At 39.1% G+C, this 288,358-nt stretch overlaps 9 protein-coding genes across 15 annotated transcripts in view; 5 read left to right on the forward strand and 4 right to left on the reverse strand.

The window, feature by feature from the left end:
* Window positions 1–2,113: 2,113 nt before the first annotated feature.
* On the reverse strand, window positions 2,114–29,866 carry LOC134538285 (glutaryl-CoA dehydrogenase, mitochondrial). Of its 2 annotated transcripts, none has more exons than XM_063379458.1 (9): window positions 29,523–29,866; window positions 16,651–16,683; window positions 15,159–15,293; window positions 13,271–13,504; window positions 11,812–11,941; window positions 9,882–10,101; window positions 7,710–7,939; window positions 6,210–6,370; window positions 2,114–2,444 (listed from the first exon to the last, which is right to left on the reverse strand). In XM_063379458.1, the coding sequence occupies exons 1-9, from the start codon at window positions 29,569–29,571 to the stop codon at window positions 2,380–2,382; spliced, it is 1,257 nt and encodes a 418-aa protein (XP_063235528.1). In that variant the 5' UTR covers window positions 29,572–29,866; the 3' UTR covers window positions 2,114–2,379. The 2 variants fall into 2 exon arrangements, with proteins under 2 accessions (XP_063235528.1, XP_063235529.1); XM_063379459.1 differs by having other exon boundaries at window positions 7,736–7,939; window positions 29,523–29,842.
* Window positions 29,867–30,438: 572 nt separating this feature from the next.
* Window positions 30,439–34,407, forward strand: LOC134538287 (2-(3-amino-3-carboxypropyl)histidine synthase subunit 1). Its single transcript, XM_063379462.1, has 3 exons — window positions 30,439–31,233; window positions 32,590–32,755; window positions 33,739–34,407. The coding sequence occupies exons 1-3, from the start codon at window positions 30,473–30,475 to the stop codon at window positions 34,063–34,065; spliced, it is 1,254 nt and encodes a 417-aa protein (XP_063235532.1). The 5' UTR covers window positions 30,439–30,472; the 3' UTR covers window positions 34,066–34,407.
* An 819-nt stretch (window positions 34,408–35,226) lies between these two features.
* On the reverse strand, window positions 35,227–63,388 carry LOC134538286 (lipase member H-A-like). Of its 2 annotated transcripts, XM_063379460.1 has the most exons (7): window positions 63,280–63,388; window positions 58,412–58,550; window positions 57,189–57,325; window positions 48,750–48,998; window positions 38,494–38,682; window positions 36,401–36,554; window positions 35,227–35,515 (listed from the first exon to the last, which is right to left on the reverse strand). In XM_063379460.1, the coding sequence occupies exons 1-7, from the start codon at window positions 63,323–63,325 to the stop codon at window positions 35,458–35,460; spliced, it is 972 nt and encodes a 323-aa protein (XP_063235530.1). In that variant the 5' UTR covers window positions 63,326–63,388; the 3' UTR covers window positions 35,227–35,457. The 2 variants fall into 2 exon arrangements, with proteins under 2 accessions (XP_063235530.1, XP_063235531.1); XM_063379461.1 differs by lacking the exon at window positions 35,227–35,515 and having other exon boundaries at window positions 36,410–36,554; window positions 38,486–38,682.
* Window positions 63,389–71,317: 7,929 nt separating this feature from the next.
* LOC134538288 (purine nucleoside phosphorylase) lies at window positions 71,318–137,755 on the forward strand. Of its 2 annotated transcripts, none has more exons than XM_063379464.1 (6): window positions 71,318–71,517; window positions 109,618–109,712; window positions 119,790–119,968; window positions 123,356–123,531; window positions 125,338–125,528; window positions 134,700–137,755. In XM_063379464.1, the coding sequence occupies exons 1-6, from the start codon at window positions 71,444–71,446 to the stop codon at window positions 134,957–134,959; spliced, it is 975 nt and encodes a 324-aa protein (XP_063235534.1). In that variant the 5' UTR covers window positions 71,318–71,443; the 3' UTR covers window positions 134,960–137,755. The 2 variants fall into 2 exon arrangements, with proteins under 2 accessions (XP_063235534.1, XP_063235535.1); XM_063379465.1 differs by having other exon boundaries at window positions 71,375–71,517; window positions 119,790–119,863.
* Window positions 137,756–148,908: 11,153 nt separating this feature from the next.
* LOC134538603 (odorant receptor Or2-like) lies at window positions 148,909–162,000 on the forward strand. Its single transcript, XM_063380031.1, has 7 exons — window positions 148,909–149,232; window positions 150,702–151,031; window positions 153,413–153,645; window positions 157,642–157,741; window positions 158,446–158,550; window positions 161,566–161,721; window positions 161,847–162,000. Exons 1-7 carry the CDS (start codon window positions 148,909–148,911, stop codon window positions 161,898–161,900), a joined length of 1,302 nt encoding a protein of 433 aa, XP_063236101.1. The 3' UTR covers window positions 161,901–162,000.
* An 8,553-nt stretch (window positions 162,001–170,553) lies between these two features.
* On the forward strand, window positions 170,554–174,670 carry LOC134538291 (small ribosomal subunit protein mS34). Its single transcript, XM_063379470.1, has 3 exons — window positions 170,554–170,781; window positions 170,856–171,062; window positions 173,698–174,670. Exons 1-3 carry the CDS (start codon window positions 170,608–170,610, stop codon window positions 173,872–173,874), a joined length of 558 nt encoding a protein of 185 aa, XP_063235540.1. The 5' UTR covers window positions 170,554–170,607; the 3' UTR covers window positions 173,875–174,670.
* Window positions 174,671–180,882: 6,212 nt separating this feature from the next.
* Window positions 180,883–189,420, reverse strand: LOC134538290 (DNA fragmentation factor subunit beta). Of its 2 annotated transcripts, none has more exons than XM_063379469.1 (7): window positions 189,284–189,420; window positions 187,213–187,308; window positions 186,058–186,187; window positions 185,158–185,349; window positions 184,238–184,365; window positions 183,477–183,703; window positions 180,883–181,865 (listed from the first exon to the last, which is right to left on the reverse strand). In XM_063379469.1, the coding sequence occupies exons 1-7, from the start codon at window positions 189,296–189,298 to the stop codon at window positions 181,670–181,672; spliced, it is 984 nt and encodes a 327-aa protein (XP_063235539.1). In that variant the 5' UTR covers window positions 189,299–189,420; the 3' UTR covers window positions 180,883–181,669. The 2 variants fall into 2 exon arrangements, with proteins under 2 accessions (XP_063235539.1, XP_063235538.1); XM_063379468.1 differs by having other exon boundaries at window positions 181,670–181,865; window positions 183,477–183,754; window positions 189,284–189,412.
* Window positions 189,421–189,756: 336 nt separating this feature from the next.
* Window positions 189,757–241,399, forward strand: LOC134538289 (DNA topoisomerase 3-alpha). 2 transcript variants are annotated; one of them, XM_063379466.1, is made up of 19 exons: window positions 189,757–190,192; window positions 194,054–194,263; window positions 196,757–196,890; window positions 197,383–197,501; window positions 199,860–200,030; window positions 203,219–203,394; window positions 207,021–207,201; window positions 209,076–209,183; window positions 210,455–210,564; window positions 215,339–215,543; window positions 216,321–216,592; window positions 222,098–222,361; window positions 223,934–224,084; window positions 228,135–228,425; window positions 234,471–234,671; window positions 235,426–235,477; window positions 236,202–236,380; window positions 239,737–239,808; window positions 241,213–241,399. In XM_063379466.1, exons 1-19 carry the CDS (start codon window positions 190,007–190,009, stop codon window positions 241,248–241,250), a joined length of 3,120 nt encoding a protein of 1,039 aa, XP_063235536.1. In that variant the 5' UTR covers window positions 189,757–190,006; the 3' UTR covers window positions 241,251–241,399. The 2 variants fall into 2 exon arrangements, with proteins under 2 accessions (XP_063235536.1, XP_063235537.1); XM_063379467.1 differs by having other exon boundaries at window positions 235,429–235,477.
* Window positions 241,400–284,652: 43,253 nt separating this feature from the next.
* Window positions 284,653–288,358, reverse strand: part of LOC134538292 (uncharacterized) — a 182,340-nt gene continuing 178,634 nt past the window's right edge. For both annotated transcript variants that reach the window (XM_063379471.1, XM_063379473.1), the window contains one exon: window positions 284,653–288,358. This exon is cut by the window's right edge and continues 1,102 nt beyond it. The gene's annotated coding sequence lies outside the window, so the exon portion shown is untranslated.

Here is a 288,358-nt window from a genome sequence, read left to right on the forward strand (position 1 = left end):
GTTGTTTACACTTTTAAGCGCGCATGTCGTGATAAACATGGATGGAAAGAAGTGGACTAGTGACCAACTTCTCGTTTTAATAAATGCATACAAAGAAGAGCCTTGTTTGTATGCAGTAAAAAATGTGAATTATCATAATAAAAATTTGTTGTGGAGAATATTCTCTTAACAAAACTAGTAAGGCAGCTAGAATCGTGTGCAGCAGAAACTTGAAGCGCGCCTAGTGTTTCAGCTAGTAGCCTACACAGTACAGAAACCAGTAAGCATTCTAGTAAGCAAACTAGTAGAAAAAATTGTACCGTGTGCGGTGGGCTTTAGTTGACGGATACTAGTCGGTGTGTGTGCCCAACATAAACCAAACATAGTTGGCACACTGGCTTTCTGCATCCTGACATGTTTTCCAATTATTCTATAAAAGGGTGTTGTGATTACTTAAATAGTTTTACCATTTTAACAAGTGGTTAGATTAGGTACATTTAAAAAAATACTGTCAAATTGTGGGAACAGAAGGTTAGATTACATCAGCCATATTAATAATGCTGTAATATTTGTAAACGGTTGGTTAGGTTGGATTACTGACATTAAATATACTTCGAAATTGTGACTGCAAATGAATGGTTTTGTTAGGGTAAGTTAGCTACATCTTTAAATTACTCACATTACTTTATGGTAATTTTAATGTAGCTAACCACACGTAATCAATTGTTCCCTCTATTTTAAAGTATTTTAGTGTAGTTAACCTACATCAACCACCTATTCTCACAATATCACAGTATTTTTAATCCATAGCCGTAACCTAACCACTCATTTAAAAGGTAAACTACTGGCAAAACTACTTGAAGTATCTTAGAGAATAATGGAATAACATGTCAGCAAGTAAAAAAAAAATGTAACATTAATTTTTATTTTAGGAAAATGGCTTTCCTTCAGAATTACCAAAGGTAGCATCAAAGTTTAATTTTTAGTTAGTTCTTTTTGTTTATGTGGCTGAAAATCAGAGATAGTTCATACGACATAAGTACATTTAATATGTTGGTGATATTTATCAGATGTTTGATTGATAATCGAACAATGTAATTGTGGCCTTTCGCAAATGACACATTCATAAGCTGACAGTAGTTTTTTTTTTATCTCTGTCAGATTTATCATCTTATTTGCACTTTATCCAACAGCTTCTATAAGAGGAGGTTCTTCATTAGCCTCGTACAAGAATCAACAAAGCATTTGCATGGTTCTGACAGATAGCATGTGAATGCACAAAACCAAGTAGCTTTTTTAAAAATATTATATATCCAGGGAAAACTCATTATAACATCACTCGGTTTAACGACAAACTCCTTAAAACGTCCAAATTGCTTGACTTTGGTTAGTTTACCTTGTTTTCTATACAATAATACACTCTATATAGCGTCACGCTCACTCTATTTAACGACAACAATACGGCATTATAAATCATTAAGCAGTACTTTCTAAGTTGCCGAAGTTGAAAAGAACTGCAGCTGTATACATTCTTTTGTTTGCTGTTTTGTTGTTGTATTATCTAGCACGTGTTTACTTCGACTGACGTACCGGAGATTCCAAGAAATTTGTGTTTTGTTTTTGTATGATGAACTTGCACATGTTTACCTCGATCACTAGACTTTTGTCAAGTTGTTACACTTTATCATTATCGCAGTTGCTTACAGACTTTCTAACTGTAAACATGGCGAGTAAACGAAAAAGTTTTATGAATATGCTCAATAGAGGCGGGAGAAAAAATCAATGATGTTGGAAGAGGCTTTGAATTTAGCCGCTCTACAAAGAAAAAATAACAGACTATACGCAACAGGTGTTCTTATTTGTATGAATATTAATGTTTGTGTGTAAAATGTGTACTATATTAGTAAATACATATTATTATAGAATAGTAAAATGATATCTTTTATTTCTCTCCATTTAACGACCACTTTCTATAACGCCGAAAAATGCTAAGTCTGTTAAGTGTCGTTATATAGATTTTACTGAGTGTGTGTGAGTGTGAGTGTGTGTTTGTGAGTGAGTGAGAGAGAGAGAGAGAGAGAGAGAGTGTGTGTGTGTGTATAGTTTTTTTTTTTTAGATAATAAAATAATGTAGTTTTATTTGTACAATTAGTAAAAATAAATTTTATCAATACATAGATCATACAGCAAGTGGAGAACATTGGCCATAACAATTTTTAACTTCAATAACAATTCAAAACAAAGTAAAGTGTAGCTATTCATATAAAATCACCTTGCGCTGTTCAAGTACCAGCAACAAGAATTTAATAAAATACAAATTTAAACATCATACCAAACCCATTTTGTGTGTAAAAGATCTTACTTACAAACACCACGTAGCATTGCACATATGTTCTCGTGTCATTTAAATGCTGCAATTCCAGTAATAGCTCTTCCCAAGATGAGTGCGTGTATGTCATGAGTACCTGCAACACAGATGATGATAGATAGATAGATAGATAGATAGATAGATAGATAGATAGATAGATAGATAGATAGATAGATAGATAGATAGATAGGTAGTGCTATGCAAATTACAGAGCAGGCCCAAGTAAAGGGCTTACATTAACATACTATCGTATTGTAAATTCTGCATTTAGGAGAAATTTTCGCATGATATATGTAAAATAAGATTTAGTGCTGCACTTACACAGCAAAATTTATATAATCCGGAACATTGGGAAACACAGGTGTGCTGGATTAGCGATTTTTCCCATTACAGAATTGTCTTCTTCCTGAGGGGGATGGATTAATTAATTTCACCTGGCAAATCTAAATTCTCAAATTTGTTACGATTTTGACAGCAAAGAAACATTAAATGAGTTCTTGTGATAGAAATGCTAACCATATCATGAAGTAGCCAGTGGCATTGCAGTTAATTCTAAAAAGTTTCAGTTCTGCAATAAATTAAATTCTCCTTATTTGCACAACCAAAAAACGCTTAAAAATGTAACTTTGGCAGCTAATTATGCAAAAAAAGTATGCGCTGTATGTATTTTTAATTTCGTGAAAGTTAAAGCAATTGAAAAAGTCTAAAAGTTGATCAGTGATTAATGTAAATATAAAATCATGACCTGAAATGGGAGGCACCCCCTTAAAGGAGACAGCCTTCTTTTAATGCTGCCCCGCCACAGGGCAGCCGGGAGGCAGGGACCGGTGTGCTCGGTCCGATGGCAAGCCGTGCTGCCGAATACAGCGTGGCGCTGATGTCCCGTCATCCAGGTGGCAGGGCCAGGCTCCGAGGGCTTCCCGCTGCTTTAACCCTGTTCTCTAGGGCGGGGCAGGGGCGAGGAAGAAGGAGGTAAGAAATGAGGCTGTGGATACCGACGCCTGGCCGACCAGGCCCACGGCATGCTGTGGTGGCGTTCCCGGCCGACCACCCACGCTCAGTTGTGACTGTTCTCCCGGCACGGTGCTTCCAGTCCTGCCCTAGTGCTCAGGGAAGCTGCAGCTACGGATGGCGGATCCGCAGTGAGTTGTTTACCGGCAGACCGATTTCTGCAGGGGTACTCCAGCCACCACGAATCGCACCAAGGTCACAGCTGTGTCGGCAGGGAGCGAGGGCCTAGCTCAGGTCACCAAGCTGTGATGCCTGTACCCTTTCCTCAGGGTCGGCAGGAGAAAGACAAGTCTGCAGTTAGGCAGAGAGAGCGAGAGAGAACAGAGGAAGGTGTGAAGTCTTGAGGCGAAGGGGTTTGTTGCAGTACAATACCACACATGCCCCCCTGGTTTTTCTAGGAGGCTTGCCCTGTGCTGCCACACTGCCCTATCTCTCGACCGAAGCAGTGGCAACGTCAGAGCGTGGGCAACGAAGGCTCAGGAGGCTCAAGCTCACGGCCGGAGGCAGGTACACGGGGCGAGTGCGAAGGAGGGATGAAGGCACACTTCGGCAAGGCTCGGACCACCCCTCCCTCCACGACATAAGTGGGGGGAGGGTAGCTGGTTGCCGGACTCCAGGAGCTGACGCAGGGCGTTGCAGCACGGGAACTGACAACGGTGCCCTTTTATTGTGGCACGGTCACATGACGGAATGTCAACACAGTCTTAACAGGAATACCAAGAAAATTAACAAAAAAATCTACAAAGTTAATGGCAACGATTGTGCACACTCATGTTACAATTCTTTTTTTTTTTGGGTGAATTCGGGCAGTTGTTGATCTAGACCAAGTTGTTGGTTTGAATATAAAAAAAAAATTTTCAGTAACACTCATCTGTATATTTTATTTTGTGTAGATAAGCATATTGCAACTTGTTTTAAATATCATCGTATTGTATACCTATTTTACTTTGGTTTTCCTGTTAAAAATTTAATGATGTTTGATAATACTGAAAAATCGCTAATCTGAAATGGCCATGGTTACGAATACTGTATTTACCCAAAATTAATGCAACTCTGCATTTAATGCGACCCCAATGAGTTTATGGGAAATACTTAATGGGGTAAAAATCACAATTTAAACACACAGAAAGTAAAAATTACTTAAATCTATACTAATATTATTAAGCTGAAGAGTTTGTTTGTTTGAACACGCTAATCTCAGGAACCACTGGTCAGATTTGAAAAATCTTTAAGTGTTGGATAGTACATTTATCGAGGAAGGCTATAGGCTATATTATATTATCAATATCATTAGGGATCCTTACTAAAAGTCCAATTTAGAATCAAATGCGTTGGAGGGGGTTAGATAAAACATGCAGTACACGTACGAAGTGTGTGTTGACAATGCCGCAGGCACTAGAAGTTTATTTCCTATTGGCTATTAACATTGTTGCCATGCACTAGATGCCTTATCATTCTTAATTTCCCATACAAGTAAAAAACACCCGTGTGATATTAACAACGAAGCAATCAGTACCCTCATAAAAGTTCAATTAGTATTTAAATACTTTTTATCACTTTAAATCGCAAACCTAAACTATTTTTTTTTTCCTCTCTCTGTGTTTAATTTGTTTTTTTTTATTGCCCTTTTTTTCAAGTATATATATTTTACAGACTTGAAACTTCACAGTAATGTTCCTTATGTTACGCAGGATGACATTTTCCGAAAATTAGATCCCATGGGTGGTTAAAACCAGGCAACAGTGGGTACTTTGTCTGCATGAGAACAGGATTTTGCATTGTTCATGCCTTCTGCATCTCCATGGCAACGGGCATCGCGCGACAGTGGCGTACCCACAAGGAGGGGGCATGTATAATGAGCGGCGCAAGAGTGATCTGCCTGTAGACTGCCATAGCGAAGTACGAGTACATCAGTTGTACGTTGCGTGCACAAGTCGGGAAACCATTGGTGCTATTCATTTTCTCTCCAGTACATTATACAGCATTGTAATAAATTTTCACTGAATTTTTTTTTATTTACCATTACTGTAAATGGGAGATGTGGCTTAATTTTTTTCCATTAGTATAGCCGTGCGAAGCCGGGTCGGGCAGCTAGTTAGTAATATGTGCCGTATTTATTAGTAGCTTTTCTGGTGTTAATTTCTGTCCGTAGAGAGAATTACATGGTATTTCTTGAAATAGCAAGTGGCAAATATAAGGAAAAGTTTTTTATGGCTGTGGGACATAAGCCATTCCTCAGCGAGCAAATAATTCTATGTATGATACACAGTAGTCGCGAGAGGAGGGGGAGGGAGTGTCTTGGCTCGCAGCCACATTAAAAAGTGGTTATCTCGTCATGCCTGCTCCGCCCCCCCTTCTCAAGGTTCAGAAAGCCATGAACAATAGTGGGACTAAAGTGGCATAAGTGATACAGTTCACAGGTACATCGTGTAGTTTTTCAACTGAGCAGAGATTCAGAAGCAGTATAAAGTGGCTCAAGTGACGCGATTACAAGGCAGGGAGTTTGGTTTTTCGATTAAGCTGTTCCCGTCGCTGTAAATTCACATCTTCCAACCGCAAGATACAAGTTTGCGCGACTCTTTCTTTTAGGTTTATAAGTTTTGATAAAAACCATCGCATTATATTTAGGTAAATACAGTACATCAGATTCAAGAGCCTACACTTCACAGCTGAAAAAGGCTTTAGGAAAATTTGATGTACCCGTATCATACACACTCATTATTGAAGGTAGAATTAAAAAAAAAAAGTAAAACTACACTTACTTGACAAGTACCTGCCCTGAAAACCTTTCAAAACCCCACACATGAACATTCAAGCACAGCACGCTGCCGCACAGAAACCTCGAGCTCACCTTCGTACGTGTTGACGGACTCGAGATTCATGACGTGCCGGATGACGTGGTACTCGTCCGAGATGCCGTTGCCCCCTAGCATGTCCCGGGCCACGCGCGCGATGTCCAGCGCCTTGCCCGCCGAGTTGCGCTTCACCAGGGACACCATTTCCGGCGGGGCCCTGTCGGCACGCGCGCGCTCGCAACACTGACGGTCAACGCAGCAACTGATTACAATGTGATAACCCAAAAGTTACTTCTCTGTGACAAATTATCATTTTCAAGGGTTACAAAACTGCTGTTTCTTTTAACATATTTTTTTTTGTTCTGTGCACTGACACATACTTATGACTTAGTTAACACTAATATTAAAAAAAATAAGAACAGTTCACACAGCTAACTACAGTAGGTACTCTTCTAAGTTTTCAAATGTACTCCTACAACAAGTATTTTTTTCTTACAGCATATAATTATAGGGACTATCATAGACTTGAACAATAAAGAAGGATGTAAGTGCTACAAGGTGATGCAAAAGCTTTTAAAACTATAATCCAACTAATGGTAGTTAATTTACTGCTCAAAAATATGTACAAGTAAAAAAAAGAAGGAAAAAAAGATAGTAATTATGTTTGAAAACACACCCTTAAAAATAATTTATGGCCCACATGAATAAAAAGAGGGCTTAGAAAATAACAACTTATAAATAACCAAGAGATTTCTATACAAAACCAGACATTGCGAGACTAATAAAAAATAGAAGATTACTCTGGGCTGGATACGTTCCCAGAGGATATTAGAACTAGAAGTGTTGCAGATGAAACCCCTCCAAGGCAAAAAAATACCAATGGGGTGACTCTGACCTGTGCTGGAAGGAGCAGTCTTAAAGATCCTAATCGGATGGGCGTAGATACGGCTGAGCTACTGAGACAAATGGCGGCAAATCGTTGACGAGGCCAAAAACATTCTTAGGTTTGAATAATCATTTAGATACAGCCCTTTCTCCCCCAATATGGGATACCTACAAATACCTAAAGAACCAAAATTATTTTTCAGTAAAATTTTGTTAAATTTCTTTTATTTCAAGGGATGGAGATGTCTATGTATGTGTATAAGTAAAAAAAAACTAAATGTAACATGAAATAGATCTGCTATTTGGCAGAAACGGATACATGTTTAAGTTAGCTAGCGAACACCACCATTTCAGAGATAATATCCATATTATTTAAGTGAACAGTCATCAACTATTTATTTTAATGCGAGATGTGGAAAAAAAAAAACCAAATGTAAATTAACAAAATGCCGAAGGAAATGAAAGTTTGGGTTACTTCAAGCACGTTAACTTTTCATTTACTGTACACACAGTTTTCGTGAGATTTCGTTCAGTTCCGTATTTTGTTTGCGTTCGCGAGCTTGAATGCTTGGCTCGTGCTGGGACACTGCGTGTTTTATCGAGGTGAAACTTATCGACAGCCGACAGGGGTAGGTCGAGGAACTGTGTGAACCCTGAAGCGCGTCACTCACAGGCCCTTGTCCTTGAGCCGGCCCACCTGCAGGCAGGCCTGCAGGCCGACGCCGATCTCCGTCGCCATGTCCGCCAGCTTCTTCTGCACCAGCTGGTTGGCGGCGAGCGGGCGGCCGAACTGCACCCGGTCCAGGGTGTAGGTCCGAGCGGCGGCCAGGCAGGCCTCCGCCGCGCCCAGCGCCCCCCACGCGATGCCGTACCGCGCGTTGTTCAGGCAGCCGAAGGGCCCCTGCGACCGCGGCCTCGATACCTCAGCGGCACTCGCACAGAGTCCGACAAGCATTGGCGTAGCTGTGTTCATAAAGTTGGGAGGGGGGGACAAAATAATGATTTCGATGTCATGTAAACCCATTCCCCTCCTACTAAGACGGCGGGGGGGGGGGGGGGGGGGGGGGGGGGGGGTCCTTCATGGGAAAATTTTTAATTTTAAAAGTGCAAAATAGTGCTTTTTAAGCAGTTTTTGTATCGAACCATTGGATACATCGATGTTAAAATTATTATTTTTTCCTTAAGAAGATAAAATTTGATGAGTGAAGAAATTACAAATAAAGTTTTGGGCAGAATAATATTATAAATTAAAAAATATCACGGTCTAGAAAGTTGGGGGAGGGGGGGACAGTCCCCTCCACACGAAAAGGTTCAGGGGGACACGTCCCCCCCAGTCATCCCCCCCCTCCCCCCGGTTCCTACGCCCCTGCCCAATAAGTGATTCATGCAAGGGGGAAATTTGAATTTAACGCAACTTCTTGGACACACGCCATTGCAGTTTTGCACTGTTTAGTCCTGGAAAATGTCTAAAATCCTTCCACTTAATTCTTGTGCTGCCTGACATTTAAGTTTGAACGTGTTTGTCTGTGCTGTTGTCGTCGTGTTGTCCATAATACCTGTTTAGGTTCATCGTTGGGTCCATCTGTTTGGCATCAGCTGATCTACGCTTGTTCTCTGCGAGTTTATATTTTCATTTTTATTTCTTGATTTTCGTTCTTGAATTCTTTCCATGTCCAATAGCGCAAAACTGCAATGGCGTATGTACTGTATCAAACAGAAGTCCAAGTTACGTCTGCACACAATACAGCGCTATGCTTGTGGTGTTTGTGAATGCAGCCTGGCCCTTCATTTTGGCTCAACATGGCATACAACCTAGCTTCGAGCACTTAATAAAGACAACGTTTGTGTAATTATTTGGAAATTTGTATTCTCCCGCGTAAAATATTCAGATATTTCCTCTCAGTGGTTACAGACTGGAGCCTGTAAATCAACATACAATTTTAACCAGGTATAAAAGCTTGGGAAGATTCGACTCGTGCATTGTCACACCAAAAATTCGTCTAAATATCTCAAACTTGAAATTAAAGCAAAAAAAAAAAATTGTAAACACCACAATGGCAGGGACTTAGCCTGTCTACACTGAGAACGTTGGAGCGAAACGAAGGGTCAAGGCAGAACAATTTGGCGGGTGGAATGGGACTACGTTGAAAAAACACGCGGCTCAATCCAATGTTTTGCCGCTTTCCCTACCAGCCAAAAATGTGCTTTTTGACCCTTAAGACAAGTGTACGTGCATCACCTAGCAGGACAGCTTAGCTGCCCACCCGACCTTTGTGACCCTTAGCCGTTGTCGAGTTTACAATAATATACTATCCCTGCCCACGCATCACTGCATCCTGTGTGCTCTGAAACTATGGTGAAGAAAAATTGCTCAAAACAAAATCATTAAAATATAATTATTACAATGCCACAACAATACTAGCAAGCACTAAGAAGACCACTCTGGCAAAAAAAAAAAATTCTTTCTGTTCAACATTAAGAAACTTAAAAATGGTATACATGATGAGAATCAAGCAATTGTAATAAAAAAAAACATAGTACCTCACAGTTAGTTACAAGCATTGTTGGACAGAATTTCTAAACAATAGAGAGAATATACAACCTGTTATAGCAACGTACTTCAAAGCCCAATCATACAGGAACAGTCAATAGAAATGATTTCAGCCATAGTTCAGCTGTCATGAGGGATGTACAAAAAAAAAAAAGACACAGAAGCTCTTTCCAAAGCAACATTTGACTGAAATGATCCTCCATTTTCACTGAACTACTTATGATAATCAGCAATTCAAACTCTGTGACGTGATTTCAAACACTGAAAAAGATGGACTCGGGAACGTACGTACCTTCAGTCCCGAAACGTTCGGCAGCAAGGCACTCTCCGGGACTCGGACCTCGTCCAGCAACACCATGCCTGTTTCCGAGGCACGCAGCGAGAACTTGCCCTGAATCTTGGGAGTGGACAAGCCCTTCGCCTCGGCCCTGTCCACCAGGAAGCCTCGTATCTTCCCGTCCTCGCACTTTGCCCACAGCACGATCACGTCTGCAATCGGCGCGTTCGTGATCCTGCGCAAACAATTTATCGTAAACACGGTTCAAGAAATTCAACTCTCCTACATTGTAAAAATTCATTATTCTCAAAACAAAAATGACTCATCTGGAATTTTTGTATGCTCGAAACGAGCTGATTTAAATTTAGGTCATTCTAGGCTAAAAGAAAAATTTAGAATATCGCCCAAAAACTTAATACGTAAAAACAATTCGAAGTTGGGATTTATTAACCTAAGGAATCCCTTTCACAATTACTCCTTCAATAAAGTAAGCATTGAGTAAAAATTACTTTGGAGTAATCTACAAATACATGATACATAACTGCAATGGCGTATACAATATAGTTTTAACGGGAATAACAAACAAAAATTAATCAAGCATAATGATATGTTCACAAGTTGTAAAATGCTGCTCTATTGCACAAATAAATAAACAGAGCAAAATAACAGTGTGGACAGCGCAGTGGCACCACTTGGCTGACAACATTAACAAACTACCAAATTCCCCCAAAAATCTGAAACAAGAGCAGCTTGATTGCTGAACCAAAGGATGCCGGATTAAAGAGCGTTGACTGTACACTATGTAAATTGTAGAATTATAATATATTACATATATTACACATTGCCACTATATGTTATGCTATTATACTTTGAAATTTTATGTTAACACTTGCATATAGAATTACAAAAATAATAAGAACTCATAAAAAAAGATAGGCGGTATTCATAGTTTTGATGTGTGTTTCGTTGTCTCATTAATCAATGTACGAAATTGGACAATATGTGTTTATTTTACTTTATTTTTTATTTTATTTTATTTTAAGGATATATCTGTACAGCAGGTTTTGTTTTTAACAAGTTCTATATAATACACAGCCTAAGCTGCTTATTCCAAAGGATGTAAAACTATAAATATTTCAAATATAGAACATCAAAATGTACATCCCAGCAGTTTTCACATGCTACTACCTCCTGACTGCTTCCCTAGCGATGCGGCCAGCTAAGAGGAGTTGGTTTCAGTCGACCGTCGGTCAGCCAGGGCCAGACGTGGGGATGCGCTGGGAAGTAGGGGAGGTGGGAATCGTGGGGGAACACACTGCACTCGGCAACGTTGTAATACAGGCACCCCAGCTTATTTCACGTCCATGACTATGCGCAGCTAACTTAGGACTCCAACTCATTCACCACATAATAAATCACCATTCTATATTTGGCATCTCTTACAAACAAAAATAAGAAAAACTGATTTCCAGTGCTTAAAAAAAACTAAGTTTTAAATTTGAAAACATCTTCAACTCAATGTTATAGGTCAATTACAGCCATCATTTAGTTGTAAGTGTTCCATAAAATTCAAGTCTTTAAGTAAAAGACATTCAACATGCAGAATCAATTTCAAAAAGTCATATAAATTGGATAAATGTAAAATTCTGGGGGTGCTAGGGAGGGGCGGAGGGCATCTCCCCTGGAATTTTCAAGCCCCTTACTGATGGGTCTTACTTGGGCTCACAAAATCTAACTTTCAAACGGGAACGATAAACATAATCCCGCAAGCGCGCCCCCTCCCATCCTCACGGGAATCCTACAGATTTTGGCCCCGGTTGAACGGTATTGGCACACACATATTTGCAATACCTACTAGCTTTCGGTGTGATCCAGAGGAAAATAATGGTAAGTTAAATACTGTGCTGTTTGTGACGGGATCGTGCGTACATCAGGATTCCCTCACCAAGTTTTACTGCCATTGAGAGTGTAGGTCTTGGTTGAAGACGAATACTTGGCCGTGGTCTCCATGCCCTGTGGGTCGCTGCCGTGATTGGGCTCTGTGAGAGCGAAACAACCAATCATATCTCCTCGAGCTGGAACAAAAAATACAATTGGAGCTGTCTTTAAAGAGGCCCATAACATTTGAAATGTTAGTTTTTGGCCTAAATATTAATATTTCTTGAATTTATTACATATTTTAAAAAAAAATTTGTGCCATAAATTAATTTTTCAGGTTGATAAAATACAAATAATTACAAAATTAAAAAATACAGATAAAAAATTACATACAAATTTACCTCTCACTATCTTGTTTCGAACATTCACTCTGAATCCACCTACAGACCTATCTGATTCTTCCTGGCTAGTAAAGAAGCACTAGTTTAAATTGGAAAATGCCAACTGAAAGAGTAAGGGCTACAACACACTCAGTTAAGTTTGATGAATCTGTACCATCACAAATTTGCTACCATCCATAAAGTATGTGGCACATCAGACTAAAAATGTTTGATAGGATTTTATGTAGTATGGACTATGGATACGCATAGAGGCTAATGGTACTTCCAAGATTATAGTGGGCTCCGAAATACTTGGCTGTCGTAGATGTAGGGTGATGGGAACAAAACACACAACTCTCAACTCGAGTCAGCGATCATGGCCACTGAGAACTCTTACACAACGGACTGAATCAAAGGAACAGGAGCTGAGAAACATTAGCAGAGCTGAGTAACAAGAACTGAGTAACAGGAGTTGAGAGATTGATCTAAGTAACATTGGCAGAGCTGAGTAACATGACCTGATAACATTAGAGAGCTGAGTAACATGACCTGATAACATTACAGAACTGAGCAACATGACAGAGCAGAGTAACATGACCTAATAACATTACAGAGCTGAGTAACATGACCTGAGTAACATTTACAGAGCTGAGTAACATGACCTGATAACATTACACAGCTGAGTAACATGACCTGATAACATTACAGGGCTGAGTAACATTATCAGAGCTGAGTAACATGACCTGATAACATTACACAGCTGAGTAACATGACCTGATAACATTACAGAGCTGAGTAACATTATCAGAGCTGAGTAACATGACCTGATAACATTACAGAGCTAACATGACCTGATAACATTACAGAGCTGAGTAACATGACCTGATAACATTACATAGCTGAGTAACATGACCTGGTAACATTACACAGCTGAGTAACATGACCTGATAACATTACACAGCTGAGTAACATGACCTGATAACATTACAGAGATGAGTAACATGACCTGAGTAACATTTACAGAGCTGAGTAACATGACCTGACAACATGACAGAGCTGAGTAACATGACAGAGCTGAGTAACATGTTCTGATAACATGACAGAGCTGAGCAACAGGTGCTGAGCTGAGCTGGGCAAGGGGAGCACCTAGCTGTGGCAGGTAGCGGCTCCTCTGCTCCTCCGTGCCGTAGGCGTGGATGGCGTGCATGACGAGCGAGGACTGGACGCTGAGCGCCGAGCGGTAGGCGCTGTCCACCCGCTCCACCTCGCGCGCCAGCAGGCCGTACGCCACGCTCGAGGCCCCAGCACAGCCGTAGCCCTGGATGGTGCAGCCCAGGGCCCCCACGGCTCCCAGCTCGCGCATGATGTCCCTGTCGAACACTGCCGAGAGACCATCACTGCGGCCGTCAGCTCTACGATTAACTCCTCTGCAACGCTACACGGCAAGGAGGGGTGGAGGCGACCATCACTTCCGGGGTTAGGCACTTGTTTCATTTTTGCAATAGAGTTAAAAAAAATAGCTGAAAAACAGTTTTTGACGTGACGTCTAATAAATCGAAGAACGCCGGCTGCACGCACGAAAAAGTGTCCCGTTATGCGGTGTCCCGTTACGCTCATTTTATATTGCTCTTTGCAAACCTGAACCTCCTAGCATTGCGACCGAGTCCGTGGCGTAATTTTGTTTTCATGCATTTCAATGTAACATTTTCATTGCTCTTTGCTAACCCGTTCCTCCTAGCATTGCTGCAGAGTTCGTGGTGCAAATATATTATTTTTGACTGCATCTTGGTGTTGGGTAAGCCATTTTCCTTCACATCATCCTTGAAACACTCCCATTCGTTTCCTAATTTTCCTATCATCGTCCTATCCTTAATATAAAAACACAGATTGGAAGAAGTTAAATAGCAAACATGTATAAAAGTTATAGTTAAAATAAAATCTTCGTTAAAGTAATAAACATATTTGAATTAATGAGTGCAAATAAAAGTAAATTTATCAATTAAATTGTAGATTTCATTTCACTCCTTCTTTGTATCCATACAAAATAGTGATAATTCAATAAAAATGATTCAATTTTATTCATAAAAGTATGCAATCATTTCATCAATGTTTTGTTATGACGTTGTCACAAACTATCGTCCGTAAACCGACTTTTCAGACAACCAATTTTTTTTTATTCTTTCATAGATGTTGAAGACTTTATAAAAATAAAAAAATAATAGCAAAGATTTTATAGGGTAATTTCAATCCCACTTGTAATTTATGCTATTAGGCCTACTATCTTTATTGCATTACAAATTATGTGTTATATGTTCTGTTTCACTTTCAATTATACTTTCAGTAGTTTCACATGCTGTAATTAATAACTTATAAGTACAATTTAATTGTATATTTTGTGTTTTTTTTGTGAAATTGTATATTTTGTGTTTTTGTTTTTTTGTGAAATTGTATATTTTGTGCTTTTGTTTTTTGTGAAATTGCATATTTTGTTTTTTGTGAAACTTTATATGTATATATATATATTTTTTTTTTTCCTATATGTACTTGACGTGTATCATACACCAGGAATGGGGTCAAAGGATATGAAAATAAATAAATTAAAAAAATTAATAGGTCCACGTACAGAACATTTTATCTCTGTGCGGTGAAGAATCGGAAGTGCGAAAGACTTGAAAGGAAACAAAACGAAAGTCTGTACTGTGTCGGTGCTGCTTCCGTTCGTCTCCTTATTACATTTTGGAAATTTGATGGTACGTAAATTAATTACTATTCCTCGGTAATAGATTTTTAATTAGTAATTCACTTTTTTTTTTTGCTTACTAACACATTTTGTAGTTCACTAACAGACAATTGAAACTAATTTCTATAAAAAAATGTTGTCGAGATGTTGACTTATTAAAAATTTTTTGCTGAATCTGTAATACAAAATTTCAGGCAATTAACCTAAAAAAAAAAAAAAAAAAAAAATTACAATGGCACTAGAATCATAACAGCTAATCATTACTAGGAAAAATTTTTTTTTGAGAGATATTACCTTCATTTCTGTTGGCAGCGACGATCCTCGGCAAAAGCTTTTCCGAGCAATAACTGCGAAAAGAATTGCGCATCATCACTTCATCCTCCGTCAGCTGCAACTCCAGGTTCAAGGGATCTTGCCATGAAAATTCCACTACATCAAAAATATTAAATAATTTTAGAATTATTGTTAAAAAATATTTTGTGCAATATTCTACATTCAGTGCAAAGTAAGTCATAGGCATAATTATTAAAATATAAAAGGGCCTTTCATAGAGCAGAAATAAGGATTAAAATGACCACCAAACAATGAAATAATTGTACGAATTAGCTGACAGTATAATTTTGTAAATTAATCACAAACTTACTAGCAAGAATAATGCTGTTATAAACAAATTGCACTAAGTCATTAACCCACATCTTTAATTTTATTTACCATCTAGCAAAGTTCTTTAACTATACCTCATGTATGCAGTATTTATAATATCCCTCTTTGCTAACAGCTTGTTAGGAATATAATTGAAAAATCCATATAAAACTAAATGTTTACGTGGAATATTCAAGTTAACGCTGCATACACGTAAAGCGAAGTGTGCAGAAATAAAAGGGCGCTTCCTGTAGGAATGACATAACTTATGTATACAAAAATTATTCTAAATGTTACTTTATTATTACTGTGCTAAATTTCATTAAAATCCAATTGACAGTTTTTATCTAGTTCTGTAAAATATTAACACACAGAAATACACTTTTTTTTTTTAAATTGTAGTTTTTATCTCCATATCACTTCTTGTTACCTAATATAACACTAAAGCTTATAGGTAGGGCTATGCATAAATGCTTTAGGGGCCCGCCTAGTCAGGGGTGTATTTGTGTTAATGAGGTGAAATTATAATCGGAACAATCGATGATGCTTCTAGCGCGGTGTTGCGGCTGTGGACTAGCGTGCAGTCTTCTCGTGCATAGGAAAACTATGAGGTATGAGTGTTAACCATAACACATGGTGGAGAAACGAAGATAAAGGTGTAATGCAAGTCCCTTGAGTACTTTCAAGAATATGTACCAGAAATGTCATGCCAAAAGATTATTCTGATAACACAGCTGTTAGCCATTATCACTCTTCTAAAAATACAGTTCAAAAACTAAATACGGAAACTGAACTACTCATCCTCCCTCAACATATTCTTAAATGCTTTTCGTAAACGGACACCAGTCGGATATCTTGGGCAGTTTTCCAATTGCATAGTTTTTTCAGAAGCTCTTCCCATGAAGTAAGTGTGCCCGGGAAGGTAGGGGCCTTAATGCGATGGGACTTCAAAAACCTTAAAACCTCTTGTTTACTGACTCAGGCACATATATATGAATACTGCCAGGGTTCGGTGCTTACGGCCTCCAAAGACTCCCAAGAGGAAGATAAAAAAAAAGGCACATTACACTAAAAATTAAAACCTCTTAATATGGTTTGAGAAAACATGCATAGGTACTTTATTGAAGAAAATGTTCATACTCACCAGCAGATTTCGAAGAGCTGTAAGAACGCCATACTGAAAATAAATAAATACATTATAAATTATTTCTACTGTTATACAATAACAAAAAAATTACAGAATCTTTTTTTACGAATTAGCACTTTGAATGCACTGAAATATTTATGTACGCTTAACACAAGTTACATGTAAACTAGAGCTCTGAGGGTGTTGAATAAATATTTCTGGTTTAACCAAACATTGGTCAACCTGTGAGCATTTGTTTCACGCTAAAAAATTTATGATTTTATTTTTGAAGATGAGTCGGAGCAGCCTTGTCCTCTCGTCTAGCAGAGTTCTCAACTTTCATTGGCCAAAACTCAAATTGGTTGCAATGAATTATGCATTGTAGACCTTAATTATGACATGCGTAGTATGTAAGAACTTTTTTGATCGCACAACCGGTCACGTTTGTGAAATCGAAGGTGATTGTTTTGAATATTTTAACTTCAGGTGAAAGTGCATTTTCAGTTGTTTTTTTTTTGTAGGGATGCTGGACCATATTTCCTTAAAATGAGATTTGTTATTTTATTCTAAAAAAAAAAAAAAGTTAACTACAAATTTGTGCTCAAGATGTAAGGCACCCATCTGCCCAGAAGTTTGTACTTTCACATGCCCAACCTGCAGAATAAAAATTATTTATGTTAAAAGTTTCACTCTTAATCATACTTAATTTTGTTTAGCCTAAAGTTTTTTTTTCACAGGCTTAATTCAATACTTAGGCATCATTCTGAATAGTTTAAATGAAACTATTTATACTTAAATAGGGTTTGTTGTTTTTAAATACTTATGTTAGTGTATATGCAATATCATATTATTTTTTGAGAACTAAATATGGAGAATAAATAACAAAGGAGTCAATATGTATTTATTATTTATTTAGATATGTTTTTATAACGAAAGAAGAGAGAGTGAGAAAATTCACACAGGCAACCAATGATGTCACATAACATGTGACCAATGATGGGTTAAGGCATAATGGCACAATTTGATAAATTTTGTAAAATGAAAGGAACATGAGGTTTTTCTAATAAAGACTAGTTTTTGGTGTCATTGTACTATCTGTACACAAGTTATTTGTTTTATATTAAGCTTTATATCTCGCTGACAAGGTCATTGGAGATAGGAACGCAGGACAACAATAATTATCAGATATATTGCATAAGTATGTAATTAACCATGACCTTGAGTACGAAACTAGCGCTACATTTACTTGGAATAAATTAGGAACGCCATGGAAAACCAAACTCTAGATAGCCCGACCGAAATTAGAACCCAAGCCCTCTGTGTCCACATGAGAGAGATCCAAACTGCACTTATGAGCAAACAGTAACTGTCAGTGCCGTCGCTAATAATACTGACGGGCACCCTCCCCATTACTTAGTGTACAATTATTCAAACCCCAAATTAAAAAAAAAATACTAAACGTTACCATACCATAACTGTAAAGGTGATCTGCGTGTATTGCATAACTTAAAAGGTTTGCAATGGATTTTATTGGGCTCCTTTCACACTATCCGGTTTGTTTGCTGTCCGGGAAATGGACCGCAATACTGCCGGACAAAGAACTTTATTTTCCTTCACACTACACCATATTCGTCTGGGATTTCATCGGTTTTTGCAGCCATGGGCAGGAGACAGAAATTATGCGCTGTGCTAAGTTTGGTTCAAAGACGTAATACAAGCAAAATCAAATGTTTTGAGTACATCCAATTTTATTGAGAAGGGATTAAAATTGTTTACTCTATTTCAAGATGACGAGAAAGATTTTAATTATTTTTGTATTTAAGTGATAACATTCAATGAGCTTCATGGTGTTCTCAGAGTTCATTTGCAACGCCAAAACCATCATTGTATACAACTCTGGAATGACACTTCATTCGTGTTGACCGCTGGACGAACTGCCTGGTAAACTGTCGGAAAGTGTTAAAGCACCAATACTGCGCAGTATACTACTAAGAAACTATCCAGCTATTTCGCCGTCCAGCTACCTGTCCATCGCTGGACAGGTAGCTGGACGGAGAAACTGCCAGGTGTTTGTAGTTTGAATGCGCTCATGCCCCTTAATGTATCTTGCTGCGGTCCGGATCTAGGACAGCAAAAAAAACCTGGATAGTGTGAAAGGAGTCTTACAATAGACTTGTAATTTTTGTCCTATTAGGATAAACACATGCATTTAAAAAATATTTGTAAACTTAACCAAGGCCCTCCCCAGGCCTCAAAGATTCTGCCCCCCTTTTCTCATCTCTTTTGACGGTCTTGTTAACTGTGACACCTGCAACAAGAATAGTTCACTAGTGCTCATTGTTCTCTCTGCATAGCTGGTTCACAAACTGAGCTATAGAAATAAATATTACCATACATCTCTCTACATCTTCCTGTGTATACACAGACATCTTTAGTTCCCTTTTGGCCCTATATCTATAAATCTCATTTCATTCATGATAATTTTTCTATATGCTCAATAAAACCTTTCCTTTATTTTATGTACATTGGTAAATAAAATTATTTTTTTTTTGTTAATATTTAGAGTGGCCATACACATAAATATTAAAAATGCTTTAAAAATAAAATGATTCATAATAGTGTGTACTAGAATACAATTTAAAAAAAAATTATTTTATAGCTTCACGGTCCTATTACTAAGAAACAACCTAGTTTTCTTCATTGTATTTAAAAATGGTATGTTATGGTTCTGTCTTGAATTATTAATATTTTAAATATAATAATTATGAATGATATATGATAAATAATATAATTGAAACAACAGTTTTTAAGAAAAATGACACAGTAAGTCAAATGGAAAGTAGCACCTTTGGTTACAGTTGTTACACACACGTGTATTTATCTACTATCACAAACAAAACGTCACTGCAGTCCTTGTTTGGCTAAAGAGCCCTCGGATGGACATTACACAGCTCAGCTTTTCAGTTTTCAGTTCCATCAACAAGCTCGTCTTATCAGAAGCTTCACTCAAGGAGCTTCATTGAGTAACGCCCAACATGTTGTTTTCCCCACCTCCCGCAAGGTCAACGCCAACGAGATAAGTGGAGGCTGGCACTCTGTGTAGCAGGCAGACCCTACACGGGGAACGGCAGATGTAGCAGTAGGGGAGGCCAGTGGTGGGGGAAGCAAGAAGTGCTTTATTCGTGCTTTATTCCATTACGCTAGCTTGCAGTGCAAGCGATCTCATAAGCACTGGGCTGTCATTAAATTTTCATGTCACCATCAAACATTTCCTGCTCCACAAGCAGTGTAGATGGAAGTGTTAAAGATGGAGATACAAATTTGCTTGCCATGTCTCCATGCGACACAAATAAAACATTTTCTAATATTTTTACAGAACATACCATTACTGTTCTACTTCCTTCCTTAGGTAGGTGGATGTAGTACGTATTTTATTTCTTTATTGCATTGAGCCCTGGATCATGGTAGGTACCATATAACTATGGAACATGTCATTTTCGCATGAATCATTCTAATACTCAAAATTTTACTTATGCAAACATTCACTAAAATCAAAGTGAGACATTGATAACTGAAATAAACATTTACAATAAAATAATACGTACATATATTAAAAAGATAACAAGTTTCAGAATCTTTTTTTCATTTAGTTTGTACAGATTTAAAAAATTAATTTGGATACACACATCAGATATAAATTTGTGCATGCTGAACACTAACAGAATGTATACACTATAGACTATATATGTATGTGTGTGTGTATATGTGTGTGTGTGTGTGTGTGTGTGTGTGTGTGTGTGTGTGTGTGTGTATAGTTGTCCCAGTTGGTTCTCAGCATATAACATTCTGCTTTTTGCACCCACGTTGAGCCAGAAAAGTTATAACATCAAATAACTCAAGTCCAGCAAACTTGCAACTGCGACTTAACCACAGAAAGGGTACTTCCCCATAGGATTCTCCATAGAATGGGTGTTTCTCATAGAACTGGGATTTCCCACAGAATAAGGATTAACTATTAAGTATTTAATTTTAGAAGCGTATTTAGCTGGGTAAGTATACTTTACAACTTGGTCAGATAATTTAAATGATAAAGTTGTTACGAACGCAGACAGGACTGTGACGCGCGCCAGGTTCGGAGCTGGGTGGCGGCCACGCACGGTCACTGACGTCACGCACCGTCCACTGACGTAAGGCATGCCACATGATCCTCGCTAGATTACAAGGGTCCTCGCTACCCCCTTCCCCCTTACGCACCCCTCGCACCATCCTGCCTCAGACTATTGTCGATGACCCTTTTAGTGTCCTGGGAATTCTGCGGGTTTTCCGAGGCTGCCGCACGGAGTGGCTCAAATAACCACCGCCTTTCTGGAATTTTTTGGGCGTCGGGTCGGCCCAAGGTGACGCGACACTTCCAACCACCCCAGTCGGTTCCAGAAAGTCTGCCAAGAGTATAAAAGCAGCGACGCCGGCCTTCACAAGAGTTACGAGCAAAGAGCGAAGCGCGTAGCAGTGGAGAGAGTTTCCCCCTCGTGGAGTGATACTGGCTTGCGATCAGCAAAGGGTGAAGAGGGCAAGAGGGCAAGTGGCCCTTGGTGAGCGAACCGGACCTATCGGGAGGCGATACCTGCGAGAAGGGCTGGCGAACCTGTTGGGTGCAACGAGAGATAGTTGGGGACTGTACTGCGGCGCGGTGTGGGTGAGTGTGCGGAGGAAGCGGACAGAAGAGCGAGCCACTGTCGATCCAAGCTCCAGTGGGAAGTGATAATGTTTCAATGACCAGTGTAACACTAATTATTGTGGACAGAGATCATGACTTCATTAATTAAATTTATGGTGTAGACATTAGTAATAAATAAAACTGAGGCAAATTAATTGGGCTATAACTTACGAAACCAGTTTTATCCCCACATTATACTCGTAACAATATCTTGATAGTACATAATTTTTTGTTCCTGTAAATCACAAGAAACATTTTGAGCAAACTTTTGTTGTTATTAGAGTGGAACTAGACCTTTCATTAAAAAAAAAATTAAAATATTCCATTTGAAAAATACATTATTTTACAAATCCATTTGGATTTTTATTTAAACCACAATGGTTTAAACTACTGTGGTTAAAATCAGCCAACCCTGGTGGGGAGTGTATGACAAAACACGTGTGCGCAAAGCCAAAACGAACAGGTGAAACCCAGCGAAAAGGTCGCCATGCCGATGAAGGTATGTTCTGTGGGATGTAAAAAGGTTTGGAAGCAGGATTTCCACTGCTAGTACTCTCATACTAGATCTAGTACTTGTCACAGATTTTTAGTGTTTTAGTAAGAGTACCCGGACGGTTTAAAAAAAAAATTCTAAATGCTGTAGGAGATCCTGTCTCCTCTTTTAGCAACATTACTATAGCAACTGAAAGAACATTTCAGAACTGACATTAACAAACAAGAGTAGTTAAATAAACAATTTACCAACTCCTTTCATTAAATGCACTTCTTTTAATAAAAAAAATGGAAATATTCATCAGCTACCTCGAGATTTTACTGCTTCAGAAGAACATACTAATCTATCAAGCTGTTATAAAAAAATGTATTCTTTTCCTAATCAGTTAGAACCCTGTGTAAATACAATATTAAATAATTGATGTTTTAATGTACCTATAACTATTTAAATGCCATAAAAGTATATTACTTCAAGTACTAAACAAAAAATAGTAGGTAATGAAATTAACATGTCAAGTGTAAGAAATACAATTCTGACAGCTATGTTCAAGACTAACACAGGAGACCTAAAAATCATAGATATTTACACCCAATTAAGTAGAATTATGCCAAATGTTTTTATTTTAATATTTGTCGTTAGTTCAGTGACTTTATATCTTGAGTTTATTTATGAAAGATATCAGTATTGAAAAAGAAATGACTAAATAGTGTAAAATAACAGAAAATAACAATCTAGTATATGGGTTGATGTCTGGAAACTGGTGAAAATGGTGTCCCAACAGTTTTAAAAAAAAATCAAGTTAATTCACAAAACTTATTTTAATAAGTTTAATTAACTATGGTAACATGCTACTATTTAAAATATGATTTTTTTCTCCTAACTTTGTTTTAATAAATGAAATATTAAGGTTTTGTTCTAATAAGTCATTCCTCTGGGTTGTCCCTGTCTACATGTGTCATGAGAAAACATTCTGATTGTACACTTAAATCAAAATTCTAATTATTGTGTTACCGTGTTCATTAAAAAGTCATTTTATGAGACATGATAAACAAAAAAATTATCCTTAAAAATTACAACATTTAGTTTAAAGTTATATTCAGTTGTGTCCTCTGTATTACTTACTAATTCCTCTGTTCAATAAACTATTGAAATAATAATTAAATGGTTGCTTACAACACAGATTTGCTGAAGGGAAATTTTGTTCTTTTCAAATGCAACACTGTGCTACAAACAGTTTCCCTCCATTTTATATGTTGTGGGATTTGTTTTCATGAGATGGCTAAAATTTATGGATGTCACACTTCATAGCATCATTCCTCTGGTAAGTGAAATTTTGTTGTTATATTCACTTTAAATGTATATTAGCTGCTTAGGACAATCTTTTAAAAGAACTGTTTTTCCACTATGTGGACTTAAATAGTTTGTGACAGACTGACACATGCATTTTTAATACATAACCTCAACTTTCATCATTCCTCTGGAGTCATTCCTCTGGCTTATAAATGACAGAGGAATGAGCTACGTTCCAGAGGAATGACTTTTATAGAATAATTATACTTAAAGTCATTGTTAATTGTACTAAAAGTCTCTAACCCTAATTTTTTTAAATAATAGTTTATTGTCAGCATAGAAACAGATTTGAACAACAGAACTTTTCTTACTCCTGCTGAACCAGATCAATATATGTATTGTTCACAAAAGGAAGGAATCTGACAATTAAGTATTTAATTATGTAAAAATATATTGAAGATTCAAAAAAGCAAATAACTTTTAAAATATATGTTGACTAAATGGTACAGTGAGAGTCTTAAAATATTTCATAGTTGTAATGTACGTCCGGTAATGTTTAATGATATAATGATCCTTTGTCTGATACATGTGCAATTACTAAGATTAGTAACAATTTACTCTATTGTTACAGGTGTATTAATCATGAAGGTCAAAGGAACTAAAATTACAGTACGTGAGGAGAAATTGAAGAAAAAGAGAGAAGCAGAAAGGAGAAGATATGAGCAACTCAAGCAAGATCCTGTAGGAAGGCAAAAACTCAAAGAAAAAGAAAGAATTCAATATCTCAAGAAAAAACAAAGTAAAACTGTCAAACCTATACAAGAAATGTCACCACGTGAACAGCGGAAAAAGCGCAAGCAATGGAAGTTAAATTCTAAGCGTTATAGACAGAAGAAAAAAAATATAGAAGAAGAAAACACTCTCATTAAAAAGGCGTCACCTCAAGCTGAAAAAAACGATAGCCCGCATGCACGTCCAATAGTATTAGGAAAGAAGCGAGCAGCGAGAAACAGAAAGAGACGAAGTAGGGAACTAGAAAAGAAGAACAAAATGATACAGATACTGCAAAGGAAAGCTGAAAAATACAAAAAAAAATTTCAAAGATTTAAACGTAAATATGAAGAAAATGTCCCTCCCACACCCAACACACGAGCAAAACAGATGTTGCAAGAAAAGGACAAATCAAAAGTAATGAAGAAACTTCTCTTTGCAGAAGTTGCAGCAGAACAAATGCGGGAGAATTACAAAACCTTGAAATCTGAAAAAGAAAAGCAGGTTTTTAAAAAAGTGTTATCAGGCAAAATTATTAAGAAGTATCATCTTCTTAATTACTGCAAGCATGTGCTGAAATGTGGTCGTGGAATTTCTCAAGCACAAGGAATTTCAATTCTGGAGTACAAAAGGAAATCGAGCTGTACAAAAATGAATCAAGCAAGTCATGAAATTAAAAATTTTTTGGAGTTGGACATCAACTCGCGCATTTGTTCAGGACGAAAAGACTATGTTACAAGACACAAAGTCACGAAACAAAAGAGATATCTTTGCAATACTTTGAAGAATTTACATCAGGCATTTTTGAAAACCTTTCCTCAACTACCAGTTAGCTATGAATTTTTCTGTAGGAGAAAACCATTCTGGATTAAGAAAATGAAAGCTTCAGAACGTGACACATGCTTGTGTGTAACCTGTGCCAACATGGAACTCCTCGTTTTAGCTCTTAAACGACTTGAAATTACAACTTCACTTGAAGCTGTTGTGAAAGATTTATGCTGTGAAGAGAAAACACAGGATTGCCTTCTGCGTATATGCGATAGTTGCAAGTCCTTTCAAATGAGCTATGCCGGTAAAGATTTATCTATGTTAACATACTGGTACAAGTGGATTAGTAAAAGGGAAACATTTGTTGACAAGAAATCAGAAAATGAAAAAACTGTAACAAAAAAAGCCAAAGAAAAGTTAGTCGGCAAGGTAGAAGATTTGATACAGGAGTTTGAAGCAAGTATTGGCAAATACCTTCAACATCAGGGAAGGAAGCTTCACCAGTACAAAGCAATCACAGCATTGAAAAAAAATATGAAAGAAAATGAAGTAGTGATCCATATGGATTTTAGTGAGAACTACAGCTTTAAATATGCTGAAGAGACACAGTCATTTCACTTTGGGGGATCACGCCAACAAATTACATTACATACTGTGGTAGTTTATAGTAAAGTAAATGATACAGTGAAAAGTGAAAGTTTCTGTACTGTGTCTGAATCATTGCGCCATGATGTGCCTGCTATCTGGGCTCACTTACATCCGGTATTAGCTCACATTGAAGATACCTGTGGTGCTGACACACTACACTTTGTCAGTGACAGCCCTTCCACACAGTACAGAAATAAAACCATGTTTTATACTTTAGCTACTAAACTACAAGAGATATACCCAAATCTCAAACATTTCACTTGGAATTATTTAGAGTCTGGTCATGGAAAAGGTGCACCAGATGGCATAGGTGGGGTATGCAAAAGAACAGCAGATAGACTTGTTGCTGAGGGGAAAGATGTCGCAAATTTGGAGTGTTTTGTTAAAGGAATTATAGAAAATGTAAAAGCAGTAAGAATCTTTGAAGTAACCGAGATGTCAATTGAAGAGTTCTCTGCTAAAATTGACCAAACACAAATTCAACTTTTCCCTGGGACAATGCAAGTGCATCAAGTAAAAAATGAACGCCACAATAGTGTACTGCTTTTTCGGAAGCTTAGTTCCTTCATGGACGAATGTGTTAAATATGACATGGGAACGCTAAGCTACTTAAAAGATGACAAAAATAGTTCTTCTGAGGATGAGCCTGGTTATTCTGGTATGAGTGATTTGAAAAACTCAGTGAACAAAGTACAGTACGCGGATGTTTACACAGATGATGAAATTGAAACGGACAGAGACCAGACAAAAGACTTCTGTGCTATTAACATTATAAGTGGAACTTACATACTAGTTGAAGTAAAAGGAGCCAGCAGCATGGGGAGAAAGAAATATCATGTGCCATATCGTTATGTAGCTGTAACGCAAGATACTATGGATGATGATGGTGAAGTGAGTGTGACATTTATGCGAGAGTGCAAGTTACAAGGTATCAGACAAGTGTTTAAACTAGATGAAAATGATGTTTCACATGTGAATTTTGAACAAATTGTTTCCATATTACCAGCACCAACAATAGTGTTGCGCGGTAATAGAGTGTATTACCAGTTTAGTTCTGTAGTAGATGTATTTGAACATGTTTGAACTATAAATTTTCCGCATTTGGGACGTTCTCCAATAAGTATGACTTTTAGCTGGTGAAATACTGATTTCCAAAAGTTTTTTTTTTGCTATATTTTATTGTATCTGAACTTAGATATTACAGAAAAGGAATCAGCAGTTTTTAGAAGTAAAGACTGGATTTTATTGTTCCTAGTAGTGTGAGTGTGTTTGTGTAATTTATAAGATTTTTCATCATTCCTCTGGTTTTTACATCATTCCTCTGGGTTCTAGTTTTTCAAAAAACCACAATAAAACCATTAAAACTGAAAAAATGTACTGATCCTTTGTTGTATCATATGCTAGAAGTACATTCAATTAAATTTACATGAATTCAACCTCTTTATTATTTATTTTTTTCTCAGCCACTTATGAAGTCCAAAATGAACAGTTTGCAGACATTTACCCATATTTTCTTTAGATATAGTACCTTTTCCCTGCCAAAGTTGGGGAAATATTTTTGCACGGTAGACACCCTGTTTGGAAGAAGCAGCCGGGACTTCAGTGCTATGGCTGTGGCTGTGGGGAATGTTTCCACACGGCGTCAAGGTAAGTAAGACTGCGTACTAGCGGCTTGGAGAGGATGAGGCACAGTGGAAACGTAGTGAATGTACTGGAAAGAAGTTAGACGGGGAGGAGACAAAAAATGTAAATGTAAAGGGAAAGGACAAGGGAGAAGGAAATAAGGGAACAGTGAGTGAGTCAAAGGGGAAGTTGGTGATAATCAAGGTTCGGAGGGGAAGTGGATGTCAGAAGGGCTGGAGATACAGGGTTGGCTAAAGGAAATTCTGCATGGGAAAATTGAAGGGGGGCATGCCGAGAGTGGAGCATATGGAAGGGGTCGAAAGGGAAGTAGTAAGCTGGGACTTAGATATTTGTACGCCAGGAGTCAGTCGGGAAGGAAGACACGAGAGACGACGGCATACATCCGACACTACGAAGAAGTTGTCGAGGTTCCTGACAAAAGTGGTCAAGAAAGGGCTCTGGCAGGACTGGTGGACGCAGTGGTAAGCAGTACGGTCATGGGCGGAGAAGGAAACACCGAAGAAAGTGGTGAAAGTGTGGGGTAGAGCGGATAAAGTTTATGACATAGTATGGAAGGGGGACAGGGACTGGACGACAAATGGGTTATTGAGAAAAATATTGGAGCAGGCAGTGATGTTTATCGTGCCTGTAAGGAGGGTAGGAAAAAGGACTGGACCTTCCCTACTACAGGAGAAAGAGAAGGGTTTTGAAGCGTAAGTGCAGAAGAGAGAGGAACAATATCTAGTGAAGTATGGTATGGAGCAAAATAAGAGAAGCCACAGAGAAGGAAAGACTTGATAAGGGAGGTGGGGAGGCTGAATGGGAGGAAGGAGCAGGGCCTGATAGTACTGGAAATGGCCACCTCAAGCTAGGGGGCAAGGAGGTATGCAAAGATTTGAAGTTGCTGCTGTTTGCACAGTCACTGGTTTCCAAGATGGTGGAATGAGGCAGTGGTGATGCCTATCTTATAGGAGGTGACAAAACAAACCTTGCAAGCAACTGGACACCTAATGAAAAAATAAATAAAATAAAGTAAAAAATGGTGGCAATTTATGTAGTGGGTGAAATAGATGTATTGGGTTGGATGGATGAGAGACAATGGGGTTTCTCTTGTGAGAGACAGATAGCTGGTCTAATGGAGGGAAGCAGTGCATGGAGGGAAAGGGGTAGATTAAATATTTATAGATTGTGAGAAGACATTGGACAAGGTTTCTTGCAGGAGGCTGATGGATAAGATACTGCAAGCTGGTAAATTGGACAAGAGACTTCCTTTGTAACAGGAAACAAGAAGAGTGGGAAAGGAAGAATGGGAATGACATCACAGGGTACGTATTGGTGAGATAATGGGATGTAAGCTGCGGATGTTTGCGAACGACTGTATGGTGTAAGAATCAGTTAGGGAAGGAGGGAAAACCGACAAGATGATCTGAACACGATAGAGCACTGTTAATGAAGATGTTAAACACGACAAAAGTGGTTAGGTTTACAAGGTGGAGAATAGTGTTAAGGGAAGTTTATTGCTGGAAGTTGCAAGAGATACAGGAGGCAGAGGATCACAAGTACCTGGATAACCATACAGAACAACCTGGGATGGGGGAAGCAGTTCCACCGGGTGGTAAAAAAGGAGAGGAGGGTGCTGTGGCTGATTGGCAGGGCTTTGAAGGGAACAGGAAGAAAGGTAAAGGTAAAGGGCATTCCACATTCATCAGGACGACAAAGTACGCAGTGGGGATTTGTGACCTATACCTGATGATGGAGATAATAGAGCTAGAGAAGATGCAGTGCAGGGCAGCGAGATGGGTCATGGGTATGTGGAGGAGAAAGGAAGGGAAGGTGGGGTCAAAGAGCTGGAGTGGAACACTACAGGGGAGGGGGAGGGTATAAAGGCTGGTAAGGCTATTCAAGGTGGTCAAAGGGAGAAGCTGAAAGATAGTTTTCACAGAGGTGGATACAGAGGGAGTGAAAGCAAACAGAATGAGGGAAGCACTCATAACTAGTGAGGGCAGGGTGGGAGTGTAACTGGCTTGAGGGGAAGGAAATGGAAGTGAGAGGTGAACATATGACAAAAGCTCAAGGGAATGTGTTACTAGGCAGAAGCCCAATTGCAGGTGTAATTCTAATAATAATTGTTTCACAACAAAAATATGGATAGTTCGCTTGAGTGTCTAAGTTTATCTCATAAAAAAGTTTAAAAATTAAAACACACATTTTTTAAATCACTTGCAATTGGGCTTTCAGCTATGTAGTGGCAATTAGTAACTCTTACTCTTGAATGAATTAATTAAATTTTGTCTCAACATTAAACAGGGCAAGAACGAAACCCAAACCATCTAGTGGGAGGTGAGTAATTTTAACACTTGTCTAAGTTAGCCCCCTCATATTATTACCCAGTCCTCAATGCTACTAAGTTGGCTTAACAAGTGTATTTATAATACAACACTTAAAAGGTCAAAAAATCTTCTAGGTTATGTTTGTAAGGATACACAGCCTAACTTTATACAATAAACCCACAAAAAAAATCTGGTCGCTAATCATTCTAGTTTTCCCAAATATACTAAAAAAAAATTGTAAGTACTTTACATTTGGGCCACTTCTTGTGCCACGAACGTCTTAAAGCCACGGTACACATTACTATTCCACTGTAGAACTATCGCCTTGAACTCCTCGGCGTAAAGTTAAATTAACTTCCTGAACAAAGTTCAGGTTTCTGACGTCGCTTAAAACATTGAATAACGAAATTATATTTGTTTTCACATAAATTAACGGCCGATATTTTTAATTCACTACAACTATCAAGTGTTCTACGCCAGTTTATCTCACTCCCACCAAATTTGTTATATAATATTATTGTAATAATATTGTTTAAGGTTAGTTCGAGCATAACCATCACAGAAGACATATTTTTGTTTACCTTTCGTAATTATGATCGTTCGCGTAACTTGTCCTTTTTGAAATATTTGTCACTAGTAATTTAGCGTTTTTTACACTGGGAATGTGTTGAAACTAATAACATTTGAATGCACAGAAAACGTTTTTATATGCAATTTAGAACGTCGCAGTCGCATCCAATTAATACCACAATTTTATATTTATTTTGTATCTGTGAATTTAAATGTTCGACTTATAGCATTCACATGACGGATAGAAAAGTTCTACGTGTAACATTATTACCCTTCGCGGCTTTGCAGAACTGGTCCGTCATTAAAGCATATAAGAGTGCGAAATTCGGTAGCTATGAAACCAGTCTTCATGGAATGTAGTAGTCCAAGTTTAGTACTTTTATTGAAATATGCTTTTGGGTCTCAAGGGGGTGGCATGTTCTCGATCAGGTTCTGTCACTTAAAGTGTGGCCTAGAAATTCTATCTCGACCACACTTTGGTGAGGGATGTTTGCAATCTCATTATGAATACTTGCAGTTGCAATAAATATTTTTTTTTGTGATGCAGCGCCGAGGTGAAATGTTGTTGTTACTCCTTTTACTAATTTATCTATGGTTAAGAGGCTGTGGGAAAAAAAGTAAACAAATACCATGCAACCAAACATGTCATCCCAGGAAGGTTCCGCGTGTGCTGGGGAAGTAGTCGTGGTAACTGCAGCAGAAAAACGTAAAGTTTTCAAACCATCGTACGTTAACAAAATACCAGAAGATATCTTGCAAAATGTCAACTTACAAAATGCAATCAGGGCTTTGCCTGATAACTACAATTTCGAAATACACAAAACAATCTGGCGAGTCAGACAACTTGCGGCGAAAAGAGTCGCCTTGCAAATGCCGGAAGGACTGGTCATGTTTGCAACGACTATTTGCGACATAATCGAAGAATTCACTGAAGCTGACACAGTGATCATGGGAGATGTGACGTACGGAGCATGTTGCATTGATGACTTCACTGCAAGGGCGTTAAATGTGGATCTTCTTGTTCATTACGGACACAGTTGCCTTATTCCAATTGATAGGACAGCAGGCATTAAAATGCTGTACGTTTTTGTGGACGTTAAGATTGACGCACTACATTTCCTGGACACGGTCAGGCTAAATTTTCCTTCACATATGAGGTTAGGTTTGGTCAGCACCATTCAGTTCGCTGCCACTTTGCACACTGTCGCTGCAGAGTTGGAACAGGAAGGGTACAAGGTGGTAGTTCCACAGTCCCGCCCGTTGTCTCCAGGCGAAATACTGGGGTGTACTGCACCAATCATTGCCGATGTAGATTTGTTCATTTACTTGGGGGATGGGCGTTTCCACTTGGAAGCTGCCATGATTGCAAATCCTCAGCTGCGGGCTTTCAGGTACGTAAGTCAAATTTACCTATTTTAGTTTATCGGGTAAAGGTTTTGTGTCATGTATCAAAGTCTATCCGTTGATCCTAATGGCATAATCCTGAATGCATTGATCCTGTGGTACATGATGCTGTTTTAATTTAGTACATCAAAAGATCCTGAATAAAACAAAAATTGAGATGTAACAGATAGCATTTTCAAATCAAATAAAAATCCTAAAATATTTTTTTTTTTTTCGCTTCCTAACATTGTTTGTATTGTAATATTTATTTTATGTCCAGGATCTTTTGACTTACCATACTAAATTAAAACAGCAAGTATGTACCACAGGATCAATCATACAGGATAATGCCATGATGATCAAGGGAGCTCTGTTACTTAAAATAATGAGGCAGCTTATAAATAGTTTGTAGTGTGCTTCATAAATTGGTAGGCCTTTTTGTTCTTGTAAGTAAAATAAAATCTTCTATGTGTAAAATTTTGAAATCTATAGTTACATTTTGGAAATGCATCACTGGAGTTTGGTGATTTTTAATTTTAGAAAGCTATGACTAGAAAAAAAAAGAAATTCAGTAAAGTGGAAATTTTTGGTCTTATTTATTTGCCAGTGAAGTTTTAGTATTCACACAATCCAAGAAATTTACAGTGTGAAAAGTGCATAGAAGAGAAGAGTACGATTGTAAATTTTCAAATTGACATAGACATTTTCTAAACTTTTTTTTTTTTTTTTAATATTTAATGATATGCTGTATATAGTGAACGCTTTCTTGATGAGTAAGTTAACGAGGCTTGATTGAAAAGTAATGCCTCCATGGCCATAATTTTTTAATTTGTTACCAGCTTTTCCAAATTCTTGTTGTACCTGAAAACCGCATGTGTCCTCTATGCATGGTCGTGCTGCGTCTGGAAGGATTTGGACCCTTTTCTGCTGCAAGACAACACATGCCTGTTCACACGAGTGGGGATGGAACGCCTGCAGAATGTTCTACAGTTCCGACCTTGCGACTTGCGACTTGCGACTTGCAAATTTCACCTCTTCCCAAAGATGAAAAAGCGCCTTAAGGGACCTCACTTTCATTCTGACGATGAGGTGAAAGCCGCCATCCAGGCCTGGTGTTGACGACAACCACCGGAATTCTCCGAGCAGTTTGCCCAGCTAGTCACACATTGGTGCTAGTGCTTGGAAAGGCATGGGGACTATGCCAAAAAGTGAACAATGCATTACTTAGAGGACACATGAAGCTTTTAGGTACTGCAAATAAAAGGTGAAAATTTTAACAAATAAAAAAGTTATGACAGTGGATTGATTTTTAATCAACCTTCATACAGTGACGTATGCAGCAGGGGGTAGCATGCGGCTTCCAGGTACGACCCGTACGCAAAGAAGTTCACGGAAGAGTTCTACGACCACGAGGCGATGAGGAGCGCCAGGAAGCAGGCAGTGGTGACTGCGTCCGCTGCGAAGCGGTACGGCCTCATCTTGGGGACGCTCGGCAGGCAAGGGAGCCCGAAGGTCATGGAGCACTTCCAGGTACAGCGTGTTTACCACAACTGTTTTAAGAGGTGTGGGAGATATGTATGTATGTATGTAAGATTGTATGTATGTGTGTATGATTGTATGTATGTATATATATATATAAATAATATATATTTTTTTAAAAATAATGATTTTAGTAATCTAACAAGAATAGAAACTACGCATGTAGATTATTACACACGAAAAACCACTTTGCATTTCCGTTAGATATGTCAGGCTGCTAAGCCTGAAAATGGACGTTTCTTTATTTAATAAAAGGTATGAAATTACTTTTACTGTCTCAACAGTGATTGGGGAAACAGGCCGACTTTTCAATGTACAGGTGGTAGGCAGGAACAACATCCTACTGGATAACTAAAGAAGCTCCTGACAATGAAATTATTGGTGTGGTTATCTTGTGTATCAGTGTTTCAGGTGGCAAAATTGAGAACCGTATCATGTAGAAAGGAGTATTTTAAAATCCTTCATAATTTTGTACATTAGTGACTTGCCGGGAAAAAAATTTCTATATTTCTAATTATTTTCAAGGTTGTGTAAGTATTTGATGATTTCAGTAACTCTTAAGTTCTTGATAGGTTTATTTCTTCATGCAAACGTGAAAATTTCGAGAGCGAAGGGTTGGTTAGGTTGGATTAGATTAGGAGCATTTAAAGTACTGTTAAATCAGCTTCAATATTTAACTATTTCAGAATCTAGTTGGAATTTTTAATATGTATATATATGTATATGTGTGTGTGTGTATTAGAGTCTACTTTTTTAAAAAGGAAAAATCTGTAATTTTTTTTGTAACCTAATAAATATAAAATACACATCTACATATATACATATATACATATATACATATATAGTTGTTAAGGAAAGTAAAGGATATATATTAGTTACAAAAAAAAACAATTTACAGATTTGTCTTTATAAACAAAAGTGGAGTAGGAAATGTGAAGCCAGTTGGCTTGTGGACGACTGTCGCACTGTCGCAGGAGCTGCTGTCGGAGCTGTCGAGGGACAGCGTGACGGTGCTGCTCTCGGAGATATTCCCCGACAAGCTGCGCCTGTTCCCCGACGTGGACGCCTGGGTGCAGGTGGCGTGCCCCCGCCTGTCCATCGACTGGGGCCGGGCCTTCCCCGCGCCCCTGCTCACGCCCTACGAGGCGGCGGTGGCTCTCGGCGAGGCCGGGTGGCTGCGAGGGGGCTACCCCATGGACTTCTACGCCAGCGGCAGTCTCGGCCCGTGGACCCCCAACCACAAGCCCGGCGGCGACAAGTCCAGAGGCTCCAGTAAGGGCACCTGTGTTAACTGTGCCTGACGTCTTTTTAACCATTACTGGATATAAAGGCCCTTGTTAGTGGTGCTTGCAAAAAAAAATATATTAGAAGCATATTTTGCTACTTTTTGATATTATATTTAACGCTGAGGAAAATAAAAATTGTTTTATATTTATTGTTATAGTGATTCTTATCTGTTTTATTATATGCACAGAAAATATTGTTTAATTAAGTTTGTAATTTCATTGTCATGATGTGCTACTTTAAAAATCCTCTCATGTTATGCTGGTTATTTTAATTCAAACTGACCATTTTATATTTGTATTCTCCCTTCTGTCATAAATGTAAATATATTTTTGTAGTTTTTTTTTTTAACGTTGTAAGTTTTTGGTTTGATTAATCTTTTTTTTATTTTTTATTTTATTTTGAATATCGTTAGTTCTATAAAGCAAAGAGAGTTGTTTGGCCCTTCATTTAAAAGATAATTTCATAAAGGTTCTTTGAAATTACAAATAATCTGGTTAATGGGCTTGTTTATTTGGCACGGAATGACCCATAAGTGTCAATTTCAAAGAGAAAGAATTTGTGGGAGGGAATAACAAAAATTTTAACATCTGGATTTGTTAAGACAAACAGGTTTCTTAATTTGATTTTTACACTTAAAGGCCCATAAATGTCACCATTGGAGCCTATAAAAAAATCCTATTAAACATGTAATTCCAGTCGCATAACATTTAATACCCCACTGTTTTATATTTTTTTATTATTTTGTTTTGGACTATGGCAGCAAAGCAGTTTTTTATGTGTTTCACGATGATTTTTAGCTCCTCAAACACTCTTTGTGCCTGTGTTTATCTTGTAAATGATGAAGCAGCTGATTTCCCCCCCTCCATCCACCCGCATAGTAATAGTTTCACGTATGGTCAACTACGAGTTTAAAATAAATCATTTGATATCCATGTATATCTAAAGACATTTAATTTCTTAAAGGGCTCCTTAAAAACCCCTTAATTATTGTTACCATTCAGAAGCATGATGGAAATGACCTGATGTGAGGGAATGAAGAAATGGTGATGTAGGAGTACAGGAACTAAAGTTTTGAGAATTAGATGGTTTAGAAGATGTGGGCATGTCAAGAGATTGGAGTGTAATGTATCTTTTGGCACTCTTCATAAATTTCCTTAAGAAAAATGTTTTACCAGTTATTAATTAATTTTTTTTTAATAGGTTAGCGCGACAACAGTCTTACACAGCACCATGTTTCTTTATTTTATCACTCGTCCCAGCTTCCATATACCAGTGAAAATCTGTGGAATAAGGTTCACTTTCTTAAACCTTTATGATGTAATTTATTATAATTTTATGGTGTTATTTGTTATAAGGTTAATTTATTTTAGTCATCACAAACCCCACATATTTACTTCATTTATTATTCATCCTTGTGCGTATGGAGGGATTTCGTTTGTTGACAGAAAATATTTTCCTCGAATGCTGAAATAAGAAAAAACAAGTTATATTATCCTGAAGATGTTATAGAGTATACACCTAATTTAATTTACTGTATTCAAAAAACTAAAGAAAACCCTTTCTATAAAACTTGTTTGAAATTATCAGTACGTATCTGCACTCTCTTTGCTATATGTTTCTACTTTGCTATTTTACATACATCTAATTTGTCTCTTCACTTATTGAGCAGGTAAATAAATTTTTTTAGATTACATTTAGTTAACTGCCGAAGTAAAGTTTAAAAGAACTCTAATACTTATATTTGGAGTTAAATACGTATGACCTATATCTAATTTTTTGTAAATGAATATTTTACCAATACCATGTACATAGGCCTAATTTTCTTAAGTTAATTTTTTAATGTAATGGAATTGTGAAAGATCACAATTATTGCCTTAAATAAAAAATTAATTATAAAAAAACTGTAAAATTAATTATTAAATGTATCTTCATCATAATATGTATGGGTTCTGCACTTTTGTCACTATTGCATAGCAATTTCAATTGTTCATCTGAAGTACACTACATATCTACGAGAAAATAATGTGATAATTTTTACAACAAAATAAAAACTATTAAAACTTAAAATTTGGAGGGGGAGGGAGGTGGTGTTAAATATTCTCACAACTATGTATGAATTATTATTTAATTATTTTTCCATTGCTTGTTATATTGAAATTTATTGTACCTGTACAATTTTGATTTTGTTAAATGTCACCTTTATTTCTTTTGTTTAAAAACAACTGACTGAGAGCAGGGAGCAACCAAAAGGATTCTTAGTAACTTAAAAATAGTAATATATCTTAATTAATATAGTAATATCTGAATTATTTCCACCGAGAATTGAAATCTGTAATTGCTTCTTGTTACCTTGCGGGAGTTTGAGGGCCGAAGATGGTTCTGTGGTTAAACAGACAATCCCCTGATTGATACTTCTTAATGTCAGAGCACTGGGTCGCGATGAAGGGGATTTTGTCCTTCACAGACTCGGCGTAGTATTCTGTGGCTCTGAGATGTGAGCAGGCTGCAAGAAAACAATTCATACACACTCACAATATTAACTCAAATGTTTTGATCCCTTTTTAGCAAAAACCACGCAATTAATCCACATAAATTTTGTATCATTTGTAGATTTTATCACTGAGTTAAAAATACTTTGAATTAAAAATGTATATTTTTTAATTATTTTTTAAATTTAATTTTTGTATTATGATTATTATTGAATAATTTTCTGTTTTTTTTTTTTTTTTTTCAATTATCGCACGTAAACTACTGGACTGATTTTGATGAAACTTTTTGTGTTTAAAAGATTATGATTAGACTTAAAGCTGGTATATATTTTATCTCGCTACATCAATGGGAGCCGGAGATATAGCATTAAAACCACTTTTTTTTTCCCCTTCACAATCAAGTGCAACCAATATGAGATGAGCTCCCATCATTACCAACATCCACTTTTGCCAATACTACTATGTACCAAATACATAGGTAATCCAATTTATTTATTCACAATCAATAACTATTTCACATGTGATGATACCTTTTTTATTTTTTATTACTTGATGTGATAATAAATAAAACAATATCACAGTGTGATTATTAGCACTGGGACACACAGCAGTGTGTGTGTGTGTGTGTGTGTGTGTGTGTGTGTGTGTGTGTGTGTGTGTGCGTGCGTGCATGCGTGCGTGCGTGCGTGGAAAGAGACAGGAGAGATAGTGAATGAGTGAGAGAGCAAGATGGATCGCAAGAGAGAAAGAGATAGTGCATGAGAAAGTGAGTGCTGAAATACATATTGTTGTAAACTAATAAATGATCCATGTACGTACTTGAAATTTCATGTGACAATAATTAATTGCTTGATTAAATAACCTATTCCCTCACAACACTACACTAATTGTAAAGAAAAAATTTTAAGTTTAAATGTAGAGGAACCATTGTCATATTTACCATTTCAATTTTTCATAATAATTGTCTTACTACTGCATACTACTATTAAATTGAAAGGTTTTATTTTTCTCATACAAAGGCACCTAAAAGCTAACAATAAAAATTATAAACCGAAATATCTACTGCCTGACAGCATTCCTTACTTGTCAAAGTATTGACACATTTTATTACAGTACCTTTTAAATGGCTCATTTTACTTTACATAATATTGTGCCCAATATTGATATTCATATAGTCTGATCAAATATTTTTAACTGGTCTACCATTCAGTGCCAGCAAAGTTTTATTGTAATGGGAATTATGAGGCAATTTCGAAAAAATTTTCATGTTACGTATGTACCTGCTTTCACTACTTTCACGGGGTTCCAGTATAAGCATTATACCATATTTTACAAATAAGGATCATTTATAATGGAATTTTAAAAGAAAATTGTTTGTGACACTAAAATCTCAGGGGTTAGCAGACTCTAACATCCACACATAAAATTTTTAAGTAATGATTTTGATTGAGAAAGAGAAAATTGGTTCTCATGTATTTTGTTTATTTTTATTTAATTACTTTAAAGTTTAAAACTTTGTTCTTAAGTCCATTCATTAAGACAAGGCATATATATATATATAAAATCTGTGTGTGTGTGTGTGTGTTAATAAATACATGAAACACACATAAGTTTGTATGAAAGACATACTTGCATATTTACACATGTGCAAACTGGTATGAAATATAGACTGTACTTGGAAACACTTCTGTGGAGAGCTGTAATATGGAGGACTCTATGGAGTGCAATAATATTTCCCAAATTACATCATAGTAACCTTAAGAAACTAAATTGCTGTAATTTTTTTAATTCTGTTTGCGCTTTTTTTCTCTCTTTAAAATTCGCTGAAGGAAGAGATTCGGCCCGGGACCTGCTCCCCGTGGCTACGCCCCTGGTGCCTCTCTGTCATGTGCTTGGTTCTCAAACGCTCCTCCAGTCCGACCCCAGCTCTGGTGCTGAAACTAACTGCCTCACGTGTGAACAGCTTGCAGCCGGGCTGTGGCTCGGTGCCTCCGTTGAAGTAGAAGTCCGCGTGCCCCAAGTCGCCGTTGTAGCCGATGGTGTTGGCGGTGGTGTGCACGACCTGCACGAAGGTCGCGTCGGAACGGTCCAGCTTCTTCATTTTGCTCTTCGAGTAGTAGAAGACCCCGGCGGGGTCCAGACCTGCACATCGTTTAAAAAGGTCTCACAAGTCGTGCCCAGCTTAAAGGCCCGTCCACAACAGCCCGAACCCGTGGGCAGTCCGTTTCCTTGATCCTGATGTCAGGTGACGTCACAACGTCGCACGAAAATCACCCCTGTCTACAGCCATGCAGTGTCCGATGTCCATCATTAAGTAAACTATAGAACATTTATCAATTTATTGTAAATTTTCTAAAAATTATCAGAAACTTTGATCTCAAACAATTATTGATACGAAGAACCATTAAGCAAGGGGTTGGAAAAAAACAAGGGTGGGAACAAAATTATACATAAAACTTCCGTTACTTGTTCGCTATTGAATCCGTTCCCATTTATTTTAACTTCCTAAATTTTTGTCTAAAACTTTCGTCTAAAGTAAAATTTTATGTAACCAACTGCAAGGGGTGGAAAAAACAAGGGTTATAAGACATAAAATAACACAAATTTAATAGGTGTACTATAAAATCCATTATATTTTATTGTAAAAAGTCTAAACATTATCTTAAACTATTGGTTCAAACAATTTTTGATGAAACAAACTATTACATTAAAAACAGAGGGAGTTGTAGTTAAAAATATTATTAAAACTTCCTTACTATCAAATTTGTTTGAATTTATTTTAAATTGTTCTAGTATTATCCCAAAACTTGGTCTAAAGCAAATGTTTATACGACCATGTATTAGGACAAGGGATAAAAAATAGTGTTTAATAATAAAAAAAAATCACTACTACCTCAGTACCTACGCATCATACAAAAAATTGTTTCAAGCTTTTTAATGCTGGATTCATTGAGTTCAAAACATTAAAAATATTTTTGCTACAGGGAAAATGAAAAAAAAAGTACATTCATTTTTTTTATGTTCTACAAGTTTATGGAAGTTTCCAGAACAATTCCAGAATAAGTGTATACTTCGAAATCCACCTACACCTGTAGGCTGTGCCGAAAGGGATTTTTATTATTGTCATCATCAGTTTGTGAACCTTTGAATTGTCTTTGGAAATGAGTGATTTGGCTTTACCGCCACTCGCAGGGGTTATTCCTTGCTCATCATCTGGAGCAAAATAAGGCATATAAATGTTTCGCAATATTCACGGATTTATTCAGCAGATTGGAAACGCATTACACTGAACAGCTTATTGTGTGTGAGGATGGATGAAGGACAATGTTATAAAAAAACACTATTAGTGTGTACCATGCACACCGCTATAAAAATGGAAGTTGGCAGCTATGCAGAACGGTGTACCTAAGCATGCGACCAAGTGTATGAAAATGAACGGTAAACATATTTAAATATTATTTTGTGCTGCTAGCTATAAGCTAACTGCTATTGCACCACAGTTGTGCGCCAGTTTAATATGTACCCTACCTACTAGGTCTCACTATTGTTAGTCGGTTTATATTGTGTGCAGCTACTAGCTTAACTGCTATTGCTATTTACTTGTATTGACACATAGATAGGTATACACAGTTGATAATAGGTATATTACAATGTTATAAAAACACAATGGTAATTTTAATTATTTATTAATGAAATTCAAAGTATCTCAGGTTTATATTAAAAGTAAAACTATTATTGCTTTAAAAATTTTAACAATTGTTGGCACTGCAGAACACATATATATGGGAAAATGTCTGTAGTGACGATACACACATTTACTAAATAATCAAATGTCTCTTTTGTTCGGGTTCAAAATCTAATACACAGATTCAATATATATTTATGATTTACATATGTCTTTATCTCGGCTAGATCAAAATATTTTAAGTTGGTAGAGCTTTGATGCTCTCTCTCCCAGACCACTGGGTAATTAAGGTTGTGTGTTAAATCGAGTGTCAAATTAAATTCACGTAGTTAATATTACAATATTTAAGTTTCTCAATGTCTTTCTTGAAATTAGGCCGCAAAATAACTAAGCATGGATGTGATACGTGTTTCGTATCTAACGAAATGGAGTAACAGACACAGTCATTTCTTACTCACGTATTTATACACTCCTAGAATCTTTATCCTTTTGGATAAAGCCCTATTAAATTCATTAATAGTCCATTACATTCTTTTTTAAAACCTTAATTTAAGTAATTTAACAATGCGTGCCACATTTGAAATACGGCTCCTGATTGGCCGAGAACTAATGGTAGTTACAAATATTTTAAATAAAATGCATTAATTCCGCGCGCAACACAAAATCTCAAATGAAATTTAAAATAAAAAGATGTAGTAATAAAAATTTACATTAATAAATACGGTGTCAAATTAGCAATTTACCGTCTAAATTTGAATTGCTCCAAGAGGGGTCCTTGCAATTGCTAGTCTCAAACGTTCGTTTCAGTCATAGAGTTTCAATTACGTAGATATACATATCCAAACCAAAGAGTTTTTCAAATAATAAAATATATACATGGAACGAAGAAATATAAATTAAAATAAATTATTGACTTAATCTGGACTGGAAATATACATAGTTGCAGTACAATTTATTAAACTTTTTACACACAATTGTAACGCGAGACTGTAAACAATAGCCTACGGTATGATTGAGCTATTTATCGCATTTGTTGTTCTTTTTTAATGTATCGATTTACTCTATAAGTATTGGGAACAGGGCCGACGTTAGTACAATATGGCATATTTAACTCTGAATGATCCAGGAACAAGCCCTGGGAGTGGTGGTGATTCCTCGTGAACAATCCTGTACAAGTGCACACCCTGTCCCGAGCCAGATTATTTTCATAATAATGCCACTTATTAACCACGACGTCATACAACCATGGCCAGTAACAAAATAACAGGGGCATCCAGAACCGTCGGTCGCTCGTGGTAGCTATCGGAACGCACTTGGCCAAGATCAAAACAGCTGAGTCCAACACTCGAACTGTGTTCTTTTGGACTTTAAGCCATGAAGGGTTAATCATGTTGTTATATTTTACAGCTATCCAATACGGACTACAAAATATTTTACTAGTATAGTGTCCGCCACTTTCTGTGCCGAGTGAGCGGGAGTGTCGCTCAAGACCTTGGCTGGACGGGTCTCGCAGTGCTGCTGCTTTACTTTCATGAGCCTCATTCTCTCTTGTGTTTAATCATTCAGGTGTGCAATATCTTTTATAATTTGGTTCCAATCGAGTTCACGGTACGGACGCTTGCCTGCTGTATCATTTGGTATCAACTGGAACAATATGCTGTTGTGATATGATCTTTAATTACTCATTTACTCGTATAAAATCCTTCTGTCCCGGTAAGTATTCCAGTTAAGGGTGCTATTCTGGCAGGGGCGTGTCCAAGGGCCGGATCATGTGGCCAACTAGCGCGGGTAAGCTGCATGGGACGGAACCTGCCTCCCTGCAGGAGGCTGCTCTTCCCGACAGAGCTGGCGCCGGGCAACGACAACAATCGGCATCGCTACCGGTAGACGTCCGCCATGTCTCCACACTCCCTGCGGATGCGGGCCTGTATCAACTTGCCGTCGTCCGGGGTCTCGGGCTCGAGTCCCGGTGTGGCTCCTAGTGGGAAAAGGCGGTTCTTGCTACGTATTGTCCGGGTGGGCGCCAGACTAGCTCGGTTCTAGTCGTGAGTTTGGGGGTCGTGGATGTATGTGCCCCTGCGTGGCCCACTAGGGCCGGCGGCGGTGTTGCGTGAGATGATTTTAAATAAGAGGCGTGGAGTTAAGGTGGTGGTGTCGTACCTTTTATTCATAGGAACGAGTCGTACACAATACAACACTCTACAGAGGTCCCCGGGGGGGGTTTACTCGTTATTCCGTGGCGCCGTATGGTTTGTGTTCCGCGTTACGTGGCCTCGGACGCTGCTACGTCTCATACGTCTCACTGGTTACACGGGTAACGTAATTTCGTAACACAAAGGCGGGACACAAAATACACTGAATTAAGGGGGTGCGCACAAGTTACGTGGCACTCGTTACTCGGGTAACATAAGTTAGCAATACAAAGTACGGGACACAAAAATACACTGAATTAAGGGGGCGCGCACAAATTACGTGGCACTCGTTACTCGGGTAACGTAAGTTAGCAATACAAAGTACGAGACACAAAAATACACTGAATTAAGGGGGTGGACGATTGGAGACGGCCAATCCCGTATGCAAATGTCTCGGCGCGGGTGTTGTGCCCACTGTGGTGAAACACGCACCGCAATTAAGTTTGTCCAAGTTCCCTTGCGGGTTTGTGGTCAGCGCCGTGCGCGTGACCTTAAATAAAGTTCTGTAAGTTGCGGGAGGCGGCCCGTGCCGTATACTGAAGAGCAGCCCCGCTGACCAAGTGTGGTGCGGGGTGTCTTTAAATTGATGCGGCCGGATTAGGTCCTGGACCGAAAAAAGGGACCGGGTACTCACGGAGAGGTTAAGTAATAAAAGGGGTTCTGTTAATTAGTGACTATATTTACCGGACGTTACTTTCGATGTAGACAAAGGATGTTGCCTCTCCGTGGGACGTAGGTCCGCCCCGGTCCGTGAGCTGCGCTGAACTGCCGAACTGGCATGGCGTCCGAGGGAGGCTCGGCCTCTCTCGCGCCAGGCGTGACCTCATTACGCTAGACTCCAAACGGGTGTGTCTGGAAGAGATTTTATTGTCGCTAAAATCCTAATTTAATGTTTTAGGAGGAATGGGTACGGTTCTTCTCTTGTCTACTCAGGTTTCCGCGGCTTTGTCTTTGATTGCTGTTCGGGTCGCCTGACTCGGGTGGGCCATGGCCAGGGGTGTGTTCCGTTAGCGGGAGCGTATACTGGCGGGTGCAGGTCGGGCTCTGGGGTGGTCGTCGGCCAGACGACGTCAAACGCCCCCCCCCTGTGAAGCCCGACCTTGCGCCGCTTATGGTCCCGCTAACATGGGGCCACCCCTAGCTCCGGCCACTCCATCCCGGCGTGGTTCGCGGCTCAGCAGCTGGTTGGCTCCGCGTACTGGACCTGGTGATCAAGGCCGACTGGGCCAGCGTGCGCGCCGCCCCGGTTGCCGTCGTGGCAGGCGTGCCGGGGGCGGCGTCGTGGCGCCTGGGCGGGGTCAGCGGCTGATAGGGTCAGCGCACTGGACCTGGTGATTGTGGCCGACTGGGCCAACGTGCGCGCCGCCCCGGTTGCCGTCGTGGCAGGCGTGCCGGGGGCGGCGTCGTGGCGCCTGGGCGGGGTCAGCGGCTGATAGGGTCAGCGCACTGGACCTGGTGAACGTGGCCGACTGGGCCAGCGTGCGCGCCGCCCCGGTTGCCGTCGTGGCAGGCGTGCCGGGGGCGGCGTCGTGGCGCCTCCTAGCTCCGGCAACAGCTCCACCCGGGTGGCGCTCTCGGTGGCCGCAGTTGGTAGGGCCCGAGCACCTGTCCCGGGTCGTCCCACGCCGAACATCCGGGTGCTGGCCTGTTGACGTTGGCCCTCAGCGTCTGGTACGGCGTGGATGGGTACAGCCTCCTCTCCCGTTCCGGTGTACCGGGCGGGTTTGGAGTAGAGGCCTCCTCGTCCCCGTCGTCCAGTTCCATCATCATGAGGGTGGTGTCGGCGTGGTCGTTGTGCGGTTGTGCCCTAAGCACCTCCCCGGACTCGTTCTCGGGGGGTGACAGTGGTTCCGAGTGTGGCTGCGGTGTCTCGCAGCGTGCAGCGGTGCGGTGGTGGCCAGGGTGCCGGCCGGCAGGGGCGGCGGCGACCAAGGTCAGGTGGCTCTCGGTAGGCGGGCTGCAAGCGCGGGCGGCGCTCGGCACGGCCCGGCTCAGCCTTGCCGACATGCGGGCGTTTCGCGGCCCGTCGTGCCAGACGGATGACAGGTGTCATCGGCCGAGTGGCGGTCACGTGCGGTGGGGGGGCGGTCGGGCGTCCAGGTGCCGTGGCGTCGACCTGCATTGCGTCAGGCAGATGCAGGGAGCTCAGGCGACCCGGTAGCCGCGGTGACGTCACGGTGTGGCGTCGTGGCGCCTCTTGAGGGTGGAGCGCGCGTCGCCTCGGCAGCTGCTGTGGCAGGCCGGCCGAGGGGCGGCGTCGTGGCGCCTCTTGAGGGCAGAGTGCGCGTCGCCTCGGTGGCTGCTGTGGCAGACTGTCCGAGGGGCGGTGTCCTGGCGCCTCTTGAGGGCAGAGTGCGCGTCGCCTCGGTGGCTGCTGTGGCAGGCTGTCCGAGGGGCGGCGTCGTGGCGCCTCTTGAGGGCAGAGTGCGCGTCGCCTCGGTGGCTGCTGTGGCAGGCTGTCCGAGGGGCGGCGTCGTGGCGCCTCTTGAGGGCAGAGTGCGCGTCGCCTCGGTGGCTGCTGTGGCAGGCTGTCCGAGGGGCGGCGTCGTGGCGCCTCTTGAGGGCAGAGTGCGCGTCGCCTCGGTGGCTGCTGTGGCAGGCTGTCCGAGGGGCGGCGTCGTGGTGCCTCTTGAGGGCAGAGTGCGCGTCGCCTCGGTGGCTGCTGTGGCAGGCTGTCCGAGGGGCGGCGTCGTGGCGCCTCTTGAGGGCAGAGTGCGCGTCGCCTCGGTGGCTGCTGTGGCAGGCTGTCCGAGGGGCGGCGTCGTGGCGCCTCTAGCGTTTTTGATGTTTCAGGCGGTGCCGAAGACGGCGTCGACGTCGATGTCGTGCGCGTCTGTCTCGTTTTGGTGGGCTCCATCCCCTGTGCCTCGAAGCCAGGCGGGCACCGCGGGGCGAGTCCCGGTGGCGGGGCCTCGCACAGGCGTCTCGGCGTCGTGGCCCTGGGCATTCCGTTTTCCAGCGTCCCTTTTGAGACCGCGCACTCATGTGGCAGTGACGACGGCTGCATGTAATTGAAGCTAGGCGGTGGCGACGGTGTGGCGCGACGTGTCGGTGCCGAGTCTGGTGGCGTCCCGGATGAGGCGTGTGTCGTAGACGACGCGGGTTGCGTCGGAACGGTCCTTCGCGGCACTGTGACAGTGGTCAGGTGCGGTGGCGAGGCCATCCCGGCGTCGTGAGGTGTCTCCGACACGCTGCGGATTCGGGTCGTCGTGGCAGACTGCGGTGGGACGGTCGGCGTCGTGCGTCGTTCGGTCGGCTTTGGCGGGTCAAGCGTCGTCGCAGTCATGTTGAGTGGCGTCAGGTCTGCGAGGGGTGTTGAGGCTGGTGGCGTTGGGCCCGGAGGCGGAGGGAGCAGGATTGGCGGCGAGAGGGTGACGAGCGTCGGCGTCGGGACGGAAGGCGTCCTTGGTGAGGCGTAGTGCGTCGGCGTGAGTGGCGTCAGGTTGATGTAGCGTGGTCTCGCTGGTGACGGTGTTTCCGGACTTGGGTCGGGAGGCGTCAGGTCTACGAGGGATGCCGAGGTTGGTGGCTCCGGGACAGGAGGCGACGGGAGCGGGATTGTTGGCGGCATGATGAAGGTCGTCGGCGTCGGGACGGTTGTACGTGACGGTGCGGATGTCGTCGGGGCATGAGTTCGTGATACGTCTTGCGTCTGCGTGAGTGTCGGTGTCGGGACGGTTGTACGTGACGGTGCGGATGTCGTCGGGGCGTGAGTTCGTGATACGTCTTGCGTCTGCGTGAGTGGCGTCTCGATGTCGTGAATTGTCGCGGCGTATCGTAGGGGAGGAATTAGTAGCGCTGCTCCCGAATACTGCACTTGGGTGGCTCGTCCTGCGGTACATCGCGCGCACGTGAACGTGAAGGACTCGCGCCTCAAAGTACCTTCACGCTCGTTGGTGCAGTCACGATGCCATAGGTCGGTACACTCGTCGCAGTGGTAGCCCATGCTACTTCCTCCAGGACACGACCGGCTTCCACACATCGTCATCCCGTATGTGCGATACTCTTGACAATAGCCACACTCGTACCCCGCGGCGATCCTGCCGTTTAAGTACCATCTCGGGTAGAGGTGGTAACACCCACTGCATTCGTCTGCATCCATCTCTTGTTATCGTGCGTGTTCAGCTGTGTCGAGTCGTGTTTTTCACTCGTGGCTCTGTGCGCGCTGTGCAGGTCTGCGCGCGGGGTCGCGCTCGCCGGCTAGGCAGGTGCCCGGACAGCCGCACAAAACAGAGGCCGAGAATGGCCGCGGCATGGGCGGGGGTGCGGATGGGCGTGTGAGGCGATGGCCGAGAGCGCCCGGACAGCCGCACAAAGAGGAGGCGAAAACGGTCCGCGCGGGGTGGGGGTGGTGACGTCGCTCCGTTGCTCGCCTCGCCGTGATGACGTGTGGAGGTGGGGGTGGTTGGAGTGTCCTTTGTCCGCTCGCCTCGTCGCGCCGGTCTGTCTGGCCTTCGACCCTTCCTGTGTCCAAAATGGCCGTTTCGTGTCTCCGCTGTCGCCTGTTGGTGAATTTATCTCGAAAATGTCCAGGAGGTGGAGAAAAAAAAATTTTCACGTTATTTTCTGCCCCACGCAGCGGGCGCCAAATGCCGTCGTCCGGGGTCTCGGGCTCGAGTCCCGGTGTGGCTCCTAGTGGGAAAAGGCGGTTCTTGCTACGTATTGTCCGGGTGGGCGCCAGACTAGCTCGGTTCTAGTCGTGAGTTTGGGGGTCGTGGATGTATGTGCCCCTGCGTGGCCCACTAGGGCCGGCGGCGGTGTTGCGTGAGATGATTTTAAATAAGAGGCGTGGAGTTAAGGTGGTAGTGTCGTACCTTTTATTCATAGGAACGAGTCGTACACAATACAACACTCTACAGAGGTCCCCGGGGGGGGTTTACTCGTTATTCCGTGGCGCCGTATGGTTTGTGTTCCACGTTACGTGGCCTCGGACGCTGCTACGTCTCATACGTCTCACTGGTTACACGGGTAACGTAATTTCGTAACACAAAGGCGGGACACAAAATACACTGAATTAAGGGGGTGCGCACAAGTTACGTGGCACTCGTTACTCGGGTAACATAAGTTAGCAATACAAAGTACGGGACACAAAAATACACTGAATTAAGGGGGCGCGCACAAATTACGTGGCACTCGTTACTCGGGTAACGTAAGTTAGCAATACAAAGTACGAGACACAAAAATACACTGAATTAAGGGGGTGGACGATTGGAGACGGCCAATCCCGTATGCAAATGTCTCGGCGCGGGTGTTGTGCCCACTGTGGTGAAACACGCACCGCAATTAAGTTTGTCCAAGTTCCCTTGCGGGTTTGTGGTCAGCGCCGTGCGCGTGACCTTAAATAAAGTTCTGTAAGTTGCGGGAGGCGGCCCGTGCCGTATACTGAAGAGCAGCCCCGCTGACCAAGTGTGGTGCGGGGTGTCTTTAAATTGATGCGGCCGGATTAGGTCCTGGACCGAAAAAAGGGACCGGGTACTCACGGAGAGGTTAAGTAATAAAAGGGGTTCTGTTAATTAGTGACTATATTTACCGGACGTTACTTTCGATGTAGACAAAGGATGTTGCCTCTCCGTGGGACGTAGGTCCGCCCCGGTCCGTGAGCTGCGCTGAACTGCCGAACTGGCATGGCGTCCGAGGGAGGCTCGGCCTCTCTCGCGCCAGGCGTGACCTCATTACGCTAGACTCCAAACGGGTGTGTCTGGAAGAGATTTTATTGTCGCTAAAATCCTAATTTAATGTTTTAGGAGGAATGGGTACGGTTCTTCTCTTGTCTACTCAGGTTTCCGCGGCTTTGTCTTTGATTGCTGTTCGGGTCGCCTGACTCGGGTGGGCCATGGCCAGGGGTGTGTTCCGTTAGCGGGAGCGTATACTGGCGGGTGCAGGTCGGGCTCTGGGGTGGTCGTCGGCCAGACGACGTCAAACTAGCTTACAATGATCTAAGCTAAGTTCGATTTATGGCCTTTAAATATGCTAAATTATAGAGTACATACCCTTCTTGTTACCAACATGTATTAAGCATGTAATGAAGATATCTAACATTCATAATTGGCCATTTTTATCTTAGAATTTGTGGTAAAAAACACTTAAGGTTTTTCGAGCATTATCTGTAAGAAAAATTCTCGGGGAAGGCCTAGGGCTCCACACTTACTGTGGGGAGGCATATACTCAAACCTACCATAAATAGGTCTATCCAAAATAAATATTACTTATATAACTACTATATTCGCCCTCCTCCTCTTCCTCATCCACAAATCCTGACCATGTCTATGATCCAGTTTATCCAGAACAGAACAAGCAGAGGAACCCTGTTCAACACATCGATGCACGCTCACCCACGATCTTGCCTACCGACACGCTGTTCACCCGGTAGGCGGTCAAGCCGGCGATGTGCGCGCCTATGCTGAAGCCGACCAGTGTGAGGCGCCGCGGGTCCAGGCCACGGGTCGCCAGGAAGTGGATGAGGCGGGTCGTCGTCGCGGCCACTGCTTCTGAGCCCTCGATGGCGCGCAGCAGGCTGGTGGTCGCCAGCGCGGTCCAGTTCACCACGATCACATTCATGTTCTCTTGCAGACCTAGGTAGGCTGTGCCAAGCAAACCACTGTGTTATATAGGAATATAAGGTTGCCATCTTGGTTTCAACAACCTGGGTAGTCTGTGGCAACCAGCCAATATTGTTGAAGAGGAGAGATAGGGACCTATAGACGCCATCTATGTTTCAACAGACCTAGGCAGGCAGGCAGGCTGTGACCACCTAAGTTGTTGGAGAGATGATATAGGAACCTACCGACGCCATCTTGGTTTCAAGAGACCTAGGGCAACCATTTTGTCGAAGAGGTGAGATATGAACCAAACAGATTCCCTCTTGGTTTCACAATATATTGTTGTGTTATGGCAATCAACCATTTTGTTGAAGAGTAGAGATAGGAACCTACAGACGCCATCTCTGTTTCAACAAACACAGGTAGGCTGTGACAACTAACCATTTTGTTGAAGAGGTGAGTTAGGAACCTACAGACGCCATCTTGGTTTCAACAGACCTAGGTCAACCATTTTGTCGAAGAGGAGAGATATGAACCAAACAGATGCCCTCTTGGTTTCAAAATATCTTGTTGGATTATGGCTAGACTGGAGTTTATCCCATACGTCCTAGACTTCCTAAAAACAGTTACCAACCTCCATCAAATTTTGGCTACGCCCACGCATGCTTGCCTGATTACTTTTCTTCTTCTTTTACATACCTATAGCATAATACATTTAAAATACATCTGATGTAAAATCTTAAGAAGTAATGGACTATGCTTACTAGTCAAATGTAGGTAGACATTGCAATGCAACATAAATATCAACGTGAAAAGTCCAGTTTTAAATCGCGCATTTAATATTATAGTATGAACTAGATACCTGTGTCATTCAGTTGTGCTTGATTCACGCAAATACAGCATGGCTGTACTAGTTTTAACTTTTCAGTGTTTATAAGTGTTTCTTAAATCGTTTAAATGGACTCTTATAGGGCTATTAGCTGTGTTATTTTATTAGTACTTATTTGTTTAAGATACCAAGCTACAAAACTTAAAAAAATATTTTTTAAAATAATATTGTTTAAGCCTCCAAACCACATTTCACTCAATAATTTGTGTCACACAAGAGTTCTGGAGACAAGACCATGACATTCGTTGCAGGAACGTGAAACGTTTAGCGCTCACATCTGAAGATCTGTCTTCACGATAAATTCCAAGTAAGTGCTGCAGGAGGAAAATAAGCAACAAGATAATGTAAAGTGATGTCAGAAACCCCCCATACAGCACACAATGTTTCAGTAACATGTCTGTGATATTGCAGTAACATTACTATGTTTCGAATAGATTACATTTCATCTGTCATGTTTCTGGAATATTTCATAAACATTTCATTGGACACATAGTACTCATGTCTATAAATGAAGTTTCAGATACATTTCAGCAAGATTCGTTTGGCAATATTACATTGCGGTTGATTCTGAAATGTATCTGAGACATTATATTGAAACTTCCCATCATGCTTGTTGGCACTGAAGTTTAGAAATCTTTGTCTTTGTGTATTATTTATTGTTTTGGCGCAGTATTTTGGTACTTGGATTTTTATATGTGGTGAATAAATTGTAAGTTTTAACATTATTTATTTCATGTTAGTTTACTTTTTTTTTTGTTTTTACTTTCGCACTTAAGCAAGTACCGGTATAGAAACATTCTTTTATGCGTCTTCGAAATGTGTAAAGCTGTAGGTTAAGGAATGTCTTTTTTTGTCGGTATGCTAATTATGCTCAAACATTCCCGTGCCATATTTATATGTGCGCTGTTTTCAGTCTGATTTTTTAATTTATGTGATGCATTAACAGGATATTCGCGATTTAATAAAATTGCGAAAGCATCTAACAAGTTTTCTACTTACTGTAGCTATATATGGTCGTTGACTGTAGAACACGAATGCTAATGTATGGGTTATTTATTATCTTTAGTTAAAAATCACACAAATATAGGCTTATAGGTTCCTAAATATTTTGGTTTTAATAGCATTTGATTAAACCAATTTATTTTATTCAGTTATCACCTTCGGGCTTTTATAATATACTTAAGTAAATATATTTCATAACCTATAATATGTAGTTAAGGGTAATTAATGTTTATTTACTGTGCACAACACATAAATTAATTATGTTGTGTTTATTTTAATATAAATATTGAAGTGTTTGATTTGAAATAATTTACAATTCTACCGGTTAAGTAATTTTTTTTTATTATGTTATGTTCTGCACTCTGTAGTACTTACATCGTATGTTGTAGGCCTACGTATTACTATTAACGGAAATTTAATAAAGCCTGCTATTATATCTGGCTTGTCATAAATGTAATTTATTGTAAGTGAATGCACTAGGCCTACACATATAATTAGACAGCGGTTTCATTAATTGCCATTTCGCTTAACAAAGTTATTTCTGCAATCTGGCCTTCATTTTATTGGTGGGCTGGAATTGCAGCGCAAAATAATTGAAATAAATTTTGTCCTTTACCGCAGAGAAGGTACAAGTCTTCGAGTTGTGTTGTACTAAGCATAAGCATCATTGGTTTTTTTATTTAAATTAGTTTTTCTTATGCTAAATTATGGTAGTAACCAAGTATGTTTGATTTGGAGAGTTTGACAAAACCTAATTCCATCCATTATATGACAATAAAGGAAACACATTAAATGATGATTTATTAGATTACATGTGTATATAGTTATGTAGTGGTAGCAATTTAAATAATGAAAATAAACATTAAATGTGCACTACAAAGGATAATATTGAGAATCTGCTCGAAAAATTACTAGAAATTTTAGAGTATTATTGCACAAAAACATGGGCTGAATTGTAATGATGTAACATCACAGGCACTGTTCACACAGACACTTATTAGGAAATCATTAGGATTTAAATTTAAGTTTTCTTTTAAAACTTTGCTTAAAATGTGTTATTATACAATGTCATGGGCCTCTTTGCATTAACCAGACACCATTAAATTGATTATTAGGAATGTAAATAGCATGTTAAGAAATTCCCAGTGAAGAAGTATTCCTGCTTAATAAGTTTGAAAAAAATGCATAGGTTGCAATACCAATTTGTCCCTTTTAAGATGCTTTCAGTTTTTAAATTTATCATTGGCATCAGAAACTTTTTTTTTCTGTTTGCATGGTAATTTAAAAATAAATAATGTAACAACTTAGTGTCTACATGTTTAAAAATCTCACATACATGTCATAATTGACCTGAAACAAGTTAAAAATAATTGTTTTTTCTTCTTCTTTTTTTCAGCAAAAATCTCCAAGAACATCTGCATAGAGAGTCAGTTAAAAGTTTCATGTATTGTATATATTATTTATATATATATATATATATATATATATAGTTTTTTTTATTAAAGTCTACTTCTCAGACTACATTGTTATTTGTTATTGAAAATACCCCTTTGCATCTTTGCCTCTATTGTTAAGTATTCAAATGGAAAGAACCTGGTTTGACCTGGTGTGGCTTTCTGATTATGGTTATACATGGTTCTTAACTTACTTCAGGTGCATTCTTGGCTGGTTTCATAACATAGATCATAGAAGTTACAATCCAAAACCCTATTGTCTGTTTGAATAAGTTTCTCTATCTCTAATGACTTCATTGTTGACGAGTTAGGCCAAACTAGCTAGGTACCTTCTATTTTGTACAAAGTATAACTCGCCATTCATATTATTTTAAAATTTTGTACTGCATATTACGAAATTATTTATATTATTTGTTTACAATAAATTTGTGATCTCATTTGAATATAGTTTGTGTGGAAGTACTGTTGTGTTAATATTATTTTGTGTATTTACTTTGAAAATTTGGATTTTAGAGACCCTATACACTATTGCCATATTGTATTTGTTGTTTTATCCTTAGGCTATTTAGTTAATTTTGTAGTATTAAAATACAAATATAAAACCTAGCTTAATCCACGAACTTTAGGTAGATTAACATGCTATCTATAGAAAAAATTAAGGAAACCAGATTTTTTATGGACTGCCACTATTGTATCTTCAGCAAGTCACTGGCCACTCAATGTTAGGGAAGCTGGATCAATTTGAGCTCTTGTCTGATACAATAAGTCTTTCAATTAGGGAAAGTGACATTGCAATGTTAAAGAGTATTTCTCATTGCACATTTGTTTCATTCCCATTTATATTCCACTACTACACCACCATCTCACTTCATTTAGGCTGGTCAGACAAGTTTTTTGTTTAGTGAGGACAGCCGATTCTAGTCCAGTCTCATTTATGTTGAGCTTGTGTGAAATGGAAAACAATATGTCGATTATAAAGCTATATGATGAAATTGTATTAAGACTGCATTGTTTCATATTTAGACCCTCTGTAAATTAGTATATGTGTGTTTAAGAAGAAAAAGACATTAATTATAACATAAAATTGTTACATGTCTTTTGAGGGTTTTCAAGCGCACATTTTTTTCTTGCAAATGTCCAAAAAACAAGCACCAGCCATATATACTTACTATAGCATTAAATAAGGAGAAAAGTACATCACAATACGAGCACAGGTCAAGTCTCATGGCTGTTCATTATGTTAATACCGGTTTCCTGTGCAACATACAAGTAGGAATTTTCTATTATAATATGTTAGTGTATTGTATATAGGTATATTATTTTTTTATTTCTATAACATTTGTTTGAGGTTGAATGCGATTTTTTTTCTTGTGTGTATCAAGTATTTTAAGTTAATGTAATACCACATGATTATCTAGACCACTGATACCGTACACAATAACAGTGTCGTGATTTTTGAGAATGTCAACATCTGGAATGCAATAGAAAACCATACCCAAATTCTCAAGACATTGTTCAAATACAGATAAAGACATCGATGGACAAGTGCTCATTTATGATACTCAAAAACAAACTTGAAGTGGCCATAACACATTGGGTTGTGAAAATTATATTTTAAAATGCTCATTAATCATGTCTCCTATGCAAGTGGGGTTTGGTTGTTATGGATTAAGTAAATATTAGCATACTTTCTGTGCTGAGCATAAGGAGATCACATCCAGATAGCTTGGGGAGCCTCAATTTAATTTATTCATTACAAGATGACATTGTCATTGTATTTAATAATGGAACCTTTGTGCATTAGCTTGTCCCTTTTTCCCCATGTACTGATGTAGATGCATGCCTGCCTGCCACTATATCACATTCAAATTCCCCATTAAAATAAAATGCAATGGACAGGAACCATGGACACCAATGCTGGGCTACCTATTACATTCATGTAAGTTTCATTCACTTTGCAAGCATACTGAAGACTTATTTAAATTTTACTTTTATAACCATAATTTTTTTTTAGTATAATAAAATAGTTTGTAAAATTAATGTTAGGCAAGTCTGGTACGCTGACCTGGGAAAACATCTGATGTCTTTATTAATTAAATTATTTCTTTAACTTGGTTCATATATATATATATATATATAAATTATAAATTAATCTGAGTAGGGTGGAGAATATGGTTTCATTAATTTACCTGAATTGTTGGATTTTGTCGGCAGGCCTTTTTAATCTTACATTAGAAATTATAAGTAAATTTTTAATTATTGTACAAGCCAAATTATAAAGTAATATAATCAATTATCATTACATTAAAAACGACAAAAATTCACATTCTATGCCCTACCAGAGCACATCTTTAAAATAATTTCAAACAAAATAATATTACAATATCTATTTTTTTATATAATCAAAAAATTGACACATTACTATGGACAAGCAAAACTTGACGAAAACAAGAAGATACGAACAAGATCATATCAATCCACCGATTAACACTTTCTAAGGGTGTGGTCAAGAGGCATTATGCAAAAAGTGATCAAGAGGAAGTGTACGAGGGAATGCTGTGATGAATTGGAACACAGTCACTGCACTTCACTGCAACTAGCTGACCAATGCAGCTGTAACATTATGGTATCTGTTAAAGTGCAATACTCTTTTAAATTATAAATATACCCTCAGTCATCCTAATTTCCAGAGGTATTTTGGGTCACATGATACATTTTATATGTATTTCAGAACATTTATGGAAATATTTCGGTTAAATGTTTCAGAAATATTGATGGGACATTAGTGGAAACATTTCAGAAACATTACCATTTGATGTTGCAGGGAGGTTTCATTGAAAAATTTCAGAAACATTACCATTTGATGTTGCAGGGAGGTTTCATTGAAATATTTCACAGGGCGGACATTTCGACGTTTCTGAAATATATCCGAGATGTTTCAGGTAGGTTGCGAAATGTTTCAAACATGTTACAATGTTTCAAAAGTTATATTTCTGAAACATATCTGTAACATTTTGTGCTGTATGGGCCTTGATTTACTGAAATGATATTTGGCACAAAGGTGATACGCTGGACTCGCATTCGTGAGAATCCGGGTTCACCGAAGACATCTAATCACAACAGAAACGTTATTCTTGCCTTTTCAGTTCCTAAAATGAAGAGTATCTAGGATCAATACCCTATTTAATTAATCGCTTTGTTACTAGTTAGTTACATGCTACAGTAACATGCAGACATACATTAATTAATTCGACTATTTAACTTACACACACGGTCGTCGAGAGAAACTGATGGCTTGGGGGGGAAATGGTATTGTCGTGCTCCCTGCCTACCCGGGTACACACCATTGTGTACAGCTTTAGAAAAATAAAATCCATATGAGATAAAAAAAAAAAAAAACTACTCAATACATCACAGTCGTGACTGTTTGTGAAATGAATTTAAGAATGCGCTGAAGGCGGATAACTAGTTCTGCTTCCGTATTTCGTTTTTAAACTGTATTTTTAGAAGAGTGAAAATGACTAAAACGAGTGTTTTCAGAGTAATCTTTAGGCATGAAACATCCGGTAAAGATTCTTGAAAGCACACAAGAAACATATTTTTACGCCTTTCTCATAATTTGTCCACCATATAATGTTATGGTTACCTACCGCATGAATCTCATAGTCGTTCAATGCACGACGAGAAGACTTCAGTTCGCAGCCTTGCACTTAAAGATAATACCGAGCTAAAAACACTAGCGAGTGTCACGCTTATTATCCTGCCTCACAAATACTAATACATACACCTAACTATGTTTTCAAACACCACAATATTTAAAAAAAAAAATGGTTGTCTGTAAAGTTGGTTTACGGACGATAGTTTAACGTGACAACGTCATAACAAAACATTGATGAAATGATTGCATTCCTTTATGAATAAAATTGAATCATTTTTATTTTAATAATAAAATAATAAATACTTGAAATTATACTAGTAATCAGATTTTTAAAATTCAAGAATAATTAACCTTTATTGCCGAAATTGTTGTTGTAATAAGCATTGAAAACCACATTAACGTTTTACATCACTTTATAAACAGTCGACGAAACAGTTCACGTGTAGATGACTTGTAATTAATTTTAAAAACTCGGGTTTAGCTACAAAGTTTAAAAATAATTATGAACAAGTTTTCATATGAATAAAGTGTAATCAAATATCTATCATCAATTATATGAATCACCATAATTTTTTAGTCAATTGTAACATAACCTACTATTACTGCACTTGCCGACAGATGCTATTTTTTTTAATAATAAAAGTAATCAGATTTTTAAAATGCAAGAATAATTAACCTTTTTTGCCGAAATTGTTGTAATAAGCAATGAAAACCACATTAACTTTTTACTTCACTTTATGAACAGTCGACGAAACAGTTCACGTGTAGATGTAAGTTGTGTGCTGCCGCTGTCTTTCTTCTCCTCGGACGCATAGGCCAATCGAGTGGTACAATGAGCGTAACGGGACACAGCGAAACGGAACAATGTGCGTAACGGGACACTTTTTCGTGCGTGCAGCCGGCGTTCATCGATTTATTAGACGTTGTCACGTCAATAAAAATCCACCAACTGTAAACGTTACCGGCCATAACGGTAAATGAGATCTGTACGTATCACGTAACTGGTAAAAGTTCCCAAAGAATTAATTACGTTGGCAATAGTCTTTTAATTTCGTTCTACTACCAAAGTAAACTCGCGCATTAAAAAAAAAAATCTCGAAACTTAATTGTTTGGGGCCTTCTGAGGCTTATTCAGCAAAGTATTAGAATGATGTCGTGAATGGCGCAGTCCAACCCGTTGTTTTGATGAAAGGACCAGGTGCGTGGACAGCAATCGTATGTACCAGTACCTTCTGCGATGGGCATCACGGTTCTCTGGTTCGACTGGAACCCGTGTATCACCATGACCGTCGGGAACGCCGCGTCGAAGTGACCGAGTGACGATGCATCTCCATTCCTCAGAACACTGGGCAGCACCGGGTTCACTCTTCAAACAAAATAAACACAAAAACGAAACAATAATTAGATTTAATAATTAGGTACAGGTACTTGTAATGTATCAAGTTCTCATAAATGTGCTGCGGGTCGTTGGTAACATTCAGTGGCGTAGCCAGGATTTGTGTATGGGGGGTGTTAAAAAGCATGCCCCCCCCCCCCCCTTGTATTAAAGCGGTGGGTCCGGTGGTCCTCCCCCGGGAAAATTTGGATTTTAAGGTGTAAAATAGTGCTATTTTAGCAGTTTTCGGTACTTAAATTTAAATATTGTAATGGTAAAAATTGTATTAATTTTAATATGAAATTTGTTTGAGTGATGAATAAGAATTTAATTAAAGATTTGGTGCTAAGGGGGGGGGGGGTCGAACCCCTAACCCCCCCCCCCCCTCCTGGCTAAGCCCCTGGAACATTACAATTTAAAAAAATTACATACATCAAATCATTTACGAAATAAAATCACCAGGGTGTACTGAAAGCACAAAACTTAACCTAAAAACCTTCTTCACGTTAATTTTATCAGTCACTTATAAGTAGAGACCGGAAAAATTCGCAAATTCATTTCGCGATAGGCTAAAATACAAATAGTTATACCTCAGTGCTGCCTCTGCTATTGGCTCACAACTCACCTGGGTGACTCTGGGCCAATGAGAAACGCCCGACCAAAGCTTTATCGAATCACAGGCTGCTACGTTGGGACGTCTCACAAGACAGCAGCCAATGAGTGGGTGACATTTGACCGAGTGTACGTAGAACTATGGAGTTCATCCGGCAGGTCATTGAACCCGCGAATTTTTCCGGTCCCTACTTATAAGTCAGTGTAAGCCACATAAGCGCCCTAAAAGCGTCTTTTTTAACGACTTGATTACAAAACATTGTAATCTCTCTACTATCTCTTAACTTAATATTAATCTGTTGTACACACAGGACTTTCGGAAGAAATTCTCTGAATTTTGTTGAAAACCGCATCAGAATTAATTGCGTGGTTTAGAAGAAGTAAGCGAATAAACAAACAGACGCGGATAGCACATTAGTAAAATGCTATTTAGAGGAGAAGAAAAACCAATTGGTAATTGCTTACTTTGTGAACAACAAGTACTGGATATCTGACTCAGCGAAGAGTTCCTGAGTGTTTTCCTGAGTGTGTGCGCTGGAGTTTACCAGCGGGACGTCATCTGATTGTCTGCACGAAATAGCCACAATTTGGGTGATCAATTCAACTGAAAAAAAAAAAAAAAAAAAAATTCACACAAGGATGAGAAAACTTCGCAGAAAAATAAATAAAAAATACATATTTTATTTAAGGACTAGAACACATAAAAAAATATATATTTTATACGACAAAAATATTCATTTTCTTCGACAAAATATTGTGGTGGCCAAACCAAATAAGAAGAGCTAAAACATTGGTTTTGTAAATTTGAAGAAATATACATTTGAGTGAATGGAATAATTTTTTTTCTCATGTCGACATAATATTTTATACTGCGAAATATTTGTTTTAATTAATTTAATGTATTTATATCATCTAGTAAAAAATATTTCGTAGTTGCAGAAAAAAAAATTCCTCTCAGTGAAGAATATGAAGGTTCAGTAACCTACACTGTAATATATATATTGTTTTGTAAATGGAATAGAAACGTTTATGTTAAATTAAAGATATTTGTACATTTTTACATTTAATTGAAACCACTGTATCACTAAAAATAGTGTTCGCGGTAATACTGGGTTCTGATTCTTACACCGGGCATTTATGCTTTGCGTTGTCCTCCAATAGTTTAAGTTATTTGGAAACCGTTTCCTGAATAACTTTCCAGCATTAACAACACATATTAGTAAGCATAATGAAACAAAATAAACTTTAATTGAATGTTTGATTAACTTTCCCGTGATTTAAAAATGTATATACTTGAAAGAAATATAAAATTATACGCTAATTTGCGTAAGGAATACTTAGCATTATCTCGAAAAAACGTATTTCCTACATGCAAAAATAACCATAGCCATGTGTTGTACAAAGCTACAAAATATTTCTTGTAGCATTACAATCTATTTCTTGGCAACTGGTTTCCAAAATAATCTTCTGTTAAAGTAAAGGTAATTTTTTTTTTCTCCTGTTTACAGGATGGACTTCTTAGTCCTTACATAACCTATCTGCTCTCTGGCCGGTTACTTACGCCTCTGGCCGTGACCCAGTTCAGGCAACTTTCACAACTATTCACATACTTGCGATACCGCTGAATTCACTTGCCCTTGTAATGGAACGTTTCGGACTGATAAAAGTTTGTGACCTACAAATGGTTGCTATTAACCGTCTACGCAAATTGGTAAGGGCCCCCGCCTACACTACACCTTTATCTGCTTTTCTCCGCCATTTAATTTTACGGTCACCGCTCAAATTTCATAGTTGTCCTGTGACGACGAGAAGACTGCGCGCCTGTTCATCGCCTTGCGCTTAGAGGCGACACCGCGCTATACAAACACCAGAGAGCGTCGCACTTATCATCCCGCCTCGCCAACACAAATACACCTCTGACTAGGCGTGCCCCTTATCATTTATTTATTTTTTTAATTAAATAAAATAAGACCGTGTCCGAACTCAAGTACGCGGTATTGCACTTGTGACAAATGGCGTACGTGCGCAGACAAGATCCTAATAATAATTATAATTCCCACCAAGAAACTGAAAGAATTTGAAAGCAAACAACGGGTAAAGACGTTCTAAACACACACAACTCTTCCCCCCCCCCCCTTACTTTCTCTTTCCCCCATTCACCTTCCCCATGTAAACGAAATACTGATTACGCTCCTGCTTGCGAGCTTACGTACTTAGTTTGCCCTGTTGGCGTATTTGACGAATACGGACGGGTTCAGGGTTGGGCCTCTGCTAACGCCATTGGCCAGCCGAGCAGGTTGTTTGAACGGTTTTTTTTCCCCAACAAATAAATTTTATTGGAAAAAAAAAATAATGATCCACTTAAGTTAGTAATTTTTAATCCAGAATTTAGCGTCACTTGAATTTACGTTAAGTTCGCTTTATAATTCTACCGTTGTTTAGTAGTAACTATCGGTAGGCTATGTATGTGCATGCATTTGTAGAGACTTCAGTATAAAGTGAAAATGATTTTGTGAGTCATTCAATTACTTAAACGCTACATCTAGCGTAATCAACAATTTTTTTTTTTTTTTTTTCAAAATTGTGTTTGTTCAACTAGATGTACGCGAGAAGTACACATTTTACAGTTAAAAGAACAAAGGCCTACAAGTATATACTTCAGGCGGATTCGCACACGGCCTGAGTTTCATGTTGTTCTGCAGTTTGTATTTTACTGACGCAGAACACGTACACTCAAACTGCAGACCAGTTATAGAAACAGCAGGGAACGGTATTCTTCGAAGGCCGTTTTCCGTGTCCGTTCCAGAAGAACGTTTGAAGGCCCTGGTTACACTGTCAAATTTTTGCTTCCAACACATTCCAATATGTTTTGTCAAAGTTTTGGAGGGTTACGACGTCACGGAAAACTTCGCTAAAGCAGCCAAATTTGTTTGACAAGTTGGATGACTCGAGTTTCCATAAAATATATTGCATATAGGATAGGTTATAAAATATGTTGTATGTTGGATGCAATCAGCCAATCAAAATCCTGCCTATGACATCCTTTTCCGTCATAACGAATCTTTAAAATGGCGAAGAACAAATGGATATTTAAAGAGGTTATAAAAGTAAAATAACTAAAATAACGATAGTATGAATGTCATATGCGAAATAGTGTTATGTGTGAAAAGGAAATCATGTTTCTATAACTTAAAAAAAAAATCAATGAACATTTATTTTTATTATATGACGAATATTATTGTGGGTTAAATTTATGTATGTTTAAAAAAAATTATAAATGTAAAAAAATTGCATAGCAAGTTCAAAAATTCAATCCAGCACGAAGATTTATTTCATTTTAATATATTAAAAGTACATTTAATTTAATTTCAAAGTAAGATTCAAACTGGAAAGTTTGTGATAGCTCAGGCCAAAAATAAACTTTCGATGGTGTGATATTATTAAAAACATATTTGAGGTTTTTTTTCCAAAATTTATTTCCTGTAGAAAATTGGAAGCCATTTCCGTCCAGTTCCACCTAACAAACTCTGTTGTCAAATGTAGTTGGAGACAAGTATTTAACCGTGAGACAGGATCCCTATTCCCCACCCCTCATGGTGCTCGGACCGTGTGATTAATGGGCGTCAAGTTAAGCTCAAGTGAATTTTCAAGCACAACAATAAACTGATTGGGATCAGCTACAGCACCACGATATTTCTCACCTTACGTCACCTATGCAAATGTGAAAACACTGCTGAGCTGCACCGGGGGAATATACTTATAGATGGAGGTGATGACATTTTGTTTATTCTGAACGTTTAAAAATAACGTGACTCGACACCTGCTGGAAGTATAGTCTAAGTGTTGCACGTTGCTACCTGTACCTATATCAAGTTCTGTAATTAACGATAGATTTAGTAGATACCACTTAAGGAAAATCATCAAGAACTGTTGCAGTTGTTTACCATGTTATTATTTTTTTTTTTGTAATTTTATTTTTCCTAGAGACTTGAATCCATATGAATATAATTTCCCCGCTGTCATCGAGTAAACGTTAACTAGGCCTTCGGTTGCACTGTAATAACTACCTAATTTCTAGATGCTGGCACGCTGGTCAAAATAATTAGGGGATCAGACGTAAGTGATTAGAGGGTTGATATCAGATCATTGCTGGGTTGTTTCGTGTTACACGTTCCCGGAAGATGAAAACACATCGATTATCAGGTCAATGCAGTAGCCAGGTGTGTGGTGAAGGGGGGGGGGAGCCCTGTGGGGTCCGGACCCCTCCCTTTAAGGATTTATATACATACACACACACACACACACACACACACACATATATATATATATATATATATATATATATATATATATATATTGAAAACAGAATAAGAAAAGTTACAGCCACTTAACAAAATAATATTACAGAGAGTTTTGTTTGTATGTATTATTGTAATCAATATATGTAGTGGACCACAATAAATGCATTTCCTCTCACATCCAGCCGAATATGCCTCATACACACAAGAGAGGCAGGATTTGTGTTTGCAAAAAGTCTTACTTAATGCCGGTTTGTACACGTGTGAGTTGTAAGCATGGAGTTCATACAAACTTGACATGTGGGTTTAATGTACTCTATATATATATATATATATATATATATATATATATATATATATATGACTTGTTTTGACGAAAGCATAAAACAAATGACTAAAGATGTTCAGTTTTCTTTTCTCAAGCAAAATCATTAGTTTAATTTCTATGTGTGAAGAACGTTTGACTTCTAAAAGTCTACTGTTCCCTGAGATTTTATGTAACTATTTTCTTTTAAAACTTAATTGAAAAGTAAACTTGCTAGTAAAAATTGAAATTTGGCCCGGGCAATTCAGGGCGCGTTTGCTTCCGCGCACGACAGCGCCGTGGTCCGTGTGCATACAGGGGGCACGTGACTGAGAGAAACTACACCAATAACGAAGCACAGAAATGCTACAGTATGTTAACACACAACTTTGCCACACAAAAAAAAGGGTGCTCCTACAAAAAAAAACGCAGCGCGTATACGAATGCTTCGTTGTGTCAAAATTATAAAGCAATTGGCAAAGAACTTTCTGAGATTTTAAATTTTGAACAAACGAACCATTAAATTTTTTATTTATAAAGATACGCCATTTTCCGTGACAAATTCTCAGAATTAACTCAGAAAAAAAAGAAGGTATTTGAAACATGCAAAAAAAACCATAGCCAAGTTCCTCGTAGCATTACAAACAACTGTTTCGTTGGCAAAAGGATTCCAAAAGAATGTTTTGTAAAAGAAAAGAACATTTAATTTTTTTTTCTGTGCGGTTGCCTACCTGCCAGACAAGCGGCGCGCGCGAGCCTCGCTTCCCTCCGGCCCATCGCGTGCGACTGGCGGGGCGAGTTACTCCAGGACTCGCCGCCCGGGGCCCGACTCGCCCGCCTTCAGCGCTATCTACCGCAGATACCGCCGCGACCCAAACAGGAGCTGTACAGCGCTGGCCGAAAGTCTTTCGGAGCCGTCGGCGCGGTCAGAAGTTGTCCTACAGCGCGGGCCGAAAGTCTCACGGAGCCGTCGGCACATCGGCACGTGGAAGTTAGGGCCGATTCCATGGTGACGCGGAAACCTAACAAATGGCGAACAATTAAATTTAAATTTCACGGTTACAAAAAAAAAATATTTTAATTGTAAAATACGAGGGTAGGTTTTTTTTTTTCAACTTCCGTTCGGGCTATAAAAATAAGACAAGTTTACACAACATAATAATTTTAATCACCATTTGCACACATGGGCCTTACTTATTAATCGCCAAAACGATCGAGGAATTTGTCATACCGTAACACAAGCTTCTCGATGCCTTCTAAGAAGTCAGCCGCCAGTGAATAGAGATACAGGGCCAGCGCCTGGGTCTCCCTCTCCCTCACGACGCCAATGTGAGGCGGGTGGACTAATAGTGTGGCGCAATGGCTCCCGCATCAACGATTACCGAAGGAGATGCGATTAGTGGGGCAGATTTAGCCGCGTTGGGCGATTTTTGGTAGGGGCAAAACTTATGGGTTCGCGTCACCGACATGCTAGTGACGTGTTGCGCCAGACTGGCGAATCGCAGCGGCTTGTGTACATGTATACGCATATATACACTAATACCTACATTGTATATACTCGACTGTATCATGTGCGTGTTGGACTCTTTTTGGATGGGTAAAATCTATTGAGTTCGCATCACCGACATGCTGTAGTAGCAGTAAGTGAAGTTAATTTGACTACGTGAATACATGACCTAGGTCTGGCATCACTGGTAAGTCATAGCTAGGTAATGAAATTTTACGTAATTTTGACATACCACTGACATCTGTTGTGACTAAAAAAATGATATAAGGATAAATTATATCATGCTGACATCGTACTGATATAATACCAAAATAATTTTCTTACGTACATTTGACGTAGAAATGATGTCATATCACTAGAGACCTGCAAAATTCGCGGATTCGATGACCTCCAGGATAGACCCTACTACACTCTACACACTCGGGCAAATGCCACCTGCTGACTTGTGGGTCGTCTCGACCGAGTGTCTGTGATTCGACACTTCTTTGAGTGAGGGACTCTAATTGGCCCTCATTACTCCAGATTAACAGTGGACCAGTGGTAGAAGCAGTGCTAAGGTATAATTATTTGAATTGTAGCATATCACGAAATGAATCCGCGAATTTTGCAGGTCTCTATATTACACATTTAGAAAACATGTTTTATGTTTTTACTTCTGTGGACAGTTCCCGTGACTGGCTATTTTTTTTTGTATTGCATTTACTGCGGTGCGTGGTTCGCGACTTCAACTTTCTTTCGTCCGACGTCGTGCAAACGAGCGACGAGCGACATCGTGGTTTTGTGGGAACCCATCGGTCAGGAAGCGGTGACTGACATCTCGCTGGTGTCGACGTGGCTCTTCCTGTTCGACAGGGGTCTTCCCTGGTGTGGCCGCGTTTCCCGTGGGACACGACGGCACAGCCGAGACCAGGGCGACCCGCCAGACTGTCCATCCGCATTTTTTGTTCGTTCACTGCTACAGTCTGTCTCACGCTTGGATCGCAGTAAAAAAGTAAATCACGACCGCTGTTGTCAGATCGACGCTACCCAGCCTGTTAACATCAATTTTTTTTGACGTGACAACGTCTAATAGATCGATGAACGCCGGCTGCACGCACGAAAAAGTGTCCCGTTACGCACATTTTCCCGTTACGCACATTTTCCCGTTACTCCGTGTCCCGTTACGCTCATTGTACGCTTGCGCCGCATCTATCTCTCTTCCACTCAATTGGAACAACCATAGATTTTGACTTTTTCGAGGCACGTTAAACTTGAAACGCACTCCCATTCGTTTCCTACTTTTCCTATCTTCGCCCTAACCTTAACAGAATAACACAGATTGGAAGAAGTTAAATAGCCAACGTGTAGAAAAGTTATAGTTAAAATAATCTGTTCGTTAAAGTAATAAACATATTTGAATTAATGAGTGCAAATAAAAGTAAATTCATCAATTAAATTGTAGATTTCATTTCACTCCTTCTTTGTATCCATACAAAATAGTGATAATTCAATAAAAGTGATTCAATTTTATTCATAAAAGTATGCAATCATTTCGTCAATTTTTTGTTATGACGTTGTCACGTTAAACTATCGTCCGTAAACCGACTTTACAGACAAACATTTTTTTTGTTTATCATCTTTAATTACAGTAAATTTTACTGTTTTTTTTATATTTTTATACTTTAAATTAGTGTTTTTTTTACAGTATTATCACAGTTGTAGTCATTCTGGCAAAATAAAATTATTCATTCACCAATTATTCTTTCACAGGAAAAACTATTTTCGGCAGTACATCACTATAAATACCAAGTTATTCCACAAAAATTATGATTTGTGCTCAAAAGAGACATTTTTTCTTTCAAATTTTAAATGATACCAAATATGTTTGAAAAAAAAAAAAAGGTTGAAAACAAAATGGCAACTTTAAAATCCCACTTCTTATAAATAACGAATATTATCAAATGATGCTCGCGACGAAGCATTACAGGAAAATGTATATCCAAAGTTCTCATTCCAAATTTTACTTTACAAAATACAATATTTCAGATAGATTTTAAAAAAAAATCCTTGCATTACCAAGATGTGTCTGAATAGTTTGCGCTCTCCGGTGTAGATCTGGAAAAAAAAAAAAAGAGAGATCACCGAAACACGGACAGAGATAATGGCAGATTTCGTGCATTGAAATGATACGGTAAATGCCCATTTAAATGCATTAAATGCACACTGCTATCTAAGGATAAGACGGGCTATATCTGATGTACCCGTGCTTTGCCACGGCAGTCTATAGGCTGTCACACTGCTCATTACACATTCCACAGGGGAGCGAATTTGTAGCATTCGCAAGGGTGGCCCAGGAAGTTTCATGTTTTTTTTTGTTGGGGGGGGGGGGGGAGGGGCTGGGTGTTTTGCTCGTGCGATTAACCAACAAGTCATCTCTGGATACGGTACTTGTTGCATACTGTCCATATTTTGGCCTACGTGCGTGCAATGAGCAGAAAACCTAAAAACATACATGCAGTTTTCCATAAGGCATACTTTTAACTTCTAACCGGTTTCACAGGTAGGCCCCCATTAGTGAGGGGCTTCTCTGCACCGTCCGCATCCTATTAGAGTTTGATATCATTACACAACGAAAACGTTGAAAAGTGCTGACTGACAGCGGAGTGAGTGGTCAGTGCAACCACTCACCACCAGGGGCGCTGGCGTCCCTGGTCACTAAATCCAGTACTGGAAAAATAGCAAAGCGGACCACGAGTCCAAGTGCCCAACCCCCGCATGGTAGACTCTTTTCTACTCTGTCCAATACTTCATCCAGACCATCCTCTGTCACCTGTATTCTTCGCACCCCGCATGAATGTGTCCAGGGTTTTCCCTGAGTCTATGCAGGTTTTACCTGGGCCCAACCTATCTCTAGTTATAGTCTAGATTTAAGAGTGAGGGGAGTTAGTCATGGCGCCAATCGTTGCCATGGCTGGCCAATCCCCTCCTAGCACACGATGCATGCACCCTCTCCCGCATGGCTAATCCCAGCATGACTAGGCGTATAGGCTTCGGCCTGAGACGCATCTAGGTTCCTCCCCTAACCCGGACCCCTCCCAAAAACACTTAGTTTTAGTTAGGTTAAGGAAAAAAAATTGTTGCATTAAATTTCGGCCTTGAAATTTAATTCCCATCGCACCCAAAGAAGTTTCACTTCAAAAAATTACAGTGTATGTACATTTAAACAATTTTTGAAATCGGTCCGGTAGTTTAAGAATTTAACTTCGTACAAACACACTGTCTGTACAGTGTCAGACGTAGGTATAGACGACAGTGTTGCGTAGATTACTATTTTTACTTTCAATAATGCGAACGCGACGATGCTAACCGGGCTTACAGGTATTTCTTTCTTTTTTTTTTTTTTTTCAATCCTCGCGCGTCGGTGATTGAGTAATAACCCCCCATGTTACCTGTTCGACGGGACTTCAACTGCTGCAGTGTGTTTTAGTAAGAGGGGCGGTTCGCGGCCCTAAGGCAAGTACCGTCTGACGTCTGTCTGACGTGCACACGGCGTGCTGTGACGCAAGCGACCGGTTGCATGATGGGCGGAGCGACAGTTAAGATTCATTGACTTCCAATCAGAACGACCGTCCAATCGGCCTTCGTGCATCTTCGGATTTTTTTTTTTTTTCATTGGCGTAGCTGTGTTCATAAAGTTTGGGGGGGGGGGGGGGGGGACAAATAATTATTTTGATGTCATGTAAACCCATTCCCCTGTTACTAAGACGGGGGGTCCGGGGGTCCTCCACGGGAAAATTTTGATTTTAAAAGTGCAAAATAGCGGTTTTTAAGCCGTTTTTGTATCCAACCATTGGATACATCGATGTTAAAACTATTATTGTTTCTTTAAGATAGAATTTGATGAGTGAAGAAATTACAAATAAAGTTGGGCAGAATAATATTATAAAATAAAAATATCACGGTCTAGAAAGTTTAAGGGGGGGGGGGCAGTCTCCTCCACCCAAAAAGTTAAGGGGGACACGTCCCCCCTGTCCCCCCCCCCCCCCCCGGTTCCTACGCCCTTGATTTTTTTTTATTTTTAAGCGAAACTTCTCTACAGCCGAAAGATCAAGTAGAAGCGATGACGTCAGAGAGTAACGAAAACGTATCGGAAAGTGCAACTATCAGGAACGGGGCGATTAGGTAGTTTGCAGCCAGGCGTGGGGCGCCCGATGACATTATTTCCGTTGTTGCACACTTGACGTACTCGCAGCACAATTGTCGTACGTAAGCTCTTTCGCATACTTGGCACACTCGCACATTATGGCACACCTTCCAGTCCGTTGTTAGGCCCGTTCTGCAATGGCACGGCTGACGGAGACGGATCTCCAGAAACACGTCGCTATTGCGTCTGCTGCTTACACAGTGCACGGAAACGTAACGAATGGCAACCAATGAGAATTTCAAGGCTAAAAAATATTAATATGTGCTAAGAGATCATAGAACGGGCATAATCTTTATATATATAAATTCAATGTCCTGATGTTTGTTTCCAGTGAACTCTTCACCAAGTCAACCGATTTCGATGAAAATTGGCATTTATGTGTAATTTTTTTCCAACTTGAGAGATAGGATAGTTTTTATTTCAATTAACGGTCTTAATAATTTATAATTAATAATAAACTGATTATCAATGTTGATTGGTGTTTAAGCCCGGGAAACAGTGGTACTTCGTCTCCATGACAACGTTGCGTGCTCGAGAGTCGGGAAACCATCGGTGCTATTCGTTTTTTATTCGGTACATTACAAAGCATTGTATTAAGTTTTTGTCAAAATTAGTTAATTTTTATTTTATTTCATTTATTATAACTGTAAATAAGAGATTTGGTCTCATTCCCCCCCCCCCCCCCCCCCCCCATTAATACAACCGTGCGAAGCCGGGTCGGGCAGCTAGTTTACATATATGTAAAGGAAGTAATAATGGAACACTATATATTCTTGCTTTTGAAACAATATTTAGCTTATTTAGAACATAAACAAACATGGCTACCACCGTAGCTAGGTACTACGTTTCTATTTGTCGCCACGGAGCAACATAAACGGAAGAGCTCAGCATTACCGAACTAATCCGTACGGGCCGTCTCGCGTCTGCATGCTGTGGTACAAACCCTGTTCCGTGAGATCCATATCCGCTTACGTGATCCGTCGGCGTTTACGTGTCATTGTAGGTTGGGACTTGCATACTTCTATCTGTGAAGTTTCGCTTCTAAAGCGCGTGGTGGCCAAACACCGATGTGATTTTTTTTTTTTTTTTTTCAGTTGTTAAAGTAAGTTTGTGTTTTTAATTTGATTGCTGTTGCTGCTACCTGGTTGAAAGCAGTCCACCCTTCTTCCTTTTTATTTTACCCGCCTCCTGAACTGTACCTACCACATTCCTACATTACTTGTTAACACACATTCCTCGTCCAACTGTCACATTCTTTAACCTCAAAACCAGCGAGATATTTTACCCCTTTAATTTCTCGGCCCCTTTATCTAGGTTATATCTGTTTCGTAAATAAAATTTCCGCAAAAATTGTTATTTATTTTTATTAAATAATGTAGAAGGCAAAACAGGAAACTTAAGCCCGTTAGCATGGGTGAGACACGAGAAACATTACCACAGCGCTCCTAGCGGCGTGAGCTAAAAACTATACGCGCGAAATTCAAATTTTTTACGTATGAGTCTACCCTTGCCACCTCAGCTGGAATTCGGGAAGCCTTTACTTCACCAAATATTGTAGTGGAAGCCTTAAAGAACGCAACTTATTGTAGCCAAATTCCACACACTTCTAATGTATTTTTACAACCCATTTACGCATTAGATAGCAATCAAAGTGAAATATAAAAACAAAAATTTCGTACTAACAACATTGTTTACAACGCTAGTTACAGTTTCTGCCGCCAGGATCGCTGTGCATCACTTGTCTCGCGGATATTGTTTTTATTTATTCCGTTGAGCCGCTAATTATGATGGGAGGGGGTATCGTAAGGATATGGAACATGTAATTTGTATTTAATCATTGATATTTACAATATACACATCAAAAAGTACACATAAGTCAAAGTGAGACATTTATGAACTGAAATATACTTTTGCAACAAAATAATATGTACATTCCAAAGATTAGGAAAGGATCCAGATGAAGAATAAAGTCCGTTTATGAGTGGAGGGCAGTAGCGGATCCAGAGAGGGGGCTAAGGGGCTCAAGCCCCCTCCAAAAGCACCTGGGTCCACTATTGTTTTAGTGTTTGCCTTGATAAAGCCTAGCCTCAGCTGGGTCAAACCCCTCCCAAACCAAAATCCTGGATCCGCCACTGGTGGAGGGGGGTTGGGGGTTGCACAAAAGCGAAGGGGGAAATCACTCTACTATACATACTAATATGGTGGCCGTTTGTTTAGAAATTGTACCAGTTGTAACTTGTATTTGAGATTAAAACACTAAAAAGAGTTCTGCGAAATTGATGGAATCTAAGAAACTTTCATGTTGTTTAAAAACTAATTACTTCAGAAAGTTGTATTTATGGAACAATAATTATGCTAAAGTCTACATATATCAAAATGACTTAAATATATATTTTATGTCGTCCAGCCGTATCATATTAATGCATTCAATTACGCAAAGAAGAGACTAAGCAGAACCTCAAAATACTGGGGAAAGTTTTCCACAAGTAATAAAATGTTTTACAAATCTCTAAAACGAAATAGAGTTCTGTAATTATTTCGAACAAATTTCAGAAACAATGAGCTGTCTAAACGTTGCAATGATAAATTGTAAAGATTGCTCAAAAGATTTGGACCCGTTTTTAAATGTTAAAAAATTCGGTGAAAAAAATACATTATGGATTTTTAATTTTAGTGCAGTAAAGTAACAATTTTATTATTTTTATTTAATAGGTAAAAATTAATTTCGAAAAGATTATGCTAATTTTTCTGTGTCTTTTTCATGTTTCTTTCCTTATCGTATTTTATGTTTGCGTTGTCCTGTGTTCATTATTGTGATTGTCTCTGTTCTTCGTGTATTACTGGTTAAGTGCATGCTCCTTAAAGGCTATGACAGTTGGCAGGCACTCGGAATATTAATAAGTGAATAAATTATTACGACCCAGTGCTGCTCGGGCGAGCGGCGAACTTCGTGAATGTTCGGAACTGATCGGGGACGAATCAACGCCAAGGCTTCCCCGCGGGAGACCGGTCGCAAGATGGCGGAAGGGGTTTGGATTGAGGGCGGTTGAGTTGTCGTCGAAGAAGTGATGAAGGAGTGGGGGGTAGAGGAAGGGGTGTCGCACATGCGCGCATGCGCGGCGCGGCTCCAGGCGGGGGGAAGTTAAAAGCGGCACCGAACAGTCACGTATTCAAACGCACGGAAGACGCAGTAAAGAGATAAAGGATGAGCGCCAAGCAAGCCAACGGTCACCACAGCAACGGGCTGGGCCACGCTGGCCAAGACACAGACGTCGACATGTGAGTCATCTAACTCCTTAATATATTAATATTGGCGATTTAACGTCTCTGTGCTCACGTCACAGTCTTGGCATCCGATCAAAATAAAAATCGTGAACTTTAAATAACCATGCATAAAACCAAAAAAAATTACTGCATCTCGCCTTTGTGACATGATCGACACAAACAGTATACCAAAACATATACTTTTATAAATATTTTATTAAAATACTTCCGTTCTCTAAATTCACAGATAGTAACCAAGTAATCTGTGTGTGAGAGTGTGAATTACAGTATTAATATAAAAATTTAAATTTTAATTATATTCTATCTATATTTAAAACAATATTTATTATGGTTTGTGCTAATAATAAAGTTGAACGTTATTTGGTAGATGATTCATAAGTAAATTTCAATTTGTTTGCATTTAATTTCATGTTTGATTGCTAAATATTACGTATTATGCGTGTTTATTTTTTATTTTTTAATGTCGCATGGTTTCGTGTAAGAGAAGGCGTACAAAAGTATCTGTCCCAAACGAAGTCAAATAAATAAATATCGTGGCCGTATACTGACCCGTATTCTGCATATTCAGCTACAAAATTGCTGTGAGCAACGAATACAAATGTGTTTGTTATCTGTTGCTGTTTCCAAGGCTGTCAGACGATAATAAGAGCCAGTGGGCTAGTAATTTGTTTGGGCTCCTTTCTCGTTATTTAATGCACAACTACCGTAGCCATAACTGTAAATATGATCTGAGCGCATCGAATAATTTTAAGGGTTTCCAATGAATTATTGGCAATAGAATAGACTTATAGTTAATCATTGTAAGCTCATGCGTAAAAAAAAAACATACCACGAATCTTATCTCGACCTCCCCCAGTTTTTTTACCGTCCTATTTTGGTGCCTGGTCCGTAGTTTATGAACGGGTATTTGAAAAAGAATTTTTTTTTTTTTTTTTTTTGCGTTTCTTGCGTATAGTTTATTGGCCCGGTCTTATCCGTACCTTGCGATCTAGTTTGTATGCACATTACCACTATTATTATTTTTTCTTAAGTTCTGAATCATTGTTTGTCTTTTTAAGTAGGTATCTAGTTATATAAGCACTAACAAGCCATTATTTATTTAAAATATACATTACTTGCCGAATAATGAGACAGAATGAATAAGAAAATCTCAGACTTGGGAGTGAAAAATCACAAGTAATTTATGAATGTCATGAGACGGAACACAGTCTAACGATCGTGAAAAAAAAAAATATACATGTACTGTGTTTGGGTTATAAATTTTAGCTTCTCTGGAAACATAATAATAACAACTGCAGTTAAACCCGTCAAATAAATAACTTCAGTAAAATGCCAATGTTGTGTTAGAAGTAGAGCAGAATGTAGCATAACTAAAGTAACCTGCTGGGGGGTTATATATATATATATATATATATACATATATATATATATACACATACACACACACACATATATATATACACCACCCAGCAAAAAAAAAAATCAGGTTCTTCTTAATTACATATTTTTTACGACCACGGTAGATATATTAATGCTTCACCATGGCAAGTCCAACAATTATTAAAATTAATTTATTAAATACTTTATAGACGTATTCATTCATGGCCTTGGTAATTGATTATGAGACCGCAGGGGAAATAAAATCCTCATAAGTTACGTGAATGTTTCGTATATAGCTCTCAGCAAATATCGTATTCAAGAAACCTGTTCTGCAACTTAATATTAAACAAGGGGGAAAAAAAATTAAGAAACGTGAAGTTTGAGTTCGTGTCGTATATTTCTGGAGAAAACGTCGGGATTTCATTTCCTCTTTGACACCGCCGTAGCTCTCGTATTCGATCGGCACTGGAAATTTTTGTAGGCTTTTTGGATTTCTTTCGACGCTAGCTGTCCTCTTGACTTGCGTTTTCTGTAATTCCGACCACCTTAGCGAGTCACATGAGATAACATATTTAATTGTTTTGTAATTTTCAATACAATTTATTGTCTTTGGGTCCTAGTAGTGGTCCGCAAGTTCTTCATAATGTCACCCGAATCAATGTCCTAACCCCAAATATTTTCCACTCAACACCAATTTTTAACTTCACACAAAGTTAATTCGTAAAAAAAATAAAATAAAGGAGGTGGTCTATAAAATCGGTTTACGGACGAAATTTTTACGTGATAACGTCGTAAGATTAAATTGCTGCTTTTAAAAAGCCCGCCTTAACCTGTTTGATATTATAGATTTTCTCGCACGGTGGTTGGCCGGTTTCTTGCACGCTCGGCTCAGGTGGAACGTGACAATGAGTCATGCTTTTTTTCGTGCGTGCAGCCGGCGTTCATAGATTTATAAGACGTTATAATGTCAAAAAAAAAAACAGCGCATATATCCGTTGTGGACTCAACCATTGTTGATGAATTGTTAGTGTTACGAACGCAAGAGAAAGGACCTCGACGCGCGCCAGGTTCGGAACGGGTTGGCGGCCTCGCACGGCCACTGACGTCACGCGCCGTCCATTGACGTAAGGCATGCCGCGCGTGCCCGGCCGGAATACAAGGGTCGTCCACTACATTCCTCCCCCCAAGCACCGTCCCGCCTCGGGCTATTATCACCTTTAGCGGCCTGTGAATTCCAGGCTTACAGAGGCCGCCGCGTGGAGTGGCGTGAATAACCGTCGCCATTCTCGATGTTTTCGGGCGTCGGGGTCGTCCCGGGATGACGCGACTCGTCACAGCCGCTCTCGTCGGTTCGAAGAAAAGTGCGCCACAGGTATTTAAGCCGCGAGTTCCGAGAGTTCGGAGAGTTCCGCGAGTGAAGGGAAGTGCGACATCGACGAAGAGGGCGAGAGACCCCCCCCATGAGAGTGGCGTGACGCGGAGCGAAGGGATCGAGAAGGTGCGACCGAGTGGCACGAGACTGTGTGTGTGGACAGGCGTGACAGTCATTAAATGACTTGTGAATAAACATTTTTTAAGTGCCAGTGATTGGTTATCGGACATTTTTAAGTACAATTATCTATTAGTAATATAATTATTAGTAATTAATAAATCTGTAACAAAACTTAATTGGGCTATCCATTGGGAACCCAGTTCTTTTCCGCATTAAATCATGACATTAGCCTCGTGGTTACTAACGATTCAAGTCTGACGGTATTTTGTCACACAAGAAAGCTCTACCGACCATCACTGTAACGAGCGAGTTATATGTCATCACGAAAAAAAAATTATATTGTTAGAATGAGTTATGATTGAAAGTTTCTGAGAACTTGTTGTTTGTGCCCGGCGCTACTTGCGTGGTTTATCGGGCCGGACTGGATGGCGTCAAAGATAAGTGCATATGTCCCGTTCCAGGTCATTATTTCATATTTTATGTTCCACGCGGTTGAACTAGCCGGCTTTTCCAGTAGCTGCACTTTCACAAAAAGGAACAAAAATACATAATTTTGCATACATTTTCTGCGTCATGAACTAGCAAAGTTGCATTTTTTAAACGTATTTGTGCAGAATGGATAAGGAGATAGAAATGGAGTATAAAACTTGAGCTTTTTCGGTTTAAAAGTAAATTTTACTGGTTTATATGCGATATGGTTTAATTTATTTTCAGAAAAAAAAATACTAATAATTTTACCTGTTTTCTTTAATCATCACAATTGTTATGATTGATTTTAAAATTAATATAATTTTCTGAATGAATTAGAAAAAAATTAAAGTTATTTGTTCCATTTGGTTGTTCTTATCCTACCGCACAGAAATATTAAAAATTCAACTTTGCCAGCTGATTATGCCAAAGGTATGCTATATATATATATATATATATATATATATATATATATATATATATATATATATATAGCAGCAAGAGCAACATGCTATATACGTTGCTGGGCTCGGAATTATAGCTATAGCTTCGGTGTTTTACAATATTATTAGGAAATGTCTTGGTTCTCACTCACACTCTCTCTCTCTCTCTCTCTCTCTCTCTCTCTCTCTCTTCCTTTTTAACCCTTACTATATACCAACGAGGTTTAGTTGCCAAAGAATTTTCACTTCAATCACGTGTTCTAAGTTACAAACTATATTATTTTTAAAATTTTGTTGATTCATAAATATAGTATATTATTAAAACAAATATGACACGTGATTTCAGCAGTTATGTATTGTACTTTTACAGTATACTTATTTTAATAAACATGTTAAAACTATTTCACAACTCGGAACAATAAAAAAAATGTGTGCGTGTACTTAGGTATGCGCGTGAGAAGTTATACTTCTTTGGCATCATTAAATAATAGTTTTTAATTGCATGCAAAAATAGTGCGTGGAGTCCCTCCGCGCGGAAGAAATGAAACTTCGTAATGTGGAAATGAAAATTGAAGGGGTAGAAATTTATTTTTAGTGAAATCATATTGTATCAAATCAAACTAAAAAAAATTAAGGAAATAAATTTGTAACGATTCATAGATTGATTTTCAGAGAGAGAGAGACCTATTGAATGTCTATAAAACTAACTTTTTTATGAGAGCAGATTTTCATGAAATAAATCATGAAATAATTCAACGATAAAAGCTGTTTATTTAATTAAGCGGACGGGTTCGCCCCAAGGAGAAAATTGAAGCGGCGAGACCTCGTGGACATAGAGAAATGACACACACTCACTATTTATGTGTCTATGAAACGTGATTTTTTTTCTGCAATTTAAATTGTAATATACAAAAAGGGTATTGAAAATTGAAACAAATATTACGACACTACAAACTGTCAGGATCTTTATTTTTTTCTTACTCTCTACTTAGTTCCTTACAATAGCATAGCATTCACTCTCGCGTTCTCTCTTTCTATTCCCCCTCCCCAGGAGCGTTAAACGTTTAACGCAACCTTGTTGGAAGTCGCATTAGAAGTATAACTTAAAAAAAAGAGGCTGGCAAGTATTGGTCTGTTTGGAAAAAGACGCCAATGCCATAAAGTAAAAATGAGATAGGCCTACTGATAGCAGTTTCAACAGCCAATACGGAGCCCCTAGAACCGCCTTCGAGTTACGCCATCTTTTAACTGCTGCGCACAACTACATTAACTTTATCTGAAATGTCTTTGCAGTGAGTTCACCGACACGTCAGCGAGCAACAGAATTACATACATTCTTTTAAGTGCACAGCTCCTTTTTTTTTTTACGATCGATAGAATATTTTGTTTTACGAGCAGCGATAATGAAGCAACTTGATACGGTCGCTTTTCCACGACGACGAAAAAAAAAAAAAAAAAAAAAATCTGCATTCTTTTTCTTACGTGTGGAGTGCGTCTCGTCGGACTACAATAAAAGCAGGACTGACCTACATCGAGAACAGCGCCTCCCCGTGGCTGGGCTAAAACTGTCTCGGCTGCTTTTCGGGCAGTTACGGAACACTCGACGTGCAGCTGTCCACACTGGGAGGAGCTTCCGCGAATAAGGATTCTTTGGAGAACATATGCTAGAATCACAATAGCTTGACATGTGTATCAAAAAATGACGTATATCTCATTAAGCTGGACTCAACAATGATCCGTCCGTTATCCTTCCGTCAACAAACCGTCGTCATAATATTTTTTTTCCAGTTGGGTGCTGCCAACAACTATTAAAGCTTATATATTTGAGGTAAACTCTCTTTCAAAGGTTTACCAGCTGGACGATCGTGTAAGCCAAGCAATATTGTAAATGATCAAAATAACTCGGAAAATATAATTTCTAGTTATAGGCTAATGCATTACTAATTATTTTTGTATCTCAGACAATTTTTTGGTTTCAAATATCAAACTCGAAACGTGTTTACAAGCATGTTAAAAACGTAATTCTGAAGCAGCTTCGTCAGTAAACAAACTAAAAAAAAAAAAAACCAAAGCTTTTTAAAATAAAGACAGTGACTTTCAGAAAATTTTTGAGGTTGTAATTTCATCAGTCTGGCCGTTTAAAGTTAAAAGCTTGTTAAAGTTTTGAAGGGCGGATGGATCGAATTTTTCGGGCCATCTGATTGGCTGAATGTCGCGTGATTGATGGACGGACGAGACGGATCATTGGGAGTCCAGCTTTACACTCTGTATCCGACACGGCGATTTCTATCAGCGGAATGCTAGTCAATTAAAATCTTACGCAGACGCGATGACAGCAAAAATAAATCTGTAGCATAAACAACCACCATTTATTAGAGACAACAAGATCTTTCTGTCACTAATTAGCTATTTAGGCGGTTTCACACTATACTTTTCTCCCGCTGTGGCTGAAACTTCCGCACAGTTTTTTTACAATATTATTATTTTGACAGCTTTTTTTTTTAATGCGCGGTGTATGGCTTCCAAGAATTCTCTTAACAAAGTTATCTGAAACAAGAACAGTTAATAATAATTGATATTGAAGAAAACACCGAGTGTAAAATATGACAACATCACGAACTCATTTATTGACTTGCGAAGATGTCGTTACGTTTGTCCAATCGCGACCTTTCGCACAGGTTTTCCCATCTCTTTCCCTGTCCTTTGTTGGTTTTCCTGTGCCCTTCGGCGTGACTCTTCCTACTTCGGGGTGTGCCCACGGCCTCGACTTCAGCCACGGCACCGAACCCCCCCCCCCCCCCCCCCCCCTACTGCTGACAGCCGCTATGCGTGAAACCTTTTAACAATGGAAATCCCGACCTAGAGCGTGTAGGGCCTGCCCTGAAACCGCACCTAGCTGCTGCTAGCATGCACGCCGGCTGCACTCTGCTGGCTCTATGATACATGCCTAGAGACAGGAAAAATTCGCGGATTCATTCGGCGATAGGCTAGAAGTCAAATACATATACCTTTTAGATGATTCTGCTATGGGCTTACTGTCCATCTGGACGAATCTCAACCAATTAAAAAAAACCTCCAACCGAAGAAGGATCGAATCACAGACAAACCAGCTGAGACGACTTACAAGTCAGCAGCAGCCAATGAACTGGCGTTATTTGGCCGAGTGTACAGGGAAATGTGCAGTCTATCCTGAAGGCCATTGAAACCGCGAAATTTTCCGGTCTCTATACATGCCATGCATCACGGTTGAGGGTGGCCTTCAATTTGTCGGAGCCGCATGGAAGTTGCTGATGATGTGCCTCAAGAGGACTCCAGCTGCTGTTGTTGGTGAACCACTGGGGAATGAAGATGGGCCCCTTTCTGTCCGGTTCCTGGCTGCTGCAGAAAGAAGAAAGAAGACTATTAGACTGTTGTGTTGTGAGTGTCCTCTGTCGTGGTAACACCTATGTGAAGGGCCTCACGTCGGCGTAGCGGGATTCGGAGGCTCGCCAGAAGAAAAAAAAACCGCATACATAGAGTGACACCGGCCTAAGTAAGCGTTACTGGCTACACAGCAGGAACTGACGCCAAAAAGGGAGTTATGTCTCTGCTTACTTACTCTGTTGGCCCAGGTCACGTCACGAGAACTGACGGTACCACCGAAAAGGAAAACGGCGAGGTACACACTGCTATCGGCTATGGTTAGGGATGTGGGGTGGGTAGAAAATATGTTTGATCTTTTTTTTCTTCCTAGCCTGAGTTAATGCACGGGTGTTAACAGGAAAGTACCCAAACGTGTCTCGTGTTTAAAGCTCATACGCCTTAATGGCCCCTACCACCCTGACCAACATACGGTGTTTGAAGATCTCCAGAAGAGAAGAAAAACACGCAAGTGGTGTCTGTTTAAGGAAAGGCATTTAAGGTTAGGTAGAGGATGGATGCATTTAACTCTAACGCTGAATTTTTAGAAGAGTGAAAATGGCTAGAACACGGGTTTTCAGTCATGGAAACATCTGGTGCAGATTCTTGAAAGCACTTGGAAGGGACTGTCTTCACGCATTTACCTTCATTTCACTGCTATGTGATGTTACGGTTACAACTTAGATCTCGTGGTTGTGCTGTGTGACACCCAAGGCGACACCGCGCTAGAAACACCGCGGAGTTTGGGTCTTCATCATCCCCCCCCCCCCCCCCGGATAGGCGGGAGAGGTCAAGTGCATCTTGCGGTACGGAAGATTTTCGGCCGGTCATGGCAGAAATTGACGCCGTGGCTGACGCCTCTTTGCTCGCCCCAGCCGAAGCTAGCTAACGTGGCATGAATCAGTACGAATCATCATGGAGAAAAATCATGGAAACAGGGAAAACACCTGGGCACGGACATGCGGGGGATCAATTAACATGTAGGTATTATGAAAACAATGTTAGGTCACTACTTGTGAGGGGGGAGGGGTGTGAGTTACAGACAAGAAGAGTTCGGAGAGGGACAAAAAAAAGCTGCCACGCAAGGGGTCGGGTACTTTGGCCTTTTCGGCCCGCATTAATTTTGTTGGCGCAGAGAAGATGGTAAGACTGTTCAAGATTGGTCAAAAGAGGTAGGAAGGGGAGTAGAGAGGGGAAAACTCGGAAACTTGTTGCACAGAGGGGGGTATGAAATTCTCTTGAGAGGAAGGTATTGGCAGTGAGAGGAGTTTAAGACTCGAGAATGAATTAGGGGGAAAACACCTTGTTCCTGTTGGGACGACCACACTAATATATATATATATATTTATATATTTATATAATTTTCATAGCAGCAGTGCCTCCACAGATTTTAGTGTAACGGCCTCGTAAAATCGTGAGAGCTGTTGGTGTATGTTTACCACAACTGCCAGTTAACTTTACTGCATCGTTTGAGTAAATTTACAACAGTGAATATGCTAATCTGAACTTCCAAAAATATTTCATTTTTTTTAGTTTTTAATGAATAATTTGTATTTTAGAGCATTTGTTTTAAATTTAATTTTAAATGTCAATCTGAACTAATTAGAGGAGTTGTGAGCTCACGACCTTTTTGTTAATGAGCTGCCGTCTGAACCACGTTACCATCGTGCGCTCTAACACAGTCTGAAGTAATGCGAACACCACTCTCGTAACCTAATGTTAATTAATTGGGGTTTTGGTCAAATTGCTGACAATCTATGACGTAAGTGTGTACCTACAAGTGCAGTGTATACTGACATAAAAAAAATGATACTGATCAATTTGACACTTGATGTAGCCTATGTGTAATTTAATTTATACATCCCCATGTGTAATTTAACACGTCAGTTATTGTAATAAAACATGAGCATTCACGTTTTTTTTTTTTTTTTTTTTTCCACCGAAGCTTGAAGTAAAATTTAGCTTTCTAGAAACATTCGAGTAATATTGCACAAACTGTACGATTATTTTTTTTTTTTGGAGTTGCTTGGCTTTCGGGTTGTAGCCGCGTCGAAGGCGAAGGTATCACTGACGTCTCGGTCGACGTTGCAGTCGCCATCATCAGGGAGTGTGTGCTATCCTGCCGGACTACAGCTGAACAGGAGCGGAAGCCTAAGATGTACGTCAAGTTCTGTCCCTGCCCGAACACGCCCGAATATTCACCTTCGGCCAACCTCGGGTTTATTTATATATATATTTATATTTCTCTGTTTATTTTAATGTAGCTATGCTAACCTAACTAACCGTCCATGGTGTTTTGAAGTGTTTTAATGTAGCTAACCTTATTGACCACTTTTAATATTTGAATTCATTTTTCCTGCGCACAAATAAAACAAAATCTCGAGGTTGGCCGAAGGTGAATATTCGGGCGTGTTCGGGCAGGGACAGAACTTGATGTACATCTTAGGCTTCTCAAACAGGAGGGGCGTACCACTCGTGTGCACGCGACCCTCTTCCTCTTCCGCCAGCTGGCTCCACGGTAGCAGGTCTCTTCTCGCGTCACAGTCCACATGGCGTCACCCGTCTCGAGATGGCCTGATCTCAAGAGTGGTACAATTTCCCAAATGCCACTTGCGAAGCGATACGACGTAACACTATTGATTATCACCTTACAGTTACTTACAAACATTCAAACAAATGTCGACCGAGCAATACAAAAAAAAACAGTGCTTTCTGAACCATCTACTGCACTTTCTTGAACCCCGAAAAAGGCGAAACCCACCAGACCAAAAACGGGCACGCACACAAGAAGGTAAACAGGAAAAAAACCCAGAGTAACTAGTAGGAACCCCAAGAAATACAAAACCCACACGACCTTGCAGGCAGCATCCCCCTCAAACCAAATTATATTAGGCATTAGGCTTCCTGTGTAGGTATAAATGTAAATACAAGAAACAAAAATTTATCATCAAATAACTGGACAATGTTTCACAATACTGCATGAATGTTAAATCTAAATGTCGGTTCATTTACAACTGACGTGACGACGAACATGGTTATTCGGTTGACCTGCAGGAACAACAACGCAAATTTCAGTTTTGGCGCCAGCTGCGTCGGCGTGTCTTCGAGGGGCTTGTTCCCTCTGCCTGGGCCCTTTCATGTGCACCGGTACTGGCACACACTGCAGCAGTGTTTGGCAGCACGCGAGCTCAGTGGTGACGGCGCGGCTACGACCCGGAAGCCAAGCAACTCCAATACAGAAGTCAAGCAAATCCAACTCAGAAGCCAAGCAACTTCAACCCAGAAGTCAAGCAACTACAACCCAGAAGCCAAGCAACTACAACCCAGAAACCGAATAACTCCGAACAACTCTAAACACAGACAATGAGTTGTTAAATAATTGGTGCGTAAAAAAGTCGCGCAAGTACTTAGTGAACAGCTGATGAAAATCTTCGTAACGGAACAACAAATGCAAGGGATGTATCGTGTTAAAAATTTCAGTGTTAGGACTCAAAGGATAGCAATGACGAGAAAATTATATATATACGTTGCGTGTGTGCCCGAGACTTAACAACGAGCGCCTCGTACAAGCGTCCTCAGCTACCTCGCTGAGTATTCTGTAAACTGTGATGGTTGTCGCCCTATAGTCTTGTGTGTCTCGTAACTTATCTCGAATTTGACGGTCCTCAAAAACAGTACCAGTGATCTCCGTACCATTTCTTGGCGCTGTGGTTCTGTCGAGAGTGCTCGCGAACGTCATCGCGGGGGGTTGCCGGTGTTGATGGTGAACAAGCAGCGACAAGTCGGAAAATTTGTGCCGCTGGCGTTGTACTATGCACCTTTCAGGACCGTCTTAACTTGATGGGAGCTGCACAACACGGACTGTACCTCCGGAATGCCGGGCATCAGGTCGGGTGTCATGTTGGCTCGGAGCCAGATGTTACATCGGAGGTCCCGTCAACTCGAGATTTCCTGCGCATGGCCGTCTGACATAATACATGTTACTCCGACGTCGTATTTTCCATAGACTTGTTAACAGTGGTGTAGTCTCTCTCTCTCTCTCTCTCTCTCTCTCTCTCTCTATATATATATATATATATATATATATATCTTTATATATATATTTCTTGTGTGCGTGTGTATGTCACTGAACTCCTCCTAGACGGCTGGACCGATTTTGATGAAATTTTTTTTGTGAGTTCACGGGGATTCGAGGATGGTTTAGATTCACAATTGGATATTTTATCTCGATTCTGAGTTAAGAAAAAACTAAAAAAACACGCTTTAAAAGCAAAAAAGCTAAGCATTGTTGATAATTATCCTCCATGGCAACGGGCTTTTGCATTGTTGTTGCCTTCTGCATAAACATGGGAAAAGTTTTTGGTAACGGCAGTGGCGTGCCCAAGAGGAGGGGTATGTATAATGAGAAGATACAAAATGTCCAGCGTAGAAATACTTACCGCCATATGTACATTTGGCCAGGACAATGTCTGTCGGGTCCGCTAGAAAGATATATAGAGATATATATGTAGAAAGATATATAGAGATCGAGATATAAATAGAAAGATAGAGAGAGTTATAGAGATGTACATAGAGAGATAGAGAATTAGAGAGATAAAGAGAGATGCTTAGTATACGTTTAAAAAATTGATTGAGGCATTGCAACGCATGCCGGGCATTATCTAGTACATATATATATATATATATATATATATATATATATACACACACATATATATACAGACACCAATGTATGTGTATGTACATCCAGTTTTCAAGAAATAGTTTTGTAATACTACAAGAAATATATTTTAACTCTGAACAACACAAAGCTATGGTTATTTTTCCATACATGAAAATAAAACTGAGTAGGTATTCATTATGAATGTTGGCTCATAATTTTACATTTTAAACGATGTTTCATTCAAAAATATTTTATTTCTAAACCATGTAAAAATAAACGAATATTAATAGTTGGACTTTTATTTTGTTTTTTATTATGCTTATAAACGTGAGCAGTTAATACTGGGCTAGTGTCTTGGCAAGCCGAAACGTCGGTTGCGTCATTATTTCCTCAGACACGGTCTCAACCAAAAGTAGGAGTAGTATGAAAAAAAAAAAACTGGCCATGAAAGCTTACAATGCTTTAAACAACAAGAAAATTTTTTTTTTTTTGTTTATCGCCGTAGGACCTATGTATCTTTGCTTGTGGATTTTAAAACTAGCAATGTTTATCGGCCCGAAAAAAAAATGATTACTTTTATTTAACCTGTTATAAAAAAAAATTTAAAAATTTGAATTATCGCCTTTGGGATTTTCCTTTGATTATAATGAAATATTTACGCCTTACTTGTGGACCATTGGCTCAGCTCATGACTAAAAATGATGCGCTACGCTAGCGACGATGAAGTGAACGCAACATCTCGGATGAATGCTGCATCCACTTTTCTCTGTTATCCCAACTGTCGGTGAGAGCTTACCGTTAAGCGAAGTCCTGACACAGGCGGGACCATTAAAACTACATAATTACAGCTATTTATTTGAGGCTGTTTTTTCCCTTGCGACACAGATTCGGTGGAATAAAACAGCAGCGAAATCCTTGACGCAGGAGGACTACTCCTTGATTTCACCCTGAACGCAGACTTGCTGGGAGAGTTACGGGATGACGGGTTCTAACGTAATGCCCATTAGTAGGGCCATGCGTATTTCGCGAAAAGATTCCGAGACCAGCTGAAAGTCAAAACACTGTAGCATCGTCTGTGTTTCGTGATTGGGTGAGTTTCCTTCAGGTACGTGTATACTGCCGAGAAACACTAATCATAGTAGTTCAGCGCGGAAGCAAACGCGTCCTGAGTGGCTCGGTCAAACAAGGCAACGACTTTCCCCGCAGACGGCCGCCAATCACATGGAGGAAACCGCTTTTGCGGGTATACATTGTTGCAGTCTAACATGCGTTCAATTTTTTTTTCGCGAAAAATGCCTGCCCCCTACCCATTAGGTCGCTTGGCTCGTTGGTTCCAGCAGAATCTGGTGACACCTCCTTCAGAAACCTCCGGAATTGAGCTCTGCGTTCAGCAAAAGACAAGATCGCCTCCTACTGACCACACGACCCAGCCAACCAGAAGAGAAGAAGCCACCGATTGGCCATCAAATCACACAAGCTAATCTATGATTGGCCGAACCATCCAGCCAACCAAGAAGGAAATAAGACTCTTGATTGGCCCACGACCGCAGTCGGTCAGGAAACACCCGCTTTTCCGGTGAGAATATTTCAAGGCAAGAGAACTTCACACAGAAAAATCACCCCGCCATTGATCCTACAAAAATGTAGGGTGAAACTTGAAATGCAGTGCATAGAGTTCAGTTTCTAGTTGCACCACACTAATATTCCTCGGATGGCAATAATATGGATCGGCGGCGGCAATACCCACCGAAGGATTTCGCTACTCCTAAGATGGCAACTGTCATGTTGACCGAAACGTCGGGGAACCTTTCTCCTTCGAAGTGACTAGAACGCACAAGCAAATAATCGCAGATAATGGCTGCGAAAGCCTGCGATACCCACTTAATAATGCCTATAAGATCGCTGTCTTAGGTTTACCACAAGAGCAGTTAGAGCCCTTAGCCTTAGTATTATTTTTCGTATTGTGTTTGAGGTTTGATCTAATTGACTAAGAAAACTTCTGTGATTGTTTAAACTCCAGCTTTGTACTCTTTGTAGTATATACTAATTTTGTTGGCGTTATCTGTTCAGGAATAAACGTAAAAGTATTCAGGTGGATCTATTTTTGAGTCTGAAATTTGTAGTTCTGTAGTTTTAATCACAATAGTATCTGCTGTTTTTGAGAAGGAATTTACAAGTACAAGAATTAAATATTTTAAAATGGTTTGTGCACACGTTAATGCATCGAAAATGGGAGTTGGACATTTAAAAAAATCAGTTCATTCCATTGACAGGCTACCAATTACTATACTTGTGTTGTCGATGCTTGGTAATAAGCAGTCTTATGTTCACTCACACGATGCTGTGAAGTTGGCAAAAACTCTTAACGACATACTGGTACATGCTATTTTACAAACAACGATAGAAGCTGTATGGGAGTAGTAACAAAGTTTCATTGTGCTGTAACATAACTGTGGGTGACAGGCGTGTCTATTGGCGTGTGGCTACTGCGTTGTCACATATATCTATTCAGGTGACCATTCCACACACAGCCCATCACTAATTTGTAACGCCATGCCGAAGATTGTTTAGGGGTCAGTATCTTTATCTTCATTTCTCCGCTATATAATGTTGCGGTCACCGCTCAAATTTCACAGTTGTCCTGTGACGACGAGAAGACCGACTGCGCGTCAGCTCAGAGCCTTGCGCTTAGAGGCTATACCGCGCTAGAAATACCATCGAGCATCGCTCTTATCATCCTGCCTCACTGATACAGATACACCCCTGCAAGTCATGTCAACTATTTCCTGTATACTTTTCTTTTTGTTTACTACAATTTTAATTTGAAGGGGGGGAAATTTTTGTGTGTTATTCGCATAGCATCACAGCAGTAGTTTAGCAGGAGTATTTGAGAAAACTGCTTTCCCGCCGCCAAGTGCGATAGCCGGACATGCTGAAGAAACAAATTTTCGCGATTTTTCTTTCTTTCTGATTTTGAAAAAATGTGAACAACACTAAATTGTTGTGTCGCGTCTGTGCGACAGCTGCGAGTTGCGAAACGGATCTCCTCAACCTCGCCGTCTGACGACAGAGCAGAGAATTATTTCATCATTGTTTGTCCGGAAACGTTAAACAAAACAATAATGAAAAGAAAAAATATATATATTCCAAGCGCTGCTCGTTAGTCGCTGTATACGTGTTTTTCTTGCGGTGTTCAATAATAACTAAACCACGACCGCTCATGACATTTGTGTGTGTGCGCGCGCTGATAAAACGACTTCGCCATCCACGAGCCTCGCTTGTTTTTGACTTGACTCCTCTGACCTCAAGGGGGTTTCGACATCGCGGGGGGCCCCCGGCTGTTATCACGCCACTCTTCACTTCGTTGCCACACCCGCTGATTACACTTGAACCCCGGGCGAACTCCGGTCACCTCATTACTTATGGTGCAGCTCATTAAGTTGCTGGTCCGGACGTCTCGATTACAACAAACACCGACGATACACCGACGACGCTCTTTTCTGTCGCGAAATGGGGGACCTTCTGGTAGGAGCAATCTCCCGAATGGAACGGAAATGTTGTAACCACGGTGCTGCCATCTGTGGCGGATGGCGCGCACAAAAGTGTCCACAGAGCCAAAGGGATACTTTATTGTATCATCTGTTTTATAGATATTTTTTTTTAACAAGATGGGCAGTATTTTAATAAAATTCCTCATCGGTAATCAGGTCCAAAGCCGGGGTTTAGTTAGTTTTTTTTTCGAGTCTTTTTCAGCTTTTATCGGAGCCATTTCGTTATTTAGTTTAAATTTTTGCACTGCTAAATAAATGATTCAATAGTTGACGTAGCTGCTTCAGCAACGAATTCTAGTGGCGAGATATATATATTTTTTTCCATTTTGTGAAAGTTCAGCGACTGAAAACGTTATCAAGTTCGACAGTGTGGAACGTAACTGTTAAATAATAACCTGGAATTGTACATACCCCATTTAAGTCGTACGAAGGTATTTCTTAGTCGATAAACGCGCACAGTTCCTGCTGAAAAAAATTTTACTGGCCGGCCGTAAACCATTAGCATATCTGCCATCTTTGCGAATGTGAAGGCTGCCGTGCTACAGCTGTTCGTCAAACCTGTTGTCTCAGCACTGTGTTCGCCAACAGTCAACACTGCGCTAGCAGTCCAGGGCCCAAACGTGTAGACGTATCGCAACCGACCATCAACTGTGCTGTGCACCAGACTGCTGGTTGCTGGTGCGTGTTGAGAGTGATGTTCTGTATTGCAATATATTTTTAAGATGCCGAAAACTGCTACTGTTTCATATTTTTGTGTGAGAATAAATAACGGCAGGAACAATGTAAAAACAATTAATAAATAGAACTGTACCGATTCACAATTTTTTTTTCCGATATGCCGATACAACTGTTGCGATTCACCGATTCCGAACCGATACAGGAGAAAACATATTTTGTTAAAAAAAATTTCATAAAGTTACTAGATTACCCAAAATAACTCATTCTAAGGAAATGTTGCAATGCAAAGGCACGTGTGTTTTAGTTTACAAACGGAACATAACCTCTCTTTTTTCCCCTCGTATATTTAGCTTGTTTTCCTTTGTTTGTTCACGATCGTTAGTTAATTATTTATACATGAATTACTAGCTACCTGCCTCCACATAGTTTCCGACGATGTTCTTTTGCTCTTATCATCAGACCCTCAAAAGTTCGTTTACTGAAGCAAAAAGGGAAATTTTTATTACAGTGCCCTCTGGCGGGTTAACACCATAACAACTATCTAAGAACCATCGCCGATGAATCACAAACCTTTTACAGAAAACTGTATCTGAATCCGCCAAACCGTTTTGGAGATAAATGGGAACATTCGTTTGTTGCACACACAAACGACCTCTCACCTTAGACTCATACATCTTCTCCGTTGCGTCGTAGGGGAAAAAAAAACTTTATTTATGTAGTGTCAGAAAATCTATTCTTGTGTGAACTCTGCATAAAATGAAACCAAAATGAGCAATGATACAAAAAACGGTTCTTGCAGCTTTAAAACTTTTAAATTCAAAATGGCCTCCACCTCACAGGTGGATGTACCTCTTCGGCATGGTTGCCAATGGGAAGCCTAAGACTCACCGAACCACGATCAGCGTCGAACATATCTTGTAGGTGCACCGTTCGCTCATGCATATTTCGCGGGCTGAAGGAATAAATAAATAAATAAATAAATAAATAAAGTTTTTGAAGCTATACTTTTTTAGACGCGTTATGAAAAAATTATGAAGTGAATTTTTACGTTGCGCGCGCTCAATGAAACGAAATTTTTAGAGAATGAAAAAAAAAAAGCTACATACAAAAAAATTCTAGATGTAAATAAAAATTATATATGTGCACTTAAATTACACTTTAGTGAGTGAACTTAAATACTGGTTGGTTCATATAATTTAAAATGGGCGCGTGTCCTTATGTACGCGCGTTAGAAGTTTATCTCACTTGGCATAATAAAAAAAATAACTTAAAATTTGCATGCAAATGATTAATAGAAAGTAAAATAATAAAATTACTGGAGTGATATTATAATTACGGTTGATAAAGTATAAATTAAATCAAATTAAAAAAAATACTAAAATACTCAGTATTCAATATTCATATAAATACGTGTATAAAATTAGTTATTTATTTCAGTAAAATAATCGAGTAAATTGTAATTAATAAAAGAAAATCAGTTAATATTCTGCATGTTTATTAGTTCATTAATTTTAATTATTTATTAAAAAATAATGTAATCTATAATTTATAATGAAAATAAATTAGACATACGGGAACATAACCTCACGTATGTAAAATCATTCTAAAATGTTTATAAATATAATTTCTATCACTAACATTCACATAAAAATTTTTGTTCGAGAACTCATACATTTCCACGATTAAAGAGAGTTTTAAAATTTCGCTGGTCTAATCCAACCAACATTTCAGGACCATAATTAGTTAGCGGCTATTATTTGATCATCATATTTCCTTAATTTGAATATTTATATATCTCTCGTGGGGTGTATGGGGGGGGGGGGGGCTAGAATTAAGAAGTTCCTACTATGGGGGCCCGCTAAATAGCTTTCGCTTGCGAAATTGTGTATATGTAAAAGGGGTTGATAAACATAATAATTTGTGTGTATGTATATATATATATATATATATATATATATATGGTAAACCTTTCGTAATGTTTTAAATTTTTTGTCGGGCCGTCTATATATATAATATTAATTTGTAGAGAAAAAAAACATGGCACAGCTTGTAATTTTTAAAATTAATTTTATTATCTATTAAATTAAAATTTTTGTCATACAATCAGGGTAAACACAAGTATTTATATATATCGGAACTCAACCGGGCTCCCTTTGGTTCTAAGGTCCCTGTCGTGATTTTGACCCCCCCCCCCCCCCCCCCCCCCCCCCCCCATTTCCCCTCCTTGTCTCACCCGGGGGCCTTATACGACGACCACCCTCCCGAGAATATAGCATAAACATGCCTTTTTATTTAACAGCAGCAAAAAAAATAATAATAATAATCAAGTTGGACGATGCACGAACAGGTGTTATTCTATCCTCTGACTCGGGGTCTGTGAATCTCGAGTTGGCTCGCGCCTTTATGGAACACGTCTCGCATGAGCTGCCATCTCGCCCGACCAGTCCGGGAGCAGGTTATGCTTAATGTCCTGCCCCGGCAAGGATCTGCCACCACACCCACCCTCCCGCCCCCGTGTACCTGGAAGGACACGCCTTCAACACGGCGTGGGAAAGGACTCGTTATAAATCTGAAAGCAGTCTGAAGCAATCCACCTGTTTTTTTTTTTTTACTCGCCTGGCACGTTTGAAACTGGCCGTTGCAGAAGAATTGCAGACTTGCAGCTGCTGCTTGCTAAGGTTTTAACATACAAGAAGCAGGACTCGCATCAAAAGACATGCAACTAACAGAAAATAGATTGTAAAGAAAACTATCCAGATTTTTATATCGCAGATATTAGTCGATTTCAACAACAAACTTTTCCAGAAAACATTTTTTTAAAATTAAATTAACAATTATTTTGTTAAATTAGAAAAAGTGTTGAAGCTTAAGGGGCCAAATATTACACTATACCTTATATAATCAATAAAAAAACTACTAGAAAAAACACATGAGAAGTAAAAGTGGATAAGTCTAAAATTACGGTTTTTTTTTCACAACCGATTTTTTTTAATATTTCTAATGGTAATGCGCATTGAGAATTTTTTTGTTTGCTATGTTTTGTAGCATTAGTAACTTATTATTTCAGCATGTACACGATTTTTAGTTCCAAGTTGTAATTTGTACGTATTCGACGAAATTAACAATTCTGGACTTTCTTCTGCTTATGTGTTTTTTTACACCATTAATTTTTTTTATCACATCTTCAGAAATGCAATTTAAAGGACAAGCCTAGTAATATAAGTTACCTTCAGATGGTTAAGGATGTGGAGAAGAAAGTAAAAGCAGGAACCCAGAAGCCTGATGTTGTAATGGCAGGCAGTTACGGTTGCAAAGGGGGGGGGGGGGATAAGGTTTTATTACCACTCCCCCCCCCCCTCACATTCCTTTTACAGAAATTATGACAGTAGTGAAGACAGAGTTTTATTTTGGGTGTTGCAAGGTGAGTTATTACAACACCTGCAATCAAAACTGTGAGATAAGTCACGTTGCCTGAACCTGCTACTGTAGACCCATGTGTCCGTGTGTTAGTTTCAAATTAATGTAAGTTTTGTTTAACGTGTACAATATTTTTTTTTCAAGTATTTTTTAAATCCTGGTATTCTAAATTTTGATTTCTGAACATTTTTTTTGCGTCTTGCGTTTCTTGCGTATTTTATAAACCCGGCCTTAGAAAAGTCACGTGGCAATGCGTCGCGCTGTTCAATGCCGAGCGTGATAAAGTGAAGTAGGCCTACCTACATTTATAGACGCAAATCCCATACGTACTTTCCGCACCCGCCGCTAGAAATCGCTGCCTGAATTGTAGACATGGCTTGTCACCGTCACGCGCAGATAGCAGCACTTTCGCTACGTCTACTATCCAAACATCCGCTTAGAAGACGGACATTTCGAACTATCAGAAACGGCTCCGATAAAAGCGAAAAATACTTGAAAAAAATATCAAACCCAAGCTTCGGACCTAATTCACGGCAAAATTTTACTGCCCATCTTGTTACAGTTCGCTGAACAGTAAATACTAGTAAGTTTTCCTTTGGCTTTGTGATCTGTTGTTCGCGATGTCCGCCATAGATATCAGCACTGTCTGTTACACATTTCCGTCCCTTTACTTCCGTCGAATTCACGAAATTACTCCAATCAAATGCCGTACACCGAGATCTAAGATGTTACAACTAAAAGAAAGAATTCATTGTGTGCGTTCCCCCCCCCCCCCTCCACCCCTTTCCCCTTCTAAGTTTATTATTACTGTTCAAATTTCTGGCAAAACCGACATCGGTGCAAGCGGTTCTGGGTGTCGAATCACAACGTATGTCTTGGAGAAATATGTGGGTTTTCAAGCTAAAATTATATAGTTAAGCGTGTTAGCCTACCCGTTCCCCCCACCCCCACGATTTGTCACCTGTAATCTACTGTAGTGAGAAAGTAAGGATAGATCAGCGTTGTAACTTAAACTTCACAAACCGTCGGTAACTGCGCTGCAGTGATCGCTGCTACTGCCACCTGTATTTTCGGCAAGTAGGCTAACTGGTAAGCTAAAATATGTTATATCATAAATTCCCGTTTCAAGAGGCTTCAGTGTTAATAATACTACAGTGCTATGTTTTTTTTTTTTAATTTTATAAAAATACCGAACATTCAGTTTCTGTGAGTCCTAAGAGGCTTCAGAATGTGTAGAATGTGCATTTGACGCATCCGAATTATTATTTGTTTAAATTTGATAAATATTTTTAAGATAGTGGACATAACGAAAAGTGTATATTTTAGGAGTCGGGTGTTTGGTCATGAAATAATTGTATTTTTTTTGTTAAAATTGTATTAAATAATATTTTTATAAATTTTAATATGTTTCCCGATTTTATAGGTTAATTATTGCTTATTTTTTAAGATTGTGGAAGTGACGTCATAATTCAAAATAGAGTAATGTTCTTAAAAAGAATGTTCCAGATAGCAAAAATGTCGGAATCTAAAATGGCTGCCGGAAGTGAGGTAAACCAAAATTGCCAACCGGGGTCAAGAGGTCAAGGTCATCCAATATGGCAGCTGTGACGTTATATTCCAATATGGCGGAATCAAGATGGCCGCCGTGGATCCCGAGCTTAGAGCCGGCGTCCCCATACAAACCAAATACAATACAATTTATCAAATTTCTTGGTGTCGCCATAGAGGTAGAAGTGGAACAAACATGGCGCCAAATATCAATGCAGTTACACCACTCTCTTCCCGAACGTTACACTTTTATTTTAATTACGCTCTTAATTCTAATGACGTCATTGCTTGGACCTACCCGGTCCGGTTGTAGAGTAAAGTGAGGATTCTGTCGACTAACCGACCCACAGAACACACTTATCAGTTACATGGTCCGGGGTGATAATAACCTTTACGCCCCCTGAGCTCGACAATTTACAGAAAGCACTGAAATTCAACAGGAGATCCTAAAAAGATACAAAGTTCAGTTTTATTTTTTATTCATACATCTATCCATCGCCGACCAACAGACTTAGTCTACAATAGGCTGGCACTATACAGGTATAAAACAAATACAAATACAAACAACATACATATAGAAAATAAATAAGGGAAAAAAATCAAATGTGAAGTGTAACGCGTATATCCAAGCAATCATACACAACTCATTGAAAAATGAAATAATTCAATATGAAATAACAAACAATAAAAAAAAGTGCGTGTAACATAATACACGTCATAAAAGTAAAACTTCTTTGGCAATTAAAACAGTGTTATGTTACTGTTTCTTCAAACGATTACGCCATTTGGAACACGCCATATCTCTGAACGAAATATGAAATACATAACAGGTAGCGCTATCTATGCGGGAAATGCAGGGACTGTATCAACAGCGCTCTCTACGCTGCTGGTCGAACAAGGAGGAACGCGAGCGCGCTGGTAGCAAATATAAAATTCAAGGCACTCACAGCTGACTGTATAGGATACCTGTATCTATTTTCGGAAATAAGCGCATGCGCACACTCTCTGTCTTATTATTTCATTCATATATATCTCTCGGTTCTATTTTTTTTTTGGAGGGGAGGGGGCGGAGGACGAATCATCGCACAAATAATATAATGCAAACGAATCCAGCAACATATGTATCATAGTGCTCTCTTTATCTATTCTCTGTCCTTTCCGTGTCAGAAACGTTTCACAACAATGGTTCACTAAAAAATTGTATTAAAATTTGGCTTTGAAATTTCACTCATCGTGCTCAATGAAGTTTCTCTGAAAAAAATACAGATACTAAAAAAAATTAACTTAATAAATAAAATTAATAAATTAAAATAAAAATTCGTAATATTTATTGATTTTCAATACTAATTAAATTTTATCTCAATCATTTTACTAAATTAAAAAAATAATTTTACACGCGTGTTTATATGAATATCAAATACTGAGTATTTATTTACCTTTTTTTTAATTTGTTCGAATTTATACCTTACGAACCGTAAATAATATCACTCCAGTCCTTTAATTATTTTATTTATATTAATTATTGCATGCAAAATTAAAGTTGGCTTTTCATAACGTCATGTAAAGTGTTAACTTCTAACGCGCGTACATGTAAGTACACGCGCCCGTTTTTATTTTCCTTCCAGAATGCATACATCTGTAATAGTACTGTCGAAAGTAACTATTTCATGGTATTAGGAAAAATAAAAAAAACAAGTGCAATTTAAACTCATCGTAATTGAAGACGGCATAAGTTTGGCAAGCCGGGCAGTGACAATGTGGCAACAATGTACTGGCTCTGTACTAAGCGTGAAGCGGACTGTAGTCCTGACTTGCGTTACCACGAGGTCTGCAATGGCTAGGATGGCAGTACAGTTCGCGACACCCCCCCCCCCCCCCCCCCTTTTTTTTTTCCCCGTTGAACAGTGTTGTTGTTTCGAGCAACTGGCCTGAGCTCAGCTTGTTTGTGTCACAGTTCTCCAAGGTTTCGCAATAATTCCCGCGAACTTTGGCTCTAACTTACCCCCCCCCCCCTCCCTCCTTTTTACTTAAGAGCTTCAATGAGAAGCACGAGTGCAGATACAGAATTAGCGCGAGCTCTTGATAAACAGATGTCTCCCCCTCCCTTCTCCACACGATTGCAAAACATCTGCCACCCGGCAACCGAACAGTTGCTCCCCAAGATTGTTCAACACTTCCAATTATGTCACCACATGTGCAAATATCGCTTGTGACAGACTACGGTTTGTTTTTAAAGTAGCTTCACTTGAAAAAATTATTCCCCCTTTGGTATTGTGATTCCAAATAATGCCTTCCGTTACGAAATTGTGGACGTCCCGTAAACATTCGTGTGTCAACATGACATTTAAAAAAAAATTAGTCAAGATTTCTGAAACATTTCTGCTTACGAATACGATTTCACCCTCCTAAACAATATTCTTTCTTTCTTTTTTTTGTTTTCAGTGTGATTTTTTTTTTTTTTTGGTACGTAGCGTAAAAGGGCTCAGGAAACCGTGATATTTTAAATTCTTATATTATAATTTTATTAATTTTTTTATATTTATAATATTAAATTATTATATATCATTAAAAACCGCGATAAAATCTTATGGCCTTCCTCAGTTCCTAGTCGAACATCAACTACTTTAAAGATTGCAGACACTAGTTCACTTCATTGCCCTTGAGGGCGAACGCACAACTTGATGTACGAGCCAGTGTCGTCCTTAAGGATAATTAATTTTATTTGTTTGAATTTAATTAACATTTAAAAATTCTCTACTTTATGCGGATTTCGACAGGTAAGTAAAATAAAATAACTGGTTCTGAATGTAATCAAAATCATATCATAAATGAACTCATGGCATTCATTGCCTTTAAAACTAAAAAGTTTCAGTGTACTAATTCATTTGAACTCCTCGTTTATAATACCTAAAGTCGTAAAAAATCTATATTGGATTTTTCCAGTCGTTTTTGCTATAATTTCACTTTCTTTTTAAAATATTTATCCAAATTTTAGGCTTGTCTACACATTTATCCAATATCACCAAGCTTTCATCAAGCTATGTGTAATAGACTAATGATATAGAACCGAATTCAAATAAAAATTTTTACTCAGATCACCACAAAAATTGTATTAATTAACATCTAAAATTCAATGAATATCTTTCGTTTTTAATCAGTGGATTGTGAAAAAAAAAATTGTTCCCTGATTGATAACAGACCTCACGGAATCTTGTGTTAAGTGTATGCACTTTAAATACAAAAAAAAAAATGCTTGCTGGCTATCTAGCGAAAAAGGGGGGGGGGGGGGGTGGGAAGCCAACACGGAAGCTGACTTGAAAGCTGTGGCAATGATATATATTTGAAATGTAATATGGCGGGGACTAAACTCACCATTTACGCTCCGGTGCTTCTGAAACCCGGAGAGACACGTCGTGGTGGCCAAGTTGGTAAGAGTGTCGGGTGAACCGCGTCCCGCGTGGGAAGCCTACAACTCACGTAGTTTCGGTTCCCTACCACGTTCGTGCAACTTCGGATTTCTCTCAAAAATTGAAATTTAAAAAAAAAATATCGAAGGGTCAGGTCAGGTTAGGTCAGTCAAAACATGCTTGTTTTCATTGGAAACTTCTGATTTAGCGGCTGAAGTGACGTTGATACCAAAATGCAAAACTTCGGAAATCTTTCGGAAATTAATTCTTGCAGGGAACCGAAACTACGTGAGTTGTGGGCTTCCCGTCTGGCGTTCGGCCGATGCATAGATTATATATATATATATATATATTGAATGGCCGAAGAGGGAGTCCTGTTCTCGCTGTCCGTGCGTGCAGGAACAGGAGCCAACCCGGGTCGACGGCAACACCAGTTACCGCAGTTGGTAACACTACACCTCCCGTCGCGCCATGACCGCCTGATACCGCAGCGCCGCAGGTCCTGGCTACGGCGGTTTTCCGAGGTTGCGCGCTGCGTGCGTGGCCTGTTCCTTACATGCGATGCGCTTTTTTTTTAGACACGCATTCCTCGACAGGAATATTATATATAGTGCCTAACAAAAGTTTAAGACCTGTAACTTTAGTTTTTTTTGTTACTGAGAACAACATAATTTTAGTATTTATACAATAATTGCTTAAATTGTATATATAAATGTAATTTAACTATTCGAATATACATCTATTATTTTCGAAACAATCAACAGCTAATATTTTGACTTTTTACCCGTTACATGCAATAAGAGTTTAAATTGAAAAAATTTGGTAAAAGAAAAATTAAAAATTAAATCACACACTTGAAATGTTGCCTATATATAATCCATACGAATAATATAATTTAATACATTAAAAATATTACTTATAGTATTTATACAGATTTTGAGGGAACATTAGTAAAATATACGGAGTTAACATAAAATTGGCTAAGGGAATTAAAATTCTCATGTCATTTGCTACAACTTAAACAAAATTAAATTGTCACTGAGGTATTACTGTATCGTCTATTTAATAATCAACAGGACCTCCCTTGTTTTTGAAGCACGCGCGCATACTCACACACACACACACACAAAATATATATATATATATGAATGGTGTCTTTTCGGCTCAGTATTCCTTACAGCTTGATAAATGAAATAAATTTGTTTGCTTGAGCCTCCGGACCAGCTAGCTCTCTATTGAGTGCCTGCTGCCCAGAGACTGTTGTTGCAATTTTGTTATGGGGTACCTTGATCCATAAGAACCTTTCTTTTACCTCCTCCTGCCTGTTTCTACCTGTTCTTAGTAATAATGACTTATGTCTTCTTGTGTATCCTTACAGTTCAAAAACTCGTTGAAGTACATAAATATATCGTACTTAGTAGAGCAAACTTTTTGCTCGTGGTCGTTACGCATGACTCGCTCCTGTTAACGTTTTCAGCGATGACGACATAATGAGCGTTGGTGGGGAGTGTCGAAAACAGAATGAAGTGAGTGAGAGCTGTGACTCCGGGGAGTAATAGACCGATTTGCGTGATTTGAACTTTCAAATCGCTCGTGAGTGAGAACTGAGTGATGCTAGATGAGAGGAATAACTATAAAGTTACTAGCTTCGCAAAATGCCTAAGTGAAAACGGGCTACGTTGGAGAAAAGAAAGGAAACAAATCAAATCACCCGAGCAGAAGCAATAATTGAACAAGGCGCGAGCGAGCCTCAGCCGTCCACCTCGCGAGAAGCGACGGGGAATGCAGGACATTGTTGCTCTCTGATGATTCTGATGTTAATCGAATTCACGTCGAAAAATAAAGCAACATCAATTTTTTTTAATAATTTTATTTATTTTTTACATATCATTAATGATCAAACAAGCACCTGGCGGCTGTAGTCTATAATAAAGCCTACCCAGAATACTTTGTATTATAAATACGGTTGGTAAATTATAAATTCAATCAAATATTTTTTTATAAATATATACTCAGTACTTAAACATTGATATAAACAGGTGTATAAAAAATATTTAGTTTAGTAAAATAATCGAGATAAATTTTAATAATCAATGAATATGTTAAACTGCTATTATAAATGATTAATTTTAATTATCTTTTATATAAGAATGTTTTAATTTATAATGCGAATAAATTATAAGTACATACTGAAACATAATCTCACTTATATAAACACATTTGAAAATACACATGAAAAAGTTTATAAACACAATTTTTAAATTATATGTACCAGTATTGAATATAAATTACAAAATTAGTAAAGCAGTATATGTTTTAGAAGCACATATATAATTTTTATTTGTATGTAGCTTTTTTATCCTGTCAATAATTTGTTGCGTTTTCAAGCGCGGCTCCAGAGGAAGGGCGCAGGTGGCGATAGCCCCTTCCCAGCCCAAATTTTACTTCTTATTTCTTTGTAGGGAATATTAATGTTAACTTAAATACTTTCGTTAATGTGCTCAACTCTTCTTTCAATCAAAATGTGTACGATACTACTAAATTTCAGTATTTGAGACCATATATTTTGTGGATATCCCAAGGGCAATGTCATGATTATTAACTGCATCCTCCTGTGTGTGAGAGCCCTGCACGAGAGGTCTTTCTGGAGCCGCCATTGTGCATTTTGCGCGCGCTTCAAAAAAAATTCACTCATAATATTTTTCGTAACGCCCCTTAAGAAGTTTAACTTATAAAACTTGTACTTTTGTCCTGAGCTCGGACCAAGGGAACGCCTCGGGGAATAAAAGCAAACTAGTAATTACTAAGAGAAAACCTCGTGGCAACCATGTTATTAACGCCACCAAAAAATAGCAAGACGTCACCACGGCATGTCCAACAGCCTGACTCCTAGTAGAGTACCGCGAGGGAAAAAATAATATATAATTGAGATGAAGTTTTAAGTGTTCGTCACGACAGCAAAGCAACAAGCTGACGCAACGTTGTCTTCGGAAATCACGCAGCTTCCAATGGGCCTAACCTGTCTGTCGCGCCAAATTGCATGTCGAGATCTTCAGAAGATTACGCGCGTTTTAAAAAAAAAAAAAAAAAAAAAAAAAAAAAAAAAAAAAAAAAAACGAGATACCCGACTGGCGTCTGTTAAAAAAAAAAAGAGCATTCAAGGAAAAAGTTTATCATAATGGCAGTTCAATTCTCCTGTCACATTAATTTTACAGATAAAAAAAAAATGACAAGAGCGGGTTCTTCAGAATAGGAAGGTTAAAATTGCATCACCAAATATTGACAGCAACATGGGGACCAGCATTCCAACTTTATCTCAATCTTAATTGCAACTACAGAGAATGTTGTCATTACCAACGTGGTGATGTGTAAAGTAATTTTACCCTTTTTTTTATGTGTGTAACAGCTCAGCTCCCGATACACACCATTTGGTAGGAGTGATTTCGCGAATGGCACAGAAGTCGCATGGAACATAAATGTGTAATCACGGTTCTGCCATCAGTGACGGATGGGGTGAACCAAAGTTCACAAATCCAAAGGGAATATTTATAGTATTAACTTTTAAATGAAAGATGGGCAGTGTTTTTATAAAAACACCTTGTCGAAAATCAGGCCCAAAAGCCGGAGTTCAGTATTTTTTTAAAGTCATTTTTCCACTTTTATCGGAGCCGTTTCATTATATAACTTCACCTGCTCGCTCTACAAATGATGGAATGACTCTATAGACGTCGTTAGCTGCTCCAGCAACGAATTCTAGCGGTGGTACCAGAAACTACGTGTGATTTCGCGTCAAGAAATGTAGTTGAACAACACAATCGGCATTATTTCAAACAATTAGGCTATATACGTGAAATGTCGTATCCGAGTTTCGTATTATAAGTGTACTTGCAACACGAGAACGTGTGAATTTGTTCGTTACCGAGGTTAGACATCTCTGGCGAGTACTGAAGACTCACTCGCATGTTTTTTTGACGTGATAACGTCTAATAAATCGATGAACGCCGGCTGCACGCACGGAAAAGTGTCCCGTTACGCACATTGTTCCGTTTCGCTGTGTCCCGTTACTCTCATTGTTCCGTTACGCTGTGATCCGTTACGCTGTCGGCGAGTGCAGCAATAATAGGTTATGTTACAATTGACTAAAAAATTATGGTGATTCATATAATTGATGATACATATTTGATTACAGTTTATTTATATGAAAACTTGTTCATAATTATATTTAAACTTTATAGCTAAACGCCAGTTTTTAAAAATTAATTACAAGTCATCTACACGTGAACCGTTTCGTCGACTGTTTATAAAGTGAAGTGAAAACGTTAATGTGGTTTTCATTGCTCTATAACAACAACAACATTTTAGGCAATAAAGGTTAATTATTCTTGCATTTTTAAAATCTGATTACCTACTAGTATAATTTCAAGTATTCATTCTTTTATTATCGAAATAAAATATAAAAAAAATGATTCAATTTTATTCATAAAAGTATGCAATCGTTTCATCTATGTTTTTTTTGTGATGACGTTTGTCACGTTGAAACTATCGTCCGTAAAAACCGACTATACAGAACAACCAATTTTTTTTTTACAGCGATGATGCTTTTTTTTTTTTTTTTTTTTTTAATGCGCACGCGCCGGAGGAAAGCAAACGGGACGTCAACTGGCCAGTTGACCTTCACCCCCCGTGCGGATTGACACCGCCCGTTGCAGGTCGACCTGGCCAATTGCCTCGAGGCGCCTCGACCGATCGAAGGACGTCACTCTCGCTCAAGACCGAGGTCGGACTCGACATGCGGCGAAAGGACGCGTGTAAAATATCCATAACTAGAGAGACCTTCAAAATTCGCGGATTCATTCGGCGACAGGCTAGAATTCAAACACATTTACCTCTTAGATAATTTTTGCTATTGGCTTACTGCTCATCTGGGACGAATCTCAACCAGTTTATAAACCCTCAACCAAAGAAGGATCGAATCACAGACAAACCAGCTGAGACGACTTACAAGTCGGCAGCCAATGAGGTTGCGTTATTTGCCACAGTGTACAGGGGGTATGTGCAGTCTATCCTGAAGGCCATCGAAACCGCGAATTTTTCAGGTCTCTATCCATAACTTACGTTTGTGTCTACAGCATGGGAATCGCAAGGATATATTATTTTTGAGGGGGGGGGGACTTCAATTGATTTAGTTGTTTGAGGAATATCCATCCCCTGGAGGAAAAAAAAACCGGAGGGTCCGGGGGTCCCTCCCCCGGCGAAAATTTGGGGTTTGAAGGTGCAAAAAGGTGCTTTTTAGGCATTTTTCTTTCCTAAATATTCTAATTATAGTTGGTTGTAATATATAATTTATTTTTTTATAAAAAAAATATTTTCAGAGAACAAATTTGTAAAAAAAACACAGTTAACATAAAACTGCTGGTGCTATATCCACACAAAATCATTAAATTTAAACATCAGGAGAAACTACGAAACTACGAAACTAAATATATTATTGGAAAGGGACGAAATTGAAGACTTTTATTATTGGGAGGGACGTGTCCCCCTTGTCCCCCCCCCGGTTGCGACGCCCATGGTCTACAGTACCACATAAATAAACAAAAGATCTGAAAAAAAAATCCCACGGAAAATATTGTTTACGAGTGAGGGAAACAATTCCTGAAAGGATATCCCCAAATTAAGTAATTGGAGTTCATTTATTAACTAGGTAGTTAATATTCGCTACCATTTCCCGAATGTCTTGAAATAGTGACCCAAGTAAGTGGCGTTTATGTAGCAGGAGGTGCCTGTTAAGGTCGACGTTATGAAACTTTTCTCGTAGCCAGCACGTGTAGACATGCTTCTCGTTTACGGAGCTGCTGATGGAAATGGGACGTCCTTCTCAAGGATTGCACAGAGAGCGACACCCTATCATATGGCAACCTCTGCACACCATGCTGGTTCCTGTGGACCGACGGTTGAAGGAGACAGCAAGTTTGGAGACGGACGGCGCCAACACCAGGGTCGGGAGAATGTTGTGTTCAGCGACGAGTGGGGAACGGCACCGAGAACCACTTCACTCGCTCCTCGCACAAACACTTTCCAGAGAACTGTCGTGCGAGGTGTTTGCTGGGATGTTTGATGCTTCCGTTCAATTCGCAGAGACTGCGGGCCGTGGGTCCTGCAGCATGGAGACGGTATCTTGTGCTACTAGCAACGCATCGATAGTTCCGTAAATACAGTGTCCATAAAAGAATGTCGCCGTTCCAGTGGTATATTATAGCTAGGGACACCTGTATTTCGCGAATACATTTCGTGTCAAGGTATTTCACAAAAATACTGTAGCTTTTCTCCTGTGGTTATTGGCTGAGGTCGGGGAGAGGTGTCGTCCCGCTCTTGACGGGGCCAATGGGAATGTGGTCACCGTACTGCTGCACCCTCACAATTTGCCATGACTAGAGACCGGAAAAATTCGCGAATTCATTTCGCGATAGGTTAAAACACAAATCGTTATACCTCAGTGCTGCCTCTGCTATTGGCTGACAACTCACCTGGATGACTCTGGGCCAATGAGAAACACCCAACCAAAGCTTTATCGAATCACAGGCTGCTACGCTGGAACGTCTCACAAGACAGCAGCCAATTAGTGGGTGGCATTTGACCGAGTGTACGTAGAACTATGGAGTTCATCCTACAGGTCATTGAACCCGCGAATTTTTCCGGTCCCTAGCATGACTCTTAGAAAAAGCTACAGTGTTTTGTGAAATACCTTGACATGAAATTAAATCGCGAAATACAGATGTCCCTAATTATAGCAGTTTAATTTAGACTATTTACAACAAATCATACATAAAATTGAAGGTAAACTAATCTAGTTTTTTTTCTCACAAATGTTAAGTAAGTGCACCTTTAGTTATACGGCACACATCCAACCCGAAGTACAATTCTTCCCACACTTTGGCCAACACGTCCGGAGTAATGGAAGCAATAGCTTCCTCAATTCTTTGCCTCAGCTCTGGAAAATAATTAGGTAGCAGCGGAACGTAGACTCGGATCTTTTATAAAGCCCCAAACGAAAAAAAAAAAAATGGAGTGGCGTTATGTCAGGTGAACGTGGAGGCCAGCGAAAAAGAGCTCTGTCATGGCGACCATTACGACCAAGCCAACAGTCAGGGACTTGGACGTTCAACCACTCTCGTACAAAGACAATCTAATTGGGAGTGGCTCCATCCTGTTGCCAGATAAAGTTTGCAGGTTCACCCTCTACTAATTGGGGAAAGAGCCATTATTTCGCGTTGCAAGCGAGAAAACAACAAAGCAGTATTCGCGCATTCGCATATCTAAAACTGTTTGAGTTACTTTTTATTTATGACCTTGAACTAACAGTCTACAACGCTTACATATGATACTATTCAATTTTATAACTGGGCTATTCTTGTATGGGCGTGCTTCATCGAGCTGTGGAGACATTTTTGTGAAATAAGTTATTTCTATAAAGAAAGATTATTAACACGTTACTGCTGATGACCAACTTGACTGGCGTCACTCACAAGTATTATAACCAAGTGTCTCAAACGATATCTACTACTTATTTTTATCATCGAACACTCAATGACAGCTTGTCATATTACAGCATTTCAAAAGGCATCTTTCATGTGTTTGAAATTTTCTTGCAAACAGCGTGAGATAGGAACAATAAACACAAGATCTTTATTTAAATTGTGGCACAGAAATTAGTGTCCCACAATTTGAGTGGCAGTAATTAACTAACAAATCAAGATAGAAACATATATTTTTCTCTTGTATAGATTTATGTTTTGAGTAATCATCTATTTCGTGCATTAGGTATTGTTTTCAGTGGTTTTAGTTTTATTATTTATTATTATTATTTTTTTTAAGTACCTCCAAAGGCGCATACTTCACTTAACAATCAATGCCCATGATTAGAAGCAACACCTGCTTACGTAGAGTTGTGCGTGTTGCCTAGGTGCCAGGCGTTGCAGTTTTACGTTCTAAATTTTATACCTACTAGTATTTATCGAAAATGGTAGGGTTTAATGAAGTGACAAAAGGCAAATATGTTCGTTATTTTTGACATGAATATTAATAACCCACCTTAAAAATCCACATTATTCTTTCACGTCACAAACATGTATGGTATATACATAATGGCGTCACCCCTGATTATTAAAATGAACGTTTCGTACATCAGCAACAAGTTTTGAAGTTATTGTAGAACTGTATCCAATTAAATTAGCCAGTTAATGCGTGTCCTCTCTTCAATACTTTCTCTTCTATTTACAATAAACTATCGGTTCAGCTTCAACTTCAGAGGAGTGACCATACATATTTTATAAAATATTTTATATTAGTTTCCTAGTACTGAGGTAAAAATGGAATCAATGTTTCAAATTAAACATGAGGTATCGTATTTCAGCCGTCTTCAAGATCAAGGGTCAAAATATAAGATCAGCAACTTGAATTTATTTATTTATTTTGTTTCCTTTTTTTTTAAGTTAAAGCCTCTAAGGATACATTTTAAGCCCCGACATTTTTAGGGAACGAATAGGAAAATTTTCCTTTAAAACGGGTGGTATCACCTCAAAATAGAGAAATGTTGTGTCGTTTACTTGATTTTTAAAGAACTTTTGAGGAGACCGTGAGTCATAAATTTTCAACTTATTTTTTTTTTTGTGATGAACCTCCATCTGAAGTTTATTCCCAAGGATTGTATAAGCATACGAAGTTAGAGCGGAACTTTTTTTTATGTAAAATAATACAAGAAAGTATTTTTTTGTATGGAAGACTGAAAATATAATGATAATGTTTTATTGAACATATTTCTACGAATTTGTGCTCACGCCATTATTCTTCCATAAATTTTCCAGGCGTGTCGTTATCAAATATAATTCGAAGTGATAGTTTTATTATAGCGTCAAATTTGGCGATTTTTCATCTTAATAAATTATTATCTATTATTTGTAATAAAAAATTGATTGTCTGTAAAGTCGGTTTACGGACGATAGTTTAACGTGACGTCATAACAAAACATTGATGAAATGATTGCATACTTTTATGAATAAAATTGAATCATTTTTATTAAATTATCACTATTTTGTATGGATACAAAGGAGTGAAATGCAATCTACAATTTAATTGATAAATTTACTTTTATTTGCAGTCATTAATTCAAATATGTTTATTACTTTAACGAAGAGATTATTTTAACTATAACTTTTATACATGTTTGCTATTTTACTTCTTCCAATCTGTGTTATTCTGTTAAGGATAGGACGATGATAGGAAAAGTAGGAAACGAATGGGAGTGTTTCAAGTTTAATGTGCCTCGAAAAAGTCAAATCGATGGTTGTTCCAATCGAGTGGAAGAGAGATAGACGCGGCGCAAGCGTACAATGAGCGTAACGGGACAATTTGCGTAACGGGACACTTTTTCGTACGTGCGTTGTCACGTCAAAAAAGTTATTTAGATTCAACTTCAAAGAGATAAAACAGTTTCGGGAAGCTGTTAGAGCATAAGTGGTATACGTGTTTGCAATTTTTTCCTCCCTCCCGTGATGAACCTACGTCCAGAGTTTGTCTGTCGAATTCCAAACCACCCTGTACACAGTGACCTGACGCACCTCCGACCATCGCTTCTGAGTGTACTGACTTCGAAACCGGTTCTTCTACCGGTCGCGATCCTTCGTGCGTCACGCGAGCACGCGAGGCGACACGTGGCCCTAGGCTAGCCAATAGGGAGGTGTCTGCCATGCCCCCCTCCCCCCCCCCCCCACTTCCTCCATGTCACCCCAACCCACCGCCCGGGAGGGGGTGTTTCTTTTTTTATACCCGTCGTTGAATTATTTCTCACGAGGAATTTACGTCAAGAACCCGGTGAGCTACTACAACGCTTAGTTACGCAACCATGTTCAGTATGCATGAAATAAAATTTCCATACAACTATTCCTGTGCCGGTATACATATAACATACACATATAGACTGTGGTTAATTAAATGCGCTCATTCAAAAAATAAATAAAAAGGTATGATTGCATATCAACAAACTTATTGGTAGAGACCGGAAAAATTCTCGAATTCATTTCGCGATAGGCTAAAATACAAATCGTTATACCTCAGTGCTGCCTCTGCTATTGGTTCACTACTCACCAGGATGACTCTGGGCCAATGAGAAACACCCAACCAAAGCTTTATCGAATCACAGGCTGCTACGCTGGAACGTCTCACAAGACAGCAGCCAATGAGTGGGTGAGATTTGACCGGGTGTACGTAGAACTATGGAGCTCATCCTACGGGTCATTGAACCCGCGAATTTTTCCGGTCCCTACTTATTGTTGTGTAACATCTTAGCTCACTGTGTTTACGGCATTTAGTAGGAATAATTTCGTTAATGGGACAGAAGTCTCATGGAACGGAAATGTGTAACCACGGTGCTGCTATCTGTATCGGATCGCGCAAACCAAAGTTCACAAAACCAACGAGAAACACTATTTTATTAACTGTTAACTGAATTTTAACCAAATAGTTCTCTGTCTAAAACAGGTCAAAAGCTGTGGATCAGTATTTTTTTCAATTTTTTCTCTCTTTTATTGGAGTAGTTTCATTATAAAATTTAATGTTTCGGTCCACAAATAGAATGATTCGATAGTCGACGTAGCTGCTCCAAGCAAAAATTTCTAGCGGCGGGTGCCGAAACTACGTGTGATTAGCGTCAAGATATCTAGTCGCGAACACAATAATTTACATTCGTATTTATCACGCTCGGCCTTATTTTAAACAATTCTACGTCAAAAATCGTATCTTGAGTTTATAATTACTTATAAGTGCATTGGCAACATGAGAACACGTGAATTTTCTCGTTACCGAGGTTAGATGTTAAACATCTCTGACGAGTACTGAAGGACTCGCTCACGTGTTTTTTTTTACTTTGGTTTAAACATATAAATCATTTAAAATCGTTGGCTAACCGTTTTAGTTGCGGAACGCCGACGCACGAAACGCGGAGTTGCAAACATGTGTTTGTAGGGGCACACAGTTCCCGCAGGAAGGGACTCTCGACGGCATATCCCGGTTTTTGACTTGACAACGTCTAATAAATGGACGATGAACGCCGGATGCACGCACGAAAAAGTGTCCCGTTACGCACATTGTCCCGTTACGCTGTGTCCCGTTACGCTCATTGTACGCTTGCGCCGTATCTATCTCTCTTCCACTCGATTGGAACAACCATCGATTTTACTTTTCCGAGGCACATTAAACTTGAAACACTCCCATTCGTTTCCTACTTTTCCTATAATCGTCCTATCCTTATCAGAATAACACATATTGGAAGAAGTTAAATAGCAAACATGTATAAAAGGTATAGTTAAAATTGTCTCTTCGTTAAAGTAATAAACATATTAGAATTAATGAGTACAAAAAAGTAATTTTATCAATTAAATTGTAGATTTCATTTCACTCCTTCTTTTGTGTCCATACAAAATATTGATAATTCAATAAAAATGATTCAATTTTATTCATAAAAGTATGCAATCATTTCATCAATGTTTTGTTATGACGTTGTCACGTTAAACTATCGCCCGTAAACCGACTTTACAGACAGCCAATTATTTTTTCATAACTATGAATATTCTAGTTCATACTTACTAACCATCATCAGATGTACTCAAGCACCATTTCTTTGCAATGTTTCGGGTGGATGTACAATATGGTGGTGGCGAGGTTAAAAATTGGGGCTTCACCCACGTCTCCTGACAATTCCTGAAGGTGGGTTAACGATTGAAAATTATGAATTAAGACTTAAGACTTAGTCGTGTACTTACCATATGACTCTATGTAAACTAGTGGAATGGTTTATGATTGTCGTGTGTGAATTTTGACGGGTCGTGTGCGAACCATATGATGACTTAAGATTTAACAGAAATGGTTATATTTTATATTTTTCGTTAAGACTTAAGGGAAGCGACCAATCACAACAAACCGGAACCTTTCAACCGGAAGTTTATGTCATATTATTGGACCGAGCGAGGCAGTATTTTGGGTTAGAATTCGTATATTTGTCATTTGTAATCATCATCCATTTCGAAAAATAGATATCCCATTCGTCAATAACCTATTTCAAACCTGCTTCTCCGTTTCGAACAATGGCCGACCATGTGTTTTGTGCTGTGGTTGGTTAGAATTAACGACTTCTATGTCAATCATAAACTGGAAAATGTAGTTTTGACTTAATCGTGTGCTCGATGTTAAGTTATAATTCTTAAGGAAATCAATCGTAAATCCAGCTTGACTCCGTGCCGGTAACCAAAGACCCCCGCTGACGTGCATCTCGGGCCATCGACGGTCGTTCGGATCGCGATTCGCTCGGGCTCGTGGCGACCGGTTCCCTCGGCAGGTTCCAGCAGGAATGCCGGGGGTCTTACATAACCCGGCCCAACACTCCAGGGACTGATCCGTGTGTCCGATAACACACCGGCACACCACGCCATTGTCAGTGGACGCGATAATTTTGAACGCACGTGCATGTGTTCCAATGTTGCAAATAACACTTATGATTACGAGACCTTGGGCACGAACTTTTAACGTAGAATTCTTCAAAATAATGCCGAGCGTGATAAATAGGTACATACGCAAATAGTTTTTTTTTCAACTACATTTCTGGACGCTAATCAAACGTAGTTACCAACAGCCGCCGGCGCCGATAGAATTCGCACCCGGAGCAGCTACGTCGACTAATGAATAATTTGAATTTGCAAACCGAAATTTTAAATTATATATTGAAAATGCACCAATTAAAGCGATTTTTTTTAAAAATTCCAAACCCCGGCTTTGGAGTTGATTTTCTACAGCGAATTTCATTAAAAAAAACTGCCCATATTGTTAAAATTAATAAAAGAGTTAATGCTATAAGGTTTCCCTTTGGTTTTGTGAACTTAGGTTCGCGCCATCCGCCACAGATGGCAGCGCCGTGGTTACACATTTCCGTTCCATACGACTTCCGTTCCATTCGCAATATTCTAACCACCAAATGCCGTAATGCGAGAGCTAGGATGTTACACATAAAAAAAAGAGTGTTTTCCGTTCACACGGTGGAAACTAACTTAATGACACACTGTTAATATATATATATATATATATATATATATATATATATATATATATATATATATATATATATATATATATAGTAAATTCATTACGTCGCTGCTCCAAATCCCATCTCGCTTCACTCATCCTTCAGGCTGCGGCTGGCTGAAACAAGTCTGTACCCCGGGTAGGGCAGCCAGCTCCTTTGAGTGACAGCTCCAATTCATCCATGTCGACCCTGCCACTCTTTTATCTGGTAATAAATAAAAATTTAAGTAGGTTTTTCATGGATGTAATTCGGGTGATTCTATGAAAAAATTATTGCGTATCAGTTAAAAATTTTTTTTAAACAATCCAAACAATAAGATTATTGAAATTGTTTGAGCTTTTAAATCGCATATAAAAATTAACTATTTTAAATTACAACGAAGTGGTTAATATTACGTTAATGATTTCCCCTATGTAAATTTACTCAGTTGAATGTGAACTAACATACAAGTTAATAATACACGTATTTATTTTTGACGTATATATAAATATTTTTAAATTGATAATTTTCTTTCTTTTTCAGTTATACATACGAAGTCGTGGAAAAAATCGCTCAGTACCTATTGAGCAAGACATGCATCAGGCCGAAGATAGGAATCATATGTGGATCTGGTATAGGTAAGTGTGTATTTTATTTTCAGCCTCGAAATAAATTTTATCTATGCATTTTTTTCAATAATTGACGTGCCATATACAGGTCGCAAAATTATTTTCCTTTCGCAGCTTGCTGTAACGGAGTCTAAATGTAAAATATTTTGTTGAAGCTGTAAATATAACAATTATTTTCTTAATTGAAAATTAATCCAAAATGTTCATTAAACTATCAATAAATATCTTGTGTTTAATTTATTATTTTATTTTTTATTTTTTATAAGTTTTGGTACTATTTCGTTTTTTTTTTCCTGTTTAAATCCACATTCACTTCCGTGAACATGTTGTAACTATTTTTCTTATATCAGGTGAGACTGAGTTCTACAAACCATCTTAGACTGCACGTTCATTATGGGGAGAGAAAAAAAAGTTGAAAACATATTTGGCCTACGATGTGCGGTATAAAATTCTTCCCAAGGTTGGAGCTAAGAAGATACAAATAATATTTAAGGTGGAAAACCAAACGTATGAATAAAGTTGACAGCGAGGTTAGAGCACAGAAAGTGACACAGAACAGCAAGCACGTACGCAGAGTTACGTTTACGTTTCGTGGACTTCTATACTTCGTTGGAATTTTAACCTCTCGTGTCTAACGCGAGGGGCACAAGGGATGAAATGGAAAACAGAGGTGTGCAGTGTGTTAGACATTTATTCATCCAGAAACACATACCCTTAATGACATCAGATTAAATACACAATATTATAACGAAGTACATTTGATTTCAGAGCCTTGGCTCCTAACAGAAGATGGTAGAATCCATTGTCTTGAAATCACGCTTTCTCACTTGGTCCCCCTGTTTACCGTATATGCCGTCCAAGTCCAATCAAAAGTTATATTTAAAAAAAAATCCCTGAGTTGCTATACCTCATAATGTAAGCTTATCCTTCATATTCTGCTTGTGCATTACCAAGAAAAGTGCAAACGTCTTTTGACTCGCTAAAGGCATTTAGATACTAGTAGTGTATCAAAATTTCAACAAATTCAGATTTAGTTAAGTAGAACCTATTATCATTCACCTGTAATGCGCCTAGTGAGTGATAGATAGAGACCTGCAATATTCGCGGTTTCGATGGCCTTCAGGATAGACTGCACATACCCCTGTACACTCGGGCAAATAACGCAAGTTCATTGGCTGCCGACTTGTAAGTCGTCTCAGCTGGTTTGTCTGTGATTCGATCCTTCTTTGGTTGAGGGTTTATAACTGGTTGAGATTCGTCCAGATGAACAGTAAGCCAATAGCAAAATTATCTAAGAGGTACATGTGTTTGAATTTTAACCTATCACCGAATGAATCCGCGAATTTTGCAGGTCTCTATTGATAGAATCATTCTAAATGCGACGGTATCGTCTCGGGTTTCGTAGATTTGAATCATGCCATGTTGTTGGATTCGAACCCACGACACTCACGTGAGCGCGCCCCGGTAGCGATCTCTAGCCGCAGGCGACAAAAGAACGGAGCGCCACATCGCTCCAATACAACAACACTACTAAATAAGATGTATCATTTCTCTCGGCACGTCATTAGCTAATGTTCTGGGCCCGGTGGGAAGGGGGGAGGGGTGATGATAATCGCTGATGATGAAGAATTATGACTAGAGACCGGAAAAATTCACGGTTTCATTTCGCAATAGGCCAGAATCCAAATGTGTTTAACCTTTTGCTGCTTCAGTGATTGGACCACAGGTTGTCAGAAGGAATCGGAGCCGATGAATAATCCTCAACGAAAGAAGTAACTAATCAAAAGCATTCTAGTTAATAGTTGTCTCGAGTCAGTAGCCAATGAGCAGATGCAATTTGTCCGAGTGCAGAGAGGATCTTTGAGTCTATCCTGTAGGTCATTGAATTCGCGAATTTTTCCGGTCCCTAATTATGACTTAAGGGCCCCGCCTACCCGGGCACACACGTGATGTTCAGAGCTTCAGAAGATGCCAAGTGATTTGTAACTAGAATCCAACTAGAAGAGCAACATTAACCGAGTCCATGTATACTACTAGTCACAGTAATCGCTATCTGGCATGGTTAGTGCTACTAGAGACGGTAACATGGCCTGGGATATTTTGAACGAGGGGGGTCTAGTATAACCGTTATGTAATTTTTTTATGAGTAAACTTTCTGTATGGTTGAATTTTAAAAGTAAATCGACTGTAACACTAAAATATCAGAAAATATTTGATTTTTAGACATAGATATCTGAGTGGCGTCTGTTAAAATCATTTAAGAATGCGCTCAGGGTGGTTGTGCGGTTCTCATTCCATATTTCGATTTTAAACTGTAGTTTTTAGGAGACTGAAAAACGGTCTAAAACGCGTGTTTTCAGAGTTGATTTCAGACATGAAACGCTCGGTGCAGGAGTGACTTGATTAACACGTTTTAAGTGTCAGTGATTTGCGTTTAGTGTAAATATGAGTAATCAATAACACTGTAATAAATCTTAATTGGTCTATCCATTACGAACCCAGTTATAAATCGTAACAATATTATATTTGGAGATATAATTAATTATATGAAAAAGGTATTAACCAATTTTTCATCCTCTTAGGAGTGAAATGCTAAAAAAAAATGGTAAATTTGTGTTGGTATTTTTCGTATGTTTATTATTGCTACCCAATATCTTTAATAGTGTTTGATTAAATTCGGATTTATAATTTTTTAATTTAATTAATTAAAATAATTAATTTGCTTGAAAGCACCCGAGTGCCTTGCATGACACCATTGTCTTAATTTCTCCGCCGTTTAAAGTTATGGATGCCGCTCATATTTTTTGTAGTTGCTCTATGCACGACGGGAAGACTGCGCGCCAGTTTGTACCTAGAGGCGATAACGGTAGTTCCTCGAAAGAAATCCCGACCGGCTCTCAGGCAACGTACTGTTCGTTTGTCGTTTCTCCACTCGCGAATAATCCGTGTCCTGCAACGGTCTTGTTCTTGGCCTCTCGACCCAATGGCGGTTCCAGGAAGACCTCTCGTGCAGGGCTCTCACACACAGGAGGATGCAGTTAATAATCATGACATTGCCCTTGGGATATTCCACAAAATATATGGTCTCAAATACTGAAATTTAGTATTTTCGTACAAATTTTGATTGAAAGAAGAGTTCAGCACATTAACGAAAGTATTTAAGTTAACATTAATATTTCCTACAAAGAAATAAGAAGTGAAATTTGGGCTCGCAAGGGGCTATCGTCCCCTGCGCCCTTCCTCTGGAGCCGCGCTTGTCTCGACCTCGAGTCGGGATGGCAACGATATATCTCTATCAAAAATATCGGGTTACCGAACTCGATATCTTGGTGTTGATACTTTTTCACTTCGATGTTTTGTTTTAATGATATATATATTTTTAGGAAAAAATCAATACAGATTTAAAAAAAAAAACGAAAGATCACCCAGTTAAATTTTATTTTTGCTATTTAAATCTAAACTAGTTTCAAGAAATCTCATTATAAAGACTTAGTTTTATCATGAACTCTTAATTATAATTTTATAATGAGTAAAACCAGAGTAAAAGCAGGGGTGGCCACGTCTGTACGATTGCACGCTAACTGTTTAAAGTATTTTCCCCCCTTCACATTTAATTGTTGCGCCATATTGGCAAGACGCCCAAAACATCGGCTGAAGTGTAGTTAGTGTTGCTGCTTTGTAAAAAAAAAACAGCAGTTTTAAATTAATTTTCTTTATGAACGTGACTTGTTTTTAACGACGGACATTCTGATTAAAACTTACCAACCATCATCCGACATGCATCTCCACGATGTTTTGGGCGGAACAATATGGCGATGGCGATGGTTGGAAAGTGACTTCAAATACGTCACAGCACACCGTCTCCTGGAATTCCATGGTAGAAAATCTTTTCCGGTAGCTCCCTCGCGGTTTCCTGTAGAACAGGCATAAAGCCGGTGTTCAAAGACACAAGAATAAGGGTTTAGGTGTTGAATATGCTTATCATTGTACCCTAACAGTATTCCTAGTGGTTGGTAAGACACGGCCTCTCCTTTTTTTTTGTGTCCTATCCGTTGCCGATATGTTTCGCGAATTCCGCGCATGCGCAGAGCTCACTTCTTTTTCGTTGGTTTCCTCCATATGTCGGACCCGCGTCTGACGCCATTAACTCGTACCTGTTCAATTTCCTAAATATCGGGGGACGTACCAAGCATATCGGTGAGCTTAACGAAACTTTACGGTAGCGCAACTATTACGTAATATTTTTTTGTACACACTGATGGTCGTGAAAAGAAACAATCGCGACACATAAAAAATTGCATCTAGTACAAGAATATCTAGTTTTATATTATTACTTAGTCGTTTATGTTTTTTATATAAGTAAATTACGCCCGTGCCATGATCAGGAACCAAGATTTTTAAAAATTAAATTAATGCTTCACAATCTTGGGATGCATCCTCATTGGTTACCATTCGTTACGTTTCCGTGCATTGTGGAAGCAGCGGACGCGATAGTGAAATGTTCCGGGAGATCCGTCTTCGTTTCCGCGCCATTGCAGAATGGCCCTTAAGGCCCCCGCCTACACGGGCACACACACGGTGCGCAGAGCTTCAGGGAAAAACAACGCGATTTCAAAACTACTCGAGATATCCGAGTGGTGTCTGCTTACGAAAAGCATTTAAGAGTTCGCTGAGGGCCGAAAAATATTTTTTGATTCCGGATTAAGTTTTTAAACTGTATTTTTATAAGAGTTAAAATGGCTCAAAATCAGGGGCGTTGCCAGGGGGGGGTTTAGGGGTTCAAACCCCCCCCCCCCCCCCTTAGCACCAAATCTTTAATTAATTTCTTATTCATCACTCAAACCAATTTCATATTAAAATTAATAAAATTTTTACCATTACAATATTTAAATTTAAGTACCAAAAATTGCTAAAATAGCACTATTTTACACCTTAAAATCCAAATTTTCCCGGGGGAGGACCCCCGGACCCCCGCTTTAATACAGGGGGGGGGGGGGCACATGCCTCTTAACACCCCCCATACACAAATCCTGGCTACGCTACTGCTCAAAATTCATGTTTTCAGAGTAATTTTTAAGGCATAAAACAAACAGTACAGTTTCTTGAAAGCACTTAAGGGACTTGTATTACAGCTTTATCTTCACATGCACCCCTGACGAGGCGGGCCCCTTAACTGGTCCCAAACGGTGAGTGCGCTGAGCCTCCAAGGCAGAAGCAGGTCGGCTCGCGTCGAAGGCCACAGACCGTCTTGTCTGAGAGAGTAAATACCACTCAACGAGTCAGGAGAGGGACGCCGTAATAAGAGTGGCACCGCAAGGGAATTCGCGCCCCCAAGTTGCGCAGTTATCCAGCTACCTATCCATTTACATATCTATCTATACATGATGAGTAGGGCCATGCATTTTACGCGAAAAGATTCCGAGACCAGCTGAAAGTCAAAACACTGTATCATCGTCTGTGTTTCGTGATTGGGGTACCTTCAGGTACAGGTACACGTCTACTGCCGAGAAACACTAATCACAGTAATTCAGCGCGGAAGAAAACGCGTCCTGAGTGGCTCGGTCAAACAAGGCAACGACTTCTCCCGCAGACGGCCGCCAATCACAAGGAGGAAACCGCTTTTGCGGGTATACATTGTTGCAGTCTAACATGCGTTCAAATTTCGGCTGCAGGTTCATCACGATCAATTAAGTTTTAAAAAAAACCTTAACGTAAACTAGGAGTTTGTAAGGCGCCCAGCGGGTTGATTATGAACACCAGCGAGAACTTTCGTTATTTTTCACGCGCTAACGGAACACGTACCGCAAACGGTGAGTATGAACCACCTTGCGATACGTGTTTCGTTATCTTCCGTGTTATCTCTTAGTTGCGGTACGAATCCATGACATCAGAGGACAAGCAACATTTGAAAAATTAACATGTTTCTTTAAGAGTCTGTTTAGTCAGTCAAATATATATATTTAGTTGCAAAGAGTATAAATTGACTTTTTTTCAATTTCCTAAATTCTTAAATTAAGCATTTTAAATTTAGATTTTCGCGTTTCTTAGTGGTTTTTATTAAAGACGTGGTTAAATATTTCGCGCAAGTGCTGTGGCAAGTCCTGCGTGTTGCCATGCAAACACCACTGTAGATCGTTAAAAATAATGTCCATGTGCTAAACTAATAAACAGAAACGGCGTTAACGTTCACGTGATAAAAATAATCACAATAACTCTAACCTTACATTAGTGTTTTATGTTTAATTTTACGGCTTTATATCATTCTCGACTCTATTTTAAATTATATTGTGCCACTATAATTTTGATTTTCAGATACCATAAGGAACTTTAAATAATAATGATATCACATACCTTCGTCGTTGCGTTTCACCAACAGCAATACTCGTGGAATATAACGAAGCTACGTTGCGATAAATACCGCCTTAAATGTGTGCTCGTACTCAAAAGTTGCGGTATATATCGTCACAACGTCATCAATATTCGGTGTTTAACGAAAAATGATGTGTTCGTATTCACGTTGCTTCTTCTTGCGTTATTCTCCACAACCTTCGTTGTTTACCGCAATTTATAACGCAAAGTGTGTGCTCGTAATCAACCCGCAGGGCACCCGTTAGGTGAAAAACATTTTCTGTTGTATATGAACCGATAAAAAATTATTTGACAAAAAAATTATATATATAAATAAATTTCATCTTTGCTGTTTATTGATAATTTTAGCTGAAACAAATTAAGAGACCACAAAAGAAAAATATAGTATTAAAATTCAAAAGGGCGTAACTACAAAAAAAATCTGCCAATAAGTCTTAGTGTTTAAGTTAGTTAAATATTTAACTCATAAAACTTTCATCAAAATTCGAAAAAAAGTTTTTTTTATTGATGCCGGCACAAACAAATAAACAGACTACAATTTAATTAAAATATAATATTTTTTTTAGATCCTAAGATTGTAGATGGCCTTTTTCCAATTATTTTATATATTTTAATTTCACCCCAAACAGTTTTATTTTAAGTAGGTAGGTTATATGTTGAAGCACTGACAGCAGAAATTGTAAATGAAATGTCTCTGTATACTGTTATATTAGAAACTCTTTATTATATCAACAATGTTATTTCACCAAGAACACGATTCGCCTATATTTGATAGATAATTACAAATATTAATTATTAAGTACTAATACGAGTGGAGAAATGCTGGGTCAAAGTTCGGGTGCATTGTTGGAAATGTGAATTTCATTGCCCGCCACTAGATGGCATTTATGATTAATAGCGAATAAGATAAATTTATTGCAACGATTTGCTGAGTGTTACATGCAAACTCTTTGATGTAATTTTTTTTAGTCCGATTTAGATCATATGTGATACGCAAATAGTTACTGTGCTGCAGATGCTGTAAATATGAATCTTTTAAATAACATGTACAAGGCGTTATTGCCGCATTGTTGTACATATTACCAAGGTTATAAAATTTATTTACCCCACGTTGGGCGCCAATAATTTTCTGTGAAGAGTTTTTAGTGTCTTAGATAAACTCTAAGACTAATAGAAATTATGAGATGAACTGTGGAAGCAAATATTGTAGAAGAAAAATATAGGAAACTCAGGCCATTTAACATGGCGAGCACTGGTGACACATGACTGCAGCGATCCTAGCGGCTTTTCCTGCAGAACGCCCGTGAAATTCAAATTTCCATGTATTATAATGGGCGATTTCGGCACATTTTTTCTCTCGTCTTTTGAAAACTTGTTGTCATAGCGAAATGAATTTACCATCCTTGTATTTGTATTAAAACAGTGTTTCATAACCAGAACACGTTTATTACAATCTACAAAGATTTATTGACTATAAGATATGAAAAAACGATGTCATTTCAAACATAACGGACAAACTAAAGGACACAGATGAGACAGCATTTAACAATTAAATATACACTATATCGTTTATTTCGTAAATATTCCGCGAAAAAATTAAAAACAGGTAATTTCCTACGGAAGAGTTCATCTGGGAAAAAAATCTAAAATATACAAAAAATAATAATAGATACTTGTTCCAAAAACAAAAGTGAGAATTCTCAATATCGCTAGTTTTATCTAACTATTTACAAAAATTAAAGTAACTTAAATGTAGCTAACACAATGTAAGAAACTGTTCAAAAAAATTTACAGTACAATAAATGTAGCTAACCTAACCAACTATTTTAGTTTTTTAATGTAGCAAACAAAATTTTCACAACTATTGAAATAAGTAAATACTGATGAACTCTTGAAATATAGCAGTTACGTACAGTTAAGTCATTAAATAGAATGAGAGGAACTAAATAAATACTATTTTTTATTTTTTTTTTTAAATTTTTTTTTCAAATAAGCATCTACTTAAAAAAACATAAAATATCTTAAAATTATTTTAAAATTGGTTTACATTGCAGCAAAAAAAAATTGGTTGTCTGTAAAGTCGGTTTACGGACGATAGTTTAACGTGACAACGTCATAACAAAACATTGATGAAATGATTGATCCAGAAAAAAATGAAATATATTCGGCCTGAGACTGAGCCGTTATAGGTTTTTGCAACCAAATCATTTAGGCATTAAAAATATTATATTCTTTGAGGAAGAATTTTTTTTCTATTTTTCTATTTTTTGTATGATAAAATCTACCTCTGCATACTTTTATGAATAAAATTGAATCACTTTTATTGAATTATCACTATTTTGTATGGATACAAAGAAGGAGTGAAATGAAATCTACAATTTAATTGATCAATTTACTATTATTTGCATTCATTAATTCAAATATATTTATTACTTTTGTAGTGTCGCGCGCGCCGTATTTATTTTTACAAAAAAAAAAAAAATACTGCGGCCGGGATTCGATCCGTCAATCTTTGGATTGGTAGTGAGCGATGCCAACCGCACGGCCACGAGGCCATATTAATAACAATTGTTTCAGATGCTATATAAATATTTATAAAAAATTTGTTTTGTGTTGTGGAAATTTTAAAAACGTATGTAGTACGCCCGTTTTTATAACACGATTTTATAACAAATACGCATCACAAATATACCAAACTTATTTATAATGTGTTACAATATTTTTTTAAAACATTGTGCAAATGATACCGGGTGTAATTTGAATTATTATGTGTGACTGTAAAACACCATTGTTCGTTAAAAAACGTATTTGAATATTCAACATGACTTTTAAATAACCGTACCGATTGTGCTCAAAATCGGTGGACGATCGTTAAAAAACATAATATTAATAATTACGAAAATATGATTGAAAAGTCAAATCGATGGTTGTTCCAATCGAGTGGAAGAGAGATGCCACGCATGCGTACAATGAGCTTAACAGGACACATCCGTAGTGGGACATCCGTAGTGGGACAATGTGCGTTACGGGACACTTTATCGTGCGTGCAGCCGGCGTTCATCGATTTATTAGACGTTGTCACGTCAAAAAAGTACTTGAGAAAATTAGAATAAACAAATTTAACTCGTGTGACGGTGTTGCTATCTCCAGGATTTTTTTACCGTAACCATTGCATCGAATGTCCGCTATAATGCGTTGGAACCAGTTTCTAGCCTCGCGCAAACAGTTGCTTTTTTCTGTTTCCTTACTGGTATTCGGTTTGAATTCAAAATTCACAATTCAAAAGTCTTTACTGATTCCCATTACGTACAATACACACATTTTGGTACGGTGGCACGCCAGCACCCCGTGCTCTTTTGCCGTTGGAATACAGGAGCAAGTCGCTTGACACGTTTTAACAAATGCATACAATACAACTATTACTAACTATAACATGATGGTACAAAAAAAACATCGGCATAGTATTCGGTTTGGACACGTTCTGGAATTATGGCCCGTGAGTCAGGTTACGGTCGTGTCCCCGACACGTCGGTGCTTATTCACCACCTCGCCCGAACGTTCTGGAACACGCTGGACTTCGCCCGAACGTTCTGCAACACGCTGGACTTCACCCGAACTGTTTGGAACACGCTGGTCTTCACCCGAACGTCCTGGAACACGCTGGACTTCACCCGAACGTTCTGGAACACGGTGGGGGGGTCTTTCTTTCCCCTGCAGGATCGCTGGCGGACTCGCTGGAGGACAGGCAGAGCTTCTCGTACGGCAGCATCCCCGACTTCCCCGTGTCGACGGTGAGTGGCCACGACGGACACTTGGTGTTCGGCCGGCTGGACGGCGTCGAGGTGCTCTGCATGCAAGGGCGCTTCCACTACTACGAGGGCTACCCCGTCTGGAAGGTGACGCCGCAACTCTGCTCTCCGCATCTCAGCTCTCTTTGGCGGTGCTGCCATCTGTGGTGGATGGCGCGAACCAAAAGTTCACAAAGCCAAAGGTTTTTTTTTCACTTTTATCGGAGCTGTTTCTTTATATAATTTCATCTTTCGCTCTACAGATCTAATGATTAGATGGTTGACTAGGCTGCTCCGGCAACGAATTCTAGCGGTGGGTTCGGAAACTACGTGTGGTTCTCGTCAAGAAATGTAGTTTAAAACACCGTTTGTGGATATATTTATCACGTGTTATAGACGAAACCATGTAACTAAACTTGAAAAGGCATGTGTATTTGCTTTTAAATGCTATTCCACACTTCATGATAATTTTTTTTCTTTTATTCGTCATTACTTTTATCCAAAGACTATTTCAAAAATTTTGACTCGATACCTCCCTGATATTTGTTTTTCTGCCACAAATATTTTCAACAGATATCGTCATAGTGCAATATCACGGGTGTATAAAGACGTGCAAGTGATGACAATATACGAAATATTTGCGCACCTTTTTTTACATCCATGATGTTATACTAAGACAATATCTGTTGAAGATATTTTAGGGCAGAACAAAATATGCAAGGGAGATATGGAGTTAAAACTTCAGAAATAGCACTTAGGAATAAAAGCGTGCTAGTCTTCCATTACTTGCCGAAGATGTTTAACATCTAACCTCAGTAACGAGCAAATTCATGTGTCCTCGTGTTGCAAATATACTTAAAATACGAATCGTGGTCACGAAATTCAACGCAGAATTCTTTAAAATAATGCAGAGCGTGTTAAATACACGAAAATTGTGTTTTCAACAAAATTCCTGTGCGAGGATCACACGTAGTTTCCGCACCCGCCGCTAGAATTCGTTGCAGGAGCAGCTACGTCAACTATTGGATCAGTTTATTACCAGTCCAAAATTTTAATTATATAATGAAACGTCTCCGATAAAAGTCAAATATAATAGCACAAATACTAAAGCCCAGCTTTGGACAATATTTTTTTTATTTAAAATACTGCCCATCTTATTCAAATTCATTAAAAATTAAATATTATAAGGTTTCTCTTTGTCTTTATGAAATTTAGTTCGTGCCATCCGCAACAGTTGGCAGTGTTTACACATTCACAAAATTACTGCCGTATGCGAGCTAAGATGTTACACATCAAAGTTTTTATATCCTATAGCAGATTCTCTACGCTGTCGGAACAATCCTTCAGAAGAATGACACAATAGTTTAATTCTGTTTTAATGTTTCCTCGACTGGTAGACAACTCTTATCAGGAGAGGGGAGTGTTTGTCGAGCCGGAAGAGGGGAGTGTTTGCCCAGCCGGGAGAGGGGAGTGTTTGCTGAGCGTGGAGAGAGGGGAGTGTTTGCCCAGCCAGGAGAGGGGAGTGTTTGTCGAGCCGGAAGAGGGGAGTGTTTGCTGATCCGGTAGAGGGGAGTGTTTGCTTAATGTAGAGAGAGGGGAGTGTTTGCCAAGCTGGGAGAGGGGAGTGTTTGCCCAGCCGGGAGAGGGGAGTGTTTGTTGAGCCGGGAGAGGGGAATGTTTACTGAGCGCGGAGAGAGGGGAATGTTTACTGAGCGCGGAGAGAGATGAGTGTTTGCCAAGCCGGGAGAGGGGAGTGTTTGTCGAGCTAGAAGGGGGAATGTTTGTCGAGCCGGGAGAGGGGAGTGTTTGCCCAGCCGGGAGAAGGGAGTGTTTGCTTAACTTGAAGAGAGGGGAGTGTTTGCTGAGCGTGGAGAGAGGGGAGTGTTTGTTGAGCCGGGAGAGGGGAGTGTTTGCCCAACCGGGAGAGGGGAGTGTTTGCTTAACGTGAAGAGAGGGGAGTGTTTGCCCAGACGGGAGAGGGGAGTGTTTGTCGAGCCGGAAGAGGGGAATGTTTGTTGAGCCGGGAGAGGGGAGTGTTTGCTGATCCGGGAGAGGGGAGTGTTTGCTTAACGTAGAGAGAGGGGGGAGTTTTGCCAAGCCGGGTGAGGGGAGTGTTTATCAAGCCGGAAGAGGGGAGTGTTTGCCCAGCCGGGAGAGGGGAATGTTTACTGAGCGCGGAGAGAGGGGAGTGCTTGCCAAGCCGGGAGAGGGGAGTGTTTGTCGAGCCGGAAGAGGGGAATGTTTGTCGAGCCGGAAGAGGGGAGTGTTTGACCAGCCTGAGAGGGGAGTGTTTGCCGAGCCGGGACAGGGGAGTGTTTGCCCAGCCGGGATAGGGGAGTGTTTGCCGAGCCGGGAGAGAGGAGTGTTTGTCGAGCCGGAAGAGGGGAATGTTTGTCGAGCCGGAAGAGGGGAATGTTTGCTGAGCCGGGAGAGGGGAGTGTTTGCCCAGCCGGGAGAGGGGAGTGTTTGCCGAGCCGGGAGAGAGGAGTGTTTGTCGAGCCGGAAGAGGGGAATGTTTGTCGAGCCGGAAGAGGAGAATGTTTGCTGAGCCGGGAGAGGGGAGTGTTTGCCCAGCCGGGAGAGGGGAGTGTTTGCCGAGCCGGGAGAGAGGAGTGTTTGTCGAGCCGGAAGAGGGGAATGTTTGTCGAGCCGGAAGAGGGGAATGTTTTCTGAGCCGGGAGAGGGGAGTGTTTTCCCAGCCGGGAGAGGGGTATGTTTGTTGAGAAGGGAGAGAGGGGAGTGTTTGCTTAACGTGGAGAGAAGGGAGTGTTTTCCAAGCCGGGAGTGGGGAGTGTTTGCCCAGCCGGGAGAGAGGAGTGTTTGCCAAGCCGGGAGAGGGGAGTGTTTGCCCAGACGGGAGAGGGGCGTGTTTGCTGAGCGTGGAGAGAGGTGAGTGTTTGCCAAGCCGGGAGAGGGGAGTGTTTGCCCAGCCGGGAGAGGGGAGTGTTTGCCCAGCCGGGAGAGGGGAGTGTTTGCCAAGCCGGGAGAGGGGAGTGTTTGCCCAGCCGGGAGAGGGGAATGTTTGTTGAGAAGGGAGAGAGGGGAGTGTTTGCTTAAGGTGGAGAGAGGGGAATGTTTGTTGAGAAGGGAGAGAGGGGAGTGTTCGCTTAACGTGGAGAGAGGGGAGTGTTTGTCGAGCCGGGAGAGGGGAGTGTTTGCCTAGCCCGGAGAGGGGCGTGTTTGCTGAGCGTGGAGAGAGGTGAGTGTTTGCCAAGCCGGGAGAGGGGAGTGTTTGCCCAGCCGGGAGAGGGGAATGTTTGTTGAGAAGGGAGAGAGGGGAGTGTTTGCTTAAGGTGGAGAGAGGGGAATGTTTGTTGAGAAGGGAGAGAGGGGAGTGTTCGCTTAACGTGGAGAGAGGGGAGTGTTTGTCGAGCCGGGAGAGGGGAGTGTTTGCCTAGCCCGGAGAGGGGCGTGTTTGCTGAGCGTGGAGAGAGGGTAGTGTTTGCCAAGCCGGGAGAGGGGAGTGTTTGCTGAGCCGGCGACGAATACCCGCAGTGCGCCATGCCGGTACGGGTCATGAAGCTGGCCGGGGTGACGCACCTGGTCGTCACCAATGCGGCGGGAGGCCTGGGCGACGGCTACAAGGTGGGCGACATCATGATCATCAAGGACCACATCAACTTCCTGGGGCTGGCCGGAGTCAACCCCCTGCGCGGGCCCAATGACGACAGGCGAGTACTGCTACCCGCTGACCCGCATGCAGTTGCTTTCGTCGCCTCCGTCCGTACGTACATCACGTGACTTGCAGCCAATCATATCACCCGAAAATGTTCATCCATACGTCCGTCCGTCATAAGCTTGATTGGTTGCTGTCATATCTAATAAACACACAACTTAGAAACACACAAGATAGGAATTTTCAAAGCTATGCTTGTCCTAAGTTGTGTGTTTATAACTTATAACGGTTCCAAGTTATGTTTTTTTTTTCAGGTCTCTAAGTTATGACTATTCTGAGTTGTGTGTGTGTATCCCAAGCTTGATAACTTCATACTTTGACGGACGGAGATGAAATTTTTACCTCCAAATGTCTGCAAGGGTTTTGCATGTCAAATTTAGTTTACATTATTATATTTTGTAAGTCGTGTTTCAACACATTTCAAAGATTCTGTTTTGAAACAGTAAATTTCCGATTCACCCAAGTGTAATTAATCACGCACGGTAACTATGAAAATGTTTGAAATAAATACCAAGAGAGAAAAACATTTAGTCTGACGAGTTATGAGTTCGTGGCTTACATGCAATATAGATTTTCTCGAATTTTTTTTTTGAAGTTTTTTCAACAGCAGGCAGAATGTATAAGGGAAAATATTAGGATGGACTAACAGAGTGTTGTAAATCGCTCGGCAGTTTAGTTTTTTTTCTTCCAAAATTTTATTTTTCGCTTTTATCGGAGCAGTTTCATTATATAGTTTAATCTTTCGGGTAACGAATCCTAATGGCAGGCGCGGAAACTAAACGTGATACGCGTCCAGAAATGTAGTTGAAAACAGTTTCCGAGTTTCTAATTATAAGTGTATTTGCAGCACGAGAACTTATGAATTTACTCGCTACTGAAGTCATATGTTACACGTAACTGTTGCGCACGTATTTCATGCACTAGATAGATGAAATTTGGTAGGAGTAATTACTGAATACAAAAACGAAACTGAGCAAAGATGTGCAAGTCTCAGAAAACCTAGACAAGATGGCGGACTCGCGTGATCCATTCATGGTCGTCCATCTTAAGTACCTACCAATTCAAACTCGGTGGTACTTAACTTTGATAATAGTCCAATCTGAAGCACGTGTCTTTACCCACTCGGCCATCAAGGCATCAGGAACGCGTGGCATGCCTTAACGTCAGCGGACGGCACGTGACTCCAGTGGCCGTGCGGGGCCGCCAGCCATCGCGGTCTGGGTCTCTCACGTTCGCAACAATGTGAATTCGGGGACGCACCACAACGCCGAAATACCACAACGCCGAACGTAGTACAATAACGCCGAAAACCATAACGCCGAAATGCCGAATTGACTACAACGCCGACAGCTAGAAAACTGCTGTGTACCACAACGCCGAATCACCGCAACGCCGAAATACATTAACGCTGAAAAAATTATCATTGCAGGACTGCCACAAAGGTTGTGTTAGGTAAGGTTTGCACACGAATTCATTCAGTTGTTTTTCAATTTGCTCCTGTCACGCCCCCCCCCCCCCCCCCCCACCCCCCCCCCCCCCCCACCCGCCCCGCAGCAAACATTTTTCGACGTTACTGTATTTCGGCGTTGTGGTACACAGCAGTTTTCTACCTGTCGGCGTTGCGGTCAATTTGGCATTCGGCGTTATTGTACGTTCGGCGTTGTGGTAACGACCCCGTGAATTCGTTCGTCGCCGAGGTCAGAGGTCGACGGCGCGTCACACCGCGCGGGCGCCTGGAGAGTCGGCGGGTTGGTGGCTGGGTGAGGGAGGGTGTGTCGTTGTGACGGCCCCGACTCTGCAGGTTCGGCGTGCGCTTCCCGGCGCTGAACAAGGCGTACGACGAGCGGCTGCGCGCCGACGCCAAGCGCATCGCCAAGAGCCTGTCCTTGGACAAGCACGTGCACGAGGGGGTGTACGCGTGCGTGGGCGGGCCCAGCTACGAGACCATCGGCGAGCTGCGCATGATGAAGATGATGGGCGCCAACGCCGTCGGTGAGCATCAGCCCGCCTCCCGCCTCCCTTCGACGACGACGTCACAAAGCAACTCAATGCTATCACTAGAGACCTGAAAAATTCGCGGGTTCATTTCGTGTTATGATAAAATTCAAATAATTATACCTTAGTGCTGCTTCTGTCATTGGTTCATTTTTAAATCTGGAGGACTGAGGACCAATTAGAGACCCTCACTCAAAGAAGTGTCGAATCACAGGCCGCCCAGTCGAGACGACTCACAAGTCAGCAGCCAATGAACAGTTGGCATTTGCCCGAGTGTGTAGAGGATATTGGAGTGTATCCTGTAGGTCATTGAACCCGCGAATTTTCTTCCTGTCTCTACCAATTAGTAGAGACCTGCAAAATTCGCGGTTTCGATGGCCTTCAGGATAGACTGCACATACCCCTGTACACTCGGGCAAATAACGCGAGTTCATTGGCTGCCGACTTGTAAGTCGTCTCAGCTGGTTTGTCTGTGATTCGATCCTTCTTTGGTTGTGGGTTTATAACTGGTTGAGATTCGTCCAGATGAACAGTAAGCCAATAGCAAAATTATCTAAGAGGTATATGTGTTTGAATTCTATCCTATCACCGAATGAATCCGCGAATTTTGCAGGTCTCTACCAATTAGAGACCCTCACTCATAGAAGTGTCGAATCACAGGCCACCCAGTCGAGACGACTCACAAGTCAGCAGCCAATGAACAGTTGGCATTTGCCCAAGTGTGTAGAGGATATTGGAGTATATCCTGGAGGTCATTGAACCCGCGAATTTTTTGGGTCTCTAGCTATTACTAAACAAAGAAAATGTTACTTACCTTGATTTCTGAAGTGAAAACTTCTATGAGAAGTTTTGGATAGGGAGTAAACTCATGTAAGTCGTCATCGACATGGTCACGTGACGTGTGCCAGCTGTGTATGTATGTATGTGTGTGTGTATTTATTTATTCTCAGTGGTGCGCGCGCAGCCAGTACACATAACACAGGTCGACAAGTAATGCACGCGACATATACCAATACATATCTTATTAATACGCGTCTTCTGTCCCTGTACATCAGTGCTGTGCATATGTGAATCGAATGTGTGTATGTAAAATTTATTCTTCTTTTTATTTAAGTCATTATGATTAAGAAATTTTTATGCTTTCGTTATATTTCTCAACTGCACAATTTTTTTTAGAGGTCATATTCCGCCTATTCAGTTGCCCCTCCTTGGTGATATCTCACCGAGCAACCAGCCAATCGGAGCGCAGGAACTCTGCTTTCCCGCTCGCGCGTGCTGTGCGCGATCGAACACTCGAACCCTCACACCTCATAAAAGTACCGCGCTTTTTTTTTTTTGACGTGATAACGTCTTGTAAATCGATGAACGCCGGCTGCACGCACGAAAAAAACATGACTCATTGTCACGTTCCGCCTGAGCAGAGCGTGCAAGAACAGGCCAACCACCGTGCGAGAAAATCTTTTATAATATCAAACAGGTTAAGGCGGACTTTTTAAAAAGCAGCAATTTAAAAAAATTTGATTTATTTGTCCAATTTCGTCCTTTCAAATTAACAATTTATTGACATTGATTTGATTTCAGTTTATTTCTATAACTATTTGTTCGTGATTATATTTAAACAAATTAGTCCAATTAAATTTGCAAAAACTGTTAATAATATTTGAAAATTAAAAGGTATGCAATTTTTCATCAATGTTTTCTTATGACGTTATCACGTAAAATTATATCGTCCTTAAACCGACTTTACAGATAAAACCTCCTTTTTTTCAAAGATAAAACTTTAATTACTAAGATCCCGAAATAAATTGTTACCTGAGTTCGTCGTAAATTTAAGGTGAATTAAAAAAAAAATGGTTGTCTGTAAAGTCGGTTTACGGACGATAGTTTAACGTGACAACGTTATAACAAAACATTGATGAAATGATTGCATACTTTTATGAATAAAATTGAATCATTTTAATTGAATTATCACTATTTTGTATGGATACAAAGAAGGAGTGAAATGAAATTAATCTACCATTTAATTGATAAATTTACTTTTATTTGCACTCATTAATTCAAATAAGTTTAATACTTTATCGAAGAGATTATTTTAACTAAAACTTTTATACATGTTTGCTATTTAACTTCTTCCAATCTGTGCTATTCTGTTAAGGATAGGACGATGATAGGAAAAGTAGGAAACGAATGGGAGTGTTTCAAGTTTAATGTGGCTCGAAGAAGTCAAATCGATGATTATTCCAATCGAGTGGAAGAGAGATGCGGCGCAAGCGTACAGTGAGCGTAACGGGACAATGTGCGTAACGGGACACTTTTTCGTGCGTGCAGCCGGAGTTCATCGATTTATTAGACTTTGTCACGTCAAAAACAACAGTGTAACAGCTACCTGCCGGTCACGTGACAATCTCGTGTTCGCTGGAGGTTGCTGAGGGCCTAGCAACTGTTCTCGGCACAGTGAAGAGGAGAACGTTTTCCAACGGCTTCCCACTACACTTTTTTTTTTTTTTGAAATTACCGTCAATTTACGGACATTACCATAATAATTCACCTGAAGTAAACGAACAGTTCTTCGTAATTTCTGACAACTCGGTCTTCCTAAATACAACGCCGTGAGTTCAGTTCTGTTTTTTTCCCCCTCGTTGTAAACATGATAAACACGCACGTTGAAGATAACAGTTGTGATTTTTTCCGTAGTCTTGAACAGCGTTTTGAATGTTTTGATTGTGCATGCCAAGATTATTCTAGTGGATTCATTTTCGACTTGAGTGAACTGGTAACACCCTTAAATCTGCGAGGGTAACGATAACATTTACGAAGATCCGTGGATAATTTGCAACCAGCATTCTTCGTAAATTTAAGGTGAAGAAATTTTTAAGAGTGCACGATCGCACACAGCAAGCAAGCGGGTAAAAAGAGTTCCTGCGCTCCGATTGGTTGGTTGCTCGGTTAGACATCACCAGGTAGCGGCAACTGAATTAGCGGAATATGACCACTAAAAAAAATATTGTGTGGTTGAGAAATATAAAGAAAACATAACAGTTTCTTAAACATATTGACTTAAATAAAAATAATAATTTATTAGTTCAGAATTTATGGAAGGTTGTATTAACGGAGTGGCGTTTTGAGTATACTTGCAAACTTATTATTCTTCGGAAAAATATTTGACAGTGCTGAATTATCTGGGTAGCAGTGAAATAAGCATGGCTACCATGTGCATATGTGCATACGTGAGATCGTGTGTATTTTTGTGCAATTGAAACTGGGGTTATGATTTTCAACACTCATACCTTTCTGGCTATGCAGTTTCTAAATTTTGGAAAATATATATATATATAAAGCACTTTAACATAGTGTCTTGGTTTTTCCGTATCGGACAACAAATAATCTCAAACATGTATGGTGGATATTCACAGCAACGAACGATTAAAAAAAAATCAAGGTAACCAACATTTTCTTTCTTTAGTTATAGCATTCATTGAGTTGCTTTATCTTCCTTGCTTTGTGACGTCATCAATGAAGTGAAACTTCTTTGCTGGGGGGCGGGGGGGGGGGGGAGGGTGTTGTGATACAATTTTCTAGCTTTACGAAAATTCCGATCGCATGAGGGGTATAATTAGCTTCGTGTTTGGGGAACCGGTTAAGGAGACTACAGGGAAGGGGTAGAAATTACTCAGAATTATTGCATACTTGCACAATAGCATACTTGCATACTTAAACACTAACAACCTTGCACACTTGCACTCTTGCATACATACACTTTGACCACTTGCATACTTTAATCATTTACACTTGCATACATACATAATTTAACGCTCGCATACAATACCTAATAACGTAATTAACATCTTTCACTTCTATCGCACGTGGACTCCAAGCATACTTTTTTTTATTTATTTTTACATTTGACACGGTTGAACTTGTAAACTCTTTGAGTGATCGAACTTCAACAAAATGAAAAAAAATATATATACATACAGTGCATAATTTTTGCATAGTTAGCTGGCAAAGTTGTTTTTTTTTTTTTAATCGATATTGTGGAATTTTTTTATGGACAAAGAAAACCAAATGGAATATATAACTGAAATTTTTCGGGTTTGAAGTCAATGCTGGTATCTACTGCGCGGTGTAGTTTAAAATCCTGTCAGAAATTGAGTCGCATTATGGTAACGGCTACAAGGCGTAGTCTTTCTTCGAAATTTACCTAAAACACTCAATTTTAAAACTTCCCAAGATATCAGAGTAGTGCTTGTTTACGAAAATCATTTAAGAATACTCTGATGACGAATGAGTAGATTGAAAAAGGCTAAAACATGTGTTTTCAGGACAATGTTTAAGTATGAAACTGCCGGTAGAGATTCTGGAAAGCACTCAAGGTACCTTTGATTCCCCTTTATCATCATTTATCCGCCGTACAATGGTACGGTCACCGCTCAAATCTCATCGGTGCCGTATTCACGACGAGAAGATTGCGCGCAGGTTCAGAGATTTGCGCGTAGAGGTGATAACGCGCTAGAAACACCAGCGAGCATCGCACCTATCATCACGCTTCGCTAACACAATTAGGGGCCATTCATTAATTGAGTAAGAACGATTTTGACCATTATGACTCCCCAGCCCCTTCTTTCTTAATATTTTACCTCGATTCTCTAAAAAAAAAAAAAGTTAAATATTTAAATGCAGTTAGAAAAGGTTCAGTTACACCATATTTCAACACTGCAGCGAATAGTTCAACAACAAAACATTGAGTTGTGAACGACGCCTTGTTAAAGCTGTGATTGTTCGGTACGACCAGGTGCTTCTTGGTGGTATTGATGCTTAAAACTCTTGCGTTACCAATTTTTTTTTCCGCGCAGGCGAATTTTGACACGTAGTCAAATGTTACGTAGGATTGGCTTCTACCCCCTTCCCCCCGACCGTGGTAAGGTCATGTAGAGATTTTTTTAAATCCCCCTCCCTCTCGGGACCCATGCGTGATTAATGACCCGGAAAAGCCGGGCCTCTTAATGCATTAAAATTGTTTTTATTATTATTATTTAAAGCATGATTACGAATATTCATGTTTTTTTCAAGTTTGATATTTTCTGCAGCGACTAATCATCATCATCATCATCATCATCATCATCATTATCCTTAATTGCTTCCAGCCTGCGGCCGGTTCAGCAAATTAAAATGCCTCCATCGTCTTTTCTCACTTCACCATTCCTCCTCCTTCACTCTGTTCCCTTCATTCTCCTCTCTCCTACAATCCTTTAACTCTTCCCACCTCCTCCTTGGTCTTCCTTGTGGTCTTATTCCTTTGTATTATTTCCAACACCATCATTTTCTTGGGAAGGCTCTCTTTCCCCCGCCCCTCTCCACACAAATTCTCTGGACATGGTCATACCAACTCATTCTTGCTTTTTTTTTTTCATTATCTCATTCTATTCCTGTGCTCCTTATCTTGCTTGCGCCGTCTCATTCCTGATTCTGTCTCGCCTCGTGACTGACAACATAATCCTCATAAAGTTCTTACCTGTTGCTCTGATCTTCCCAGCATCTCTCTTGTCTGCAGTCCAAGTTTATGTCCCATAAGTGACTATGGGCACATAGATAGCCACTATTAAAGGGGGTACACTGTAAAAGATTTTTGTAAATGGAACACCCATTCATGTAAAATTACATATATTTGTAAATTTGTACATTTACATGGAAAAACCCCGTATCACTACAAAATAGTGTTTGCAGTAACACTGGGTTCGGATTCTTACCCGGGCATTTATGCTTTGTGTTGTCCCAGTACCTCCAATAGTTGAAGTTATTTGTGAACCATTTCCCTGAACAGCTTTCCAGTATTAACTGCTCACATAATAAGCATGATGAACAAAAAGTCAAATAATTGAATATTCTATTGTATTTCCACAGTTTAAAAAAAAATATATGCTTGAATGAAACATAAATTTAAATATATAATTAAGCGCCAATTTTCGTAAGAAATACTCAGTACTATCTCGAAAAACGTATTTCATACACGCAAAAATAACCTTAGCCATATCTTTCTTGTAGTGATACAAACCATTTCTTGGCAACTGGTTCCCAAAGAAAAGTTTTGTAAAAGTACAGATTTTTTTTTCCTGTGTAAAATTCCAAGCGAAATTTTAGTATCACGGGTTGTCCGCACAGTTGGTAACACTAAACAACGCGCAACGGGGATATCACGAAAGACATCTGCCATGGAACACAGTAAAGAGACAGCCCAGCATTTGGCTGGAGTTATTTCGGTAACCGTGGAAAACTAAAATCAGGAGTGGCGGACCAGGGTTCCAGCCAAGGTTGTCTGGAATGTGAGTCCAGTGTCTTACAACTGCGCCACCTCGCCTCGTTTTAGGTGAATTAATCCATGCTTAGCTTTTAAGTGATAATAGGGAGAGAAAAAAATTAAATTCAAGATGTGATCAAAAAATATAGTGAATAATTTTATTACGAACAAAGTAATGACCTTACATCAAACGTGAACTAATCTCCTTCTAAATACCCACCTTGGCTAGCGATTAGCACGTATCCCAATGTTGGTTCCATGATTGGAAGTATTTCTGGAGGGACTTTAGCTGCTCTGTTGTGGCCCTCTCAATGTCGGGAATTGCGTCAAAACACTTTCCTTTTAGCACGACACATTTTTCTGGTCTTCGTTTCGGAAACAAAACTTAATGTTGACGTGTTGAACGAAATACGTTATTACGGGATACGGGACTTTCGCGAATTCATTTAGTCGCAAGTTAGAATGCAAACCTTCACACTCCCGCACTGTGATCGTGGATTGGACCGCAGTTATTTGGACACGCCCCTCCACGGCCGTGAGCCAACGATGTTCAGCTAGGAGAGAAGTAAGCGGATCAGGTAGTGCCAATTAACGAAGGATAAATACCCTCGCCAGGAAATCAACTAATCGGAAAAGAAACATGGGTTGAGCACATCCATGACTTTGAATTCTATCCTGAGGCCAGACGAATCAGCCGAAATTTCCGGGTCTGTATCCATGATGCACGACAGACAGGGTGAACACGACCTCACTCTTCCGGCTCTGGAAGCCGACTGAAAGGTCACAACTTGTTCATACTTGACACCGACTATCTCCACGGTTCAGGCTATCAGTCTAGCGGGCGTCAGCAGTTGCTGCTACAAAAATTCGTTCACCATAAAAAATTTTATCACACCTCGTACCTATACACTACACAACGTAATTATTTATACGCAGGGACTGGAAGAATTTGCGTATTCAATGACCTCCAGGATAGACTCCACGATCCTGTGCACACTCGGGCAAACATCACCTTGTTGATTGGCCGCTGACTTGTGTGGCGTCTCAACTGAGAGGCTCGTGATTCGACACTTCTTTGAGCGAGGGTCTCTATAATTCGGCCCACAGTCCTCCAGGTTAACAGTGAACCAATAGCAGAAGTTGCATAAAGGTACAATCATTTGCATTTCAGCATACCGCGAAATGAATCCGCGAATTTTTCCGGTCTCTATGTATACGTTTGTAAGTAGAGACCGGAAAAAAATCGCGGAAACATTTCGTGATAGGCCAACACCTAAACAAATCAGAGGCGTAGCCAGGCGGGTTTTAGGGGTTTAACCCCCCCCCCCTTAGCACCAAATCTTTAATTAATTTCTTATTCATCACTCAAACAAATTTCATATTAAAATTAATAAAATTTTTACCATTACAATATTTAAATTTAAGAACCGAAAACTGCTAAAATAGCACTACTTTACACCTTAAAATCCAAATTTTCCTGGGGGAGGACCCCCGGACCCCCGCTTTAATAAAGGGGGGCCATGCTTCTTAACACCCCCCATACACAAATCCTGGCTACGCCACTGAAACTAATATACCTACCTTTGGCAAAGCTTCTGTGATTGGGCTACATTTTATCTGAGGAACCGTGAGCAAATTTGAAAACTCTAAAAGGAAGAAATTGCCGCATTACGTTTAACTAGGGCCACGCATATTTCGCGAAAAGAATCCGAGACTAGCTGAAAGTTAAAACCCTGTAGCATCGTCTGTGTTGAGTGATTGGGTGAGTTTCTTTCAGGTATACAGCAATTATTACAACACCATTCACAGTAATTCAGCGTGGAAGCAAACGTGTCCTGAGTGGCTCGGTCAAACAAGGCAATGACTTCTCTCGCAGACGGCCGCCAATCACGAGAGAGAAACCGCTGGTGCGGGTATTCCTTGTTGCAGTCTAATAGGCATTCAGATTTATTCGCGAAAACTGCAGTCCCCTACGTTTAACCTATAGTTGAGACGTCTCTCGAGTCAGCAAGCCAATATTAACAGGCGTCATTTTTCCCGAGTGTTTAAAAGACTTTTGAGTGCATCGTAGAGGTAAATGAACGCGCGAATTTTTTCGGTCCCTAGTTGTAAGGAATCCAATAAATGTGTGATCTTGTGGTGACGATGTCTGCAGCGACTAGTGCCTAAACGTCGGGCACGTTGTTTGCACGGAAGTAGCTCAAGCCAGAATCCTGGCCTCGAATGCCTACGTCCCATGTGTCCAAGTGTACGAGCTTGGCCCACAGTCCTCAACAGCAGAAATTGCATAAAGATAGAATTATTTGCATTTCAGCATATCGCGAAATGGTTCCGCGAATTTTTCCTGCATCTTTTTATACGTTGTAGGGAATCCAACAAATGTGTGATCTTGATGCGAGGGTGGCTACAGCAACTAAACTTCGGGCACGGAAGTAGCTCAAGCCGGCCGTTCCCTGAATAGCTTTACAGTATCAACTGCGCCAAAACAAAATAAACGAAACTAAATAAAGTCCTATTATTGATTATTTGATTATCTTTTGCATTGTTTAAAAATATATATAACTTTAATGTAACATCAATTAGAATAGTTTCCCTTTGTGTTTGTGATATATCGTTCGTAATATCCGACACAGATGGCAGCACCGTGTTTTTTTTTTTTTTTTACACATTTCCGTTCTATGACTTCCGTCGCATTCCCGAAATTGCTCCCACCAATACCGAAAGATGAGATGAAACACATCAAAAATAAAGTTAGGTTTTAAGGCGATTTCGACTGAATATACCCGGAATTCATTAATGGTCCCTTTCTGTTTAGCAACTACACCCATACTGGTCAGCATGACAGCGTGTTCTCCGCCCCCGTGTGCTTGCAGGCATGAGCACGGTGCACGAGGTGATCCTGGCCAAGCACTGCAACATGACCGTGTTCGCCTTCAGCCTCATCACGAACGAGTGCATCGTCGACTACTCGGAGAAGGGCGAGGCGTGCCACGAGGACGTGATGCAGAACAGCAAGGACCGCAGCCAGGTGCTGCTGCAGTTCGTGTCGCACGTGGTGGGCCACATGGCCTCCACCATGGCCCCGGAGGAGCCGTCGACGACGATGACGACGACGACGACGACACAGACGTAGGCCGATGGGGCCTCCGGGACGTGGCGTGACGTGGTTAGAGTCTTTTTTTCTGCCGCTGCAACGCCTAAAGACATTCCTCAGATCCTGCTTGATGAATTGGTGACGTAACCCGTGAGTAGAGACCGGAAAAATTCGTGAATTCATTTCGCGATAGGCTAAAATACAAATAGTTATACCTCAGTACTGCCTCTGCTCTTGGCTCACAACTCACCTGGATGACTCTGGGCCAATGAGAAACACCCGACCAACGCTTTATCGAATCACAGGCTGCTACATTGGGGCGTCTCACAAGACAGCAGCCAATGTGTGGGTTGACATTTGACCGAGAGTACGTATAACTACTATGGAGTTCATCCTGCAGGTCATTGAACCCGCGAATTTTTCCGGTCCCTACCCATGAGTTAAGCTGGGCGCACAATCGAAAGAAAAAAATTAAAGTAACAGTAGGTCGTGTTCACGAGATTTGACCGTAATGTCTTCCAACCGGGTCGTTACCACAACGCCGAACGTACAGTAACGCCGAATACCATAACGCCGAATGCCAAATTGACCGCAACGCCGATAGCTAGAAAACTGCTGTGTAGATACCATAACGCCGAAATACAGTAACGCCGAAAAATGTTGATGCGGGGAAGAAGGGCCACAGGAGCAAAATGAAAAACAACGGAATGAATTTGTGTGCTAACCTTACCTAACCTAACCTTTGTGGCAGTCCTGCAATGACATTTTTCGGGGTTAATGTATTTCGGTGTTGTGGTAATTCGGCGTTGTGGTACACAGCAGTTTTCTAGCTGTCGGCGTTGTGGTCAATTTGGCATTTCGGCGTTGTGGTATTTCGGCGTTGTGCGTCCCCCTTCCAACCTACTGGTTCACAACAGCGCACAGGACGGTCGTACGCACGGGAGGGAAATGAACATATATTTTATTTTCGTTACGGACGCATGGAGCAACAGCCGATGAGAGTAGAGTAGGTTGCAATTTTGGCGGGACTAGAGAACTGTTTGTATTTACCAATATTACTGTAGCAAGAAATTGTTGAGATATTAAAATGCTCAGACTTTAAAAATTAATTATTGCTTTTACTTGTAAAAAGTCACTGGCAATGAATTAAATGAAAATTAAAATTGTTTCGTGAGTAGAATAGTAAAGTAAAATTTTTTACGTAACCCAAATTAATTTATATATTGAAAAAAACTGTGTTCACAAATTTCTGGTCAAATATCGTGCGATAATTATTTTTGGTAGTTAATATAGTTATCTTCTAACACTACAAACATGTCAGATACATCGAGAAATTTCACTGGCTGAAATGAACAGTAAGATTTCAGTTGTGAACCGATTTCGCACAGTTCTTGTGCGCAGTCGTTTGCTTGGCCTGCTGTGCTCCTGTTGTGTTTTTTTTTGACGTGAATACGTCTTTAAAATTGCTTCCATAATTGGAGGCAATTCAAAAAACGAATGATAACAAAAGTCGGGGGATACCGTTTGGTGTTGCAGCTACATATCTATCATATCCATCCAAAATTTAATTATACCACTGGATAGCTAAAGGATCAAAGAATTCGTTACACTAAGTAAGGACTGTGACGCATCGCGCGCGGTGGAGGGAGGATGTGCCGCCATTTTGAGTTTTTTTTTTTTTAGTTGTGGGCCCAGCTTTAGAGCTTCCGTGGTTGAACACAGTCCCTGCCATACAATACCGTCCTTAAAAACTGCTCCCATACTGCAAACACTACCACACACTTCGCTCAATGTTTCGGGTGGCATGCAATCATGGCTCGAACCATACGCTGGACAAAACATTCCGTTTTTAGTAACTGTCGTGTTGTCTTACAGTCGTGATGCTTTTTACTAGGTGACTCAAAACAGTTACAATTTTCTGTCGTTTGAATATCCTATGCAAACCCCCATAGGGGTTCTGTGAGAAATTGCCAGACGTGGCAGTGCTGGAAACGTTAATTTTGACTTTTTTTTGAGGACTTGTAAATGATTCTCACAGTTGAGAAATGCGAAAAACTTGCTGTGAATACGTTCAGTAGATTCCTGTAAAAGCGTGTTCATTTCAAACGCACCACAGCTAAATTTCCGCTGCGGGGAAAACGGTTCGCTAAGGTTCAGTATTGCGTGCCATGTTGGATATTTACCTTTCTTGTGGTTACTAGTGTTTACAATCTGTTCCTGCAAATTTATTTGGTCACAGACGTCACGCACCAAATATTTACGAAACTGATGTGTTTGCGAGACGTAACATTTCACGCAGTAAATCGTCACCATGAACATTTTTGTGTGACCATAGATAACACTCAGTAAATATCTTTTGAAAATAACAATTTCTGAAGAAACGTAACGTTCAACAGAGATATTGTGATAAATTGACACGAATGTCCTAAAAGACGGAATTCCAATTCACCATTGTAGAACGTCTTTTTTGTACACGTGTTTTTTGACTGCCCTGTGTTCATCACATTTCAAGATGCCAATATCAAATGTTAATAATTTTGTAGCAGATAAGCTGATCAGTAAAGTTTGTAGATATTACACTTTTTGCTGGTACCTTGCTACGGTAAAATATGTATAGGGTGTGGGTTAGGCGTTCTGACTTTGTGGAACTTACCATCACTTAGTGACAATCAGTATTTCCTGGGTAAGACTGCAGTATGTTTGCTGTCGTGAGCAAAGCCTGGGTAATATAAGTATATGAATGTATTTTGATATGAATGTATTTTTCTTTGTATTTAAATGTAGAGGGATAGTGTTATACAATTTTGTTACAATAAATGATACATTTTATAGAAACGTGTGTGTTTTTATATCTATGATACCTATCAAAAGTTATTTGAGCAGTTGGTATGTATTTGTAAATAAAAATAGCCTACCTTAAGATTTATTGTGTGTGTTATCCTCACACAACAAATTTGGTTAATTAGAGGATTTGGATTTTATTGTTTGGTGGTTTTAGAAAATAAAAATGGCTGATTTTCTGAACATAAATTAAACTTCCGTGATTATATTTAAACAAATTATTTAAATTAAATTTGCAAAAACTGTAAATAATATTTGAAAATTAAAAAGTATGCAATTTTTCATCAATGTTTTCTTATGACGTTATCACGTAAAATTATCGTCCGTAAACCGACTTTACAGACAACCCCCTTTTTTACGTAACCAAATTTTATCTAAATATGGCAGTTAGCCATATATCAATATTTCAATGAGAGGGAAAAAATGATAGCTAAACATTATTTAAAACTGCAGGATGTGATTTTGCTCAAAATAAATATTAATAAATTAAATTTATATTTCAGAAAGTTCTTAGGTTTAATCCTCTACAATGATAACTACGGCATTGGTAGACAATTTTAATAAACGAATTTTTTAAAATAATAATTGATTGGAACCATATAACTTTAGAGATTTGAAAATATGTGGTATCTTAAGATAGTTTCTAAAAGAAAAATATAAACAGGATAATTATAAAGTCCGTGAAATGGCTAAGAATTATGTAACAAATTATATACCACGTGAAAGAAAAACTCTCAAAGTTTTATTTCACTAGTTATAAATGTTCTATGTGTCCACCTTGCATCACACAACACACATCTAATCGATAGTCCAATTCTGCCCATACCCGACCCAGAATATCAAGAGTGATGGTAAGAGCAGCTGCTACGATGCGGTGTCTCAATTCGTCAATGGTAGAGGTGGAACATAAACACTATCCTTGATGTATCCCCACAAGAAAAAATCGCAAGGTGTCAAGTCCGGTGATCGTGGTGGCCACGGGAGTAGCACTTGGTCAGCAGCCGCCCCACGGCCCATCCAGCGATGTGGCAACGTCTCATTCAGATAATCTCGTACCACATTGTGGTAATGAGGTGGAGCACCATCTTGGAAGATTAAGTCCCTGCTATCAGCTTCAAGTTGTGGCATAAGCCACAATTGCAGCATGTCGAGGTAGGTGATACCAGTGACAGTTCTCTCAGCGAAGAAGAAGGGGCCATAAACTGTCTTGTTTGACATGGCACAGAACACGTTAACTTTTGGCGAATCTCGGACGTGTTCGAGAGTTGCATGTGGATTCTCTGTCCCCCATATGCGTGTGTTGTGTCGGTTGACTCTTCCTGAGATGAAAAGTGGCTTCGCCACTGAAGATTAATTTGCTTGCAAAGTCATCGTCTTCAAGTCGGTTCTGCATGGCAATGCAGTACTGCAGTCGGAGCAATTTGTCATCGTGGCTGATGGCTTGCAGAAGCTTCAATTTGTACGGCTTCACTCTTAATCACTTACGAAGAATTTTCCACACTGTTTGCTGAAGGATGTTCAATTCTGCACTAGCCTGATAAGTTGATTTCTTGGGACTCTGCACCATCACGTCCCGTACACAATCCACTGTCTGTTGTGACACGCCCGGCCGACCCGACCGTTTTGCGTCGCACAAACATCCGTCTTCCTCGAATTTCTTGTACCACTTCATTATGCTTTTGTAAACTGGTGGTGTTTTGTTAAACTTGCCGCGGAAAGCTCTTTTGGACACCCACTACCGATTCACTACGGGCGTATTCAAGCACACAAAAGGCTTTCTCTGCCTGGTTCGCAGCCATTTTCAGCAACTACGTGCACTAGCGCCCCTGTCAGTTGTTTTTTAAAATAGCTTTTTGGCGCTACATTCAAAAAACTTTAAGAGTTGTTCTTTCACGCGGTATATAATTTGTTACGTTATTCTTTTCCATTTCGCTGTAGGCCTACCGAATTTATGAAATGTTTCACGGACTTTATAATTATCCTGTATATGAAAACATTTGACAAAAATAGGTATTCAATTGATTTTGTTTGTATTTAATACTCAGAAATTTTTAAATAATTTCCTGTTGAACCAAAAAATATATATATTTTAAAGAATAAGATGATTATCATTATAAAACATTTGGCCTAGTTAAATAAATATATTTAACATTTTTATACACATTCAACTTTTATGGTGGGATTTCAAAAAAATAGCCATACTGATTTTAGCATAGGTATATATCGAATATTTAAAAATATGCATTACATTATGTATTTATGTTAAAGTTTTAAATTAAAATATAAATTTATTGCAAAATTTTTAAGTTAAAATTACTCATTTATAACATTCTTAATTAAATAACGTAAAAATCAAATTTAAGAATCAAAAACAGTATTCTCCGAGGAAAGCAGAATCCTAATTATATTACTTAAAAGAAATGTGATTTAGCTGGAAAAAAAAAAATATTATCTAGGTTCATATATGAATTATATCTGGTAGCCAATTAATTCTAAAATAGATTAGGAATTATTAAATACTAAAATAATATTTTTTCCCTACGTTTTCATTAAGTAAAAATAAAATCAGATTTGTTTCTGGCAAAAGTGGTAAATAGCTTTTATTTCTTGGGTGTTATGTTGAAATCTCTGCAGCTCTTATGCACAAAGGCTTGAGGATATCAGACCTGCAAAATGTTGTATAGTGCGGGCCAAACGTCTGTGGCGGAAACGCAAGAGCGAGGGGAAAGCGTGACGGAAGGGTAAGTAGGGGAAGAGAATACGTTTAGGAAGGGTGCGGCCAAAGAGGTTGCAAAATCTCCTTGGGCACGGCATTTCATTCGAGTGCTATACCCGTTGAGGCCTCGTCCCACCGGTAAAAATCACCACTCAATGCAAGCTTCAACTCTGGTTACCAAGTTCATGCACACAATTCCAAAGTAAAAAAGAAATGTGCCCAGATGGGGCCTAACCTGCAAAATCAAAGGAAAAAATAACCTAAGGCGTAGTTCTTTACAAGGAGGCAGAAGACAACATAAATAAATATAATTTAACTTAGCATGGGTGATTGGAGAGTTGTTAATGAAAAGAAAACTATTAAGTAATTGAAAGAAATATGGCCGCCACAAGAGAATTCAACAAACTCTTTAACACTTTAATCGTAACCAGAAAAACAAACTAAGGCCAAACAATGCCACATCAAACAATGTTACAACTACTAAGTATTTGAATATTAAGTTCAACAACAACAACATTTAGAATTTTACTGCTGCCCATTACAAATACTCAACTCTCCAAACATCCATTCGGACACTCTCTCTCTCTCTCTCTTTCTCTCTCTTTCTCTCTTTATTTCTCTCTCTTTCTCACTATATCTCTTTCTCTCTCTTTTTCTCTCTTTCTGTATTATTCCTCCATGGTCGGCTGATGGTCCTGCTGCTCCCTGACACTGACTAACTGCCCAAAACAAGAGTATATATATATACCCTAAACTTGCCTTCCTCCCCCTCAATTATCACTCAATTCTCCAGGAGAATATAGAGTTTTAGAGAATGTTACCGAAAGTTCTGGAATTATCTACACTACAGTCAAAACAATCGATACACAGACGAGTCTTGGTTATTTCTTCTTCTTCCTAATAACAACTTTTGGTACCCCTGAGGTTTGAGCTGTTTCGGAAATAACCCTGATGTTTTTGCTTGAAGTGCACAGTATTTACTAGCACACAGCAGTACCTTATCTATGACTTTTGATGGTCATATGATGTAATGGGAAGCCTTCTTTTCACAGACGAGAGAGCCAAACGTCCGATCGTGCATCTTCGGTGTTTTTTTTTTTTTTTTGGTCCATTGTAAATAAATCCCTCCCACTCTTTTCTATGAAATAAATATGGCGGTGTTGATAAAAGGAAAGACCATAATCAAGGCAACGGAATTTGTTTGTACGCCACCATATTTTTCGTTTGCCGTGTGTCCGTGAATGTTTATTTTGGACAACTCATTATAACTAATGATCAATTAGGTTAAGTTAACTACATTATAAATACAGTACTTTAAAACATTGTGGACGGTTGATTTGGTTAGGATAGCTACATTAAAGATACTGTGAAATCATGTAAACGGTTTCCTAGCGCTGGATAGCTACATATTAAAACGTTATTTGCTGAGCAACCATAAAATGATTTTACAGTAGGTATTTTTAATATAGCTATACTTACCTAATATAACCAACCATCCACAATGTTTTGAAGTATTTATAATGTAGCTAACTTATCCTAATCGACCGCAAAATTTAATGCCACACCGGTTTATACCAGAGGTGCCCAACCCCCCCCAAACACTATGACTCACCCCCCTAACCTAATGATGTGCCGCCCCCCCCCCCCCCCTGAAATTTTTTATGCCATTTTCTCAATGATTTACTCAATTATTTTATAATATTATACTTTTTTAGTATTATATTTTATCACATTTTGCATTAATTTAAACTGATTTTCTAATAATAATTTTGGTGATATCAGGTAATATTTCCATCCTGAACCGACAAATAACTGATTTTGATGAGGAAAGTGCGGGGTTGCCAATTTGATTTACAAGATCCCTTTCAATTATCAAAGCACCAGAAACGTATTTTCACATTAGAAGCTATAATTATGTAAATAATATATACATTTTTCTCGTCTTTTAACCCCCCCCCCCCCCTGAAATTTTAATGACGCAGTCTGCGTCGTTTCCCCCCCTTGTGGGCACCCCTGTTTATACAATGAGATAGAACGGCGTATGACGTATGAGTAAGCTACATCCCAAATAAATACACCTGTTGTGGTACGGAAAAAAAAAAGCGAGCATTAACTTCGGGGAACTTCGGGTGTGGCTCTCTCATCTGTGAAATGATGGCCTCCCATGATGTAATACCCTCAGCAATGTAAACAGGCAAGGTTAGTGTTTCTCTCGTGTCCTAAAATGTTTTTTAAATGCAGAAAATAAAACATCAAACGTCGTGTGACCAAATACACACGGTCACACCGTTAAAAAAAAAAAATGTTAACCGTGTAGTGCTATATCATTGATATGTATATACACGTAGCATGTTTTCAGAAAAGGTTGGCGTGTAACTGGGCCGATCCGAGTCGGCAATAAACGGAAGACCTCAGGCGTAAACAGTGATAACCAAAATTCTTGTGGATTTAGAGTCCGTAGTGAAGTTAATATTTAGGGAATCAGCCAGAACAATTTATTTTGTAAAAGTTCGTTCTTTGTATTTTTGTTCTTTTTAAGTTTTGTGAACGTAACCAAAGCTGATGTACGAAACTAATGATCAAAACTTGAAACAGGAATATATCATTCTTTTTGAGGGTTTATCACTACGATCCACATGATTCCGCCGCATTCCGAGCAACACTTTTTCATCTAACTATATGAAGCTAAACTCGTAAGACATTTGGCCCGCACTATACTGAGCTCCGATCCTTTTCTGTACCAACTCGGTTTAATAAACTAAGTCAAACTGGCACTTGAGATCGAACCTACGATATTCGTCAGATAAGGTTGACGCCTCAACAATCCTTTATGACCCAAACATTTTACTTACGCATTTTCCTTTGAATTGCAAAATTACGTTTTTGGCATAGGCAGCATTGTGTTAATGGTATCGCTGAATCGATCGTAGTGCATATTAACGTTTTGTCGTTATTGTTTCATTTTAGCCAGAGATTTGTTTTTTTGTTATTTACATATCACAATAATCAGCAAATATTAATGACCACTAGAACAAATTTTGCTTTAAATCACATCCGATTTCTTCTTGGATTCGATCCCTTGATAGAAACATGAAGCCAATGTACTGAAAGGTCCGATTCCATAGAATATTTTGGGTTTCTTCATGTTATGATTTTTTTGTATGTGATTTTTTAGTCTTCTATTTGAATATATTTAGTGGTTTCGCGGTAATAATATATATATATATATATATATATATATATATCCCGAAATATGTCTAATAATTTAAAAAAAAATATATGTTCAACTATTTTTGGTGAATTAAATTAATACTGACTTAAAATTTGTATTTATAATATTATTAATACGTTTTGTTGGTTCTAAAATATGTTATAATTCTGCTTCTTTCTCGGAAACTAATGAAGAAAATCAAAACCTTTTGCAACAAAATACATGCTCATTTAATAACAGATGTGTAACTAAATTTAATTGATCCATTAATCATTCGACCTTGAGACTTTGAAAATAAAGAATGGCTTGTCTTGCTGTGTTCACACATTAAACAACGTGTGGCAGAAATATAAAGAAGTATGCTAGATTGCATAACGGAATTGAGTACACATATTACACAAATATACAATATAAATTTTTTTTTCATATGTGAATTTCTGGGCTACACATACTAAATCACTACAAATCTTGTGAAGCGATTGATCAAAGTTTAATATATATGAATGCATTCCCCACAAACACATCTTTGTGAGAGTACGATGGTAATGCGCCAGTATCACTACCAGAATTTTTTAACTTAGGCGTAATTACTGACTCATATGCCAGGAAAATATAAACTGGTTGGTCTCAAAGCTTCCCAACAAATAACAGAATAAAAAATGCTGCTATTAGAGGAAGAATTATAAATTACCGAATTCTTTGATCCTGTTTTTCTTTTCCCTTTGATGAACATCCGAACATGCGGAATGCGATTTTATCCTTCCAGTATCAACGTCAAAAGACGTGTTCCTAAATATGTATTTCATGCATTAAAAAAAACCAGTGCATGCTTTCGATTTGAAGAAGCATTTAATCTTAACTGCTTAGTATTCTGTTTGCTAAGTTCTTGTAGTAGCGTAAAGCTATAAAATAAATCACGGCCCTAGTGATACTTTGAGAGATAAAAGTATTTATCGGGAAACTTTACCCTTGATGAGAGAACATTTAAACTCTTAACTGCTGAGGATATACAGGTACGTAAACAAAATGAGATAGGCCTCTCTTAAAATTTTTCTTGCTTTTATTGCTGTTCATATTATTTAAATATATATTGGATAAAATTAGTAAACTACATTTTGAGGGGAAAATATTTCCAAGGAATACATTACCTGAAGCGTTTGTTTAATTAATATGCCATTATGTTTGACAGCGTAGAAATGCACTGGACTGTGGAAGAAGATAAATTAAACTAGTAAAACATTATTATAGTATAAATTTTTAGTAAATTTTCAAGAACAACAGTTTGCTACAGGTTTTTTATTATTATTATCTTCCGCTTGACCACACCCTACATCAACTAAGACTGTTCTACAATGTCACGGAAACGGAGACGGATTACGTAAACGGAGACGGATCTCACGGGACAGAGTTTCTACAGCAGCGCGCAGACGGAGACGGACCCGAAGGGATGCTGAGCTCTTCCGTTTACGTTGCTCCGTGCGACCAATACAAAGCCGAGTACTTGGCTGTGGTGGTAGCCATGGTTTTTTATGTTCTAAATACGTTAAATATGTTTCTAGTCCATGAATATATTTTGTTCTATTATTACTTTGTAGTTTATTTTTATTATATCGTGGACAGAATTTACGTTTATAATAAAAATAAACGACAAAATAATGATAGAACACAAAATATTCTTTAACTAGAAACATTTTCAACGTATATTTAGAACATAACCAAACACGGCTTCCATTGGTCACACGGAGCAACGTAAACGGAATTGTTCAGCATTGCTGAGCTAATCCGTACGGGTCCGTCTCCTTCTACGTGTCATTGTAGAACGAGTCTAAGGCCGGTGAATTTTTCGCAAGTAAAAAATTTAAGTACGTTCCTGACGCTGAACAATTTTCTCGTAGAACTCCCATCTCCCGACTACTCAAGCCAAGTACTACCATCTGTTGAGTGTCGCTTCAGTTCTAGGTTTGTGGCCAAGTACAGTGTCGTAATAAGTTCTTTTAATGTTTTATGTTTTTTTTTATTGAAATGGGGAAAATTGATTAACTTTTTTAATACACTATTGTCATATTGAAACCTCTATAACGAACCAAAAAAAAAAAAATGAATACGCGAGCACACAGAAAACAAGCCAAAATCGAGAATCCCGTGGAAGGAATTTAAAAAAAAAAATCACAGAACAAATGAACACATTAGGCTGGCAGTGACGAGACATTTGCAAAAAGAACAGTAAATAAGGGTAATAAAATTGACCTTTTTACAACACATCGAAAATAGATGAACCCAACGACGATACCAAACAGATAATCAGGGTAACAACGACAACATAGAGACACGAAGGTGAACCCGTCAATGTGAATAAACACACATTATGGACACCACAACGATCACAGCACAGAATAACACAGTAAGTAGGCTTCCTAAGACAGAAACAGTTACGACGTTTGGGGAACTGAGATCTGTTCACGTTAGGCACAAACGGACTGATAGAGGACAATTTTTTTCCCTAATCTACAGTTAACTCCCTATTATCCGCGCATGCTACGAAAAAATACAGCACATATGTAAATCTGTATTTTATTACACATGAGCAAATTTGAACTCTACTTACGAGTGTGTTGTGTGCAGTATGCAGTAAAACGCCACAGGCCTTCTCGGAACTCACGCAGTAGGCTGGCATGCGTTGCTATTTTTGTCTCTGTCTCACTTTGTTTCTAGTCGTTGGTTCAGCACTTTTATGTTTACATTACTGAAATGTATTGTATGTTAATTAATCAGTAAAATACTAAAATTTTAATATCATTTAAAATTTTTTACTGTTAATTGTAACTTTTACTGTACATAAATGTTTGGTTTTTTTAAGTTAAAGTTAAAGTTTCCTTTTTTGTTTCCCATTTATGGCTCTTTTGCGGATTATCCGCGATTTTCAATATCCGCGGTGGCCCTGCCATTTAATTTCGCGGATAATCGGGAGTGTCCTGTAAGTGTATTTGTTTGGTAATGAGTCTGCGTTAGGGAAGACTCTAGGAGCGTGCCAGGCCGAAGCTTTTACGCCTAATCATACTGGGTTTCAGCCATGCATCGTGTGTTTTGTTTGGAGATTGGCCAGCCATGGCAGCAATTGATGCAATGACTAACTCCCTTCACTTCTTAACTTTAAACTACAACTTGTTAAGTTGGACCCAAGTGAAACCTCCATAGACACAGGAGAAACCCTGGGCTCATTCGTGCGGGGTTCAATAGTGCAAGAATTAGGCAGGCAGGTTCAGCACAGGTCAAGAATAGGGGCAGGCATTTTTCGCGAATAAATCTGAATGCCTGTTAGACTTCAACAAGTTATTGCCGCACCAGCGGTTTCTTCCTTGTGATTGGCGCCCGTCGGCGAGGGGAGTCGTTGCCTCATTTGGCCGAGCCACTCAGGACGCGTTTGCTTCCGCACTGAACAGCTGTGATTGGTGGTTTAACAATCGACATGTAGGTACCTGAAAGAAACCCACCCAATCATGACACACAAGCGATAGTACATTGTTTTAACTTTCAGCTAGTCTCAGAATTTTTTCGCGAAATGTGCATGCCCCTAGTCAAGAAGGACGGTCCAAGAAGAATTGTTGGTCAGGGGCAGAAAGTGTCAACCATGCCGGGGTTGGGAGCTTGGACCTTGCGGTCCGCATTGTTGCTTAGCCAGGAAAGAAGAATGTGTTGAGCGAATATATAAACTAATTGCGTTGATTAAATTACGTCAGTAATTCGCGGGATGGCGCGTCGGATATCACTCTTGAAGACATACGAGCGTCAGGTCGCCTGAAATAAGAACAGATGTTGTTGATTAAACAAGAATTTTATTTTCAAAGCAACTCATTTGCCATTACTTTTCCCTTTATTTGAGAAAACGTCGGCAGCACGGATTAGTTTTTTTTTTGTTTTGGTTGGAACACTGTTACAAACTTTGCACTTAATATCTGGCTGATGGCAGATTTTCGGGGTTGACAGAGCTCTGAGTTGGGAAGCGAACAACGCATGACTTTATGTTGAATTTGTGAATAAAATATTTTTGAAGTGTAACTTCTTTACTGAGGGGGCAACAATTTTCGAGCGTTACGAAAATTCCAACCGCACGAGGGGAATAGTTAGCTGCGTGATGGGGGAACCGGTAGAGGAGGAGAGTGCGTCAGCGGCGACGACACTCCACGCATGCACTAGCGGTCGAATGGGGAGACGGCAAGGAAGGGGGGTGGGTACGTGGCGTAGCATGCTGTATGCTAGTTGTAACGGCTCTAAGGGGATACGGCAGGGAAGAGGTAGAAAATGACACAGCAGTGATGGTACGGAATTCGCGTAACGCTGCTTGTTGTTTGTCTACTCCTCAGTTTTCGTAACGCCTGACGATTGACGCAGCCATATTTTATTTTATTTCAAGAATCTAAAAATTCATTTATTCGTGTGGAAAAAAGAGTTATTGATTTGTGCAATTTAGTTTATAATTATCATCCATTTTTATGTCCATTTTTATTTTCTCACCTAAAAGGCGAGAAGTTTCACTTCTGTCGTGTGTGGAGTCGACGCGCACAATTTTTTTTTTTTGTATTTTATATTTTCTTAAGCTTCCATTTAGATGTAGAGGCTCTCTAAAAAAAAGAAGTGGATCATCTGTTTAGTTAGTACTCGGTTTATTTCGACTGTAAGGTTGGCGGCATGAGCGTCGGAAGGATATATTTTTTGGGGGGGGACTTCAATTGATTTAGTTGAGGAATATCCATCTCCTGAAAAAAAAAAAAAAAGTGGGGGGCCGGGGGTCTTCCCCCGGGAAAATTTGGGGTTTGCAGGTGCAAAAAGGTGGGTTTTAGGTGGTTATTCTAATTATAGTTTGTTGCAATATATAATTTATTTTTTCTAAAAAATATTTTCAGAGAAAAAATTTGTAAAAACACAGTTAACATCTGTATTCGGTATCGGACCTGATTTTTATTTTACACGAAGATCGAATTAAAAAAAGTGCTCACATTACCACGATTGGACTAAATGCACCGTGCGCAACATATGGGTTGTATCACAGAAATCATATTTTTAATATAACTACGAAACTAAATGTAGGTATTATTGGAGGGGACGAAATTGAAGACTTTTATTATTGGGGACGGGGGAAGGGGACGTGTCCTCCTCCCCCCCCCCCCCCCCAACGTGTTGCGACGCCCATGGTTGGCGGCGAGGGGAACGCGAGGTTGCAGCATGCCGCCCCTGATCGACGTGCGGACCAACACGCGGCTGCTGAGGGCTCTGGGGCTGCTGGGCCCTTCGCGCGAGGGAGGGGTGGAGGAGAGGGCAGGGTGCCGCGCCCTGCACGCCCTCCTCACTTCCCTCGTGCTGGCCGCCTACGCCCTAGCGGTGGTACCCGCCTGCGCCGCCCTGCTGCGAGACTGCCGAGACCTCGACGCCGCCGTCGACAACGCATGCCTCACGCTGCCGCTGTTCTTCAGCGGCGTGCGCTGCGTCCACTTCGTGCGGAGGCGGCCTGCCATGGAGGCCCTCTTCCGCGACCTGCTCGCCTTCGAGGTCAGCTCACCGCAGTGGCGTAGCCAGGATTTGTGTATGGGCGGGTGTTAAGAAGCATTCGCCCCCCCTCCGTATTAAAGCGGGGGGGGGGGGGGGGGGTCCGGAGGTCCGCCCACGGGAAAATAGTGCTATTTTAGCAGTTTTCGGTACTTAAATTTAAATATCGTAATGGTAAATTTTTTTTTATTAATTTTAATATGAAATTTGTTCGAGTGACGAATAAGAAATTTGATTAAAGATTTGTTGCTAAGGAAGGGGGGGAGGGGTTTGAACCCCTAAAACCCTACCCCCCCCCCTAACCCCCCTGGCTAAGCCCCTGCACTCACCCAGCTCTCAGCTCACTCAGCTCTCGGTGCGAGCGATTTCGCGCTGCCGTCTGGCGCCGTAAAGCGCGGGCCAAGGTTCACGAAGCCGAACGGAAATTTCACAGGCATACCTAGTTTTTTTTTTTTTTTTTTTAATTTTGGTCTGCTAATCAAACGATTCGATAGTCGGCGATTGCTGCTCCGGCAGAGAATTCTAGCGGCGGAGGTGTGGAAACTACACGTGTGATTCGCGTCCGAAACACGTGCGACGCGAGAACACACGAATTCTCTCGTTACCGAGGTTGGATGTGGCACGTCCCTGGTGAGTGCTGGCAGGGCCGGCGCGACCATACAGGCGAACTAGGCAACCGCCTAGGACGCCAAGTAGCTGGGGGCGGCGCAGCACGACACATAACAGCTCATACAATATGTTTAACGATTATTGAAACTAGATGAAAATGGATTTTTGTAACAGTTTGGAATGTTTATATTGATAAAAGTAATTATTTAAAGTCCACGGTGACCTGTTTATGATTTGTAATAAGTAAAACAGTAAAGAAAAAAACACAAGCCTGCTTACATTTGATTGTTGACAAAATCTTAGGCTTACGTGATGTATTTTGAGGCAAGGAAAATTTTTTTGTGGTGTCCGGCCGGGGAAGGGGGGGGGGGGGTGGCAATTAAGGTTTTTCGCCCAGGGCGCCAATTTACCTTGCACCGGCCCTGAGTGCTGACTTTGAATATATATACTGTATAGAAGTCGCCAGCCCAGGTTAAATTTTCTAATACGGTTTTGAGGTAGTTGGTTAATTCACCGCCGCAATCGCCACCATCTCTAGGGCATCGACTTGTGGTGGTCCCTAGCGGACAAGTGTCGAACTCTTCAAACACCCCTTCCCCTCCCGATGAACGACCTTCAGCTGCAGTGAATGGTGGATGGGGGGTGCAGGGAATGACAGCGGGCGACAGTGCTGCGCTCTAACGTGTACATAACAACTAAGACGATACAGGGCGTTACGGCAGCGCACTGCAGCGGTGAAGTTCCCAAGCTGCTCATCATACTCTTCTGAAAAACGTAGAGTAAATCCTATCCACTCGCGACTTCTATACAGTATATATATTCAAAGGTGCCGGAGAGACCAGACGGCCGCCCCTCTCTCGCAGGACCTCGACTGCAGCGGCGCCGTGGTGGCGGAGCGCTCCGCCATCTTGAAGGGCGCCTCTCGCCGGGCGCGCAACCTCACCGCCTTCTTCAACTGCCTGGGCGTGCTGATGCTGGCCACCATCACGGCCTCCCCTGCCGTCGCGGGCGCGCGGGCGTCGCGGCGCCTGCCCGTCGCCGCCGAGTACCTGGTGCTCGACGCGCTGGCGTCGCCGTGCTACGAGGCGGCCTACGCCCTGCAGGTCCATGTCTCCCGCGCGCGAGGAACGTCGACACGAACCAAGGAACTACTTCCACGGAAGATTCCTGGGAAGCAGGGGCGCAACAACAGGGTTGGGGGGGCAAGGGTATTTTGCCCCCCCCCCCCCCCCCCCCCCAATCTGAAAACTTGAAGTGCGGGCAAACGGGGGCAAAGAAAGTGCTGTGTAATCAGTTTTTTAGATAATAAAACTGCTTAAATAGCACCATTTTCCACCTTGAAATACAATTTTTTTTCCCGGGGGAGGACCCCCAGACCCCCCGCTTCAATAGGGGAGGGGGGGGGGGGATCGATGATTCTTTATAAAATGGCATATTGCTTCCCCCCCCCCCCCTTTGGAAATTTAGTTGTTGCGCCCCTGCTGGGAAGCCTACAACTCACGTAGTTTCGGTTCCCTGCAAGAATTTCCCGAATATTTCCCAAGTTTTGCGTTTTGGTATTAACGCCACTTCAGCCGCTAAATCAGAAGTTCCCAATGAAAACAAGCATGTTGTGACTGACCTAACCTAACCTAAACCCTTCGATTTTTTTTTAAATTTCGATTTTTGAGAGAAATCCGAAGTTGCACGAACGTGGTAGCGAACCGAAACTACATGAGTTGTAGGCTTCCCAAGATTTATTTGGGAACCAGTTGCCAACAAATAGTTTGTAATACTACAAGGAAGTTTAATTTTATACAGTTTCTTACACATGCGCCATTGTATTTTTTTTTACTGTTTGTCACGGGGAAAAAAATGAACCCACAGAAGAAAAAGCCTGAATTAGCTGATGTCGAGCAGATAGACCCAACGCTGAACCTAAAACAGGAACTATGGACAACAATGATGATGACAGCACACACGAACACATTCAAACTTAAAAATTTCATCATCAGTCGGTTTTGTAGCGGATTCCCCGAAACGTCGCAACTGTTTTGTCACAGGAAACATACTACTGTGTTCGTCGATGTTGTATTACTTGTGTTTTCCACACTATATTGTTTATCTTCATCGTTGTGTTCCTATATTTGCCGTGTTATCCAGGGTTTGGTTATATGTCTGCATTTACTGTTATTGTTTAAACTGTCTCGTCATATAAATCCACGCTGTTATTATTTTTCATGACTAAATTCCTTCCATGAAATTCTTGTGCTGTCTGATATGTGTTCGTCTGTGCTTTTATCGTTGTGTTGTCCATAATACCTGTTCAGGCTCATCGATGTTTGACTTCAGCTTATTTAGGCTTGATTTCTGTGGGTTTATTTTTTCATTTTTTATTTTGTATTTATGAATTTTTTTCCATAACAAACAGTGCAAAACTGCAATGGCGTATGTGCAATAAATTGTATTAAATCAAAATCCCCCATTGCATGAATCATTTTTAAAGAATGTACAAGAACAACGACACTTGGCAACGGTTATTTCTGCACATATGAAAAACTATTGGCACATAATTTAATATTTTCATTGATGTTTCATTCAAACATATTTTGTTTTTCAAACTATGGATAAGATAATCAAATATTCAACAATTAATTAATTTTTTTTTTCCGTGCCTTTTAATATGCGAAGTTGTACCTTGTCATCGCCATATTTTCACGCCCAAAACATTGCGGAAATGGAGCGTTACTACGTCTGATAATGGCTATTAAGTATGAATTATAATCTCCGCCATTAAACACAGTCACTTTAATGAAATACGGTCATTTAAAACTTTTTCTAAAATGCAACCACCACACGTCAGTCAATTTTTTGGGTGTCTATCAAACATGGCACACACACCACGAGCTGGGGGGAAAGAAAGTCTTCACAGGGTTGCCGGGAAACAATGAAGATGTGGCCATCCCCTGGGCAATGGAGACTTTCTTTGACGTGACAACGTCTAATAAATCGATGAACGCCGGCTGCACGCACGAAAAAGTGTCCCGTTACGCACATTGTTCCGTTACGCTGTGTTCCGTTACGCTGTCGTCGAGTGCAGTAATAATAGGTTATGTTACAATTGACTAAAAAATTATGGTGATTCATATAATTGATTATAGATATTTGATTACACTTTATTTATATGAAAACTTGTTCATAATTATATTTAAACTTCATAGCTAAACGCCAGTTCTTAAAATTAATTACAAGTCATATACACGTGAACTGTTTCGTCGACTGTTTATAAAGTGAAGTGTAAAGTTAATGTTAATGTGGTTTTCATTGCTTATTACAACAACGATTTCGGCAATAAAGGTTAATTATTCTTGCATTTTTAAAAATCTGATTACCAGTATAATTTCAAGTATTTATTATTCTTTTATTGTTAAAATAAAAAAAATGATTCAATTTTATTCATAAAAGTATGCAATCATTTCATCAATTTTTTTGTTATGACGTTGTCACGTTAAAACTATCGTTTGTAAACCGACTTTGCGGGCGACCAATATATTTTTTTTTTTATCTTTGGTGGGTTGGCGGACCCTGCGCGCAGGCGGCGTGCCTCTTCCTCGTCATCTTCAACGTGATCGCGTTCGACATGGCGTGCATGGCGCTCGTGATGCACGCGCGGGCGCAGTTCGACGTCCTCGCGGTGACCTTGAGGGACCTCGGGGCGCGCGCGACCAAAGAGCAGGCCGGCGGCGGAGGTCCCTTCTCGCCCGGGCTCTGCCGCCGCATGCATCAGGGCCTCGTCCGCTGCATCGAGCACCACAAGGACGTCATCAGGTGAGTCCCGTGGATCATAAAGTAACACACACTTCTCTACCTTTGAATATATATACTGTATAGAAGTCGCCAGCCCAGGTTAAAATTTCTAATACGGTTTTGAGGTAGTTGGTTAATTCACCGCCTCAATCGCTCACCATCTCTAGGGCATCGACTTGTGGTGGTCCCTAGCGGACAAGTGTCGAACTCTTCAAACACCCCTTCCCCCTCCCGTTGAACGAACTTGAGCTTCAGTGAATGATGAGAGGTGCGGGGAATGACAGCGGGCGACAGAGCTGCGCTCTAACGTGTAAATAACAACTAAGACGATACAGGGCGTTACGGCAGCGCACTGCAGCGGTGAAGTTCCCAAGCTGCTCATCATAAGCTTTTGAAAAACGTAGAGTAAATCCTATCCACTCGCGACTTCTATACAGTATATATATTCAAAGCTTCTACAGACAAATGTAAGTGACTTTATAGTTTAAAGTTTCAAAATGACTTGAAAATCAAATTATGATGCAATGCTGAGCCAGTAGTTGCATTTACTCATCTACTGTACTGACACAATCTTTAAAGCGCCTCAAAAGTTTCTTTGAAGACAAGAAACTAATATTTTTAAGCCGTGAGTTTATTTACACAACGCAACAAATATAATGCCTGATAACCACTTCTTTCTTGTGACAAAAAAAATTGTTGTTTTCATCATCACGAATAAAAATAATACCAGCTAACAGTAATGTTAAAGAGGTTTACTTCAAAAAATTATAGCCGAGGAAAACTTTGTGGCCACCTATCTTTCGTACATGCTTTAAGTAGGGTAAAAAGCAAAAATAAATAAATAAATCAAAGGGCGGAGTTATAGAATACACCATCCCTGATAATTAACATATTTAGGCTATAAACTTAATAAAGATGTGCATTTTACACAACAACAATTAGTAGAGACCGGAAAAATTCGCGGATTCAATGACCTTTGGGATGGACTCCGATATCCTTTACACACTCGGGCAAATGCCAACACTGTCCATTGGCTGCTGACTCGTGAGTCGTCTCGACTGGGTGGGCTGTGATTCGACACTTCTATGAGTGAGGGTCTCTAATTGGCCCTCGGTCCTCCAGATTAACAGTGAACCAATGGCAGAAGCAGCTCTAAGGTACAATTATTTGAATTTTAGCATGACACGAAATGAACCCGCGAATTTTTCAGGTCTCTAACAATTAGTATTGAGTCCCGGAAATTTCGCGGATTCCTCCTGGCCTCAGGATAGAATTCAAAGTTATATAGGTGTGCTTGACCCATGTTTTACTTTCCCGTTGGTTGGTTTCTTAGCGAGAACATTTTTATCCTCGTTATTTGGCACTACCTGATTCGATTACGTATCTCCCAGCTGGACATCGTTGGTTCACGGTCGTAGAGGGGCGTGTCCAGATAACTGCGGTCCAATCATGAACACAGTGCGACAGTGTGGAGGTTTGCATTCTAGCTTGCGACTAAATGAATGCGCGAAAATTCCGTGGCTCTAACAATTAGGTGTTGAATATGCTACACCTGTACCCTGGTTTGTATGCCTAGTGCACAATAGGTAGAGACCGGAAAAATTCGCGAATTCATTTCGCGATAGGCTGAAATACAAATAGTTATACCTCAGTGCTGCCTGTGCTATTGGCTCACAACTCACCTGGATGTCTCTGGGCCAATGAGAAACACCCGACACGAAGTTAAAAAAAAATTTACAAAATATCAGGGAAGACAGTATGGTACTGTGTAAGATCCCATGCCACCTACAGCTACTATAGTAAGCCCATATGTCAGTGTGTTATTGTCATTAGTAGTGTAAGTTTTCAATGCGCATGTTCAATTTTTTTTTTTATTTTAGGTATTTTTATTTCCCCTTTGTTGCAAGATTCAAACCATGCTAACTGTTATTATTTTTGTAGCAGCAAACCACGGTCTGATTACCATCTTTGCCTTGCTGGGTGGATCTTTAGGTTTCACCAGTTTATTAGAAATGAACAAAAACAAGGTGTAATTCCGTCTGAAATATAATTACTCCATACTGAGGAAACTTATAACAGATAAAAGAAAATATCAACGTACAATATTAATTACATTCTTAAAAAGCTCTCAGGTATATTAAAAAAAACTATTGGCCGGCCGTACATGGAATTATCAAAAGTTTCATTTACTAAAAAATATATAAACCAATAAAAAAATACAAATATGTTTAAACGATCCCAGGGTATATACTTAAAGTCAAGAAATTATGTTTATCTAATTAACTGCATCTGACGACGTAATTTAAAGAAAGTTCAAAAAAGGGTCAAAAGATACAGAAGCACCGGAGGTCGGGGCTTCGTTCCCCGGAGATCACGCGGGTACATGATGCCAGGGCGCTTGTGTCCTGTTGTGGAAGGGAGATGAAAATGCCAATTCGGCGTCCGGCTCTCGGACCCTGTCATACAGGGGAGTTGGCTTCTATTTACAGATGCGTCGCCAGCCGGGAACTGGATCCCGCGATTACGCGGCTGGGCGCGGTTGATTTCTTCATTTCAAAAGAAATAAATTTAAAAGAAAAATAACTATTACACTTGTACTACGCAGACGGACTAAACTACATAAAGAAGATTATAGGGATAGCATCCCTTATTTTTTATGCGACTACATAGTCGGTTGCGGCCGGACGGAAGTCTTGCAGTGTCTTGTCGACTCGCCGATAATCAAACGGTCCGTCTGCAGGCGCGGCGCAAAGTGTCCCGCGGAGAACCGCGTCTCGTAATTAAAAGTAAATCTTGAATCATTTTGGGGGGGAGAGGGCTGGGAGTCCGGACCGAAAGGTCCCAAAGTTCCCCGAGAGGGGATGTCTCGAAGTTGGTAGCACTGGCCGACTTTAGCGCTACCTGTTGAGAGGTGTCTGAAATAAAAAGAATCGACTCGCCTAAGGCGTCTGCTTAAACCAAGGGTTAAAGGGCGCAGTCTAGTGCTACACTCTGGCGGCCAAGATAATAAGTTACTGTTTCTGCAGCGAGATCTCGTGGGGTGGTCCAACTTGGCACACACATTTTTTATGCGAGGCGTCCTTGGAGACGGTCGCTGCCTGCTGGAGTGTATGACCGGTCATTGGTCTTAGGCGAATTCTTAGAACTCAAGAGGGGGGAAAACGCAACGACGCTGGGAACAAGCGTCCATAACGTGCTTCCAGGGGAGTGAACCTAATACGTATTCGTGACAGTAAAGGCTATGGTCAGCTCGTCTCTGAGAAATGGTAACAGCTCGTCCAGAGCTTCTGTAGGCGGTTTTAGTCATGAAGTGAAGTAATGTTACAGGACTGGCACGTGCCTGTAAGCGAGGGAAATTTTAAGCGAGCTGCCAACAAAGTATTAGATCTGCAAAATATCAGATACGTCTCTGGGAAGGGTGCTTCAGACTACTGGCACAAAGTTTAACTTAGGGGAGTACACCAGATTAACAAAGTGTAAATCGCCCTTTAGTAACCAAATTATAGAGCAAATAAAATTTCCAAAAATAATTTAAAATTATAATAAAATTAGAAAAAAAAACGTGTCGTGATTCCTAATTTCCGGCACACCTTTCCCAATTTTATTTACTTCACGAAAAAAACTTCTGTATCTGCCACTGGTTGCAGTTGCATTATCCATGCATGTTGCACTAAAACAACATTCAAATTACCAAATATGAGAAGGTGATGAAGTAAAGTTTTTCAAACCCTTTGAATTAGATCAAATCAAGCAGTGAAAACCTAAAGAGTATATTATTGTTGTGTATTTACTTCTAAGAGGAGTAAAACAGTTGGTATTCACAACAGTGAGAAGTTTATGACAGTATAGGAGTAACTTCAGTTGTTCTGTGTTTCTTCAAGTTGTGAGATATTGCAATGGATGTATTATTGTGTTCAGTTGTATTCTCAAGTAAGAAGTAATGAGTAAGTATGGACAACCCTACGAGTTAATGCTGTAAAGTTATAATATTATTAATATTAACTGTTTGTTCTCCAGGTTTGTTGAGAAACTAGACACTGCATATCACCCCATTATGCTGGGACTCATCGTGTACAGCATGACAATGATTGCCATAACTTCGTTCAAGGCGACAGAGGTTAGTTTCTATGTCGTATGGAACCTCACTATGTCGGGTTGGTTGGGACAGAAGCCCATCCAATAAAACGAAAACCTGAGTTAGCCAGAGAGTATGGGGAAACTCGATAGTACTTTTAAAAAATTCCTTCGTCGGTGGGTCATGCTGGACTGCTGTACTACTCACAAGAACTACAAAGTCTTTCCTTCAGTTTCTGTAGGAGTGGAAGAAGCCTAAAAAACTTATTTAAATGTGAGATGCAGTCTTGCTGTAAAATAAAATATAAATTACACTTGAATAATGCTACTTCAAGTCTTTAAAAATTGTATCTTAAAAAAAAACAACACTGTCTGTTGCTGATCTGCCGGCTGTGACATAATAGGGTGTGCTCCTACATAGACCAGGGCTTAGTACACTACCCAGGGCAGTATCACGTTAACATCATTGTGTACTTTAAAATTTTTGTACATTTAAGCTCATGCTGATGACCATGTAAGCTTTATTATTATTAGTTTTTTAATAGGTTCTATTGATATATACATATAAATAAAAGTTCTATCAGTCAGAGTGTAATTTATTTGTATTTCTGTCACTGTTATAACACAAATTTAAAAGTAAAGGCCAAATATCAAAGCTCAATTATATTTTATCAAATACCTAAGCTCAGTCAGGCATAACTCTTCGGATTAAAACATACCTTCTCATCTCGGCTTGTGTTGTTTCAGAGTTCTGCTGAGGTTGGAGACTTGTTGAAGTTTGCAGCACTGTCATCAACTTGTATATTCGAGCTTTATTTCTTCTGCCGTCTCTGCGATGACATTTTACAAGGGGTAAAGTAATTTATAGTGAAAAAATTGAAGAGTACGGGAACAAAAGAATGAGAGTTCATTTTAACATGAAACTGATCTGGCTAAAGTTTTGTACCTACTGTTTGAAGTATGAAGAATTCCACCGAAGTTACAAATTGGGGAGAGTTCGCCTTTATGGGCAGTTAAAGTTTTGTTACAATGGACAAAAGATATGAGGGTCCTGGTGGTTGTAGGATAAAAAGATGATAATTAATCAATGTTGTAACATTGACACAAGGCGACCTAGGTGCTGAATTGTTGTTCCGGGTACTATATAGATTGTTTCTTTATACTTTTCTTTTCAGTTCTGCATTTAAAAAAATGCAATCAAAGCAAGTTAAAATGTTTTGTGTTCCTGTTACGTGTCGGTCGTCATTAATGCTGTCGCATGCAATTAAAATGAGTTGGAAGATGTGACGACATCGACTTGTATAAAGAAAAGAAAGTTGTATGGACAAACGCAAACTGTAGCGAAACAATTGAGGTTGTGTAACCACGAAACCTGATGAGAGAAAATGTATTTTTTATGAAATGTAGTGGATTTACGTCGCATGGCGAACTATCACTGCATTTGTGTGGGTTGATTGCATGCAAGCTGGGTCGACATCATCTTCCAAAAAAGCAGAGGAAGAGGCAGATTCCATTATTTTCATACTCATATAAAAAGCGATTTGTTAGAATTAACGACGTGTATGCAATGCCGGTTTGCTACAAAGCATTTTTGTTGTTACATGGAATCACAGAAATATATTTGCAAAGGTATGAGGGGAGAACTTGGTACATAGGCACAAAAAAATCAGAAACGACACTGTGGAGTTTTGTAAAACACATAGGCCTACAATCATTCAAAAGCATTCTTAATATAGCCTTATTTTTAAAGTTCAACTTTGCAGATTTTACAATGCTGCACAACATTGTACAAAACTTTGTAAATAAAAAAACAAAATTAAAGTTTTTTTTCTTCAATTTAGCAGACATTCGTATTTGGAATGCCACAAAAAAAAATCTGTCTGCAGAATAAAAAAAACACGTTGTTGAGAATAAATGGAACAGTATTGTTGAAAATTATATAGTTAAGGCTTCGCAGTTTATGGTGGTTTCTTGTGAAAACCAAGATACTTTCAAATCGTGGACCAAGTTCTCTCCATTTCTAGTTTTATGGACCATCATCATTTTCTTCAAGTATTCTTCAATTCTTAAAATATTAGGTTTTGAGTATGCTGCGATGCAAAATAAAAGTAGGCTAAGTACAGCCTACCACATAATTTAGGTAAGTTGGAGTTTTATTTTATTTATTGCCCATTACATGAATTAATACTATTTGTGTGCATCTGTTGGTAGAAATATCTCGCATAAGATATAAATTGCATTTACTATTAGCTTGTTTTGGAAATCTTCTAAGGGGTAAACATGTTCACTATTTAGTGGCTGGAGTAATGGTTATGCTAGGGTGTTCATGTGCCAAAACACAACAAGTTCAAACAAAAACATTTATTGACATATTCCACTGAATTAAAATCGTTCACAAATCAAATGGAATACTCTTACTTGTGGACTTACCGCACTAACTGACGACTTCACAATATGTTGCTTCACTATTTAGCAGCTGTGAATACAAAAAATATTGGCATTAACAATATGCATTAATAGATCTACAACACCAACACAATAGAATCAAACATGTAACTGTGAAGCTTAAAATTACCACTAGGAATTTACTCCAGTCAGTAGATACATTAGTACAAATTATATTTTATGGTCCTGTTTCCATATACAATTAAAATATTAACAGCAAGCAGGGAATAACCCCCCATTAAAATGCATGAGCCTGAGTATTTAAAATTCTTCTTAAAACGCAGCTCAGAAACCATCTCAAAATAACTTTCATTTTATTTATTGACCACATTAGTTATTCTTTAACTCAGATGGTAAAGTAAAAACTGCCGAGTATATGGTCACTGTTTCTGTCGCTACTCGTCTCGTACTATGGTCACACCCAGCGGTGCAACAACAAGGGGGGGCAAGGGTATTTTGCCCCCCCCCCTCTGAAACCTTGAAGTGGGGGCAAACGGGGGCAAAGAAAGTGCTGTGTAATCCATTTTTAGATAATAAAACTGCATAAATAGCACCATTTTCCACCTTGAAATACAAATTTCCCCGGGGGAGGACACCCGGACCCCCCGCTTCAATAGGGGGGATCGATGATTCTTTATAAAAAGGTGTATTGCCCCCCCTTTGGAAATTTAGTTGTTGCTCCCCTGGTCGCACCCCAGCTCTTGGCAGGACACATGTATTCTCCAAGGGGCGATGTACTCGCTCTCACCACTCGCCGTGGCTCCGGGAGGATATGAACTCGCTGGCAGTCAAGTTCCGCCAGCACCAGAACGACTCGTCGTCTTCTTCCCAGCTGAACGGCCACAACTAGTCAGCTGCAGTGGTTTGGGAAGAGGGGGGGGGGGGCAGAGCTTTGCTGGGTCTTTTGCAGTGGCAGTCTCTCTCATCTCTGCAAAAACTTGGGTTTATATACCTTTCCAGGGCAACTGTAATATTGAACCAGACTATTCTTTATCCCGCTCGTCCAAACTGTGCATAATGCATAAGCACTGGGCGGAACTTCCGTTGTCATTTAACAAGTCAAAATAGGAGCCATCTTAGTTAGCCTCGCTCAAGCTTTGCAGGTCACCTAAAACACAGGCAAGCTAAGTTGCCCTCACATTCAGAAGTGCACCAGGTTGCATTCTTTCACATCTTGTACATCGCGGTGTAAAAGTGTAGCGGGTTGGAGGGGGAACACCCATTACAAACAAATGGATGTGTTTCTTAGCAGAACTCAACATTGTATGAACTGATACATGTTCATGTTATTAGGTTATTGTTAGTAGCCTGTCAGATATAGAGAATGAAAATTAATATTTGGTTTTGTTGTGTTAATAAATGTGTTTCATGAACATTGTATGCATCACTGTTGAAAATAAATGTACTGGTTGTTCCCAACAGAGCCAGGCTGTTGCAGCTGCAGCCTGCTGCTGTGACTGGTATGACACAGATGCTGAGTTCAAAGACACTTTGAAAATGCTGATCCTTAGAGCCAACAAACCCGTCAGACTCTCTGCTGGTCGCTTTAGGACAATGTCATTGGAAACATTTGCAGCAGTACGTAGATAATATGATGTTAACTTTAACATAGACTAATAAGTGAAACAATTTAAATTAAATATTATTCAGTTCATAATACTAGCATGATATGAATGATAAATTATAAATATTTTATGTTGCAGCTCTTGAATTCATCATATTCTCTGTTCGCCATGCTGAAGCAACTAAACCACTAGAAGACTCGCCAACTAATAGACTAAAGAAGAGACACACTTCAAAGTTGTAGTTTCCAACTAATGTTCGTGCACAGTAATCAATAAATGGTTGAAAAACATGTTTAAGTATTATTATTATGACACCATTGATGCGTCCTCGAGCCACACAGGTCGCTATATCGCATGTCGCCTCGACAGGGTATGTGTGTCAGTACGTGCGACCAAAATGCATTCAGATGAGTCCTACAAAGTGCAGCGCAGTGCGACATCGCGAACAGTTAGCAACATTGGATTAAACCAATGGCATATAAACTGATTCGTATATTGGCACCTAACTTGATGTCAAGACGATTCATTTCAGAAATTAATTCCAATATGAAATAATTGTATATTATTACTTGTCTATTTTTGTCATATTAGTAAATGTTTATAGATTAATTTGGTTGATTCACCTCTTAACCTACTTCACAGTTAAATATGTGTGTGTGGGTAGGTGTGTGTGTGGGTAGGTGTGTGTGTGTGTGTGTGTAAGCAGTAGTATATGATAGCCGGACCGAGCCCAGGCTTAAGGCTGAGGAGCCGAGAAACCGACTGACATCTTGGTGTAAAATTACCTCAAAATTCCTCAAAAATGATTCAAAATTACAAGAAATTTCCCTATTTCTGGGGGGGGGGGGAATCCCGTTTTGAGGGAAAACTTTCCATTTTATTTCTCAAAAAATGAAAAATTTGGTGTTCGGAATGTTCCAAATTACTTTTACCTTTGACAAAACCCAAATTCCTAAAAGCAGCTTAAGAGTACTAAGAGCATACCACCCTAAGCCACCAAGGTCACAACCTTGACCTTGACCGTAAACCAGTGCTTAATTTCTAAAGTTTTAGGTGTGGGAACTCTAAAGCGGGATGCTCAGACCGGGGGGTCTGGAATACCCCCCAGGAAGGAGGAGGGTCCGGGGGCCCTCCCCCGGGAAAAAGTTTTGAAAATTATAACTGTAAACCCGCGTTTTTAGGCCATCCAGACATAATACTACAATTATTTTTATAAAAAATTGATATTTTAATGGTGATTACTTTTTAAAGTGCTTGATTATGATGTAAGAAAATAAAAACATGAATTTAAATTGAGTTCACCCTTTGCTCCATTAACATCTTGTTGACTACTTTAACTGACCATAATATTGATCCAACGTAATTGTTTTTTAAACTTTTAGTTTTAAGTGCGTTCCCTTGCGTTCCGGCACTCTTGGGAGGTAAGGGAACGCCGTTCCCTTGCGTTCCCACTGAAATTAACCCCTGCCGTAAACATGAAATCTTTAATTTTTTACCAAAAAATTCCATAAAAATTAGGTATAAAAATATATATTTAAAAAATTGCTTCAAATGTTTAGTTACTTAATCGATTTCGGTCCTTGGTTCAATTCCCAGCGAGCATAAACATGTAATTTATGTATTAAAAAATTAAAAATTCTTAATTACAATTGAAAAAAAAACTAATTAAAAATTATTACTATAATTACTATAATTTTAATTAAAAGTGCACTTAGATCACGGATTCTTCAGTTCGTACCTGGTGAGGACAAAATAAAAATGGCGACAGATCCTTCCTCCATGGAAGCCACTGACAGGCTGACCACCCATCACTAATGCCAAGGTATATAAATTGCTTGCTAGTATGATGTCATGTCCGCCATATTTTTTCGTCAGCTGGAGGCCGTCATCTTGTTCTCATCTACTGGAGGCTACCATCTTGTTTTTGTCAGCTGGAGACTGCCATATTGTTTTCGTCTGCTAGAGGCAGCCATCTTATTTTCTTCTGATTGAAAGTGCTAACACCATGATAGTTTAATTTTCAATTGCTAGAGTTCAGTAATTATTTATTTTATTATTGCCAGAGCACCCACCATCTTGTCGACCATCTCGGCCGCCATCTTGCAAACCTGTATTTATTAAACTATAAATTCAGAAAAAATTTCCAAATATCATTTTAAAAAATCACTCATTAATATACTGATTGATTCGATTGGTCCCTGTCCTCGGTTAGATACTTAACTGATAAAACAATTTAATTTTAGTCAAAAGTATTAATTTCAATAAATTTGGTGGAAAGTCTTTAAAAAAAGCTTAAATTACTCTATACTGCCAGCCTCCAGTAAGCTGATGATGACATATTGACCATGGTCATGGAAATTTGTAATTATTAAGCTAGAAATTCGGAAACAATTCCAAAATATATAAAAAAATCTCTCAATAATTTATTGACTAATTCGATGGATTCCTGTCCTTTCACTGATCCTTGGTCATTGTAAAAATACAACTTTAATTATTAAATATCACTTACTTTTTACCATAAAAGTGAAAGGTTTGGAAAAAAACCTTTTGATAAATATAATTTATTACATAAATCATTCCAGGAACATTTGACAAAAGTTACCAATCTAATAAATATTTAGTTCTGCATGGGCTTGAACTTATTAATGCTCAGCTCCAAACGGTTTACTGAAGACAGAGACCAGCCAGATCTTTTCCTACATTGTCTTTTTCTTCCCGACAGAGTTTTGCGATACCGTGTTTACTGCTTTACATCGTCAGATGTGTAAATTTTAGCAGCCTATGTCTTGAAAGCATACTTTTTCTCTTGGTCCTCGAACGGATGTGGTTTACCATATACACAGTCCAGCCACAAGTTATATTTTAAATTTCCGTATGTTGCTTCTTCATCAGTAAACTGATTAATAATGTTCTACTTGATATTGTCAGTTAAAGTACTGATGTCGCTGGGGCTGATCCCGTTTGGCGTGGTTAAAGTCCCGGTTGCTCAGATAGGTGGTAGAGGGGTTCGAGCCTTGTGGCCTGGGGGATCAAGCCTAGCGCAGGTGTGTCACTCTCCCGCTCGATGATCACCCTCCCGCTCAGGAACTGTCCTGGATAGTACCGCAGGTTCGTGTTGTGGAACAAGATGACGAACCTGAGACGTTTCCTCGCCGTGGTTGCGTCCCGCATCGGCCAAGGCGTCCGTCCGACGACTCTGCTGCCCACAGAAACACTGGCACTATGCTGCTCCAGTGGCGCGACTTCTGATGTGTCGTCTTTGGCGACCGGCGCGATACTGCCCCGACACGATAATCCAGCTCGCAAGATTATATCTGCTCACACTCCCCTCTTCACCCGTGCATTTTCCGCCTGCATTTTCTCAACTCTTTTCTTTCGTTCATTCCCCCCTCCTTTATCAACAATTTTCCCCACATGCTCACTGGTGATGCCATCGGGGCAAAAGATGGCAATGTGCAACAACGGTCTAAGCGACTGGGAGGAGCACTTGGGGCGACGTCAGTACAAATGTATTTCGACTCACTGAACATATTAAGATAATAGTAGTCTTTCAACATTCCATGAAATGCAGATTGTGCCAAGTGGAATTAATTATCATTTACCTGTTATGCACCGAGCACAGTCTTGTGTTAGGTTTAGTGTCCAGGCATCATCACAATCGGTTGCTGGCCATCTGATTGTGTGCTTGTACGCATACGAGTTTCCAACAGAAACGAGGAGTTGAAATGTTTACAGGTAGTTCCACAATAGGCACATGGACTTCACCATTACAGTTTTTCGCATTTCGTCTCAAACTTTCAATACATCTGAACAAAACATGGCACTTATCGCAGCGAAACCTCATACAAGATGGATTCTTTGTACATTTACTTATCTCATGTCTTAGTGCATTATAGGAAAATGCAAACGACATATCGCAGTAGCCGCAAGGTTGACTAGTCGACAAAGAAGAAACTTTTAGATCCGAACCAGATGCTGATGTTGCTGCAGTTGTACCAATTCTCAGTGTACTCTTATGCACATCGATGTATCGTTGTTAAAGCAAAACTTTTACTTTTTGCAGTGCAGCACTATCTCTGCATATCTTCAAGTGAATTTTCATAATATATTTTCTGGTCAACTATTTTTATGGCATTTCTCACAATCTTTATGCCAGGAGGACTCTTAGCACATTCTCTCTTCTCATGAGCATTACTATTGCTCGAGAATATCTTGTCACAGTAACAGCATTGATGCTTTTTAGATGTTGGTGAATCACCAAACTTTGAACTCTCCATCGAGGGTGAAACGACGTGCATCGTGGTTTCCTCTGCAGCTAGCACTGCAGGCATTAAAGCTTCTTCTGCTGGTGGTAGTACTACGCCTTTTGAAGTCTCCTCTATTGTTGTTGGTAATGAAGATACACGTTCCAACGGGATCTGCATCGTCGCTGACAAGATCTCTGCAGTCGATGCTACAGCTTCCATCAAGGTCTTCGTGGTTGTCATAAACGGGATCTAAGCTCCCATTTACATTAAAATGTGAGTCAAAACAATATTCAGAAAAAGAAAGCACATTCTACAAAAGCAAAAGACACACAATACACACACAGAACTTACAATGAACTCACAGTACACACACTAGATATGCAATGAACCCACAGAACACACACTGGACACGTAATGGACACACATTCGTCAAAAAGGACATACCATTATACATAAAGGACACACCCACAGGATAAACATTCTACATAAAGGACACACCCACAGGATAAACATTCTACACGAAGGACACACACTCTGCAAGCACATACATCAAAAAAGGAAGCACATTTGAAAGCACAGAAAAAAGGAAACATATTTAACGAAATGGACGCACATTTAAACGAAAATTCAACTTGATAAAATATGATCTCATCACAATGACACGGCCCCATCAGTAGGATACGATACTGCAGTCTTGTCTACACACATTTAACATAAAGGACGTACATTTACATTGATACGAACCCCGCTACCTCCGTATGAATTTAGTAGTATTATGTACTGTCCGGAATCTCGGGGTAGGTTCAGCCTTGTGGCGGGAGGCAGAGGTTCGACGCAGCTGGGCCCCCCGAGCTGTTTAGGCCACTCGGAACGCCTGATAAGTCCAAGAAAACACTGTGTTATAAATTATTAATTTAACCCGGCACAGCCCTTTACAGGGTGCTACCCCTCCTGGCCGTAACGGTTATCCCGAAACCAATCGTCACACGCTCGGCCACTCTCTCAGTGGCAGCTCGTGATTTTATTACATGGTAAGGTCATTCGGTTCTGACACGACACGATGATTACATATACGACCCTAAACTTAACACAAGTAGAACCCTAAGCAAGATCACACTTCACAATAACATTTACGTATTACACTAATCTAGGTTCGTGTAGGCCCGCTACTCTGGTGATGCTACATGAGTCCTAAAACTGTCCCAGATAATGATGCATTAGAAAGTTGGTTACGTAGTGCCTACTGGCTGCCCCGTGTGGGCTAAAACTAAGTAGCCGACTGGTTAAGATATCGCGTGAGGTGCCGACGGACCATCTTACAGCCCTTACACAGTACTTACATATGTCATAGCGCGCTCGTCTTGGAGCACTAATTAATTAAGTTACATACCACACGGTAAATCGAGGCCGACCACGGGACTGAAGGAAAAGGTTTAAGAATTGCTTAATTATAGTAAACTACATGTCGGTGAAAATAAAGAAAATGCTGGTCCTGTGATGTGCGGAGGCTGCCGGCTTCTGTGAGCTCCGGAAGGATACTGCCGCCCTCACCGCGCGCGACCCCCCTCCCCGCCAGCCCTCCTGCAGAAAACGTGTGATTTTCGCGGGAAACTGAACCGGCCAGGTTCGGGACAAGGCGCACGGTTAGACATAATTTTGGAAGATATAAAGTGTTAACCAATGAAAATAAAGTCTATTACATTCCTGTGGAAAAAATACATAAACACTCTTGTAGTTCGGCAGAGGGATATGCCATACCCGGCCGGTCTCCTCCGACGTGGCACTAATTACGTGGCGTTCGCCCCGTTGCACTTCCTACACTCCGGTGCGCGCCCGAGCGCGTTCGGTGCACATGCTTTCGTGAGACGTTGATGAGGCATAGCGGTCTATGCGACATAGAGGAGCATTGGCGGTCGGCGTCAACTTGAACATTCAGCTTAGTAGTATACAATCTCCAATCTACAGCAGACCTCAACTACGCCACCTCTGACATTGGCTCCAACAGTCTTTTTACTTCAACTGCTCCATCATTTGGCTACATGGCTACAAGGCGTCTTGGCTACAAAGCTCTAAGTCTACAAGGCTTCAATTGCTGCATCTGTCTTCGGCTCCAATTGTTTTTGGCTCCAACTGCTCCAGCGACATTTAGCTACTTGGTTATGAAGCTACAACTCTACGAGCTTCGAGGCGACATGACCACATGACTATGCGACTACAATACTACGAAGCTACAAGACTACAAGGTTACGAGACTACGAGGCAACATGACTACGAAGCTACAAGAACACATGGCTACGATGCTACGAGTCTACAATGCTACGAGAATACAAGGATTCGAGACTACATGACTCCAGCTGGCTACATTAGCTCCATTCAGCAGCATGAGTTATTTTATTTCTTAAAAAAAAACTTGTTACAAGTAGTTCCAATTTATTCTTGTCAACGCATGTCTCCTCATGTTATGTTGAAGTGTGTATATATGTGTGTATATATGTGTATATATGTGTGTGTTTATATATAAACACACATATATATACACACACATACAGGATGCTAAATCACAATCGCAAGAGAAGGATGGCTTCGCTAGAAACTGTAATAAATATTCCCCCCCCCCCCCCATCTTCATCAATGGTAGAATTTACATTTTTACAGTTCCTGAACATGAGCATTAGAACTTTGAAATATAAACAAATAAATAAAATTGGTGTTGCCGTCGCCCGGGATCTCGTGTTCGAGACTCGGCGTGGTTCCTAGCGGGAAGGCTGTTTTGTTGTGTGAAACGTGTCCGGGAGGGCGCCAGGCTAACTCGGTGGTTAACCACAAGATGGGTCGGTGGGTACGATAGCCCCTGCGTGGCCAACTAGGTTGTCGTGGTGTTAGGGGTCCATAATTACTGCTGTACTTCTGGCCCTACACAACATAGCACGCTGATCTCTAACTGGGTTGGGGAGGTTCCACAAATAACACACACGAGTCTGGTTTGCATACACATCGCGCACAGAGTGTGCGGAGTGGATGTTTACTTAACGTTGGTAACTACAGTTGCATTTACAGTTCCCTACACAAAGTACACTACGAGTACACTGGACGCTCTGACGCGTCGTCACTAAAGTTAAGTCCTCGCGCCAGTCGAGGTTGAGGAGGAGAGTCTTATTGGAGTCGGCCAATCCCGTAATTTGCAAACGGCGACGCGCGGGCTCACCTGTGTGGACCACGGCTCGCTATGAAATTAATTAAAGTCTTCACTTAGGTGTGGCCGGTGCCTGTGCACTGCGGCAGTTAACTGAAAGTCTGTTGTTGCGGGAGTCGGCCTGTGCCGTATACTGCACTGCCCCGTGTAATGCATTGTGTGGGGAGAGTTATATTTACGCGACTGGGATAGGCCCTACGCCGTAAAAGGACCGGGCGCACACGGGGAGTAATTAAAAAAGGTTTCGAAGTTTGACTATAGTTACCAGAAGGAAGTTCAGTGAAGACTAAGGATGATGTCTCCCCGTGGGACGTGCGTCCGTCCTGGTCCGTGAGTCGCTCGGTACTCGCGTCTGGCCCTGGCGCGAGGGGAGGGGTGAGCATCCTGTCGCGCCAGAGTTTCTAAAGTTCCGTTATTCGTAAAATATTCTATTAATAACAAGATGTAAGTGGCTCTAAATTCATACAATAAAGATTAATAATTAACTTAATATATATATATATATATATACATTTTAGAAATTAGATGTAACAAGTTTATATGAAATAAGTTTGAATAATCAGAGTCACACTGGAGACTGTTCGTCGCTTGATGACTGCTCCAGTGGCGAATGATAAATGATAATTTGGGGCGGTTTTAATTAAGTTACATACTACGTTACTGAAATCAGGCTGAAGGCCGCAAGGGGAGCACTCACAATTGTATTATTAAAAAACCACACGTGAGTGACCCGGGCACTCCTACGTCGCACTTCCCTCGCACGGGGTTGTTAATTAAAAGTGGCGTATTCTTTAATGTGTATTGAATTTACCACGTATGGGACTCGGGTTGTCTTGCCGATTAAGTCATGGGCGTTGATTATACCTTAGTTCCGCGGCGCTCGCCTGACTCGGGTGGGCCATGGCTAGGGGCGCGTTCTGTTAGCGGGGTCGGATACTGGCGGTTGCAGGTCGGGCTTTAGGGTGGCCTTCGGTCGGACGACGTCAGTGTTAGGAATTACAAGAGACTATCACTATATTATACCAAAACTTGCATAAATTATGCTTGTTAACATCTAATGCTAGTTTAATAACTATAAATTAAAATCTCCATAGTTAAAAACAGCCTCTTTCATAAAATAAGTCATTTAAAACTGTTTCCGCACTGCAAACACCATACCTTAACCAATGTTTTGGGCTTCTAACCAAGATGGCGCAGCAATTAGCTGAACAAAAAAACGGTTTAACACGTTTAACATATAATAATGCGGACATGGTGACCCCCTGGTATCTTCGAGCATATATAAGTATATTCGATCGAAGCCCGGTAGTATAGATGTTCGTCAAACACAGTGCTGTAGAAATCATAAAAAAAAAAAAAAAAAAACACTGTTGAGATGCACATCGTTTTACTCATTGACTACTCATTAGTTATCATAGTTCTATGGGCGTGAGTTTGTTCGGTGGTGTTTACAATTAAAATGCCGATAAAATATATTGGTAGAACGACAGATTTTAAGGGGAAAACGCTATGGGAAATTTTAGGCAATTTAAAAAACTTTGGAGCTGGAAGGATAGTCGTTAGGAGTAGGTTGGAAAAATATCCGGAGCCGTCGTATTTTAAAATTTTGAAGGTGCAACCTTTAGCAAATGAGGTTAGTTTGGTTCGAACTTGAGGCGGGCGCTACTGTAACCGGCCTTTGGGGATGACTGTGTTGCCTGTGCGCAGGAGGTGAGGAAGGTGGAGGTGCTCGTGGAGAAAGTGTTCCGCGGGAAGAAGTTCCCGTATCCGGTGAAGATCCGCAGCGTGTCGTACAAGGCGGACTACCGGCTGCTGCACAAGGACGAGGAGGCCGACTACTGCAAGCTGCCGTCCAGTGCGGGCGGCAGCGTGAGATTACTGCCGGCCAGCGCGCCCTTCCCGCCGCTGCTCAGGGTCAGTTTAGCAGGGTGTTGGGACCATGAAGCCCCTTATACAATAGGGTAAATATGTAGAGTCGCGGTATATGCGAAAAAAAATGCTAAAAATCCGAAAATACTTTTATTCTATGCTCTTTCACTTCCTCTCTTCAAATCAACCGGCGGAGATAAGAAATTCCAAATACTTTAGGAGATATACAATTTTTTAATTTTCATCACAATACCTGTGATCATGCAGCGATCACCATTGTTTCTGGTTTACAATTATCTATTATGTTTCTTATTGGACAATTTTGTCACGTGACAGTTCCGTGATTGGCCAGTATTCAAATACGTGATTATTTATTTATTTATTCATGTTCCGTCGGAGGTATCGCGACGTAGGTGAACGACTACATCATTTCCTTCTAATGGCAAAGTAAATGTACCCGCCTCCAACTCAGGTGAGTTTTTAACGTTTCTAATTTAAAGTCTTATTTTTTATTTGGATATTGTTGCGCAAGTAGTAACAAAAAAAAATTACGTGAGTTATTAATGTTCATCATTTGTCCGGGTTTGTTATGTCAGGTCAGTTACATTATAAATTAAAACTAAAGAACCATTTAAATTAAATCATATTATTTTTAATGTACGCTTAGTTTGAAAGTATTCATAATGCAACTGACCTGACCTAATCGACCATTTTAGCTCCTACTGTTCATCCTTTGTCCCGGTTTGTTTGGTCAGGTCAGTTACATCATAAATATTTTAAAACTAAACAGCCATTAAAATTAATTCACATTATTTTTTATGTCCGCTTAGTTTGAAAGTATTAATAATGTAAGTGACCTGACCTAATCAACCATTTTATTTATTACGCATTCACGAACACACGGCAAACTAACAAAAATTGCGGCGGTCGAATGGTTGTACAGGTGTTGTATTGCAAAATTAAAAAATTCAATATCTCCTAAAGTATTTGGAATTTCTTATCTCCGCCGGTTAGAATGAAAAGAGGAAGTGATAGAGCATATGATAAAAGTAATTTCAGATTTTTAGAATTTTTTGTTTGCAAATTCCGCTACTCTATATGTTCAAAATTAAAAAATTTGATATCTCCTAAAGTATTTGGAATTTCTTATCTCCGCCGGTTGATTTGAAAAGAGGAAGTGAAAGAGCATTGAATATAAGTATTTTCGGATTTTTAGCATTTTTTTTCGCATATACCGCTACTCTACATATTTACCAAATTCTTACGTCGTGGCTTTTCCGTAAATTAATGATAAAAAACTGAAAGTATTTTTTTTTTCAAATACTGGTAAATATGTAGAGTAGATAAACTACAAATAAATGACAATGTTATTTGTAATGTAACTTTTTTCTGAGTCAAGATTTCAAAAGTTATGAAATCCTGCAAGGCTGAAATAAAAATTAAACATTATATTCTCTGGGAGCTTAGGCTCATTAAAATTGTGATTAATTTCTAAGTAATTTTAAATTGTGAGCTGTTTTATATTTATGGTATCTTTTATTCAAGATCATCCTACATTTTAGAGTCACCTTAATTTGAGAACTTTTTTATATTGCATGTCATCCTAAAATCTGTCATATATTCAGAATCCTCATTTTATTTGAGGTTTTCTCACACTATGTATTGTCTTGCATTTGAGTTTGCTTTACTTTAAAGGTCTTCTAACTTAAGATGATAGTGTATGTAATCAAGGCTACTACATTAAAAGTTTTTCTTATATTTGAAGCTTTTCTAAAATTTAAGATTGTATTATAATAAGGCAATATTCAAACTAATTTTATTATCAGTGCTGTCATGTTTGAGGTTGTCTTGTATTCAAGTTCGCCCTACACTCCAGGGCAGCTTATATTCGAGTTCATCCAAATGACTGGATGGTTTTGATCCTTAATAATTAAGAACTGATATTTATAATTTAAATTTTGGTTTTAAACTTTTTCCTTTATTGAAGCGTATAGTTGACTACAACTTAGGGATGGATCGTCCATTAATCACGTGAGGCTCGAAAAGGAGGGGGGGGGGGGTAGGGGGTCGGAAAAAATCACGAAATATCACGGGGGGGGGGGGTGTAAAGAGATACCACGTGTATTTTTTTTTCGCCCGATTTCTACTAAACCGAAAAGCGACGCGTGACCTTGACTCGCCGTAGCCAGGCAACAATATCCCCCGCCCGCCGCAACACGAACCACCCGGCTCGGCTTGCCAGTCGCCAGTAAAGACTGTGATTTTAGGCGCCGAATACAAGCGTAAATCACATATAAGCCTTTCCTTTATTATTATTTTTATGCCAGTGAGAATAAACCTGCAAACCTTAATGTGTGACTGGACATTTTTATCACTGTGCTTAATTTTCCAGAATTAAATTAGATCATACCTATATTTAAAGATAATATTCTGAAATTTTTAAAAAAATATTTTGTACCGGAAAAATACACGTGATTTATTGTGTGTGTGTGTGTTTAGGGGGGGGGGGGGGGGGGAAGTAGTCTAAAACCTCACCACTAATCACTAGGGGGGAGGGGGGGGGGGTAAAGAAATTTGCTAATAAAAAACATCACGTGATTAATGGACGACCCCTTAGTACAATAATTTCACGTGAATCTGTGGATGCGTGTTGTGACGACTGCACTGCATCTGGCGACAGGAACTCCTGGTACGAGAGGCAGCAGCTCGCGGTGAAGCGGCAGTCGAGCCCAAGCTGAAAATGCTGTACCGCGACAATCCACTGCCCCTGTTCAGGGTGGCAGAGGACGGGGAAACGCCTACGGAGACCATAACTACGCGGCCCAGCGCAGAGTTTGCTCAGAGAGGCCTGAAGTAGAATTTTATATACTTACATATTTATCGTAATCGTTGATGGGTCCTTTCTGTTTGTCCCCACAGCCATTTACCAGCTTTAGTGTTCTGCATATATTTGCTATTACTTTAATAATAAACAAAAAAATTATTGATGGTTAGCTGTTCACATTTTCCAAATTTACTTTTCCTGAGCAAGAAAGTTAATATAATTCTTACCATTTTACTAATGGAAGTAAAATAGTTCCAAAATTTTACAGGTTTAAGCAGAGAACAAAAACGTCATGATTTGAAAATTAAATAGTGGGGAAAATTATAAACTAGTATAATGCATGATGATGTGTCACAAGTGGAAATTTGTATTAATGTTACGAAATCAAATTAACACGACTGAAGCCTTTACTGATGATAGAAGGGCTACAAACAGCTCTGCATTGTATAAAAAGAAACAATCTCCGTAAGACTGTAGTGAGCGCATACAAGCGGGGAAAAAAGAAAAGCGGGCTGTCGCATGGACGCCTCTCCTCATGATCTTTCTTTTGACGACAACTGCCAGACTCCTGTAAGCTGGAAAAGTATTTTGTCAATAACATTCTTTACATCCCATCCCATTCCTCCCCACCCAACTCAAGCTCAGCTGGGCCCAAAAACTTACCAAGTTGAAAGTAAGTACTGTTTAGACACCCTGCAGCAGAATTTAACAGTCTAGTTTATTTTGTGTGAGGCATTGGTTCTGGTTTTAGATCATGCAGCTAGGGTTTTTTTTTTGTATCAAAGCACACATTTTAATAGTATAAAAAAAACTAAAAAAAGAAAAGAAACTTGGGTGGACTGGCAGTCTCTGGAAACCTTGTCTAAGCATACTTGGCCTTATGACTCGATTATGCCGACGTCCGGAAAATACTTTTTTACTTTTGCTAAAAGAATCATCCCATTTTAAGCTAGTTTTCTTGTAAATAACGTGACTACTCACTTTTCAATGGATCCATTTCCAATTTAACTCTACAGTGTTTTAATATGGATTATTCCTATATTATAACATGTAATAAGAGATTTATGTAAATACTAGAATTAGGAATTATAAATAATAACCTTCAAAGTCTCTAAAATAGTATATGAACATCACTTTTCAATTTATATTTAAAATTCACACTGCTCCAACAAATAATAAAACACAAGTTAAAATAATCGAAAAATTTTATTTTCTCAAAAAATATATCAAATACAAACATTTGTCCTGTCTTAAACATACATGTTTATGGACTTATATTTCAGATTTATTTTTCAACACTGCTCTTAAATTTAAGTAAACTAAATTAAAATACCAATAAAATGTACTGAATGCATCAATAGGTGACTTACAGAAATATAATTCATTGATTAATAAATAATTCATGCATACTGATCCAGCAATTTGTACAAAACTTTCATAACTATAATTTTTTTTTTGCTGTAACTTAAACCACATTAATTCAATAATATTTAGAGATGGATAAGTCTGCAAATTTTTGTACCAAGGAAAGTTCAGTAATAATACCTTCGAGTCTAGTCAACACTTTTTTTTTTTTAATTTGAGGCAAGTTGTGTTCTTACAAATTGAGCCAGGCTTGAGTAATTGCAGCAAATTTAGAAAATAATTTTATGATCCTGGTGTTTATGTTAATGTACCATTAGCATTATTTTAAAGTTTGTACATGTCTTTTAAGCATTAATATTCAGGGTTCGTACGGTCCTGGAATGTCCTGGAACTTTTACCATGTCCTTAAAAGGTCTTGAAAAGTCCTTGAATTCAATCCAGTCCTTGGAAAGTCCTTGAATTTTCAGGTAACATAATATTCCAGTTAGTTTCCCATCGTTAAAATCCTAGCTTAGGAATACGAAACCATAATTTGTTTCTTATTTCGAGAATATAATTTGCTTGACGTGAACAGACGATAACCGAGTGAATTTTCGTAAAAAAAAAAAAATGGATTTGGGAATTTCTCGTGTTCTATTGGCAACGACATTTATCGGTTATGGTGCGTAATAATGCTTTGCGTAACTGTGTTATTGGATATAGTTTGGTACACAAGAGTAAATGTGGTATCGCGTGGTAGTTGTGGTATCGATTTTTAAAATATGCAGGATAAATATGGTATAGTATGGTAAATGTGGTACAAACAAAAGAAGTTAGATGCAAGATGGTGGTTTTTCTTTGTACTTTTTCCGGATTTACATGCTTCTGTAATTGTATGGCATTGTCGGAGTGATTGGAAAGGGAAAAGTGTTATTTCTAGAAATGTTTTAATATCAGTTCCGACTTCGTTTTTAGTTTATACTTCCTACGAGTTGCGAAAAGATTTTTTTGCTGGCTTTGATATTTGCATCAAATAGCCTATTTGTTTGCATTTTGATTTAATTTTTGCGGCTGTCGTATGTAAAAACTACATTTTTTCACACTTTCTCTTATTATTTTCCTTCAACGTGTTTGATAGTGCTTTTGGTGTTTTTATGTACCTATGCAACTTGAGAGATACTGTTAACATTTTTTCTCAAAATGCCTGGAAACTGTACTTTTAACGATTTGTGGTTACGTAACCCAAAATTCAGTAAATGCCTACAAAAAACGACTGACAGAAATAAAGCCAAATGTGTTTTATGTAGTAGTGTTTTCGATATCAGTAACATGGGTGTATCTGCGTTAACGAGTCATATGGGTGGGAAGAAACATGTCGCTCTGGCAAGTGAGAAGCCAAAACTTGGAATACAAGTATATCTCGGTGGTAAACAGCCTTCACAAGATGGCCAATCTACAAGTTTAGCAGTCGTGAAACCAGATATCCAGAATTCTCAAGATCAGCAGGTAGGCCTGATTAGTTCTTTTATTACTGGCCAGGACACTTTAAAAGCAGAAATTCTGTGGGCCCTTAAAGTATGCAGTAACCATTTTTCATACAAGTCCTGTGAGGATATTGGGCCCTTGTTCAGACAAATGTTTCCTGATAGCAGTGTTGCCAAAGGCTTTTCGTTGGGAGAAACAAAGTGTGCCTATATGTGTTGTTTTGGGATAGCACCTTATTTTAGGTCCTTACTCATGGAAAAAATTCGAAAGGAAGATTCGTATGTTCTGCTTTTTGACGAGAGTGTTAACCGAAAACTTCATCAGAAGCAATTGGATTACCATATTAGATATTGGGATACCGACAAAGTCGTCTCATGCTATATGCACTCTAGTTTCTTGGGACATGCAACTGCAGAAGACATGTTTAGTTCGTATGAAAAACTCAGTTCTGAAATTTTTCTTCCCAGCATGCCTTTACTGCAGCTCTCCATGGATGGTCCAAATGTCAATTGGAAATTTTACGACATGGTTTGTGATCAACTGAAGAAAGACACAAATAAAACAATGATACAAACTGGCAGTTGTGGGTTACACATACTTCATGGTGCATTTAAGTATGGATCAGTTTCATCTACCTGGGATGTGGAGAGAATTTTGTCAAGTATGTATTATCTTTTTAAGGACTCTCCAGCTAGGAGGGAAGATTATGTGAATGTGACCAGTAGTACTCTTTTTCCTTTAAAATTTTGTGCTGTTAGGTGGATAGAGAATTCGATAGTTGCAGCTCGTGCTATTGAAATGTGGCCTCATATGCTCAAGTATGTAAAGTCTGTAACAGACAAAAATGTTCCCAACCCCAACACCAAATCTTTCATGGCCATCAAAGAAGCGGCAGCTGACCCACTCACGCCTGTAAAACTGCTAGTATTTCAGTCAATTGCCAAAGAAGTGGAACCATTTTTGATAGCATATCAAACTGATAAGCCAGTTCTGCCATTTTTAGGGAAAGATATGTTGAAATTGCTGCGAAGCCTAATGGAAAGGTTTATCAAAGATGATATTATGAAGAATGCAAATTCTTGTGGCAAACTTGTCAGAGTTGAAGTTGCAAAGAAAGAAAACCATTTGCCAGCAACCAAAGTCTATTTAGGATTTGCTGCAGAAAATAGAGTAAAAGATTTGGTTCACAAGAATGTAAGCAAGGATCGTGACATTATACAGTTACGAATGGAATGTCGTGATTTTCTCTTGGAAATTGTGAAAAAGTTGTTGAACAAGTGTCCTTTACAATATTCTGTTGTTAGGAACCTGTTGTTTGGACCCTAGAGAAATGAATGACCAAAAAATTTGCACTACCCGGTTTTCATTAGTATTAAAAATTTTGGTAGATGCAGGGCGAGTTGAAGAAACAGACTGCGATGCATTACTTTCAGCTTACAAAGATTTTATTCTGGAGTTTGATTCGTCATCACAGTTTCGAAATTTCAAACCTGAAGCTGACCGTTTGGATTCATTGTTATTTGGTAGTGCAAACTCTAGTTCCAACTACGTAGGATTATGGTGTGTGATGAAAATGCTGCTGATTTTGTCACATGGACAAGCCTCTGTTGAGAGAGGTTTCTCAGTTAACAGGCAAATTGAAGTAGAAAACATGCATGACCGTACAGTAATTTCGCAGAGAATCATTTGTCAGCATGTTACATCTGTTGGTGGTGTCTCAAATGTAAACATTACAAATGATCTGATAGCTTCAGCAGCAAGCGCACGCCAAAAATGGTAAAGCTTTTTGGAAGAGAAAAGGCGCAAGAAAGAAACAGAACAGCAGAAGTTAAAACGAAAAAATATCACAGATGAAATAGATGAACTCAAGACCAAGAAACAAAGAATCGAAGCAGATATTTGTGAACTCACAAAATCAGCTGATAGGTTCTCTGAACAGGCGGAAGCAACCGGTAGTTTAACCATGGTGTCAAAGTCCAACAGCCTTCGAAGAACAGCCAAAGAAAAATCTGCATCCCTTGCTGAAGTAAACAGACAGTTATGTGAGAAGTTAGAAGAATATAAAAATCACTAAGGTATTGTGTGAATGTTACGTAGGTTTTTAGGTAGGGATTAAATTTAGTAGAAAAACATACTTAACATACTAAAAATACAAAAGCAGAAATAGAAATGTTGCGAAACTAAACTTAATTTCACTTACTTAAGTAAAAATTTGATGTAGCTAATATAATTTATTTTTACTGTGGTCCTTGAAAAATTATTGTACAGTCCTTGAAAAGTCCTTGGAAAGTCCTTGAAAGTTAATTGTAAGTTCCTGTAAGAACCCTGAATATTATTTGTGTCAAGCGAATAAGTAAGATTTAACTATATAACGATTGAAAATTAAAAAAAATATTTTATTTCCACTTGATTCTGTAAAACTCGATATATTGAAAGACCTTTGAAGTAAAAGATAATTGGGTTTTTTGTTCTCATTTTAAATGATTTTACTCCAACAATTGCCCTGAATGGTACAACTGAAAGAAATAATCTTTTATAGATTAAATTAAATTAAATTAAATTATATCTAATCTTGGAGTGGACAAGACGTAAAACTTATTCCATTCTATGATGTTTAAATCCTTTCTGCCAGCTGCCAGGCGATCTTTATCGATTGGGACGCATGCACAAGCAACTTTTCCATTGCGGGAAGGGCAACGTGCCTTCCTCTCATATGTCACAGCCTTGCGTTGCGTTGCTTTTGCTCCTTATATCACAGGTGCCCAGCAACTCCTGTATCGTGGTAAACAAAGCAGTGAAGTAATGCACCAGAACTAATATTCTAGAACGGTATTAAACTGTCTCTTTCTGCTGGAAGAGGCCACTGAAACTTTGTCGACCATATTTGAAACGAATGTCACATTTTATATTTTGGTGATTATGAGGTTGCACTCACCCATCGTTATCATATTTACTCTAAATAACATTAATTAATATTTGAATAGAACAAGTAATTTTTTAGCTGGAGATGATTTGGCACAGGCTTTTTGTGAAAAAGGTTGTTTTTTTTTTTTTTTTTTTTTAAAAAAAGGTTTGGAGGTGGGCCAAAATCAGTCCAAAAATCAATATAAACCCCTTCAAATTCCACTCTATTAACAATAGTTTTTTTTTTCCCCATTAATGTATCTTGTGATATACGGGAACAAATAATTATACAATAATCAAGATATCATTTAAATTATATGAATATGTTGTAAATTATGCCCATCTAAATTATCCTTTAAAATTAAATTACAGTCAAACCTCTATCTATCGAACTCGCATGTATCGATTGTCCGTGTTTATCGTATACTTTCTACGGTCCCGGCAAAATTGCCATACAACTAAGGTTAAAAAAAGTCCGCTTGTACCGATGTTTGAATTATCATTTTGTCCGCATTGATCGTACAAAATATGTGGTCCCGTCACTATAAATTATAATAGATGTTCGTTTAATCATAGAGATTTTGCAGAAATAACCATTTCTTAGACAGAAACCGTCATAAAAACAGTAACGATTGTATACAGAAGTAGTAAAAATCACCTTAAATCTGCAGCCAAGTAATGGAGCACGTAAACATGAAGAAAAGACAAATGAACAACAACTTATGAAGAAATATGGATGATGTACCATAACTACAGTACAAACCCAATTGTTATCTTATGATAATTACCATAAAAAGAACTAAAGATTCTTTGTAGATACCATAATACTACAGAAGCACGATAGCTACCACATTTGCACTATAGTAGTTACCGTAACAACCGAGATGTATATTTACCGTGATGGTAATGTATTTATTTATAACATATTAAAATTAAAGAACATTATTGAGAGAAAAAAGCATGTTAAAATTTATATGTACGGTTGGCACATGTTGCGAAGAAATAATGTGATCTGAAAGAATGCAGTACTACTACGAACAGTGAAAAGGGTACTCGTGGATTTTTAGGTTAGGATATTCAGTAATATCGGCCGAAAATTAACAAGTGTATCGGAAGTCGGCAGAAATGCCGGTTCAACTAAATATTGGCAAAATCTGCTTCTTCAGTACAGCTCTACATTTGATGACGTGAGTAAACATATTTCAGACTTTAAGATATTGAAAAAAGACTTTAATTTCCATGTAGGTTTATTGGCGTGTGTTTTTTTTTTTTTTGCAAGTGTAAATTGAATTAAGTAAAATGCTTCCATTTTTTTTTTTTTTTCAGCTGATTAAACTTTAATGACAAGTACTTAACTGATATATTTCTGACACTAATTTTGAGGTTGAAATATTTTTTTCAAAATCTAAGAGTGAAGTTCACATTTATCGAATGTCCGCATCTACAGAATTTTTTTGTTGAGTCCCCTGATAAAACTATAGATAGGGGTTTGACTGTAATAAGTCAAAAGTGTAAAAAAGCATAAATTAATTATTTAATGAAATATATATTTTGTGGTAAATACCTGACTATACTATATTATATGGAGAATCCTCTTCCTGTTGGGAAATACCCTTTCTATAGCTTAGTCTCAGTCAATGTGCAGATTTGCTGGACTTCAGTTCTTTGGTGCTATAACTTTTCTGGTTCAACTTGAGTGGCAGAAAGCGGGATATTCATTTGAATATTCTGAGAACCAAAATAACTAATGTAATATAAAAACATTGTTTAAACCAAACAAACCACTTTTCTGGGTTTTTTACACCCTGTTCTAAACTGAGTTTAACTTATCTTGCCTGATTTTTAAGCATACCTGTAACATATAACAACTATTAAGTGTGTAGTTACAGCCTTTCACTGTCTGATGCAACAACACCAGGTAATAGTTATGTATTTTAAAACTTGAAGCTTCATTAGCTACTTCTGTACTCTTGCATATCTTCATGATATTTTTACGTGGCAAAAATGACGCTCTGAAAATTCAAGCATTACTCTGTTCAAAGGTTGGCTGCTGCAACCAAATGTGAGGTGTGAATTCGTTGTTCATCCCACAGCATCAAATCAGGTATTGGCTAGGATCACACTTCGCACTGTGCACGCTCTTGTCATGACATACTATGTGTACTAACTTAAGGTTGTGATGTGTGAAGAGCAGTTGGAAGAAATAGGACCAGCGAACTGAGCGCTGCTCTTCCACGGCCTGTTGGGCGGCTTCCAACATAGCTGGAATAACCGTCCGTGATCGTTCTATCCTGAAACATGGTGAGACACACTTTGTAGACATGTTCCAGACCACGGCCGCACTGGATTAGTGATTTGTGATTTCACTACATCATAGAACATCAAAATTGCTTTAATGAAAATGTCAACTATAAATGAATACACAGCATAAATTGTAATATGCTGTTCTATAGAATAAAAAAATACATAAGCGTTGATCTTCATAAAATCATTATGGAAATGTCCTGAGAATGTGAAATATAATCTGCTAGAAAACTAGAAACACTATACACCCACCCATTGAAGGAAAACCGAGCACTAATCAAAACAGCGCTAATCAAATACTTTTTTTTTTACGTAAGAGTGTGCAAGTAGGTAAGTGTGCCTGCTGACTACCAATTTTATGAAGAGACTTCTCCCGTTAAAATTAATTTTCAGGACACATGACTAAATACACGTGAAGTACATTTATATAAAAGTTGAATAACGTTTGAGATTAAACAAACTAAAATTAAATTTTAAAAATTCACATACTACCACATTGTTTACTTAATATGGTTTGGGCAGAGCATTCCTAGGTACCCTAGGTATGCGCTAACAACATTTCAGAGTTACAAAAAAATACTGTTATTAATATAGGAGATATTTCAGATCTAATTTTCAAAAAGCATAAACTTAATGATTTCTATTATTAGAAAGATTATTTAACCTGTTAACATCATCCCCACACTCACTATTGTTTACTAAATGCATGTCCGCCATGATTTGCCACTAGTGCATCCTAGTAGGCATGAGGTAAACTAAACCTGAGAGCTTCTTTCTCTAGTCTCCAAAGCTGCTGCTCACATGCAGAATGGCGTAAAATTTACGTTTGCTGAACACACTGGCACATTGGAGATAAATATGCAGTAATGAAACGAATAGCTACTAAGAAAGAAGCAAAGTATTGTTTGTTGATTCATCACATTGCATTGTATTTAATGTTACACGAGTACTATTTATTGTCTTTGTACATGCACGGAAATAAAATTTCAGGTAAAAGACAAAACATGCCGTAATTTATTGGCATCATTACTTCAAAACCACTCTAATCAAACAACTTAACTTCTAGGGGTGGGTGTACTTTAATGAAAATAACAGTAAAGAAATACTCTGGGTGAACCCAAACTGCTCCAGCCAGCAATGCCACCTGGCAGGCTAAGTCAACAGCCAGAGCCCATCCAAACAAATCTGGAAGCAAGCGGCTCGATTGCTGCTTGATTACAGAATCAGCTGGACCATATGATGCTGGACCAAAGACTTTCCGCTGTACATTGTCTAGTTAAGCATAGATATTAACAATCCAAATTCCCTGTGAAACCAATACGAGCTTGGTTGTACAGATTCACAACATTTTAACTGTAATCTGAAAACCTCCAAAATAAACCAGTTTCTGGCTTGTATAAAATTGGAATATCTATTTTTACTTGTGTGAGCATGCATTTCATACCAAATTTGAAATCCAAAATGTAGAATTTTCAAGAATTTTATCTTGTTTGTTAAATACTGAGTTGAACCACTCAATGATTTAAATTACGAGTTATTTGGAGCCAAGACTTTGTCGTAGCCTGTGAAATGTGCTGGAAGGCGTCGCCACCGTGTACCTGTGGTCCAGATTCCACATCTGGAAGAGCACCCGGGCCTCCCGGCTGCAGTAAGGGTTGATTGCGTGGGTGGACAAGCCACTGCTGTAGAGGCAGTCCTTCTCGTCCCACCGGCCCTGGCAGCGGAAAGTCCCGGCGTCGTCGCAGAGTCGCCGGAGCAGCGCGTCGCCGTGACCTCCGTCGCCGGGCCCGCTCCGGTCGAAGTAACACCCAAAGTGCTTCGCTTTCTGCAAGGAACCCTTCATCTCGTCCATCATCTCCGATATTTTAGCTCGAACCTGCAATAGTCGGTTGATTATACGTCCTGCGATGCATTTGCGTGAACGTTAAATAAACAGCGTTGAACAGAGAGAAAACGTACCTAATGTAAAAACTGCAACTGCCAAACATATTACCTAATTTCAATGTCTTTCCCATATATGTAGATTTTTATAGGCCAAGCTGGGGTGACGGTGGTGAATTGGGAGCTGGGGTTCAGGTAGTCAAGATGTCTACGAGACATACTTTTGAGCTCAGTGAACCTCTCGCACTGTGCATTCTGTTTAGTGTATAATCTTTTTGTCAGTCTCAATAAATTTTTAATCAGGATCTGATTAGGTTATACATTAAATATTACACAAATACTTAAAAAACAAATATCTACATAAACATGTTACAAAAGCAAAGTTTAAAGTCTGTGAGGAAGCTTACACAATCAAACCCTAAGTGTGTTAATATTTACTTAACATGAAGATTGTGACATCAGTATTGTGCAAACATACCTTTCTGTTGACTTTGTAAGGTTCCGACTTCTTGAGGGCATCGCATGTTTTGAACATGTAGCCTCTGATGCGATCCTGGGCTCCTCGGAACATCACCTGCTCTTTAGAGCTTGCTCTCGTGTCGAGGCCTAGAAAATACACCGTGTCGTCAATAAACCAACGGCAACACGCTTATTTCCGCTGGCTTAAACACCATTCACGTGAACACTGTTCACAAAAATAACCTTGCACCAAGCAAGTGGTGGGAAAACGAGCACACTAAACAGAAACATTTCTGGAAATTGAATTTTATACACCCACCAGTTATTAGACCTGAACGAGGGTATGTTACTTTTTTTCTCTTAAAAGCAGTGTTAGGTTTTTTTTTACGTGAAGCGGGGAAAAGGATGGGCCATAAAGTTTGGAGGGGAAAGAGAAAAAGGCACAGGACTGCCACCTCACCCCTTCCCGAAGTGTTTAAGTAAGGCAGAAACAGAGAAAGGACTGAGGAACACCACTGCTGTATACCTTACGTGCTGATAAGCTGAGACATGGAACATAAAGACTTTACTTGTTTCTCGGAACCCTGCTGAAGACAGATTTACGTTGTGACCAATATTCTATGGCGATATTTACAACTAAAATGTTAGCTTTTTATGTCCAAAACTATAGTTGCGGACCCATACACAAAGGTGACTCTTCTGGGGGTAAATACAGTAGCTGATCAGTGTGAAATATCAGCAAGCATGATTCTGAGTGTGACGATCTGCAAGATAATATCTGCAGAATAATTAATCGGAAATTGGTATCGGCCCAGCTCTAATTAAAATACACTTTTAAAGACTATGTTAATGTTACAAAGCAAAGGAAAATGAGATTATATTACCAATAATTTTTTATTCAGCACTATGTATTTGATATCTGTGACTGCTGATATGTACCTTGAAACCAAACAGGGTCTTCGGTCTTGGTGCTCAGTAATACTCTGTCGTCTCCGTCCGCGTCACCTACCAAGTGTGCCAACTGCCGTACTTTGTGTTTCAAGTTGGTCGAGAAGAATTGGTTCACCTCTTGCCCAGCCTGCAAGAAGTCCAGGTTTACAGCTCGCAGAGCGTTGTATAAGATCTCTGCACCTGTTTTTCATACAAACAAGAACAACTTATGCAGCAGAATCTGAAGAAATTCCTTATTGGTGCCAAACCTAACAGCTGTGGCTAACACGAAACATAAAACCAGTGGTGGATTTCAAGCTGAAATTGAAGATTCTATAAATGTATACATACACAGACACACATTAAATAGGTCGTAAATAAAATTAGTAGTTGATATAATACAAGTACAGTAGTATCTCAATTATCTGAGCTTCGTTTATCCGACATTCTATGTCATCAGACACGCCCACTACAAAAAAATATCTGCAACAAGAACTGAAATTTATGAGCATGAGCGTAGTGTTTCTTTTGTTTTGTTTCTCCCAACTTTACCACAGCTAATTAGTTTTTTTTTCACACCACCCTATTATCTGACATTTTTGCTTATCTGATGTTAAAGTGGCCTGTTTGTCAGATACACGAGACTATTGTATACTCTTTTAGGCTTGTTTGATTTGTCAAGACAGTTCAATGACTGTTTAACATTGAATTATTCTGAAGAATAATATGCTGGATGGGAAATACATACATCCACTGATTTATGCACTTTGTAAGAAATCGCCTGAGTCTGGTAAAATACTTTTTTTTCCCTTTAAATTATATCATTATCAACATCATTTCAGTTTATTACTGTTAACTACAAAACTAACCCAGCACGCTCTCGAACACGGCTGACCTTCAGAAACATACCAGTTAACGCATTCTCTTGAGGACGTAGCATGATCAGCAATGTCTGCTGAGGCAGCGTCTCAAAATAGTTGTCGTCGTCCACAAACGTTCCGTCTTCCAATTGCAAATTCACAATTTCATCCTTCGAAATCTGTAAATTACGTACAGCATACCCTTTAACAACCAAGCTCAAGACATTCGATTTCATCAACAGGTTTTAAAATTCATCAAAATTTAAGTAAAAACTTAACCTTTCAGTCTGGGAAATGTGACTTGCTTTTTCTATCTAATCAAGTCTATTCTAATCATAGCATTTACCTGGAGTGATTTTTCAGCGAAACCATGTAAAACTAGAATCTAGATGAACAGGCTAATATTCGAACCTGAATACCCTGTAATGTAAGTCTAGTGTCTCATCACCGCACCACCTTGCACATGATAGTACCCTTTTGCCCTCCACCCAAAATGATTTGTACTGTAAACATAGTAACTTCAATTTTATGTATTAATATATTCTTATGAGAAAATATAACATCTCTGGAGCTGTGATTGAATACTGTAAAGACGATTTTAGAGATGAGTGGGAATTTTTTTCCTCTCCCAATAATGATATAGATTAATATAATTTAAGATAGGTTGATAAACTAAAATAATGGTAAAATCTTTTTATGGTGTAGTGTATAGTGTTTAGTCCTCTATTACACACTTTACATACCAGTTGTAAAATTTTACATTACCTTTGTATTACAGTACAGGTAAAAAAAAACTTTTACGAACCGTGAAGTATGCCCGTATGTATTTAGTACATTTTGTCTTTCTTTACCACCAATGGCTCTCTTCTTTTGTTATGTTGTGAAAAAATGGTTGGTAAAATTAATTTTTGTCAATTCTTTTTTGGTTTAGCCAAAAATGTTCCTGTAAATGATTGAAAATCTTTCCAAAAGTTTTTTTCTATAGCATTAACATCTCTAATTATTAATCAGCACAAGTTCAAGAACAGATAAGGTCATCTTGTTGGAACACTTAAGTCAACCGTTTGCACCCTCTGTTGCCTCATTGCCACCTTGATGACAAGGAAAAAAAAAAAAAAGAAGCAGCTTTGCTAAACAGGAAAAAAAATGACTGCAAGTTTTACAGCTATAAATAAATATAATGTTGTGTACGGTGTTCACTTACCATAAATTTGATTCTGGCTTTTTCTATAAGTTCCTGTAGAGACGTACATGCAACTCCAACTGTACGGCTACGGTCGGCATTAGTTACTTTATACCCCTGGATCAAGATATAAGAACCAAAAACTATAGTGCATAAATGACAGGGCAAATTACAATTTTGAACATACAAATTATAGGTTAGAATGTATTCTGCATACAAATAACTATTTACATGAAGGCACTTGTCATAGCTTTGTAGTTTCATTACATTATATTTAAAAAAATATATTAAAATTTATTTGAAAAACTATTGAAGATTTAAAACTGCCCAAAATCTTGTGTAAATAAAAGTTACAAGTGCTCATTCTAGTATCACTAAGGATATGTTAGAATGCTATGTAGCCACTTCATACTGTTTGGATTTAAATACAGATGTCATTCCAGCATTTTGAAGAGCATAAATCTGCATGTAGTAAGCCATCCACCAGGGGCCACCATATTAGCCACCATTATTTTTCTTATCTGAAAGCAGGTTAGCCAAAAGCCTGGGTGTCTTACTATCACCGGCCACTGCACTGGAGGAGAAGAGTAAGCGAGCCCTACCGATTCTCCTTCCCTTCCCTTACCCCTGTCGCGAGCCGAAGCTATAAGATTGTGACGCCGAGACGGGTCCCAAGTTTTCAAATATCTTGCACCTATTGTATTTAACCAGCGCGGTAATTATAAGCAGGTGGTGACTGGGTAACTCTTCCAGCTAAAGCTAATTGTTTCCAGGAATAGGCCAGTTCTACCGAAACCCAACCATTTTTATTCCTTTTTTTTTTTTGTATTGTCAAGCTTCGAGCATGATTTATGATTTTGAGTGGATGTGGACAAGGCACTTGGATTGATTAAAATATCTTTAATTAATTTCTTACTTCATCACTAAAACAATTTTTTTTATAAAAAAATTAATAATATTTTTACCATTTCAATATTTAAAGTTAATTACCGAAAACTGCTCAAATAGCACTACTTTACACCTTAAAATCCAAATTTTTTCGGGGGAGGACCCCCGGACCCCTCGCTTTAATAGGGGGGGGGGGGGTCCATGCTTCTTAACCCCCCCCCCCCCTCCCCCATACACAAATCCTGGCTACGCTACTGGCATCCACAGTTATGTTCCAATGTTCCCAATCTTTTTTCTTATAAATAATATTGTGTGACTTGTAAAGCATAGGCCCTACTTATATCATTAGAGTTGGCTAATGCTCATTTACAAGTATTAATGTTAAATAATATTCAAAATAATACATAACTAACAAGCAAGCAGGAACACCTATACTACGAGGGAGGAACCCAAAAATGACTGCAATCGTAATGTTGCGCATCATGTACTTGTAGCGCCAGTTTTTGCCGTTAGGGAGCTGTTCTAGGACTTGTCCTGAGTCAGCCTACGTCACCCAAAAATGACACGTGGTTTCTCTGGCAGTTCTGTGTGAGTGTCTTTAGTGCACTTGTGATTTGAATAGAATGGCCGATTCTCTCGAACAATGTGCTGCTGTGAAGTTTCTGCTGCATTCTTTCCGAGTAAAGAAACCAGCGAAAAACTGGTGCTACAAGAACATGATGCACAATATTATAATTCCCATCATTTTTGGGTCCCCCCTCGTATGCACAGTTTCTAAAAATAAAAAAAATAAAAATCTTAAACAATTTAAATAAATATAAAATTTTGTTTTAATATATTTTAAGATAAATTACTATTGGAACAATAGCCCTAACTCAAGAACTCCTGCTTCGATGTCTATAAATGGAAGAGTGGTAGAGTTAATTAGAGAGGAAGACTAATTGCAAGCAGATGTAAAGGAAAAAAAAACTGTCTTTTTAATTCCTTTTCTCTACATTACTTCCATCAGAAATAACTAATTTTAATTCCCCATATGAATATACTACTCGACCATTTACCGAGCCGACAAAAGTAGCAGGAGTAAACTACCAAAAACCACAATTTCCGAAATTATTTTCTATTCAGTCCTTAAACCTCACAGTTTCCTTAAAGTTACCTTATATGTAATTAAGGGCCATATTAATGTACCATATGCCGTATTTACCTTCATTCCACCCATTTCTACGATCACATATCAATATACATCCAATTTATTGATAGTTGACAGGTTTCTTACAAAAAATATTAGATTGTTTATCGAAAGGTTGTTTACACATGGCATGTGCTGGCAGGTTTTTAATTATTTTTTTTCAAGTTAGCCAACATTACAATGCTTAACATTGTAAACAATTACTAAGTAAAGGCGGAGAAATAGAAGCCAAAATCCGCCGTATTGGTTTTGATCAAAAGGTGATCAAATTTTATCAATTAGTACTAAAGATTTTCCTTCGTTTAAGCACGTTGTTTGCATATTGCCTTGCTGTTGAATAATTTAAAAATATATTTCAATTATATAATTAATATTTAAATAGTAGCTTGTTCTGATATTTTATTGAAAATTTTCAATGGAAGCTAGAGAAAAATATTTCTGATGAGGTAATTAAATACATGGAAAGGGAATTTTCGTTTTTTCGTTTCTGTTTTTGAGAAAACTGTAAATAATGCAGTCTATTTGGCGGCGGATTAGTTTGGATTTTTCCTGTTTCGTATCCAAATCTAAATGATTAAATGGAATGAAATGACGCCAAGCAAAATAAAGATGTGGTTTTGGGGCCAGTTTTTTACTAGAATATATGGATACTTCGCAAAACAGTTTTTATTACTAAGCATCTGTTTTTATTGAAAGTAAATTGTATCTGAAGGTAGTCTCGTGGTATTGCGTCAGCAAATGAGTGTAAATAAATTTACTAGATTAAAATGTTATGTTTTTAATAGTACTTTTAAAAGATTTTTTACATCGTCTGGTTTAAGACGAGGCACTGAAAGCAGAACCATGAAAGTTCTGTGTGTGGCAGAGAAGAACGACGCAGCTAAAAACGTAGCTGCTCTGCTATCTGGCGGAAATGCTCGACGGGTGAGTAATGAGTAATTATCGAGCAGAGGGTCGCATCCGAATTGTTTCGGTGAGATACATTTACATATTCGGACTAATGGTCGGTTAGGTTTGCTGCATTAAAAAAAAAAAGTTTCAAAGTGGGGTTAGGTTAACTCAGCTTCATTAAGTATTAAATACATTTTATTAATATTGTTCACCTAACCCTACATGCTTTTAATTTTTTTGCAAGTGGAAGATGGGGAACAGAGTAACTGTAAGAAGTGGTTACCATCTGGGAAACGTACCGTACAAGGTAGAGGCGTGAAACAGATTTGAAGATTGTCTGATGGTAGGGGAACAGAAGGAACGATGTACAAGAATTTGGAGGAGAAGGGAATCTGAAGGAAAGAGAGGAAATCATTAAAGTGGTAAGAATAAAACTGTAGGAGCTTATATAAAAAGGTATACAGGTTCAGAAGTACGGTAGAGTCATATGGCACAGATTGCTGAGGTTGGAGACATGAGGAAAGATAAGTATGAGATATTTAGAAGGAACACAAATGGAAGAGGTTTGATGGTATGTCTGCAAGAGGGTCTGACAGAGAAGATTGAGTGGATAAGAAACCATGTGCTGGAGTTTACGATCAGGGTTCAGGAAAGAAACACTAGCCCGCTGGTAGTGTACAGATCACCAGTGAAGGAGGAAGCCATAAAGATGCTAAAGGAAAGGTTAGACATGTTGGGGGAAGACTGTTGGGTGGTTGTTGAAGGTGATCTCAACTTGTGGGAGTTGTGTGGAGCAGGGACCGGAGGAGATAGGGGTACCTATGGGAGCAGACATAGGCCTCTTAACTGGCAATAGGGGGTGATGGAAGAACAAACATAGAAGGTAAGGGTGGAACCAGAATCCGGCACATAACTGGATGTGGTACTAGTATGACCAGTGGAGGCAGAGTAAGATCGGTGGGCAGAGATGAAGGAACTCGACAACAAATGGCAGACGTTCTGGAATATCCTGGAGCAGGCTGTGGTACAATTAATATCAGGAGGATAGGGAAAGGAGTAGACTCACTGTACTGCGGGAAAGAGATACAAATACTCAAGCGTAAATGTAGAAGGCTTCCTGCAGAAGCCGGAAAGCTAGAAGGGAAAATCTTGAAAGCAGAGAGATGGAGATGATGTGGGAACTGGGAAGGAAAACAAGGCTAGCCAAGGGATATGTACATGAAAAGGCTGCTGGAGGAATAGGGAAGGGAAATTGGGTGGACATATACAGCTATATACTAAGAGTGAAGGATGAGTCTGGAATAAAGGTGTTCGGTGAAGGGAGGATGACCTGAAGAAAGTAAATTTTGCTACATTAAGGCGGAATAAAAATAGCCAGTCGCCTCTGTCCGTCACTCTTTCGCCCGTCCATCACTCTTTCGCCCATCATCATCGTGCGTCTAGCCAAGTGATTTACAGCTTGACTTCATACATTCTTCCAAATATTTTTCCAAATAAGTGCTGCCAACAATCCATGTTTTCTCTCAGAGATTTATATAGATGTTGTTTGCTATTTATGTTGTGTTTATGTGCATATTTTATTAGTATTTCCTTAAAAATTAAGAGTCTTGATTAAATTGTTTCGACATGAGTTTTAAGAACTGCAGTGTTATTATACAAAACATCTGAACGACCTGCACAAACACCACATGCCTAACAGTTGACTGCCGCAGCCAAAACCATAGATAAAATCAGTCCGTCCGTCAAAAGTTAGAGCTTGCCAAGCTTTTGATGGATGGATAGGATTTTTTTGGCCATCCAATTGTCTGCAGGTCACTTGACCGACGCTTGTCAGAAGCATGGAGATGATGGGCTATTGTATTTCCACCTTGAATAGTACCTATCTGTTTTTGTAAAGGGTGTTATATTGGCTGGAGAAAAGGAAGAAAAAATATACTGTGGAAAGGAGGGGCGTTGAAATAAGGATGGGAGGGGTACAAAAGGAGGTTAGGAGACTGAAATGGGAGGATGGCAAGTAGGCCGGATGGGATAGGGAACATCCACCTAAAGTCGGGGGTAAAGTGAGATGTGCAGATAGCCAAGTATATGATGTTTAAGCTATCCTTGGGGGAGGGAAAATTGCCAGTGCAGTGGGAGTTGCAGGTACTGGTTTTGAAAGCAGGAGGGGACAAGATGAACCCGGCAAATTACAAAGCAGTCAGCCTGACATCTGACGTAGGAAAAGTAATGGAGAGTCTTATAGGCAGGTACAAAGTGGGAGAAATGGATGATTTAGGGTGGATGGACAAAGGGGGTCTCACATGAAATGCAGATGGCAGGGCTAAAGAAAGTGGGTGGGGGGAAGCAGGTAGAGGTGATAGTTATAGATTTTGTGAAGGCATTTTGATAATGTGCCACTCAGGAGGCGAATGGAGAAGGTGGAGCTGTTAGGGACAATGGGTTCATAGATTCATAAAGAGACTTCCAATGGCAGACCTGCCAACTCTCACGATTTTGGTGTGAGGCTCACGATTTTAAGGTCCATCTCATGCCCTCACGCCAAAATAGTGTTTCCTCACGATTTTTCGGGGCCCCAAGATTTTGTTTGTAAAAGTTACAAAACAAGTTTTACGATAGCTTACAGTAACGAGTTTCCATCAATACTCGAGTCACGTAAAGGAAGCAATTTTGCGTTTTGTAGCGTGTGCCGTGCTGATTTTTCTATCTCGCATAGTGGAAGAGGAGACATTGTGAAACATGTAGCTACAAAAAAACACAACTAACACGTGAAGTGTATTGCTTCCAATAAAAAAATTAATTTTGCTGTGAACAGTGATAATAGTGTTACACGAGCAGAATGTTATTTTACATCTTTTTTAGTTGCGGCCCTGCATGATCACTACACGACAGCGCTAAATTATGTTCAACTAAATTAAATCTGCAACCTATAATTTGTTAAAATAAATTTTGAAGCAGAGACCATGTAACATATGGATGGGTATGTCACTTAAATTTAAAGATTCTCATTTGTTATTTTTATATCTAACCTGTGTTTATGGGCCTGAAAATTTTTATCGAGGACCTCATGATTTTTTAAATTTGAATGTTGGCAGGTCTGCAATGGATATAAGACACAGGATGAGGGTGGGCATGGAAAGATCTGAAGAGAGGGAAGTCACTTCAAGTATACTGCAGGGGTCTGTTATGTATTTTAATAGCAGTGGTCCTATGAAAAGGGAATATACCGAATAAAAGCATGTTGGACCTCCTGCAGTCACCAAACAAAGCATAAACACGGCCCAATGCAGTTGCTACATGTACTATATAAATGGGTGTATAAAGTTGTGCAGGTGTTTCTAATTATCATCACATGGGCAACTTCTTACGGCCATTATAATACATCTAGCAAATATCCATTTAAATAAATTATGACAGAACAAATACAAGGGAGGTATTGTGTTAGAATTTCATAAATAGCCCTTAAATATAGTAATTACAAAAAAAAATTTAAAAATCAACATCAGTTAAGAGACCAGGCCTTAAGTTCAGCATTCAAAAATAAAAATAAAATTAATTAGCATCAGAAACGTGTTTCTTGGTGGTGCAAATTATTTTATTATTTTCCTACACTAAGACTTAGCCCAATAGATTTTCCTTTTCTGATAGTTTAATTTGTCATTTTAGATAACAATAAAACATTGCTGGAAAATGTGCTCTGGGATGCAACGTAATGCACAATCAAAATTTAAAGTGGGAAAAATTAGTTTCAAGTTCTAAAATTAATATATATTTTTTTTTAATCAAATATTTGGTAGCCTCGCCTAAACAACCATTTTTATAGTGGTATTTTTTCTCTTGTAAAACTCTTTCTCTTCACGTTCTTGATAAGTGTCATGATTTTTTTTTCCCCTGCAGAGAGATGGTCTCTCAACGTACAACAAGATTTACGAGTTTGAGTGCACGGTGCTGGGGCAGAGGAGCCAGGTGGTGATGACGTCCGTCTCGGGACACCTGCTGGGCCTGGAGTTTGTCGGGGCGTACCGCAAATGGACAGGGTGCAGCCCCTTGGCACTTTTCGACGCCCCTGTCAAGAAGATTTGCCCCCAGACCTACGAACCAATTAAGGTTTGGGATGAAAAGTTGCATTATTTTACAACGTTGTACATTTATATCATGCATAGAGACCCGTAAAATTCGCGGGTTCATTTCGTGTTATGCTAAAGTTCAAATAATTATACCTTAGTGCTGCTTCTGTCATTGGTTCACTGTTAATCTGGAGGACTGAGGGCCAATTAGAGACCCTCACTCATAGAAGTGTCGAATCCAGGCCACCCAGTCGAGACGACTCACAAGTCAGCAGCCAATGAACGGTTGGCATCTGCCCGAGTGTGTAGAGGATATTGGAGTCTATCCTGGAGGTCATTGAACCCGCGAATTTGTCGGGTCTCTAATCATGCATAAAGTTCCTAGTAGATGTTCTTTCGGTGATAATTGTTTAAAAAAAAAAAAAAAAAAAAAAAAATAGTTAGTAAATGAGTAGGCTTACCTATTGTACTGGTGTTTTTTTAAGCTGCAACTGAACTTGGGAGGATTAATTCTTAATATTTATTCTAAAGTGTGTGATAATAGCTTCACACAATTCACATTTTCATTCATTTGTTCACGAAAATGTCTTACTAGTGAGGGTTCTGACAACTTATTTTTTATGTACTTGTTAATATTATTCCACAACATTCGTTGAGAGCCGAATGCCAAAAATATTGAAGCCCACCTCCGTATTATTAATGAAGGGGATGAAACTGTCGAACATATTTTCACAGTTGTTAGATCTCTGTTGGTCACAAGGTACATTATTCATAAATTTGTTGGTCTGTAACGTCTCTCAGCCTTAGTTTGCATCGTGTTTTTAAATGGGCATTTACACACTCTTTATAATACAAGATTTCTGCCTTTAGCAATGTTCTTGTTTCTCTCTGCTTTGTTGCCAGATACACGCAGAGAGCTCAAAAGTTTTTACACAATTTTATAATGTAATTTTAAAAAAATGTTAATGTACTTAAAAAATTTTTTTTTATAAATGAAAATTAGAAAAGAGAATTTTATAAATACATTTTCTTTCATTAAGAACATTATCTGACAATATTAAATTTTTTACTTGTAAGGAAACGTAACTGAAAGACGTCATCGGGGTTTCAATAATTTTTTGCCATCAAATTATTTTACATATTATTTAATATTTTAAAAAAATTGGCTTTGTTTGACTGTAGCACATGATCAATGGAATGCTTCATTATTGCTATTAGTAGTTTCTCCTGTGAAATAATAATTTTTGTTTAGAATATAAATTTTTTTCTTTCAGAAAGTAAACAACTGTAATAATACAGTCAAACCACTGTGTTCTTAAAAAAATCAACTATTAGTGAAATTATATAAGATTAAAATGTTTTATAATTATTGATGATTTACAATATAGCAATATTAATGTTAACAAGCTGGATAGTATCAATATAATATGACAACAGTGTGCGACATTTACTGTGTACTGCATTCTAAGCATGAGACAGATTACAGTTCCTATTATTTCTTAATGGAAAAAAGTTTCGTTGTTAATTCTTTATTTTTAAGAATGTTTAACTCTAAATATTCACCTTAGGGAAAATTTGGCTACTATATTATTTTTTATGTTCTCTAAAAAAATCACCTGCTGCACATTGACGATGATGTTGAGAAACTTCATGTGTATCTCTTTGTATGTGTGTACCTATGTATGTACGTAGGCCTATGTGTCCATTACCTATTCCTTGTGCAGTTTAGTTACATTTAATATACAAGATGCACTGGGCAATTTTATGTCAGCTGCTGTCTCCTCAAGCTTTACACTAACTCATGTGCCAGCCGACATGTAAGGTTTGCCGATTTCTGTGACATACGCAGACCAACAGTCTTAGGAGTTATTGCTCCACAATAAAGCAACCAATATTTTAAAGGTGTTGGATGCTGATGGGTGTAGATTTTTATATAATTACTGCATCAAGACAGAGCATTTATCTATCTGGTTTGGCTCTTCTTGCAGACACTGCTTCTTCAGGAATAATAGCAATTTAATTTAAAGTAATTTTTTTTTTTTTTTTTCCTTTCGATAAGCTGTAGAAATACTGTTGTGTATCATTTGAAGATTTTATTTCCAGTAAGGATACAATCACACAATTATAATTCAATAACTTCATAAAATACTATTTTAGCAGTTAACATCTTAACAACACAAAATAGGTAATTCATGCATTCTTTTGAACCATTCCAAGAACAAGTAAAAACTTTCCATTTCCACAGAGATATCCACATAATTAATTAATTCAAGGTGAGAATTGCACTAGCATACAGATCAATCCTGTCAAACTAAAACAAAATACAGTTGTGTTTAACTCTTTAACATCTGAAATGACTAATAAATATAATAACCTAAATTTTCTCTAACAAGTATGACTCATTACACTCGCAAGTGAAGTCGGATCATTATTTCATCCGTCAGTAATAAGAGGTTGTCTATCGTTATAAATGTGCTGCATATTTTTATGCAGGTTTAAGTGGTTGCCTTGTACGCAAGTTACTGGTTTGCAGCGCACCTTGGAGAGAGAAGTGCGATCGTGCAGCACTCTCATCATATGGACAGATTGTGACAGAGAAGGAGAGAACATTGGGTTCGAAATTATTGATGTCTGCAAAGCTGTTAAAAACAACCTTAGGATATATAGGTAAGGTGTACTCATTCATTTACACTTAATGTAAATTTAATTTATTTTAGTTCACATAACCACGGGTTTTAAGTGGATTTAGGTTAAATTTTTTATAATCTTTTAATTTGTCATGTATAATAAATTGGAAAAACTCTGGTTTTAAGTTTTGTATAGATACGTGTGTTTTATCTATTCTTTTGCTTTGTTTTTTTGTACATTAATTTTTGTGTTAATAGTTAATAGTGCTTTAGCACTGTATCATTTGTTATAACGTGAGAGTTGGTCTGGGATAATTATAATTGAAGTGATAAAAATGTTGATAATGCAATGCAGTATAGTAAGTATTGTAATAATGTTCACGCTCAACCACCAGTTTTTAAAAAAAAGATAACTGCAAAAAAAAGTTAGCTTCAAATGTTACCATTTTGATGCCGCAGTTTTAAAATAGTGATGATATTATAATCCTATTCAATTATATAATTATTAATTATTGGCATGTTGTGTTGAAAGAGCGAAGTTCTCCGAGATCACGCTTCAGTCCGTGCAGCGAGCTCTGCAGAACTTGACTCAGCCGGACGAGAGAATCAGCGTCGCTGTTGACGTGAGGCAGGAACTGGATCTGAGGATAGGTGAGTCACTGTAGTCGTTGATGAGATGTTAGAACCAGCTACCAACTGCTGTTGACAATAGCCTGAGAACTTACGAGTATATTTATTGGTTTACGAAATGAATGAGAAAGCCATGATGAATGTGTAGTGGGTAGGGATAAGATTATACGGTAGATAGCGATAAAACCGAAATAGGTAACACCGAAAATCATTACAATACACCACATGGCAACGAAATGCAATTAAAATTATGAAAGTAATTTATTTATCATGAAGTTTGTACCACATTTTATAAAAAAATGGGAAAAAATTAATTTATTTTTAATCTTGCTACTGTTATTAGTTACTCATTTTTACATTACGATGTTAGTACATATTTCAAATACAAACATAGTTAACAGATTTATTATATTTGGTTTGAATAGTTAGGCTTATTACAAGCAGTTATATTGTTTAAGTGCATCATGTATCAGTCAAAATGACACTGTTTTGGAGAAATTAGTAGCATGGATTCTTTAAGTGTCATATTTGTTCAGTAATGTGCTATCTTTTTTAAATAAACAGATTTCATAAAACCAATACAACCATGAAATCTTGTCTCTATTAATGGGTTAAGATGTCATGAAATTCATGGATACCGGCAGTGTTGCTTGAGTTTATGGGTTAACTCAAAATAATAGTCAAAAGTTCTGTTGACAAAATTTCTCGAGTCCCCTAGGTTTCAAGTAAAACCACTTACATGTAGTTATGGTGATGTGTTAACAGTTAACACTTTTTCTGTGTGGTAATTAAGTGCTTGAAGACTTCCATTGCACGCAACGTTAATGCGTGCTTTCATTCCGGGGCACAGTTGTGATTGGTGCTGCATGTAGTTTATTCAAATCAACTTTTTTGGTTGTAAGATAGTCAAGTGGGTGGTTGCACTAAATTGTCAATGATATTACCCCTTTTGATTCACTTTCTTGTAGGGCTACCTCTTAGTTCTTGGCCCAGCCAAGTGGTAACTTCGTGACCTACAAGTCTGCGGGATCAAACACTTGGCTGATTTGTCAGTTTTTTTTAGAGTTGTTGGGTGTCCCACGCGAGCTTGTACCAAGGAGGATAGTCTGTAAGGTGGACATGTATGTTTTCACTGAGTTTGTGTCTAATGTTCACAAACCTTATGCTCTTAATGCTACAAATTTTGACATAAATCTATGACAGTGGATTTTTTAAGCAACGTAATACAGATGTATGTCTGTCATATCAGATTTTATTTTATTGTTAATATTTACTTTTTAACTGCATGACCTTTAAAAACTTTTAAAAGTCCCTCTAGGCTCCTTTTTTATTTATTATATAGTTCCTGAGGAAACTGGTGTAGCCAAAAACTCATGAAGAAAGGTCTTGTATGCAGAAAATATTATTTTTCTGAGTTTTCTCTGGATAGTTTCATGTTATCCCGTATTACGTTGCAATACTAAAAAAGGGGCTTCAGCATTTGACATGTGTAAAGTTAGTTATATTTTTCCAAAATTTGAAATGACTGCAGCGAGTAAATTAGTGGTCTCCCACTAACTCTTAAGTTGGTTCTGAAAAATCCAGAAACATGTGTTTTTTAATGTTTAAAATTCTCTCTGAAGTCTGTGCCGAGCCAATCCTCCTTCCTCAGATGCTATTTAGAGGCAGGGCTACACTGTTGCTCTCCTGGAAATGTGTCTCATGTGGGTTTGGATGACCATGACCATGAAGGGCACTTCACAACAGCTGAGGAATCAAATTGATTAGAACTTCTTGAGAATGCCAACAGAATTTTTTTTTTTTCCCACTGTATCTGTCTGTTTTCTTTTTCTATGATGCACAATGAATATTATATTTTGTCACAATGGAAATAATTAGGTATTTACGTAACTTTTAAAGATTTAAATGCATTTTTTTTAAATTTTTATAAAAAAAAGTTAAGTACTTTGTAAAGTAAAACCGTTACTTGAATAAGGGTACAATATTAAGCTCAAGCTATATTGAGAGGCATTCTTTAAAAAATCTCTTCCCTGCCCTTAATATTTTTGTTTTCTTCTGTGGATTCTTGCAGTACTGAAGTTTTCAAACATACGTAAAATTCTCCTATTATATGCTGGGGAATACGGTTTACTTATTTTGTGTGCCCTTACTCTAGGACCACAATCCTCTTGACTACAACTTGAACTGTTAGTGTCACTAAAACATACTCATAACTTTTAACGTTGTTAGTTTTGCTTAAAATGATTGAATAAAGGTTATTAATTGAGTGTTAGTGAAGGAACCTACAGTATTTAAAGGTTTCATGACACGTATGCAGCGTAATACTAAACAATAAGAGTCAGGCTGTGTGACGGAAGAGGTGGCGTGGGGTGCTTGCAGGAGCGGCCTTCACTCGGTTCCAGACGCTGCGTCTGAAACGCGTGTTCCCCGAGGTCCTCGGAGACTCGCTGATCAGCTACGGCAGCTGCCAGTTTCCGACCCTGGGCTTCGTGGTGGAGCGCTACAAGGCCATCACCAGCTTCGTCCCGGAGACGTTCTGGAAGATAAAAGGTAGGTTCATTTGTCGCGAACAGAGATTAGCCGGTCAGGTAACTTGAATACCATTGAATATCTAGTATTTTTAAGATTGGGAATTTGAAGGAAAAATTTTAAAGAGAAATACTGGAGGGAATGTAATAAATTAAAATAATTAAAACACCAACAACTATGAGGTCTACTAGGTCTATTTGTGTTTTTCTTAATTTCTATCCTATCACCATCTCCCAATTATAAATATGTAATTATATATACATAATTATATAAGTACATTATGTATTTTGTGGGAAACTTAGTTACTCACACACACACAAACATTTTACTGTTTATTATTATTATTATTTGAAGATTATTTTATTTTTTACCCTTAAAACCTGGCTTTGAATTTGAGATTTGGATTCAATAAATTTGGGATCCGATCAATTACTACTTAATTCTAAATATTAAAGATCAAGCCTAAACTGTGCACTGTACTAAACATAACTGTGTGCTTGTGTTGGGTCATTGTTAAAATGTAAAAAAATAAAGAACTATAATTAATCAGCTATTAAAAAAAACTATGTAAAAAATTGCCAACTTTAAATTATTCCAGTAAACGGCTCAACGGAAAATACTTAGGCGTACAACATGCCCCACTATCAAAAATGGTAGGTTTAAAAATGCATTGTAAAACTTTTGTACTAGGTTTTTACTAGTGGTGCACCGATGCGGATACCGATGAATCGTAATCAGCGATTATGGGTACTTACCGATTAATCGTAATCGGCGATTATCTTAACGATTACTTTGCCGATTATTTACGTCCCGGGCGTAATTAAGTAGGTTTTTACCGTGTAATATTTTGTTACACATTTTAGGACGAAATACTGTAATATTTGTATATATTACAAAATTCATCTAACTCCGTCATATCATGATTACAGATATTTCGTTAAGTTTAATAAATCTCATTGCCTCGAACAATAAAAAACACATTTTTCCTACACACTTGTTTACGATTCGTCTTTTGTTCTGTCTTTTGTCTAGTGGCCTTGTACATTACCTATTAGCCAGAGACGTAAAATAGATGGCACACAATCAAAATACCACAAGCAGTTGCAGTCGATTCTATGACAATCGATCTTTTCGAGTCGTAGCTGTTCAAAATCGTGGTCCCGATACCTTCTAGAGTTTTATCACTGCATTTTACCAACTCGTTATGGGTGTCTTTGGTAACATTATCCGTTGCCACTGAATAAACAATTGTTTATTCTGTGCAGTTGCTGTGTTATTTGTATTTGACGTGAAAAGTGAAAAAGTATTTATAATTTTATATATTTAGTCAACATAAATAAAATCACATGTGCTAGAATTGGTTTTGAGTTTTATATATATAATTATAGTGAGATGGCGAGTAGGGAGAAAAAAAGTGAAGTGTGGAAACATTTTTCTATAAACTCAAGTGAACAGAATAAAGCAACATGTTTACATTGCTAAACGGTAATTCCTCGATGCAACCTTATGTGATAGTCGATAATAATGCTAGTTTTCCGCAACAAAAACTTACCCATTGTAAATTACAATTATTAGACTGTAGTTCAAGTTCTTTACAATAACAAATATAAATAGAAGTTAATTAAATTTACACTTTGCAATGACTAAATAGTGTATTTTATATATTTTTATACTGTTGTTATAACTGTATTCTCAATTTTACCTAATCTTTTTAAATTCAAGTGGGAATAAAAAAATTAAAAAAATTTGTTTATTATAATCGGTAACTGAATCGGTATCGCCGATTATTGCTCTCATAATCGGTAATTGAATCAGTAATCGGTATAGTCATATCGGTGCACCACTAGTTTTTACCAGTTTTGGTACTGTGGTGAAAATCAGTTTTTCCCGCTTTTTGTTTTTTTTACAAAAAAAGAAGATACATAAAATTGTTGTTAACTGAAAACTATATGTAGAGTAAAATGACCTCTGAATGGGAGATTATGTTTGCCAATGCATTAACCAAACAAATGTTATAAATTGAGACATTTTAGACTTAATATGAACGACTTTCACACTTCAACAGTTTTTCTTAGTTCTTCCCCATTTTTTGCTAGTTTAAGACTAAATTTTGTATAAATACCAAACCTGCCCTATTTCCATGTAGACTACTGACAATATCCTCCAACATTGAAAATTGCTTTACTTCAGTGAAAAATCTTTAATCCAGCACACTATGGTTTGATACGTTCTGTAATTCAGCACCATTAGAGCTGCTCCTGTTCAGATTTTTCCAGGTGGATTTTTGCAGATCGCGTTACTGCGCTGCCAGCATCTTTAGTTCTCCCAGAGTTTATCGTTACTGTCAGTTTTTGTTTCAGAAGAGTGTTTCTTGTTTTCTAGCGCGTTATATTTCAGATTTCCCTATTACATTTTGAATCTATTTCATGAAGAAGCCCAACACTCATCTGTATTTTTTCTTTCAATAGAGCAGCTAATTACAGTTTGTTCTAAATACTACTCTTGTATTGTATATTCATTTTTCTTCGATAGTCACGTCAAAACATAACTGATATTTATTAAGCCGGCATGGACCTGGTCGCAGACTTGCTGGATTAAACACTTCACTGTAATTGCAGTTAGGCCTTTGCGAATATTAGTTTTTTCATTAAAAGCAGATATCAAATCAAATGTGGAAAATAGTCATAAAGTCGAATCGAATTGTGAATATTGTTCTCCGCAAGGCTTTATTACGCTTATTTTATAAAATATAGGATTGAAGTAAAAAAAAAAAATTAATGATTGTGATGTTTGAACTGTTTAAGTGATTAACCAATTGGGCCTTATATATAACATCATCCAATGAAAATGAAATAACTAATCATGCATATTATTAATATTGAGCATTCATAAAAGCAAACCTAAGTGTCTCATTTTAAATTTTTTAAGTAATCAACTCTGTGCAAAACATACACAACACACAAAAGCTAACAATTTTCATGAGCGAATCTTATGTGTTCATGTTTTAAAGCTCCTCAACAAACGCCTAACTTCTCATCAGATGCAAAACTTTGCATCACAACCAAAGCCTCATGTAAAACGAATGGCTTATTTCCTGATGAAAAGTGTAATTGATGTTGAAAATAGCTTTGATTGAAGCTTCGCACAGGTGTGATTGCAGTGCACCACAGTCGATGCTGGCGGTCCGAGTGTTTGTTGTCGATGCGCAGTGAACCACACGGTGCGGGATCTGAGCGTGGACTTCAGCTGGAAGCGCGTGCGCCTGTTCGACCAGCTGGCGTGCCAGGTCCTGTACGACGTGTGCATGGAGTGGCCGCTCGCCCGGGTCGATGCCGTCTCGAGCAAGCCGAAGAGCAAGTGGCGGCCTCTGCCCCTGGACACGATCGTGAGTCGCGTCCTCGCGCCCGGCTCTTGTGGTGGTGCTGCTCCACTTCAGAGCTACGGGATTCCAGAACTTGACTTTAATTACAGTAAAAGTCCGTTATAACGTAAATTTATAACGGCACCAAAAGTTTATGTTATAGCGAATTTTCGTTATAGCCGAAATTTAAAAAAAAAAAATCTTATTTTTGTAGCATTTTTAAAATATATTTTCTAGCTTGTTTTTACTATGGAAATTCACAACAAAAGTAAAGGAAATATACATAAAACTTACTAAAATAACATTTTTAAGCTATATCAGCACTTGCCGACTGCGAAATATGAGACTGCGTGGCCGTGATTAGGCCGTCACGCATCGTGGCTAAGCACACAGCTGTTTGTTTAGATGGACGGGCGGGCGGGGTCACGCAAGGTCATGCCGGCCGCTTCGTGTCGCTTTAACCACAGCTGGTTTGCTGGAGACATGTGCACTAAGCTGATGATATCAGGTGCATATTTGCGGAGTTTTGAATACAAAAAAAAAATTTAAAAATATCTCTAATTACGTTGGACAACCATACAAATTATATAAAATAATTTTTCCGACAATTGGTCAGTAACACAAAAATAATCACTCGTACAGACCCTTGAAAAATAACACAAAATTAAAAATCACTTTTTAAAAAACGAATCAATTTTCGTTTGCCTTGATTTCACTAGACTTTCGGACAAAATAAACGACTGGACCTCTTGGAAGTTCATCAAATCTTTCATCGTAGCATTTGTATGCTGATAAAAATGACTGATTGTGTCAAGTGCCTCCATCATTGACATTTTCGACAGAACAGATACGTCACTTGGTTCGTCGTCATTATTGTCATTATCTTCAGACACCGCTTCGTTTTGATTAGAAAAGACGAGCTCGACAAGTTCCGTGATCATGAACTCCCCGCACGCTTACGATGCAAGTGTGAGACGAGTTATGCTCATTTACGGGCTACAATCGGGGAAGCCTACAATTCACATAGTTTCGGTTCCCTGCAAGAATTTCCGAAGATTTCCGAAGTTTTGCGTTTTGGTATTAACGCCACTTCAGCCGCTAAATCAGAAGTTTCCAGTGAAAAGAAGCATGTTGTGACTGACCTAACCTAACCCTTCGATTTTTTTTAAATTTTAATTTTTGAGAGAAATCCGAAGTTGCACGAACGTGGTAGGGAACTGAAACTACGTGAGTTGTAGGCTTCCCCTACAATCGGCGTGATTCTAAATAAGTAATTCTCGCGGCGGGGCCCTGTCTTGCTTTCGTCGCGTCGCTGCGAGGCAAGCTATGCTCGCTGTGGGGCCCCACCTTGTGCGGTGTTGCCAAGACGGCCACATCATGCGCGTCGTTGTTTCGTTTGCCGGACGCGTGGAATTGTGCGAAGCTGTTTTTCATTTGTTAAGGAAATTGTAAATGTTTTCACATTGTTTTAGAGCAAAATTACAGGTGTGTAATCAATCGCTATAGCGAAAATGAGCCCACGCTGCATTCGTTATTTCCGAAATTTTTATCCTACGCAGCATATGCAAAACTGACGGTGCCGATGGCAATTATCGTTATAGCGGACTTTACGTTATAGACCGTATTTGTTACAACGGACTTTCACTGTAGTTTAGATTGGGGCTACGTGATGTTTCGACCAAGCAAATCAGTCAAAACTATTTATTAGTACAGTACAACCCGGTTATAACATTCCCGTTTGTAACATTTTCCCGCCTATAACACCATCATTTCATGGTCCCATCATTTCTCCATTCATCACAATGCTTTAATTTCCTGCCTGTAACAAATTTTAAATTTCTACATTCCCGCCTTTAACGTTCAAATTTGCTTTGATAACTGCCACAATTTTCAGTATCCCTTCCTTCAAAGTCATAATTTAGAGCGAAACCATAGCTAGAGAATACAGCACGCATATACAAACATCAGATGTTTACATTTGTGTAGTTCACCATAGATGTGGTACACACGCACTCCACAACTTGCACTAGATTGACTATCAATATGGCGTCCTGTTCACGCTCGTTAGCCTATGACTTGTTCCGTTATACTTATGAGTCACATTTTGTGCACTGATACATGGTCGGAAACAGTGCTACTGTATTCTATGGTGCTGGTTTTTGTTTCAAAGGTTTAACACCTTGAGATGGTTAAATGTTCTATGGATATATTCACGGCTTTTGTTTGTGGTTAACCTGTACCGTAATTATTTTTTTTCACTTACTTATTGTAGTCACGTTCGTATTTAATTAAAATACGCAGTATTGAAATTTTATTCAGGTTATTGTACGGCTATGATGGCCGATAAATATAAGCGAAAATAATATTCTGTAGCTGAAAAAATTCAGTTTATTAACCAAGTAGACAGGAACCCCAACAAAATGCTTGTTGCGATTGCAAAAGAGTTTCTGTTTCGACTCTGAACTGTACAAAAAAATTTACCAATTTTCCACTCTATTGCTATTGCTGTACTTAGTGTATTACTCCTGTACTTTGTGTTGTTTTACCTATACTGTTTAATTTAATCAATCCACGCATAATTTATACAATGTGAAGATGTAATTTTATGATTTTCTGCTTATAACATTTTCCTGCTTATAACATTTTTTTAAGTTGGTCCCTTGGAGAATGTTATAACAGGGTTATACTGTATTTGATTTGATTTCGCCAAGAAATATGCTATTGGTTTTATTTGAAGTTTTGGTTCTGATGCAAAGCTTTGCATCTGATGTGAAGCTTCGCTTTTGTTGCAAAGCTTTAAAACATTGGAAGCCTAAGATTCACTCATTAAAATTTTAAATTTTTTTTTTGTGCTGTATATGTGTTGAACTAAGATTGTTACTTAAAAAAAATAAAATGAAGGCCTCCATTTGCATTTATAAGTGCTCAATATTAGAATATGATCAAATGCTCAATATAGCAAGAGCGTGAGTGTGCAAGTATACTGCGTCATTTATACCTTTCCCTGCCATCTCCTATACTGGTTAACCCACCTTGTACCTAACTATTCCTCTCCCCCAGTTCCTCCACCACATACCCAGCTATTTCCCCTCTTGCAATTGGAATATTGTAATGCTCAAAAATTGTTGCCCCCTCAGCAAAGAAGTTTCTTTTCAAAAACTTTATGGATTTGATGCATAATCAAATATGTATAGTCCCTAATCTTTAACCTGATCACGGGCAGTGATGAATAATTTTTTTCCAGGCTGGCAATATTGGTTAAGTAGGGTTTATGCAAATTATATAATTGGCTATTAAAAAATGTTAAATATTTTGTAGGAAATCATTTTATAGTCAGTTCCACATGTCACGTATGCTAAATAAAACATGTTTAGGTAAAATGTGTATTTTAATCTATTTGTTATCTGGCCAGACAGCCCCTTGAGTCTGTTACGAGTAAAAATGTAATCATCCTAGCCTCATATTTAATTATTTATTTATTTATTTATTTTTCTATATTTTTTGTAAATGTGTCTCACGTGTATGTATTTGTTACGAGTATTCAATAAAGTTTTTGAATTGAAATTTGGAATGAAATATTAAATTATTGACAGTTATTGAATATAAAATACTTTTTTAATGCTTGCAGACACACTTTTTTCTCTGTGCAGGAACTCGAGAAGACGGCATCTCGCAAACTGAAGCTGAACGCCAAGGAGACGATGCAGATTGCAGAGCGCCTGTACTCCCAGGGCTACATCAGCTATCCCCGCACGGAGACAAACATCTTTCCCAAAGAACTGAACCTCCGCAGCTTGATCGAGCTGCAGACCAACGACCCCAACTGGGGAGGTAACGTTTGGATTGTCGCTTACCGTTGCAGGGTACAGTTCCTTTGTTCTCACAGGAGTAATCTTACCATGACCGAAGGACCACACGTAAATCCGCAATATATTACCTAAGAATATAGTACCCACTGGATTCACCACACCAGCCCTGTATCCCACAACCAGAATTGCGTGCACTGTTCACCCGTTGTCCTTCACAACATTGCATCCCACTCACACCATGTTCTGGCTGTGACTCACTCTCATTAAAAAAAACTGACTGGCCGCAAAGGTGTTTTATAACTGTACCTTTGAACTGTCTGTGCCACCAACAACCCATAGTTCATGCACCATGCACAACATCTTCAGCCTAGTCTATACTACATCTTCATGTGGTAGAGAAAATTAGGGTGTCCAGCTTCCGGGAAAACAGGGAAACCTGGCATTTTAAGGGAATTTTGAAAGTTAGGAAAAATCAGGGAAAAGTAAACAAAATACCTTTTTACCCGAAAATACTGTGACTGAGTATAATGCTGCCTCAGATTTTTTTGTTTATGAGTTTATGAAAAAGACTTTATGAAGTGGAAATCACAGTACAAGTACATAGCTTTTGAAAATTGTTCAAACTAATAAATTTATTCATTATTTACTAGACATTTTCTAGTGCCACTTTCATCATTAGTGATTTACACGGCCTGCTTTGTAGGAACAAGCCATGGTCAGAAAAAAATGGGGTTTTTAACTGTAGTTCAAAAGTGGTTCTTAATAAAGCAAAGAATACTGTGATGTATCATGAGAGGGTGAAAGAGGAGGCCACAGTGAAGAGAAGCAGAAGGAAGTGGAAGGAACAAACTCCATTTCTACCCTCTTCCTCATTCCATGGTCCAAGTGTTATCCTCTCGTCTGTCACTCTGTGCGGAGGGTCAGGAAGCCCCTGGACTAAAATGGCATAAGTGACGTAGTTTACAGGCAGAGCTTGTAGTTCAACTAAGTTGTTCCCATTGGCAAGATACAAGTTTGCGGTTTTAATGGGAAATACCCCTCCCCCACTTTAAGTTTCAGCAGTTTTGGTAAAGAATCCTCCCATTATTGTCAGGAAAATACGGTACATGTTACGGAATTCAAATAAAATGGTTAAACTAGGCTTCAACCTGAATCAATAACCCATGCATATTGTATTTGGGTTGAAATTTTTTTTTTTATTATTATGATGCTGATGTGCCAAGTATTTTTGAGCAAAATTGTACTTATATAATGGCAGGCCAGGTGGAGTTAAATCGTCAATGTATCACTGCGTTGAAGAATCCGCATCTAGCCGATTAGGAAGTAGCGCAAAACTTTAGATACACATTTAGATACACATTTTCTTGGTCAGCAAAAAACTTTTTAAAGAGTTGGAAAATTCAGGAAGAAATTTTTTTTTAAGACTATTTAGTATTTACACTACAAAACCACTGTATACTCTTGCGAATGCTAGCATTTTCTTCATTGTGACAACTTCAGAACCCAGCAACTCAATTACAAAGTGTGTTTTGAGATAGATTGCAGGATAATATGCAAAAAAAAAATCTTTGGTATTACAGAAATAACTGTAGTTGGATTAAGTAATTAATAGTTTACTGCTAATTGATTTATTTTTCTTTTGTGGACCTAAATAATTTGCAAATTTTATGGGTGTAGCAAACTTATACATAATAAAAATTTTGAGATTTTAATTATGTTATGATACTTTACTAGTCAGGTGAAAATATTTATTTTTTAAGCTACTTTGTACGTCAAAATTTGGTTCAGATGTACCATCAGAAGTTACTGTTTAATCTATGTATTTACAAGCATTTTGCAGTTTACTCGTGTGTATGATATAAACTTTTTTTTTGTTTACTTCTGCCATGTTTCCAGAGTTTGCTGGGCAGCTTCTTCAGGAAGGGCCGACTCCGAGGGCAGGGAAGAAGTCTGACCAAGCCCACCCGCCGATTCATCCGACCAAGTACGCTCACAACTTGCAAGGTAAGATACAGTTGAGCGGTTCAAATGTTGATGACCTAAATCTCAGTCTACAAGTTGTGCAGCAGTCCTGTTTGTGCATTTCGTTCCAAAATGTCTGAAGTAGGGATGGGTCGATTCCACATTTATTCGATTCCGATTCACAATTTCCCTAGATTCCAAGTTGAATACCAATTCTAAAACTCAATTTTTCTTTCTGAATGAATGAAATTATAAAAATTTAAGCAAGAAGATTAACCTGAAGAATAACACTTAAAAGTCAAAATATGCATACATTTTCGTAAAATTTACATTTTGAAAAGTGTGCAAGTTTTGTAAAATATTTAACTAAAACTAATCGAAATCCATGATTTTGTGTTCTTGTGGAATTCCTCTCTCCTGCCATGATCTTGAACAGTCCTGATTGTTGTGTTTCACTTGATTGACGTCCGTCAACATTTACACTGAAATTAAAACACTAACTTATAATATATTTTCTGTTTATCGTGATTGGAATTCACAATAGATTTAATAATAGTGCAAGCTAGTGTAATAACAGAAAATGAGACATCAACATAAACGTGAATACAGTACATTTTGTACAAAATTTTGTTTACACACGGGAAGCAACATGTTATGCATAAAAATAAATCTTTGGCATTCAGTTTAATAAGTTATATTTGGTAAATCCAATTTTTAACTTAAGTTATTTTAAGCTAAAACTATTTATCTAAAAGTCTTAAAAATATAACTGGAAATTAGCTTTAGTATACTAAAGACTAAAAAAAATTAAACTAAAATGTTTATGAATAACACATTTGGCCAGCCTGCATTAAATTATTTCCCTCAACGTGGCGTCATAATTGCTTGTTGACGTTGGAAGTGATCAATGTTATTTTAACGTGAGGAGAGAAAAGTTATGTTAATGTTGTGTTTATGAAATAAATCTGTTATGTTGAAATGAGTTTACAATGTTTCCCCCACAAGTACGAAAATCTGTCTTTGGTTGATACAGTGTTAAGGGTGAATGTAGGTGATTGTGATCATGATCTAACCTTAACATAATTTACGGAATTTTTAGTGTATTAATGGTAGGCAAGTTGCATAAACATTGTCAGCTTACTGGCTGGAAAATACGCAATTGTGGAAAGAATCAATTTATGTGAATCTAGTTTATATCCAAATTATTGAATGTTTTAAGACCTACCATTCTAAAAACAGGAGTTTCTTTTGACATGATGTAATGCTTTTTTTCCATGGTGGCACTGTACTTTAATATGTATATTCTCCTCCAGGTAATGAGTCCCGAGTTTATGAGTTTGTGGTGCGCCACTTCCTGGCGTGCTGCTCAAAGGACGCAGAAGGACTGGAGACCATCGTAGACATAGACATCAACGAAGAAAAAGTGAGTGGTTCTGCCGTGATTAGTAAGGGCAGACACTTGAGTGTCAGCTACCTGTGGGCTGCCGGGTGTCAGCCTCATTATTGTGAACTGTGAGCGATGGTGCTGTGAAATTGAGATAAAGCTGTTTTGTATGCAACTTTCTGTTAAAAGTCACACAGCAGTAGGATGTGCACAAGATCTGGTACTACATCCTCACATAGTGAGGGGTAAAGCTTGATTATCCACTTGGTCTCTTGGTCTGAAACAAGGCACCAATGTGCTTCTCAGCCTAGTCTCGTATCGCCAAGTTTTTTGATCACTAACAGAAAGGTCGCACACCCTGGTCACAGCACCACTTTGGCACGAGTTAGTTGTAACAATCCAACACGTGCCTTCCCCGGCACTTGTCCCTGTACTCTGGAGACTGGAGATCCCTTCCCTAGGCTGTTTATTATGCCCATTTGGCCCCCTTGACACACACTAGTAATTGTCCCTATAATACCAACTAAGGATGGGTCGATTCCACATTTCTTCGATTCCGATTCAGGTTCCACGATTTCCCTCGATTCAAGGCTCGATTCTGATTCTAATTCCTAATCGTACACTCTTTCTGAATGGAATTATAGAAATTCAAGCAGAAGGTTAACCTAAAGAATAACACTTAAGAAGTCTAAATATACATACATTTTATTAAAATTTACATTTGAAAAACTTGCAAGTATTAAAATACATAATTAAAACTGATCAAAATCTATGTCCCTGTAACATTTGTGTTACATATCCGCCATTTTAGAGCTTGTGTGAATTATGTGTAATTTTCTATTTAAATTTCTTTTTTTTTTTTTACTTATTTTTCTGTTAATTATATAGTAAATTTTTATTTCTTTTATTAATTATTTTTTAGTGATGGGTCGAATCCCATTTTTCCCGAATCTGAATCTCGAATCCGAATCCCAAACAGTACCTCGAATCCACCCCTCGAATCCGAATCCAGATCTCAAGGGTTAATTATAAAATAATTTATAAGTTAAGAGAAAAAATTAACATTATGCAGAATTAATTAACCCTTTAAATTTTTATTTAAAAAACCCAAGGATTTTGGCACGGTCTGGATCAAGATGATTCCGTTTTTGGTCACATATGTTTCCTGCAGTGCTGAACAAACGTTCAGAGAACACTGTCGCAGGTGGTGAACACAAATATTGTTTGGGCAGTTTACCGTATTTACTCGTGTATAGCGCGCCCTCGTGTATAGCGCGCACCACGATTTTTGCAACTAATTCCAAAGAAAAAAAAAATTGAAATTTTTTTTTCTCCCATAAATAAATTTTACTAACATTTTGTGGTACCTGATTATTTAAATTGATGTGTGGTGATGCGTCAGGAAAATACATAAACTCTGCTGTCTAAACGGAAGATAATGAAGCGCTATATCGTCACAACTGGTACGTGGAAGGAAGGAAGGAAGGGAGGGAGGCGTGCCGCGCTACGTTGCTAAGCTGGCGCGGAGAACTTGATGACTCACCGGTGAGGAATGGAGGAAGCGAAGAAGTTGCCGGGGGGGGGGGGGGGGAACTGGTGACAACATTCTCTCTTTCTCTCTCTCTCTTTTTACTAGCTTCTGAGCTGGCTTTCTGTAAAGGGGTGAGGTCTAAAAATAAACAAGAGACCATGATGTGCGAGCTTGCGCGCGCGCGTGTGCGTGTGTGTGTGTGTGTGTGAAACAGAGGCCTTGTTGCTTGTGCGTATGTGTGGGGGCTGGCCAGAAACGTCACCCGTCACCCGGCAGTTAACGACTTCCACTCCCCCCCCCCCCCCCCCCCCCCCCCAAAAAAAAATTTTTTTTTTCCCGTGTATAGCGCGCATCCTTATTTTTTTCCTTTACTTGAGGGGAAAAAAGGGCGCGCTATACACGAGTATATACGGTATGTAGCCTGGGTGAACACGCAGACTGAGTTTTCCAGTATTCGAGGATGTTTATTTCTGGGTTAACTGTAGGAACACATAAGAATCTGGTCACTTCATCAATTGCTGTAGAATCCGACTTGGTGGATTTAAGGCATTCAGGCATTATCTGTGAGTACAGTGATTCATGTATCCACGGAAATCGGAAAACGAAATTCAACATCCGACGGAAGAATATTTTGTAGTTACCAACTTGACATTTGTTTAAAGTCCCAAATGAAGATAGACGCTTTCCTGAAATATTTAATGGAAACTGAAAGGCGCCATCTTGGCTTCAATGGTTTTAGGCCATAAGAAATATTGTCGTGCATCTTTTAAAATTAAGCCTCACTAAAGCCTAGTGATTAATGTGACTGAAGTTAAAAATGACGGGGTGTTTGCTCTAGTTTACCCATTAAAATTTTTTATATTAATATTAGTTATTTTTTGTGTTGCTCAAAATAATTGGCTAACAAATTCATTGGTTGACCATGATGGAATTCTCAGATAATACATATTTTAACGTTGGTAGTCTACACAAACCAAACTTGGTCCTAAAAAAATTCATAAATAGAACGTGTATCAGAAAATTTAAATTAAACGATTAAAATAATAATTGTATAATGTATTCATTTTTGTCATTCATTATTTCTTTGTTATTACTACATGTGCGACCGTAACTTGTGATGAAAGTCGGCATTATTGTTGTATTACTAAGTAACAGATTTCTCGGTATAGTTATTTAAAAAAAAAAAACAAGATTCATATTACTAGTCTAGATCTTAAATGTGCTTTATTTTATTTTTTAGCATATTCTGAGAATACATCTGTGATTTATGCCTTATTTAATGCCAATGTAGCGACAATGCATCCATGTTCATGAATATAAAGTAAGTTTCCCAAATCAGTACATGCTTCATAATTTTTTTTATATAATAATGAATTAAAAGTACAATACAGTAGAACTTTGTTAATACATGATGCGCTAATTCGGGAGTCGGATAATCCGGGACGATTTCAAAGAGCAGAAAAAGAAAGAGAAGTAAAAATTGTCAGCGCTTAAAATTAACGTCACGCGGGCCAGCGGCCCTTCTTCTAGTGTGTCTTTTGCTGGCTCTCAGCATGTTGGTGCTGCTGTTCCAAGTCTTCCATCTGCTGGGCCAAACACTGCAAGCCATCGCGCCAAACTCTGCAACTATTTGTACGGACCCTTTGTGTCGCCCCCCTTTCAGCGGTCACATTTGTCACTCTTTAAACTTGAGGGGGATGTCCTGACTTCTGCTTCCCCGTCTCCCTTTGTTTGTTTCCACCCGCCAACGTGTGCCAACGCACGGCAGGGACGATCTTATCTTTCTCTCTTCGGCTGTTGTAAATGACCGTGAACTAATGGCTAGGCAGTGCTGTATTTTTTTAAGCCGAGACACTAATTCGAAGATGGCCGGCCCTTACCGTGAACAGATTATCCGGGTTTATTTATTTTTTTTACAGGATTTCAATTATCCCGTCATCGGCGGGTCCCAATTAACACGAATAATGGGGATTTACTATTTTTTTTCCATCTGCTGCGAAGACGCAGTAAGCCTCGGGAGATGTTACGGCACATGACCTTGGCCTTAACCCAGCTGCACACCGGTGTCTGAGAAGCTTGACAAGACCTTCCGGGCTTTAATCGCTAGTCCGTGAAATTCGGTAATCCGTGATTATCTCGGTCCCGACCATCACGTATTAACGAGGTTCTACTGTACCTCAATAGGATGTGTTCCAAGGAAAACATAAACAGGCCAAGTAAATTGTAAGCATTTAAGTTTTTAAAGTACTACATTTACATCAATATTTTTCCTCGAATCCCGAATCTTTTCCTTCGAATTTCGAATCTTTCGAATACTAGAGATTCGGTGGGATTCGATGATTCGAGGATTCGACCGGCCCATCATTATTTTTATTTAGGTTCAGAAGAAATGGGAGGTACTGGCCATTTATCACAAGCCGAAGGCCATAATTTGCATGCAAATTAATATTTATGATTTTATAATTTCAGTGTACGATATTAAATGATTATTTTTAATGTATGTAGGCCTAAATATAATATATAAACTATATAAGACTGAATATATGGTCAGAACGTTTTTTTTTTGTCCCGCTAAAGTATGGGCGTGTGGTCGTTACGTTAGTCAGAGAGGAGGTGTGACATGAGATATTCCAGCTGATGGGCTGAGAGTAGTTTCGCACGAGCAATGAGACGGTGCACATCGGCGGGCTGCCACCCCAAATTTGCAACGTCGCAGAATTTTATGTTCATTTAATAATATGCATTTACCTGTTCCCTTTAGCGTGGGTTGCTTTTTACATGAAGTTAGGGCTTTTGTTGCAAAGTTCCTGTTATGGTGTGCATTTTGAAAGTGGCCCGAGGCCAGGGGCGGGAGTTGTTGCCTTTAGTAGGCCCAGCAGCCAACCCCTTGTCAGTCACTACCCCGGATAATTGAGAGTTTACTGTAATTCGTTACCTATGTTCTGTATTGCAGAAAACAAATCAAAATCTGAATAAATTTTCTATTCAAGCATGTTACATTCTTTTCATTAAAATTATTTTTTGTAAATTATTTCCACGTGCTGTGGTTATCCATATGTGAATAATTTGATAAAATCATTTGATTTGAAATGTTAAATTGAATACGTACGTAACAAGTTATTCAATTTTAACACTAAATTTTCAAACATTCGCAGATTTCTTGATGAAGGCTAGCAATACATAAAAGTGTGTTTTGGGCCCTGCCTTTAAAGTGTTTTATCATACGTGTTCAGGACAATGTTTAAATATGTTTTACTGCACAGGATTGTTTGCGTGTTTCAGTTTGTGGCTAGTGGGCTGATGATCATCAAGCGCAACTACCTGGACGTGTACCCATACGAGAAGTGGACAGGCAAAGAGATCCACGTGTACCGGCAGGGTCAGACTTTTGAACCCACGAGTATCGAGATGACCGACGGCAACACAACTGCCCCGAACCTCCTCACGGAGGCTGACCTCATCGCGTTGATGGAGAAGCACGGCATTGGTAAGGGGACGTCGCCCCCCGTCAACGCACTGAAGTTGTTCAGTCTTGTGTTTCAAGTTTTGCATTTGGGCACTGTTGCCGAATGTTGGACCCCACCAGTGAGGTAACCCGGATCGCAGTAGTGGTAGGCGAGTGATCCGACCATGCCTTATGGATGAGGAGTCTGCGATTATTTAAAAAAATATATTCTACAGCCGTGAATAATTTTGATATTAAATATATGTATGTGTATAATTTAATATTTGATGTATGTGAATAATTTTCATATTTGTTGTTCATGAATTATTTGATATTCAAATTCAATTCAAAAATTCAAATAGGATTTTATTATTATTATTATTATTATTTATTTATTACTTAAGCGAGACACAAGATACATCAAGCACAAAAAAAATGTATTTCAAAAATATGTAATATTTATGAAGCTAAGATGATTTATTGAAAATTAAGAGTTTTTTTTTCTGCGACATTATTCACGCATTGTTACATATAACAAATCTGTGGTACTGATATCATTTTCTAGCCATACCTACTCTATTTTTGTGTAAACATAATTAGGTGGATTGCATGATTTTTTTTCCCTGTATTCTTGTGAAGAGTAGGGGGGGGGGGTTTTTTCCCTGTATTCTTGTGAAGAGTGGGGGGTGGGGGGGGGAAGTTTCACTATATGTTAAACAGTGATGATTCGTAAAATATTCAATTCCATGAGTAATTTATTTTTGATTCAAATAAGAACCAGTGTTGGCAGAAGCCTTGCGGATGTACGGATGTATGCAGGCACGGACGCCACCCACGCGGACCACATAGAGACCATCAAGTCCCGGCTGTACGTGGGCCTGGAGAACGACGTGCACTTCGTGCCGGGCCAGCTGGGCATGGGGCTGGTGGAGGGCTACGACTCCATGGGCTTCCCCATGAGCAAGCCGAACCTGCGGGCGGAGCTGGAGGCCGACCTCAAGAGGATCTGCGAGGGCGCCAAGGACCCCGCGGCGGTGCTGCGGGAGCAGATCGACAAGTACCGGGACGTCTTCAGGATGGCCCTCGCCGAGGTGCGTAGTGGTCCTGTGGTTCACCTCTTGCTGCTACCTTTGAATATATATATACTGTATGGAAGTCGCCAGCCCAGGTTAAAATTTCTAATACGGTTTTGAGGTAGTTGGTTAATCCACCGCCGCAATCGCCACCATCTCTAGGGGCATCGACTTGTGGTGGTCCCTAGCGGACAAGTGTCGAACTCTTTAAACACCCCTTCCCCACCCTCCCTCAAACACGCGTTGTCCTCCACCCACCCTCTACCCCACCTCTCTTCCCTACAGTTTTGTGACGCACAAACTCCCGTTGAACGACCTTGAGCTGCTGTGAATGTTGGGTGGGGGGGTGCGGGGGGGATGACAGCGGGCGACAGTGCTGCGCTCTAACGTGCAAATAACAACCTAAGACGATACAGGGCGTTAACGGCAGCGCACTGCAGCGGTGAAGTTCCCAAGCTGCTCATCATACGCTCCTGAAAAACGTAGAGTAAATCCTATCCACTCGCGACTTCTGTACAGTATATATATTCAAAGCTACTACTGTATCATCGTGCCAGATAGAAGAGTCAGATTAGTGATGGGTTGGTGCCGCTTCCTGGTTACGCCGGTTCTGGGCAACTCAACCGGCAACGAGAACCGTAAATATAATGTTGGTACCGATACCATGGAAAGCATAAATTTGAAAATACAATAGACTGCCGGAAAAATGCCGCAGTATATCGCTGGTGACCAACACTCACACACATCTTTTTAACTTGTGACAAGTGAATGGTTGGTGAATCTTTGAAAATTGCAGGCGACACTAACAAAGCCTTGCGCCAGCCGCTAGCCCCCGTCCAGATGGAAAGATAACGCCGGCAGGAAGTGTCGGAACGTAAACAGAGTTCCTTTATGTCGAGATCCCATACCTACCTTTTTGTCCCTCTTTTCACTAGCAGACAGGGATCATTTCAACTAAACATAGACCTATAGAAAAATAACAAGGGCTCAATATTATTTTTAAGAACTATCAGAAAAATTAAGTACCATGATTTAAAGTTGTCTAAACTAATTAACTGTAGGTATTACCTACGACGGTTGCAGCTTTATATCACTTATATCTAGAGACCTGGAGATATCGCGACTCATAAATTTGCGAAAACTCACCAAACACTATTAAAAATTGGAAGATTCATTTGCGAACTTATCTGTAAATGATTTTTATCCCGAATTTTTTTATTTATTCACGAATATCCATGAAATTTTTTTTCTTTAATAATAAAACATAAGCATGAATGCACAATAACAATGGTATGCTGAACCATATATATAGTACATTGCATCAGTTAATATAGTATACAATAGGGGTGAGCCGATCACAACATTTGCCGATCATGCCGATGCCAGAAATGTGGTACCGATCATGCCGATTTTTTTGACCGATTAGTGCTTTTTTATGTTGGTTGTAAAATATGCTCCAAGTTACTTAAGTTAAATAATTTTACTTGAAACTACTCATTACTGAATATCCTAAACAAATAGGTTACATATATTTATATGACAAACTTTTGATTTAGACACTGATTATTAGTTGTTTTTCCCATAAACTAATCTGTAAATCTATTAATCCCTTTAACAAAATCTATAACACACTGTTGACCAACTAATCATCATCGTCACACAATTCGAAAATGAATGTTTGTCTATTAATCCCTTTAACAAAATCTATAACACACTGTTGACCAACTAATCATCGTCACACAATTTGAAAATTAATGTTTGTTTACATTTTTCCGCTTTTAAATGCTTTCTGCTTGATATTAAGACGCAGTTCGAACTATATGCCAGCGCCCCCGGCTGACGTGGTATGGCCACTCACGTAAGGCTGTTCCAAACACCGCCACCGTTCGCCCAATCATCTGCTTGCTTTTGTATTTATCGGGTGTCGCTGTTCCAAGCTGACGTCAGTGCCCCGAGCGGTGTGCGTAGGCTTTAAAACTTCGCCTGTTTGTCTTATCTATCCAAACATTATGCCGGAAAGGAAAATAAACGCCGTAGTTTTACGTATTTTTACAGTATATTTTTGAGTTTAACATTATAACGTGAGCGTGTGTAATCTTTTGTTTGCTTTAGTGCATTTATGACTAATGTTCAGTGGCGGCCATGTTGCGGTGTTTGTTTACCAGTGACGAGTAAAAACACTGCGATTTCGTGTTTTAATACTAAATTTCGTGTTTAAACCCTGTGTTATGGCGATCTCGCGTAAAAACTGTACTTTACGGTGATTTCGCGTTTATCGTCGTTTAATCGCGATCGCGAAAAGAACAGGCCCCTATGCATGACTTATTAAATGGTTTGGTGTACTTTTGTTTACTATTTTTTAACAAATGTACTTTTCATTAATATGTTTATTTTTTAAGAATAACTTTACTTAATTTTTTTTCTGCAGAAAAGATTAAAACACGTAAGTAACGTAAATGTTACTTAAGAACGTCAAGCAACAGTTCTGAAGCAAAACATATGTCGGCGCTTTTGTGTTACATAGAGATTTTTTTTGTCTTCAGAAAGCGGTAATCGGCAAAAAGGATTGGCATGCATGAAGCCAATCATGCAAATGAAAAAAATGACCAAAATCGGCCGATCATAATGATCGGCAATCAGCATCGGCTCACCCCTAGTATACAATGTGGGATTCAGTGCTACAAATTATCATATGCTATATCCAAAATTATATTACGTAAAGACAGATTATTGTTGTAGTGCTGGAGCGACAGTGGAATGCAGATATGACATATTTATCTTGGTTTCAGACAACTAGCATTTGAAAAATTATATGTAGCTTAATTGTTCACTGTGTTTTATTATTATTAAATCTGTTAGATTATCATCGAGACATTTTAAAGCCTATCAAAATGAAATCCCTGTCACTGGTGTACGGCAGAAGCTGCCTTCAAGCAGATAACCCAGTATCTTTGAGGCCCCGGGCTGATTCAGCATGCAAAACAAAAACATCCTTTGTTCTGTCCACTTGTCCTTGCTCTAACTGGCCGAGTTTTTTCGTTACTCCCCTTCACCAAGAGGATATTTTTCTCTTTGTATGCCCTTCTGACATGCCTGACCGCCTCAGCACTTCCACCCCAGTCAACCAAATTTTTCACAGCCACAGATTTTCAAGCCAAATGGCCCAATGACAATAATAAAAAAAAATTGAGTATTCTAGGGGTTTGGTTTTGCAAGACAACGGATCCTTTCATCTTTTCAAGGATGTAAATATCTACTGGCTTTTATTTAATTTTTATTTGAAATAAGTATTAAAGTTAGTTTCTCTGATAATATTTTGTTGTAAGTATGGTATAAGTGGGATTAATTTTTTTAAATAATTGCATCTATTGTCACAAGAAACAACTGTGCTACTTGATGGTAGGTGGCTTGTTTGTGGTCTAATTATGGTTAAGTGGGGTGCTGATGAGTCAAGTTAAACAAACACATCATTCATTAGGGCATACTGTATTTTTGGTGTGAATTGAAATTGTGTGCTGGGTAACCTAAAACTGTGAACTGAGAACCGGAAACCGATTTTTCAGAACTGGCAAACTGAGAACCGGGAAAAGAGTAGAACTGATACATCACTAAGACATACATACAGCTCATTGGGCTTTGAGACCATGTCCATGTTTGCAACAAATCAGACAAACCTAATTACAAATTACTGTAAAACCTCATTGTTGCAGCGACCCCTGTATTGCGACCCCTTTTTGAAGAAACGTGAAAAAGTTGTGTTTAAAAATCTAAAATTTGAAGGAAATCGTCCAAAAAAATTGTTGGGCGCACATTTGGCTGTGTTTCTCTTGGTGAGGACTGTACTGAATGTGTTGGAAGTAGACACATTCCCCCATGTCTGATTCTAACTCCTCATTCCCCAAATAACACTTACATGGCACCCGCATGTTTGCCACTCGAGCCAACCACTGTGATATTGCTTGCTCTTGGACACACTGCCCTCAATACTAATTTCTGTTATTACTTGACACCTGGAAATATTGTGATAACGATAACTCAGAAAAAAATGCAACTTATAATGATTATAAATAAATTGTTTCTTCTTTAGCTTTAGCTTTAAGTCCCAAGACTGTCGGTGGGCATGTAACAAATTTAAATAAATAAATAAATAAAAATAAATAAATGTTTCATTGTGTTACAATCTCTAATGACCTCACTCTCAATAAAATAAAATAATAAATACTATATTGGGACAATTTTTGTATTGTATTATTGTATTTTTGTATTCCTCATATGCCAAACAAATGCACAGATGTTTTGTTACATTGTAGGCCAATGTAAATATCAGAATTTTAATACAAAAAAAAATATTGTAGGGTTGAATATTGAGTTTGAATATTGTGTGGAAAAGAAGTTTTTTTTTTTTTTTTTTTTTTTTTTTTTACCTTTTTATAATTTTGTTGATAGTTTTAGTCATGTTTTACTCATACATACTTGTACAAAGTATTTAATGTAAATGGTTGTACATAATTACTTATTACTATTAATGTTGAACACAACTTAAACACTTTTTTTCTACTTGTAATAAAAAAATTTTAGGTTGCATGTTCATCCACGGTTTGAACTTTTGCTCGCCGGGCCCAAGTGGGAATAAGCTTGGGTAGTTATATTGTGCCCATTAATATGTTGAAAATGGATTGAACACATTTGTATCATACAACTGTGACTCTAACCATCAATTTTTATTGTAGTACAAAGAGAGATGGAACATTTTTACTACTCTTAGAATGGACACAAATATTGGTTAGGTATTTCGGAGTGATGGCCTTTTAGACATTTGAAACTCCCGCCAAGTGCTGTCGGACCTGCAGGATGTAGTTAAAAAAAACATGGCGGCACGAGACTAGGCGGTAAGCGCGTCTGTGCCTCAATTTGGGACGTACTCGAGTGTTTCTTCCTTACCACGTAAGAGAACTTGGTTCGGGCGCAGCTTGCTGTCGAAGTGTCTTAAGGGGCCCGCCTCGTCAGGGGTGTATGTGTGTTAGTGAGGCGGGATGATAAGCGCGACGCTCGCTGGTGCTTCCAGCGCGGTATAGCCTCTAAGCGCAAGTCTCTGAACTGGCGCGCAGTCTTCTCGTCGGCACAGGATAACTGTGAAATTTGAGCGGTGACCGTAACATTATATGGCGGAGAAATGAAGATAAAGGTGTTATGCAAGCCCCTTAAGTGCTTTCAAGAATCTGCACTGAATGTTTAATGCCTAAAAATTACTCTGGAAACACGCGTTTTAGGCATTTTAACGCTTCTAAAAATACAGTTTAAAAACTTAATCTGAAATTAAAAGTACTTTTCGGTCCTCAACGAACTCTTAAATGCTATTCGTAAATAGGCCCCATTCGGATATCTTGAGTAGTTTTGAAATCACGTTTTTCCTGAAGCTCTGCACACCGTATGTGTGCCCTGGTAGGCGGGCCCCTTAAGTTGCAAACGAAACACGGAGTGTGTTGGTAACGGAGTGTCGGGTCTCGCGCCGTGTGGGCACAGGCGGCCAAGCTGGACGCCGCGCTGGCGCGGTACCTGCAGGAGCGGGCGCGGGAGCCCGGCCCGGAGGACCAGGAGCTGGTCCCGGAGGAGGCCTCCCGGCCGGCGATGCCCTGCCCGCGGTGCGGCCTGCACATGGTGGTGAGGCAGCGTCGCGAGGGCCAGGGCTTCTTCCTCAGCTGCATGGGCTACCCCGACTGCCGCTCCGCCGTCTGGTTCCCCGGCAGCGTGGAGCGGCTGGCCGTCTCCGACCACACCTGCCCGCAGGTGCTGCTTTGCAACTGCATTTATTTTATACCCTAGACATTTACCCAAAGGCGAAAGCTGTGCAAAAAAGTCTGTAAAAAATTAAATAAAGGCAATACAAAAATTTTGTTATAAAATACCGTGTTTTCTCGCATAATCGTCGCACATTTTATTTTAAATTAAGTTTGAAAAGTAGGGGTCTGACGATGATGCGTAAAAAAAATTTTTTTGTTAGATAAAGTTATTCATAAAAACAAAACCCATTCATGGAAAGTACGTTTATTTAAAAAGTGAAATATAAAAGAGCATGCTAACAATTTAAATTAATAAGAAGTCATGTAACAAAAACCTTTCTTTAACTTGAAATATAAAAAACAATATCTGTGATCCGAATGCGAGCCTGAACAAACTCGTAACTATCGTAGTACACCACGAAAGAGTGCGGGACATCAGATGGAGTTAACTTGGCACTCAACAGAGAGCGCGCGTTGCATGCACTCTGCGAGATATCAATATTCGGCTACGTCTGCGCACTCTATATGGAAAGCAACATAACCAAACAGAGAGCGTGCTTTGCATGCACTCAGCGAGATATCGATACTCTGCTATGTGTGCGTGCTCTATACGGGCAGCAACATAACCAAACATTAATGATTGCAACGAGCGCTAGCTACATTATTGTAAGCGGTACACCGCGGCGACGCAGAACAGATGGTCATAACGTTTAAAAAGTCTTTAAGAGAAAATTTACACATGTTAAAACTTCGTATTTCCGTTAATTAAATAAATATGAGGTAATGTCCGAATAAATATTAGATTTCTATTTTAAAATACATTGTTTTATATGGAAAAAATACCCACACAAAGCGCTCGGAATCTAATAGCGGGACCAAAAACATCATGCGACGTTTACGCGAGAGGTTTTTTATTCAAATTTGGACGCCCTAAAATATGGGTGCGACGATTACGCGAGTGTGACGATTATGCGATAAAAGAGGGTATTCGTTACTTCTAAAATTGTGTATCAAATGTTTTTATTTTCTTTTATTTCCTAAAAATTGTTTTTTATACACTATGAATTGAAGCTTAAGTATATTTTTTTTGTTAAGAAAAAGCCTTTTTTCCAAAAACAAAATTTTTTTTTTCCCCAACTTATTTTCAATAATTCCTTAAGAAGGCATTTTGATGTGTATAGTAGTTTACCATTCTAAAGAGAGGTTGGGTACACTTAAAGGACTATGAAATTGTGTGATCGGAGGGGTTAGGTTGCTAACAAAAAAAATACTGTGAAATGGTGTGAATAGTTAGGTTAAATACATTAAAATTTATATAAATTAGTAAGGATGTTTGGTTAGCTTAAGTTACCTATGTAAATTTTAAATTTGTTAAATTTGCTATCACAGCGACCTTATAGAGAATGTTTTAAAAACATGTTGAGAAATTTAAAAAAAGAAGTTTCACTATTTTTGTCCTTGTTGTCTGATATGAGGTTGCAGCTGTCCTATAATAATAAGTCGGTTAATCTCTACTGTACTTCTAAAATGTCTCGTTTCACTTATGTATGTTATTTGTTTGTTGCCGCTGTGGCTGCAGTGCGGACCCCAAGTGCACAAACTGGACTTCAAGTTCCGGCACAACTCCATGATTCCTTTCTGTGGAGACAACTACCTGGGGTGCGTCGGGGGCTGTGACCAGATGCTGCTGGAGGCGTTGAACGTCAGGCTTCCGGTCGGAGGGCGCGCAGGTGTGGTATCATCCAAGCACAGTCAGCAGTCAAAGATTAGTTCGCCTCAAGTATTCATACGACTCCATATGTGCCGAACAACCAAAACGTTTGTTCGGTAAATGCTTATTCTATGTAAAATATTTTATCATGATAAAAAAATTCAACTGAATTAATTTAAATTATTGGGTTTCATACACTTTGCTTAACATAGTTAAACATTGATTTAATTTAATCACCAAACCTTTTTTTCTAGGTGTTGTGTTTTGTTCATCAGTTTCATCGTTCATTTTTTTTTTCCTGACTCGGTTCTTTCTGCAGAGAGTTTCGTATGTCTGTGTTATCTCACATCTAGGCACAAGATTATACGGTGGATTGCGATTAAACTGACATATCAACAAAAAGTAAGTCAGTACACCATAGCGCAACAAAATGCAACTAAAATCTACATATTTATTATTTGTACCACCATGCCCACCAACAGTTGGGAAACTTTTAAGGTAGGCACAACATAAATACGACCAAACAGATACATTCAAACTCGCACGGATAAAAAAAATGTAGAAAGGACAAAATGGAGACACTGCATGTAGGCACCACTCGCAGGCAACACACACATGAAGGCCCTACATTCACACAGGACGGACACAGAACACAAAAATCAAATAAATAGTGCATCTAACAATTTTCTAAGTTCAGCAAGTGTCGTTCAAATTGGTTTGGTAAATTTTTTTGATAAATAATTTCCAAGAATTTGTTTTGAATGTTTTCAATTTTTTATCTTTATGATTTATTTAAGTTGTTCCAGATAACCGAACCATATTTTAATTTGGATCTGAGTACAAATAAATAAAGTGAAAGAGTAGAATCAATGTTTAATGCATGATAAGTTATAAATTTAATTCAGGCTAAGATTCTATGTGAAGAAAAAATCAAGATTAATTTGATGATGGAAGTATAGCTTTGAATCAAGTGCGATGCCTAGATAATTTATGAAAGGAGCTGTAGAAATTGGTGTGTTATCTAGTTTATAATCATATTAATTATCTAGTGAACATAATGATATTGGATTGTCCTTTATTAAGTGTAACAAGATTGGAATTACACCATTTTAAATAATATTCGGATTTAAGTAGCTGACAGCCATTTTTTTTAAATATAATCATATTAATTATCTAGTGAACATAATGATATTGGATTGTCCTTTATTAAGTGTGACAAGATTGGAATTACGCCATTTTCAATAATATCATATTTAAGTAGCTGACAAACATTTTTTAAACACACAAATGCTTAATATATTTTTATTGTTCCAAGTAGTTCTGTCCTAAAATTTTTCTGAAGATATTTAAATCATCAGCAAATAACAGATGTGAAGAATGATTTATAACATTAATAAAAAATGTTTGAATAGGAAGGGTGATAAAGAGTACCTATCACCTTGTGGGACACCAAAACTAGCATAATATATAGAGAAATTATGATTGTTAATTGAAACAAAAAATCCCTTTTTATGATATCTAGAGAGCTAACTTAATATGTATCACATAAACCAGATTTTGATAATTTATCAAGCAATATAGAGTGATTCACTGTACCAAAATCTTTTGCCAGATCAATGTTGCAAGCATCTAACTGACCTGTATTTGCTACTTCAGAGTAGTATATACATACAGAGGATTTATAAAGGTAAGTAGATAAATAATATGCTATCTTTGTAAATAAACATTATTCATAAAAGATAAAAACAATAACAAATTCTGTTCAAAGAATGAAATTAGCCTAAAAATAAAACTACATGCAGTAGAATCCCGCCGATGCGACCCCCCTCTGATGCGTCCATTCCGTTTATACGACCGTTTTTGAGAAACCATGAAAAATTTGAGCAGAGAAAGTCGAAAATTTGAGTAAAATCGGCTGAAAAACAAGTCTGATACACTTTGTTGGGCGCTATGTGTTCACATTTATCTTGGCGAGCACTGTACTGCAAGCAGGCAGACATACAAAAGACGACTAAAAATAGTTACCACCCCTCTAGACTGCCCACGCTAACCAATACCGGTAATCTGCGCGCATCACCTGATAACATCTACGCGCGCGTCTATTGCTGTCCCGGTCCCGTGCCTTTGTCTTGCGACTGGTTAGTGTGATGTGACGTCGCCAGGTGTTTGGTTCTCGGCTATTTTTCTATATCATTGCTGACTTCGCACATGCACAGCTAAACAAAACAAAATTGCGTGGACTTGCATACCCCGAACAATGGGTTCCAATAAATACTCGCGCTAAGTGAACTTGCGTCACGCGAGTTCGGCTATGCTAGCCGGCTGGTGGTTATTTTCGTTCAAAACGTGGCGAAGGAACTTGTGTGGATCAGGTAGAAAACATTCGGCTATAAACGAAAGATATAAGAACAATGCTATCCTGAAATGCTGTGACATGTTTTTGGAGTAGATAATCACAGCGACAGACCAACAGGATGCGTTCCCGACCTTGCCGTCAGCGATGTTTATTTTGACAGCTCAAGCAATTATTTTTCCCACGGCCCTTCACAGCGTAAAAAAAAGGAAGAAAAAAAACATGTTGGAATGCAGACGGAAAAGTAACTATGCAGTAAAATAAATATATTTACGGACCTGCTAAATTTTTCTATTCAATAAAATTTGAGGTCTTAGTGATTTTTCTCACGCAGAAGGTAAGCTACCACAGTGGCTGTTCCTGCGGGCGGGTAAGATAACATGACAGCTGAGACGGCTTTTCTTGCGATAGTGGACGCGCCGAGCTCGGCTAGACACTGCCCGAACGGCATTCACACGATGTATCCAACGATGCTGTGACACCCCGAATTCTCTATTGCGACCATTCCATTTATAAGTATGTTTTTTCGGAAACCGTGAGGGGTCGCATCAGCGGGATTCTACTGTATATCTTTCCTCTACTTATATCTTTCATAAAGAGCTAACCATTTTTTTTTTTAATGTAATTGGTATGTTCTTATTATAGATAAAGTGAAGCAAACTTAAAGACTTGCCTTTAATGTTTTTCAAAGCAATTATATCCTTTTCTAAACATAACACAATGAAACAGATAGTAACATGTTTTTACGTAAATGAAAGCATCAATGTCCATCACTTTTTCCACTCTAATTTGTAACTTAACCAGTTTTTATTATGTTTGCTAAAGCAAATATAGGTATATGAAAAATATTTACTAAATAAAAATCATTTATATATTTCGTTAATAATTAGTTAGATGAGTAATGAGGGTTAATAAATTGTGATTTTATTTTTCGGGCAATTTTGTTTTAAAACAGGTGAGTTTAGCGCCATTGTTTTTATTTTTTATAGATTTTGTTATACTTAAAAGTGTTGTAAAATACAAGAAATATGAAAATTTTAGAAAAATTGTATAGTTTGAATATGATTTGTAATAAGCATGTCCAAACAAAATCACTCAGAATATAAATAAAAATTGCCAAGCATGTCAGTTTTAAAAAAAATTTTTACAAATCTGTAATGTAATAATTAGAAAGAGATTCTAAATCAATGTAAAATTATTTTTATTCCATTTGGTGCATTACCATACATTTTGGTACAAGCTTCGTGCTAAATAAATTACATTCACTGATTTTAATTTACTGGAGAATTTTTTTTTTTTTTTTTTTTTTTAGTAGTTGTAGTTAGTTTATGGTGTATCGGCATGCGTTTCTGTGTAATTATTTTTATTTTGCATTTTTACCTTAAAATTTTGTCCTTTTCCTAGCAATGAACCTGAAAGTAAATATTGATGGCTTAGAATGAAAACCTTGTATCTCATACCAAACATACAAGGTTTTCTCTTTACAATGTGGAGTGCTGCTGATATACGTAGTTTCTTTTTTTTCCCGATAGAAAGCAGTAGGATGCACATTTTATTTCTTTCAGCCGAACATTTTGTGAGATACGAGGTTTTCCAGCCGAAAACATTAAAAAAACGTATTTTCGTCCAAAAATTGAGATACGAGGTTTTCATTCTAAGCCATCGATATGTGAAATGATGTCAGCGTGGAATGAGTGCCATGAGTTGTGTTCGCAGGAGGACCCGATGCGTTGGACCGGAGCGTGCCGGGCGCTCGGACGTGGTCCGTGGACAGCGGGCTGGGCACCGCGGGCTCGGACAGCGACCGGTCGTCCACCCAGCCCGAGCGGCGCCAGACCGCCCCCACCACCAGCTTCGACCGGTCATCGTCCGCCCAGACCGGCCGGGCGGCGGCCGCCAGACCCCCGCGGCAGGGGGGCGGGGCCGGCGACCAGGAGAACCAGGTGGTGTGCTCCTGCGACGAGGATGCTCTCCTGCTCACGGTCAAGAAGGAGGGCCCCAACCAGGGTGAGTCCCGTGGCCTCGTGAGGTTAACTGTCTCACGCTGTGTTGCCCGATCGATGCCACTCGGCTTGTCAACGTTGTTTACCATCTATAATTAAAAAGTTTTTATAATTTTTTTAATATTACTTTTCGTTGATTTTTCTAAGACCAGAAAATAGTGTCTTTGGACAGTGTTTATTCATTTGTTATTTTAAAAGCCAAATTCAGCTTTTGACTGTTTTACAATTAGTACGTGATGAAACAAAACAATTTTGCTATCATAATAAAATATTAGGTTTACTACATACTAATAGAATGTAATTTTTCAAAAAAAATAATAATAAAAGTACAGTACAGAAATTTAACATTGCCTTTTTTAGTCAAACTAGTTTCGCGGTAAGAAGGACTTATAATGTTTCCTTGAACGGTGGCAAGTGAAATTATGTTTTGGCCCTCCGGAAGATTATTCCAAATTTTAAGCAGGTGAAATAGTATGAATGCATTTTCGAAGCTGACAAGCTTATCTGTTGGATATTGTGGAGCATTATTTTATTTCTATAATTTCTTTTAACTGAGTTTTAAAATGGAGTATCATTCTAGTTTACATGGTCAGCCATTTTGTTGTTCACAGAGCATTGGTTAAGTGGTCCTGTATGACCAGTCTGAAAGAAAAACTATCTTTTCTAAACACTATTTATTATTTCACAAGAGTAACTATTTGTAGCAGTCAATTTTTATTACTAACAAAGCATTTTATTAATTATGTACTGTGGTCAGGAAGAACCAAAATTGTTAATATTCAATCCTATTAAAAAGAAAAATGGTCTACAATCTTTGAAACTAAGATAGCATCTTTCAACTAAAGTTCCTTGTTATAAGTAAGAATTGAATATTTATTATTTATTTATTTATTTGTAATTGTAACATGCCAACCAACAGGACAAAGCCTTTAATGGTTGGCACACAATTAGATACATATACACTCACATTAATAAACATAAATGAAAAACACAAAACAATACAATATAATACATATAAAAACAAAACAGAACTAAAACACACATGATCATTAGGAACTAAGGAAAATAATTAAAGTCTTTATCAAATTTATTAAAATTGGTTATTAGCCTAAAGATAATATCATTATTTCTGTTAACTGTACATAAAGTGGAAGTTAAACGACTGTTAAAAGGAGGTACTCTTAAACTGTTGTTGTCAAGTATATATTTACAGTTTAATTTGTTAGTATAACATTTTTTAATAAAAATAAAGTCAAGTAATTCTCTTCGACTTGAGAGAGATATCAGATTAGGTAGAGGAAGTTGTTTTTGAATAATAATATTTATTAATTTATTCTGTATATTTTCAATTTTCATATTATCGCACATATTGATGTTCCAAATTACTGAGTAGTATTCTAGTTTTGACCTAATTAATGCTAAATAAAGTGAGAGGATAGAATCAGTTTTGGTAGCATAACATGTGACATATTTAATTAAAGCTAATGTTCTTCGGGAACTAGAAATTAAATGTTGAACATGTTGGTGAAAGAACAATTTAGAATCTAGAATGATACCTAAATCTTTGAGAGAAGAGGATTTCTGAATTAAGGTGTTGCCCAATTTATAATCGTATTTGATAGGAAGGTATTTTCTGGTAAAGGATATTATTTTTGTTTTGCTTTTGTTGAGGGTCACAAGATTGGCTTTACACCAGTTATTAATTTCATTAATGTCAGTTTGTAATAATAAACAGTCATTAAAAGAGAAAATTTTTCTACTTATTTTTAGATCATCTGCGAATAGAGTACCAGAAGAATGATTCAAAATTTGAGTAATGTCATCAATAAATATGTTAAAAAGTAAAGGAGACAAGGTACCACCTTAAGGAACTCCAGAACTAGCTATAAAATTTGAAGAATTGGAGTTGTTGATAGATACAAAAAAAGTTCGATTTTTAAGGTAGCTAGAAAACCAATTAACATAATTGGTACTAAGACCAAAATTATGTAACTTGTCTAATAGTAATGAATGGTTTACAGTATCAAAAGCTTTAGCAAGATCAAAATAGCAGGCATCTACCTGACCCCTGCTAATGACTTCATTAAAAATAGGATTGAGGAAAGTAATTAGATTGGTGGCTGTGGTCATTCCTGATCTAAAGCCATGTTGATTACTAGATAAACGATTTTTTAGTTGGAAATTAGTGATTTTAAAAACTATTTTTTTCAAAAATTTTAGAAAGACCATTTAATAGTGATATTGGTCTATAGTTAACCACATTTAATTTGCTACCGTTTTTATGAATTGGAATGACCTTTGCAATTTTCCATTTATTTGGAAAAACTTGGGTTCTTAAACTAGTATTAAATAAATGTTTTAATAGGGGTACTAATATATTTAAACAGCCATTCAGAATAAAATTAGGAATCCCGTCGGGTCCTGTAGACATTGAGGGTTTTAGAGCCCTTATGCCCCAAAGCACAAGGCTGTCAGAAACAGAGGGAACAGATATTGTATCAAGGAATGAATTTAAGGTGGGAACTTGGTAATTGACATTAGAGGACACATAAACACTTGAAAAGTATTCAGCAAATACATTAGTCAACACCACTGGATCACTAGATACATCATCATTAACTTTTAACGAATGCTGTTCATGATAACTGTTTTTTATTAATTTGACATAGCGCCAAAACTTCTTAGGGTTGTTCTTGATATTATTGTTAGTGGTTCTGGTCCAATTTATTTTATCACGCTTGATAAGATATTTGGTTTGTTTTCGAAAGAATGAAAATTTTGTATAATAGTACATATTTTTGTTTCTTCTGTAAAGTTTGTGAAAATGTTTCTTGGATTTTAAAGCTTGAATTAAGTCTTTTGAAAACCAAACAGGGTATTTAGATGGTTTGCTAATGAAAACGGGGATGAATTCATTAATATTGTGACCTATTCAAGTAGTTAATTGATCAACAAGATAGTTAACATCAGTAGATTCATAGAAATTTGACCAATCATAGTTTTTAACAGCATTGTAAAGACCAAGATAGTCACCATTTATATAGGACCTAGAGACTCTAGTAGAACTGACCACATAATGAATGCAGTCAGATATTATTTTTATAATTAAGGCAGGATGATATGGGTCTTCAGTGACAAGTGCTTCATCCGCATGAGATACTGAACATTGCGAGATGTTTGTAAAACATAGATCTAAGAGGTTTTTGGATGATAGGATTGTATTATACTGAAATAGACCAAGACTAGATATACAGTTTATAAGATATTGTGCTTTAGTTTTGATGTGCTTGTGCACGATGTTGGTAGTTAGATTATTGGTCCAATCAACACCTGGGACGTTAAAATCACCAAGTAGCACTAACTCATCTTGATAAGCAGCCAGTTTATCTTCTAAAGTCTCAAAATAAGATGAATAAATATTTGGTGATGTTTGGGGTGGTAAATATATATTGCCAATTATAAAGGATTTATTCTGAGACATTTTAACTTTTAACCAAACAGATTCAATTTCTGGGTTAGTCCAGGTGAAAAATAGGCTGAATAGAAGTGAATTTAAACTTATTGACTGCTATAAAAACACCGCCACCACGATCTTTAGAAGTCAGCAAGGCGTCTCTATCATTTCTGTAGATTGAGTATTGGTCTGTGAAGTAGTGGGAATTAATGCTAAGATCGTTGAACCAGGTTTCAGTTAGACAGATAAAATCATAATTAGAGATAATAATGTTTTCATAGAATTCTTTTGATTTAGTTCTTAGACCACGGACATTTTGATAAAAAATTTCCAATTCCTTTGAAATAGAATACACGAAAACAAATTACGGTGCTCCTCCTGGCACCGGAGACAGGTTCGTTGCAGTGGCACCAGCTGATAAGGGCTTCATGGGGATGACGGTCTTATCAGTGCTGACGGAATTATTTGATGTAGAGTCACTGGTAGCAATTTGTTCCGGGTGGAGTTTACCGTAGAAGGGACTGATTAAGCACCCACTCGGCCAGAATACTATGTTATTTATTCTATTAAAATCTTCTTCAAGTACTACTATGTGAAACGAAGCATAAGAATCGAATTTGGTTCTAAGTTTCACTACCTTAACATGTGAAAGATTGAGTTCATTAGTTATGTAGTCAACTATCTCGTTTGCTTGAACAGAAGGATCAAAACGAGTAACAAACAGTGCTTTTGTTCTTCTCGGAACAGGCTTGGCGACCGTTTTAAGGGTGGGAATATTCCTTATACCCACTTGCATCGGTGTTTTCTTTCTTTCCGGCTCACGCTTGGATTCTGTATTCGCCTTCATTTTGGATTTTCGTGCATTTTGCACAACGGTGAAGCCGTCAGAGTCAGCATGTTGGTTGGTGTGGTTGTTTTTGGTGACATCACTTTTTTCTTGCTGCGTCGGAAGAAGGTCACTGGACAGACGCCCGTTACCTGAGACGCTCTGTGCTGCTACACGTTCAGTTTTTTTGTCGCTCGAAGACTTCATTAAAGCCTGACTATAAGATATCTCACTTTTATTTATTACAAACAAACTTTCTTTTATTGAGATGAGTTCTTGTTTACTCACAGCCGTTTCAGAGCAGGAGTCGTCGATAAGCAGACACTTAAGTTGAGCGTTTTCGTTTTGAAGAGCATCAACTTTATTGCAAAGCAGTTCAACCTTTTTAATTAAATCATCGAGTTTACGAGCATCTGGCTTCATTATTTCCAGCTTGGTTATCTCCAACGTGGGTAGTTCCTGAGTTGCACTAGAACTGGAACCAGATTTCTTGGTCGGCGATCTAAACATTTCCGTGTTGACGACCTGGTGTGATTTTAAAGAGAGAGGTTCATATTGGGGCAAAAAACCCCGGAAATCAGGTTGATCTAAGATGGACGAATTAATATTTAACACCAACAGACGATGTTAAACCAAAATAGATCGAGATAACCGATGGTAAATGAGGAGCGCGCGCGCACACGTCCGTCGGCTACGGAGTCCCATATGATACTCTTGTGTAAATATGAAAAGAAAATGTATTTCCAACATTCTCATTACAAATTTTCCTTTACAGAGTGATTTTTTTTAGTAACTTGTAAAAAATTTCATTTCATTATAAAGTTATGTTCAAAACTTTTGTTCTTTTTGGGTATAACTCAACCCACCACAACCAGAGATTAGGAAATTTACAGATGAAGCATAAGGTCTAATTCTAGACAAAGGGGGTGATGCCGAAGGGGAGGGGGTTATCAGTGTACTACTAGTACCAATATTGCGACTGTTTCTTTACAAATGTATCATCTGTACCTGTTGTTACATTCCAGGTTGGCCTGGTTAAGCAACCCAGAATAGTAATGAGAAACGTATCACTTGATGATTTTGAAGTTTTGTTTTTAAGTACGTCTATTTGCCAACATTGAAGATAAATTAATCCCTTAGGATAAAAGTTTATTATGTAGTTGCATTAAAAATGAAAGAGTTCAAGATAGTCTTTTATTATTATTCCTCTAAAACAAAACAAAAAAAAAGTAGATCATAACTTGCATAACAGGTCCAGACGATGTATCACACATTCACTGTAGCACATCGCTCGATTAACCAAAAAAAAAAAAAAAAAAAAAAAATCAAGTCTGTTTGTTTTACTGTAGGACATAGGTACCAATAAACCCGCGGAAAATATCTTGGGAGAGCGACAGTGGTCACCCTGGGCCGATGCAGACGCCTGTGGTTAAAATTTTTATTTATAGTATTTTGTTAGGATAGTAAATTCCTTTAACTATTCAAACCAAGAAAATAATATGGTATGTCATGCAGCATTGAGAACAGATTCACTGTAACACAATTTTGTTTATGTAATAATGCAGATATATTTGTTTTTTATCAAAACTGGTTAAATGCATTATTTACAGGTTACTCATTTTTCATTTAATGTTTACCATTTTAACAACACAGCTAATTTAATTTAGTTTTTTCCAGCATATTTGCAGACTCAAGTAGTTTTGTTAACTCACCATGGTTTATGCTTTTATGAAGCATGGTTTTAATGGTCGGTTTTATCTGTCTTCCAGGCCGCAAGTTCTACAAGTGCAGACTGCCGCCAGGACAGAGCTGCAACTTCTTCATGTGGGCCGACGCCCCGCCCGCGGATGGACAGCCGAGCGTGCCACGCCCCCTCGCGCCCGCTCCTGCCAACACGACGCAGCGCTTCCCTGCCAACACGACACAGCGCTTCCCTGCCAACACGACGCAGCGCTTCCCCGCCGACCCAGGTTAGCCAAGCCAGTCTTCCTGCAGGTTGTTCCTACATCGCCTCCGCTGCAGCTTTATTCAGGCTGCTGTTTTTAGTTTGCTCTCTCTGATCTGTACCTCTCTACTCCTGTTAACTAAATCTGGTTATGAATACATTATTTGGTTTTTAATTTATGTGCCATAATTTTACAACAAAAATGCAATGCTTTACTTTAGAGTCTTTGGTAGTGATTGTGCCAATGTAATTGTTTTATTATCGCTACCTGCCAATTTTATGAATTTCTGAAGTAATAATTTCCAACCAATACTTAAAAAAATTATACCCATGAGGAAAAAAAAAAACAAATTTATCCATTCACGTGTCACCCACATTCTCTATTTACCTGTTTATAGTTCCGTAGGCATCTTTTACTCCAATTTTTCTGTAATGTGAGGCTATACTTCAGTGTTGGGTTTGTTTATTACTCAAAGTTGTAATGTGTATTAAATCATATATGATTGAAAAATGTTTCTGGCAATTTCTATGTGTTTGAGAAAGGAAATGAATTATGAAAAATTAATCATGGGCAATATATACAAGTGACAATGCTAAGTTGTTTAATGAAATGAACTTGTCACTTTGAGACAAATACACACTGTGTTGTACACACTCAAAGTGATATCTTAATGTCAGTTGGTGGAAAATTATATTTCTGTAACTTTTTTTTTAATACTTTGCACACACACATTTTTAATCTAGTATATAAATTGTGTTAATATATGTAATTTGTCCAGCAGGTTTTGGTGAAGATCAGGTGACCTGCAATTGTGGAGCTCCAGCACGAAGGTGACAGTGTTCAGTTTTGGAATTTTAAAAAGTTTTTTTTTAATATATGTAAGTAGGGACCCCTTTTGTACTGAAAATAAAATCAACTAATTTCCTCATAAACTTTTATTTTGTCATAAAAATACAGTATCTGATTTTTCATTTAAAAAAAATGAATACATTGGAGGACTTTTACAGAAGCATACTTACAATCGAACAACACTCCATTTTATTTATTTCCTCCCCACTGCCATTTTGTGTGACATAGGTCAAATAATTTAATTTATTGTGTGTAGAAAATCTTGACTACATAAATTTACGTAGTTTAAAGTGCAGTATCTATGTATTGATTCCTCAAACTGTCGAACACAATCAAATCTCTTATTATTTGAAAGGTTTGTGATTCAAAGATAAAGATTCAAGAAAATTATTGGATGGCCAGGCAGCTTGCATAAAATTCTTATCTTAATACACTCATAAAATGCTTTGTATTTTTAGATACAGTTATTAATTATCATGTTGTTATGCAAGGAAAGCTTCTTAAGTGTTAACATTTAAGGTTTTACAATTTATTTATTTTATTTCATTTTCCAAATGGTGTGCACATGATTGTTAAGTGCATAAAAATTTACCTGTATCCCGAAATAATTTTTTCTTGTAGATACTTGCACAGTAAATATTAGAAAATTTTCTGACACAACTGTGAATTATTTTCTTATTATTGTCAAAAAATTCCTTTCTTCAGGTTTACAGTTCACAAGGAGGGTCCCAACACAGGCCGGCAGTTCTACAAATGCCCCAAACCACCGAATGAAACTTGCAATTTCTTCAAATGGGCCGATGATGTGCCAGCCAACGATGTCACCAGCGGCTTCAACAGCAACACTTGGAGAAATGACAGAAGCAGCCACAGAGGCAGAGGAGGTAGGGCTGATCTATTCTATTGTATTGACTTAAACGCACACATTACACTAGAGTCCCGTTATAGCGAGGTGTCACGGTTCCGGGTTTGATCCTTGCTATAACCGTGTCCTCGCTATAACCGAATTGGACAGATTTTGGCCCCCAAAAAATATAAATTAACAGAAAATACCATAAAAATTGGGTTTAAACCTGTATAATTGGAAAATAACAGGTTATATTAACGAAATCTTAATTTCTGTGAGCTGATGTGTGAATTCTCTTTAAAACGATACCCCACAAGTACGGATGCGATCATCGATTGCTTCAAAATAACCAGAATATGCCACGTAAGTATAGCATCTCAGTCCGCAATCCATTACTCGGCTTGGCCCGCGGCCGGCGCCGCATTGTGCTGCTATCTATTGTCTATGCCGGCTGTCTGCTGGCGGCCATGTTGGTTCGGGATGTTGCTAACAGGCGGCGCTAGTGTAGCGCTACGATTTAATTCCTTACAAAAAAGCAGGAGTGCGGCAACGCACGTACGCCTCAAACGAAATAGTCGCTGGAAAACAATACTTTTTTCATTTAAAAAACCTGTAAACGTTTTTAGAAAATAAATTCGGAATTAAACTCGAACCATCACCACCCCCTTCCCGGACAGATACCCCAACAACTGATCAAAACAAAAGTTACAAGAAAACTGTCCTAGCGATTCGGAAATAAATACGGTAGTGGCGACTATTTGCCAGCTAGTAAAATAAATAACGTGACGTGTTTGTAAACGTGTCACGACTGAAATAATTCCAAACAAGTTTATAAATATTTGTATATTATTAACGCGATCAATTAGCAACAAGTATAAAGATGGCTCTGACGTTTTTGGCCTAACATAGTTATAAACAATGTTATTATTCGTTAATGAAAATGTCCCAACAAATTAATTAAGAGCATTTATATTTAAAAAAAAGTGCACATTGTTACGTTTAATGGCGGGAAAAAATAGATTTTGTCTATTTTATAAATAATAAGAAATGCGTACAAGTATATGTATATTCAAAGACTTGGTTTTTTCGAGTCGAGCATACCTTGGCCTTGAAGCCAAGCGGAAGTTTGATAAAAGAAAGAAAGGACGGGATTCTATTTTTAAAGCCACGCACTTAGGTGGCGACTGCAAGGCTGAAGAATGTGACAGGCGTCAACGGCAAGATGTCTAGTGCCGAGCGAAAGGGGTGAAGATAAAGCAGACAAATAACCAAGGCGCACTTCACGCGATTATGCCATAAATTCCTCAAAAAGACCTCGTTATAGCAGTGTTCTCGCTATTACCGTGCTCGCTATAACGGGATTCTCCTGTATTTATACTTTGCTTACGTGGTTTGCATATGAATACTAAACTAATATCCATGATTGACCTGACTTTTTCCTAGACTAAAAATATTTAGCTTTCACCACTGTACCTCATAAATAATATCTGATTTTGCATGCACCAGTTCTGTGGACGCATAAAATGTGCCCGAAATGTGTGAAGTGTGCTTCTATTTGATTGATTACTCATAACAGTCATAACATATCTGCAGCAATGGTGGCCGACAAAAGGACAACGTTTTCTGGTTAGTATCACTGTCATGTCTTTAGCGTAACAATCAATATGTGTCTTTTTCTCATCTGTATATTCTAAACTATAGTAGTTATTTTTTGACATGCCTGGACCTAGACACATTGATATAAGTAAGTCTCTAGCTTGTTAAATGTCTGGTTGGATGTGATCTACTTTCAATAGCATAGCTACGTGATTCCTAATCTGACTTCTAGATGACCACAGATTTAATCATCACGTGACATCACAGTTTTAAAACATAGAAAGCAAAGTTGCGGAAGAAGTGTAATAAATGAAGTGTTTAAACGTGGAAGATTTTCATATTTGTTGTATGCCTAAAGTTGTAATTTTAAATTTACAGATGAGGGATTTAAAGCACAAGGGATATAAAAGTGACATGAACTGAAAACTGTGATAAATGGATTTTTAAGTAAATTTTAAGTAATCTCTACAGTGTATGTTTTGTGCTTTCAGATTAAGTTATAGTCATTAAGTAACTGACAGCAGTTTTTAAAAAATTATAAGGTTTATGATGATAAAAATAACCATTTGATGAGATGATGCATTTATATCTATTGTGGTGTAAACTATTTTGCAAATGAAATAATAGTGCACAGTAAATGACAAAAAATTAATGTGAAAATTAAATATGAAAGGTCCCTGCACCTGAGGTGATGCAAGGAGCTTCCAAATTGCACGTCACACAATGACAAATACATATAATCTAAAACAGACATCTTTGTTGTAGTACAGGGACAGATTGGGCAAGGATTAACTATGTGTGTAAAATAAATAAGTATTAAAATAAAATGAATTAATAACTGTAAGACAACATTCAAAGGTGGAAGTCTGAACATTTATTAATAAACACCAATGTCAAAAATGGTTTAAATTTTCAACTGATATGAGTATTAGACTAACTTATATGTCCGACATGAAGTTACACAGTTCTTACGGGCAAGGTTGTAAAAGCTAGGTAACAAATTCCAACATAAGTAGCAGCACAATGCATATTCATTATAAATCAAACAGGGATTTGCAAACCAGGAGACAAATATTAAATCCAGCAATAATCTGTCTGTAAAATTTCAACATAAACATAATGCTTAAGCTTTGAGTTAGTGACTCATCTTGTAATGGACATGTAAATTTGTAACGTGCGAGGAATAAACTATCCAAGTTCATTTCACATATTTTATTAGAGAATCGCCATTAACAGTTTTGAGACATTTAACATTCATATAAGAAATTTACACTAGACTACGTGCAACTTAGATGAAATATTTTTTCAGCTCTCTATGTATGTGCAAGGGACGATTGCCATCTTAACCAGGCATGATTATGACTGATCACTAGGGGCATGCATATTTCGCGAAAAGATTCTGAGACTAGCTGGAAGTTAAAGCACTGTAGCATCGTCTTTGTTTCACAGTTGGGTGAATTTTTTTTCAGGTACATTTCGATTGTTACAACACCAATCACGGTAATTCAGTTCAGAAGCAAACGCGTCCTGAGTGGCTCGGCCAAATAAGGCAACGACTTCTCTCACAGAAAGCCACCAATCACAAGGAAAAAACAGCTGATGTGGATATACATTGTTGCAGTCTAATAGGCGTTCAGATTTTTTCGCGAAAAATGCCTGCCCCTATTTATCACACACTGCTGAGCATTTCATCACTCAAAATGTTTTAGGTAGAGGTGAGCTTGGTCTAATAATGTAGTTATTTTATTAGTGTCCTTGTAGAGCTACACCTTAGCACAGTATATCTTTGTGCTGCAGGTTCAAGGGGAGTGTCGAATGCAGACCCAAGCATTGTGAGGAGACGGAAATGTGGCATATGTGGACAAGAAGGTTAGTTCATGCTCCTATGCTTATGCACTTTTTGTTGGTGAATTTTTCAGGCACAAACAAAGTACTGTATGTAAACAGGGTGGCCACACAAAATCTCAAATGAAATTTCCTGATTTTTCCTGACCTTTATTTTGCACTGTCATGCTACTTCACTTTGAAAAATTAATTTGCATTATTTTTTCAAACTGCAAGTATGCAACTGACAAATGAGTAAACAAATAATGAACTTAGTTTTATTCAAGGTGGAGCAGTATAAATGTGATATGTATTTCTAGTTGTTTATTATCCATGTACTAAACTCACAGAGAGTAAAAACATTATGTAAGGAAACAAAATGAATTGTAGCAGACAATTAAGTTACCAAAATAAGACACAGTAATTCAAAAGGACAGCCACTTTTCCACAAATATTATGATAAATATTCAATTTTTTTCCCTTACTTCACTACATGTTTTTAAATTAATATATAAGAGGCATTGTGATACCACAAGTAATTTATCAGTAATTAACCATTTTAAAGAATGGTTGTATTTGGTACATTAAGAGTAAAATTGTGACAATGGGTTGGTTAGTGGTTAGGTTAGATTCATAAAAAACACTTACTTTATAGTGTGGATGGTTGTTTAGGTTAGGTTACGTTACCTAAATTAGATTTACTAATTGTGTTAAGTGATGGTTGTCTTCATTAAAAACACATTTCTGCATGCTGTACAATGCCCATATTATGAACTCATAGGACATTCTAAAATTTCATGGGATTTTTATATATATATATATATATATAAAATTTCGGTAGAAAATTCTAGAAACTGGTAGAACATTCTAGAATTTTTTTGGAAATTCTAGAACAGTCTTGATCCCTCGAGAACTTTGACGTAATGACTTTCCCTAATATGTTGGCAATATTACACAGTCACAAAAGATAATTTAAAAATTAACTTACGCATACTTACTAAATATTTTTATTTCTCAACATAATCTCCACCAATTTTTACACACTCATCCTATCTTTTTATTAGTGCTCTGATACCAGCTGTATAAAAAATTTTTGGGTTGCTAGCTTAGCCACATTAGGTAACTCTGCTACATATTCTATTGTACAATCTGGCACCATTGTCATGTTCTAACAAAATGATTCCTAAATCATTATTAAATAAAAGGTGGATAATGCTACTGCTACCAACTATTAACATTGTTGGAAAACACTCAATATGATATATCTTACAGTAACAGTATCATTGTTTAGCTGCTAGGAGAGTGATCAGACTACACCATACAATTGTAATGGTTTAATATATGTAACTGGAATATAGGTCAGCCTTTCAGGCTAAAATAAATATTTGGTGTAGAAATATGTTCTCTATGATATGGGTACAATCCAGAAAATACATTTTTGTTTTTCAGGTCACAACAGGAAGAATTGTCCAAATGGCGTTTTATGAACATTAATTTTGACCTTGTACATAGTAATTTTTATGAATGTACATAAACAAGTTTTGTATTTTGTATGAAAATATCAAATAATTAATAATTTTACATGTCAATAATTTAAAATACATATGTTGAATCTAAAATTAAAAAATAAGAGTTTACCAAATGTTCGTATTCTACTGTCAGTGTTATGATACTGAACATTTTTTAGTCTGGTTTTTAGTTATATTTAAGCTACAAAGTGTTGCAGTGGTAATAGAAAATATAGAGATATACTGTGAACAAGTCACGTAGGAAATGAACTTGCTCTTTTGTAATGTCTTCTAATGACATTGTTACTAACATAAAAAATGATACAATAAGATTTATTATACACAGAAAATATTTTGGTTGCAACATCATCCAGTAAAATTTCATCAAAACTGGATAGATAGAGAGAGATAGAGATGGAGAGATAGAGAGAGAGGGGAGAGGGAAGAGGAGAGAGAGACGGGGGGAAAACGGAGAGGGGGGGGAAACAAAGAGGGAGGGAGAGAGGGCGACGGGGGGAGGGAGAAGGGAGACGGGGGGGCGGGAAACATAGAGGGAGGGAGAGAGGGAGACGAGGGGGGCAACGGAGAGGTAGACGGGGGGGGAAATGGTAAGGAAGGGAGACGGGGGGGGAAAGGAGAGGGAGGGAGAGAGGAAGACGTGGGAGAACGGAGAGGGAGGGATAGAGGGGGACGGGGGGGAACGGAGAGGGAGGGAGAGTGGGAGACGGGGGGGAAACGGAGAGGGAGGGAGAGAGGGAGACGAGGGGGGAAACGGAGAGGGAGACGGGGGGGAAATGGTAAGGGAGGGTGACGGGGGGGGAAAGGAGAGGGAGGGAGAGAGGAAGACGTGGGGGAACAGAGAGGGAGGGAGAGTGGGAGACGGGGGGGGAAACGGAGAGGGAGGGAGAGAGGGAGACGGGGGGAGAGGGAAAAGAAGAGAGAGGGGGGAGAGGGAAGAGCAGAAAGAGGGGGGAGAGGGGAGAGGGAAGAGGAGAGAGAGAGGGGGGAAACAAAGAGGGAGGGAGACGGGGGGAGGGAGAGAGGGAGACGGGGGGAAACATAGAGGGAGGGAGAGAGGGAGACGAGGCGGGAAACAGAGAGGGAGATGGGGGAGGGAGGGAGAGAGGAAGACGTGGGGGAACGGAGAGGGAGACGGGGGGGAAACGGAGAGGGAGGGAGAGTGGGTGACGGGGGGGAAACAGAGAGGGAGGGAGAGAGGGAGACGGGGGGGTAATGGAGAGGGAGGGAGAGAGGGAAACAGATAGGGATGGAGAGGGGGGGAAACGGGGAGGGAGAGAGAAAGATGGGGGGGAAACAGAGAGGGAGGGAGAGAGGGAGTGGGGGGAACAGAGAGGGTGGGAGAGAGGGAGTGGGGGGAACAGAGAGGGAGGGTGATGGGGGGGAAATGGTAAGGGAGGGAGACGGGGGGAAATGGTAAGGGAGGGAGACGGGGGAAAGGAGAGGGAGGGAGAGAGGGAGACGTGGGGGAACGGAGAGGGAGGGATAGAGGGAGACGGGGGGGGAAACAAAGAGGGAGGGAGAGAGGGTGACGGGGGGAGGGAGAGAGGGAGACGGGGGGGAAACATAGAGGGAGGGAGAGAGGGAGACGAGGGGGGAAATGGTAAGGGAGGGAGACGGGGGGGGAAGGAGAGGGAGGGAGAGAGGAAGACGTGGGGGAACGGAGAGGGAGACGGGGGGGAAACGGAGAGGGAGGGAGAGTGGGTGACGGGGGGGAAACAGAGAGGGAGGGAGAGAGGGAGACGGGGGGGTAATGGAGAGGGAGGGAGAGAGGGAAACAGATAGGGATGGAGAGGGGGGGAAACGGGGAGGGAGAGAGAAAGATGGGGGGGAAACAGAGAGGGAGGGAGAGAGGGAGTGGGGGGAACAGAGAGGGTGGGAGAGAGGGAGTGGGGGGAACAGAGAGGGAGGGTGATGGGGGGGAGATGGAGAGGGTGGGAGAGAGGGAGACAGGGGGGAACAGAGTGGGAGACAGGGGGGAACAGAGAGGGAGAGTGGAAGATGGGGGGGGGAAACGGGGAGAGAGGGAGACGGGGGGAAAATGGTGAGGGAGGGAGACGGGGGAGGAAACGGAGAGGAAGGGAGAGAGGGTGATGGGGGGAACAGAGAGGGAGACAGAGGAGGGAGAAAGGGTAACGGGGGGGAAACGGAGAGGGAGATGGGGGGGAGACAAAGAGGGAGGGAGAGAGGGTGACGGGGGGAAAATGGTGAGGGAGGAAGATGGGGGGGAAAGGAGAGGGTGGGAGAGATAGTGACAGGGGGGAAAGGAGAGGGAGGGAGAGAGGGAGATGGGGGAAACGGAGAGGGAGGAAGAGGGGGAAACGGAGAGGGAGGAAGAGGGGGGAAACGGAGAGGGAGGAAGAGGGGGAGACGTGGGGGAACGGAGAGGGAGAGAGGGAGACGGGGGGGGTCAACATAGAGGGAGGGAGAGAGGGAGACGGGGGAACAGAGAGGGAGAGTATAAGATGGGGGGAGAGGGAGGGAGAGAGGGTGACGGGGGGAATGGAGAGGGAGGGAGACGGGGGGAGTAACCTAGAGGGAGGGAGAGAGGGAGATGGGGGGGGAATGGAGAGGGAGGGAGAGAGGGAGACGGGGGAACAGAGAGGGAGGGAGACGGGGGGAATGGAGAGGGAGGTAGACGGGGGGGGGAAATGGTGAGGGAGGGAGAGAGAGAGACGGGGGGAGAAACGTGGAGGGAGGGAGAGAGGGAGACGGGGGGAACGGAGAGGGAGGGAGAGAGGGTGACGGGGGGAACAGAGAGGGAGGGAGAGAGGGTGAAGGGGGGAACAGAGAGGGAGACGGGGGGAGGAACGGAGAGGGAGGGAGAGAGGGAGACGGGGGGGAACGGAGGGGGAGTGAGGGAGACGGGGGGGGTCAACGGAGAGGGAGGGAGACGGGGGAACAGAGAGGGAGAGTATAAGATGGGGGGAAACGGAGAGGGAGGGAGAGAGGGAGAGGGAGGGAGACGGGGGGAGAAACGTAGAGGGAGGGAGAGAGGGAGACGGGGGGAATGGAGAGGGAGGGAGAGAGGGAGACGGGGGAACAGAGAGAGAGGGAGACGGGGGGAATGGAGAGGGAGGGAGACGGGGGGAATGGAGAGGGAGGGAGACGGGGGGAGAAACGTGGAGGGAGGGAGGGAGGGAGACGGGGGGAACGGAGAGGGAGGGAGAGAGGGTGACGGGGGGAACAGAGAGGGAGGGAGAGAGGGTGAAGGGGGGAACAGAGAGGGAGACGGGGGGAGGAATGGAGAGGGAGGGAGAGAGGGAGACGGGGGGGAACGGAGGGGGAGAGAGGGAGACGGGGGGGTCAACGGAGAGGGAGGGAGACGGGGGAACAGAGAGGGAGAGTATAAGATGGGGGGAAACGGAGAGGGAGGGAGAGAGGGAGAGGGAGGGAGACGGGGGGAGAAACGTAGAGGGAGGGAGAGAGGGAGACGGGGGGAATGGAGAGGGAGGGAGAGAGGGAGACGGGGGAACAGAGAGAGAGGGAGACGGGGGGAATGGAGAGGGAGGGAGACGGGGGGGGGAAATGGTGAGGTCAGGGAGAGAGGGAGACGGGGGGGAACGGAGAGGGAGGGAGAGAGGGAGACGGGGAATGGTGAGGGAGGGAGAGAGGGAGACGGGGGGAATGGAAAGGGATGGAGACGGGGGGAGAAACGTAGAGGGAGGGAGAGAGGGTGACGGGGGGGAACGGAGAGGGAGGGAGAGAGGGAGACGGGGGGAATGGAGAGGGAGGGAGACGGGGGGAATGGAGAGGGAGGGAGACGGGGGGAGAAACGTAGAGGGAGGGAGAGAGGGAGACGGGGGGGAACGGAGAGGGAGGGAGAGAGGGAGACGGGGGGGAAACGGAGAGGGAGGGAGAGAGGGAGATGGGGGAATGGAGAGGGAGGGAGACGGGGGGGGAAATGGTGAGGGAGGGAGATAGGGAGACGGGGGGGAATGGAGAGGGAGGGAGACGGGGGGAGAAACGTAGAGGGAGGGAGAGAGGGAGACGGGGGGAACGGAGAGAGAGGGAGGGAGAGAGGGTGACGGGGGAGGGAGAGAGGGTGACGGGGGAGGGAGAGAGGGCGACGGGGGGAACAGAGAGGGAGACGGGGGGAGGAACGGAGAGGGAGGGAGAGAGGGAGATGGGGGGGGGAACGGAGAGGGAGGGACACAGGGTGACGGGGGGAACAGAGAGGGTGACGGGGGGAACAGAGAGGGTGACGGGGGGAGGAACGGAGAGGAAGGGAGAGAGGGAGACGGGGGGAAATGGAGAGGGAGGGTGACGGGGGTAAACAGAGAGGGAGGGAGAGAGGGTGATGGGGGGGGGAAACGGAGTGGACACACACACACACACACGCACGCACACACGAAGTTTTGCACAGTTTTTCATAGCTGATTTAAGCTGCTTCTCTTTGGGTATGAACACATTTCCTTTTTTTATTCTGAATTTGAGTTCTTGAATTTTTTCCATGACAAACAGTGCAAAACTGCATTGGCGTATGTACAAGATATTGTATTAAATCAAAGTTCCCAATTGCATGAATTGATTAAAAAACTACATCCTCCTTTTCAAAGAAAAACTAAATCCTATAGTGCAGTGGTTCCCAAAATGTGTCACTGTGAGACAGGGCGAATGTCATTTAAAGCAGGCACAATTATTGTCAAATAACTTTCCTAGAAGATGTTGGAGTTCAGCTAAAAGAAAAGTAGATAATAAGGTTCCCTATCTGAAAAAAATTGGAAACCGCTGCTATAGTGAAACAAGGAACATCATTGGCAACCTTCACAAAAAGGCACAATCACCCTTGCAAATGGCTTAAAATGGTGACCACAATCCAGGCAGTATCAAGCAAATTTTATTCAAGGTTTTCACATTTGTCTTGCTGAAAGTTTAAAACTAATAAAACTAAGTTCATCAAACACTACATTCAAATTAATTACACTACTGGATACCCCTCACCCCTCCAAGTAATGCTGTTCAAAATGCATGGTTTTTAAGTCACATTGTCATATTAAAAGCACTCTTTCTTATTTGCATTATTTTTAAATTTCCTTTCATGTGCAATTGCAATGACCAAGTATGACCAAAAAAACTTAGCCCACACACTCTGTAATAGAGATTTCCTTCCTTCACTGCCTATTTACTAAAGCCAAATATAATTGACAAAATGATTTATGTATATTACCTAAAAATATTTTTTTGATGCCCATGTGCATTCAGCCAGCAGCTCTGGTGAGAGAGAGCAGATTTAAGGGAACACCTATCCCTCACTTAGCACGTCTTCAGATTGCTCAAATTCATTTAGCACAATGTTAATTTTACTGTCCCAGCCTTGAATAGCAAGTCTGTAAACTTCTGCTAGTGCAAAATTTCAGCAGGCAAAAAAAAAGTAGCGCATGAAAACGAAGTCTGTTTCAACTTCTGGAAACAACAGATGTGCCGTGGGATACAGTTAGCCAAAGGGGAAAGAAATGCTTTGCGCAGGTCTGACTATGCTATCGACAGTTGTACAAACATCAGCTATGGTAAGTTAAATTGCAGTTATGGAGCGTAAAGGACCAAATGTTTTTACGTCCACGCGTATGTCGCCGTGCCATACTGTTGTTGCCTGACAACAGACCGGGCATGTGGCAGGGAATTCACACAAACAAGCAACGTCTGCCTATCCAGCTGCCGGTAACTGAACATGCATAAGGAACAGAAAAAGTTTGGTTGTCGGATTTAAATGGGCCAATTGATACTATATATTTACTCATCTGTTTTCTTATTGAAATATATATCAAAATAAAGATTATTTTATTACGAACATGATGGTATTAGGTTCCTTTAAATTGTGACAACCTACATGCTTACCTACAAGAATTAAAGCAATGGACGTATTCGTATATAAAGAAAATAATCTGAAATAACTTACAAAAAAATTGTGCACAAAACCTTACTTTAAACATGTTTTATTCACAAATTTCTAATGAAATATAGTAATATTGGATGGCATACTTACAAGAGAGAGGCACAAAATGTATGACTCTTGACAATCCATCATCTGACTTCCAAATTCAAGCACACAAATAACTTAACAGCAACTTAATCTGTATTCTTTGTGTGTGTCCACAATGAAGTGTTCAGTCTGTTGACAGCTGCCTAACAGCCTAACACCACCCATATCCTGTGTCACCGCTTGTGGCTTGTGCCTGGCAGTTTTAGTCGCTCCAACTCTTTGCCTTGCAGATGGAATTCTGCAGTTGTCTGAGTCAGCTGTGGATAAAGTAGCCTATGTTTAAAATATGCCTAGAAATCGCTAACCCAACCCCACACACAATAAATACATATGCCTGGTAACAGGAAATACTGACTAACTATAGCTAAATTAGTCCCTGCCATCTTTGATTTTTCAATTATTTTGCTAAATTTTTCATTTTGTGTTATTTAGCTAAATTGTTGACAGTCAAAAGACAAACCATATTTTTCTGGGCTTTGTATCATTTTCAGTCTGCCATTCAATATTCAACTCCATTCTATTCTTGAGAATAAACATGGTAATTTAATGCAAGCAACTACACCTGCTATAAAAAAAAAACACCGGCCCATGAATTTTTACTTAAAATAATGCCCAGAGATAGGGACTATGCTTGGTCGAGCCAAGAAAAAATGTAATACAGAATCTGTTTTGCAAGCACGATATTTTAAAAATCAAATTGGCTGGGCCTAAGTCATGGGTACTGAATGCTAAACTCTGCAAAGAACTATCATCTCTGGAAGGAAGCGAAATGCTTCCAAGTTACAACATGGCCCATCATAAATGAGAAAATCGCAGGCTACTGTTTGCACCTGGGAAACTAAACTACGGCAATATAAATCTTATTCCTGCTGCTAAGGTAAGTGCACCGGTACTCGTCACTGCTCCAATGGTCGTCACTAGCAACTTCAAATGTAAATAATATAGAAGTAGCTCAATATATCGCCAACTTAAATATTGACAAAAATTTGGTCGACTTTCTAGATGAAATTACCACAATAGTTTTCAGAACAAACACTATTTTCAATCAAAAAAATTCCGTGCATCAAAAGTTCGTAGAGCAGTGAATATAAATAGGGGAATTCCTATACTAAAACACTAAGGTGGTAAGGGCACATTTTAACTTCTAATTCTGTAATTTTTCATGTTTATTCGTGATGTTTTGTGCTGAATGTGTTGATTAAATGTTCTTGAAGAGGTGAAAATGTTTATTTAAAAAAATTCGTTTTCTTTGTATGATTTAGTTAGGGTGACGAAAACTGGATCAATAAAAACCTTGTATTGCTAGTGTTCGTCATACCTGACGAGCACTGGTACATTTGATATTTTATTTAAAGTTGTGCTAAGTTACACCCTAGAGTTCTTAAATAATATTGGTTCTTTGTTGTTGATAGGCAAAGTACATTATTATGATCAGATCCAGTAGTCGTCACCTATGACGACTTCCGATGCATGTGTATGACGACTTCTGGGTCGGAAATTACTTTACTTTATTGATTGCAGAAATTGTGTAGGCATTGTTGTTTACATTAATTTAGGGGTCATTCGATATATATTTTGACATTAATAAGTAAATTAAACATTATAATGTGTCTCATTCTTTAATTACAGGGCAAAATGCCAAAACGGAAAATACTGTTGTATGAAAAGATGTAGCGAATGGTATGAGTATAAAACGAGCAGCGGAAAAAAATAGAGTGCCAAGAAACACATTGTCCGATAAACACAAAGGCAAATCGCCCTTGGGTAGGAAGATGGGCCCCGATTCATTTTTAAAATTTACTTCTGATACCGCAAACATGCTATGTTATGTTGCAGCAACGAATTGAGTCGTATTGCGTACGCGTACAGTATGACGTCGTGTAAATAATAATAAATAGAAAATAAACAATTAACAATATTTGATAATTAAACAGTTTTTGTTAACCAAGAAACAATTAAATCTCATTAGAGCGGCTTTATTATATTATCTCTTTTAAGATAAGAACAAAAAAACGTGACAATACGCGATAGTGAAAAACAAAAACATACATATTTCTAATTTGTAAAAAAATACTTTGTTACGTTGTTTCTGTTCCAATCTCAAACTTTGTCTACACACATAATACCTTTAATAAAAAGAAAAAACTTGGACGAGGAATTTCCAAATTGTACTTTACTTAATAAACAAACATCGTTCTTAGTAACGTAAATTCATCGAATGCGTAAAACATACGAAAAATGCGAGTAACGAAATGCAGCCGTGTATAAAGTTTCGTTACTCGTTACTCAGTACCGAATACATACGGTTTGCTACAGCTTTATATATTTTCATGTTAGTTGTGCTGTCCCTCTTTGTTCTGTGAGTGCTGTAAGTAAATTCAAAATTTAATGAGGATTATTCATTATATTACTAAACGATCTTTATGAATTGCCATTTTGATGTTTAAAATATAGTACCAAATAAAATTTGAATCCCAAATAGTACAATACTATCATTCTGGATCCATGAATTAAAACTAATGCAGCCGAAATCGCACATGACGACTACTGGCTCGAAATCACACTTTTATCAAAATTATAAACCTACAAAAATAATTTGTTTTTATCGAAGAATTTTGGATAGCATTGTAGAGCAAAGTTTGAGGTTAAAAACAAACATGTAGGGGGCAGTAATACACCTACGAGGTTATGTACACAATTTTTTTTTCTAAAACTCTTCTTAGCATGACGACTACTGGTACATTTACCTTACCACACAACTAATATTTCCTAGTGGGCACAGAAGCACAAACCGAATTTCATTTCGGTGGGAGGGGGGATATAACCACTTTACACGCTGTTTACTTTTAAATTCTTTCCATTTGATGGTTTGAATGGGTTTTTTTTTTTTGTTTCAGGGAGAGGGGGAAACCTAACCCTCATGTGTTTTTCTGAGTTCCTTATTGGACCTTGTCTGCTCACTGGGAAACTATGCCATATCTAAAATGGCTGAAATTTCAGAGAGTAGGCCTATAGTCCCCAATTTTTGACGACGAGTGCTGCCATCTTCATGTTGAGGTCAGAAACTTTTCAGACTACCCTCGCAGGGTCATATTTTTCACGAAAAAATCTGATTGCTAATTAGACTGCAATAAGGTATGCCTGCAATAGCGATGTTCTCTTGTAATTACCAGCCGTCTGCAATAGAAGCCACTGTCCTATTTGCTCCTGCGCTGGATGGCTGTGATTGGTGTGCTGACAGCAGACACGTAATTGAAATAAACCCGGCCAACCACGAAACACAGATAATGCTCCAAAGTTCACACACAGCTGGTCTGGAAATATTTCTGAGATAAATATAATATATTTATCTCAGAAATATTTCCAGACCAGCAAGACTACTTGATGAGGAAGCTAATATTACTTGTGAAGAAGAACAAGAAATGGCTTTTTTGGTTGCTAATACTAAACTGAAGAAAGAATCAACCAAAAATGAACCTAGTACAAGTAGAATTTGCAAAGAGAAACCTGGTAAGCATCGTTTTGAATGTTACAACTGCGGAAGAAGGGGGCACATTGCCAGAGAATGTCGTGCACCAAAGAAAATACATAAGAAACCAGTTCAAGGTAAGAATACCATGCTAGCTTTTAATGTAGTTGATGAGTCAAATATAGGCAGTGGTTCAGAAGAAGACACCTGGATCTTGGATAGTGGTGCTTCGGCCCATATGACATATAGAAAAGAATTTTTTGAAGAATATACAGCTTGTACTCAGAAATCATTGACATTGGGGAACAAAGAGTCCATAGAAGTATGTGGAATTGGAAAAATTTTAATAAAAAGATGTGTCAATGGACAGTGGGAGCTAAGTATGTTACATGAAGTACTACATGTGCCTAACTTAAGAAGAAATTTAGTTTCTGAAGGCATGATAGCAAGAAAAGGTTATGCCATAGTAAAGAAGGACAGTAATGCTCTAATTTACAATGGTGATGAAGTTGTGATGTGTGCAAAAATGAAGTTGAACAATTTATATGAACTGGACATTGAAACAGTTGTTCCTGACACATGCAACTTAGTGCAGAAAAATAAAAGTGATATTAAAAAATGGCACGAGAGATTAGGACATTTAAACTTTAAAGAAATAAAACAAATGAGCGTGAACAATATAGTTGAAGGTTTAAATATTAAAAAAAGTAATGAAACTAACTTAGTTTGTGAAGCATGTGCTTATGGGAAACAATCTCGGTTTCCATTCCAGAAATCAAGTCGGGCAGAACTACAACCTGGTGACCTAGTATATAGTGATGTCTGTGGTCCAATGAGTCATACATCGGTTCAAGGTATGAGGTATTTTTTATTATTCAAGGATGCGGCAACCAGCTACAGACATGTGTACTTCATGAGAAATAAGAGCGATACTCTTGAATATTTCAAGAAATATAATGCTACTGTGAAAAACAAATACCTGCACAGTGTAAAAGCCTTGCATACAGATAATGGATGTGAATATATTAATACTGCATTTAAAGACTACTTAGATAAAGAAGGAATTGTTCATGAATGTACTGCTCCATATACCCCAGGACAAAATGGGCGTGCAGAAAGAGATATCAGAACAATAGTAGAAAGCACTCGATCCATGCTGTATGCACGTGATGTATCTTTGGATTTATGGGCAGAAGCCATAAATTGTGCAGTTTATTTGCTTAATAGAACCTCATCTAGCCAAACATCAGACAAAATGCCATCAGAGTTGTGGAATGGAGTCAAACCAGTTTTGGGGCATGTAAGAGTATTTGGTAGTGAAGGATATGTACATATTCCTGATCAGTTACGGACCAAATTAGAAAAAAAAAAGTGAAAAGATGATATTGGTTGGATATGATAATACCAATTACAGAATGTTCAACATGAAAACAAAACTAATTAAAGTATCAAGAAATGTTGTTTTTGATGAGAATAACTATCCTGAACAAAGAGAGAATATAGCAAAAATATTCATAGAAGAAAGTAATGAAAATGTCCAACAGGATAAATCTGAAGTCATACTCAAAAACGACCCTGCATTGAGTGATAATTCTTTAAATGAAAACTCACTGAATGAGAATGAGGAAAGTATGCTCAGTTGTAACAATGATGATCCTAATTATGAACCATCACAGACCCTCAATGATTCTACATGTGAACCAATGAATCTAAGACCAAGGAGAAATTTGAATTTAGAAGCCAATGTAATGGAATTTGTTTTAACATCATCATTTGATGAAGCAATGAAGAGTTCGCAGAAGAATGAATGGTTGCAAGCCGTTAAAGAAGAACTAAGTGCTCATGATGAAAATCAGACTTGGACCCCAGTGAAGCGAGCTGGACACAACACTCACAGCCAAGTGGGTATTTTCCATTAAGAGGGGAAATGATGGAAAAGTAAACCGTTACAAGGCTCGATTATGTGCACGAGGGTTCAATCAAGTCCCTGGTATTGATTACCAGCAAATGTTTTCCCCTACCACAAGGTATGGAGAACGCAATGATCTTATCGGGTAATCCGATGCTGATTTTGCAGGCGATGTTGATACTCGAAAGTCCACTACTGGATATATATTCTTAATGAATGGTGGGCCAGTAACATGGTCAAGCCAAAAGCAAAAGACCATTGCTCTCTCTACCACCGAAGCAGAATTTGTTGCAGCCTGCGAGTCTGCAAAGGAAATACTATGGTTACAGCAAATGTTGTTGGACTTGGATGAAAAATATGATTGTATTAAGCTATATGTTGACAATCAGGGTGCCATTAAGTTAATTAATAACCCAGTTTTTCACAAACGAACCAAACATATAGATGTCAAATACAATTTTATCCGAGAGAAAGTGGAGAATGGTGTAATAAATATATCCTATGTCCCAAGTAAGAATCAGCTTGCTGATATATTAACATAGCCATTGCCCACTCAACATTTTGTCTTTCTAAGAGAACAAATAATGGATAAGCTGTAATAGTGTAATGTTTAAATGTAAAATATTTTTTTTGCTCTCATGATGTAAAATTTTAGTGGGAGTGTTAAAAAAGAAAAAGAAAATTTTGATCTTGGTTGAATAGCCACGTTGTCGTTGCCCATTGTGTTACATATTTTTGTATAGATGTCTATGACTGTTGTGTATTCTTGCGGTGCAATCGTTTGTTACTTTAATATAAAACATATTAAAGTAGATTTTCTCAGTTTTATTCACTAAGAAACCCTAACTTTAATATATGGCACTACACAGGGGCAAATATCTGTATCTTAGAGATGGAGGAGAGCGGGGAAAACTAAAGTAACCATTCCATTTTCCAGTAATAATTTTGCAAGCTTAAGTATGCAGTGAGGGAACTTAAATTCCAGGAGGAACTATACCCCCCCTTCCCCCCTCCCCAACACCAACCAGATTTTCAAGGTACTATGGTCACCTACAATTGAGTAAAGAAATAATAATACCATACCATATCCAAAAGGACCTCCAATTTTAGCTTCAAGAGGTTGTTCTCTTCTTCCAATTTCTTAACATGTTTCTTGAGTCTATGATTCTCTCTGTGCGTGCCACTCGCAGCTCCAGACACTGAAACAATCACAAAGCTACGTGCCAACACTCAGGGCTGCCATGACCTTCTGTTGTTCGACTACTTTCAGTTTCATTCACAAATAGCAGTTAGTATTTACTAGGACATAACCAAACAGATATTCATAAAGTTTGATGTAAGCTTTTGGATATATGCCATTGCTAAGCACATGTATGTCTGTAGAAGAAAACTACAAAAAACCCAAAATACAAAAACACATATTAAGCAAAAAATTGCTGTTGTCAACAGGATATAAACACCACATAATATTCCATAACAGGAATATGGTCAACAAAGAAAAACAAAGAAAAATGGACTAAGACTGTTGTGCTGAATTTTTTTTTGTTGGGTTCAATATTTTTATGCTGTCATCATTTGTTGGAGTTTTTTCATTCTTTTAGTCCATTTTTCCTGTTATGGAATATTATGTGGTGTTTATATCCTGTTGACAACAGCAATTTTTTGCTTAATTTGTGTTTTTGTCTTTTGGGTTTTTTGTAGTTTTCTTCTACAGACAAACATGTGCTTAGCAATGGCGTATGTCCAAAAGCTTACATCAAGTCATGCACTCCCATTGCACAAATCTTTCAAAGATAATATTCATTAAGTTATTACGGGTAATTAGGTAATAAAGGCAAGTTGTGAAAAGCATGATATGTACAAGTGGATATCAATAAATATATTTACCTACAATTTATGTAAATTGGATAGTAGTAATGTACCCTACGATACCACGTATCAAGAAAAGAAGCTGACACTTGCAGCTGGTCAAGATTAAGTCCCAAGAAATGAATTGTATTAACTATATAATGAAGCTAGTTAGGAACAGATAGCTGCTGCATTTTAAAAATAAAAAACATTGTTTAGTTTAAAAGTGTTGTCTTAAGCTTAGCATATACCAACTGTGTACCCGTTGTTGCTATATTCAATTTATGTTTCGTCACACTACAAAATGTTTATTGAAACTAAATGAACAATTGGCAGTAGGTTACTCCCTAATGCTATTGGAACTATGGCCCATGTGGCCACATTTTAAATTGAGTGAATTTTCATTCCCTGCGATAAGATGTACCCTATGATTAATCAAATCACTGGGCTACCTGTGTTATAAAAGTCATCAAAATCTGCTCAGTAGTAAAATCGCGATTTTATAATGAACATCCAGAAATGAAAACATCCAATTAAAGTCGGATATTTGAATCCAGAAAAACCCATATCTTGCTTACTGCTCAGTTAGAATCAGAAAGAAGAGTGATTAACTGACCACAATTGGTGGTGGTTTTGTTACTCACAGTTGTAGGTTCTGACACGTTCTGTACGCACAGCATATTCCGAATAATATTACCTCTGGTGTAATATTTCATCGGTTACTAAATTTAAGCCTTACTGTTTAATTGTTTTCTATGATTTATTTAAAATTGTCTACTTTTTTGTTTTAAGTTTTTTTTCTTTCCTTCGCAGGCCCCCTAGACCCATGGGCCCCGTTGCCGTAGCAACGGTAGCACCAGCCATGTGGGGGCCCTGGTATCCCCCACCCCCTCTCTGCAATTGGAGAAAACATACTATACTCCACGATCACAACCCTAACCTGCTCTTGCCAAATATTCCGCTGCTGGGACACCAGAAATTTCCCTCTACGTCCTTTCATTTACAACAAACACAGGCCTACTGACAAAATTTTCAGAGCTCGCTGAGTCCAGACCTAAAGGTCATGCTTATTTATTTACTGCATTCAGTAAATATTATAAGTCTTGCTTTTGATGAAAAATGTCAATCTATGAAATTATTTTAACAGCATCTACGATTAACACTAGGTGCATTATTTTTCCTGAGGGGCATTTCAATATTACAAAAAAAAAAAATTACCTGTGAATTGTCAAATTTTATGTTCTTAGTTTCCAAGTTACAAGTTCTTTATTACTACACTCCATATATGGTTTTGACATAATTGTTACTCATGTCCTGTGACACATGAAAGAAAAAGATGCATCTGCTAGCTACTTCTCGGTGCCAAATTCTTATATATTAGATTTCAAATGGTATTCCTTCCACTACTTTTTATATATTTTAATGTATTCACTGATCTTTATTCCAAGCTAATTATTGCAAAATTTTTAATGATTCATATTTTATTTATATTTGTAACGTTTTGGCCCTGACCCTAGCCAACACGTACAACTCCCGCGCCTCGCCACACCGTCAAAAGACTCTAATGACTCGTACCGCGAGCGCAGGCAAACCCCAAAAACAAATATTTGAATCCAAACCGATAGCAGACACAACAACACTACTAGTAAGATTTTGAACAGTGAGAGGGGACAGCAAGTTATAAAAAAAATGAGAAATTTATATGGCACCATTTAATAGTTAGATAAATATATCATAAACGGATTTCTCACAAATCGCCGCGAACCACTTCCAATACATACTGTATCATATAAAAAAATTACCGTTAAACTATACACAAAATACTTCATCAATTACTACCAACGGTATACTCTGATCTTATATTTCGGAGCTCCGAAGAATTAATATAATTACCCCAAAAAAATATTAACTATAAATATATATATATAACATATTAAAAACAACCTCTGACGCGCCAGGCATAGTACAACTATAAATATTAAAGGATAAACTTTTACATCTGATAAGCGTAATGTAACAACATATTAACACATATTAACATCTCACTAAATATCTTAAAAAATTTTATCTAGTTCCAAAATTTTGGCTTAAAACAAAAAGGCCTTTCACAGTTTAAGTCATAGTCTAACGCTGACGGTCTTTTCACTTCAACGACTGTCGAGTATAGTTATTTTTGCACGCGGAAGGTAACCAACTGCTGAACAATCAGGTTGCGTAGTAAGTTATTTAAATTTGCAAAATCCACGCTTTATCATTTCTTGCTGCGACTAAAAAGGGTCAATGGGGCGGTGGCATGGCTGGCACTTACTTGCGTTCCACGTCGAGAAGTCCGGTCACCTGGTACACTCAGTTACTCACGAGCGTAAAATGATGGCGAACCATCACCATTAGACGTTGCCGGAGTTGCGAATTTCTGCTGTGACGAGTTCCCGTCATGCTGGTTCGGAGGTGTCGTCGACGCACGTATTTCCTCCTTAAAACATGCTCGTGATATTCACCAACCTCTTCACCGCTCACTCGCGTCCTACGTATACGGCTTCCCCAACCTTTTTCAAAAGGGCAAGCCGTTCATAATCGCTTCGTAGTGGAAGCATCACCACGGCCAACCCGCTTTATTTCGACACGTCCGCCGCCGGCTAGGCCCACGGGCCGACTCCCCATCACTCGTCTTCTGACGTCACACCCACTCCATATGTCCGCTGACGTCAGACACACAGCTCTTCCGCCACGTGCGTTCGCCGCGGAGCGATACAATCGATGATGTTCTCGAACCTTCCAGACCAATATAATAACTAAAGTCCATTAAAATTAACAAATTAAGAAGACTAAATAAAAATTACAGTTTCATATATTTTTTTACGTTAAACCAAATATAACAAACGTAAATCAAAATAACTTCTATTGCCAGGGAGGCCAAAAAAATATAAAAAATCTACCTTTTCTGACCACATAAACCTTATCCAGGCCAGAGCTGTAGCAGACATGCTACAAATCACCCCGCTCAAAAAAAAATTGAAACAATTAAAGAAAAGGTTTTATCCGAACCATTATCGTTTTAGCGGTAATCATCCTAGGATCAAATAGCCTAACAATAATTAAAGTACAATTAATAGAGCAAGTAAGAACAAGAATAAAGATAAAAAGGAGAGAAAACTACACAAAGTCACCTAACAAAGGAACAAAGTATTGACAAGATAGCACCAACAATTAACAAAGGTACAAAGACTAACCGTTATAACCGACAGTACTTAAAAATAAATCAAATACCATAACAAAAAATATTCCACTCTTAACCTACCCAACTCATTATCCACCTGGAATAATATATTTTTTTAACTGCGAAACATGCGCCTTCTTTACTTTATACACATTCTTAACATCTCGTAGCAAAACCGTGACTGGACCTAGAAATCTAGTTATTTCAAAGGGCCCCGCAAAAGCGTGCTGAAGTTTCCCAGAAATAAAATCCTTTTTATTACTAAGTATATATTGTCTGCACAAAACCTTGTCCCCTATCTGATAAGGATTAGGAATACGATCTTTGTTATACTGCGAACAGATCTTATTCCTAGCTTTGTCCAAATTGATAGCAACTTCATTCCACATATTTTCCAGTCGTCTAGGACTATGTACCTCTAAACATTCCGGATTGATCCCCCAAACATTTAATAGAGGGTGACAGAGTTCTCGACCCAAAAAAATTTCTCCAGGAGTAAAACCTGTTCCACTGTGTTTGCTACTGTTAAACGCCAAGTTCAGATAAGGCACCGAATCATCCCAGTGGCGGGGGTCTTTTTGGTGAAAAATGCTTAAGGCTACCTTGATATTCTTGTTTACTCTCTCAACTAAATTGGGTTTGGGATAATAAGGGCTCGTAGTAATATGTTTCACCCCCCATCGGAAACACATTTGTTGGAACATGGTACTCATAAAATAAGTGGCATTATCGGAAACCAGTAGCTCCGGACCCCCATACAAACTCCAAACTTTATCCACCAATGCCCGTACCACCTGCACACTCTTCATGTCCCGCAAAGCCATCATTATACAAAACTTACTAAACCCGTCTACTAATACTAACAAACAGTTATTTCCTCGCACGGTGCGCGGTAAGGGCCCAAAAACATCAATAAATGCTCTTTCCCACGGTCTCTCGATCTTCTCCACCGAGTATTTTCCCACCTTACTATTGCGGGGTTGTTTACACACTTGACACAAATGACATTGCTTAACATACTCATCCACATCCTTTTTTAGGGTGGGCCAATAAAACTTCCTCTTTAATCTTTCCTCTGTTTTCTCACTTCCACCATGGGCTCCTACACAAGAATCATGAAAATATCTTAAAAGCACACTCGTCAAACCCTCAGGGACATATACCTTTTTTACCCCATCTTTCACCCAATATAGAATTCCTTTAAAAAGTTGGAAATTTTCATACCCCTTTTCCCCTACTTTACTACGAATATTTCTGACGTCACAATCCCTCTCCTGCCATTCCTCTATACCTATAGAACTTTCGGGAAAGTCTCCTAAAACATTTAAATATTCTTTAACTTCCACCCCGTCCTCCTCTTCACATTCGCTCTCGTCTGATTGGTCCTCAATTTCTACAACATGCTCTTCGGGATTATACATGCGCGACAAAGCATCGGCCACTTTATTTTCCTGCCCTTTGATGTGACGAATCTTAAATCTGAAACGACTTAATCTCATCACCCACCGCCCAATCTTTCCAAGCTGCTTAGGATGGGTAAAGAGCCAAGTTAGGGCCTGGTTGTCCGTATGTAGTTCAAATTCATCGTGTTCTAAATAACACTCAAATCTTTCTAAGGCATAGACGCAAGCGAGGGCCTCTTTCTCATATACACTATAACCTTTTTCATGTTTATTGAGCGTCCTACTAGCAAACATAACAGGTTGTAAACCTCTTTCTCCTTCTTGCAATAAAACCGCCCCTAGGGCTAAACTAGACGCATCCACTTGCACAATAAATTTTTTATCAAAATTTGGAAGTGCCAACACCGGAGGGCTTGAAATGGCGCGTTTTAACTCCTGGAAAGCTTTATTCTGAGCTTCACCCCAAACAAAGGCTACTCCCTTCTTTTTTAGTTCATTTAAAGGGGCGCACAAGGTGGCATAATCGGGTATGAACCTGCTAAAAAAACCCAGCATCCCCAAAAAGCGCATAACCCCTTTCAGATTTTTAGGTGGGCCATAATTAACAATCGGAGCTATTTTCGCAGGATCCATCTCTAAGCATCCATCTCCCACAATAAATCCTAAAAAACTGATTTTCCTTTTTACCCAACACACCTTCTCCGGGTTTACCGTAAACCCAGCTTCTCGTAGTTTCTCCAGCACTTTCCGTAAATGCTGAAAATGTTCTTCCAAGGAATCGGAAAACACACAGATGTCGTCTAAAAAGCTAAGTAAGAACTTGTATTGATACTCTTGTAAAACTTTCCCTAAAATCCTGGATAAACATTGCGCCCCTAAGTTCACACCAAAAGGTACTCTTCTCCACTCATATTGGCCCCAGGGTGTCACAAAACTAGTATACGGCTGGCTCTCAGGGTCGAGCACACATTGGTGAAAGGCCGCGTTCAGATCCAAAATAGTGAAATATTTGGCCTTGCCCAAATATTGGAATAACACCTCAATCTTAGGTAAAGGGAAAGGATCTAGCCTAATTTTTTCATTCAAAAGGCGATAGTCCAGCACTAAACGATATTCCCCTGCCTTTTTTTTCTTTACCAAAAAGGCCGGTGACGCATACACAGATTTTGACGCACAAATAATTCCTTTCTCCATTAAATCCTGTATTATCTGTCTAAAGGCTTGCATCTTCGGAGGGGGGCACTGGTATGGTACACACTTCACTGCTTTGTTATCCGTTAGCTTAATACAGTAAGGATCTATTTCACACTTTCCTACTTTATCAGTGATCACATCTCCAAACTCCTCGATAATTTCTTGAATTCGACCTACCACTTCTTGATCTAACCTACTCTCAGCCCCCTGCATTCCACCACACACTACCTCTGTCTTACTCCTATTCTTGGTTAACCTCACACTAACCTTTGGCTCAAAGGAGAAACTCAACTTCTTCTTATTACAATCGATAACCGCCCGAGTGTCCACCAAAAAATCCATTCCTAAAATTACCTCCTTAATAAGATCAGGTATCACCCAAAACTCGCGATCCCATGAAAAAGATCCAATTTTAATGTGTAAGTAAGCCTTTAATTTAGAGATTTTATTTTTTCCGTCTGCGAGTTGAAATTCCATACCACTCGCGACCGCTAATTTTTTTTTTTAATTTCCCATCCCTTTTTAATAGCTTATTCACAAATTCCTCACTTACAAAACTTCGGGTAGCCCCAGTATCAATAAGAGCCACCACCTTCTCCTCATACATTTTAAGGTCTACCTGTAAATTATTTTCGTTCCGTATCACGGCTAAAAAATGTTTATTCCCAAAACGCAATTTATTTAGCCGCCCCTTTTTCCTACAAACACGAACCACATGCGATTTCTTCCCACAATAAAAACATCCTTGTTTAGAAATTGATTGACCGCCCCGCTGAAAATGTCCCCCTTCGCGACGATAAAAACAATCATTACCCTTTTTCTTAACCCTCAAGACCTTGTCTTTGCCCTTTTGAGTACACTCTACTCTATAATGCCCTTTCTCCCCACACGTATAACATTTCCCTTTCCTTTTCCCGCGGGTGAATATTTCCTCAACTACGCTCTCTTCGACAACTTTGTTTACCCCGTGTATATTTTTTGGTACTCCTGCCGCGTATACATCACGTTTTCTATTTCTACCGACCACCTTCGCAGCCCATTCAGATCCCTCGGTCTTTCCACAAATGAACACTCTCTCCTCACATCGGGATTCATATTTTCTACAATTATATCCACCATGGCCTGCTCCGGTAAACACAAACCAAATACTTTCAAGTGTAACAAAATATCATATACATAATCACCCATTCTCTCCCCCTCTCTTTGAAACCTAAACACTCTGTCCTGCACGAGTTGTAACTTACGGCGCCGCGGACACAGGGCATCCCATAAACCCTCACTTACTTCACACCAACTAAGGTTATTAACCAATCCGTCAATAACTACGGCGCGAGCTACTCCCGAACATTTAACTACAACACTCTTCAAAATAATATTATCGTCGGCCCATTCTTTAATTTCCCGCAATTTTTCCACCTCGCTGCAAAACTGGATTAAGTCCTCCGGATTTTTATATTTTAAGTAAGGAATATTTTTTATCGCCTCGAAAAACAATTTCTGATTCAAGTAATGATCACTTTTATTAACCTCTCCCCCTGAAACATTTCCATCAGCTCCATGCAAAACGTATTCCATAAACGTCACCTGGAGGAATTCTAAGTCCTCCTGCCCTTCCACTGTTATCCCCACCTTTTCCAGGTTGTTTATCAAGTCCGGGCGCTCCAAATTAAAAATCCAACTCACATTCACTGCCATACTAGCCCTTATTATTCCAAACACAATAACCCCTACAAGAAATAACATTACGCCTGCTGCCCTCCAGCCACTGCATAAAGCAGAGTGGCGCACTTTGTAACGTTTTGGCCCTGACCCTAGCCAACACGTACAACTCCCGCGCCTCGCCACACCGTCAAAAGACTCTAATGACTCGTACCGCGAGCGCAGGCAAACCCCAAAAACAAATATTTGAATCCAAACCGATAGCAGACACAACAACACTACTAGTAAGATTTTGAACAGTGAGAGGGGACAGCAAGTTATAAAAAAAATGAGAAATTTATATGGCACCATTTAATAGTTAGATAAATATATCATAAACGGATTTCTCACAAATCGCCGCGAACCACTTCCAATACATACTGTATCATATAAAAAAATTACCGTTAAACTATACACAAAATACTTCATCAATTACTACCAACGGTATACTCTGATCTTATATTTCGGAGCTCCGAAGAATTAATATAATTACCCCAAAAAAATATTAACTATAAATATATATATATAACATATTAAAAACAACCTCTGACGCGCCAGGCATAGTACAACTATAAATATTAAAGGATAAACTTTTACATCTGATAAGCGTAATGTAACAACATATTAACACATATTAACATCTCACTAAATATCTTAAAAAATTTTATCTAGTTCCAAAATTTTGGCTTAAAACAAAAAGGCCTTTCACAGTTTAAGTCATAGTCTAACGCTGACGGTCTTTTCACTTCAACGACTGTCGAGTATAGTTATTTTTGCACGCGGAAGGTAACCAACTGCTGAACAATCAGGTTGCGTAGTAAGTTATTTAAATTTGCAAAATCCACGCTTTATCATTTCTTGCTGCGACTAAAAAGGGTCAATGGGGCGGTGGCATGGCTGGCACTTACTTGCGTTCCACGTCGAGAAGTCCGGTCACCTGGTACACTCAGTTACTCACGAGCGTAAAATGATGGCGAACCATCACCATTAGACGTTGCCGGAGTTGCGAATTTCTGCTGTGACGAGTTCCCGTCATGCTGGTTCGGAGGTGTCGTCGACGCACGTATTTCCTCCTTAAAACATGCTCGCGATATTCACCAACCTCTTCACCGCTCACTCGCGTCCTACGTATACGGCTTCCCCAACCTTTTTCAAAAGGGCAAGCCGTTCATAATCGCTTCGTAGTGGAAGCATCACCACGGCCAACCCGCTTTATTTCGACACGTCCGCCGCCGGCTAGGCCCACGGGCCGACTCCCCATCACTCGTCTTCTGACGTCACACCCACTCCATATGTCCGCTGACGTCAGACACACAGCTCTTCCGCCACGTGCGTTCGCCGCGGAGCGATACAATCGATGATGTTCTCGAACCTTCCAGACCAATATAATAACTAAAGTCCATTAAAATTAACAAATTAAGAAGACTAAATAAAAATTACAGTTTCATATATTTTTTTACGTTAAACCAAATATAACAAACGTAAATCAAAATAACTTCTATTGCCAGGGAGGCCAAAAAAATATAAAAAATCTACCTTTTCTGACCACATAAACCTTATCCAGGCCAGAGCTGTAGCAGACATGCTACATATTATAGTAACTACTAATGTTACAATAAAATAATCAAATGTATAAAGGGGAGGGACGAAAATATATATCCCTTAAATAATAAAAAAAAACATACACAATATATATACATATATATATACATACATATATCAATCAATTGATCATTCCTACAACAAAAGAAAAGAATTTGAAAGCAAACAGTGACAAAGTGGTTCTATCCCCCTCCTATGTACCCACACCACCAAAAAATTTAATTCTTTGTGCACTCCTGGATTTATGGGCTGCAAAATTTAAGTTTTGATGAGCACCTCATAGAAATATTGTTTAATTGGACAATTCCAGACGAACATTAACGTCTACATCAGTTCCTGCCCACTGAAAAGAACATGTAGTTGCCTCCAATGCTTTTTAATGCTTTTTTATTGGTTTTATTTTCATTGCTCTTGATTGCGTAATTTTTCCAGGAAGTTTTTTTTTTCAAGGCTATTTGGTTAAATTCCAGATTAGCACCTTTTCTATAGTAAAAATTATAAAATACCAATAATGGTGCTCTTCGACATCACAGACCTTCCTCTATATTCCCTGAAGATTGTGTTTCAAAATTCCTACTGGTTTCTGAGATATTACTGTTTGTAGGTTAAAATAGGGTGGCCTGTAGCTATCGCATGTAAAAAGTTGGCACTCCGCACCTCCATACTGCTAAAAATAATTCCTGTTAAGGTGGTCACCTGGCTGGGTCACCAAACGGCAACCCAACCAGGTGTTAACATGTTATTTACAAACTCTCGAGATTCATTAAAAATGTCCGATTATGAAATGCATTTAAGAGCCATAGCATGTTTCTACACAAGTTTCGTTCTATAATTTTGTATATAACATACATTTCATGAACAGTGAAAAAGTCTAAAATGAGTGTTTTCATGGACATTGTTAGGTAGTAAAAATTTAAAAATAAAAATAAAAAAAAACATAATTGTAAATGGTATAGGGACGTGAAGGAAGCCTTCAATGATAGGATCACCACTACCAGTCCCATAGAGGCATGTTACCAACGCGAAGACTGCACGCCAGTTCTGTGCCTGGTGCATGGAGGCTGTGAGGTGTGTGATGCGCGAGCCAGTGTTGCACTTAGCACTCGACCGGATGGCCTTGGGTTTGTATGCACATTAAGGACTGGCATACCCGGGCGGCCCGCAGCCGTAAGTGAAACATATTGTTACGATTTACCGCGGCTTCGTAAAGGATAGCCCAATTAAAGATTTTTATCACACACAGTTTTATTTATTGCCACTATTTACATTACTAGCTAATAATCTAAAAATGGTAAATAATTAATTACACATAAAGAAATGTCTATTCCCCAGTCACTCGTTCCGCACACCTCGCTGGGACGCACCTCTGGCGCAACTCTCGCCGCAGCACCCCTTGTGGATCTCCGCCGCGGGACTCCGCCGCCGCTGACGCACTTGCCTTCGCCAAGGATCCGCTCGACGCCTCACTCGCAACTTCGCTCGAAACTCCGCCGCGGGAAAACTCCCGACTCCACTGAACTCACTCACTCCCTGCCCTGGAACCTTCGTCCCAGGACTTCACCACTCTGACGCACCCGCGGCACTATCGCCCCGGAAGCTCTGCTGCGGGAAGGCTCCCGCCTGAATTCTCTCTCTGAACTCCACTGACCCTCTGCTCTGACGTCCTCGGGCATATATATAGGCCCCGGCGCAAAACTCACGAGAGCGGCCGGGGCCAGTCGCACCATCATGAGCTGTACCGACAGCAGAAATCTCTCGAAAATACATGTCGGCGGCTTGCGTTACTCTGCAGCTGGCAGGTTTCGGATGTCAAACTAACAGTGCTGCGCGGGGGGAGCGGAGGGCTGGAGGGAGATAAAGCGGTGACCCAGGTGCGCACGGCACATCTCATATTACGGTAGCCGCCAGCCAGCTCTGCACCTGCGCATGTCGTGGCCTTTCTCACATTCGTAACAATATTATATATTTTATTTATTTACTTTCCATTGTATGCAACACTAGATCCAAATACAAAAATAAATACGTACTTATACATGGAGTACACAGGACCAAGTTGCAATGCTAAAGCAAAATGTCGGCAGCCACGTCAATATGTAGGCTACCTAATGTAACCTATAAACATTAATTTCTAAGAAACCATCAGGAATGTTAATATGCTCTCTTCAGGGAAAATAACATAAGGACTTAAGTGTTGTAGAACACCATTTTTTTTTTGTAATTTCACTATTTTTAGTACGGAGAAGTCATGAAACTATAAATTTACCGGTGATTTTTTCAGGGTGTATGTGATTACGTATAAGTTTTTTTAGTAAAAGTGTTAAATTTGAATACTTGAGTAGGTAGAGATGTTAGTATTTGAGAAAATAATTTTTTCCGAAATTTTTCTGCAAAACTAAATAATTTTAGTTATGTATACTGTAACAGAACCACATCGCAAGTAAATTTTTCAAATTTTTCATGCAAACACAGCCGAATAAGTAAAAAAAGAAGCCATTAAGTGAAAACGAAAGACTAAATGTACTATACATAAGGAAATGGGTGTAAATCCCAGCCCCCTTGGAATTAAAAAGCCTCTCAATTGAGGGGATCTACTTGTTCACCAAAAATGTCGCTGAGAAACAAGAATGATAAATGTAATTTCATGTGTCCCCTTTGGGAATCCTAAATTTTCACCCCTGCATATGGGCATATTCCACAGTTTATAACTACTTTTAGGTAGATTTTAAAGAAGTACTACCTATTGTTGCTATTACCATGGTGCGACTTCTAGAAAATTTGTGTATAGTTTTTCATTTCATAGTCCATAGATCCCAAAACATAGTCAATTAACAAGTTTGTACATATTAACAAATATATCACATTTTTAAAAGGAACACGATAATTGCCATTATTACTCACAAATCACTTCCAAACTGATACGTTAAATATAATCATTGAAAATCTCGGTCAAGTTCTTTAATGGGCAATATCCGACCAAAAGGGTAGAAATGAGGAAGGTTTTTTAAAAAACAAAAAAATCGCAACAACTCCCACGATATGATAAATATCACATCCAATTGAATGTATTATAACTCGTAGGGGTTATACTAAAAACTTTTGTCTAAGTACATTTTCGTTATGACCAACTATAACTGCAAGGAGTGGAAAAAACAAGGGTTGAAGGCAAAATATTTCTTAACTCCCTTAGTAAGCACACTATTGAATCTGTTCAAATGATTGTAAATGGTATAATTTTATGTAAAAATTTGTCTAAAACAAATTTTAATACAACAAACTATTTCAGAAACAGGATAAACAAAATTGATAGAATTTTTTAAAAATTCATAAATTCTGTACCATGTACACTATGCCGTCCGCCGCGGTCTCTTGTTCGAGGTCGGGCGCAGGTCCTAGCGGGGTGGCTGGCTTTCTTAGAGATTTCTGTTCTGGGAGGGCGCCAGGCTAGCTCGGTGTCTAACCGTGTGATGGTCGTGGGTTCGTTGCCCCAGTGACGCCCGCTAGAACCGTCGGCGGTGATGGAATTTGTTTCCTGATTAGGTTGGGTTGTTTAGGTTAATTTACATACACTGTTCTGGTTGTTCTACGGGTTGCACGTCGCGCACGGGAGGTGCGGGGTGGACGTTTTATTGTTCACGATTTACACTGGTTCATTACATTGGGCGCGAGGTCTACTCGGCGGTACATGACTGCCAGTGAGGCGTCGGAACACGTAGAAGTTTTGATTACACTATGATTACAATTACACTTGACAAAACGGCACCCTGTGGTGCTTTTACGTACACGATTACACTCCACACGTTATCTGAGAGGAACACCTGCGTGCCTCTACGTGTGTTTACTTATTAAGCCCTCACGCCAGTCGCAGTTGAGGGAGAGCGTTCGATTAGCGTCGGCTAATCTCGTAATCGGTAAATTGCGACGCGCTGGCCCACCTGTGTGGACCGCGGCTCGCTACTAAATTAAAAACACGTTTAAGCTTGGATGTAGCCTGTGCCTGTGCACTGGGCGATTAACTAAAGTTCTGGGGTGGCGGGAGACGGCCCGTACCGTATACTGCACGGCCCCACGTAATGCTTTGTGTGGGGCGTGTTAAATTGACGCGGCTGGGTTAGGCCCTACACCGGAAAAGGACCGGGCGCACACGGGGAGTATTTAAAAAAAGGTTTTGGTTGTGACTATAATTACCAGATGGACGTTCGGTGAAACAAAGAAATGCTGGCTCCCCGTGGGACGTGCGTCCGTCCCGGTCCGCGAGTCGCACTGTACTGGCGTGCAGCCCTGGCGCGAGGGGAGGGGTGAGCTCCCTGTCGCGCCACAGTTTCTAAAGTTCCGTTATTCGTAAAAATCTATATAATTAACTAAATTTAAGTGGCTCTAAATTCACATAATAAAACATAATGATTAATTTAATATCTATATATGTTTTAGAATTGACATTTAATAAGTTTGTCTAAAATAAGTTTGCATATTAGAGTCAAGCTGGAGACTGTCTGTTTCTTGGTAACTACTCCAGTGGCGAATGATAATGCTAATTTGGGGCGGTTTGCGTTACGTCACACGTTTCACTACCGAATTTAGGCTTAAGGCCGCAAGGGTTGCACTCACAGCTGTTTTAGTAGGAAGCTACACGTGAGTGACCCGGGCACTCCTACGTCGCACTCTATTAATTAGGGGCTTTTGTTTGTTTTTAATTACTTTATTATTGTGTGGGGAATTTTGTAGGCACTGGCAGTGCGTTGCATGCGTAATTAAAATGGTTCGCTATTCTCTACCTTGGGCTGCGGTCCGCTCACTTGACTCAGGTGGGCCATGGCTAGGGGTGCTTTCCGTTAGCGGAGCCGAGTACTGGCGGGTGCAGGTCGGGCTTTGGGGTGGCCTTCGGCCGTACGATGTCAACTATTAAAGTCATACTAATTTATTAAAAAACCATAAATTATTATAAACAACTTTCACCTGAAATAATTTTGTATACAACCAAATATTACTGCAAAGGATGGAAAATAATAGGGTTTAAAGGACAAAAATTAATATCTCCCTTAGTAATTACAATATAATACACATTCAAAGTTTGTAAACCTTTTAAATATTATCTAAAACAATTTTTTTTAAACTAACAATTGCTGCAAAGGGTGGCTAAAGAGAGGTTAAGAAAATAATTTCATACGTACCTTAGTAATCACACAATTAAATCCATTTGATTGATGTTAAATCTTATATTTATCTAAAACTTTAATCTCAATTTATGATGATATAAAAAACTAACAATTATTGCAAGGAGTTTAAAAATACCTGGGTTGGAATAAGCAAATAAATAAAATTCCACTCCATGTACTCTGAAGAATCCATTCTTATTTTTGTTTAACTTTCTAAATGTTGTCTAAAACTATTGTTAAAAATTTTTTTATCTAACCAACCACTACCGGGTACTGCAAGGAGTGGAAATAATGTTTGAAAGTATGCTATCAAATCTGTTATAATTTACTGTATTAATCATAAACTTTCAAACTTTGGCTGAAACAATATTTGATGAAACAAATTATTACAGTGAAAACAGAAGTTTGAATTTTAAAAAAATTCATAATTTTCTTAGTAACAAATCCGTTTGAATTTAATTCAAACCATTTTATTGGTATTTTAAACCTTGGTGTAAAGCAAAATTTTTAAATGATCACATTATTTCAACGGTTGAAAAATAGTTTTTTGAAGGTCAAAAAATTGAATTTTTTTTACCTTAGTTGGCATGATATGTGATTCCTTCTAAGCTATTCAATGCTGGATGCATTAAGTTAAAAACATTCATAATATTTTCACTGGATGAAAAATTATAAAATGTTTACTCAATCATTTTGTAATATTGGAGATAATTATTATGTCATGTATATTAAGTTCTTAAAATGTTACAAAATTTTATTGAAGATTCCAAAATGTTTGCTAAGAAATAGGTACCGTAGTTCAAAATCTACATACGCCTATAGACTGAGCCGAAAGGGACTTTTTTTAACTTCAAAGTTTTTTGTCTGCATGTAAAATAATGGTAATGTAAAACTTTGCAAGTGGTATAAATTTTCATATTAATTTATGACATTAAATTATAACATGCATACAGACTGCAGCATATAAAGATTATAAACTATTATCTTAGTATATCAAATAATGTTAGTAATGGAACAAATATTGCCTAGAATATTATGTGGTTAGGCCTAAATTTTTTCTGAAATTTATCCCACTTACATATCTACACTTGAGCATAAAGTATTTTGAATACACCACTGGAATTGTAAACATAAAACGGGTCATTAAAATATTTTTAAAATTTGCACTCATGTCTCAAAACATCCACAGCAAAGGTTAGTACAATTAAAAAAAATAACTTTTCAAACAAATATATTTTTATTTTTACACAGAAGCTGCCAATCTGGAAACCTAACTGCACCTCACCTTCTGTTAAAGCCTTTAATAAACTCTTAAATGTAGAACATTTAGTATGTTGTATTGCCAGTGGCGTAGCCAGGATTTGTGTATGGCGTATGTTAAGAAGCATGCCCCCCCCCCCCCCCCCCCCCCCACCCCCCGGGCAGTGGCGTAGCGTGCCATCTCGGCGCCTGGGGCGGGAGACCTATTTTGCCGCCCCCATTCTATAGGTGCTTAATTAAAATTAAATTTCACATGCAATGAGGTACCTTATATTGAAGTTAAAATAGGATGAGCGGTTTTACAAGCGGATTCTACGGGCCTTATGAGCAGCGAAGTCAGAAATAACTTTGTCAAAATCAATATTAACAGCCAATTCTTGTTCAATTGACAATATAGCCAAGTTTGATAGTCTAGCGGAGCTCATAGTAGATCTGAGGTAATTTTTTATTAGTTTCAACTTCGAAAAACTTCTTTCACAACTTGCAACACTAATCGCCAAAGTCAAATATATACGAATCAAGATGACTATATTTGGAACCGAAATTCCGAGATTCAGTTTTTGAATGAACTGGAGGAGCTCCAGTGGTCCTTTACAACTTATATCTTCCTCTGATTCAGAACAGGCAACAACAACAAACTGCTGAAGACGCTTCCGCTCCATCTGAAACTCGTCCTTGTCGATGTCTTCTAATACATGGGAAAGATCCCCGAACTTGCTGTCCAAAAGTTTCGCTGGCATCAAAAATCCAAACTTGTCCGATATTTCTTGAATTTGCTGGAATAGAGTCGTCATTTCTTGAATGATCTTGTCGAATGATGCGATAATCTCTCGACGGATTTCCTGTTCGTGAGACAAAGCTGCATCTTCAGAAGATTCATCGCCATGCATGCGTTTTTTCCTGCGAATTCTTCTCGTTTTGAGTTCGATTCCGAGTTTTTCGCAGAGAGTCTTAGCAAAGTCAATTGCTTTTTGCACGAAACGGTCTCTACTTTCCACTAAGAGGGTTTTCAAAGCGCAGAGTTTCTGAGCACACTTATCCACACTTAGTCCTCGTTGCTGCAGGTAAATCTGTGCGTCATCTACTTCAGGTAGCACTGCAGCCCAAAAGCCAAGAAAAGTTAGGAAGTTAAATGACTGCATGGCTGTCAGGAGAAGACTGGCTCCCGATCTTGTTTCGGAAGTTTGAGATGAATATGTTAATTGTTCCAGTACCTCAAGAACTACCTCAAACTTATTTTTAAGCATCTTGACAGCTACATGTCTAGCGCTCCAGCGCGTTTCAGTGACTCGTTTTACTGCTTGACCTGTGACGGCAACCAAAGCGTTCCATCGAACAGTTGATGCGGAAAAGAAGGCAAACAGCTTCTCCAGAGTTCCAAAAAATGTCACGGAATCCACTGATTCAGAAGCAGCGTGTACCCCAGCCAAGTTTAGTGAGTGGTTTGTGCATGCAACGAATATAGCTTTCGGATTCAGTGCTTTAATCCGGGCTTGAACTCCATTGTGGATCCCTGACATTGTGGCAGCATTGTCATAAGCCTGTCCTCTCAGATTCTGTATGTCCAGTCCGTCTGATGTTATCTTCGCGATTATATCGTTGCTGAGATCTTCTGCATTTTTTCCTTTTGGTTCGAAGAAGTCAATGAAAGATTCTACCACGGCGACTTTTTCTCCTTAGATATGTAAGTATCGCAGAACTTGGCTCATTTGGTCATTGTGGGAGATGTCTGGTGTACTGTCGAAGATTACGCAATAATATTTAGCTTCTTGAATACGATGGATGATGGTGGATCGAACTTGCTGTCCCAGTAAGTTTATAAATTCATTCTGGGTTTCTGGAGATAGATACGAAACTGAGACTCTTGCTCCCAGCTTTATCTTTGTCAGGTGTTCCATTAGAAAAGGGTCGTATTTAGCTAGGAGGTGCACTAACTCCAGAAAGTTCCCGCGATTGCCACTATCATCTCCTCAAATGTCTTCTCGATGTCCTCTTGTACCCCTTTCTCGGGGTACCGTTTTACAAGGAAATTAAAAGGAAGTTTATATTATAGTTTTCCTTTAGTATAGTTTATTTGAGTATTGGTGTTATCCGTACGGCGGTATTTTTGAAATATTGGTAACGTTTTTCAGCGCTAGTGTCGCCCGGGAGCACCTGGTAACAGTTAGTGAGAATATCATTAAATAATTGTGTTTATTAGTTATATTTATAATGTAGTTATATATCTGTATAAAACTATTTTAATTATTAATGCGACATAGCAAAGTTGGACAAGTGGTGATCGGGGTAAAATGAAACAAATCACGAGCACAGCGCGCATGCGCGCGAGGGAGACAGACTTTTTCCCCTCCCTTCTTTGAAGGAGGGGAGGAGAGGCAGGCGATCAGCTGTTCTGAACGACGGGCAGGTGTGTGAGGTGGTCCGCGCAAGCGGCCTCGCAAAAAATGACTTTTGCGAGTTTGGGGCCGGCTTGGGCAGCAAAATAACTCGTTGGTATCTGTGTGCAAGAGTAGCTGTAAAGCTCGTCAAGAAGATAGTCGCGGTACTATCGCGGCGGAACGAGGCTCCTTCCGGCTAGTATAGCCGTCAGCACCGACTGGCCTGAGGACCAGTGGGGTTTAGCGAGGATTCGCTAATCCAACGGAGACGACGAGCTGATACGTGAGTGACTTCCCTTGTGATTCCCCTTGTGCAACGGGGTTATGCTGCAAGAGATTGGTGGCAGAAATAATTACGTCAAGCCCGAGAGTGTTATTTTACGTCGGAGGTCTGTTTTTCCCCAGCTACATTTAACAACTTTATGATATGGACACGTGAAGTAAATAATTGAAACTTGTGATGAAATTCAAATGGTAGAGACTCGCGTTGAACGTTTTAAGGGTACCCGTCCCCCGAACAATTGAGCACGTCGCGTAACAAGGAAGGTGTTAACTAGCTCGAACTTGGTTTATCAGAGATTTTAAATCACTATAAGGTGTCTATTGTAACTGATGTTAAGTTTAGGGGATTTTTATATTTCCTTATCATGTGCTGGGTACGAATATATATATATAGTTTATAGCATCGGGCCCGATTTAGTTAATATGTACCGGCGAATGCTTATATTCTTTTAATGCTTGTAATAGTTTGATTTCAGAGGTTCAGATTAATAAATAATGTTTTGTCGTACTTGCCGCAGAGGTTGTGCTTTCTCAAGCAAATTCCTTTCTTTCGCTGTTTAATTTAAGCCCTGTTTTTTTTATACCCGTGTTGATTGCCGAGAGGTTTGGTGAACTGTGTGCCGTAGCCTATTTTTCTGATATGTCGGATGGCGATACACTATACCAGGTAATTCCCGGCAGTTGTTCGCGGTTTGCGACGCTCCCTTGGGGCTTACGGGGGCGTCACTCTGAAGGCCAGATTCTGTTTGGCTAAGAACTGGATAATATTCAGCAACCTGTACAGTACATCCCTCCACTTCTTCTCCTCACTTTCGAAAACTTCTTGTTGTTTCTGATCGATGGTTGCTTTACAGTTCAGGCGAACTTCCAACTCCTTCCATTTCAAGAAGCTCTGTTCATGGCCCAGGCTATTTTCATGGTCTCCTATTCTTATATTTAGCTTCCATCATTTGTTGAATCCTTCATCAGATGCGAAGTTAGAGCCGGAATTGCCAAACAGCTTGCAAGAAAAACAATACAAGGATTGCCCCTTTGACTCCTGGTGCGGAACTATAATTTGTGGATTTTTGGGATTTAAATTAACGGACTAATAAAACTGAAACTGGGATTTTACGTTCAGCGTGTTTCACCCAATCCCTGCCAGACCTAGAAGAAAAAAGGCGTCGACCGTTAGAAAATGACTTAACTGAGAAGGGCTTGTAAACCCATAATTTGTAATTTGCTAAATTTTTGGTATATTTATTTGCATGTTAAGGTGTGTCAATTTTTTGCTAGATTTCGCCTATGTTAATTGGTATTTACAGCGGTGATACGCCCGGTGCGTATCTATATTTGTATTTGTATTAATATGTTCTTATATATTTTTAATGCCTTTTTGGTAATTATATTTAATTTTCGGAGCTCCGAAGTATATGATCAAATTATAATTTTTTGGGGGAATTGTTAAAGTATTTTTTTAGTATTATTATATAGCTATTTTTTTTATAAGTAGTAATAGGGCATGTATTTTATGATGGATGCGCCTATTTGTGATGAAACGATTTTATGATATATATATATTTATTAAATGTTGTCATATAAATTTTGCGTCTTTTTAACTTGCTGCCTCCTCTCACTGTTCGCAACCTTATTAGTATTTTTTAAGCCTGCTATTAGTTTGGGTTTTAATATTTTTTTGGGTTTACCTGCGCTCGCGGTACGGGGCAATATAGGAGTTTTACTGTGTCCCGGTTTGCGGAAGTTGTTTGGTTTGCCCTGGGTTAAGGTCAAACTTTACAGTACAATGGGTAGTACTAAATTCAATGAGTGCGAAAGAGAGGCATCGACACGGGCCGACGCGTGAAACAAAAGATTTTGTATGAGTAATTAACATAATAAGGAGTGCTGCTCAACTCGGCTCGCGCGCGCTGGGCGGCGCGGCGTGATGCGATGTTGCCATTCGTATGTAAACAAACAAACGTTATAAAGAGCTCTGTCAGTGATTTCGCAGTTTTTCTTTTAAATAAATATTAAAAAATAGTTGGTGCGCAAAATTTTAGATAAAAATGGAACATTATAGTGTGTCTGACACATGTAATGAATGAATCATAGATCAGATCTCAACCCGCTTCACCGGCGACCCGCCCCCGCGGGCTGCCGCCCGGGGCGGGCCGCCCCCTCCGCCCCACCCACGCTACGCCACTGCCCCCGGGTTAAAGCGGTGGGTCCGGGTACCCTCCCCCAGGAAAATTTGGATTTTAAGGTGTAAAATAGTGCTATTTTAGCAGTTTTCGGTTCTTAAATTTAAATATTGTAATGGTAAAAATTTTATTAATTTTAATATGAAATTTGTTTGAGTGATCAATAAGAAATTAATTAAAGATTTGGTGCTAAGGGGGGGTTTGAACCACTAACACCCCCCCCCCCTGGCTACGCCCCTGTGTATGGCTAACATGAACAATTAAAATCCTTGCTAAGTCTTTTCTTTCAGTCAGTGAGATTAAATAAATAAAATTGTTAGAAAGTTTGTCGGATGAAACAGGTTTTAAAGCAGGCTATGTCTTGGTTAGTTTTACATAGTTGTGAACGAGGATGTCTGCTCTACGGAATGTTCTACAATGACATAAGCACAAATGGATCACGCAAAAAGAGACAGATCACACAGAAAAAATTATCTACAATGGCATGCCTACTGACACGGACCCGTATGTATTAGCTCGGCAATGCTGAGCTCTGTTTACCGACCAAGACAAGCAGGGTCTTTGGCTGTGGTAGTAGCCATGTTTGTTTATGTTCTAAATACGTAAGAAATTGTTTCAAGTACAAGAATATCTAGTTTTCTATTATTATATTGTGGATTATATTTATTATATATTTAAATTCTGACTGTTATGCTCTCACTCATTTTTTTTTAAATTAAATTAACTTTGATTACAATTACACTCACAAATGGGTCATCACCTGGTGGCAAGGAGTTCTCTCCCCTTTATCACCCCTTTAGTTATCTACTCAGGTCCCTTGCATCTCTCACCTCCAGCATTATTTCCTCTAGCCCATTCCACTCCCTCCCTGTCCTCACAAGGAAGGTATGCCTCCCTCTTTCCATTCACCTCCATACCTTATGGAGCTCCCATCTGAGGAATCTCCACCCTCTTTGTACCCTGGTTCCCAGCTGTTCCCAGCCACCCTCCTTCCCTGGTAATACTTCCCACCCCAACTCAATCATCTCAGTCGGACTATGCATTTCTCCCTCTTGCCCTTCCAGTCTCCTCCACATACCCATCACCCACCTCGCTGCTCTATGCTGAAACTTCTCCAGCTCCCTCACTAGGTAGGGGTCCCAGTTCACAGCCCCATACTCCATCACTGGCCTGACAGTGTTGTGGAACATGCCTTCTCCCTTACCCTCCTCCTTGTACCGTGTAGGGTCCATCCAAACCACCCTAGTGCCCTCCTACCCTTAATCACCACCCGCTGAACCTGTTTTGCCCATCCCAGGTTATTTTGCAGTCACCCTCACTTGTACTCTTCCGCCTTATTTTTCTCCTGCACCTTCCAGTTATAAACTTCCCTTGATACCTTACTCTTCCTCCTGAAACAAACCATCTTTACCTTTCCAACATTCAACAACATCCCGTTCTCCTCTGCCCATCGTTCAGGCCTGATCAGATTCACCCCCCTGCAGGTGTATTCCACTACCTCATCTGCCACGCAATGGTTTGCAAAAACTCTACTCCATTCCATTCCCTATATCATTCACTACCATTAAAAAAAAGGGGGGCCTCACCACACTCCCGTGAAGCACTCCTGATGTCACTTCCCCTCTTTAGACCTTTCCTCACCCGCACTCTCAACTCTGTCGTCTAGTCATGAGGAAATCTCCTATTTAACTTACCACCCTTTCATCTTTTACCAACAACTCTACCCTTCTCCATCATCCTCTTGTGCGACACTTATCAGACGCCTTTTCAAAATTTATGCAAATTGTGTCCATCTGTCCCCCCCCCCCCCCCCCCAGGTGCTCTGCTTCCACATGATCTTCCAGCAACACCCCCCCCCCGGCAAATCATAGTTACACATGAAAATCCTCTCCTGAAACCATGCTGAATATTCTCCACCAACCCTAAGAAATTTATTTCCCTCAACCACCTACATACCCACCAGCATCACCATTATAAAATACTGGGAAATCATGTGAATGGTTGGTTAGGTCAGGATAGCTACATCATAAATTGGTAATTCCTGAACAATCATGAAACATATTGTACAGTTTATTGTATGTAGCTATAATAACCCGACTTGATGTAAGTTTTTGGACATACGCCATTGCTAAGAACTTTTTCTGTTGAAGAAAAACTAATAAATAAAATAAATAAAAATACACAAGAAAAACAAAAAAAAACACAAAATTAAGCAAACAATTGCATAACATATAATAACCCAACCAACCATCCACAATGTTTTGAAGTATTTTTAATGTAGCTAACCTAACGTAATCGGCCATCCTCACGATTTAACTGAAATTCTCCAAATCACATACACCAAATGACCCACACAGGAAAGCGAAAAAGCTTTTTTCAGGGTAAATACAGAAACGTCTCTAGTTCTGTAAAAATTATTTTTGGAATTTTATTCTTAATGCATTAGAAAAGCAGCGCTGTGAGAATATTGCCCCAACTCAAGTTTTCATCGCTCTTTTCTGATTATTTGTCCACCTCCTGACCCTCGTTTTTCCATTTCCCGAATCGTATTTCCCTATTCCTAACCACCCTAGTCCTTTCATAACCTCCTACTTCAGAAATACAAATTTAAGTGTATTCCATCCGCATCACTCCCCAACTTGCTCCTGATGTTTCGTAACCGTAAAATTCAATCTCATAAGTTGCCCCTTGTTACGTAGCAGAAGACGCGAAAGTCAAATGTTCCAGCAAACCTTCTCCGTTTCACATGATCCGTCTCCGTTTCCGTGCCATTGTAGTTTTTTCTACATAGTTTACAGTGGAAATTTAAGAGCTCACTACAGCTTAATAGCACTGTGTGAACAGCACCGTCAGTTCCTAAACATATAACTCCAACTAGAATATCTTACCTGGGAACCATTCACCATTTTCAAATGAAGTTTCTTGATCCCCGAGTTTGATCTTGATTGGTGCGATGTTAACTCCAAGTTCTTCCAGCAACTTTTCCCGGTCACTCTCTCTGCTTAATACAGAAATGTCAGCTTTACGAGGTGAAGACTTCTTCGGAGCAAATTTGTTTGAAAACAGCGGCATTTTACCAAATTGTTTTATTTTTTATCCTACGTCAAACAAAAGCAGGCTATTGTCATAGAACAATGCATATTTTAAAGAGTTAACAAAATCGAGATAAATCGTGGGCAAAGCTGCAGGATATTTAATTAATTATAAGGCACCATATTGAAATTACCCATTTTTTTAAGTGAAACTTCTTTGTGAGCGATGAGAGTAAAATTTGAAGACCAATTTTTAATGTAACGTATTTTTGAAACGTTTCTGAAGCGAAAAAGACATAATAGGTACTTGGCCAAAGAGATACAACTCTTACGAATACTTATGAATCGAGGTTTGTATTGCCAAAAAAGTTTAATTTCTGTCATGTGTACTAAGTTACATACACTCTTTTTTTCTTAGTTTTTTTTCTATTATAAAGCAGAAGCGTAACACCACCTTAACTCTACAATCACTTTGAAACGCATTTTATACACACACACAAACATACATACATACATTCTGAAAGCTATGGGTAATTATTTGTAATGAATTACCTATACATTATAAACAATTTTAAATTCTACTAAATGTATAATAATTATAATATAAATGTAACAGAATTAAAGCCATCACAGCTGCTAGGTACACATCTACATCCCTGTACATACTTAGGTTTAGATTTCAGAGTATTATTTCACAGGGCCAGTGTCCCTTCTTCAGGTCCTAACATAAGTTCTAACATAAGATGGGAGACAAACATCAACTGTTCTGTGCTTCTCAAACAATTACAACACTCCCTGAACAATAATTAAAGAGAGTTGGTCATTAGCCACTGATGAATCAGCCGGCACATGGGAGTGGGATAATAAACAGCTTACAAGGCCCTAACATAACATGAAGAAGAACATCAAATGTCCCTTTTCGTAAACTTACAGAACACACTCAAACAGAAATTAAAGCAAGATGACCGTCAGCGATTAGTGAACTAGCTGTCATGTGGGCGGGATAAACATAGAAGCAAGGGCGTCGCCAAGGGGCGATAGGGGAAGGGGGGGGCAGCTGCCCCCTGGAGATTCAAAAAAATGTAGCCAAATGCAAAAAAAATACACACTTTTCCCACAACTTGCCCCCCCCCCCCTTCCCCCTAGGCCATCGGCTGGCGACGCCCTTGCATAGAAGTTGCGAGAGTCCTCAGACGTATTAATTTAAACAGTCTGTGGGACACATTTCATCTAAGGACAGCCGTGTGCGGACTAAATAATAAAGGCATTTAGCGATACGTAATTAATTGAAACCTGGCTCGCATCCCGCGACCAGTTGGTGAATATATTACATACCCTATGTAGTGATGGTAACGTCCCTTACGAAGTCACAATTAAGCTTGTAAAGTTAGTCCGAGCTGATCGAGGCTAGAGAGCTTGGATACGACTCTATCGCAACTATGATGTCGGTGAAATAAAATGATGAAGACCCCGCGGAGCGAACATGTGTCCAACGATTAGCGAGTACCTATGTGTGCTGATGGATGACAAACTAAGGCAACTCCAGATGGTTGCGCCCAATCAGGGTTGCCTTTCGCGTGCGAAATATGCATTGTGCTGGAATCGGACAATGCCCCATTTGTAAACGACATCGCACGATGTAACAATTTTTATTATATAAAGTGTACCTGAATGCTGTTAGCAACAACTTACATTAACTGTCTGGCTGAAAGCAAACATAAATAGTACATGAATCCTGGTTGATTGCTGCATGGATGACAATCAACTCACTGGTGGTGATTTTTGTTGGAGGCATAGCACTATGCTGCACTTAACAGCACGAGACCCGATCGGGTCACCCACACTGCAGTACATGTTCCATGGGGTGGCGACTTTGATGCACTGACGTCTACTGCCAGTACTTCCTCTGGTCGTATATGCCGTTATGCCTCAACAGCACATGTGCAGCGCGATGCAGTGCAGCGAGGTGTAGGGATGTGAACGGCCTGCGCCGTCGATATATCGATAGCCACCTGCACGGCTATCAACGATTGGCGAGTGTGTCTATTCGTCCACCAATTAATAATTTTTAAATCACAACGGACCCAATCAAAAGACAGTTTTATGTAACCAACTCCTATTTATAAAGAAATGAGTAGATAGTGTTTATTGTGTAATTAGGTTTTGAAAAATAGGCCGAGTCATCTCCTGCTTTCTGCGCACTTTGCACGCAAAACACGGCCCCTGGCGGCATGGTGTCTTCCGGGGTCGCACCAGTTGTTCCTCACCCAGCGCCGCGACCGTGTCTTGTCGGGTCTTCCTGCCGAGCCATGAGAGTGGTCTCTCAGCCAACACTGGGGTTGGGCATGCTCGCATCCACGTGATCATCACCGCCTTCAATCAACCGCAGCCATAATATTCACTATTAATATTGCGTCTGTAGCTTACATAGTTCTGAGGGCGTACCGGTGTTGAGGTGAGAATATCGGTGGAAAGTAATGGGCGCCACCACGTGAGTGGGCACGTGGACCCGGCTGAAAGACTCTAACTCAGGGCGTTACGTGGCCCGTGTGCGGCTAGATATTAGCCCTCAAAATGTTATACGCAGCTCCTGTCCCTAACTAAGCCCGCTCTAAGCGTCTGGCACGCTTCTAATTACCGCAGTGGGCTCTCAGGGCATCCCACACGCCGCTGACCAGGTTAGGGACCCACGTGGCCCCCCGAACACAAAACACGTAACACAGTTAATTGGCTTTTATTCCACTCACGGTACACGCCCTTACACGATCCTCCGTTGATACAACTATAAAACGCCCGAGGCACGAATCAGATTAGGTGAGGAGGCGAACCACGCACGTGGTCGCCTCAAGGCCGAGACACGTCCGCCCTCGGCCGGCGGGGGAGAAAGACTGGGCTGAGCTCATCGCTTGCAGGTGGCAACATGGCGCCCCTTCGCGCCGAACACAATTACCGTTACACTTTGCTGTAGCGTGCCCCGGGTTACTCTTAGAAAATACATAACTAATTTTACAATAATTATTAAATTACTTCCATGTCCCGACCATCTGTAATAATTACTTATAAACATAAAACAGGGTTCAAATGAGTTTCATGCTAGTTCCTCCGTCGCCCGCTAGGGAGCGTCCTTGTTCGTGCTTGGACTTATAAAAATAACAAAAGATCATGAAGTCATTAATTAAAAGACACTCACATGCATAGCCATCGTTACACTGTTTTGGGGCGGAAAGAAAAAGGATTACAATATTAATTAACATCTTTAGGGGTGCGGCGCACTGCATCTAAGCGCCCTCTTGCCGGGCTAGAAACACACGCACACACGCACGCACGAGCGGGAGGTTTGAACTGAGACGGTGGTTGGGCGGTGTCATATCGGGCTCAAAGGGGCCGCAGGCCCGGACGACGTCAGTTCTTTGTTCGTTCTTGTCCTCTTAACCAAGAGAATTGGTGCAGGTTTTCCTTTACCTAGGACTTTGTGGTGGGCCATGTAGTGATCACGTGAGATACAGTCATACAAGGGCTCTGTACCCAGGCTTCCACTAGGACACTGTATTTCCTTTAATTAAACCACACGCCGTACATTCTGCGCTCCGTGTCACCGTGCGTACTAAGTCATTGTAAGTGTAATTTGTCTTCGAGCCACCTTCACCCTACGCTGTGGCTCTAGGATGTGGAAACTGCAATGTTTAATTCAGTGATTGCATCATGTGACCCTTCTTCAGGGCGCCTCCTCGTAGCCGGAACTGTGATCTAGGTCAAACTACCGTACTCTACCCTCTGGTTTGATCGTTAGTAATTTGCCTTCCACGCACTACGGCATTCTCTACAGGCTAGGTATCAGAACAGCACCATTTAAAGAGTTCTTTTAACTTGTAATAAGCCTAACAAGATGTCAAGTATCAAAAAGTTTTCACTCAACATTAACTTCCAAACAAAATAATGTATTTCAATGAATATAATATACTAGGAAAATATGTAATACTTACATTTATCAGGGCATACAGTAACAAATTCTATCGATGATAGATCATTGTGAATTACTATCACAGAATGTCCTCACCACCATCACTCCATTGTAAAAAAGTAAATTTTGTGGCGCGTTGTATTACTGGCAAAGAATTTTTATCAAAAACCTTTTATTTAGGATGCCACAGTTCACATCTCTGACAAAAACCACTATTTTTTTTAGCTTGTTGCAAGCTAGAAGAAGTTTTTTTGCTGTAAGTCTGGCTGAAAGAATATGAATGGCAGCTCTCTTCAACATATTTTGTTAGTGAGATCCAGTGAAAAAGTATCCAAACATTTAATTGGTCTATTTTAATACCAGTGTTTGTAATTTATGCAAACCTTTTAGTGATAAACACATTACGGATTAGGTCACTGGTTGCAGATTCTTCACACAGAGAACAAAAGGCCTTATCTACAACACCCACTACACTTTTGCCTTCTGGTTCCACACAATTTCAGCTGCTTAATTAATTGTGTATATACTATCCACACCCAATACCACCAACGAAGTAAAAAAAAATATCTGGAGTGACAAAATAAATCTACTACAGACCACAACTGACCTTTCAATTGGTTCAATTTTTTCGTAATCATGTATAACAACAATTTTCGATGCTGTTATACAGTAAGCAATTTTTTTTAAGTAAGACCAGCAACTTGCTGTAGCTTCATACGCAAGCAATCTACTAATGTAGCGTAATTTAGATTTAATAAGCAAGTACTTATCATTATCAGGTTCCCGTATTCAGTGTTTTCAAAAATTACAAACCTACTAACACGCACTGTCCATTACTAAAGAATTTTCCTTGTGAACAATGTTAATAGCTTTTATCTCGAGACAATACAAAGAGATACTGTTTAGAAGTCAAATGCAACGACATTGAGAAATATCAACCAGACTCTACACATAATTGGCGACAAAAATAATTAGCTACCTACCCGTCAAATAATATTGTTCTAAAAAGCTCGCTTTGATGGATAGCATATGGTACCTATTAAGTAAAGGTCAATTTTGATCTAAATTAAATGTCTAAGGTAATTTAACATATTTAATTGTATAAGGATTAATACCATGTCGGTCAAAATAGCTTCGCAAATAAATCATTATTTTTTAATCAAATTTGAAAGATAAAAATGGGTCATCCTTGGGAGATACACATGCTATTATCGACTTTTCTGTAGGCTTTTTTAAGACCTACAATTCTGCAGTACATTAATTTGATATATATTTCAGCGTAAGCCAAGCAAGCACCCTAAAAGCTTCATTTTACGACTTGATTACAGAACAGTGAGATTTCTCTACTATCTTTAAATATAAAATGACCGTATTATACATACAAACCTTCCAGAAGAAATTCTCCTAGTGATGGTGAAAATTGCATCAAGATCTATTATGTAGTTTAGAAAAAGCAAGAGAACAAAGAAACAGACAGTGTTTGATAATATTTAGAAGATAAAAAAATTTAACGACTTTTCAAGATGTCGGAAATGGGTTGAAAAATACATTTTTTTTAAAAATACATTGGTGAAAATTTTGGACTCTACATTTAACAAGTTAACATACCCCACCCAAACCTTTCTGACACACGCCTCTTCAAAATACACTGATGGAAAATGAAACCCCAACACCTCAAATGCAATTTAGGCAAAGCACCACAGCCATGCGGCGAATACAGTCTGCATGAGACAGCGCCTTCCTGTGACCATTGTTGCCAACACTGCTGCACTGTGGAAACATCCCTGCCAAGTTTTTCTGTGATATTGTGAAAACAACATTCACCTTCTCATAGCCCTATTACACTGCCTCATTCAAACTCAATAAGCTCCTGATACTGCCTTTTTCGTTTCCTTAAAGACATTTTTGACTCACACCCACCTCACAACGTCAATGCTGGACGATGACCAATGCTCACGAAGGGTACAGGGCGTATAAAAAGCAAACTACGTAGTGCACACATTTGAATTGGCATCATCTTTTAAATGTGCAAACACACCTCCAAACTTTTGTTTATCCAGCAAAAATCCTACTCGGTGTTGTGATTCCATTCTCTGCCAGCGTACGAAGCTGCATTTGCTGGCTCCATCTTGTGTTTCATACTTCATTAGTGTCCAACTTTGTTTCAAACCAACAAATACACAAGTAATGTCCCTAAAACCCATTACCACAATTAATTGACGATGGCAACTGCTTCTTTTCCACAAATTTTATAATTAATGTTTGAAGTATTCAACGATATTGATTTTTTTTTTATCAAACAGAGGAATATACTGGGTTCAAAATTAGTCAAATGCATTTCTCTCCTAGAGTAGTACCATTCTGTATGCCAAAGATATTCATTTCTTCAACCATCATTATGTACTTGTATTAAAATTTTTGTTCTAAAGAACAGAGTGCAATCACTTAATAACGTAAGATATATAAGAAAATTAAGTGGAACAAAAATTTAGTATGAACCAGTTAATTTCTTTTCCTACACTTGCGTTCAATACTAGCATTTATTTCCTTTACAAATTAACTGTCTACTTTTTTGAATGGGTATAGCACACTAAGGGAGAATGCCGATCCTCACGGATGCACAATCCCTTCCCCTACTTCCCCTACTTCTCCTACTTTCCCGACTGTCCAGCCTATCCCTTACGATCTTAACCCCCACGCTGACACCTTGCAAAACTTCTGGCCCGTATAATAGTATAATAGTTAAGTTGTAAAAATATAAGAATTGCTTCAAAAATGAATAGTATGCACATACTTTAAAAGTATACACTTTTATTTCTGGAAACATTTGTATACAGAATACAATTTTAGAATATATTTTTACGAGAAAAAAAAAAACTTTTTTTTCTCCAGTTATAATTTTTTTTATGGGTAACTTCCTGCAGATAACCTACTTTTTTTTAAATGAAAATTAAAGATGCAATATTAGAATTTTTTTTGTATAAATGCAAAGCTTTAAAAAATAACTGTATCTAAAATTTCATACTGTACAGTTTATGACTAACTTCACAAAACAAGTTTTCTACCGTAACTCTGTAGACTTGTAGAGTATAGAAAGTAATAAAATTAACTTTAATAGGCTTGTGTGAATACCATAATTTTAGCTGGAATCATAAAAATAAAAATATGTTCTTGATTTTAACAAATGCTTGACAAAGGTTTCATAAATGGCACTAATAAGTATGTATTTCACAAACAAAAAAGTTTTGTTCCAATATTTAAGGATTTATTTGTAGTGATTGCAAAATGGCTTATTGTTAGTTTTTTTTTAACTTACAAAAATTTTTCCATATAGCATACTGTCCTGGATTTAAGTCATTCTGTAGTTCACAGTGTACATGTGGAAATAAAGTATGGCAAATAAAAATATGCCCAGTACATATTAAAGTGTGTATGAACACATTTTTAATGTATAAAAATGGTTCTTAACTCAATCTCTATCAATAGTTACATGAGGTCATATCCAATAGCTTCAATAAACTTAGAATAAAATTTGAATAGCTGTAATTTCAAATTGCAAGAATTTTAAGGGAAAAAAAAATTAACATGAATTATAAATAATTAGTTTTGATATTTGAAATTCTGATTATTTGCACAGGCCCAATTTGTAACATATATTTCAATCAAATTTAAATATTACAGCGTGTCTACTGAGTTACAAAAATAAAAATTAGTGACTTTTTCTTGACTTTTTCATGACAATTTCTACTGAAGTGTGACCACGAAACTTGTCAAAATGGTATAATTTTTAAATGTTATAAAATTAAGTGTAGCCTATACCTTACATAAAAAATAAAATGGAAAATTGGACGTTTGCTTTTCTTTATCAAAATGTATAGGCCTTAAAGCTGAAAAAAAAGACATAAGTTAAGCCTACAAATGACTGTTAGTTTGAAACTTAATTGAATAAAATTAATTTTCCGCATGCCAATTTTCGCCGCACTTTAAGCGCTAAAACACTAACATTTATTGGCAAACATTTTCAGCACATTATATCATAGAAAATATTACAATTTCATTCCGTAGCACTTTAACCTCTTCGACAATGATTTCAGTTTGAAAATAAAATGTGGCGGCAATTTAGGGATTTTGTGTTTTGTAATTTGTAAACATAGTCGTTAACAAAACCGAAACATGAAAATACATCACACATTTTGTGCACAAATTTTTGGCTTTCTTTTATCCTAGCCAAACATAAATTTCCGTTTCATACACACAAGCAGGCAGTAAACAAAAGAACTCAACGCTATAAGTTCAATTATGAACGCTCGCCATTTGGCTAACAACTTATCGATATGGACGCAGGTCGCGCGCATTGACGCCTTGACAGCTACAATCGATTATGTGCGATCGTTGTGCGCTCTGTAGAGTAAGACTGAAACTGACTACGCCGTGGCCGCCACGGAACGAATACCATCCTTTTTTTAAGCGTGTAAGGTACAAGAATTGAATAAATTACGTTTTCACAGCATTCTAATGGACTTTTGTTGTTAAAAAAAGAAGAGCAAATCGCTATTATTAAAATTTTCTCTGCATTCTATGTGAAAATTATGACGTTGCACGTAGGAGAATAGAAGCTGTAAGCAACATTTTGAACGGGATTTTAAAGCAAACGTCTTATGGCAAAAATGGCGGGACTGGCCTAGTTAAACACGGGAAAATGTATTGTGTGGGAACATCTTAGGCCACTCCAGTGTTTCAGGGGCACTACGCAACCCGCGTTAACCTCATAAGATTCAATGCTATTTTCATTCTGCTTATAACTAATTAATTAATATAGATTTCGAAATGATGCTTGCTTGATATGTAAGACAACGATGCTCTTATCAAAGCCCCTTTCTTGAAAAACGTGCATAAATTATGGTTTTATACTAATCTTTACTAATATGCATAAGTGTATTGTCTAGGTTTGAACCATAATTTATGCACATTTTTGAAGAAAGGGGCTTTGATAAGAGCATCGTTGTCTTACATATAAAGCAAGCATCATTTCTAAATCTATATTAGTTAATAAGTTATAAGCAAAATGAAAATAGCATTGAATCTTATGAGGTTAACGCGGGTTGCGTAGTGCCCCTGAAACACTGGAGTGGCCTCTTAAGCGATGATTTTTCCTGAAAATGCAAGCTGCCAAAAGCACAAAAAATATGGTATATACAAGATCAGTGCACAAGAAATACACAGACATTAGCCTTGTAATATTTTTTTCGTGACTTTTACCAAAATATACTTAACAGTGGTGACTTTTTCGGGACTTTCGTGACCTTTTACAACATTCGTGACTTTTTCGTGACTTTCGTGACCTAGTAGACACCCTGTATTAATTCCTATTTTGACTGATTTACAGAAACTAGATTTTAAAGGGAATTCAGTAATGTGGTACCAAATTACATCAGCATTTCACATTACGAAATAAAATAAAAATACAAAAAAAAAACAATATCCATCCAGTTTAACAGAAAATATATTTCAGCCCTAAATAAACTTTTTATTTTTTTATTTTAGAGTGCCCGTCCAAAGCCATTCATGCCAAAAATGTCTTGTATCTGCGATGATTTGTTTAAATATTCAATGATCATTATATGTGGACTGTCTCAAAGATATTATGGGGAAAGTTTTGGAAGAAGAAAAAAACTTTACATAATTTCAATCACCTTTGTTTTCTGAGAGTAATGTGCAACTGAGAAACTAGCATATCCACAGACTACCCCGAAAGTAAGCTTTAGAAAACAGAGCAGCTTTTGCTATTCAAGCAAACACGTTCACTTAGCTCCATCTTGGATCCTAGCTATTTGGCAATAGAACTTTCCTTTGGTTTAGCATTGCAGTGTACTTACGACTTGCTAATAATTTAAGTTTTTTAATCTATTTAAAGTTCACATTTCATCATTAAACATTAATAAGAAAGATGAAAGCCCTATATTTTAAAAACCTATTTCAGGGAAATTATAATTTTTATATTATTCACTAATACATTTTACACACAATACATAACAAACCACAAATTCAATTTATAATAAAACAACACATATAAAAAATTGTTACATGTTAAATGTAACTATACAAATATTTCTGTATTTTCTATCACAAAAAATGCTCTTAGAAAAAAAAGATATAAAATAAATATGACGAATAAAAATGTGGCAATTCTTTTGGTGATTTGCTGTGGACTAAACTTATTAAAGTATATTTCATATTACGTGTATCTACCAAAATAAAAAATTTTCTAGCAGTCTAGATGAGAAAAGCACAGACAAAATTACATTTTGTGTAATGAGACAGTAGACACCACATTTGCTTGCATTAGTACCATAGTACCATAATTACATTTTAATGTTATCATGTCATTATTTCTTATGTTCTAATAAGGGTCATTGATACTATATAAAGCAGTTCGCAAAGTACTCAGAACAAGTGACAAGTATTCTGTAAACCTCAACTTAATGAATGTATGATGGTTA

This window comes from Bacillus rossius, chromosome 13 (assembly GCF_032445375.1).
Source record: "Bacillus rossius redtenbacheri isolate Brsri chromosome 13, Brsri_v3, whole genome shotgun sequence".
NCBI classification, from domain to species: Eukaryota; Metazoa; Arthropoda; class Insecta; order Phasmatodea; family Bacillidae; genus Bacillus; species Bacillus rossius.

Coding starts and splice junctions, on each gene's coding strand:
- LOC134538288 (XM_063379464.1), top strand. CDS start 71,444: ATGAGCGCCAAGCAAGCCAACGGTCACCACAGCAACGGGCTGGGCCAC. Junction 71,518..109,617: donor CAAGACACAGACGTCGACAT/GTGAGTCATCTA, acceptor TTTCTTTTTCAG/TTATACATACGAAGTCGTGG. Junction 125,529..134,699: donor GATGGGCGCCAACGCCGTCG/GTGAGCATCAGC, acceptor GTGTGCTTGCAG/GCATGAGCACGGTGCACGAG.
- LOC134538290 (XM_063379468.1), bottom strand. Junction 185,350..186,057: donor TCAAGAGAATGCGTTAACTG/GTATGTTTCTGA, acceptor TATGAAAAACAG/GTGCAGAGATCTTATACAAC. Junction 181,866..183,476: donor ATGTGGAATCTGGACCACAG/GTACACGGTGGC, acceptor ACCATGTTTCAG/GATAGAACGATCACGGACGG.
- LOC134538289 (XM_063379466.1), top strand. CDS start 190,007: ATGAGTGTAAATAAATTTACTAGATTAAAATGTTATGTTTTTAATAGT. Junction 200,031..203,218: donor GACGTTCTGGAAGATAAAAG/GTAGGTTCATTT, acceptor GTCGATGCGCAG/TGAACCACACGGTGCGGGAT. Junction 203,395..207,020: donor CTCTGCCCCTGGACACGATC/GTGAGTCGCGTC, acceptor TTCTCTGTGCAG/GAACTCGAGAAGACGGCATC.
- LOC134538286 (XM_063379460.1), bottom strand. CDS start 63,325: ATGGGCCGGAGGGAAGCGAGGCTCGCGCGCGCCGCTTGTCTGGCAG. Junction 57,326..58,411: donor CAGTACTTGTTGTTCACAAA/GTAAGCAATTAC, acceptor TTTTGTTTGAAG/AGTGAACCCGGTGCTGCCCA. Junction 36,555..38,493: donor CGGCTGCAAGCTGTTCACAC/GTGAGGCAGTTA, acceptor GTTTTCTTGCAG/CCTGCTCACATCTCAGAGCC.
- LOC134538603 (XM_063380031.1), top strand. CDS start 148,909: ATGCCGCCCCTGATCGACGTGCGGACCAACACGCGGCTGCTGAGGGCT. Junction 157,742..158,445: donor CTTCGTTCAAGGCGACAGAG/GTTAGTTTCTAT, acceptor GTGTTGTTTCAG/AGTTCTGCTGAGGTTGGAGA. Junction 161,722..161,846: donor CATTGGAAACATTTGCAGCA/GTACGTAGATAA, acceptor TTTATGTTGCAG/CTCTTGAATTCATCATATTC.
- LOC134538285 (XM_063379458.1), bottom strand. CDS start 29,571: ATGTGTACCGTGGCTTTAAGACGTTCGTGGCACAAGAAGTGGCCCAAA. Junction 16,684..29,522: donor GCACAAGAAGTGGCCCAAAT/GTAAAGTACTTA, acceptor ATTTATTTTCAG/TATGGCGTTCTTACAGCTCT. Junction 2,445..6,209: donor GTCCGTCAACACGTACGAAG/GTGAGCTCGAGG, acceptor TCTGTGTTGCAG/GTACTCATGACATACACGCA.
- LOC134538291 (XM_063379470.1), top strand. CDS start 170,608: ATGCCGATAAAATATATTGGTAGAACGACAGATTTTAAGGGGAAAACG. Junction 170,782..170,855: donor TGCAACCTTTAGCAAATGAG/GTTAGTTTGGTT, acceptor GCCTGTGCGCAG/GAGGTGAGGAAGGTGGAGGT. Junction 171,063..173,697: donor CCTTCCCGCCGCTGCTCAGG/GTCAGTTTAGCA, acceptor ATCTGGCGACAG/GAACTCCTGGTACGAGAGGC.
- LOC134538287 (XM_063379462.1), top strand. CDS start 30,473: ATGCAACCAAACATGTCATCCCAGGAAGGTTCCGCGTGTGCTGGGGAA. Junction 31,234..32,589: donor CCTCAGCTGCGGGCTTTCAG/GTACGTAAGTCA, acceptor TGCGGCTTCCAG/GTACGACCCGTACGCAAAGA. Junction 32,756..33,738: donor AGGTCATGGAGCACTTCCAG/GTACAGCGTGTT, acceptor GCACTGTCGCAG/GAGCTGCTGTCGGAGCTGTC.